This window comes from Rhinolophus ferrumequinum, chromosome 4 (genome assembly GCF_004115265.2).
Source record: "Rhinolophus ferrumequinum isolate MPI-CBG mRhiFer1 chromosome 4, mRhiFer1_v1.p, whole genome shotgun sequence".
NCBI classification, from domain to species: Eukaryota; Metazoa; Chordata; class Mammalia; order Chiroptera; family Rhinolophidae; genus Rhinolophus; species Rhinolophus ferrumequinum.
In genome coordinates this window covers 13,172,973-13,461,330 of record NC_046287.1, presented here as the reverse complement: position 1 = coordinate 13,461,330, position 288,358 = coordinate 13,172,973, and the positions used below count along the sequence as shown (strand labels likewise).

The window sequence follows — 288,358 nt, the reverse complement described above, 5'->3', positions numbered from 1 at the left end:
TAGAAATGGAAAAGCCTTTCTGAGGCATTATCACCAGCTTATCTTAGGCGAATCCTTCCCAACATTTACTTCATACACATTCAGCTTTTCAAAATTACCCTGAATGTAGATATGTTGTGCTGAGGCACTAATATTTTTAGGATTTAAAAACATAAAATAATGAGCTTTGTAACCCCTGGGATAAATGTAGAATTCTAGTTTATTAAGTGGTTTTAGGTCCTGGAGATCCATTGCCATTTTGAAACGTTCTAGAAAACAGAAGTACTTGTTTGACAAAACCAAGTAACCATAAACCAGACAATCATTCTGTAAAGGGCATGGAGCTTGGTGGAGCCAACATAATTTAGACTGCAGATGGTACTCTGACTTCCTCCTGGGATTTCGAGAATCAGCTCTGGAGCTGCCATTTCGGAAACTGTCTACGAAGCCCCATGTGGGAAGACTTACAACTAATTTAAGTCTTGGAAACATGTAATCTGAATGCTCTTTACTAACTTTGTTAGACCTAAATAGAGAAATATGTATTATTTGAGTACTACCACAGATATAAAAAAATCTGAAGTGTGATGAGAGTCAAAGGGTAGGAATCCTCACTTACAACCTGACAAAGAAACCTAAAAACAGTAGGGAGCAGGCAGCTAGCTATTTCATGCCCTGAGAGGCAGGAAAAAAGATGGAATTTAATGGTTGAAGGATGGCTGTTCACATCGTTTCATTTGACTTGATGCAACTCGATGTCAGATTGTGGCAAGAGTAAAGAATGTCAGAAAAGCTGAATTTTATCGAATGGTTTATGTAGGCTATTCACAAGGTCACCTTAAGTTTCACTACAGAATCACTAAGATTTTCTATTTTGTCAGGATACCATTACCACCTCATGTGGCATCTATAACATTTTTCAAAAACAATTTTCTTGGGGGTATTTATGCTACAGACCTCCATATTTAAGAAAGATGTCTCAGTAAACTTCAGGGTATTTCCCAACCGTTTAATTTTGTTAGCTTATTCTAGTTAATTGGTAATCAATCTCTGTCAAGACAAGCCATTTGGTTTACCTTAATGGAGTAACAAGTTCAGTGGGAAGTGATAAAAACTCATTTTATTTTCATATGACCTACACTGCAGGTATCGCATGGCTTAGCATAGGCTTTCTGTTTGTTTCTGTGTTATAGAAAAATAAATGTCCAGATTTTTCATAAATACCCTGATACCACATTTATATATAAAATATACATTAGTATGGTGTCTGATTATATATTAATTATAAATCACTGGTCAAGCATTTCTTAGTTCCAGGCACTATGCTATGATGTAGCAATTGTTTGGAATTTTAACAAACGAGAAGGGCTGTGTTTACTTGTCAGTTCATAAGTCACCATTGAAACACAAATGAGACAAGTCTTTAGGATTGGTGACACAAACAAAACAACTGGAGAATTGGATTGTGTATTTTAACAAGTTGTGTAGCATTGTGTACAACCCCTGATAGTTATTTAAACATGTCTCCTTTCTCCATAGTGCAAATGAGTTGATTTCATTATAGGATCCAGAATTTCTTCATTTAGCATGAGAGAAAACTGTTTAGGGGATAGTTAAAAGGATATCAGCATAGCCCAAATGTTGACCCAAAAGAGTAAGAAAAGAACAATAATTAAGAAAAGCTTGTCTGCGACATAAAGTTGATCTAAAATCACAGGACTGATAGACAAAGGTCATGAAGAAATGGGTTTGTTTGAAATATGCATCCAGTTCTAGAGCTAACCCTTGTATAAAACATTTTTAGTTGAATTAACAGAGATTAAAGAAAGCATCGATCTAATAAAACATTAAACTATGGATGCCATGTATGATTTTTTTGTTTGGTGTATGTGTGTGTATACTTCAGAGCCAAGAATAATTACATAGCCAGTGATTTATGTAGTGCCAGAGTTTATAGTTGTGTTTTTGTTTTCAGGTTATACTCTTGGTAAATCACTGTGATACGTTTAATGTCGAGTCCATGATCAGGAATACAACGCAATCAGCAGTTACATGTATTTATTTATTTAGAAAATAAGCAATTAGTTAAATTGTTAAATTTGAGAGAGTTTGAGGAAAGGTAGTTTACACATGGCGTGTGTGTGTGTGTGTGTGTGTGTGTGTGTGAGAGAGAGAGACAGAGAGAGGGAGAGAGAGAGTGTGTGTACTGTGTGCGTGTGTTTGCATTAATATCATATAAGGTTAAGAGCAGGTAACAATTCCTAGTGTTTGCACATGTGTAATTTCAGAATATTTAGGGACAGATCAAGCAGTCAAATTAAATTACCTCATGTCAGAACATCCAATATACAACAATGAAGATTTTCAGTTTTGGATTAGCTATAATTGAAACAGTGGTTAGAGTCCTACGACTTTGTATACTCTCAGCTTCATGAATTGGGTTAGCAAATCAATGACATAAATTGTTAATTTTATGACTTTTCCTGTCAGTTCATGAATCTAAATCTGTTCTTTAGTTATATATAAATCATCAATAAATTATTGAATTGTTGAATTCTGGTACTGTTATGTGCATAAAATGAAGGTAAATAGCTGTTGCCTAAATGTATACTGAGTGAGTTTAAAAACTGTTTTCTTGAGGCACTCTACATAAAAACAAAACGTGGTTTCTTTCTTAAAACCTATGCCAGAAAAACAAATAATTTATTTTCTGAACCTTTTAAATCGTGTACCTTAAAATTATTTTATATTAAATAATACTTGAAGTTGTATAATATATTATATTTAAATTTTTGTCTTTTTATTTTTTATTTTAATTACATTTTTGCAGCATCATAAATACCTTTATTACCCTCCTGACTTGGAGTATTCACAAACATAAACTTTGTTCTGATTTATCCTTTTCAATATATTTTTTGTCAGAAAATATTACCAATATTGTTTGCAACATTTATTTTTCTCCTTTCTTTTTGTTCTCATTGTCAAAATAACCAGTTGAACTCTAAGTAAATATAGCAGTTGTATGTATTTTTTTCCTATCCTTTCAGATTAATTAACTCAGAGTCCTTTATATCTTTTACACTTATGTTAGTCAGGGCTCTTCAGAGAAATGTCACCAATAAGATATTAATTGTTAAGAATTGGCTCATTCATTTATGGAGGCTGAGAATTCCCGTAATTTTCTCTGTGTAAATTGAAGACCCAGGAAAGCTAGCGGTGTAGTTCAGTCCTTGCCTGAGAACCAGTCCATGCTTTACATCCTAGTTCAAGGTACTGAAAAGATAAGGTGTCCCACCCACCTCAGCGAGGGAGGAAAAATGGGATGATTCCTCCTTCCTCTTCATTTTGTTCTCTTTAATGCAAGGGATGATGGCCAACCACATTGGGAAGAACAATCTGCTTCTCACTGAGTCCACCAATTCCAATGCTAATCTCATCTGGAAGCACTCTCAAAGGCAATAACCAGAAACAATGTCTAACCTGGGCATCCATGACCCACGCAAAGTGATGCATAAAATTAATCATCATGAATCTATATCTTTTAAAATATTTTCCCAGGTGTCCCCCCTTACTCATGGATCATTACTTCTTTCTTCTCTCTCTCTCTCTCTCTCTCTCTCTCTCTCTGTCTCTCACTCATGGTTCTTGTTGAGTAACTTTCATAATCTTTAAAATATATATGACCTTTTTTCCCCATGAAGTGTTCCCTGCCTTGAAAGAAGGTTGATGATTCCTGCTCTCTCCTCAAATAAATATAATATCTGCACCACAATATTTTCTTCTAAATAGTTATACTTAGAATTTGAATTCTCTAGACGAGCATATTTTTCCATCTCTCATATACTACATCAATGAGGCATCCATTCACTCATTCACCAATCATATATCAGATTCCTCCTGCATGTTGTACCTTACAAGACTGTTTGGGATACAGTGGTAAAAAGCACCCAGGTTCCTTACAGTCTTAGAATTTTCATACTCATGAGAGAAGTTATTTAGTTTTTTTATATGTTAGGTATTAGACAATAACCAACGTATAAATTCAAAAGATAATTTGAGATCTTGATAAAGCTATGAAGGAAATACACAAAGTCATGTGTAAATGGGGAGCTCCTTTAGACTGTGTGTCTAGGTAGGGAAACTTCTCTGAAGACCTGATTTGAGTGGACATCTGTAAGGAGAAAGAGCAATTAATTCAGAGGTCCTTAAAGGAAAATTCTAAGAAGGTAATGACAAGGCCAAAGGCCCTGAGGTGGGAATAATTTGGGGACTTTGAGATTTTCTAGAACAGCATCTCTTCGTCATATGCTATCTTGCCATCAAAATCTAGTATTACAGTGTTCACATATAGCCTTCAATGTGTGATGTCATTTCTTTTTTTAAAACCAGTGTTGTATCTTTGGGGTCAAAGAATGATTAATCCTTTTTCAGTAATTATGGCTGCCAAGAAGTTGAAAGACAAATATGTTGCCTCTGTGTTAGATGTGTATAGGACTTCATAACACTCTTGTTCAATGGCCAGCATAATTCTAGAAGCAGCTGAGTAATTTATCTGCACTCTACGTAAGGATTCATTTGCTCAGTTTAAAAAATATTTTGCGCAACAGGTTCAATGCATCTATGATTTCTTAACTACTTTCTCAGAACAGTCAAGTGATATAGGTATTACTTGCACAAATAAAATAATAATAATAATAATAATAATAATAATAATAATAATAATAATAATTAAGGAAGAAAGAAACTTAAGCAGAAGGAGATTAAATTAGTTTCCCAAGTGATAGTTTGTAAATACCACAGCTAGGATTAAGATTGTCCTGGTAAGCAGAGATTCTCCCGACCCCAATGACCAGCTTCTTAAGTAATATATTATTTTTTTATGCCAGTTAAAACACTATTTCAAAAAAAATTACATATTTTTTTTGTGTGTATAAATATGTATTTACATATATATTTATATATACATAGAAGTGTGTATGTATATATAAATAAATGCATGTGAAAGCCATTTGTAACTTTAAACATTGAAGCTATTCATTATTTAAAAAATGTTAGTGTCATTTCTTCAGATAGACCTTTAGGGTAGTTGTTAAAAATTAAGTGTAAGTAAGCTTAATATTTTAAAATTAGTTTTAGATATAATTAAATTGTAAATATAATTTATAATAGGTATTCATGCTTTGCTATGGGATCATTTTGCATATTAAATATCCCCTTGGGCGTGCCTTACTCCACTTTGAGAATTCTGCCCTAAAAGAGAAGTATGTGTATTCTTTCTATTATCTGTCTCATAGAATTTAGTCTTCCATATATTTGGTTAATTGACTTACCAAAGCAAAATTAGAACACAATATGATTCAGAAAACTAAACTCAACTAACAACAGACCCCTTATGTTACCTGGATATGAAAAAAACAAAAATTAAATCCAGCATCGTAGGTTTTGAGCGGTTATTGGATAGAGACCAGAGTGAGTTCTGTGAAATGATGAGTTGTCCCTTCAGCATAGCATTCTTTAATTATGCCCCTGTACTCCTCTGCAGATGCTTTCTGGCTCATCTATGTTTATACCACCCGAGGTCCCTCCTGTTCCCTTTGTCTCCAACTTCATACAAGTCAGCATTCTTTTTCTTTGTGTTTACTTTTATCCACATTCAGGTGAAAAATAGGAAGCTAAAGTGAAATGCGCCTTTTCAGTCACACTACCTCCCACGAGGCACACATCTTTCTTAAAATTGTCATCCAATGGGCAATGTTGATAAAGTATAATATAAAGTAATAAAGGGACTTTCTCTAGACATTTCTATGGGTAATATTTCTTTAAAAAAATCATTCACATCCTGCACTTCTAAGAGGTAAGGCAAAGTTTCTCCCCAAGACAGGTGAGCAAGTTAATGAGAACTAAGGCAGTAGCTGAAGAAGAAGATGGACAATCTGACATCTGATGGTTTTTTCCTAGCTGTAATCTCAAATTTGCACTCACCCATGGGAAATTAGAAGGGAATAGCAATAAACCACTACTTGCTGACAAAGCAGACTGCTTTGTGAAGGCATTCCAACCTATTGACAAATACATGGCAAAGTGTTTAATTTATCAGCGTAAATGGTACTTCATTTTCCATTCTGGGGTCAGCCTATTTGTCTAGATCTGAAAATGCACACAGAGATCAAAGTCACGAAACTGTATAAAGGCAATCACACAGAGTTAATAGTATATTATATAATTATCAATATATATGTGATTTACTGCTTATAGAAAATATATAATTTTATTGTATTCATTTTATTTTATTTATTTTTCATAATTAAAGCTTAGCTTGAATCTTACTCAACTTCACTTAATAGGGAGGAAGTATAGCACTGAGAATTTAGGAGTGACACAGATGTTTGAACATATATACGGATTTTCTTTCCCTATTCTTACTTTTCCTTAGGATGAAGCACAACTTACAAACTTCTACCTATCCCAAGAAAAGTGTTTAAAATAAGCTTATTCTGCCACTCTTCCCCTTGTGTTCCCTTAGTGTCATAATTCTCAGATATTTAGCTAATGTTGAATAATCTAAAGACAGGGAAGCAGTTTTCTATCAATTACAGTTAAAATGTAATACTTTTTTACCTTACAGTCATATATTCTTTTTATTTTAATTAATTTATTTTTTATTAGATTTAGGTGTACAAAACAATGTAATAGTTAGACATTTATTATTTATACCCCTCACACAGTGACAATCCCCCTCCCCAATCCACTATCTCTCTGACATCGCACACGGCCATTACATTTCCAGTCTCGATTCCTAATACTGTACTCTGCTTCTTGTTACCATATATATATATATATATATATATATATATATATATATATATATATATATATAAATGTAGTTGACATTCATTATTGTTCAGCTTCAGCTTCAGGTGTACAGTGCAGTGGTCAGGCATCTACATCTTCCCTGAGGTGGTCTCCATAACAAGACAAGTGTCCATCAGATACCCTACAAAATCTTTACAGAATTATTGATTACATTCCCCAAATTGATTTTCGTAACCCCGTGGCAATGTTGTGTACAATCATATATTCTTGTTTGTGATTATAATATCTGGATCCAAGAGAATTCAGCTGTACATGTTCTTAGAAATAGGGCATCTTTTGGTGTTTTGAGATCCTCTTCCTCTTTCTGCCTGGCTTCACTTTGGAATCCATGAAGCCAAGAAAAGTATCTAATTTTTCTTAATAGTAGCCCTAGGTGTTTCTCAATTTTCGTAACAGTTATTTGAATAGAGGTATCCCTTAAACCTTGCTGTTAGGAAAATATTTGCTTTCTGTGTGCTTAATTTTGCCAAGTAATAACTTCAGTTCAGATAACTATTTTATAGGCCTACCAATTTCCCAGGAACTATGCTACATTCTGAGAATGCTGAGATGAAAATGAAATCTATCTCTAAGGAACTTAAAATCCAGTAAGGAAGTTTGACATACAAATATGAATTGAAAACATGGGGTTTGATGGGGACCCAAAATTTATTTATAAACTAAGAGATGTCAGAAATGTCTGTAGAAAAAATGTGATGTTTGATCTGAGTTTTAGATAATGAGTAACTGTTCACTAGGCATTTTGGAGTTATTTAGAGAGTGTGTGTGTGTGTACACTCTCGCAGGCAGACAATTAAGTTCGCGAACTCATCCTAGAAAAAGTGCTACATACCTCATTGCTGAATATCACTATGGACACCTTCGAAGTTCTCCCCTTAGGAAGCGATACACCCATGCCAGCACCTAGTCCACTCTTCAAAGCAATTTTGGAACTCTTTTTCTGGAATGGTTATCAGAGCTTTCGTCGTATTACCCTTGATGTCTTCAGTGTCATCAAAATATCTTCATTTCAATATTTCCTTTACCTTTGGGTAAAGAAAGAAGAAATACAGTTACTTGTTTACTGGCTAAAAACTCCCTCGCAGACAGTGCCTTGGGAGCTGGTGCATTGTCGTGATGCAAGAGCCATGAATTGTTGGCAGAAAATTTAGGTCATTTTCATGTAACTTTTTCACGCAGCCTTTTCAGCACTTCCAAATAGTAACCTTGGTTAATTGTTTTCCAGTTGGTACAAATTCATAATGAATAATCCCTCTGATATCAAAAAAAGGTTAGCAACATCGTTGCAACAAGTTCACAAACTTAATTGTCAGACCTCATATGTTCATGTGTGTGTTGGGGTTGGGTGTGAAGTATTCAGAGATCAGTGTATGAGAGAAACCAAACTCAGGCCCAAGTGCCTGAAACAGTCTGTGACAGTAGGTAAACTATAAGGGATCTGACATGGGTGAAGAAAGGAATGTGAAGAAACAGGAATCTGGAGTTACAGAGTAGGTTCCTCCTGATCAAGGAGAGCCTCATATATCATACCAAGGAGATTCTATTTATCCAGTGGTAAACAGGGAACCATTAAAGGGTTTTAATCAGGAGCAAATGTGATTAGATTTGCATTTTAGAAAAATCAATTTGGCAGTAAAAGCCAGATGGATTATGCAAAACTGGAGGCAAAAACTATTTAGGAGCTTATTATTATATATCAGACTGTGGCCGGAGTCTGCACTAGTGTAATGGCAATAGCAGTTAGAATGGAGACACCACATACCAGACATGTTGAGGAGGTACCGTTGAGAGAAACTAACAACTGATTCGTTTGTGATATGGTGGCAGGAATGGTAGATACAAACTGAGGAGTTAATCATGTCCTTTCTGTCTAGTTTGTGGCCCTAAAGACAGGGTTGGACTTCTGATGCAAATGTAGACCCAAACATCTGGTATAAAGGCAGGAGTCAGAAAGGTGAAAGTGGTCGCAATTCCTCGGTGACCTTTTGGACTCTAGAGAGAAAAGCCCAAAGATGAAAATTCTGGAGAGAAAAACAGATACATCAAGGCCAAGCAGGGAAATTGGAGCCAACAACGAAGACTGAGAAAGAATGGTTAGCAAAATAGAAGAGATCTTAGAAGGAGTGGTTCCATTAAAGCCAAAAGAGGAAAAGATTTCAGAAAACAGCGAGCAGTATACAATAATACCTCATAGTAGTCAAGTAAGAGGGGGACCTACAGGGGCCTTTGGATTTGCGACTGCCACTCGTCATAAAAGTGCAGCCAGTGAAGTGAAGATGCGGTCATATGATAGCAATGGGTGAACATAATGGACACAGGAACTATAGCGCCTTTTAGTAGAATGTTTTCCTGGAAATTGAATAATATAATAAGGATTTAAAAACGGAGGCAGTATGTAGTGATGGTGTAAACTAACAGCAACTGAAAATTGTTTACATAATGAGACAAGGACTGAGCTGAGAGGGAGAGGTTAAGCAAATGCTAATCATTAGATATTATAAATAGAGTACATAACAATAAAGCAGTAGATTAGGTTGATATTTTGCTTATCTTTGTTAACTCCATTTCTTATGAAAAGCTTCCAGATGGGAAGTAGGCTTGAGATTGTGGGCCTTTTCTTTCTTAAATGAAATAATATAAAGAAAATCTTCTGGTTAAAATCTACCAATTGTTATAAAATATCTATACTATATTCACACAACTGATAATACAAAAGTCATAAACGGAACTTTTTGGGGGGTAGGTTTCTAAAGCCCGTCCCTTTGCATGTAGAATGTCACTTTATCTCCCTACAATGTGTACATTTATCTACCAAGCGTATGTATACGTATCCTTCACACTGGCTGTGTCATGACATTTCATGTTCTGGCCATCTATTGCTTGAAGGGAAAGTCTAAAACTAATTACAGGTCTGAAAAAGCATGAGTAGTAAAAGCTCTGTTGGTATAAGATTATGTGACGACTGGTCTCCTTACTAGACTATGTGTACATTGCGTTCCTTTCCCTGAAAACTAATTCAATTCATGCTCTTTAATTGCCTCCCTTCAGTGAGCACAATAATTCACATTTGTAAAATTCCAGATCGGAGTTTGTGAACGGAGGGCAAACTGTGGCAGTGGAACTTGGAAAGATAATTGACCCACGTGGGAATTAAACCTGTGACCTTGGTTTCATTAACATTTGCCCCAAACAACCATATTAAGCAGCCTGAGGCACCAAAGCTAATATATAGTATTGGTACATAATAAACAATTTCAAATAAGAACACGCAAATTCATCACAAGTCTCAAATAAGACTTTAAAACTGCAAAAAAAAAAAAAAAAGTAAACAAAATAAATTCAGAATTTCGCTTTTCTTTTCTAAACAATGTTTATATGAGTTTCAGGTTTGTAAATCTTACCTGAGGTTATTTCCGGTTGCTAATCAGTACACATATAGGGCATTGAATGCGCATGATGAGGACACTAATGATACCTGTTCATTACACTAATGTACATAAATGGTATGAGTCAGATATGGGATTCAAAATTGGGCAGGATGAGAGTTCTGGATTCAGCTTTGACATGCAAAGAGCTTGAAACTGTCATCAAATATTACAAGAAGAAGAAGAAAAGGGAGAGGGAGAAAGAGGGGGAAGGTGGAAAGGAAGGAGGAGAAGAAGGTGAAGAAGAAGAACTGAATGAAGTGAAAATCAACTACTTTTTTCGTGCCCACCAGAGAACTTAAGTGGCAGGGCATGTCTCCATCTGGAAATTTGGAGAGCAAAGTGAACGTGGAGAGTCACAGGTGATACCTGCTTAGACTAGAAGCCACTAGAGCCGTTAAGTGGTAGGAACACCAAAGTGGTAATTTGACAAATTCTTGGAGGCTGAGTGTTAACTAGCATGAGAATTAAACTCCTGAGGGTGGCAGTTTTAGAGGAGACCCACACTTACATGGGGTTTACTTCCAGGAACCCCACCAGGTTCTCAAGTGAAAATACAAGATCCCCTCCTGGCTCTGGCAAGGGACAAAAAAAATGTAAACATTGTGAATGTGGGGACAGAGCCCCAAAAAGCAGTTTCCAGGCTCTCGGCCTCACATAGAAAGGTGCTGGCTCAGGTAGTAAATGGCCATCGACTGTGATCAAATGGCCGTCAGCTGTAACCAGTGAGCAATTGGCCATGAATATAACTGCCGTAGCTAGGCTAGCAGGAAAATGGGGGCTAGCAAGAAGATGGTGGCTGAGCCTGCAAGCAGCGCAGTGAGGGTTGAGAATTGTGTGGCACTTGTTTCCTGTGTCTCCAACCCAGCCGCCAGCAAGAGTATAGTGGTGTGACTCCCCTACCTATGGCTCCGTGGGTGTTCCTTTTTGGCCTCACCATATCCTGCGTTTTTGTGTGGGGAGTGGGACCAGAGAGCCCGCAGGACACCCCGCATGACACATGGCGAAGTCGGCAGGATCCCCTGCACTACAGTGAAATATGCCTAGATTATTTTTCATAACAAAGGCCTATTCTCCGAAAGAAAACATGTTAGCAGCCAGTCTTACCCTATGTGGGGAAATGCCTCCCAAACTATTGCCTCCCAGTTTCCCTGTCTTACCTAAGAGTGGGGAGGACGCAGGACCCACGGAGACAAACTTGCCCAGACACAGAGGATACCAAAAGACGGATTTTCATCATAAGACTGAAAAACTCTGTCCCTCACACCTTACTACCAACCCAACTGGACTCCAGTATAATAAGAGGATTACAAATGACAAAGCTGCAAGAATAGATATTCTCTGAGGGGGCGTACTTAGGAAAGCCCAAAGTCAAAAGAGGAGATTGAAAAAAGCAAAAAAAAAGGAGAAGAACAATAGAGGAATTTGAAGCTTCTTGAAGCTTTTGGAACAAAAATATAGAAAATCAACAAAATTTAAAGCTGGTTCTTTGAAAAGAGCAGTGACATTGATAATCCTCTTGTCAGGCTAACCAATAAATATAAGGAAAACGGTGACTTATAAATGTCAGACATGAAAGAAGAATCATCACTGCTGATCTCATGGACATTGACAGGACAATAAAAGAATATTCTGAACAATTCTATGTCCCCATTTGATAATTTAGATGAAATAGACCAATATTTTAAAAGACACAGACTATCAATACTAACACAAGGAAAACTAATCTCAATAGAACGATATCATCTAAATTGAATTAATATTTAATAATATTCCAAAAATATCACAAGGCCTAGAGATTTCACTGGTGAATTCTACCAAAAATTACGGGAGAAATGATACTAATTTTCTACAAGTTCTCTCAGATAAGAGAAGCAGAGAAACACTTCCACACTCATTTCATAGGGCCAGCGTTCTGCTAATCCCAACACCAGATTAAAATATCACAGTAAAGGAGAACTACAGACCGATATCAACTATGAATATAGATGCACAGATTGTAAGATATACAGAGGGTGCCAAAAAATGTATACACATTCTAAGAAAGGAAAAAAAAACTGTATTAAAATTGAATACTCAATACATACCGATAACAAAAGATGAATACAAGTCACGTGTATACATTTTTTGGCACCCCTGGTATATTAACAAATCACATGTAACAATACATGATAGTTTTATACACTGTGAGAAAGTGAGATTATTTATAACACTGATCCTACATTTGAAAATTAACCAATATCAACAGGTAAAAGGTGAAAAATTATGCAACATCAGTGAGGAAAAAAAAAGCATTTGACAAAATCCACCACCCATTATAATAAAAAGTCTCAGAAAACTAGGAATAAAGGGAATCTTCCTTAATTTAATAAAGAGCATCTACAAAAAACTACAGTAACATTATAGTTAATGATGAGAAACGGGACGTTTTCTCCCTTAAAATTGGAAATAAGACCAGGATGTCCTTTGTCAGCACCTCTATTTGATTGACTTAATATTGGAAGTCATAGCTAATATATAAAAATAAATAAAATGAATGCTTATTGGGAAGGAAGAAATAAAACTGTTCCCAGGGGACACTATTGACTATTAACAAAAATCCGAAGGAGTTACCAAAAATATCTTGAGGACTATATTAAGTTTACAGAACAGAAGTTAAAAACATAAGGTGATTGTTTTCCTACATAAAAGCAATGAACAGTTGGAATTTGAAGTTTTAAAAACAGTATTTATAATAACACCAGAAAACTGAAATGCTTAGGTATAAACAAAACATATGCACAGAATTTTCTGTGAAAATTTTCAAAACTCAGATGAAAGAAATCAAAGCTCTTAATTGTCATTTTTATATCTTCTTTGGTGACTAGTCCCTTTAGATCTTTTGCCAATTTTTTATTAGGATTTTTTTTTTTTATTGCTGAGTTTTAAGGATTTATTTATTTATTTTTTGCATATTTCGTTTACAGGTCCTTTATGAGATATGTTTTGCAAATATTTTTCCCCAGTCTGTGGCTTGTCTTTTTATTCTATTAACTGCATCTTTCTCAGAGAAGTTTTTAACATTAATAAAGTTTATCATCAATTTTCTTCTTTGTTAATTGTCCTTTCTGTGTTGTACCCAAAAACTCATCACCAAATCCAATGTCATCCACATTTTCTCTATGTTTTCTTCTAGAAGATTTATGTTTGTGCATTTTACATTTACATTTACGTGGCCCATTTAGAGTTCAAGTTTATAAAAGGTGGGAGATCTGTGTTTAAGGTATTTTTTTAAATATGAATATCCAATTGTTTCAACATTTTATTTATTGAAAAGGTCATCCCTTCTCCATTGACTCTCGTCTTTGTTCCTCTGACAAAGATCAGTTGATTTTATTCGTGTGGCTCTTTCTCAGGGCTCTCTGCTCTGTTGAATTATGTATGTCTATTCTTTTGCCAGTGCCAAAATGTCTTAATCACTATAGCTTTATAGAACATCGTGAAATCAGTTTAATAGTATCCAGGTGTTACTGATGGAAGAGAGCCTGGGCGTGGCTGTTATGAAGGGCAGTGCAATGGGGCCTTTTGGATGGAACAGTTCAATATGTTGATCGCGATGGAGTTACGTGAATCTGCACATGCGATAAAATTGTGCAGAACTGTAAACTATAAACTCTGTGCATTGTGTCAATGTCCATTTCTTGGTTGTGATACTGTACTATAGTTATTCAAGTTGTCACATTGGAGGAAACGGTGAAGCGTACCTGGTACCTCTCTCTACATTTTTTTTGTAATTTCCTGTGCATCTACAATTATTTAAATAATTAAAAATTAAAAGAAACTGGGCAGGATCTTTCACTCTGAATATCATGCATAAGACTTAAACATTAGCCTGACCTCTTCCAGTTTTATAGTAGGCACTGAAAACATAACATTTAAAAAAATATCTATCGATGTGAAAAGTTCTTGCAAATGAATGTCAAAAAAGAGAGACTAGGTCAGTATCACCTGTAGGTTTAGGTCGTATTTCCTGTGTGCCAACCGGGTCATTCTGTGCAGGATACAGAAAAATTCAGTGTACTCGTTTACATCTCTGTATAGCACTTTATGGCTTTCAGGGCTTTCTTACTCACCTTATATTGTGTGAACGTCACCATAGTCACAGGTTTTGTTTAGCAAAGTAATATCGTGTCAATTTTTCAAATTAGATCATTTAATCTTGTAAGTTAAGCACTGTAACCAATATCACACTACAAGTTACTGATAAAATAAGGCCTAGAAGTTGTTTCTTCTGGTCTCGTTTATTACATAATGTATCTGCAACTACTGCATGTTTGATTTTTTGGATATATGAAATATCAAAATCACAGGTTGTTTTTTTTTTAATACTATTGTACAAATCATTGGTTGATGGCATGTGAAATAAATGTAGCCCTTCTTCAATGAGATTGAACAATGCAAATTACTAATATGAATGCAAATGTTAAACATATCCATGAGAAAAACATAGAAAGGATTTTTAAGTAAATGTTTTATGACTGCCTACAAAATAAAGCTGTGAGCTCAAGGAAATATTATGACCATTCTAAGAACAATTTGTGCCAAATTGAAATTTATTAACATTTTAGATATGGCTGATGATCAGAATACATTTAAATATCATTGCTGAGTTATGGTGTTGTATTTTAAGAGGGACATTAAAATTAGAGTGATTCTAAACAATGCTAGCTTGGGTAGTGCAAAGTATATGAAAATCTTATGAGAAGCAATTGAAGGGATTGGATTCCTTAACTGGTATTTAAAGATAAGACTTAAGGTAGGCATTAGAAATTTCTTGACAGAATTATTATTATTATTTTTAATGGAAGGGAGAACAAAGTGTGTTCTGCATAGCATAATTAGCCCCAAAGGGGAAATATAATTTAGATTATAACAAAGAACTTTTTATTTTTAATTTTAGAGATTAGACACAAATTCAAAAGTAAGACCTATCTTGTCAAGTGGAGTTGATATTATTGGGACTATTAAAGCAGAAGTTGTCAAGACAGTTCTCAAGGTTGTGGCATACAGTTTAATATCTTTAAAAGATGTTAACAAAACAGCTTCAAAGTTTTCCTTCACATCTAATATATACCCTTCTGGGACACACAGACAATGAAATACATAGAAAACAAATGCAGAAACATACTTTGGGCAAATAAAAAATTATGACACTAACCAGTGAGACGAGCAAAATGGAGTGACTGCCTATTAGGGAACAGGAAGCATAGACCTGGGGTGGACGAGTTCTAAAAGCGACGCTCACAATGTGCTCCAGAGACTCTGGAGACTGGACTTGAAGAAGGAATTCCTCCCAGCCTCTACCCTAGAAAAAATATGGAGACAGCCATAGGATTCATGGATAGAGACATAATTAAATGAAAGTAGCAATGAAGAGTAAGGGAAGGGACAGACATTAAAATATATCAGATAAGTTAACTCCTTTCTCTCTTATACAAGAAATGGGAGTAAAAGTCGGTATAAATTTATGGGGGAAATTTGGTAATAAGTAACAAAATGGGAACAGAGTTTATCTTGAAGGATAAGGGGAATTTGCATGTCTTTTCCTTCTTCATACTTTCAGAATATTTTTCAAATTTCTTGCACTGTGTTTATATTACTTTTATATTCTAAATAAAAGTACTAAAATAATTTTTGAAAAGTATTAGAACGAGGAGATTGAAATTATAGTGTAGATTCTTCTGTTGGTGAAAGTCGAGCACATTGCTCATCTCCTACTCTTCCCCGTAAGTAAATCAGGAAGCAGTGGTTACTCAATAATAGGAGGCATGTTGAGCTCTTGCCAATGCTTGTGTTGTTCCACAGCCTGAGTTCAGAAGAAAATGTTGAAGTGGCAGTTAGCTGATTGACATTGTTGGGTTCAGGTTGGGCCCTACCGAAGACTACATAGTCGGTGGCAGACCTTAGTGACAGGAGAAGGTGTTCAGGTTGTGGCTGTGCGCTGCATCCATGCTGCCAGATGGAAACCCAACACCTACTAGCTGCCTGCCTTACCAGGGACAAGTCAGCCTGTTACCCTGCAAAAGGTGGCAGCTCTCCGCTCAAAAGCCAAAACTCGAGAGACGAGGTTGGTGGAAAGAAAAGCAGGTTTATTCCAAAATGCCAGCATTAAGAGAAGACAGTGGACTCTGTCACAAAGACTGCCTTCCCACTCTTAATACCGCCCAAAGGTTTTACAGGCTTGTAAGGAGAAGCAGAACAAAGGAAAGGAGAAGTTGGTCAGGCTGTTCCAGGAAAAATCCCTTCCCAGAGGCTGATGTTCCTCAGGAACAGGAGTGGATCCCATACAGATGCAAAAACCTCTCCCAAGTCACAGGCCAGGTGTGCACTGGGCCCAGGTAAACCGAACCATTGAAACTGGTGGGTGTGGATAGTAAATGCATAGCAAACGGAGTTACTAAGGTTTGGCAGGAGGGAAGCAAAGAGAAGAAGAAGGAAAAAAAAAAGAACTTTCGGAAAATCTTAAGCCAACCCATGCTGTCGAATTGAATTACATCAGAGGTTTAAATCTCAAAATAGAAGATATAGATAGCGTCACCATTACAGTACTTCAGGACATTTCCATTCCATCACTTTCTGGGCTGTTTTTTTTTTTTTTTTTTTTTTTAATGGGGGTCACTTCTATTATCTCAGTATTCTTTCTATTGTCTTCTTTCCTGTCTTTCGTCTGCTCTTCTTCATGTGTCCTTTTCTATATGCATACTCTCTCCTCTTCTTTTGTAAACGACATTCAGAAAAGCACAAAGGCATAGCAAAATAGCTTCAGATATGCAGCCTCAGATCCCTAACTAATAAAACACACTTTTGTTCATTTTAATAAAGGCTATAGCACACGTTGTTAATCTTTCTCGGGTGTCTGATCTCCAGGGTTGGTATAGTTCACCAGTTTAGCTAAATGGCGTCCCTTTTACTCTCATTGTTTCTTGAACACTTGTCCTAAGTCTGTGCATTTGTCCCAAGGGCATTAGGTTCTGAGATAAAAGAGTACCATTCTTTAGTAAGATGTATACTGTTGGCTTTAAAGAGAAAAGAGTTTAAAGTTTCTAGTTCTTACTCTGTCTCCCCCAATTATCACAACACCCATCACCACCACACTCTGCCACCACCAAAGAAAAGCGCTAATTGGATTGATCAAAGGACACTAATTAAACCACTTTTTGTCGCCGTGTATCATTAGCTGGAAGGGTAGTCTATATTGGGGAATAGGTGACTTTTTCTCTCTGGAACTTTTTAATAAATGCAGAGTGATAAAGTGGGTTGGGACCCTCCCTCTCATTTCTCAACTCTTTTATCTTCCTCTCGGCATCTGTCTCTATGTCTTTGTCTCGTTTTTGTATGCCCTGAGTCTGGACAAATGTGACATAATTAATCCTCTGGTCTATGTGAGCAGCCAGGGTAGGTTCCCAGAAGATCACCGCCACATGCATTGTCCTGATCCTAAAAATCTCTACGTTTGAGGGCTAGACAACCTTGTTCTGAAACAGCAGGGGAAGCTCTTGCTGCCCTCTCTCCACTCCACTCCGTGAGGACTGATATGATCTGGGCTTTCCTTCCTCAGCTGCTGGAAGGGAGTATCCAAGGGATGCTGAAGGGAAAAAGGCAGGCTGTTCCGTAGCTGCAGGCCTGGACTTATGGCCACCTGTGTTTAAACAAAAAGAGACTTCCATTTATCCCACCGTAGCTCATTAAACTTCCGCACTTGGGTTTGGAGCATTAGTCTAACAGTAATTTACCTCCTTTATAAACTGCAAGAGAGGAGTGACTAACTGGTATAAAATAGGATTCAGGTTTTTTCTCTTTCTCTGGCCAAAATCCACCTTTTTATGGTTCTATTAAAGTGTAAAATAAACTCTATGTGTCCTCTCTTTTCCTCCTCCGCAACCTTACTGAAAGGTCCACAATGTAACCACTGTTATATTTGAACCAATTGAAAAAATACATAAATGAATTTATCTTAAGGAAGAGAAATGTGTATTTTCTGATGCATTATAAATATTATGAAATAACTGAAACTTTAAACCAAAATTCTTACACCCTCAGCTTTTTAGGGAAAAAAATCCCAGTGACCTCAAAAAGAAATAATAAACTAGTTTGATATCAGGGCTTTGGTAAAAATGCAATTTCCAGAGTTTTACTAATATTCACTAGGGTTTGGGTCTGATCTGTGCCCATAAAATGAGGATTGATGTTTAGAATGATGTCCCCGAGGCATTGCCAGATTCTGAATCTTAAAAGATTCAATTTACCTTCAGTAAACTGAACTTAACTGTCTCGGGAAAGACGATAAATACAAATCAGAAATATCACCAACAAACACCACTGAAACACAAAAGTTTATTATTATTATTATTATTATTATTATCATTATCATTAACAGGTAACTAGTGTTTCTGATTCATTAGGAACTCTATTCTTTAAGCATACTAGAAAACTGAAATGTACTTTTTACTGTTCCCTGTGGTTTAGCTTGCTGTGGTACAGAACCAACTCTATTTGGCCTATCGAGATTACCTTAGATAATACGTAAATGGTGACCCAAAGACCCCACGTATTTGGAGTTAATCCTACTCTATCTGTTCTGCCACATTATCTTTTGACTGGATCCCTTAATTAGCCTTTTTAAATGGGTCTCCTTTCTTCTATCTTTTCCCCATCTCAACCACCTGCACCACAGATATTATTTTTTTTAACTAAATTAACTTCTTTACTTCAAATTTATCTTAGAAGAGTCTACAAGACTCTGTGTGATCTGGCTTTGTCTTCTTTTCCAAATTCATTTAATGCCACTGTCTTCTTTCTCAGTATATAGTACTGACAATCAGGTTCACTCAATCTTCTCAAACTATGCTTCAAAGAGAATCTAGAAATGGATCCCTGTGTATATGAGAAATTAATATATAATGATGTTTCCAGTCAGTGGCAATAAGAATCATTATTCAAGAAATGACGCTGACCCAAATGGAAGGCATCTGGAAGAAAGCAAGGTTTCGGCCCTACCCTATATTATATACAATGTAAATTCCAAATGAATTAGATATTTAAATGTAAAAATTGTAACTATAATACTAAAAATATAAAATTTGCATGGAGAATGTTTTATAAATTAAGTCAATAGGGAAACAAAGATTTCGGGGAAATATTGGCAATATGGAGCATAGAAAATATAATTAGGTAAAGATTAATAAGAAAGAAATAAGCAATGTGAAAGAAAAAAAAAAGAATATAATAGGCATTTCTCAGAAGAACCAATCCAAGTTTCTAACAAATCTGAAGAGATTTGAGGAAATTTAGTGGTAATCAAGGAAGTAAAATCAAAGCAGACTTAAGGTATCGCATTTACTTATCAAATAGCAAAAAATAAGTCTGACAGGGCTTATCCATTTCACTGCCAGTGATGCAGGTAAGAGGGCTTTTCTTCCTCCCTGCTGGGAATGTGAGCTGTAGCAGCCATTTTAGAAAACAACTATTAATAAAATATTTTTAAAAAGTTAGACACGATCCAGTATGAGTAATCTTCTCCAAGGATCTTTGAACCAGCTTTAAAATGTGTATGTTTGTGTGTGTGTGTGTGTGTGTGTGTGTGTGTGCATGCTTGTGTGATTTCAGAATTTTTTATAGTGGTAAAAACCTGGAAAATTAATATGTGTGTGTATATATAAGATGATAGGAACAGAAATAAAATATGGAAGAAAACATATTATCAAAACAAGTTGTGGTGGGTGGCCAGTTAACTCAGTTGATTAGAGTGTGGTGCTGGTAGCACCAAGGTTGCCAGTTCCATCCCCATAGGGGCCACTGTGATCTGCGCCCTCCTTAAGAAAACAACAACAAAAAAAACAAAAACAAAAAAAAAATTATGGTGACAGGAAGGAAAAAGGCAAAAATGAAAAAGCAAAAAAGGGAAAAAGACTGATTTAAAAATAGGAATTCACATTGTCATTTATGTGAAAAGGCAAGAGCTTTTTCTTTTTAATGAATAGAACTAAAATTATTCAGAATCTAAAGAAAATTTTCTGGAAGCAATTATAAAAGGTGTATTTTTAACTATATTGTCAATATTATTAAATCACACGTGTAAAATGGGTGCATTTTTTATGTAAATTTTTTCTTGGGAAAGTTGATTTCAAAAGAAACAAAATTCTTCCTCTTGGTAATTTCTGCCACATGAAACTTGCTTTCCTGACACTCTCCAGCGTGGAATACTCTTTTCTGCTTTACATGGCTGGCTCCCTTCCCTCTAAACACCTTTTTTTAAAGGTGTCACAGCATCACATTTTCTCCTTTTTCATTTTCTTCTTAGTATATAACACACCAATCATCTACATATTTGTTGCTTTTCCTCTTCACCATGAATTTGAAAGTATGGTGACCATAGTGTCTTATTCACGATGAAATGTCATTTCAGAGTATTATGATTGTGCAAAGTAGGGACTCAGTATATATTTGTCAAATTAAGAAGTAAGTATTGTTAATCTATTTTTGCATCTGAAAATCCCTTGTTATGCACTCAACTAAACAGTTCTTTGCACAGCAGAATATAGGCACTACTTTGAAAGGCAGAATTTTGAAAGAGAACAGCATTTGTTAAATTCAAAATCCATCCCAACTACTCACCTAGTACCTAATAATTTTGCCGAATTTAACGACTTCCACACCCCATTTCATGACCCCCCTCACTGTGATGGCAAAACAGGATTAAGTCATTTCCCCACTGAATTATTAAAAGGTAATAACAATATTCGGAATCATGTATTTGTTTTCCCAATCTTTGACATTTATATTCTCCTGTACTCTCTGGCGGGCGTGGGGGGGTAGGAGAGATGATAATTTATCTGCTCCTCTTCTGTGTCATGCACCCAGAGTTCATATGCATTGACTCACTGAATTCACACAGAAAATTTTAAATATTTATTTTCATTTTATCAATAAGCATACGGATGGTACCTGAGGTAAAATAATTTATCTATTATCATAGTCATAGTAATTGGCAGAGCAGGGACTAAAGCGCAGGTTGTTCATATCCACATCAAGTGTCCTGTGCAATGTGCTTCATCTGGCCAAATAATTCTCCAGGTAATCCACCAAAAGAAAATGGTTTATTCGGGAAAAGAAAAAGAAATGGAACCACCAAGTAGTGCAAGCACACTCGCCAACTGGTGTTGCCCACCAACCACCCACATGGGAAGAAGAGAGGAGCCCAACATGGCTTCCCCCTTTATTCACAGCCCCCGCACCACCCCACCCCCCCGGGGTTACCATATAGTTCAACAGGAAGTCAAGACTAGAGAGTTAATAAGGGGCCCAACTCCACCCACAGTCTTCCCAGGTCTATGGGTAAGCGTCTTAAGATGTCAGTTTACTTTCAAAAGTGCTATGCTTCTTGAAATCTTAAAATCAACTTTTGAGTTTAAAAATTCATTAAAGTCATTACCTTGAATCTCAGTTGAATTTAAACTGTTTGAAGTGAATGTCATTATCTTTCTATTAATGAGACCATCGGCAATTTACTTAACCTGTCTGAGCTTCAGTTTCTTTGTTGATAAATGTTGATAATAATAGTACTACCTCCTAAGAGTGTTCTGAGGGTTATTAGCTAATGCTGTTGGAACTATATCTATATCGAGGAAATGCTCATAAATACTAACAAGGAAGTACTATTCTTAAAACTATTGTATGGTACCTGAAACTCAGAATGTTAAGTGACCTGTATAAAACATAAGACCAAAAATAGATGGAAAAAGACCTGAATTTATTGTATCTTGTAGATCTTGTAGTCTTTTCCACTGCCTCACAGAAAGGTGGCCATTGAAGAAAATGTGTTACTTGATTAGTGTACGTAGTATTTGGATGGTTAAAAATGAGTTTTTCTCTGAATCAGGGCATGGCCTCCAAAATCCCTTTTCACTCTACCAGTAAAGGAAAAAATCAGAGAGAGGTTCTGCTTCTGTGTTTACCAGTACTTGGGGGGTTAAAAAGTGAATGCTCATTCTAGTGGCTGTGGTATGCCCTGGGATATTTCACTATTATCAAACCTGTCAGAGCTAATTCTGCTTCACAAGGGTCACTGATGTAGCATATCTGCTTGTAGTGATTGACAGTGGTAGGTATTAAGAACCTGGGGTTAGGCACCTCTCTGATCAGGGTTGCTGTAAACAAGTGCTGACAATCCAGGCTGCTTGACGGCGTGCAGTGAGAGGGTCGCGCGGAGCATCTGGGCCATAATTACTTGCATTCACCAAACTTCAAATGACATTTGATACTCATTTTCTTTCAATCAAATATCCCAAAGAAGTTTTCCTTTAAAAAACAAGTGTAAAACCAAGCTATGTTTCTGAAAACCAAGGCATGCTATCTTCCCTCTATTGTTTGAACTCACAGGGTTAGTATTGTTCCTTCAACATATAGAAGCAGTTTATAATGTGACGAATGTTGGATTGGTCTAAATGGACCTGGTTTTTGGAGGACAATGGACACATTATTAAAACGTGATTAAAACTGACTATTCACAAGAGCCTCTGCAATCAACTGGTGTGTAAAGTAGCGTCAACTGATTTATAACTTGATGACAGTTCTTCAGTTATTTCACTTTCTCCAGCTCCAGCTTTTCTTTCAAAAAGCTAGTTGTCAATTAAAAATGAAAACTAACTTGTAAATCATCTTGGACAAGTTCATTAACTTAAGTACACCAATTGCCAGATTCTTATTACCCTCTTTGATCTTTCCAAAATTTTCTGTGAAACAGGTCGGAAATAGAAGATACTTTGTCACATGGACTGATAGACAAAAATTGAGTATTTTGTGTTATTCTTAAGTTGGTTCCCTCTTAGAGTTTGTGGTAATACACAGAAGTCACAGCGTTCTCTGGTTTATGGAACCTTAGGAAGCCTGACTGATCTAATGAGGTTTGCTGATACCTTGAGAGCAGACAGTGCAAAATGTCACTCTCAGCAGCCTTCTTACCAACACCATAATGATGTACACTTTATGGTGTGGTAGGCTGAAAATGGTGTCCAAATAATTTATGTGGCTCCAAATGATAGCCACGTCCTAAGCCCTGGAACCTGTACATATGTTGCCTTACATGGTCAAAGGGACATTGCCAGTGCTAATAAATTAAGGATGTTGAAGTGGGGACATTACCCTGAATTATCCCCCTGGATCCAATGTAATCACAAAGGTTCTTATAAAAGGGAGGCAAGGGGATCAAAGTCAGAAAAAAATAGGTATAAAGCTAAAACCAGTGGTTGGAATCATGCACTTTGGAGGAAGTGACCAGCATCCAAGGAATGCAGGCAAACTCTAAAAGCTGGAAAAGGCAAAAAAAATCGATTTCTCCCCTGAAACCTCCAGAAGGAACAGTGCCTTGCTGACCCCTTGATTTTCTGACCCTAGAACTGTAATAATGATAATGAGAATAATTTGCATTGTTGAAACCACTAAGTTTCTGGTAATTTGTTACAGCAGCATTGAGAACTTAATACATAACAACAATGAAGGTATTATTACAAAATGTGTAAGTCTTGACTCTCCCCGTGGACCGTCCTTCCCATTATGGATGCTTCTAATTTGGGAGAATATATCTCCTTCATGTGGGCTTTTGATAGCCTGTACAGTTATGGTCATACATGAGTAAACATGCTTTAATGGCAAGTAATGGACAACTCTAGTTCATTAAATTCAAAGTTACAATGAATTAAAAAATAATAATAATGATGCATATCTCATGGTAACCAAAAAAACAGCATTAAAATCAAAGAAATGGAACAACAGGAGTTAGGGTTGCTGTGGGGAACGGGGCAACAGGGCTTCGTGCTTTGAACAAGATACTAAAGCAAACGCGACCTGGGTGCTCACTACTCTCAGTTTCTATGTCTCTCGTATCAAAATGTTAAAACTCCTGATTCACTCATGTGGGACTGGATGTCCCGCCTCTGGATCTGTCAGTTGTGGTCAAGATAAAGGCCAGAAAGTACCAATATGTTGACTGGAGGGCCCCTCCTTTGTGTTGCATGACATCCCCAGAGAAGGGGCATCCCTGCAAGCTAACGGTGACCCTGAGAGCCAACTATTCATGGAACTTATGATGCCATAGAGACTGTCAGAGCCATTTGTTTCTTTCCTCAGTACAGATGACAGAGGAAAAGATGAATTCTCTCAATTTAACTCAATTTAAAAAAGGGAAGAATGCAATTACAAAAGGGAAGAATGTAAATAAGTAAGGAAACAGTCAAGTTAGCCACAAAATACTGCCTACGCAATGCAAATTTAATAAATAAATATAAATACAACAAAATAATGTACATAATAGGAAAATAATAGAAAAGTAATATACAGGCTTCAGATATTCAGTGCTGAATCTACGTGTTCAGAAAAGATTGTCTCGATTACATTTCTGTCGTCCTCTTTTTAAAGCCAAACCTACCGTGTTTTCCCGAAAATAAGAATATGTCTTATATTAAGTTTTGCACCAAAAGGCGCATTAGGGCTTATGTTCAGGGAATGTCCTCCCGAAAAATCATGCTAGGGCTTATTTTCCGGTTAGGTATTATTTTCAGGGAAACATGGTAGGTAGCACACTGGAGTAAGACAACTTGGGGTAGAATTCTCTCTCCACTGATAACTAGGTATGTGGTTTTGGGCAAGTCACTTAACCTCTCAATGTCTCAATTTCTTAATAAATAAAATGAAGATAATACTATGTAGCATGATTAGAATTAGAAGCCCCGTGTGAAAGTCCCTGCTACATAGCAGGCATTCAGCGAATATTAGGTTATGTATTTCCCTTTCCGCAGTGTAAACTAGAACAAGTGAGAGTGTGTTATGTAGCAAAAAAGTAGACATGCTGAATACAAAGTAGTGAAGAATTTCCTTGAGAGACAAGTTTGTTCTTAAACTTCTCTATTTCTAGTATATATGTTTCACTTTTCTGAAAACATATTTTAAATTCCTAAATAATTTATATACTTAAGGAGTGTATGTGTTTATCTGTAGAGATTGCCTGCTGTTACAAATCACATTGGTGTTTAACAACCTATTTAAATACGTCCTTTATGGTTACTGCCTTGCTCTTTCATGTTTCCGAGGACACTTAATTTACACAAACACAGGAAGAGCAAAGTATCTATCACAGTGTTCCTGGAGATATGGACATAAAATAAGCATGATGAAGGCCGGGGATGGTGAAGAATGAATGACAGAGGTGTAGTATATTAGATAGCTAGCCTTCTCAGTGCTGTCAGTTTTAGGTATTGTACAGATTATCCCCAGAGGATAAGCGTTTTTGTTGGAGGCTCCTCAGTTCGGCGGGGTTGGTGCAGTTCAGTGGTTAAAGACCGTCCGTAGAATTAGGCTGCTGGTTGCAGATCTCTGAGCCTGCATTCTATTTCCATTACCTTGAGCAAGCTTATTAATCTCTTGGTGTCCTCTTTGGCGAAAAGGATCATAGTTCTGACTTTGTGGATTTATTTACGAAGGCTAAAAGAGTAAATATTCTGGGCACTTAGAACAGAACATGGCGTACAATATGTTACATAAGCACTTGCTTAAAAAAGTAACATTTAAAAAACATGTTATTTAGGGTTACAATTATCATTAAGATACACCTTACTGCAGTAATTTAGCATTCTAAGGTCTATGTTAGGCAACGAATAATTCCACTATAACCGACATATGAAGAATATGTGCAGTTCTAGATTCATTTTTTCCCCATGCCCAGCCCAATCCTTGCAGAATAGTAGATTCTTATTATGAAATTTATTGAATTGAATTTAGATTACTTGAATTACCAACCAGGCGGACTATATAAATTAGCAATTAAAAATCTTACCCACTTGAAGCAACTACAAAATACCATACCAGTTTTCCTCATTTATCAGCAGAAAGCATTCTAACTACCTTATAAGGTTTAATTAGGATTGTTATAACGTCTGCAAAAGTCCTGGCACTTTCTTCGGTTGTTATTTTGAAGTACTAGAAATCCTGTAGGATGAGTGAAGGTAGAGATGGATGCTTAATTCTAATTGAGTGAATGAAACGCAATGCAATACGCTTCAAATGGTGCCACTAGGTTTGTGATCAGCATGTGGTATATTTGAGGATATGAGGGAATAAGCTCGAGACTGTTTATATGTTGATTCAACAACATTCTCAGAAACCCACAAACTACTTAACAGACTCATTGGATCAGGTGTATTAGGTATGGTGTTCACCTATACATTTGTCCCATTAGTTTCTGCACTGGGGTCTCTTGCCCACTATCAGAGATAGCCTCAACCTTTGTTGCTGCCCTGAAGACCAAATTTACCCTGTGATGTTAAATGAAATATGCATGTATATTCATTTGCTGGAATGAACTCTGTGAGAAATTCATGAGTCTCTTTCCACACTCTGTGTGTTTAACTAGTGCACGTAGTCTACCCATTGGCACCCAATAGCCTCTCAAATCAGTGTGAAAATTACCTTAGCTGAGTAAATCGTAAGTAATTAAAGATAAATGGAAATACATTTAAAAATTAGATGTTTTTTAATAACAAAAATCAAGTGAAATATTTGTAAAAATACTTCATATTCTTTCTTATTTTATAAGAATAGTTGATTAAACATATGGAAGACATTATAGTCAAATTTATGCTCTTTACCTTTCATTCATGTCAGTCTATAAAATCAGGTAAATACATTTTTTTCTTTAAACTGAATGTCAAGAATAGACATCATACTGTTTCTCTTTAAAAAAAAAATCTAGTTTCAAGGCTGAAGAAATTTATACAGTGCACATGTTTTACTAACAGATATCAATAACCTTGATTCTCGGAGTTCTGATTGGTCGGCAATCTAGTTCATAGTGACAGAAGATAATACAAATTTACTTAAGTTCCCTCATAGCAATCCAGATATACAAATATTTTTGGCATATACACGATCCATAACACTATTTGTTTCTATTTTTGAAGTTAAATTTTGTAAAGGTTGCATTTAATTTTAGTGCAAAATTTTCTAAGTTAATTAAATATAAATACTGATGCCATGTATGTTTTGTAATAATAATTCAAAGCTTAGAATAGGCTTGGAGAAGGTAGAGTGATGTTTTATTGAATTGGCTTCTTTAGGGAATAATACATCAATATCCTTTCCAATAATTAAACTTTACTCTCAAATTTTGATGAATTCTATCTAAATTATGCATAGAAGATACAGAAAAATGTTTATGTCCTTGCTTCTCTTTCTCTTCTTTCCTTCTTTCTTTTTTGCTCTCCCTCCCTCCCTCTTTGCCTCCCTCCTTCCCTCCTTCCCTCCCTCCTTTCTTTCCTTCTCTCCTTTCCTCTGTATCTTTCCTTCCTTTCCCTCTTCAGTTCTTCCTTTTTTCTTCACTAAATACTTACTATATGGCAAGCATTGTTCAAGGTCCCAAGGATATGTAATAAGCAATATATAGTCCTTGACCTTAAGAAGCTCATAAACAAGAAACGATAACTTGGGCATGTATTACAAATGTACACTGATTATAAAATAATAACATAACTGTAAAATAGTATTTTACAATATACATCTCTGTTGCTTATTTAAGTTTTCCCTCTCATTCCTCTACCTTCTTGAACTTAGATCTTCCTTCTTTTGATGTCATTCTGATTTTAAAGAGTTGCTTCATAGGACTGCTTTGATTTATGCTTTTTTTTTTCCTTTCCTGATACGATGTTATATTAGATTCCTAGAGCTGCTATAACAAAGCAGTACAAACTGACTGGCTTTAAACAACAGAAATTTATTCTCTCAGAGTTCTAGAGGCTACAAATCCTGAATCAAAGCATCAGTAGGGCCATGGTCCCTGTGAGACTCGGGTAGAATCTTCCTTGCTTTGCCTAACTTCTGGTGGTAGCAGTTAATCTTTGGCGTTCCTTGGCTTGCACACACATCACTCTTATCTCTGCCTCTATTGCCAAATAATTTCCTTCCCATGTGTGCATGTCTCTCTCTTCTCTTCTTATAAGGAAACTTGTCACATGGATTAGGGGCATACTCTATTCCAGTATAATGACATCTTAACTAATTATATCCGCAGTGACCTTATTTCCAAATAAGATCATGTTCGGAGGTTCCAGGGTAAGAACTTCAACATATCTTTTGGGGGAACACAATTCAACCCATGGTAAATGCAGACTGAAAACATAGCAGAGCAGTGTTAGAAAAATATATGGTAGTTAAGAGTCCCTTTGGCTCTGTACGACTGTCTGAGGAATAACATGTTTGATTTCACAATAGGGACTTTTTGGATGCACCATTCCATTTTCTCTGGATGTAACATGCCTCCTGTCTAACTATCATTATTTTAAAAACTGAATGTACTTAGTTTATACATTTGCCTTACTGTATATTTTCTATTAGGAAAAAAATTATCTGACTTGGTCCCACCATGCAAATATTCTCTTGACAGTTAATTTGGTTTAACTAAGAAAATAGAAATGTAGAGATAGAGGAGATGTTATACAACACAAGAACAAACCTTTTCCCGACACCGAAAGTTTTTCTACAACATTCTAGTTTTATGATGTCCCGTGTCTACGCAAGCCTCTGAGTAGTTGGAAAGCTATGGTCAGAGCAGAGATGGGGGTGGCACACATTGACTGTTCTACATGTGACAGCATGCCATATATGCTTTCGTTTAACTCTTCCCTTCCCCTTGTGGGGAACCATCGTGGCCACCACTTCTGAGATGAGGAAATGGTCGGAGATAGTTTAATTTCTCTGTATTTCACTGCTGACAAGGGACAGAACCATGAATTGAACCAATAAAGCACTTATCTACCTGCCTGCAAAGCCCTATTCCTCACAGTATTTATTACCTTTCAAACAACACAAATAGACATGAACCATACAAAGCGGCTATAAATGTATGAATTAAAAAACACGATAGGTGAGTTGCAAGAAGAAAAATAATAATATTATAGGACCACAGGATAGACTGTGTCCCACTTTCCTACTCATTATGTAAACTAATGGCAAGAGGAAGAAGGAAGAGGGGTTAATGATGAATTCCTCAGTATAGAAGGGTAAGCATGATTACTTAAAATCATAAGGTGTGTTTTCAGTTATTATATGATCATCTATATTCACAAAGTTTAATATTACTTAAAAAAAATTAAAAGATGTGGACAGTACCTCAGCTATTTTCCAAATAATAAAAATTCATTTTGTTTATTATGGGCAGTCAGGAAAATCAAGCTTAAATAAATATTTCTTCCCCTCTTTCATGCTTTTGGAATAAAGGATAAAAACAAAAAGTTTCTTTGTTTACATACCTAATTCATAAGAACAGACAGGTCTTCTGTATGACTATGGGTTCTACTAACAAGGTATGGTATTTTTTTTATCTTCCCATCTAATTAATATTCATTTATGAAGAGTGGAAATCAACTTACTTACTTTAAGTAAAAATAAAGGGCACTGCTGTTTGTAACTAATTGCTAATTGACCAATTACTTTACCACGTGGCACTGGTAAGAACCATTACTTGAAGTTTTCAGCAACTTCTGATTTTAACTTAATAATCATTTGAATTGAAATTATTTAGTAAATTAAGTATTTCTTTACCAGGAGCTCTTTATACTTCAAGTAATTTCTAATTATACTACCTAATGAAATAATTATATCATTAGTTAGAAATTTGTCAGAGTAGTAAGTCTTTTATAAAAGAATAATAAAATGTGTTGATGTTATTTTCCATAAAAAGAATCTATAAAGAATATAGTCCATTCAAAATACTTGCCCAAATGTCTACTTCCAACCTGTGGAGAGGGAATTCAAAAGAATCTTGCCCTTAACTTTGTCTAGAACTGATTCATGATAGATTAAACCAAGAGGTTAAATGGGATCAAATACTAGGTCCTCACTACCTTATTCTCATTTTAAAGAGAGTACCTTACAGAATGAGAGTTAGAATTGAGTGGCCTAGGCACATAGCCTGACCTGTCAGGTCTCCTACCAGGAACCATTGGAGATTGTTCAATCATTGGTGCAAAGGATTAAAAGCCTGCCAATGCTCATCTAGCCCGCCTCTAGTGCAGATGAAACCATTGCAACGTGGCCAGGGCTCTTTCTAATTATTAAAACTTCCCAGCAAATAGAAATATATTATGGCAAGCTGCACTTAGGAAACACTGAACAAAAGGCATGTGAAAATGAAGAGAAGAACTTGCAACCAATTTCTTCTGTTAAAGAAAATGTTATATTAGTCTGCACAGAAAATTGGCCATCGTTACTGCTCCTAGTCCCTGTCCTATAAATGCTGCCAGTTCATTTAGTTCATCAGCTAAAGCTGAAATAGAAGCCACCATCATTTCTGCTCTCACTTGTGCTTTTTCCAATGTCATTATTACATAGCGGTGCTGTCTGCTGGGATGTGCGCTAGACGTGGCAAATGGATTCTTGGATTGTGTGTTCCCATTAGCCAAAATTGATTCATTTTGTGAATTTAGAAATGTTTGTCTCTGGACTCATGTCTTTTAATTTTCTGTTAAAGATTTTTATAGAATGAAATATAATACAATAGAATATACTATTCATGATATTTTTAAACTATACTCTGAAATTTCTACTCCTATTAAGGAAAACCTTCAATTATAGATCCCAAAATATTGTAACACATAAATAATATTATGCAGATCATCTTTACAAAAGGCAGAGGATCAACCTAAGTTCTTATTAATTTTCCCAACTGAGGTAAAGAAATCAAGGGGAATCATATAATGATGTCTTATTTACCGTGTAATATGTAAAGCGATCCTGGTGCCTCAATATTGGTCATGTTATATATATATATATATATATATATATATATATATATATATATATATATATATATATTAGAATGAAGGGTTTAAAAAGGATTCAGCTAGGAAGTAAAGACAATAATCACTGGACTCTGATAAACTATCTTACTGAAGAGATCTTCAGAGTGCTTTTATAAGATTATAATCTGTATTGATGCTTTTCCGCCACTTATTATTTTATATTTAAAGTAATTTAATTACAATGATTGTTTTGTCATGTAGTAATTATTGTAGTAAGATCAAACTTTTGTTTTTTATTCATTGTACTATATGTAAATCAATGAATTATCAAAATTACATACTAATATACCTAAACTGTTCCAGCCACTGGGCGTATTCTGGTTTATGAATAGAGCACATTTCTCTTCTCACTCAAATGAGGACAGACGATCAAGAATACAAATACAAATAAATACAAATTGCAGGATCACGAACAGAACCACAAAGAAAATACAATAAAATAAAGGAAGGTGTAGCTGCAACGAGACTAGTTTAGCTGATGTGCTCAGGAAAGGTAAACTCTTCTCTCACCTGAAAGGAGGTAGCAACCATGCAAAGATCTGAAAGAAGCATTAAAAGGAAAGGAAAAGCCAATGCAGTGATCCTGAGACAAAACATGGACTTACCAAGTTCAAAGGACTGAGAGGGAAGACGTGCAACTGACATCAGTGAGTGAAGAGCAGAGGGGGAGATGAGGTGGGAAAACTGGAGAGGGGCCATGTAAGGCATGTGGAATGTGAAGCAAATGTTGTTCCTGAAAAGACCTCAGTCCAGATTCCACATTCTGTTTTTTTTTTATTTTTATTTAAATTTATTGGGGTGACAATTGTTATTAAAATAACATAGATTTCAGGTGTGCAATTCTATATCACATCATCTATAAATTACATTGTGTGTTCACCACCCAGAGTCAGTTCTCCTTCCATCGACACACACGCTGAAAGTGAAGGGTTGGAGTAAGATATTTCATGCAAATGGAAACGAGAAAAAAGCTGGAGGAGCACATTCTGTTTTGCTGAAAGACGTGAGTAGACTTGCTTCTGTGAAGTGCTTTTGTTTAGGCCTCGAAACCAGCTATGGTAGTCAGTTAGGTTCTATGTGTTGTTAACATATGAAAGACATTCATATCCTTCATTCTGAGGGGTAAACCTGAGAGGGAAAAATGAGTAAGTCCTTTCTGAGTGCTGGAAATCCATGTCTGTGGTGGCAGGAGAATGGTAGCCTGATGCAAAGCTCTCAGAATGACGGGCTGTTTGGATGTGAAGAGTCCACTCCAGGTAATAAATAGCTGGACCCACTGCCCTATTTAATGTGCTGACAACTATGTGTTTGACTGGCCAGGACTTCTTACACATGTGTTCTGAAGCTTGTAAGAGTGCATAGTGTGTTTTAATTTTGGTTCCCTTCAAAGTATGAGTAAACATTGCAACAAATATTTATTTCAACATCATTTTGAGAGACAAGTGAAAAGTTAACTTTCTGTGTTTTGTTTTTTTAAACTACCTTTTTTATACTTTTACTTTTGTCCCCTGTACAGTGTCATCCATGATAGTTGAACTAAACACTGAGAAAAGGAAAAAAAGAATGTTTTACAAAAGAAATCATATTGATATTCTTAGGGCATTTCAAATATTAAGATCAGATAGTAATTCATTGATTGATATTTTAAAGAATTATACTTGGAAGTTGATAGTAAATGATGACCCAAAAAGTTAAAGAGATTTTTATTTTGCATTTTGGGGAAGCCACTCCAACAGTCGCCAGGTGTGGTATACGCTGATCTCTGTTGTAACTTCAGAGAGACTTTTCATCATTAGCGATCTTTTTTTTTTTCTATTATGATTTCTCAGGACTGCACCACAGCAATTCTGAAAAAAAAAAAAAAGCTGAAACTGCTCTTAACTTTGGAGCACAGATAAAGGAAAGACTGCTACTTTGCTCCCTAGACTCCCTACACAATCTGCCAATTTGCAGAAGCGGGTTAGCAGTTTCATTGCTAATGATGAGATCAGAAGATGCTGTAGCTGCTCTCACTCCAGCAAACAATAGCTATCCCTCTGTCAAGGACATGGTTTTCTTGAATTTTCTAAAGAATCACGCTGTTAGTACTACTGCTAAATGCCAATATCAGAAAAGAAGTTTTAAAAACTGTGGGGTGCATTCCTTCTCCACTTCCCAGAGAGAAGCAGTTCCACTCATCTATAATTTGGAGGAAAAAAAAATAAGATAAATCCAGCGACATTCTGAAATGAACAAAGCCTGGGCCAGTGGAGACCACGTTTACAAACATTAGAAATATTTTTATACCAAGAAATGGCGGCGATGCCATACGACTCCAGAGATGTAAAAGGTGTCCTGTGGTGGCCCTGCGTCTTCCATGTAGGAAACCTGGAATTGTCGAAGAAACCAGGGCATGCCCAGAGTGCATAAACTGGTAGGAAGAGAGAAGCATGCGTATTTCATTATCTGAAAAAACTATGGTAGTTGTGTGTTTTCTTTGTTTATTTGTTTTTTTCTAACTGTCTGAACAGGTTAGCTGTCCTCTGAAAATTCCATTTTGAGTCATTAAGCCATCTCAATCTAGTAATTAACTGATGAAGAGTGACTATAAGCTAAGAAGTGTAATACAATAAAGACAAGGTAATTCCGGCAACACTGAGTGTGACTGGAGACCCCCCAGTGGTCATGTGTGCAGAGCGAGGGATTGTGAATGGGCGCCAGTTTATATCTGGTCAGACAGGAACAGAATGTGTCCTGCTCTTTTGCTAGGATTTCCGGAGCAGGAATTCCTCAGAGCGGCTCCAACCACAGTAACAAATATCTCTATCTCTATCTATGTCTATATCTCTATCTCTATCTCTATCTCTATCTCTATCTCTATCTCTATCTCTATCTCTATCTCTATCTATATCTATATCTATATCGATAGATATAGATCGATGCCTCACTATCTCACTATGTCCTCAACTCCTTAATGTTGGGGACAAAGCAAGAAACAAAACAAACGAAGCAAAACAATACAGTATAATACAACAAACTACATTCTAGTGAGGGGACTAGACATACGTTAATAGATTGATTGATGCATAGATGATAGATAGATAAAGCAGTATGCTAGAAAGTGGTGAGGTCTGCTAAATTAAAATGCAGCAGCAATGAGTGATTTGGTGTGTCAAGGGTAAGAATTGGAATGTATAGATAGAGTGTCCAGAAAGCTGAAAACTGCAGTCTAGGAAAGTGGTTCTCAGGCGCTGACATGTTGCTGTAAACAAGAACTCGTGACTGTAGGTTCTGCTTCGCTCTTCCTCCTGGGAAGTAAAAGCAAAAAGGGATGAATAGCAGGAAGGCTCAGTCACCCTGGCTCATGGGAATAGGAACACAGGGTCAGAAGGGACTGCTTCTGGCTGGATTCTGTCAGCAAGGGGCACACATGCCCACAACCCCTCGTGAAATGGGAATCCTCAGTGAGTTACCTTGAAGGACACATACATCCACACTCACACTCACACACACACGCAACACGCTCACACACACACACGCACACACACACAACACGCTCACATCCACACGCACACACACACAACACGCTCACACACACACACAACACATATACACACACACACAACACGCTCACACACATGCACATGCACACACAACACACTCACATATACACACACACACACACACATACAACATGCTCACACACACACAAGGAGGAAGACTCCTCTTAACCTGAAAACACAGTGCCAGGAAATTGAAAAAAAATAAATACTTATGCTGAACAAACTGAAAAACTAGTTCAAAGAAAGGGACTGGTAATGGTAATGGACTAGTTGATTTTTGTCCATAGCCTGAGTCCCTTTCAAACTTGGAGTGAGGAGCTGCAACGAAAGGAGAAAAGACCAATTGAATGAGGCTGAATTGTTATCAGCTAAGTTTTAAAATCAAGGAACCCAGTGTAAGAATGATGATCGACCTACTGACGTTGCATGTTCATGAAAATACTCCACACAGATAATTTGATTGAATTGTTCACTTTGGGTGATATCTAAAAGTAGCATGTGTCACCAACATTTGCCAGGTTTTTAATTTAATTTTTACTTTTTTCCCAAGAAATCCAAGAGACACTTTAGTGACCAACCTGTGTGCCGCCAAATCCTAAAAAAAAAATATAACCCATGAATATTACAGATTGACTTGTGCCTGCAATCGAAGTCTTCTGAAGGCTTGATTGAGATGTAATTGATAAATAAAATATTAATATATTTAAAGTGTACATCAAGGTGATTCGGTAAACTCCATATGTATACATTATGAAAGGACTCCCACTGTCAAGTTAATTAACATATCCAGCACCTCATTTTATATTTGTTTGTTTGTTGTTTATTTTTTTAAGTGAGAACACATATGATGTATTCTTGTGGCAAATTTTAATTATATAATACAGTATTATTAACTGTAGTCACCATTGTTATACATTAGATCCTCAGACCTTATTCATCTTATAACTGTAAGTCTAGATGCCCTATTACCAAATGGTCCCTATTTTTCCCACCCTGCAACCACTGGCAACCGCCACTGTTCTCTGTTTCTATGAGTTTGACCTTTTTTTTAAAAAAGATTCCACATGTAAGTGATACCATGTAATATTTGTCGTTTTCTGCTGGCTTGTTTTTCTCAGCATGATGCGTTCCAGTTTCACCCATGTTATCTCAAACGGCAAGATTTCTTTTTAAGGCTGGATGATACTCAATTGTATGTTTACTTATACCATGTTTCCTTTGTCCATTCCTCCGTTGATTGACACTTAGATTGTTTCTGTACTTTGGCTGTTATCAATAATGCTGCAGTGAACATGAGAGTTCTTTTCTTTTTTAAAAGACATTTTATTAAAAATACAGCTAACACACAACATTATATTAGTTTCAAGTATACACTATAGTTATTCGGCATTTATGCATCTAAAGAAGTGGTCATCATAAGTCCAGCCACCATCTGACATTTTACCACGCTATCACAATATTGTGATATTGACAATATTCCCTGTGCTACACATTACATCCCCATGACTTATTTGTTTTATACCTGGAAATTTGGACTGCTCATTCCCTTTCCCTTTTCCCCCCTTTTTAAATGTATCAATTACAGATGACATTCAGTATTATTTTATATTAGTTTCAGGTGTACAGCATAGTGGTCAGACATTTTTGTTTATTTAAGAAATGATCCCCCTGACTAGTCTAGTACCCACCTGGCACCATACATAGTTATTACCATATTATTGACTATATTCCCTATGCTTTACTTTCCATCCCATGACTATTTTATAATTACGAATTTGTACTTTTTAATCCCTTCACCTTTTTCACCCTGCCCCCAAACCCTTCCCATCTATCACCCTAACAAATCTAGTCTCCATCTGCCATCGTACATAGTTATTATGACACTGCTGAGTATATTCCTTATGCTGTACCCTACATCCGGATAACTATGTTGTAACAACTGAATTGTACTTCTTACTCCCTTCTCCTTTGTCCACTCATACTCCCTTCCCAACCCCCTCCCATCTGGCAACCATCAAAATGTTCTCTATATCTATGAGTTTGTTTCTGTTTTGTTTGTTTATTTTGTTCTTAGAATCCACATATAACAAAATCACATTGCATCTGTCTTTCTCTGTCTGACATATTCCACTCAGCACAATACGCTGGGTCCATCCATGCTGCCACAGATGGCAAGAACACATTCCCTTCCATGGCCAAGCAATATTCCTTTGTATACATGTTCCGCCTGTTCTTTATCCAGTCTTCGATGATGGACACCCAGGCTGCCTCCACATCTTGCCCATTGTAAACAACGCTGCAATGAACGTATGGATGTACATGCCTTTTGGGTTTCTTCAGATAAATACCCTGATGGGCATTACTGGGTCCTTCACTGTCTCTTCTTATAGCCTTTGTTTTGAAGTGTAAGTATTGCTACCCCAGCTTTTTTTTTTTTCCATTTTCATGAAATATCATTTTCCATCCCTTTACTTTCTGCCTATGTGTGTCTTTCAATCTGAAGTGAGTCTCTTGCAGCCAGCATATGTAAGAGTTTTGTTTTCTTATCCAGTCAGCCTGATTGGAACATTTACATTGAAAGTAATTGTTGATAGACATGTAGCTATTACCATTTTATTATTCATATTTTTTATTTTTTTTCCTGTCTTAAAAAAGTCCCTCTAACATTTCTTATAATATTGGTTTGGTGATGATGAACTCCTTTAGCTTTTTCCTTGTCTGGGAAGCTCTTTATCTGTCCTTCTATTTTAAATGATAGCCTTGCTGGGTAGAGTAGTCTTGGTTGTATGCCCTTGCTTTTCATCACATGGAATATTTTGTGCGAATATGTTCTGGCCTGCAAAGTTTCTGTTGAGAAACCAACTGACAGCCTTGTGAGAGCTCACTTATAAATTACTAATTGCCTTTCTCTTGTTGTTTTTAGGATTCTTGGTGTTTAATCTTTGCTATTTTAATTGTAATGTGTCTTGGTGTGGGCCTGTTTGGGTTCATCTTGTTTAGAAATCTCTGCATTTCCTGAACTTGAATGTCTACTTCCTTCAACAGGTTAGGAAAGTTTTCAGTCATTATTTTTTCAAATTGGTTTCCAATCTCTTGTTTTCTCTCCTCTCCTTATGGTACTTCTATAATGCGAATGTTGTTATGCTTGATGTTGTCCCAGAGACCCCGTAAACTATCCTCATTTTTTAAAAAATTCTTTTTGCTGTTCTGATTGATTGTTTTCTGCTACCTTGTCTTCCGAATCACTGATTTGACCCTCTGCTTCATCTAGTCTGCTAGTGATTCTTTCTAGCTCATTCTTCATTTCAGTTATTGTATTTTTCACTTCTGGCTGGTTCTTTTTTATGGTTTTTATATCCTTTTTCACGCTTGCTATCTCTTTGTTGAAGTTCTTACTAAGTTCCTTGACCATCCTTATAATCATTGTTTTGAACTTTCTGTCTGGTAGGTTACTTGCCTCCATTTTGTTTAGTTCTGTTTCTGGAGTTCTCTCCTGTTCTTTCATTTGGGACATATTTCTTTGTTTTAGCTGCCTGACTGTGTTTGTTTCTATGTATTAGGTAGGGCTACTATGTCTCCCAGTTTTGCTGGGTGCCCTTTGTAGTAGACATCCTGTGGGGCCCAGTAACACAGTTTCCTTGGTCACCTGAGCCAGGTGTTCCGGGATTATCCCTTGGGTGGGTTGTGTATGACCTTCCTGTTATAGTTGAGCCTCAATTGCTTTTGGCACATTAGTAGGTGGTATTGACTCTCAGGCTGACTGGCTGTGGGTTTGGCCACATCCACAGCTTATGGGCTGCTGTGCAGGAAGCTTACCCCACTGAGTGGGATTCACCCCAATGGGCACTGGTGTCTGTTGAGGCTGCCCTTTTTGTGTGCTGCTTGTGGGGCTAATTGGGTGGTGCTCTGCTGTGGTCTGAAGCCAAACTCCAAGTATGTTTGTTCCAAGGCCTCTTGGGAGGGGCTCAGGTGCAGGTCCAGGTCACCCATTGCCTGTGACCAGCCAGGGACTACGTGATAGGAGCTACAAAGTGATCTGCAGTTTTTCTCTGCCTATGCTTGACCTGGAGGCACGTGGGAGAGGCCACACTGCAATATGAGGATGGCTGCCACCAGTACCGTGTTTGAGTAGCTCTGCAAAAAGCCAGCATACCCCGAGGCCTGCTGCCATCTATCATTTCCCTTAAAGTTCAGCTACTGATAACGACTTATGCGATATGGGAGTTGAGTGAGGCCGGGTCTCAGGGAGCACTAGAGTGGGAAGAATTGTGGTCACCAGGTTAATGTAGACTCTGGTTTGGTGCCAGCGTTGAGCCTGGAGCCCATGAGCAAAATCTCAGAGTGCACCGAGGTCAATCGCTGCTTGCCTGAGGCCTGGCAGACTTTGATAGTTTTCCAAGAAAGAGTGCAATGCGGGCAGGGCTGGCTGCTCCCAGAGAAAGTGCCTCCAGCTGTGTGGTGTGTGAGTTGGATGGGTAAGTTCCCAGTGAGTCAGCAGGGTGGAGCAGCAGAGCTCACCAGCCCAATCAGATTTGGATTTGGCCAGAGGGTGAGGGCTCAACACAGGAAAGATAGTCCCTGCCTGCCAGCTACGTGAAGGTAGATGACTCACTAGGAAAATGCTGACTGTACTCCAGTCCTTCCCCCAAAGTCAAACATCTCAGTCTGCCTATCAAATGTCTCCAAGACCCACAAGTCACCATACCTCCGCTGGAGCCCAAGGTGAGTGCCTGCAAGCAAGTGAGTCTGTCCATGGGCCATTTCATTGGACCTCTCAATTTCTCGCCACCTTCCATCCCTCCTGAATGGTCAGAATCCCCATTGTTTTTCACAGCCAGAGTTTGTGGGGGCTCCTCTTTTTGGCAACAGTACTCTAGGCTTGGAGCCTGGTGTGGGCTGGGGTCCCTTGCTCTTCCAGGGGGGAACCAATGCTACCAATGTATCCCTCCTGATTCTCAACCACCACCGGCAGTTGTGGGACCTATTTCATGTCTCTGCCTCTCCTACCAGTCTCAGCGTGGCTTCTTCTTTATACTTTTAGTTGTAGGACTTCTACTCATTTAGACTTCAGATGGTTCTCCAGGTTGATTGTTCTGTAATTTAGTTGTAATTTTAATGTGTTCACAGAAGAATGCAGGCACAGTTTTTATCTACTCTGCCATCTTGGATCTCTCCCAGATATCTTTACCAGATCCCAGTTTTATTCCTTTGGATAAATATCCAGGAGTAGAATTGCTGTCATATGGTAGTTCTATTTTAAATGTTTGGAGGTAACTCCATATTGTTTTCCATAGAAAATGTACCAGTTTACATCCCATCAACAATGCACAAGGGTTTCCTTTTCTCCATATCCTTGCCAGTATTTGTTTTCACTTTTTTTTTTTTTTTTTTTTTTTTAAATAGCTGTTTCACCAGGTGCGAGGTGATAGGTGATATCTCTTTGTGGTTGTGATTTATGTTTCCCTGATGACTAGTAATGTTGAGCACCTTTTCATGTACCTTTAGGATATTTGTAATTCTTCTTTGGTAAAATGTTTATTAAGTTCTTCTGCTACACACTGTGAAATACAGATATACATGCAGTCTTTCTCTCTGAGAGAAGTCCAAAAACTAGCTGAGTGACTCCTACACATTAGGCAACTGAGAAAATACCTACATGGAAGTGGGGGGAAAATCTGAGACACACTCTCACCATAAACCTCACCCCTGACACAGCACCATATGATTGTGAGGAAAGTCCCAGTTTCTCCCTGGAATATACATTTGGCATCAATAAGTGATAACACCAAATCTGTAATCCCTCAACTTTTGTATCCAGCTGCCTCCTGGACAACTCATTTCTATTTGAAAAGAACAGGCAAATACAACTTAATTTGTCTCAAATTTAACTCCTAAAATCTCTCTGTATATGACTGTATATGATTCTACCACCCACACAGTCCCTATCCCACCAGAAATTTGTCAGTCATCTCACAGTCCCCCTTCTCTGTCGATCCATATCTGGACAATCATAATAGTTTGAATACTTCAGTGATGTATTCCCTAATTGCCATCCCCTAGCTATAACTGCAGTTTAGGACTTCATCATCTCTTGCTTGGAAGTTTTTTTAGAACTCCTAACTGGTCTTCTTGTTGACAAGTATAATGCCTTTTTGGACAAATCGTGTCCTAAGAATCTAATATCAAATAAGAGAGTCCCTGACATCAGGAAGTGGTGAATAGTGTGAAGGAAGGAAGAGGTCACAGTAAAATAAACATGTAATCATTTGGTGGAGTAATAAGTGTCATTTTAGATAAACTCAGAGGATGTTTTCAGAGTACAAGAGATGGTCATCAAAATATGTCCATTTTTAATAATTCTGGTTTTAATTCATGAGGAAAAACAAATTCGTACTTTGAATTGAATTCTAATGTATCACTCATTGCTTAAACCTCAAACACAACCTTAACTTTCTGACAGAGGAAGATTGCATACAAGTTGTGAGTATGAACTTAGTAAGCTTGGCAGACATGTTCCATAGACCAGCTTTAATTCTTACCAGCTATGTGTCTCTAAACAAAGTATTTAACTTGTTTCTTCCAGTGTAAAAAGGAGTGAACATTATGCTCTCATGGTGTTGTTAATGAGAAATAAATTATACTTGTGTATCAAAATCTGAGGTTCGCTTCCCTGGGATTTATGCATTCCCATAAGCCTTTGCCTTATTGAGATTCTTAATAACTTTTTCTAATTCCTCTTTTTAATGAGGTTTAAATGCTATTATTTTATTAACAAATCTAGACACTTACCTAGTGATAGAAAGAAAGGAGGCTGAGAAGAGTGCTAGATATTCTTAAAAAGTCAACCTAAAATGATATTTAATTATAAAATTATTTTTAAAAGTGATAATCTGTTTAGATAACTAAGTTAATCTTTTCTATTTCTTTTATTCAAATGTAAGAAATTATTCTTTTATGTGATATGAATTATTACAACTACAATGGCTATTTTAAACTCTTTTTTTAATTAAAGTTAATTGGGGTTGGGGTGACAATTGTCAGTAAAGTTACATAGGTTTCAGGTATACAATTCTGTAACACATCACCTATGTATCACATTGTGTGTTCACCACCTCAACTATTAAAAATACTGTCTACTATTTCAATTTTTTACTTTTTCTTTTAATTTACTTGGAAAAAAATCCCTTAAAATTTAAATTGATTGACGTGGTCCTTTTAATGATAGGAAGAGCAACCAATTAAACATGAAGGAGTTTGTAAATAAAAGCCAGAAAAAACTTATTCAGTATTAATTATGAAAAAAGAAAAATCAAAGGATAAGAATTTTAACATTGTTGGCTTGAAGTGTAATTTGTAGCATATAAAATAGAAGGAGAATGATTCAGTGAGAAGAAAAGGAGTAGAACAGATTGTTGTCTATTGCCTACAGTGGCCCAGTCCCTTTCAAAAAATTGGGTAATTATGCAGGCCCATTTGGGCTCAGTGGTCTGAATGACTTACAGTGTTTAATAGCTTTTCTCTTTCTTCACTTTTACTTATATCACACACATTTATATAGAATTAACTATGTTTAAGTGGTTTGGACATGGGAAATTATTGCTTTGATTAATTGCAATGGTTAGTGTCAACCAATGAAAAGAAAAACAAATAAAATAATGTGAACTAAAAGGATAAAATAACACTTGAGGCCTTGCTATATTTTGTATATTGTATTTCAGCTTAAAGCCAGGTTGACTTTTGTTATATATGTATATCTGTAAAGTTTATGATATATATATATATATACATATATATGTATATATACATATATATACAACGTTTATAATATATATATATTACACATAAAGGTAATGAATGATTAATATTGTAGTAAATTTAGCAAATTAGAAAATAAGAACTGTGTTAATGAGTAAACCTATTATTGTAACCTAGTCTAGCCAAATAATTAATATCATTCAGGTGTTTTTCTACTGTTTATATAGTCGTGAGCATTACACACATACACACACACACACACACACACACACACACACAGAAGTTCAGGTAATTAAGTTCGTGAACTCATCCTAGAAAAAGTGCTACATACCTCATTGCTGAATATCACTATGGTCACCTTCGAAGTACTCCCCTTGGGAAGCTATGCACTGATGCCAGCGCCTAGTCCACCCGTCAAAGCAATTTTGGAACTCTTTTTCTGGAATGGCCATCAGAGCTGTCATCGTATTATCCCTGATGTCCTGAATGTCATCAAAATGCCCTCTTTTCAGTATTTCCTTTATTTTTTGGTAAAGAAAGAAGTCATTGGGGGCCAGATCAGGTGAACAGGGAGGGTGTTCCAATACAGTTATTTGTTTACTGGCTAAAAACTCCCTCACAGACAGTGCTGTGTGACATGGTGCATTGTTGTGATGCAAGAGCATGAATTGTTGGTGAAAAGTTCAGGTTGTCTAACTTTTTCGTGCAGATTTTTCAGCGCTTCCAAATTGTAAACTTGGTTAACTGTTTGTCCAATTGGTACAAATTCATAATGAATAATCCCTCGGATATCAAAAAAACGTTAGCAACATCAATGCAACAAGTTCATGAACTTAATTGTCAGACCTTGTGTGTGTGTGTGTGTGTGTGTGTGTGTGTGTGTACAGCTACACATTAACATACATATATATGCATGTCTTGATTTTTAACGTAATGTATTTATGCATGTCTTTTTATCTTCAAAATCATCATTTTTTTGACCTGAGTTTTTGTCAAGGTTTCCTTAACTGGGTTCCTCTTTTTTGAACATTCAGGTTACTTTCATTTTTTACTTTTCATTGATTACATTTTTATAAACACCGATATCATACCAATTTTACTAATTTTTGGATTATTTCACTGAAGTGAATCAAAAATAATGTTTAATATTATGAACTTTTCTTTTCTTTTTTTTCACATTGCCAGTATACTTCCACAAAGGTTTATGTGTACCAATTTACATTCTTAACAGAAATGTACTTGAGCATGCTTTGAATACAGTCAATTTAAATATACTTATGTAGTGTATGTTGCTTAGTTAAGATATTTTAATTTTCCAAATTTGGGATGGGAAAAAGTTCATTTTGAAAAGAAAAGTGTATTTCTAGAGTATCATAGAATTAGGTAAAAATCAAAACAATATCCACTGCTTTCAACCTATTTAGAAATTGTTCAGAGATGATTAATGACTTTTTGGTGGCCCAAGATACCACACAATCCTGAACTGTTACTTACATTTTTAGTGAAGGGCCAAAAAATAAATTTATTTGTTATTTTGTTATAAGACATTCTCAAAGGAAAAATTATATGTTAACTAAAATATCTACTTAAACAGAAGGAATTTATCATTCTGGGTGGATGATTTATTTTCACAACAGTAACTGATTATAATTTCAAAGTTTCTTCAGCTCTTAAATGCCTATTGCTAGTAAATACATTGCCAAACTCCAATTATATAGAAAAAGAAGCAAAGTAATATCTAAGAATATGAATTATGAAATTGGGAGAAGTTTGAAGATTACCTGTTGTGACCAAGGCTTATGATCAACAACCCTTAATTTATTAAAATCAGTCCAAAACTATAATATAAAAAGAGAAATTATAAAACTCATTAAATGGTAAATAAAGACATTTCTGCCTAGAAAGTTAGCATCTGGCAAAGATGACATGCAGTTTCTACTCCAACTACTGTGTTTCCCGGAAAATAAGACCTAACTGTAAAGTAAGCCCTAGCATGATTTTTCAGGATGCTCATAATATAAAATAAGCCATACTGTATTTCTCTGAAAATAAGACCAGGTCTTATATTAATTTTTGCTCCAAAACATGCATTAGGGCTTATTTTATATTATGAACATCCTGAAAAATTATGCTGCCGCTTATTTTCTGGTTAGGTCTTATTTTCGGGGAAACACGCTATGTGTGGTTCCCACAGCATCAGTTCTAAACATCATGCATGATGTGAGCCACTTACTCTCAAAAATCAATTTATTTAAGGGGTCTCTGGAACGAATCCAAATTCAATTTGAAAATTAGAGTGCATGGTCATGGCAGCACTAGACCACTGAAGGTTGGTGGAAAGAAGAGCAGTGCTACATCGATTGTCTGACCCATATTGAAAAGGCAACATGCAAGTCATAATTCTACAAGCTACAAACATTGATCACTGGGAAAAAGTTCTTATAGGCAAAGTCAAAGCATGCCGTGTAACACTGTGTGTTTCTCTTTCTCTGGCTGTTCTTTTTCCATGAGCAGGTCAATAACGATAAAAACATTCCCTTAGGAAATAGGGTTTCAGTCCCTCCCTGGTGACTGGCCTTTTCAAAATGAGAATTTAAGTCAATGAAAATATGCAGCTGAAAATCATCCAGAAGAAAGATAGCAACTATTTTAATAATATATTAAATATGTTTTTCTCTCTGTATGGTAGTCATAACATAACCATATGAATTACAGCATTTCTATGACCAAAGTAGTATATATGTCAAAATATAATATATGTGTGTCAGTGAATGAATATGAGTGTGTACACGTATTTGTGTGTATTTATAGTAATTCATCAACATGGTATAAATGGTTATCACTAGTTTGGGAAATTATATATAATTACGTACATATTTTATATACTATAATATACTAAAATAGTATACATATTTTATATACTATAATATGTGTTATATACTATAATATAATGTATATGTATACTCATACACACACTTTTTCTCAGTTTTCCAATGTGTTAAAATGTACACACATTTTCTTCTATATATACATATACACACATTTTAAAGAAACAATAAGCTGTTTGTGAAATAATACTTATTTCCTTAAATCTGTTTTTATAGATTAATATTAAAATGTACAAAGTGATTCCTACCCTCCGGCTTTCCTTCTAAATAGAACAATAACTTACGATAATCATTTTTCTTGAATACTTGATAAGTGGCTCAGAAGGCTCAATAAAAACTCAATTGGACAGTTAAGACTGCATGATTCCAAAAAGGAAAGCATAAATAAATGTTGGTGTTTTACAGCTTGTGCTCTGAAAATAACTGAACAACCAAATTCTTCTGTTCTAGCAGTGAACAAGAAAATAAGGTCCTAATTCAATTGTCATAGAAAGTGTAATGTTGGCATGGAATGAGAGGCCATATATTCATCAATAAATCATTGAAAAATCTGACAGACAAGGTAAAATAAATTGAATGATTACATAGAAAATCAAGCTACTAATCAAAATCTTCAATTACACATAGGCAATGTTTTTGCTTCTTACTAAGGTTATGCATTAAAAGTATCTCCAAGAGTGGTTCATGAAAAAAACCATAGATCTTAAAATGAGGATCATTTGTTGATCTATTTGTGAAGTGGGGTGTGTGTGTGTGTGTGTGTGTGTGTGTGTGTTGGTATTTGAAATCAGTGGAAAACATCCTTGTCTAAGTAGACTTTTAATTCATACCTCTGTGCTTGGTACCTCACAGTGTACCTGAGAATTCAAAGAATATTTAAGCAAAATAAAATTTTAAAACTTGAATTTTCTCAACAAGGCTATTTCTCAAGATAGTTCTTTTATTCATTTGCCAAAATACCTTCCAGTCTATCAATAAAAATTCATTACCTTGGGATGATATTACACTCTTTAGGCGAATTCATTTGATAAGATACAATCTAAGAAATGAGAAAACCCATTATATGAGTATTCATATAATGGGAACTGGTTTTTCAGAAATTTTAGTATTAATTATAGGTACCATAAGAAAATAAAAAATACTGGAATAACTGTAGAAATACAGAAAGTTGAGGAAAGAATTCTAGTTCACACATTCACATAGGATCAAATTTATGTACTTGGACTTAATGAAAAAGACACTTTGTATCATTTTTCCACTGTTTTCTGATGATATTTAGTTAAATTTGTCATAACTTTCTGGACAGAAGATGGAATGTGCCTAATATTGGTACGGCAGTTCTATCACTTCCGTTCACTTTCCTATCATTGGAAATGTTTTTTTCCTATTTATTTTCTTAATTACTTATATCATTTCTTTTTTTAGCACATAATTCATCTTCATAGATAATTATCACACCAAGTTAACGCACATTTATCCTTATTATTCACCAATTCTGCCTTTCTGAATTGTTTTTCAGCCACTCATATGCATCGAAAATGTACTATATTAGATGACAGTTCATTGATACTTGGAGAATATTGTCTTTATATATCATATGAACGATAACAGCGGAAGTGGTGGTCTTTCTTAGAAACTTTATCCAGGTTAATATAATACCAACATTTCAAATGTCGTAGCAGAATCATCACACATTTTCTTCAGGCTTTTGAGAACATCAGATCAATAGACTGTTGTTGTTTTTTCCTCTGAAATAAAGAACTCTAGTATGACATTGTCCTATTTCACGTTATACATGTCACTGCTGTGTTTCCATCTGTTGTGTCTTAATATAAAATCAGTGGGAACCATACGAGATCCAAAAATTTTATAGAAACACATAAGTGATAAATGAGTACAGAGATTAAAAATAATACAGGAATACCTAGAAAATATCTAGACTGAAAATGATTTATAAGCAAACATGGTAGATAAACCTTTCCTCAAGTAATAACTAGTATATATCCAAAGCTGGGCTAAATGACCATTTGTTGGTAACCAGCCAAACATATTTTCCTGTTTACCTATGTATGCCGTTCTGAAATGGGGTATGCACACAAACATATTTAACTATGGTGCTTATTTTATACTTCCTCAAAAGTCCCCTTGAATTTAAAGAGAATAGAGGATTTCTATGTAGATTTAAGTAATGTCAGAACAGAGAAAAAATATAAAATTCAAAACTATCTGTATCATTTAGGCAAAAATAAAATGGTAAAGAAAATGAAACTCAATGTTAAATTGTACTTTCAGGATTGATGCTAATTATTTGAAAATTGATTAGTATATATTTTGTATGTGTATATTACTTATAAAATGGATAACTACATGAGTGTAACCTTTTGGTATTATAATAAAATTCAAGTTACTCTGTTAGACCAGGAATTATGCATACAAATACTTTGATCTGGGTACAGAGTAGAGAAGTATTTCCCAGTTCATTATTCTATCAATTGTCGAACTTTATTATTTCTATTCTTCTCAGTATTTTCCAATTTAGGTTATATATGTTTTTCTGTCTTTTTCTTATATGCTTTCTCTTTGTTTTCTCGGTGTGAAAATTTGTGACGTGTCCTCAAAGTACTTTAGATATTCAATTCAATTTCATTATGTTTGTAGATTTCACTAGAAATAATGAAGTCTACAGCATGTGGTGGAACAATAAACTTGGCATTTTCTAGTGCACTCAGAGCCATGAATGGGACTATTCTTCTTTGAGCTGTCTTAATCAGCTATACTTTTCAATTTAAGCTACCATATTTAAATTCTAACTGTTGTGGGTAGAAAGACGGAGTCACCCTGGTAGAACCTATATACTCAGTGTCTATATTTGAAAATGACAAAAGTGTATTTGTATGTCATTGTGGAGGGAAAAAAATGCTCCAAGTAAAAATGCATTCATCATTTCATACTTTCACCTCACAACCTGCAAATATTTTCTATCCACTGATGCCATACTCAGCCAAATGGCAAGGTATTGGTCTGTGACTCTAGATTTTTTATTGTGGCAATTGTGCAACTGAAGACTTTCTAGAAGAAGAAAAAATACCTTCTGAATACTTCAGATAGAAAAGTAGAAACAATACTTGACGTATATATTTGCTAGAAATGACCAATTTTTCTTTGTGTGTAGAGACCGATAAGAAGGAATACATGCATTTTTTATTATGTGTCATTTATTTGAAAACTGTTAATAATCACACAGAGAAATGTGAAAGTTCCAGTGAAAAAGTGAGATTAACAACATGCAGTTATGGAGTCAATCAGAGCACTTTCTAATGGGGGAGAGAAGCATGTAGGCATATTCTTACAACTATGTATACACACTAACATAGAGTTGTATGTATGCACAGTGAGAACAGAGAGGAGTATATAATTGTTTTTGATAAGTATGACCTTCACAAGCAAATGATCGTTCCATCTTAAAGCAGAACAATACTATGTAAGAAAGATGGAGAAATGAGGAAGAAGGACTTTTCTGGCAAGGGGAAAGTGGTTTGGAGAGACAATATTTGTGAAGGAGATCTATTGCAATACTCTCTCACATTTCTTTGGCATTTCTTTACTCCCTTCAAACTGTAGCGCTAGTTGGTAAATGAAATGATCAGAATAGAGGAAATGAGCGTGGGGAGAGGGACTCACATTAGCAATTTAATCAGAATTTTTTTATTGCAATCCATAGAAGACTGTAAAGAGGTCTGATAGAAAATATTTTGGATAGACAGCAAGCAGAATTTATTGTAAAGTGTCTTTCAAATATGTTTTAGTTCCTCTGTGAGTCATAATATGTAACAAAACATATATAATATGTGATATTATATATAATACATATAATGAATATATATTTTATTCATATGCAAGGGAAGCTTTAACTAAAGTCTGACCAGGGGTTCAAAAAGGAAATGGATTGTATGTTATGCTCTTTTTTTGTTTATCCTTTGGTCCAGAACTCATATGACAAATGAGAAAAGTTTGCAATACAAGTTATAGCAAGGGAAATAAATACGCCAATCTTGATTAAAAAATTTCTTTATTTGATTTTTTTTCCTTATAAAAATAAATCAGTGAGAGTATAAGTATGGAATTTTGACTATGATTTGGGAAAACAGAAACTTCTTTCTTACATAGAAACTTGTCCATTCTTAAGTCCTTTTCCTTTTTTTTTTTCAGAGGGAGAGTCTGGCCATTGGGTATTGAATTCAATTCTGCAGTTCTTATGTGTCCACTATATCTATTTATGTGGTCTTGTAACTGTGTGTTCATGACAATCCTTGAATCCTGGAATATAATGGAACTAGACCAAAAGGGCTTTGCTCAAAACAGGCTATCTCAGAATCTCATCATTTCAAGCATTTCTGCTGAGTAATTTTCACACATATAGCAACTGGAGAAAAGAGGTCATTTGCTGTAACACATGCCTTGTGTTGCTGATCCAAACGCGCAGAATAACTTTCTCAATACTTAAGGGAAAGCAATATACTGCACTATGTGCATGGGGAACAACTTTACTAACTGATTTTTGTTTTGTTTTGTTTTGGTTTGGTTTGGTTTGGTTTGGCTTATTTGTTTGTTAGTCCCTAGCCTTTCCTTCCAACCTTATATGTTGATTTAAGGTGGGGCTGATGGATAATACTTCTTCAGCCATATGTTGATTTTATCTATATTATCAACTTGTAATGTTCAAACATATGCATAAATTCATCCTAAATCATTCAGCATCTCTTCGAATCTCATTAACTAACTGAAACCATAATAAAGCTGTGACGAACATGTGCTATACTTACTATCAGGCAATTTAAACATTAAACACAATGATTTCTTTTAAGCAATAAATAAAGGTAGGTTAGTCATACATACTGACTCTAATTTCTGGGTTATAGAATATTGAAAATAACATCTAACTATAAGATAATAAAAGTACAGCAGAGAGAAACTGCAGAGGAAAACAAGAAAGTATGCAGTTTCTCATCAGTATAAATAATAATTAGAAAGAAAAACTTCATTAGTTGGCATTCATAAGGTTGTTAATTTCAACAGGTTGGTCAACAAATGTTTCTTTTGAGAAAGTTTTCATTTTGGGAAAAAAAATAGATTTATAGGAAAGTTTGAAAGCTTTTGCAAAGACTTTCTGTATACTTCTCACCCAATTTCGATTTTTTTCTAAAGTTATCAAGTTCCATTACTGAGGTTCATTTGTCAAAATTAAGAAACCCATATTGGTATATTACCATTAACTAACCTCCGGAATTTATTTAAATTTTACCAGTTTTTCCATTATTGTCTTTTTCTGTTCCAGGACTCAATGCAGGACCCCACGTTGCATTTAGTTGTCATGTCTCTTTAGACTCTTTAGACACTGGTCTGAGAGAGATTCTCTGCCTTTTCTTGATTGTCTTTTAATGACCTTGACAATTTTGAAGAGGGCTACCATAGTCAGGTATTTATAGAATGCCCCTCCCATTTGGTTTGTCTGATGTTTGTTCTATGATTTAACTGGGGTTATCAGAGTTTAGAAATCATACCAGAGAGATGAAGCGTCCCTCTCATCACATTTTATCAAGACATCCATATGACATCACTGATGATATAACCCTAATCCCTTGGTTAAATTAACATATGCCAGATTTCACCATTGCAGAGGTGCTATGTTCCTTTTTCCTACTTTGTTATTTGGAAGTGAGTCACTAATTGCTGCCAAAGCTCAAGGGGTGGGGGATGTGTAAGCCCCATTTCCTGGAGCAAGGGATGTCTACATGTATTATTTGTAATTCTTCTGTAAGAAAGATTTGTCTGTTCTCCCTTATTTATTTATTGATAAGTGTGTGTGTGTGTGTGTGTGTGTGTGTGTGTGTGTGCATGTATTTATATCAAAATGAACGCATGGGTATTTATTTTATACTTTGATTTAGAAGCCGATATTATATTACTGATTTGTTGATCAAATTGTCCCAGTTTTAGCCATTGGAATTGCTTCTGATTGGCTCCTGTGGCCTTTTGCTATGTCCCTTTCTTTTACTTTTGAACATCTCTTTATACTTTCTAGTACTACAAGTTGCTCCTCACTCGTCTTATCTTTTCCCTTGTCCCAGCCCTAGAATCAGCCATTTTTGCATGGGCTCCTGGTTCCTTTGGTCAATACATGTTTAATAATCAAATTATTCTAAAATTTATTAAAATACAATGGTATTTCTTTTCTAGATATATCCGAATAAACACATGTCACCTTGTAATTTTCTGGCATTGACTCACGAGTGGTTTAACTATTTGACTATTTTCTGAAAGTAGTTGCCTCAGCTGTATTTCTTGATTTATTTTGAACATTTGCACCTCTTTATGTATATCTTGGTTCTATGAACTGATACAGTGGCTTTACTCAACAGTTCTAAAGTTAGGTTCTATTTAAATGTGATAGTTTTACTCATTTCACTTTCTCTGAGGTGGCTTATTGGGAAGACATTATTTCTGTAAATATTTTTGTTTCCATAACCTTTTAGGACAAACACAATAAAGGCACACAAAATCATTTTATGATCAATGCACTCTATGTGGCCTCAATATTTCATGGCGGAGAAGAAAATCCTGTCTCATGATTGGAATCCAATGTTCATTATGACTCAGGCCATTTCTTTTGCATTTCATTTCAATACTGTGCAACAGGAAGTCCGAAGCAATGCATATAGATAATGAATTCTGATTAGCTAGATGAGAGTTCAGTGGATAGCCTCACACTTCAGAAATTAATGTTTACACTAAAAGTTAAGTTTTTCCTTCTGATAAAGAAAGCAGAGTAACTACACTACATTATTAAATTCACATTTCATGAAATATCAAGATTTTTTTTCCTGTCAATATTACTAATCCTCTGAATAAATATGCTTTGTGTCTGTCTCACAGAAATAGGTATTTATTTATGTCTGTAGAGGTTTATTATTCCATATTAGAAATGATCAAGATGTTATTATAGTTAGTTATAGGTAAATGGCAAATAAAACAGCCATTATAAACTCATTTAAAAGCTACCTAATTTACCATGTGAAAATAAAATGAAAACATGTATATCTATCTCACGCAGTATATATAATATGTACCTAAAATATCTAATGTAGTTTTCAGTGTCCCAAAGTACATACAAACTTTCCATCACAAACATTAGTTTCCATGTGTGACAGTGCAAATGTTGGTATGTGACTTTTAAAACAGTATCTATTTGTAGGAAATAAGAAACGCATTTGGGAAAAAAATCCTTTGGGGAAAAAACATGCACACTGACATACAATTCTGCAAGAAGTTTGGGAAGTACAGGCACATGGATTCTTGAATCCAATCCATGGTCTCGACAGAAGCCCTGATACAGGTGTAGCCATGGTATTCTTCTTCTTAGACCCTCGTAAGCAACACCAATGCAGTCTGATTTCTAACCTCAGCGTTCTCGAATGTATGATTCCGTCTGGGAATTTCTCTGTGACACACAACAGATTGAAACTAGAGAAGACTGCCTCTGTACTAGCTCCCAGATCCTTCTGAAAACTTGGGAAAACGCTATAATTTGTATGGCTTCGCAATTGCTGGGATACAGAGAGTCTCCAGTATGGTTTTGTGTTGATGTTTTTGTCTGTGAAACTGAGAGTCCATTAGTTGCTCAATAAAAGATATTCTCTATATGCAGACCACAGTGAAAAATAAACCTGGACAAGACCTCAATGTAGCCCAGACTCAGCTGACTTATTTTAGATTAAATTGTAGAATACAGATGTGTGAAAGACAAAGAGGAAGGAGAGGTTTGCAGAAAATTACCGACAGACTAGGCATTCTCTGTAGCCCATTACCTTTTCCCTATCTCGAATTTGATAACTTGCCTACTGATTTCATTACCCCTTGTGTAAACATGACAGTGGGCAGTTTAGCTGATTTGTAGCAACTTCTATAGAATAAGTGTCCAGTGCATGTTGTATATGATCTTTGCCGACGACAGGCCAAAGTTTAGAAAGACAGTTTCCCCTTGTGTCCCTGGGTACACATTTTAGAGATTAGAATTAATGGAGCTAATAAACCGCCGTCACTGTTAGTAGGACAAGCACTCCTGGGCTCTAGGAGAGAGAGCTGGTTCCTAGGCAACCAGTCCCAATTGAAACTGAAGTAGTAGCCTTGGGATAAAGTTTCCTTGTCCAGATATTGGTACCCATGGAGTCTGTGGTGTATATGTATGTGCGTTTGTCTGAGAATAATGAAGATATGTTGGAGCCATTTTCATTTTCCAATAATAAAATAATTTATAAATATTTCTAGCATTTGAGGTGCCCAAACTGTCTGTGTCTTACTATTACATAAAACAATTGGAAAAACAAACTTAAATATAAAAGTAAAAAGTTAAGGGGGAAAAAAAGGAGAGACAGAAGGAACTATATAGGATTTTCAAAGTAACCCAGGCACACTTTCAGGATAGAAAATTTAAAAACAGAGTTGGAACAAGAAAGGCATTTGAAGATGTAGAGAATAGCTATCATTTTAGGAGGAGGAAAACCAGAGTGAACCCTGAGCTCCTTCCAAACTTCAGTTCACCCCAGGGAAGTGGTGGGTGAAGTAAAACCCCTGGCCTCCTACCAGGGTTTCCATTGTGGAGTCTAATTTCCATATGAAAAGATTTTGTGTTATCCTTTGTGCTCTGACTTCAGGTTTTGGGTGAACACACTCTTTATGTCATTCTTAATATTAGCTGACATGTTCTTCATGTACCTAACAGCCACTGCATTAGCAGACACCTGGATTGAACTGGAAATGATCTTTGATCGCTTTTCACTCCACAAGGTATAACTAATGCAGAAACTCCGTGGCATGTGAGCACTTGACTTTAAATAGCCTCTTCCACAGGAAATTCTGGAATAAAAAAGCCACCAGCAGCTTTAGACACACAAAGAGGGAATGTCTGACCTGCATCAGAGGAGAAAAGTGGACTTCGAGGTCAGAGTCATTTAGGTAAGTTGGCCATCTTCAACAACCTCACATGCAATTATCATTTTTGTCTGTTCTTCTGAATTAAGCATTGGGAAAGCTATAAATGTCTATTTTAGAACATTCTTATTATCATTGAAGTGTCTTGTAAAAAAAGGTCTTGTAAAAATATGTCTTATATTTACGTCTTGTAAAAAATATGAAGTATTGAAATATACACATATACAGTATACAATAGACTAAGCTTTGTGTAATTTAGCTTATTTAAAGTTTTTCTCCAATAATAATCATCATGGACATGTTTTAACAAAATACTTTTAAGCATTAGATATTGCTACATGATCCATTTCTTTTAACTGTTTTTTAGCAATGTACGTGCTTTTTCTTCAGTGAAAAAGTTAAATCTCTTTCTCTCTCTCTCTCTCTCTCTCTCTCTCTCTCTCTCTCTCTCTCTCTCTCTCTCTCACACACACACACACACACACACACACCACATTTCAAAGAAATTCCTGAATAGTTGCATCTGCCTTTATTTCCCTGTCATTAACTTGTGACAATTTCCCAAGTTTACAAATAATCTGCATACAGGCTTTTATCAAGAACTGGACAGGTTTCTTTCTTAGCTCTACAGAGACTCAGCAGGGTTTCTCTATTATTAAGCAACTCCAGGAGGATATTAATGAGTGTGACGTGTTGCACAGATGCCATCAAGCAAAGTGACCAGAAAGCAAGAAACAATAGAAATGATGGAAGAGAAACAACCAATGACAATACTTACTTAGACAAATGAGGAGGCTAAAAGTCACAGCCAGGAAAACAGATGAGGAGGCAGAGAAAGAAACAAATGAGTGGCAGTACAAAACACACATGCCACAGAAGAAGGGCAGATAATGGAGGCCAGCTGTATATTTTAAAGACATGAGAGGAGGAGAATTTTATACAAAACTTTGAAATAGCTTCAAAATGATTGCTGTAAGCACCAAGTTCAGAAATAGATTCATTATCATCATTATCACCGATAGCAAACGCTTAAGGAAAACATTAGATATTGGACACTGCTGCTTATGGTTTCAAAATGCACTTGTCTCCACCTCCTTCAACAAAAATATATGAACCAGTCTAGCAAATAGTGAATTGTGTTCTAATTTAACATGCTCAACAGGAGAGCAGAAACAGTTCCTAACTCAGACTGAAACAAAAGCAAAACTCCGGTTTCACAAGTGACTATGTATATTTCAAAGTACTTTGGTGAAATTCAAGAGGAAATGGACTTCCCAGCATTAGAAGCATATAATTATCAACTGAATAAATCCTTGGCAGAGAAGTCATAAGGGTTTAAAAATAATAATGATATTAATGATGGCTTCCATTTTCAAATTTCAAGCATTGTGATTAGAGCAGCTGAGCTTTAAGTGCCTTACAATCTGGGGAATCTAATATGGTGTATGAGGAACACTTGTCACTCTTCCATAAACATCACCAAATGACAGGCTTTATGATACATAGTTTACAGACATTTTATCATTTACAACACCCTTTCCAGGTGAATATTTTTTATCTTTATTTCACCAAAGAAGAAATGGAGGCTGGGCCCAGAGAAATCAAATTATTTGATTTCTTGAGTGCACAGAATAGTCATTGTCAAAGCCAGATGTTCTCTGATCTCTCTGTGGTATTTTTAGCCCACAGCACACTGTTGTACACTCTGTGGATGAGCGTTTGACTTTTTGGCTTTTGTCATTTCCTACTGCTGAACCTTCAGATTTTTCAAAATGCTTCCCGTCCTTCTCTTGACCACTTTACACCTCAGGGTCATATGGTCATCTGGGTGTCGGATTCAAGTTCAACTGTGCACATTAACTTGTGAAAAAATTCACATTCAATTTACAGTCTGCATACTTCTGTCTACTCCCTTGAACTGTTAGTATTCTGGCTAAATTTAATCACATTCCCTTTAATCAGCTGGGTTCTCCCACCATCCAAAATGGTTTTCTGGAAAGGATGTGTTTGTACAATTACTTTCCCACAGATTGGAATATTTACTTGTTCAGGTCTTTCAATTAACATCTGTACGTGAATTTCATTGTATTTACATTGCTTTATTACTTCAAAAACACGGAGAGAAAATATGGAATGATGTATTGAAAAGTTTTATAAAGTGCTATAATCATTGCTGTGTACTAGGAAATTCTTTTTAAAGGTTTAACATGATAGGATCAGAGGATGCGAGTGAAATGATTACCCCATTTGGGATTATCGGGTGAGAACCACAGACTATTTTATAGCACCCTCTTATTCTGTAATCTTCAATGGCAAAATCTTGTTTATCAAGAAAAACTCTGTGAGCAGCTGCAAACAATTTGCCTTTATTGATTTTACTGCTAAGTCTGACTGACTGCTTCACCCTGGCTTCAAACTGCCCTGTCAGGACCACGCCCGCTCTCTTGAGTGCTTCCCATCTATTGAACTAGAAGTCATTTGCCACCTCTTCCTTCTCAATCAAAAGCCTAGTTGATCAATTAATTACTCACATCCTTTACCAAGAGCCATCTTGCCTGTAGTTGCAACAGCAATAGGTAAAATAGAATAGAATGTTAGCATTATTTAGTCTTAAATTAAAAAAAAAAAAAATGGCCTGAATTCTTAAAAAACCTGACAGAGAGAGGGAGGTAAGGAGGGTGGGAAAGAGAAAGGGAAGGGAAAGAGAGAGAGAAGGAAAGGGGGGAGGGAGAGAGGGAGAGAGGGAGGGAGAGAAAGAGAGAGAGAGAATTATAAATTAAAACAGATTACAGAGACAGCTCAACCAATTTCAATGTATGAATATTATTTACATTTTGATTCTAAAACAAATTGAAAAGATAATTTTTGAGACAATCAGGGAAATTTGAACATTGACTAAATATTTGTCAATATTGAGGAATTATTGTTAGTGTTTTAGCTATGAGAATGGTACTTAGAATATGTTATTTTTTATTAAATTTATTTGGGTGACATTGGTTAGTAAAATAATGTAGGTTTCAGGTGTACAGTTCTGTAATACATGATCTATATATCACATTGTGTGTTCACCACCCAGAGTCAGTTCTCCTTCCATCACCATGTATTTGATCCCCTTTTCCCTCCTCTACCACCCCCTTCCCCCCTTCCCCTCTGGTAACCAACAAATTGTTGTCTGTGTCTATGCTTGTTTGTCTTGTTCCTTTGTTGCTTTCAGTTTTATATTCCACATGTGAGTGAAGTCATATGGTTCTCGACTTTTGCTGTCTGACTTATTTTGCTTAGCATGATAATCACGAGATCTACCCATGTTGTTGCAAATGGCAGTATTTCACCTTTTCTTATGGCCGAGTAGTATTCCATTGTGTATATGTGCCACATCTTCTTTATCCAGTCATCTATATCAAAGGACACTTTAGTTGTTTCCATTTCTTGGACACCGTAAATAATGCTGCAATGAACATCGGGGTACAATATATCTCTATGGATGTTTTCAGATTTTTTTGTGTAGATACCCAGGAGAGGGATTGCTGGGTCATATGGTAATTCTATTCTTAATTTTTTGAAGAACCTCCATACTGTTTTCCATAGTGGCTGTATTAATTTGCATTCCCACCAACAGTATATGAGGGTTCCTTTTTCTCCACTGCCTCTCCAACACTTGTTATTATCTGTCTTGTTGATGATAGCCATTCTAACAGGTGTGAGGTGATATCTCATTGTGGTTTTGATTTGCATTCCCCCAATAGCTAGTGAAGTTAAGCATTTTTTTTTTCATATATGTGTTGGCTGTTTTTATGTCTTTTTGGGAGAAGTATCTGTTCAGGTTTCTGCCCATTTTTAATTGTATTGTTTGTTGTTTTTTTTTGTTGAGTTGTACCAGTTCTTTATATATTTTGGGTATTAGCTCCTTATCAGAGGTATTGTTTGCAAATATCTTCTCTTATTTAGTTGGTTGCTTCTTTGTTTTGTTGATGGTTTCTTTTGCTGTATAGAAGCTTTTTAGTTTGATACAGTCCCATTCATTTATTTTTGCTTTTACTTCCCTTGACTTTGAGGTTAAATTCATAAAATCCTCTTTGAACCCAAGGTCCATAAATTTAGTACCTATGTTTTCTTCTGTGCAGTTTATTGTTCCAGGTCTTACGTTTAAGTCTTTGATCCATTTTGAGTTAATTTTGGTACATGGTGCCAGATAACAGTCTAGTTTCATACTTTTGCATGTGGCATTCTGATTTTCCCAGCACCATTTGAAGAGTCTTTTTTTCCTCCAGTGTATGTTTTTGGCTCCTTTGTTAAAAATTACCTGCCCATATATATGTGGGTTTATTTCTGAGTTTTCAATTCTATTCCATTGGTTATGTGTCTGTTTTTCTGCCAATATCATGCTGTTTTGAGTAGTCGCTTTGTAGTACAAATTGAAGTCAGGGAGCGTGGTACCTCCAGCTTTGTTCTTTTTTCAGTTTTTTTCAAGAATAGAACAAAAAATCATCAGATTTGTGTGGAATCACTAAAGGCTCCAATAGCCAAAGCAATCCTAAGAAATAGATTAGGTAATTTTTTAAGACTCCTAATTTTTTAGAGATGTATTCTGAGATATTTATGGATTGAATGATAGGATGACTGAAATTTATTTTCTAATAATTCATTGCTAGGGAGAGAAGAGTTAGGGTGTTAGATATAGAACCACAAAATCATTTATTACATTTTTTCTATTTTGAGCTTTCTTTAAACTTCCAATATTGAAGAGGTACTGAAACTTAAATCTAGAAGATTTGCAGTAAATTTAGTAACAATGTAAAAATATTAATTATGATAATTACTGACATTTTTGATCACTAAGCATACTTGTATGCTATACTAAGTAGTTTACGTACCTTATTTCTTTAATCCTATAGCAGCCCTGTGAGGTATATGTCAATGTCTTCATTTTATAAATGATGAAATTGTAGTTTAAAGAATTTAAATAATTTGCCCCAAATACTTAACCTGACAAGTGGCAGAGCTAGAATTCTATACTATCTTCTACTATTGCTATATGTAAGACATATAATCTTTCATTACTGTTTGGATACCTCTTCTACTTTATATCTATTTTATAATCAATATGAAAAGAGGGGATTTGCAAGGAAATGCTTTATGTACTAGTTTTCCATTAAGGTACCTTGTTCAATAATTAAAACTTAATTTTAAAATGTATAGAATTCACATCTCAAGTTTGCTTGTTTTCAGTTTCTCATTACTAAAGATTTTTTGTGTTATAATGTACCACTGAAGAATTTTCATAAATTTTACCATATTTTATGAATTATTCCATTTTCTGATGTGAACTGATTGGATTGTTTCCAGTTGATAATTCCTTAGCATTTTATTATTTAAAGAAAACACAATTCAGTAAACAAATTACATTGACTATTGAATTGCTTTCATAATAGAAAATTCCTCATTTATCTACAGAAGGCATTAAAACATTCTGTGCCTCACTTTTCTCATTTAAGCAAGAAGGAATTTGACTTTTAAAAGACCTCATGCATGATGATGTTCTATGGAGAAAAATATCTCCTTGATGTTCCTCAGACTTTCCAAGCACACCGACACATCAAGGATTTTTCACACTTGCTATTTCTTTTGTCTAAAAGTTCACCACTCAGTTTCTGTACAATCCATGTATCCATGTTTGACCTTTCCTTCTGGTTTCTGTTCAGACATTGCATTATCAGAGAGGATCTATATGAATACTCTATATAAAAACAATACATCTTTTCTGTGTTTCTTATATTGCTTTATTTTATTTATTTATTTTTTTTTTAGCAATAATACTTCTCAAAGCAGAACTTGCACTGGATAAAGTTAAATTTTCAAGAAAGACTTTTTTCAAGGCTATTGCTATAGGGGAGAATTCAGAGCTCAGGCTGAACCCAACTCGTATGAAACAAAGGACAGAAGGGTTATTACGCACTGGCGTGAAGGCACAGTCTTGGCTATCTGTGTTGGCTGATTGGATTTTCCCAAAGGAAAAGTAAACTTACTATGTCTTCATGACATTAGGTAGTTTTATATCTTGGAGCAAGTCACGCGCTAAGATTAGGCTCCAACCCTCACACAGAAACAGGGAAGTGGAGTTGCTACCTCCCTTAATGTTTACATTTTTAAAGATGGCTCCCAGGTCTTTGAGAAAGCTATTCTGGGTTGTAAAGCCAAGAAGAGACCTTTTTAACGATTTACATCTTGAAGGGGTAGATAAATAATTTACCAAGATGAGTTCTAAAACTAAATGCTCTAAGAAAAAGGAGTTGAGGGTAGGTGGGCAGGCTAGAATCAGAAAGCAACGTGTCTAGAGTTGAGTCAGCTGCATCAAACTTCTTGGTCAACCCTCAGATTGAGAAGTCAGGAAAAAAATCGATTGACTTTTCTTTGTATATACGTATTTAACATAATCAATAAGCATATACTAACATATACGATAGCCCTTTGTAACGTATTTTGGATCCAGGAAAGCTGTTGACATTTTGTTTTTTTATCATCATTGTCCTTTCTACATAAAAACTCAAAATTTGAACATTTTTAAAAAGTTGTATGCATTAAACTATTATAACACTGAGGCTTGCAATGACCCAATGTTTGAAAAAATAATACTTATCTCTGTAGTATGAAGCAATTGAACATAGAATACTGTATTTGCAGTGAAAAGAGATATTTTTGGTTTCTGTTAATAGTGAAAAGTTATTTTAACACAAGTCTGAGTTGAATTTTTCCTAAAATAATTATTTCTATCAGACATGATTCATAGTTTACCTTTTGTGCTATTGTCATTTTTTCCCCTTGGATTGCTCTTAATTTTGTTGTTGTTGGCTTTATTCATTTTGAGGTAATTATTTCCTCTAACTAACTAGTTTTACTCTATTTAAAAACATGTTTCTATTTACTGTATTCGGACTAAGATTTTTCACACTATGAAGACTATATATTTAATAGTCTTATTTTGCTACCACAATATGTGTTTCTATTCATAACTATCAACTAGAATTTTTCTCTGAGAATTTACATTCACTTAAAAAATTCTTTTGATAGTAAAGCACATTTTTGATCCCTATGTCTTTCAAAAAATAAGCCCCAATAATATAGGAGGAAAAGGTACATTTGTAAACATTCACTACATTCTACAAAAGGACTTAGTTGTCTTTTCATGTTACTTATTCTTTAATTCTCCCAATTACCCTCAATAGGCAGATACTTAAGGATACCTAGTTAGTTATTGCTAAAGCTGGAACTGAAACCTTTTCACCAAAACTACTGTTATTTTCTGCTATGACCTACTGACTGCTTGTCATGCTCTTATTTGTGATAGCATCCATTGATTTTAATGTGGTTCACTATATTACTTAAGCATTATCAATGATTGTATGATGCAGGGTGCAGAAAATATTTTACATATATGTAATTATATCTCTTGGAAGTGTTAGATGATACAAACTTTAAGTACTGCTTAAAGTATCTTGATTTAGAGAAGTAAACACATTGATTATCCCCATAAAGTATGTATCATCTAATTAGGAGAACAGGTCAACTAGCTATATAGTATGTTAATTAAATATTGAACAGGAAGAAATCATATGAATATATTTCCTTGTGAAATATTGTAGGATATTAATTTGTATTGGGCCCTTTTTGCTCAGTGACCACGGATTTTGTACAAGCTGTGAAAACATACCTTTTCCTGGTACGTGATTCTGATCTTCACCTTATCCATGTAAGAGAAGATGTTTTCATCCATGACTAAGTCATACCAAAGGGACTAGTGAAAGTTAAAGTTTTGATCAAGAATTACAGGTGGAGAAGAAGGAGCAGTTTTCCTTCCATGAATCATAGCGGGAGAGAACACAGATAGAAAGAACTTAGGGCTTGCTTTTTATCCTCCTTGCATGTTGCCATTTGCAGTGCCAGCGGCGCTCTCCATGCCTCGTGGCCATGCCTCACAAAATTGAAGAAATCAAGGACTTCCTGTTCATAGGCAGGTGAAAGGATGCCAGATGTGTGAAGATCAAGAAAAATAAGTGAAGTTTAGCTTCGATGCAGCAGATACCTTTATACGTTGGTCATCACAGACGACGAGAAGGCAGAGAAACTGAAGCAGTCCTACTGCCAGGTTTGGCAGTAAAGGAGCTGAAATGAACGAGACATGCTGATCTGAACTGTATTACAATTTTAAAAACTGGAAGGAAGGAAAGGAGGGAAGGAAGGAAGGAAGGAAGGAAGGAAGGAAGGAAGGAAGGAAGGAAGGGGGGGAAGGGAGGAAGGGGGAGAGGAGCGAGGGAAGGAGGGAGAAGGAGGGAGGGAGGGAAGGAAAGAAGGAGCGAGGGAAGGAGGGAGAAGGAGGGAGGGAAGGAAGGAAAGAAGGAAGGAAAGAAAGAAAATGGACTTAGGAAAGCAAGAGAGGAAAGCGTGAGCTCTGCTATGAATGCCCTTTGGGATTATGAGCATGATGTCACCCAAGGATCCTGAAATTTCAGAAGTCTTTCATTTAGAAATCTAGATATTGCATCAAATGCTATTAGGCTCCACACTACTATTTTGAAGTGTGGTTTGAGTTTTAGGGATTGCCAGCACTTGGGCCTGACAGGTTGGACCTTGACCTCTAAGTGAATCTTGGCCACCTGTGAAACTAAAACAGGCTGCCACGAGTGGAATGGACAGGACCATTATTTGTTATTGAAGACTTCTCTGTAGGAATTGTTATGTGCTATGAACTTGATAATCTGCGATGGACGTGCAACAGAATGAGGATGGCAATAAGAGACACACATTTCCAAAGAACAGTGGCAAGGGATACTGCACCATCTCTTTACAATACGGGACTGTATTAGGAAAAGTGTAATGAGAAGACTTATTATAACTTGAAAGAAACAAAACACATGTTACTACGATATGGTAGATGGAGATTTTAAGCTGACCTATGACAATTTGACTTTGTTGGTTTTTTAAGCTGCTATTGATCATTAGCTCTATGATTAAAGGTAGTTGAGAGATCTACACATGTCAAAACAAACTTACTACTTAAGGCAAGTATCATGCTAAGTCAGCTCACACTACAAAAATACCTATTGGACTCAGGCACCAAACAGGCGTTCAAGGCCTTTCTTGTAAGCCTGGTCAAGTCCAAGAAACTTTCTTTTAGGCATTCCAATATATACTTGCACAAAGGTTCATGGGAAGCAGAAATAGTGATATTCTGCTGGAATATCAACTACATACTCAGAACACAGGACTGAACTAGAGTCTTAGAATGGGGCCGGGGGCACCACTCTAGAGAGTGTTGGTTGGCTGTGCTCACTAGATTCTTACACAACCATCCAGTCATTCACTGGTTGTGAGTGCCTATAAAGCATGTCTAGCTAATTTACAAATTTGAATGCTGTTCACTTTATTAATAAAAAACATTTCTTATGCTAATTAGTGAACTCCTCATGGAGATGTCGTTAGGGTCTGTTGAAGCAATCAGTGGTTATTTGTAGAGTGTGGGTGCCTGGTTAATGTTTTTCGAATGTTAAATTACCATACCCAAAGTATTGATTCTGTTAGAGTACTTCAGAACAAACCAACCTCCCTTAAGACATGTAGATTCAAGTTCATATACACTGATGCATAGTATCAAACTATGTCGAAAAAAATTAAAATTAATTGTAGGCAAGCTGACAGGTAGCATATCTGTTCGAGCACAGGAGTGGGTAGTTCTTTTGGATTCATGAGAAATGAAGCAAAATTCCATTGCTAAAGCTATTCCTCTCTCATTTCTACTATGAGGTTGGGAAGTCTGTTCACATTATTTTATTCAATGGGTGTGCCAGCACTGGAAAGAGTTGTTCATGGTCACATATTATAATACAAAAGCCGGTGAGTCCACTGCTCTGTTAATGGTGGAAGATACCAAAGAATAAGTCAAATCAACATTTAGTCAAATGCTCATTTCTAGTAAAAGTGTTTCTGTGTTTGTTTGTTCCCCCCTCCCCCCATATTCAAAAGCCTATCTATGGATGCTGACATTTTCTGTCTCTGTCTTTGGACTATAAGGAAAGGGAGAGACCATTATCATTATAACTCATAATATTCTCCTGGGTGGTACTATGAGAACTGTGTATAAAATAGGTATTTGAAAGTGTATAGTTGTTATAACTTACAATAAAAATAAAGTTAACAATACCTGAAATACTAGAGGAAAAAAAAAAAGATGAAAATTGGAAGAAGTTTAGAGTTGTGGGGGGAAACTCCATTTTTTAGGTCAAGAGATCTAAGTTCAAATCCCAGATTCGCCATGTGCTAACTGCATGAACTTAGACAAGTTGTTCACTACTATAGAATTAGTTTGTTCATCTGTAAAATGTGGACACTGGCATCCTCTCATATGTCACATGGGAACTTTATTTAAATAAGATTGCATATTCCTAACGTAAGGCAGAGGTTCCAGTGTAGCAATCACACAGTATTTGTTTTGTTGTTGCTGTCAGTAATCATGGTGGGTGGAGGTGTTCACTTTATGAATTTGGTCTCCACTTTCCTTAGTGATGAAGTGTTAATTTAAATTATTTTAAATCATTTGTGTACTTCCTGAATAACCCAAGATTTCTGCCAATTGCATATGTGTATTTTCCTCTCCAGATTTTTTTCATTGAAATTTTTGAAAAAGGATTAAGTGATATTTCCAAGACTCCTTTTGATGATAAAACCTTTTTAAAATAGTGAAGAATTTGGGATGGGGGATAAAATCAAGACAATAGGAAAATAATAGTTATTATTATGGATCAAAGAAATTATAATACCTTTTTCTTCCAAAAGAAAAACAATGTTAACTTTTAAAAAATTCTGGTCATCATAAAGTGCAATCAAATGCGTCATCCATTATTAATGCATTATGATCTTTACTGCTTGGTTGACTTTAACACAGGCTAGATCATTCCATGAAGGTCTATCACTTGTTCAAAAATTAGATTAAAGAAACTACACTGCAAGACAGATTGCGGTAAATCAAAACAAAAATATGCTGCTGGTTCATCTGTTTTTCAGTGCTGCTTAGTGTCACTGGTGTAAATCATTTGCCCTAAGTTAGGTATAGGCAGTCTTATTAAATAAAGAAAAAATGGTAAGAAGTAAAGTAATATAAGTACCTGTTAGGCAGAGCAAAGCGAATGGAGTGATGACATGAAAAATTGCAAAAATTGGGAACTAACTGTTGAAATGCCATTCTGCCTTATCCATGCCAATGAACTAGAGGAATTCTAATAGCCCATCAAACATTTTACTTCCTGAGTCAAAAGTGGAGAATGCACAGCTAACTCTACAAAATTTATATGATTTCCTATCTGTCCTGGATAATTAATCTAATTGTTCAGAGACATTCAGAGAGGAAGGGAAGGAGAAAAGAGAAAAACAGACACACAGCAGAAGAATATATGGTAATTTCCAATGGTTAGTCTCCTAAAGATGTGCTATGCTGTAAAATCAGGTTAGAAAAGAGAGCTAGAATCTAATATTTCTTCTTATTATGTAAGTCTACAATTAAGTGTTGTGGGCTGCCTCTAATTTCAGAGAAGTTATTATCAAATTGAGGAAACATTGGCCTGTGACCTCAGGGGGGCATATCAGAATCACATGAAGAAATCTTACCAGTCACAGATTCTCCCTCACCGGATTCTAATATATCTACCTTTCCATATTAATCATTGAGAATCACTGTTTTGTGAGCCTTGCTACTGGTGTTGTATTGTATGACTTAGAGATGTTGGGTCAACAACAACAACAATGTGATAATTTCTGAAAGACTGAATAATTCAGTACCCTCAATCATGACAAAATTTTTCAAGATATCATGATTTATGTTAAGCTGTTTCCTTTATTTTATTGTCTGATTTTGAAAAGAGATTATTGTAACTGTTCATAAGCAAACATTATTTAACATTTTTCTAGATTTAAATTTATTGGTCATTCTATTGGTTAACTCAAACAACTCTATTATGAAAATGCCAAAGATACTAAGAGGGAAAGGGAAGAGTATAAGTATTTAATTGAGGCACTCTGAAAACCCTGAGTAGATATAAGGGCCCTAAATGGGGAAATTGTAGCCTATTTAGAAGAAAGCTAAGCAACACTGATAAGTGGAATAAAATACAGATAACATGATAGTTTTTCTGTTGTCCGCCCACTCCCCCACTGCCACCAATATTTGGTTGGGGTATTTTTCGTTATTTAAAATGGGAGGAACTTTTGTCGGCCAGCACAGAACCGGTAGATTTTGATGTGTTGTTCCAGCTGGGGTGCAATGGGAGCAGATACCTTGCTTAGGTAAGCTAACCACCCCAAGTTATGACCCCACCTCCTTATGCTGAGGGACAGATAGAGAATTAGAATTCAGGCAGCAGCAAGTGAGCTCATGGAGGTTGCCCTGAGGGAAAGTATTAGGAGCAGACAAGACACATTTGTGGTAGAAATGACTTTCCACTTGTAGGTGAGTTTCGTCATTGCAATGGTTAGTTTTATGCTTTAGCTTGGTTGGAGGTTATAGTACCCAATTATTAATCAAATCCTATTCTTGGGGTTTTTGTCAAGGTATTGTATAGATGAGATTAACATCTACCATCAGTTGACTTTAAGTAAAGGAAATTATCCATTAGGAGATATGACCAAAAATTAATTAAGAATTCACTCAAGAAACTAGAAAAAGAAAATCAATGCTAACTTAAGGACAAAAGGAAGAAATTTGTACAGCAATGGTAAAAATAATAATCATAATAACAAATCAGAGAAAAACAGAAATTAAAACTCATAGATAATTTCAGGGGGGTCTCTGAAAACACATAACAACAATAAAGTACATTATTAGCCAACTAATCCATAGCAAAAATGTAAAAAAAGAGACAAATATACACATTTGAAAATAAAATTGACAAATAACTACATATACAAAAGAAATTGAATGAATTCTAAAAGAATGCCTTATTCAATTAGTTATTATAGCTAAAAATAAGAAATTTGATAAAATTCTTCTTTTGTCTACCTCTCCATCACAAGAAATTACAGCCCCCAATACATACATCTCTCTCTCTCTCTCTCTCTCTCTCTCTCTCTCTCTCTATATATATATATATATATATATATATATATACATATATATATATATATATATATATATATATATATATATAAATGAGGTAGAAACTTTCATAATGGATTTATAGTATACATTCAAGGAACAAATAAATCCAATTATATTTAAAGCTCCAGAGCACATACAAGTAAGAAATGACTTTAAAACTTTTATGTCAACCGAGTATAACACTAAATTTATACCCCAAAGCATCCAAACATACACTACAGCATGCAGTAATGAAGACCAAAACAATTTAATTCATACATACTTGAAAAAATGTTCTAAATAACATATTAGCAAATGGAATCTAGCAATAAATTCAAGAATTTGAAAACAAGAACTATCCTAGATGTCAAAGATAGTTCAATGTCAAGAAGTCTGAATAATTGAAAGGAGGGAAGTCACATATGCAGTCAATAGCTTATGCAATGCTAATGTTAGTGTTTAAAAAGGCATATCAAAAAAATCAATGCATAACTGGTTAAAAATAACAGATGGCTACTTTTATCAGATCGGGAACAGGAACAGAAAAGGATCCACACTGTAGCTAGTATTACGTAAAATTTCTCTGCAAGTATAAGTCAATGCAATGTGAGAAATATAAAAATGAGATACACTTTTTAAATACGAAAATGAGGAAATTGTAGCCTATTTTATAAAAAGAAATAATTTTCTTTTTACCAGAGTATATACATGAAAAACCCAAATAATAGAAATATTACTACATATTAGTATTTGAAGTTATTGAAACTAATAACATATTTGAAATCCATTAGATAGGAGGTTATAAAATTATTATAAATTAATCAATAAGTAATAAGAATAATAGCTAACACATAATGAGTGTTTACTATTAATCACTCTTGTCAGATTTTTTTATGTGTATGAAATTTAATCATCAAAACAACCTTATAATTGTTCAGTTATAATGATGGGAAAATTTAAAATCAAAACACTTAATAATAAAATGAATTAAATATGTTCAGAATTTATGTTTAAAAAAGAAAAAGAAAAACTGCTGACAGCAGTGGAGTCGAAAAAAAATTGAATACACAGAAAGACATACATTGTTCTTTAGAGAGTAACTCAATATTTTAATATTTTTAAACATTTTTAAGTTTAATGTGATCTAAAATATATAGCCAACTATTGCTTTATAAACACAAACTAGCTGATTCCAAATTCCATATAAAAATTTAAAGTCAAAAGCATAGCTGAGAAAATTTTGAAATAAAACTAGTAAGAGAATGGCTTTGTGTAATCTGTCTTTCTACATAAATTAAGAAAGATAGATTAATAGTACAAAACAGAAACAACAGAATCTGTACAACTATCTGTAAAATTTAATATATCAAAATAACAGTGTTTCAAATCAAAATCTCTTGGGGAGAATTAGCTAGACATTTGGAACCAAAATAAAATTGGATTCTTATTTGTATTAGTAAAATAAATTCCATGTGAAAAAAATTAGACTAGAAAAAAAGAAATGTGGTTCATCATCAAAAGTAACCATCAACATAGTGTTTTAAATAAACACGGAGTAGAATCAAACTTTTAAAATAAGACATAAGCAGCCAAAGGCAATAACAAAGAGAAGATTGATGATAAATTTGACTCATAACTTAACATTTTTCTACAGGGCAAATAATTCACATCAAAAGATAAACATGGAAAGATGTATGCAGCCCAAATGATGGACAAAAGCTTAATTTCCTTATCATAAAATGGTATTTATAACTCAGTAAGAAAGTGACCGAAATGCAAGAGAAAAACAGACAGCACATGAATATGTTGTTTGCTGTAATAAATAAAAACAAAGATAAATGGCTTTTAAGCATATGAAAACATACTCAATCTTCTGCATAATTACATGCAAATTAAACAAATAATGAGATGCCATTTTTCACCTTATACATTGGCAGAAATCAAAAATATGTGCTAATATCGTGTCAGGGAGGGTAAGAGGAAACAGGCCACGTCATACACTGCCAATAAGAGTGAAAATTGGCGAAAACTTTTGGAAAGCAAGGCTGAAATTTGAAAATTCAAACAACGCAAACTTACCTGGATATTACGTTTCTAAGAAAGTGTTTTGCAGACATGTGTGTGTAAAGATGCCTATATGCATATGTAAACTAGTTGTCTTTGATAAGAAAAGACTGGAAAAAAATAAATATCCAGCAGTAGCAGATTGGTTTAATAATTAGGGCCATACATTGAAAGAATATTCAGTTATTAAAGAGGCAATAGATTGACATATACACTGAAAAATGATCTTCAAGATACGTTTTTATATATGACAACAGGCCATACATCTGGAAAAAAAGACACGTGCCATGCTTTTCTATAAGTATACAAAAGTATATAAAAGGTCTGTGTATACACACACGCACACACGCACACACGCACATGCACACACATTTATATTCCATGTATAAGCGTAATAATAATAATAAACAAATTAATGTCAGTGGTTGCCTCTGAGAATGGGACAGAGAGCTGATGGGTGATGGTGGAAGGGACACTGACCTTATGCAGTATTCCATTTTCTATTCTGTAGTGCTTTATCATGCTTTCACCATTTTACCAGGGATTTTATTACAATTTCAAAGAAAAAATATAATAAAGAATAGTAAACGATTTTGAGCAGAAATTAAAGTATAGAAAACACACTGCAATTTATGAACCAATCTCACTCTCCTTTCTGGTTTTGAATTTTTTAATTTTCTCCATGACTTTGGTAAGAATTGTTTTACATCTTTTGCTTTCCTGTGGAAATAATGTGTTAGAGATTATGGGCTTTGAAGTGCAATATTCAGTGTGTAAATCACAGTTCTATAGAAATTGTATGATGTCAGAAAAACAGTATTTAACTCTCATCCTAACTGCATCTTATTTGGTTACCTGAAATAAGGGCTTCATTTTTTGAAAAGGGAAATGAGAAATGAAATGAATTAAATTGTGCAAAGTTCTTAGTACTCTGTTAAATCCTAAATAATTTTCCATGGTTCTTTGATATCAAGTCTTTGACTCATGAAAAACTCTTTGCTTTGTGTTCACATCCTTTTTCTTTTTTCTCCCCACCCCCTCAACGTGGTGTTAATAGTACAAACAATATAGTGTTGTTCCTGGGCTCAATTAACCTAGAAAATGCTTAATTCAAATTCCCCAAATCTTTGTCAGCTACTGTAATCCTAATTGTTTCTTTCCATGGCCATAGGGAAGAAGAAAAGCAACAACAACAACAACAACAAAACACAAGTCTAAATAGGCCAATGTTTATAACTTCCTCATTTTTCATACTGAAAGTTGGAAAGATTTTTCTCCTCATGAAAGCCTCTCTTCTTCAGTCATTTATCCTTTTCAACAGTAACTTTTATTTTATTTTGCTGAAAATGCCTGAGTTAACCCATTATCCTGCAGATGCTTCCCTGCTAATATTTTTTTAAATTGGCCTCTGAATAAAGCTAAATTTAACAGGAAGACACGATGTCAGAAAGGTAGCAAATACTTAGCATGACAGAATTAATAGTGTAAAGGAACCATAACTAACTTGGAAGAAAACCTATTATAGACAGTTGCATCTGTCCAAACGAACCTGAGGTGGTCGTTCTATAGCTACATATGTAAAGAGGACTTATGAATTTTAAATATCAAAAATACCTATGTGGTTCTATATTTTTATATAGATACATAAAATGATGCTGTCTCTACACGTGGCATTTAAAGGTATTTTAGCAGCACCTATAAAGATGATTGAAGCTGAACTAAAATCATGGTTGATGCTGAGTTCTGAGTATTCTCTAAAGCATACATGTAGTAGATGGGAGTTTAAGGAAGTGTTTCAGAGAGAACCTTACAAAGCTGAAAGGTGTTTGAACTAAAGACCTTTATTTACATCTCAGAGCAGGCTGAGTAATGGCCTCCAAATGCTGTCTATGCCTCAGTCCCTAAGAACCTTCGTCTCCATCCTCAAAGTCTGACATTCAAGAGATCAGTTCTCGTTGCTAATTTGGATACAGATTGTTCTCAAACCACATTTTGAAAAACGTTGTTCTGAATGGCTACCCCCACCATTTCTAAGTACCTATTCATTTATTCATTGTGTGTGTGTGTGTGTGTATGTGTGTGTGTTTAACAAACACTCATTGAGTAACCACAATTCAGAGCATTATCTTGGGATATAGAAAAATAAGCGGTGATGATGATAAACTCTCCTCAGGGAGTTTCTATTTGTGTGAAGAGCTAATCATGTACAGGAAAGAGTATAGAACAGGGAGACAGCAGTAAGCGCAGTGAGAGACAAGACCAGTAATAGAAGTATTTGGGAGGGAGGCAGGAGGGGAAACCAGTTGCAGAGTAGGTCACCAGTAAAAAGAAGTTCGAGTTGAACTGGCATTGAAGCATCCTTCACATTTCACCAGGTGTAGGTGGAGAGCTAGAGCCATTCCACAAGGAATGATATTAGCAAAAGCACACAGGCGGAAAGGGACCACATTGGGTTTTGTGTTTATGTTCTATCTCTAGCTCTGCCTGAGTGACTGCCTGGTCCAGCTTCCCTGGAGTCTAGCATGTTAGAAAGGGCGCTTTGCTTACGGTGCGGACTTCTCATTTCAAAGCCCTGCTCTGCTGCAAAGTCATTTAGTGCTTCTCTGGGTCAGTGTCTCCTTATTACTGACTTTGGGGTATGTTTCTATTTCTAAAGTGCTTCCGTTGTATCAGTCTACTTAATATTCGTGTTTGTTTTGTTTTTGAACACCGGGACCAGGGTCATGAATATGATTTTGAATATAGGACAAAATGCATTTGAAAAAAAAAGTGAGTAAATACAGTGTAATTCCTCTTTAGCTATAGATGCTAACCTGATTCTTTTTAAATATAGCAGGGGGTCGTGGGGCAGACCACAGCTCTGTAGTGTGTATGTGTTAGTGAATTATAAGAAATTTATTCTCAAGTGCATGTAGATTACATTCCCTGTTATTTTATTGAAATTGCCATTTGAAAGGACTCTTTTGGATCTGTTCATTTCTTTCTTCTACATCTGTGGAAATGCCACAGTTATCCTTTTCTCATTGATTTCTTTTTCTGTGAACCTAGTCAGAAAGTTGAATCAACTAACAGAATGTTAGGCTTCACCATTCAGTCCACCTCGTATTTTCAGCCTACTTTTTGGTGACTCAGGCACCTTGCTAGTTGTATGAATTGCTGCCTTTAAACGTTCTGTTCATTGCATATGCCATGTTATAGGGAAACATAATAATCCATTTAGCACGTCAACGAGAATATAAAGGTTGTTTCAGTGTTATCTTTTCTTTTGCAATGACCTGCACATGTCTTCTTTATTCTGGATGCTCTCCACATTTCAAGCAGGGATAAGAAAATGCATTTTATGGTGGCTAAACCAAGAGCTTTTCTGCATAGGTTGGTTGTGAATTTTCAGCTAAGTATGGGACTCTGCAAATTCAATTGTATTTATTCATACGATATAATTTAAAGCTTATATTGGAAATGCAAAGGTTTGCTGAACATCAATAGCTGTAAGAAAATAAAACTAAATAGCATGAGTTATGTTTTCCGTAAAGTATGTATAGGTTTAAAATTAAGTTAAAATAACCTGTTGAAATAATAATGGAATGTTATAAACCTTCACATTTAGAAATAAAAGCTATTTTCCTAATCTAAAATGTATCCAAGTTTCTTCCAAGTTGAAATTCCAATATTAACACTAACTTTGAGAAGAAAAGTGACTTCATATAATTTACTATTGTCTTCCATTGGGTGCCCATATTTTTAAGGCTGCAATTTCCTTTTCTGTACTGTTTCACTATATTTCCCTATTACAGATTTCATTTTCAGATGTCTGCATATCTAGTTTGCAGGTAGATTGTATGGAGTCTCAATATTCAATTTATGTGTAATGAGAGCACCATTTATATAAAATACCATTTTATTTGTGGACTTTTTCTTTTCTTCATTTTTGACAGGCACAAAGAAAATCAATTTCATTTCAGAGGTCTAGTCGTTTTGAAGTGCATCTTTTTTTTATTCCTATAATAGCACATGCCTGCTTAATAATGTTTTAAATATTTTATACTTGTATTTTACTCATTTACCTTAAGTCAGATATTAGATGAAGGTCTGCTGCTGTCATAATCTTCAATTCTAATTTTAAGTTCTTTGATTTTATACCTTTTTAAAAAATTAAACTGTAAACCTCCTTTTTCTTTGTTTATTATTGCACTAATTGATCCCCACTGATGTGCTATAGCATTTTACATCTTTTTTTTTTTTTGCTATTTTGAAGAATCATTCACCACCCAAATGTCTAAGAGACAGGTGTTCTGTACACCTCTGTAAGCAGGCTATAATTTGTCTCTGCTTATTGGGTGGATATACAGGGATCATAAAATTTACAAATTGAATTAAACTGGCCCTGCCTTCTGGAAATATGGATCGTCATTATTTATGACAGGTATTTTTTTTTTACTTATTTTATATTCTTCCTTTGTATTGAGTCAATAGAAATCTCCTAAAATTGAATCACTTCTTCTAATATTTAGAATTAAGAATAACAGATATAATTTCTAATGTTGTTCCCAACTGAGAAATACAGGTATGTCAAAATTAAACAAACAAACAAACATAATACATGCTACATGCATGATGAGAGTATGGACATAGATTCAGGTGTGTTTACAAATGAATCAAGCTTGGGTATCAGGCATTTCTAACAGATAGCGGAATATTTCACATACCCTTTTCAAAGCTGATGAAAAATATGGGTCTATGGCCACTGAAGGTGATGGTAGACTTTAACTTGATTTAAATAAGGAGGAAGAAGAAAACGAATCTACGTTTATATTCTATAAATAATACCTTTTAGGGAATCAGATTCTCGATGACTTTACATTTAAGTTGAAGGGGAGATTTTGCTGATTTAATTCAACATCTACCTTTACAAACTATCTAAAGAGCAAATGATAATCACACACTCTGGCATTTTATCCTCCTGTGACAAAATATATAAACTAACCAAAAAAGAATTATTATTATTTTCCACTTTCTAGCCTACCAAAGTGGTCAAAAGGGATTAGTGCAACAACCATCAATATAAAAAGAAGAAACGTTTGTATAATAGTTTACAATTTATGAAGTGTCCTTACATATAATTTTTTGGTTTGTCAAAAGAAGTCTGTAAGGCAATTGGGGCAGAGGGTAATGATTGTTCTTTTCACTTTGAAAATAGGACAGTGGAGTTATAAGTTACATAACTTGACTAAGTTTAGAGGTTAGTAATGAGTAGAGTCAGAATTCACTTTAAGCCTTCTGAGACCATTGCAACACTCTGATTTATCTAGAAAAATGAGATTTCTGGAAACCTCTGGGTTAAGCAGATTGGGAACATAGGTTCCTGTCTTTGTATAGGCCTCAGTACGATTAATCAAGTATTAGTTCACCAAGTCCTTATTGTGGGAAATATTCTGTCTCAAGTGAATACTTACATGAAAAGGGGACAGCTCCTTTGTACTTTATATAACAATAAATCAGGTGCCTCTGGGCTTTGTAAAATTAGAATATATAGTACTCCCAATATGTCAAGGCTCTCTCGAGTGAGGAAAGAGAGCATCTGTCCCTTTCTGAAGTGTTTAACTATTCCTCAATCTGTAAGTGTTTGCCAGTTAGAATTGCCAGTGAGGAAAAAGGAATTATTTATTATTTATTAGCGTACCTTGTGTAGTCTCAGCCAACATACATTTTTGTTGTGATGATGGTGGTGGTGGTGGTTGCTAATGAATGAATGGATGACCAGAGGGCTAACTTGTCTTGAGAAGAGAAAATAAGGTTGCCGTAAGAAAATACAGCCTCAAATCTTGTGACTCTATTCTGTGGAGGCTAATTCGTCTCTTGTCTCTTTTTTCTGGGGAGGTTTTCTTTTTTAACTCGTTGCCATTCTCTAAATGAGGATTTTGTTTATTTATATCTAATGCTAGAGATGCAGCAGCCATTGCTCAGCAAACTGCTAGAGGAGGCGAGACATTATGTTTTTTTTGGCTCACATAAATAAATGGATGGTTTTGACTCAGACCATCACTACTGTAACCCTAGTGACCACTTCTGCAAGCCTCTGGAGAACAGAGTTTGCATCATTCCTTCAAGGATGTACTTGGCAGGAGCAACTACTTGTATTCAAAATAGCATGTCCTATCAATTGGGTATTATCCAAAGGGTTCTTCCATTACAGAAAGAGTGAGATGCCTCTTAATGTTAGGTTTTTGGTTGTAAACTGTATTTGCATAAACAGGGCTGATTCTAAAAAAGAGCTAACAGTCTTTGGATACAGTTGTCTGAGTATTTTCTAAATTCTCATTGCTGACCTAGAAATCACATATTATACAATTAAAGAAGTGTGCAAAACGTGGCCAATAGACAAATTGACCATCTCAGGTGGCTCATAGGTTGCTCTGAACTTATTACTGAGAAGGAAAACCCAAGAGAAAAAGAGACCAAGGGGTGACTACTCAGTAATCTTGTCATGTACCTTCTGCCACACATTCATTAGAGCACCAGATTTTTTAAAGCCGAGCATGTAGATTGCTACTCACTGGTAGATGTCAGTTGGTGCATGACAATCATTGCAGTCTCTGATGGCAGTGTTTTAAACAATGGAAAACTCCAGTGAGCTAAACTATTACAGATAAAGCAGAAGTTAGTGGATTCAACCACATGCTTGTGGTGATTTGTATCTTTTACTTTATAGTATCAGAGCGTTGGAAATAATTTCAACGAGCATTTGTTGAGACTGCTGAATTCTCTGGAGAAAATGTTGTGACCTGTGAAATTTAAAAAATGGTTGTTCAATGTCTCCTGTGATATTTAAGGCAAATTTGCATTTAGGATACTGATTATAAAATGATTTTGTGGTATTTTCTTTATCTCTAAAAGTTACTTATAGTACCAGATAATATCATCTGATGGGCAACTTGCCTGTATGCTCTGTTATGTTTTTCTCTTTGTTTCCCATAACTCTGGGTTTGTTTATAAATGGGAAATGAAAACAAGGATTTTTATCATTCAAGGGCTCTCCCAACTTTCTGGTGATCTCAGTGGTTCTGTCTCACTGATCTATATCACTTCCTAGTTGTATTGTGTACCAGGGGAATTAAATACAATGGTTAATATTAAGATATATCCTAGTAAAGTTACTGGAATTTAAAAATAAATGTTTTGGAAGTAAGGCAAAAGATCAAGTGACCTATAAAGAAAAACAATATATCCCTCATACTACTCTACACAATTATTCAACTCCAGAAGACACTGGACTCAAAATATTCTAAAGAAAATAACGGTTGAGCCAAATATTTTATATATCCAACCAAAATCTTTCAATTATAAAAGTTACAGACAAATAGTTTTTCCCAAGAATCTCTTGAGGAATTTAATAGAGAATGAATGCAGCCTGTCAGGAGTTGGTGGTTATAAATGTAGCCACAGTTGCAATAACAAACATCAACTATATTGAACGATAAAACTAAGTTCTAGAGAAAAATGGAGATTAACAAAAGCGAGTAAACATAAACAACAAAAAATTTCGATAAGAAAATAAGGGGAAAAGTTGAGAACTTACAGATTAACTCATGTGTTACATCTAGGAGTCAGATACAAGTATAGGGTATCAATGTGAGAATCAATTAGTAGAATTATATTTAATTGTACAAAACTGAATACTAAGAAAGAATAGTACAGAATAGACTCTGTCAATAGAGGGATGGGAGAAGAAGGAAAAACATAATAAATTTTATTATTTGTCATAGGCTAAAACTCCTATACAGTATAGATGCATACTCTATACATAAATATAGAACTACGGGTATTTTATGAAGGCATGGTATAAAGGTAATCTCTGGGACAATTTGAAACTTTGTAAGTATTAGAAAAGGGAGATGACAGAGAAAATACATTTAGAAAAAAAACAACCTGCAAACATTGATAAAAAATACAATATGCTAAAACTAAGATTAAATGTAGTCTTATCAATAAATATAAATGATTATAACTGATCTGTTAAAGGAAATGAAAGATTTTAGATTTTACTACAAAACAAAATCCAAATCTATGAAGTGTAAAAGTGATTCACCCAAAACAACATCATTTAAATCTTGAAAAGTAAAGGTCAAGGAAAGTTATTCCAAGTACATGCTTTCAGCTAAAAAGCAATAAAGGTGACAAAGGCACTTTATAACATACAATGAAGATAATATTGATTAAAATCTATTTATCAAATAACTTGGTAACAACTTGGTCAAACAAGAAATACAGGAGACAGAAGGAAAAAACTACAAACATAAATAAATGTATGGAACTTTATCTCTCTAATTTCAAAACAAAATGGGACAAAATAAACCAGAATATATAAAACCGTAATAATCTATAAAGATATATGATTAATTTATATTAACGTCAGTGTCCTATAAATCAGGAAAGCACCTAAGAGAGAACAAAGGTATGTTTTCTTTGTACTAAACCAGATTTTTTCACGTACTTTATTCACACCAGTCCTTTTTCAGTGTTTCCCTTAAATCTTACAATCATTGAAGTATAGAAAATATCACAGAAGTTGCAAGAGCTGTGAAAGAAATCTGCATTTCATTTTCCTTTGAGGCTTAAAGAAAGAAAATAAACAATTAGGTGGTACTTTTCCTCTTTAACCTGACTTTCAATCATTAAAACCTCAAATTATATTAATTTAAAAGACTACTTTAAGAATAATGCTATTTGAGGGGGAAAGAATTAAGGGAATTTTCTTTTGGATTTCTCTTTGACTTCAAATGTTACTTGCTGTCCCCTCAGTGGATTGCTCTCTCGTGGGCTGCTCTCATTACAGTGCTCGTTCCGCTTCCATCTGGAGCTTTCATCTCCAGCCCCTTCACCCCTCCCTGTGTGGCTTTGACATACAGTCAGTTGGACAATCACTTACTGTGAAAATGCCCTGCTGATAAAATGTAATTTGACCTTATTCTTACCTTGTTGACATGAATATTTTCCTGAGTTTTTACAGTGAAAGTTTTCCGACAGCCACTCCCCCAGCAGTGTCACAGTGACTCCTGTGAGAAAGATGGACCCCACGCAGGCTCTGGTAACAGCACCTTATAGCTGGCTGCTCTGGGAACTACAAGCCCACTTTCCCTTGGCCTGTGTTGCTCTCTTGAGGAGCGCAGCAGGTTCCCAGACATTTACTCAGGCCCTAACTGTCATGACAGAGGCAATTAATGTGGTAATGAGAGTCTGGCATCCAAAATGTTATTTCCTGCAGGGCTTGTCACATATTTCAGAGAACATTAGGAGCAAAATTCTGCTTTGTCTCTTTCTATCCCCAAGTAGTTAGACCTTGAAAAATCTCCTACATGAGAGACATTCCAGGGAAACAGATTGACAAAATGGGGGCAGAGGGAAAAGCATTTGAAATTTCTAACTTTGAAGATGAGTTGATGAAAGTTGTAGTGATACTAAGGAAAGAGGTCAAAAATAATGTTAAACATAATTTTTTTCCTATACTGTCAAATTTTACTCTAGCAAAACAGCTTTTCTTTAATTCAGATTAAACTCCACATTTCAACATATATAAGAACAATAATAATAATAATAATTCGTGTTTATAATTTATCTGGTGCTTAACATACATGTATGCCAGGCATATTAAGAATATAATCTGCAATATATCCTCAGAAGTACTTACCTCCAGTATCTTCAGTTTAAAGATGAAGACTGAAATTTAGAGAGTTTTCACAATGCGCCAAAGGTTGCACTGCTTTGTAAGTAAGGTTAGAAATTATTTCTACTGGCGCCTTCATACTGCACAGGACATTCTTTTCACCAGTGTACTCCACCCACTACACCAACTTACTTACATATCCTTATAACTTGGTATTATACATTTTATTGATGAATGGGGGCAGGGGTCCTATATGATTTTACTTGTTTTTCGGTTAGATCATTTTGTGTCTTCCTAACTTACAACTCAAATATGTTAAATAAAAGTGCCATTATAGATAGAAGAGATGTGTCACTGCTGTACATGAATTCATTAGATACTATCAAAGAAAACATTAGATAGCAAAAGAAATTAACTTGTAAGACCACTATTAATTTATGTTGACGCAAAGTAAAACTAGAAACTAGAGTTGTTTGTAGCTGATAGGTGACACCTGGAAAACCTGCTGAGTGGTTCTTAATGGGGACTTTCTGAAGTATTGTATGACAGGTGACAGTATTGTCTACTATTATTACCTCTTCTTTCTCGGGAGCTTCTGAAACTAGTTGTTTAAATCATCAGTAACATTCATGTAAACACCAACCACAAGATAACCAAATACATCACGACAGAGAAGCATGACAACAGATTCAGGGCATAGAGTACATTAAAACTGGTCATTAGTATATTTTGCATAATAATATAAGAACCAAAATATACCATATATCAGCCCTAGATGTTTGAAATTGTGTGTATGTATATGATGATAAGGTTAATGCCATTTTAATGACTTATAAACTAATGTAAGAAGGATCTGTTCTTGCCCTTAAACAATTCTTAAATATTCTTTATTATGCTGTTTTGTGATATTTTACTTTCAGGCTATCCGGATGTTAACAAAAGTTTGTAAATTTAGTAACAGAATTATTCAGGCAATTTTACACATACTTAAAGGATTGGAAAGAGTGACTCTTTGTGAAAAATAAATACATTTTAGTCTAATTTTATATTAACTATTTTATATTTCCCACATGTTCTAATCTTTAAGGACTATCACATTCTTTCTTAGACATGAAAAACCTGCACCTTAACTCATTGATATTTAAAGATAGAGTGTTAGGTTTGCGTTATTAAAACATGAGTTTTGAAAAAGTAGATTGGCTCCTGGCATGAATGAGCAATTTTAAGCTAAGAATTCAATATATAAATTCAGTTTATGCTACTCAGCATGTGTGATACTTAGGGCAAGTCTCTAAATCACTTAGAGGTCCGATTTCACATATCAAGATTGGACTATTAGGGATTGTATTTCAAATGTACTTTTCCCCAGAATGCCTCATACATGATACGTGTGATTATCTTTGAATCCTGGAGGAGGAAGGGACATCATGACTCTATATAATGAAACATTTCCTGAGTGTCAATCCCCCCAACAAACTGTGTCTGCTGACTGTCAGTCTGCATTTCTTTTTATTAAATTATTTTCATTAATGGAAGCAAGAAACACAAAAGCAGGAATTGTCCCTCATTTGACCAGTTTGGCCCTTTTATTATATCACCTATTCAAGAGAAAATGTAAGAATCTATGTATTTGGCTCATGATTATTACCACTTCTAGCGGAGGTCATATGGAAACTTCCTTCACATCTATTTCTCTTCCACATCAAAAGGGACTAAGACAAAAAGGAACTCTGTCTTTTAGAGGAGTCAGGGTTAAAATTAGAATACCATGTTCTACAATCACATGGAAGAAATACCTAAAACTCTTCTTTATCCCTGGATATTCCACCATAAACAATTACTTATTAAGCATTTTTAAACTATATTAGGTGCTCTGCAAATTCAGGGTGATTATGCTATTTTATCCTGCACCCCCCCAGTTATTCCCTGTGCACTGACATGTTATACTATGACAAACTTCCGTTTTTGCAAGTGATGCCTCCCCCTCCAAAATCATCCATAAACTCAAAGATCTTATTTATTCTAACAGAAGTGCATCTTGCACCCAATGTCCAAATGTCTCTCTCCTCAGTTTTACTACTGTCATCTAGTCCACCACATTTTTTCTCTTGAAACAGCATCCTAAATTATTTCCCTGAAGTCCTGCTTATTTGTTCAACACAAAGCACCCAGACAGATCGTTATAAAGCATAAATCAGATCATGTATTTCCCCTGCTAAAAACTTTCCATGATTTTCCATCGCACGTACAAGACATTTCAAACTCCTCAGTATGGGCACAGACCCTTTGCCTACCTCTCTCCACTTTGCCCCCCACCACTCTCTGTTGATAGACCATGCGTCGACAATGCCATCCTTCTTTCTGTGCCTCCAATGCCCCAATATTGTTCCTGCCTTTAAACTTTTGAACTTAGTGTTTATTCTTCCTAGAACCCTAGGCCCCAATATGTCTGCTGTGACTGGTTCATATCATTCAATGTACACACCTTCCACTCCCATCACACCAGTCATTTTCCACTATATCAACTAATTTTATTATTGCTATGACAGTTATCATGAGTGTAAATTCTGTTTTCTCTCATTTATGTATTTCCTTATTACCTCTGTCCCTTATCATTAGAAGGAACATTCCTTACAGTCAGTTTTCTGGATTGCTAGAACATGGAAAAATGTCTGGCACATAGGAGGCTCTTCATAAATATTTGAGGAATAAACCTCTAACGAATTTATAAATAAATGCTAGGCATAACATGCCTGGTAAAAATCTGTCTCCTTCACCATTGCTGTTGTTTTGCTGTAACTTAGTTTGACTATGGAAGACCAGAAAAATTAGACCAAGGACCCCTAAGGTGAAAGACAAGAAAAGACCACCGAGTCCTCAAAAAGGAACAACCTGGAGGAACAAGGCATATTTGGGCTGCCAGCACTGTATGAGGAATAGTCTCAAAGCTCATGGAAGGTGCTGGAAGCTCACTTAGGACTGGGCTGTATAGCTGAGTTGGTTGGATTTTGGTTGTGAGAGCATGCACTAGCCAAAAGTTTTTATACTTTATAGAATTTTATACTAAATACAAATTTTCCACAATTGTCTGTTTGACTGGCTCTCTTAGGCATCATATTGTTTCACGTTATTCATTCTTCAAGTACTCACAGCGCTGAGTGTATGTATTTTTTTTTTAAGCATTTAATCTTTTGGCAGATTTTTTTTTTTTCATCAGATATGGCTGACTTCTTCAGAAGCCCTCTCCTTCCTTCCTGCATCTCCAGCAAACCACCCCGTCATTTGACTTACTGGCTAAATTTCTCTATTTTTTTTTTTTTACTACAAATATAGTTCTAAGCTGTCAGAAACAACAAACAGCAGTAATGATAAGACTGTGTTTCCCTGAAAATAAGACCTAGCCGGACCATCAGCTCTACTGCATCTTTTGGAGCAAAAATTAATATAAGACCCAGTATATATTATATTACATTATATTACACTCTGTCTTATATTATATTAAAATAAGCCTGGGTCTTATAGTAATTTTTGCTCCAAAAGACACATTAGAGCTGATGGTCCGGCTAGGTCTTATTTTCGGGGAAACACAGTAGCAGTAATACTAACTAACATTTATTGGGTGTTTAATACGTTTGACACTATGCTAAACAATTAAGCACTATGAAGTGATGTTATTGTCCTTATGGTATAAATGGAGAAACTTTTTGCATAGCAGCTAAAGTGGTGTTTCAATTGGAAACCTTACCATGTGATTTGCTAACTTAAACTCTTAAATAGATACATTTTCATTGTTCTTGGAGTAAGGAAAAGCTCCCTTAAGGCAGCCCTGAAGGCCCTACAAGACCCATCTCTCTCTCTAGCCTTGTCTTATATCGTGTCCCTCCTCACTCTCTCCATTCCAGCCACACTGGCATTCTTCATGTTTAGATAGTTTCCTCATAACCAAAGAAAATGCACATGCTATCTTTTTCCTTAGAACCCCTTTTTCTTGCTCTCTCTTCTTAACTTTACCATTACCTGTTTGATTATTTGATTAGCATCTGTTCCTTTTTCTTCATCTTCATTGTGAAAGAATTAAAATACTGGATATATTTTTAAGCTACTTGGGAGTTTGGGAATCTACACGCTCAAAGGGCGTGCCAGTCTGTTGCATTAGTGACTCCCCTTCCCAGTGAACCACAGCTTCGTCCAGTCTTGTGCATCCACTCCCCTTAGATTTGTAATCAGTAAGTTGTGTTAGAAGTAATGCTCTCAAGTTCTGAGCCTAACATGTAAGAAGACCATCACCTTTTACTTTTGTCCTGTTTGTCCATGGTGGATGCCACCCACTATGTGAGAATCCTAGTATCCTGAGACTGTCACTGTAAATCCAACTTAGCCATGTGGAGAGGTTGTATAGAGACAAACCAAGACCCCTGTCTGTATAGCCTCAGCAGAACTCCTGTCTACCAGCCAGCACACACTTGCTAGATGCTTGCCTGATGCCATTTTGGAAGTGGATCTTTCAGCTCCATTGGACCTTCTTTTGCTGATGTCACACAGAGCCCAGAAAAACGTCTCTGCCAATTGATGCTCAAATGAGAGAACTATGTGCAAACAAGTGTCTACTGCTGTTTTAAGATACTACATCATGGACTGGTTTGTTACATAGTAATAGATAACCAAAACAAAGAGCAAGAGTTCCTAGTTCAAAGTCCAAAAGGCATATCCTAAAGTTGAAGTCAGTAACCATCCTGGCCAAAAAGGGAACTCATTGTTTGGAAGAGTTTTTTGGAAGAGAAAGAGACTTTGAAACATCTGCAAGACTGATGAGAGAGAATTTAAAATGTGAAAGCAGATTTTAAAACAAGTTTGCTAAACATTAGCAATATATAATCTTTTGGGCAATTTTCTAAAGTTGTAGTAAAGGTTAAAATATTTTAATTTGGGTTAGCCGGTTGTTAGCTCAGTTGCTTAGAGTGTGGTGCTGGTAACACCAAGGTTACCAGTTCGATCTCCACATGGGCCACTGTGAGCTGTTCATCCCTTAAAAAAAAAAAAAAATTCTCTATAAATATATATATATATATATATATATATATATATATATATATACACATACACACACACAGACACACACACACATAATGTATATTATATACATTATGTATATATATATAGAGAGATTATAGATAGATAGATATAGATGTATATTTATTTTAATTGTATTATTGAAAATGATTTCAAGCTAAATATTAGACAATGAAAAAAGAGCTATAGATTGCTCACAATAGATATATCTATAGTGATGTTTCATTTCTAAAATTGCTGTAAAAAAAGGATAGGCATAGAGTTATAGAATCAGCACTTAATGCTGTTTATGCACACATTTTATAGTGTTTTTAAATTAATTTATTCAAATTGAGTAAATTATATTCTGAATATATTGGTTTAAATTGAACTAGTGAAGATAAAATAAATCACTATGCATAGCAATGGATTTCAGATCATAAACTCAATTGAACACAAAATATAACTTCATTTTCTGCATTTGAAATTAATTTTCAGTTATGAACATGCGTTTCTTGGGATAGTAGAATCTGAACACCTTGGATTCTGGTCTACCTTATCCCTCATGCTGAATAATGTCAAGGTTCTGTAGAAGATTATATACTGGCGTTTGATGAGAATTGTTCGTGGTTGGGCCCTGTGTTCATCTATCCTCCATTAGCTAATCCTTTGTGTTCTTTACTGGACTTTGGATTTCATTCTGTGGAGGCGGGTGCCAAGTAACCTTGCTGTGAATGAAACTCTCCCTCTTGTCTCGTAGTACTCTACAACACAGCTGGCTTCTCTAAGGAATAAGGCAAAATACTCTGCTGCACCCTATGCTATTATGAAACACATGACAACTTTTAACATTGTTTCAAATCTTTTGGCCAGAAACATCATGCAGACGTTTTATCTGCTCTTGCATCATCCTGGCTGTGTGGAAACCATGAGAGATTTTCAGTTTTCTGGGTGCTCCTCTGAGGCTAGGTTACGTAGGTCCTCTCTGCTATGTCTTCCTCATCCCAATCTGAACTTTCTAGCACACTTAAACCTCTCTCTGAACCAAGCATAGACAAGGCACAAGATGTCTTCATGGAGACTAAGCCTCCCAAATGTCTTTGTTGTTGTCTCTTTGATTCTCCATTCCTTATTCTTTGTCCAGTCAAGAGAATTTTATCTAGCCTTCCTTGTGTTAATCTAGCATTTCATATGTTTGTGCAAGTGTTTAATTTATACCAAAATCTTTATGTGTTAAGTTCTTCAGAGCTTATATTTTGGAAACTCAGAATCTCAGATTCCAACAACACAAAAGCTTTGGATGAATGGGAGGAAGGGCAAAGACTATAAAGAAATCCTGGACCATAGTTCTCAATTAATAGTTTGTTATTATCCTACCATAATACTTTATGTACTTTCCCCTCCACTTATGATAGAGTTTAAGTGCTTTAGTGCTCTTATCCTTACTAAAATTTGTTCTGTAAAGGATCTGAGCTATAAATCAGTGAAAATATTTTTTTTTTTAATCAAGATGGATAGTGAAGCTTAAAGGAAGGCTCTCAATATTAGAATATAAAGAATCAATCTAGCAAAAAGTTACCTTCTCTGGAGTCACATAGAATGGTTTTCAGATCCAATTTCTACCATTTCATTAGCTGTGTAACTGTAAGCACATCATGTAAACTCTTGGAGCTCATTGTCTTAACTGAGCAAAAAAGGAATAATCATACTACCCTCTTCTTAGCACTGCTGAAGGGATAAATATAAAATATATCTAAGGAATTTATTATACAGGCATGAGCATAGTAAGCACCCAGTACCTATTAGTCATTGTGCTTATTGCACCAAGAGAGAAAAATGAAGGCACCTCATGAAGAGCTTCCATTTGCAAGATGTAGAGATTGCCCCGCAGAGCTGGGCGAGGCAGGAGTGAAGGGAGTCTCCTATGTATCATGCTGGAATGCAGCCATTTCGGGGTGGAATCATTGTATGTTCCTTTTTTTTCTACCCTTCTGGGAGACAAGAAAACAACATTTCCAATTAAAGCACACCAGGAATGTTATAAACCAAATGTAATCACCAAAGTTGGAACTGTATCAAGAAACCCTGAAAAAAAGAGAAAAATAATGCAAGATTCTATTACAGAGGAACTCTAAAGGAGACATTGATTTATTTCAAGTCAATTAAAATGCAGTCTTTACCAATTGCTTATCCAGCACCTTGATATATTCTATATAGTATAAATAACAAAATAAACAAAGTGTAAAGTCCTTGCTGTCTTTTGGGGAAATAATACATATTCATAAAACCATGATAATAATATGTACTTAGTATGTACAAAATACTGTTTTATACCACTTTGCTTGTTTTCTTTAAAGAAATACATATTTATTTGTTTAAAATATTTAAACTTCATAAAATGCCCATAAAATAGTAAAATTTTATTTTTCCCATTTTGCATATTAAGGAATCTGAGTCACCAAGGGCTTAAGTTACTAGCTCAGGTTCATATACCTAGTAAGTGGCAAAACTGAAATTTGAGCTGAGGCATTCTAATCTCAGAGCATGCTCTCTATACCAATATACTGGCCTGCTAGTTTTATAATTGATCTAAACAAAAACTAAAAGCAAACATATAATACATAATATTTGTTTGTAATATATAATACAGAGAAGAAAGTTTCCACCCAGATGGGAATTGCAAGGAGGACATTAAAATATATTTCCATTGAAGAAGGCTTTCAAAGATGGGTTTGAACACAGGTTAAAACTTTCAGTAAAAGTATTTCAGGCAAGGGAGAGAATAGGTTATGGAAGAGGGAAAGTACAGGGCATGTCAGGAGAGAAATGAAGTTCCACTTTAGGAAGAGTTCAAGTTAAACAGGAGACATAGAAGGTAATGATTTTGCAGCTAGAAATGGGAACCGTAAAAGATCCATGTCTGAAGATCTGTTTTCTGTAGCTAGTGGGTGGTGGATTGCAGAATAAAACATAGGATGTATCAAATGTGGAATGAAGATAATTGCCTAAATCTTTACCTTCTTATTCCATACCTATTATTTTTCCCCCAGACAGAGGGTCTATAAAAAAAATAATAATAACACATTAGTTTAAGTAGCAGAACTCCTTCACATGAAATATCTTGTAAAACTATCATGAAACTATATGTAAAGGTAGAACTAACCTATTTGAAAGTGGAAGTGGGGGAAGGAGCCATAAATCTGCCCATCCATCTAACTCTCCTCTTTCTGTGCCTTCTCTGAATACTAGCTAAGTCCCTGTGGAACGTATCTGAAAAGTGTAATAGTTAACCTATGACCAGGATATCACCAAAAAACATCTAAAGACATAATAGTTTTACCCAATTTATCCCTTTTTTAAAATATATTTTTCTCTCCTGCCTTTTATTTCATCTATTTATATAGTTTTGTTTTGTTTTGCTTTTGTTTTTTGGTTGTTTTTTTTTGTTGTTGTCCTTTTTCCCCCATTTCATTTGTCTACTCTTGAACTGACCATTATGGGTTATGGCCTCATAATTGCAATCATAAGCAAAAACTGGGATGGTTCCTGACCCATTGGCTCCTTGGTGTTGGCTATTGATGAACCCTGTTAAATGCTACTGGTATTAAATTAGGAGAAATATTTTTTCCTTAATCTGCTCAGTTCTTCCAGTGTAAAGGTGCCATTTCAGCATAAATATTTACTGGCTTACAATACATGGAATCACTGATCTCAGTCAAGCCTAAAAGTTCTGACTCCTCGATCAGATTTGTATAGACAGGATGGGCTTGTCAGATTAAATTAGAGCTTCTGGAGCTGATTTTATTTGGCTACTTCATGTAAAAATTGTCTTAATAACATTTATTTATGCATTAAGCTTACATTTGTTCGAGCCTCACCTTGGGTATGAATTTGTTCGAGATACCAGAGCATGTGATATATTTTTGGTGTCCCCTGACCTCTGGAATGTCACCTTGGAATCCTTATCTATGTTATATATATATATATATATATATATATATATATATATATATATATATACACACACACACTGGGGGAAAAAGATCACAACACTTCACAGTCAGTCAGTGTTGCTGCTGCAGCAGTTTTAAAGATCTGGATAGATTATACGTGTTTGATATGGCAGCAGCAATTCATATTTACTTTGAAGGTAGACCATGGTAAACAACACTGACAGGCTTCCCTCATTTGGTTTATTTTTCTGGGATGCATAAAGTTTGAATACTGACTCTTCTAAGAGTGATGCTGTATAAAATACCTGCAATGTCTAAACACTTTATAATAACTAAAATTCTACATAATCATGAAACACTGTTTATATTAAGTACTTTATGTAGAATCATTCAAAATTACCATCAATATTTAGACATCAAAGAAAGAGTATAAAGTCAGTAAATTGACTTTTCACATTTTCAATCAGAAAATAATTTTCCAACCTTCGTATTATGTGAAAGAATCCAATTTAAAGAATTATAATAGTCTTTGAACCAAGATGAGTGGGTAATTAGAACATTCACGTTTTCTAAGACAGAAAAGAACTAGTTCTGCACAACAAAATTATATAATCGTGTTATCATTGAGAAGGATAACAGGTTATTTTTAAATAGATTGTTGTCATTCCAAATTGCTACTGGGACTGATTCAAATAACAGCTTCCTGGTGCTATGAAATCATAATGCAGAATGGAATGTACTCTTATAAATACACCAATAGAGATACATCATTGGTCAGTTCAAATAAAAGCTATATGCTTATTACCATAAATGAAGTAAATATTCCAATGTACCTCATGAGCATTCATGTTAATAACCTTTCCCTGTGTCCTTATTGTCTTGTATCTGTTGACATTGAATAAAGTAAGAGACTAGAGCTTTCATTTTTCCCCATCATCCTATTGAACTACAGAATACTGTCACCATAACTATCATATTGAAATTGATTTATTTTTTCATTTAATTACTAAGAAATGAGCTAAATATTATACCTTAGGAATGTAAACAAGCACCAGATATTATTAATGCCACCCACTAAGAGATCGTGTCCAGAAAAGTGATCATATCAAATATCTATGAGTCAGTAGTTCAACGTCATAATTTAAATTGTTGGATCAACCTACATATGGGCCATGCCGTTTAGCAGATAAATACAGTGAATAAGGTAAGGTACTGAGAGGTGGTCCTTTCCCTTATGGTAGACGTAAACTATATATTACGTATGGAATTGACTTGCATAAATGATTCCAGTAGCCTCTTCCAGAGTAATTTCACATAAAAAATGTACTTTATAAAATAAAAGCAGATGTTGCCCACAGGGCCTGTCACATATTGCTATTTCCTTCTTGGCTTCATTACTAGAATTTTATACTGGTACTTCTTGCCTATTTTTCAAAGGTCTCTAAAGTAATTAGTGTTTCATATAGTGTCCCCAGAAAAGCTTAATAAAGTCTATGCATTTATTTTGCAGAAAGAAGTGTGGATTTTTCAGATTAAATAAATACAAAGTATAATTCTGCTTTTTTCTAATTCTGTGGTCTTGGGCCACATTCAGTCCGTGATTTTTGTTTGTTTGTTTGTTTTGTTTTTGTTGTGGTGGTTGTGGTTGTTTTTTTTTTTTTTTTGCTCTCTTAAAGCTTCTGAACAGCAAAGGGCACAACTAATAGAGTGAAAAGTTAGCCTATGAATGGGATAAAATATTTGCAAATCCTATATCGAAAAGAGGTTAATTCTTTTTAAAAATATATAAGGAACTCAAGAGCAAAAAAAGAAAAAAAATCAAAACCAAAAGACAAAACAAAGCAAAATCCACCAGTCACCTGATTTAAAAATGGGCTAAAGACTTGAGTAGACATTTCTCCAAAGAATACATGCAAACAGTCAATGAAACGATGCTCAACATCACTAATCATCAGGAAATGCAAATCAAAATCACAATGAGATATCACCTCACACCTGTGAAGATAGTTATTATCAAAACAACAATAGCGGCAACAAAAATAAAAGAAAACGAGTGTTGGCAAAGGGGTGGAGAAATTGGAAACCTTGTACACTGTTGGTGGAAATGTTAAACAGTTCGATTGTGATGGAAAACGATACGGAAATTTTCATCAAAAAACAGAACTACCATATGACCCAGCAATCCCACTTCTAGATGTTTATATAAAATATTTTAAATCAGGATCTCAAAGAGATATCAACAATGTTAACTGCAGTACTAGTCACAATACCAAAGATGTGGAAACGGCATAAATGTTCATTGATCAATGAATAGATGAAGAAAACGTGGTATATACATAAAATGAGATACTATTCAACCAAAACAAGAGAGGGAGAGGGAGTGGGAGAGGGAGAGGGAGAGGGAAAGAGAGAGGGAGAGGGAGAGGGAGAAGGAGAAGGAGAAGGAAGGGGAGGAGAAAAAAGAAAAGAAAATACTGAAATATGTGACAACATGGTTGAACCTTGAGGACATTGTGCCAAGTGAAATAAACTAATCACTGAAGTACAAATATTGCATGATCTCACTAAATGCTGTATCTACAATAGTCACACCCATAGAATCAGAAAGTGGACTGTTGATTGTCAGGAGCTGGGGGAGGAAGAAAGGAGTTGCTACTCAATAGACATGAAGTCCCAGTTAAGCAAGATGAATAACTTCTATAGACCTACTGTATAATACTGTATAATTTTTTAAAGATTTTTTATTAAAATGTAGCTAACATACAATATTATATTAGTTTCAGGTATACACCATAGTTACTCAACGTGTATATACCTAAAGAAGAGATCACCATGATAAGTCCAGCAACCATCTGACACCGTACCACGTTCTCACAGTATTATTGACTATATTCCCTATGTTGTGTATTACATCCCCATGACTTAATTTGTTTTATACCTGGACATTTGAACCTCTTGTTCCCCTTGACCTTTCCTCTCCATTTCTTTTTTTCTTCACTTACAGTTGACATCCACCATTATATTAATTTCAGGTGTACAGCATAGTGGTTAGACATTTATATAATCTAAGAAGTGATCCACTTGACTGGTACTAACCCTGTACTATACATAGTTATTGCCATAGCGTTGACTACGCTCCCTATGCTTTACATTAACATGACTATGTTGTCACTACAGATTTGTGCTTCTTAATCACGTCACCTTTTTCACCCTGCCCTGACCCCCGTTATCTATCATCTCAATCAATCTAGTCCCCATCTGACACCATACGTAGTTATTACCTTATTATTATTGACTGTATTCCTTATGCTACACCCTACATCCCCATGACTACTGTGTAACAACCGATTCGTACTTCTTAATGCCTTCTGCTTTTCTACCCACCCCCAGACCCCCTCCCATCTGGCAACCTTCAAAATGTTCTCTTTATCTATGAGATTGTTTCCGTTTTGTGTGTTTGTTAATTTTGTTCTTTAGATTCCATTTATAAGTGAAATCATATGACCTTTGTCTTTCTCTGTCTGACTTACTATACTCAGCACAATACCCTCTAGGCCCACCCATGTTTTGCAGATGGCAAGATTTCATTTTTTTTATGGCTGAGAAATATTCACACACACACACACACACACACACACACACACACACACATACACACATCCTCTGTTTTTGCCATTCAGCCATTCAGGGACACCTGGGTGGTCTTCATATCTTGGCCATTGTAAATAATGCTGCAATGAACATTTGCATACATACTTCCCATCAAAGTAGTACGTTGGATTTCTTTGGAACAGTACCCAGAAGTGGGATTACTAGGTTCTTTTTTGTCTTTTGTTATAGCCTTTCTTTTAAAGTCTATTTTGTTTAGTGTAAGTATCAGTACCCCAGCTTGTTTTTTTTCTGTTTCCATTTTCATTAAACATATTTTTCCATTCATTTACTTTCAGTGTGTGTGTGTCTTTCAATCTGAAGTCAGTCTCTTATAGGCAGCATATGCAAAGGTCTTGTTTTCTTATCCATTCAGCTGCCCTATGTCCTTTGATTGAGGCATTTAATCCATTTACATTGAAAATAATTGATAGATATCTAGTTATTGCCATTTTATTATTCATACATGTGAATATATATGTCACATATAATATATATGTATATACATATATACATACATATACACATACATATATATTTATGTATGTATGTATGCGTGTATACACACACACACACACACACACACACACACACACACACACATTTGTCTTAAGAAGTCCTTCTAACATTCCTTGTAATATAGGATTGGTGGTGAGGAATTCCTTTAGTTTTAGTTTTCTTTTTTTCCTTTAGCTTTTCCTTGTCTGGGAAGCTCTTTATCTGTCCTTTGATTTTAAATGATAGCTTTGCTGGGTAATCTTTGTTGTAGGCCCTTGCTTTTCATTACTTTGAATATTTCATGCCAATTTCTTCTGGCCTGCAAAGTTTCTGTTGAGAAATCAGCTGACAGACTTAGGGGAGGTCCCTTTTAGGTAACTAACTGCTTTTTTTGTTGCTGCTTTTAAGATTCTCTTTATCTTCAACCTTTGTCATTTTTATTATGATGTGTCTTGGTGTGGGCCTCTTTGGGATTATCGTGTTTGGGACTGTCTGCACTTCCTGGGCTTGTATGTCCATTTCCTTCACCAGGTTAGGGAAGATTTTTGTCATTATTTCTTCAAATAGGGTTTTAATTCCTTTCTGTCTCTCTTCTTCTGGTACCCCCAGTGATGTGAAGGTTGGTACAGTTGATGTTGTCCCAGAGCCCCCAAACTATCCTCATTTTTTTTTTCTTTTTGCTGTCTGATTGGATGTTTTATGCTGTCTTAAATTCTAAATCGCTGATTCGATCCTCTGCTTCATCTAATCTACTATTGATTCCGTCTAATGTATTCTTCATTAGTTATTGCAGTGTTTATTTCTGACTGGTTCTTCTTTATGTTTTCTATCACCATTTTTATGTTTCCTCTCTCTTCGTTGAAGTTCTCCCTGAGGTCATTGAGCATCCTTATAGCCAGTGTTTTGAACTCTGCCTCTGATAGATTGTCGGTCTCCATTTTGTTTAGTTCTTTATCTGCATTTGTGTTCTGTTCTTTTATTTGGGACTTGTCTTTTGTGGGAGGGATTGACCCTCAGACTGATTGCTTGTGAAGATTAGCCATGACGACAGTGGGGTTGTAGTTCAAGGGCTGACCCTACTGAGCAGAATTTGCTTTAGCAGAGCTCTGGTGCCTTCTCACTCTGCCCTATTGGTGTGTCATACTTGGAAGTGGCCAGGTGATTCTCTGGCTTGGTCCGAAGCTGGCCACTGGGCGTGCCATCCTTGGGGCCTCCTGGGAGGGGATCCACTGCAGGCCAAGCTCAGCCACAGCCTCTGCCTTACCCGGGGCCACCTGAAATAATCCACAAAGCAATCTGCAGATGGCCACCACCTGTGCTATGCTTGGAGATGCCTCAAGAGGCCAAGCTGTGAACCAAAACCATCTGTTGTTAGTGCTAGGCTTAGGGCTACTCAGCCAGAGGTAGGGACATGCTGAAGCCAGATGCTGCTTGCTTGGATTTTGTGAACCTTTGGGAGATTTTAGGAAAGTTTGAAGCATGACCTAGGTCAGGACTTTGTTCAGAAAAGCCACTGGAAGTGACTTGGGTGCCCTCCCACCCAACCTTTGGGTGGGAGGGGTCTCAGAATCATGAGGGCGGGGCAACGAGTGGTGTTAGTTAAATTGATGGAGATTCAACTATGGTGGCTGCCTGTGTCGGCCTGCGCCTGCACGCGCCTGCAGCGCCTGCACGCAGGCAGGGGGAGAGCTCAACAAAGAAACAATGGCTTTCGCCAGCTCCTCAGTCCAGGAGAAAGCTGCCTCTGCAGCCCTCACCCTGAAGCCAGGAAATTCAGTTCCTCCCCATGTGTCCCTGGTACCTGTGCAGCTGCTGCTCCAGCACTGGAGCTCTAAGCAAGTGAGTCTGTCAGCGGGTAAGTCCGTGTGCAGGCCCTTTAAGGGGAACACCTGGGGTGTAGCGGCCCTTGTCTCACTCTGTCACAATCTCTGCTGGTTTTCACAACCAGAAGTTATGGGGACTTCCATCCCCAGCTCTGAAATCTTGGCCTGGGGATCCTGGTGTGGGGCCGAGCCACCTTGCTCCTCTGGAGGCAACCTCCAGCTGAGATATCCCTCTTGATTTTTAAATCGTCTCACATGGCTGTGTGACCATTCCGTTCTGCATCTCTGCCTCTCCTACCAGTCTTGAGGTGGCTTCTTCTTTATGTCCTTAGTTTTAGGGCTTCGGTTCAGCTAGATTGCAGGTGATTCTCAGTGATGGTTCTTCTGGAGTTTATTGTAATTTTGATGTGGTCCTGGGAGGATGCAAGCAGAGTTTACCTCCTCTGCCATCTTGACAGGAAATCACTGTACAATGTTTAATAATATGGTATTACACACAAAAATGTGTTAAGAGAGTAGATCTTATGTTATATGTTTTTGTCACAATAAAATTAAAGACATGGAAAATAAAAAGGAGAAATTCTAATAATCCACATACTAGTTGATTTATGAGATTATGAGGTACATCAATGAAAAACAATAAGTATTTGGCAAATTGTGAACATTAGGGAAATAATTGATGTTACATTTGGTAATGTAGCTTAATTGTCAGAGGCATGAGTTTGGTCTGAGACAAAACTGAGTAGGAGTTTCTATCAATACCAGATTCTGTGTATTGATAGATATGTGACAACTAAATATCTCTGAGCCTCAGTTTCTTTATCTGTAAAAATGGAAAAGCAATATCTACCTTACTGTTTAGAGCTGTTTTACAATTAAGTAACATTGTATGCAAACCTTTTAGTAAAATGTAAGAGATGTTAAAGTCCTCACAAATGGGAATATTTTTTCTTCTCTAATTATATTAGCCTCATTATTATTATTTTACAATTATGGTCAAAATTAACCAAGGTGATATGACTAAAATGTCAAGTGACAAAAAAAAATTTAAATACACAACTTACTTTTATTGAACATATAATTCTCATTAGAGAAAAAAAATACTCTATCGTTGAGGGAGATTTTAAAATTTTATGTTAAAAATAAGTTGAGCCCTGCTGGACACCCAGCTTGAGGGGCTCAGGTCAGGATTTTGTGAATATCTCAAACATACCTTGTCTGCATTTTCTCCTTTTTTGTTTCTCTTTGAGTTGTGTATTATTAATTGCCAATGAACTATGTATAAGGTTTTCTGTCATCTTTTACGCTGGAATGGTTAAAAATCCTTTTTTATGACTGGGATATTAGAAAAATAAGAGCCAGCATAATAAGTTTTGGTGTTCTCCAGATGCCGGTTGTGGAGGGAGTAGTACCTGTTGCTCTGTTGCCAAGAACATGGCACACCTTGATTCAGAAAATGGTGGGGAGGGTGGTGCTTTAAAAAAATGATGAGAAGATTCATATCTGTAGTGCACAATAAAAAGGAAAGTTCCCTTGATTAACACCCCTTTGAGGACAAGCAATTTGAAATTTGAGATGAGGACTATTGCAAGTTTATTTTTCTGGTTGCATATTAAAGAAGATAAATGATCATGCCTAACTGGGAGAAGAAGACTGGAAATTTGATCCAGTGTAAACAGCAGATTAACCTCTCTACTCTATATATTAATATAAAGCACAAAGCTAAAACAAGTTATTTTCTTCTCTTCATCACTTCTCCTATCTTTCTCTCTTCCCCCAATACTGGTTCAAATTGAAGTTAAGATTACTGAAGGAGATCTTTGTGAATGTAACTCAAGGAAAAGAAAACAATAGAAGTTCCTTGAAAAAACATTGTCTTGATGCAGGAAAAAAGTGCAAACAGGAGCTTGATGTTGAGTGTGGCTTTTTAAAGAAATCATCTGTGACACCAGAGCAACACTTTGTTATTGCTCCAATCCTCTAACTTCTGCCCTCAGAGGTTGCCCATGCCCACCCAGGGCCTGGCAGACAAGGCTGCACAGCCTGTGGGCAAACCAAGTTGACAGAGGACCTTGAGTATAAGGAGTGCAGGTCTCCGCCATTGACAAGAGCATCTCTCTGTTTGGCCTGAGAGTGAAAACCTTATTTTCTGCACCACTTGGGGGGCCCTGGGAAGGTTGAGCTAGGAAGGAAGGAAGGAAGGAAGGAAGGAAGGAAGGAGGGAGGGAGGGAGGGAGGGAGGGAGGGAGGGAGGGAGGGAGGGAGGGAAGGAAGGAAGGAAGGAAGAAAACCTTTTAAATTCTGACTCCAAAATGGTTCTCTGTGTTTTAGAATATGTCATCTGAACCAGAATTGTGATTTGCATGCATTTTGTAGCTTCTGTATGGTTCTTGACAGGCTAACAGTAATAACACAATAGGTTACAATAAAGGAAGGGGATACGTTTGTATTTATACCTGTAAAATTTTCTCTATTGGAGCTGAGTTTCATGAACTATATTGCCTGTGTTTATGTCTAAGATGGTGTATATTATCTGATTATTAAGCTCCCTAAAATTCTGTAAGTCTGACTGAGCTCCATCTTCACAATTTTCCCCTGAGACTTCAAGAGGCCCAGACTCTGGTTATAACACGTTATTGCAATTTAGCCCCTGGTCAGAAAGATTATTTATAATACATTTTCCTCAATGAAATATTTTTTTTTATATTCAGTTTTTCATAATATCTCAGTTTTTACAGGGAGTTGTTCTGAAAAAGGAAAATAATTTATGTCAAACTCTATAAAAAATATTTCAACTTATAGACCTAATGTGGTTATAAGACAATAGAATGAATAAAAATAACACAATAGATAAAAGATAATTTAACAACATTACCACAAGGGGAGGGGTGAAGTAGCATATCTTGGATGTGTAGTTTGAGCCAGGAATTCTGACAGGTACTTTGTGGATGTTTTATCTTAGTAAAGTCTAAATGGTAGATAATGTCAACACCACATTATAGATATGGAAACAAAAATGTAAGGTCAAGTACATAATGGATTGTAAAGCCAGATTTAAAACCCAAAACTAGTTCCAAATGCATTTCTCTTTACAGCAATATTACTCACTTTTCTAGAAAGCTAAAGTATGGAAAATAATTCATCTAACACTAAACTCAGTAAACAAATTTAAAAAAATTAAATCTCTTTATAAAATTAGCTTAATTTCGCTTCTGATATCTCTTGATAACAAAGTTGTATTTTTCCTCAAACCACAAGGTGATATTATTCTAACAATTGCTATGTCTATTGTCATGTTGCTAATATTGTGTGACTGTGTCACTGGTCTATCTTGTTCTGACTTACAGTTTCTCTGGAGAAAAATCCAATGACTAGGACATTTATTAAGCCAATGTGTTCATAGTTTTTATTTTTCCCCTTGAGTAATTTTGCGATAGCAGGCAACATACTAGAATAGCAGATTTTAGGGACTGGTGATCAGATATTAAGGCTCAAAATAGCGGTTATAAGTAAAGAAAATTAGTTTATGAGGTTATCTATTGAGAATATTTAGGCCATACATCAAAGATGAGAATTTCACCAGAGAATTAATATCGTATATTGAATTGAGGATGCAGGACGGTAACTTAACTTTTATATTGCATTTATTTATTAAGAGACTATCAATAAAATGTGCTGCTATTGAATTATGAGTCTTAAAAACAATTTGAAATTGGAAAAAAAATGTACCTATAGTAATAGGTCTCTGTAACAAATTATGTTCTAGGTTCAGGAGGTGTAGATCCAAAATAAAACTTAAGGAAAAAACCTATCAGAATGTAGATGTTTTCCTCCACTGACTAAGGACTTTCATCTACTCCTTAGACTAGTATGGAAAAACTTGAAATTATTAAAAAATTCGTATTTTTTTACGTAATTTATAGTTTACTGCATGTGTTATAAATGCCTTAGTTCCTTGTATGGTAATTATGTAACATTCGCATTCCAGTATACAGGTTTAGTCACTGCCCATGAAAAAGAAATTATATATAATCGCTCTATGACAATATTTTAAGGAAGAGAAACTTACCAAGTATTAAAAATATATAATGTCTGCACAGATTATGTAGCCAATTTGTCTATTGCTAAAACTTTGTAGTCAACAATATGGGTTAACTGATATAAATAGCAGACTGTGGAGAATATTTCTTGGTAATATTAAGTTTGCATTCCAATACTCCATATTGTACCATAGATAAGGTCTGATTTCAGAGAAAGCAAAGTCCTAATTTACACATACAACATATCTAAAGTTAACCATGGAATTTAATGTACAAAATGGAGTTCTTTGTTACTCTATGTACTCAGTGAAAAGTCAGACTCAGGAAATACAGAGACTCTCAAGAAATCCTCACACCTTTAAATTTTCACATTTTTCTACTCAAGTATGACATGTATTAATTAAAAATGACATATTACTCATATATTCACCAGCATGGCTAAGTGTATACCATGTAAAATCAGGTGATATGTAGATATGACTACTAATCTATCACCAAATATCAGTTGCAAAAAAGGAAAATCAAGAAATATTTGCGCTTCTCTGTTCCTGATTTATATTTAGTTCCTGATTTTATATTAAAATAAAACATGGTGTATCCATTTATATTAACACTGGGCAGTTTTATATGATACATCACATTAATCTTAATCTATGCATAGTATTTTTTATTTGAAAGCATTGAACATCCTTAATTAAAAATACTCTAAATATAATAGACAGGAAATATTATAGACTCGATACACTGTTGTCAATGTAATAATAGTTATTATTTAGGTTAAGATACAAACTATATCCTAGAGTAAACATAAAACATCCAAGGAAAGCTTTCATTAAGGAGATCTACTGATATATCTGTATCTACATCTATATATCTATCACGTATAATATGCGTGTATAAGCATATTAATTAATTTTGAACATTTTTATTATAGGTACAGGTTTAGTACACAAAGGTGTTAATCTCCTTTAAAGTTAATATTGGAGGACCAAAATATGTAAGATTTTATCATTGCTTGTTTTTCTGTTTTCTGCTCCCCTCATCTATTTGACTCATAAGCAAAATCATCATCAAAAACTACTGAGTACCCATAAGGACTTAGCAATATACTGGGTGTTTGATCATTGAGAACTAGAAAGAACATGCTTAGTTACTGTTGAATTGGAATGCTGAGTGGTTGATTAGGCAGAACTCAGTAACAAATCCATCAGAAGCATCCATAGTAAGTCATTGCTCTGCCAGTAATGATTCATATGTTGAATGTGAGAGCATTCATGATAATGTATGCCTACTAGATGATGGGATGCTAACTTTTCTCCTTTTATAAGTCTGTTCTTTAGTGAAGGTCTGTAACTGTCTTAAATCACCTGGCATACTATACATAGCATAGGTTATAAATAATTCGGATCAACCTGTTATATGTATTGAAGGATAAGGCAAGTGTTTTGCTCTATGACGTGGGGTCACTAAAACCCTATTCAGTGGATGGGTAATCCAGAATTTGAATTGTTAAGAAAAGAGATTATTAGGAAATTAGTGGTATTCACAATATATAAACAATTCTAATTTGCATGCTAATGAAGAGCTATATAGACGTGACACCAACAGGTTACCAAATCTTGTGTAACTCAAAGGCAACAGAATACTTAGTTATATTGACAAGTGAGATGTCACCTGAAAATAAAAGAGCTGGACTCAGTGATGGGCTTTTGAATCTTCCCAGCTCTAAATTGTTCTTGCATTCATAACCCTAACTATTAATTACACTACATACTAAATATAAATATTTTACTAATACTAAGTAATTTATAATAATATAAAATAAATAAGTACTAAAAATGAACATGACTTACTAAACTATGACTGAACACTAAATGAATACAGGAAATGAGTAATTTACATTGAGTTTAACATATTCATCACAATGGAAACTAAATCTGACCCAATTAGCAATGGTGATGATTTTAGTGGATAAGTAAGTAGCAGTGGTGGCCCATGGGGTTTTCCCCTCCATGTGTTTAAGCACTGTGAAGAGAGATTAGTGTGATATAGAGCAGTTAGAAAATAAATATATGTTTTAAAATAATAGATGAATAAATGAATGAAGGAATGAAGAATAAAGGTGAGTATAAAGCCAACCCAAAATAAATGGCAATTCAGTGAAATGTAGGAGCATTTGTAGCATGTCATTGGAACTTGTGAAACAAGTAAAAGTCAGGAAAATTTGATCTGTAGTTATTTTAGAGGTGAGGCAATAATTACCCGTTCTATTTGTCTCTTCATACCAGATGAAAATATTAAATAGTCTTACATTTAATGTATCTATATATCAACATATCACTCCCTATATAAGCCTCTAATCTATATTTTAAGATGTATATGATAAAGATATTATTGATATTATTACTATATTTTTCTACAGCAGTAACATAAGCATGATGTCTAAATTTATTGCATCACTTTTTATACTGGGGTGCCAAAAAAATGTATACAAGTGGACACTTTGGTCAACATTGCTTAATCAGTAGTTCGTCATAATCAGAAGTATCTGGATGCTGATGGTAACCACTTTGAGCACCTCTTGTAATTGCAGAAATCAAACATGACTTGTATTCACCTTTTGTTATTGGTATATATTGAGTATTACAATTTTAGTACAGTTTTCCTTTCCTAAAATGTGTATACATTTTTTTTGGCACCCTCTGTATTTGAGGGTAGCAATAATTGGCATTTATTATAGCTGTATGCTGGAAAGAGTAAATAATCATAAATAATCATGCCTTCTAATGGCTGCATAAAAAGAAGAAAATGAGTAAAGGGAGGGAAACACACTCACATAAAGGAAAATAATGTTATATAAAATGCTCACATAGAACTTACAACACTAATTTGTGATTTGCCTTCAGAGGTTAAAAACTTATACATAGCTATTTTCAAACCAGTTTATAAACATAGGAATAATTTCTGGAAGTACTAATTCATTTATTTATACATTCCCTTAAGGAAACACCTAATGTTTATTGAGTATTTCCTGTGTCAGGCAGGGCAAGCTCCTTGAGGGCAGGCATCTTTATTTTGTTTTCTGTTGGACCCCTAAAGCAGGCTCTGACACATAGTAGGTATTTGATACATATGTATTAAGTGAATGAATGAACCCTAGGTGCTAGCCTATAATAATGAACAGATCAGGTATAGCCCATGTTCTAGTGTTTCCACTGCAGCGGGTGGAGCTTACAGATGTTCAAAATTACTGTTATGTATTATTGCAAAGTTTAGAGCCATCACTCAAAAGCAAACCAAATTTTTGTGCAGCAGTATTAAAAGTAAGGGAACCCAAAATGCAAGATGTTGAATAGCTATTTAGGGCAAGGGCATAGAATTTCAAAAAGTGCCAGATTTTAAATGAGTGGTTCCTTTCAAAGAAGCCCCTTAATGTTGATACAAAGTAGAGGGATGTGCGAGTCTCTGTCCCCCTTTTCGGAACCTTCACAGAAGCATCTTCACACGTGAAGGCAAGTATGGGCAATTTAAGAACAATCTAGACTATAAGAGTCTCTAAATAGCAAAATTAAGCACAGATTAGCTGTTTATTCACCCGAAGAAGATCCTCTACAGAAAGATCGGTGATCGGGAATGATTCAATACCTCAGGAGAAAATTCAGTGACAAGCATTATCAGTTGTTCAGAGTTATTACAGGAGCTAGATCTTGGATCCCCAGTTTAGCATGTTTATTGAACACTTGGAATTGTGAAAAAATTTAAAAGAGTCAATTACATTAAAATATAGAACATGTAAAAAGAGAAAAAAAAAACAGGAATGTTTTTTGTTTATTCTTTAAAGAAGTGTCAAGGAAGAGGTAGATGACAACCTTCAAATATCTGTAAGGATTAATTTACAGACTATAGTGACAGGTAATTGTCTCTTTCCATCAAGGAAAATGAAAAGAAAGGCATAGATACAATATGCATTATAATTAACTGAAGTCTTTTCAAAATTTTCCTCACTGTGAAGTTTTAAAACATTTATAAGTGACTTATTTGGAAAAATGATAATATGTCGTTGAAATATACTTGTGAAGCATATACATTTTCTTCCAGATACATTAATAGATAAAATTCTTCCAAAAACAAAGAAGTGGGCCTGTTATATCATTGTAGATCCTTTCTAAAATTATGTTTTATAATCTTAATCCTTCCTCCATTAATTATCCTCAATTAGCTAGATATACTCGTTATTTTTCTCTTACTTACTCAAGGATGAATGTTATGTCACTGCATTACATCTGTGTTTTTGTAAGACACCTCATCTTTTTCTTAATGAAGCAGTCAGCAGAATTCGAAGTATAACTCATGTAGGGTACCCAGGAACTGAGTAGTATTAAAACGGATCACACGAACCCATACATTTTAAATCTCTGATTTCAATTCTAAGGTTCTCTATTTTTTAAGGCTAGATCTTGGGATAATTTATAGGAAAGAAATACTTGTTAATAACTTGGAGTGAAAATACTAATCATAAGAATTAAAATCAATTTAGATTTCAAAATGAGCAACTTTTGGTCCCTAATTTCACAGTAATGCTCAAATACCATACATATATGGAGGGACCTTTTAGGACAGTGTGCTAGATAGCATTGTGGGCAAAGCCGGAAACACCTACACAGAGACCTTTTAGTATCAGCGTTATTGACTTCCCTGTTAAATTAACTGAGCCCTTGGAGAGCTCTACTTCAAAACCATAAATCAAAGAAGGGCATACACATCACCTACATTCTTACTAAATGAAAAGAAGATGTGATGTGATTTAAAAGATCAAGGTAAGCAGGATTCCTATGATTAATCATCTAAAGTAAACTTCATTATTTAAGAGCTATTGGACTATAAAGAAGCTGATTTTTTTCCCAACAACGTGAATTGGATTTACATGGTGTCATAAATATTGACAGCACTATGTTAGTCATGCATTGTGATTCCTCTTTCTCACTGAGAATCCTATAGAAAGAAAGATTATATAAATATATTTTGGATGAATGCACCCAGGGGTTGACATGATGGGACAGTGACTATGACTATTAAGTTGTTTTCATGCTGTTAAACATTTTGCATAACAGTTGGGAACTGAGGCACAAAGAGCTTTGCAGCACCTCTTACTACAACTCTATTTTTCCCATGATTTGTACATAGATTAAAGTTCATACTTTGTTTCCCCCCATGTTTTGTAAAAAATAAAGCTAATGCATCAATATGTTAAATGCATTTTTTAAAGAATTCTAGCTAAAGTCTAAAGCTGAAGACAATAGGTATTAAGTACCTATCCATCCCAACTATCCATGCAGCATTTACTAAAAGGTAGCAAAACTGGTTCAAGCCACCTCATTCCAAAGGAGCTACATGATAGAAGTCTAGGAAAGGGAAAGAGTCTTTCACATGAATTTTTAGACTAGAGGTGGGGATATTCTCAAGGATATGAGCCTGACATCGCACAGCCGATCAGGATTTTGAGTTCTTTGTGGCGTTGCAGCAACAGTGGGATTTTGACCCAGACAATCCTCAGGACAGATCGATGTGGGCTCCATAGGGATTGACACACAGGTGGACATAGAGACTACGCCTGCTTTCCTTTGCCTGAAGGTCTGAAGGCAGGAATCTGGCCAGAGCAACCAAGAAATGCTGTAGGGAGATGACAGAAATGCTCCTTCCCATTTGTTGAGGCAAGAAAGCAAGAGCTCTTGGATCCCAGCAGCTCATCCTGAAGAGACAGATTTTAACTGCGCTTAGGCTACATATAAGGAATTAAGTACTTCTGTGCTCAATGCACAGAAATAACAGTAGGCAGAAAAGAGCAAAGAGTCGTTAATATTCTTGAGTCTGAAAAAAACTAACAAACAAAGAACTAAACTAAAAAAGATAACTCTATGTCCTGTTTTACTGGAGACAGTCTTAATTCACATCATTGTACCAACATCCTGTTCTCTTCCTCTCCCTTTCCACCACAAAAGTATACTAATTTGGGGTTAAGATGCTCAAAGAGTACATTTCTTGGTTGATTTATAGAAAGGAGGGACACAAAACAAAACATTTAAACCAGTTGCAAAAATTTATACACAGAAAAATTTAATGAGTGTTTTTAACTTTGTTTTGTTGGTGCTTTTTTCAAGTTTCATCGTACAAATCAATTAATCTTTTGGAAGGCCGATATGAATGTGTGGCTATGGTGTATAATGTATCTTTCCCAAATAGTTTGGAAGTCCCCTGGAAGATCCATGTCTAATCCTCTGTAGTATCTCTCTCAACATATTTTCATTTTCTAAATAAATACTGTATGAATGATGTGAACAAAGAGTGAGTCCAGATTCTGTTAGAAATTTAGGAGTAAATCTGAGAAAAAAATCAGTCTTAGTTTCGTAAGAGTTGTGCATGGTTTTATATTACATTGCATCAAAATAAAATATAAGAGTCATGCTATTCTAGAAATTATCTTCGCACAGGCATATCTGAAATTATTTGTCTCTAACAATAGATTGCTGACATAATTCACTTTTAAGCTTAGCTTTTTTTGTGGAAACATCTTTGTTGTAATAAAAACTGAGACAATTGGCCTGACTTGAGAGAAATAGCTTCTTTTACTGTATTTAACATAATAAATTTTAAATAGAAAATTCAAAAAATAAGCAGGTGGATATAAGGCATTGGTAAATAACTATAAAAAGACATGGGTGGTTTATAGACCATTGCTCCTCTAAAAATATGAGATTTTTAAAAAGAGCTTAAAAAGAGCATTTTAGGAATAGCAAATATCCCTATTTCAGTGTCCCTTAACCACGGGAATTGTTAAGAAGGATGAAAATATTAATTAAGATTTTACTGCCACCAAGTAGTATTTACCATAGTTGAACTGGATGGGTTTTAAAGCAGCTCAATCTCATTATCTTGTTAAGAGCTTCATACAGAAACCCGGGCTTCTCAGATTTAATCAGACACAGCTCCCTCTCCTCCCCCTCTCCCCAATAGGGAAGAAGCACATTTGGTACTCCACGACCTCAAGAGATTATTAATCTATAAAAATGTTCTTGCCCTCCCACAACCTCCCAGCCTATGGCAATAATTATGATGGCTGCTGCAGAGTTGTATTGCTGTTAAAAATGGCAATAATAATGATGGAATTAAATCCTCTTTCCTTTCACATAAATGCAACACTGATTTCCATGCTATTTGGATACGATCCATTCTTTTCTAGCAGACATGGCTATGCATCATTCTTAAATATACTGTAAATCTTCTAATAATTAATAACCGTTAAAGCTCAGTTCCTTAAAAAATGAGTTTATATGAATTATGAATCACCTGTATCTGAATTCATTTTTCCCTTTCCTCAGCTGTAAAGTCAAAAGGAAAAGGAGCAGTTGTCAAATATGTATATGATTTGAAAAATGTTTTTCTTTTTAAAATACTTTGATTGCTTAGGTTGGCTTTATTTTTTAATGGATTAATTCCTCAGAACCATCAGTTGACTTGCATTTTCAAGAGGGCATGTTTTGTTATGTTTATTTTTTCAGGCAAAGATTTGTGTTCTAAATGTGAATGTCTTTTTATAAAATTATAATAGCTTATTTAGGAAAAAGATAATTTTGAAAATTAAAATAAATATAATTCTAATATAGCCACAAATAAGTTTTGTAGTGTATCCATGTATGGTATTCTCTACATACATATTTATAAATCTATGTTGCTATTAATGTTGGTAGAATTATTCCCCATTTTGTTTTCCCAACTTGATTGTTTTTACTTCAAAAACATATCCTTCACACTATTGCAAGTTGGAAAGTGAATGCTATTTCATTGTTTCTAAGGACTTAAGACTATTTCATTGAATAGATAATTTATGTATCCCAAATCATAATTCATTCTATAGTTTTTATTTTTAACCACTAAAATGGGGACTAGTCATATACTAAATAATACATTTTTGTATACTTTACAATTTACATGCTCTTAAAATTTTGGTATCTCTACCGTCTTTCGTTCTTGTAGTCCTCTATATATTAGATACAATTTTCATCTTTTCAAGAAAGCTGGGGTTCAAAAGGTTTAGTTACTTGTCCGAAGTCACACAGCTAGTAAGATGTAGAACATGACTTGCTGTTATCTGCTTTCAACCTTAGGTGGTAGGTTCTGGCATTGTGTGTAGGGATTAGAAATGGATAAAATTCTGAGTGAATAATTGAGGCTAAAGTTTCAGAGTATCCAAGATGAAAAAGCAAAGGTGTTGGGAAAGTTATAAGAAATTTACCAACAATCTGTAACTTGACTTCTCTTTGGCTTAATTTTATAATGGAAGACATTTTCTGAGAGTGATAACTATAAAGCTTAATTCTCAAGTGAGGGTTTTTTTTTCCCCATTCCAAATTTTTAAAAATTTTTATTTATAAATTACAGTTGACATTCAACATTATTTTATACTAGTTTAAGATGTACAGTACAGTGGTTAGACATTTATATAATTTACAAAGTGATCCCCCCAATTAGTCTAGCACCCACCTGGCACTATATATATACCGGGGCTGCCAAAAAATGTATACAAGTGGACACTTTGGTCAGTGTTGCTCAAGCAGTAGTTTGCTGTAATCAGAAGTGTCTGGACACTGATGGTAACCACTTTGAGCACCTCTTGTAATTGCAGAAGTCAAACGTAACTTTTATTCATCTTTTGTTATTGGTATATGTTGAGTATTACAATTTTAATATAATAGCTTTTTTCTTTCTTAAAATGTGTATGCATTTTTTTGGCACCCTCTGTAGTTGCTACAAAATTATTGACTATATTCCCTGTACTGTACTTTACATCCTCATGCAATTTTGTCACTACCAATTTGTACTTTTTAATTCTCAAGTGAGTTTAGAACACATGATATACTACGTAAAATTTTTAAAATTCGTTTGTTACTATCTATTCAATTGCTGTTTACTTTTAGAAATCAGGAAACTAAAAGTTTTAAATGACATTCCCAAATAATTTGTGTGTAAGGCATAAATAGTATGGGATTTTTGTTGCAGTGCTTGAAATCTATATGAAAAAAGCGCACGCACACACACACATATACACACGTAGAGAAAAATGAAATGGAAGGCTGAAAATCATTGCTTTCCTCTGTTGCCTGTATTTGGCTCAGCAACTTGAAGATATATGCTGTATAACTTAGTGGTTATTTGAAAATGGAAAGTTTGTCTCAGTTGTATTTTCAATTTCTTCACACACAAAAAAAGCAGAGTATAGAATTCAAGAATATGGGAAGGGCAAGGTGTGGTTGTGTGTGGAGATGCTGTTTCAAACTGCAGTCGCTAGAATACTTAATGCATCTGTTAGCTTCTTTGATACAGCAATGATGGCCCTTTATCTGCAAAACATTTGCACTCTGCTTGCTTATCCCCAAATATTGAACATAGTGGATTATTTCTTTCTATGTTAACTACGAGAGAGCCATTTAAAATTTAAGCGTCACTTAACCTTAATCGAAATCTTAAACCTTTCTTCACCATCATGTTGTAATACAGACAAAAGGAAAATATGACCCTATTGCAGAGTTCAACACAAAGTAGATCAGACACTTCTAACCAAAGACAGTCATAGTACTATGACAGTATGACATCAGTTTTCCATTTTCAGCTGTATTTTATATATATTTTTAAACCATCACAGATGCCCTATTAACAACAAAACCCTTACAACTAAACAGTGTCCAAGTATTTGCATTGCAAGCCAGAAAGCCATGTCAATACAGGCAGACAGCATTCCAGGTTTCAGCCAGCTATCGAGGGGACAAGCCATTGGTACAGTGAGCTGCAGCAGCTTTGCAGAGGAGAGGACACCGGCCTGAGGCAGGGCTGAAAGGCGGCCCAGGGAGCTGGCCAGTGGCGGAAGTGGCCCTTTTCTACACTGAGAAAGGCAGGTTGGGTTTCCACCGCAGACTACCCTGGAGAATGAACACAGTTTTGCTTGAGGGCTTGCCTTACTTAACACGAAGAATGCAGCCCCAGAGGAAGAGAATTTAGCTTAGTTTTGTGAGAGAAAGACTTTCTAGTGATAAATGGAAGAAGAACTCATGGCTTTTAAGCAACTACTTCTAAAACAAGGTCAGACAGAAGGATCAAGCTTCATCAGACAAGTAAGAAATATTCAGCAAGGAACTTCCTGAAATAGTGAATATAACTGAAGCTAAAACCCAGAAAGTAGCTTAAAGTTCAGATACAAAAGGAGATCTAACATAGGGAGAGCATCAAGTATCACTAACAGGAGTAGATTTATTACAAAATGACTGATTATCACTATTTCCAGACTCTCAAAGGAAGCCTGGGTTTTCTCTGTGCTTCCTTAGGTATTTATCTGGAACAAAATCTATTGTCTTAATATTTTTGTGCATTTTTTTTTAAAATTTCAAATACACTAGGTATTAACCTTAAAAATTAATCATAAGATTTTAAGTATAGATATTAAAGACAATACAAAATTAACAATTACTTTTATTCAATTGCCATGGAATTTTTGATACATATATAGCCTGAGATAATTAATTGCATAGTAACTTAAATTTGGAATGTATGACCTAAAGGCAGGGGCTGGTCAAAATGATTAGTTAATCTGTTGAAATATGTTCAGATCTGAAGTCATAATATCTATAAAATGGTCCCAATTTACATGGTCTTGATTTAGCATAACTTTGTTTGGCATATAAACAATTAATGCAAAAAAACACAAAACCAAACAAAAAAACAATGATCAGTGAAGAAAGTACAACACAATTGTCAAACTACGTCTTAGTCACTAGACTACGTTTTCTATTGAAGCAGGTCGGGGTGGGGATTGAAGAGACACATCATGAACTTGAGACTCATAGAGGTCAGAGACAGAAATAACCTTAAATTTCCATCCAAGCCTTCATGTTACTGAGAAGGGAATGTATACATCAAAAGAATAGACGCTTTGTCCAATGTTACACTCTCACAAAGCGCCAGCTCTAAGTCAGACCCTTATATCACAATCGCTTTTTCCTACTGTTTTTTATTGAATTGTATTTCCCCAAAAGATATATTGATTTCCTAACTCCCAGTATCTCAGAATGGGACCTTATTTGGAAACAGGGTCTTTGCAGATGTAATCAAGTTAAGATGAAATCATACTGGAGTATGACCTCTAGTTCAATATGACTGCTGTCCTTATAAGAAGAGACTCCAAAACACAGACACTTGAGAGCAGAATGACATGTGACAATAGAGGCACAGACTGAAGGGTTGCAACTGCAAGCCAAGGAAACCAAAGATTGCCAGCAAACCATCAGAAGCTAGGGCAAGGCAAGGAAGGATCCTCTCCTGCAGGTTTCAGAGGGAGCATGTCTCTAGAGACACCTGAATTTGGATTGCTAGCCTCTGGATTTGTGAGACAATACATTTCTATTGTCTCAACCAGCCAGATTCTGGTACTTTGCTATAGCAGCTCTTGGAAACTTAATACATCTGTACTCTTAATATCCAGTTTACTAAGTTAAAGGATGATGGAAAGTTAGCAAATAATTCAATATTATTTAATCTTATTAACCATGTGCTTTTAGAATATAACCTATATGTAAATGTAACAGTAATACCAGAACGCTTAATCTGGAGATTTATGAATTAATGTGTGATATCAAGCAGGGTAAAACCGATTTTTTGACAGTTTCAAGATAATTTAAAAAATAGAAATACTGAACTTCATCTTTACTTACTTTAAAATATCATTATTTCTTCATTCGTACCACTGGTTCTTTTCATTTGTACCTCATAGTCTTTATTCACCCGATTTATAATTAGATATGATGAATATGACAAAGGGACAGGATTGCATGTTTAGTTGGATACTAGACAACTGTGGAAGGTTCTGATGTAAATTACATCAGAGTAATTTCATATTTGCAAAAGTGTTATGATGCTTTTGTTGCCCAAGAACACTAAAGTTTCTTGAGAAAAAAATATGTCTCTTTTACTTCATAAAAAAGATACTAATAACAGTTCACCAAAGCAGGGATGTTTTCTGAGTTTTGATTTAGACCTTAGATAGACCTGGAGAGAAAACACAGATGAAGAGGAGCCTAGAGAAGTAAATTAAAAACCCTCTATTTATAAAATCTATTCCCTTCCATCAACCATCATTCACCTATTTTCTTTGACTTAGAAAAATTAAATATCCCCAGTTTTGATTCTCCACACATCCAGCAGAATCTGGGGGAAAAAATTATATATATATATATATATATATATATATATATATATATATATATATATGTAAAACAATGAAATTTAGATAGCTCTAATTCACAGAGTTTCAAGAGAAAAAAAAGATTGAACACAATATCATTATTTCTGAGCTACAAAATAAAGAGAAATGTACTTGTTTAAAGTTGCAAATCCCTGAGACAGCATATCATATCTGGGTCCTGTCTTACTGGGAAAGTGATAATATGTGACTTCGTAATGACGTTGATGAATTAAACCTTGCTTATCTCCTTGATCATTAACTCTGACTATTTTAGATCTGATACGTTATGATTAAAGTTTATATAAAGTACACCCTGTAGGAACTTAAGAATCTCTGATTTATTTTAACTGGTTAAAGATAAGGCTATCCGCACTTAATTCAAGAACTATAGTTTTAAAAAATGGGTTATAAATAGCATGTAAAATGATTATTTTGATAAGGGGAGATAATATTTGTCGGATTTTAATGTTTTAAAATAATTCATAAACAAAGGTTCAGAGAAACTAAATAAGAATAAATGTTTGTCTCCGACCTTCAACTTTACAAATATATGTGGATATATATATTCATATAAATGAATATAAATGACATATATAATTTACTTCATAGATTTTTGGGAGGAGGGGGAAAATGAGATAATACGTATAAAATGTTTTGAGTATAAAATGTGTCTCATAGTTTAAATCCTTAAAATTGTTTGTAGTTATTACAATATTACTATAAATAGAGTGCTTTATACACTGAGCACCAAATTATTAAGCCCTTCAACACTGTGGGAATGTACTAACCCACTCTAATGATTCTCCCATTCCCTTTATAAAAATATTCAAATTAACCATCATTATATAGCACGTGGTGGTAGTAGCAACAGGCACTTCTCTAAATACTTATTAGCTCTTCGAATTCTTATAGCTATCCCATGGGGTAGTCATTATCACTGTCCCTGTTTTATAAATGGAAAACTGGGGCACAGAGAGGCTTAGACACTTGTCTAAGGACACAAAACAGAGCTAAATGCCACTGCTAAGGAAGTCTGGCTTCAAAAATCTGTGGTCATGACCTTAAACCACATTTCTGTCGTTAAAATGTGCATCACTGTGGATTGCTAGAACGTGCTTTGTTGTTCATTTGTTTTCTATGGAGGTTAATATAAACTTTAATTCCATACTTACATTCTTCTTTCTTTCTAGCTAATGTGCTTGTTTTTTTAATGGCATTTAACCAATGCAAATCAGATAGTTTGACCTTCAATCCAGTCAAAAAAAAATATTTGTCCACAAATCTGACTTTTAGCTTATACTCTAAAAGCCCTTTTATTTGCGGAAAAAGAGCTGAAAAAAAGACAAAGGAGTATGGCAGAGGTGCTTATATAAGGGAGCCCTTCAGTTTAAATGTCTATGCCTCTAACAAAGCAAAAAGCCAGGACTATAATTCACAAAAGAAAGCTGGTTGGCAACTGGGATTCATAATAAAACTCAGGGTCAGTCCACAGGCTCAGAAGAAAAAAAAATTATATAGAAAGGAGGAAGAACTTTTTTTCACGATATCATTTCCTGCATAGAAAGCTTTCCTAAGAGATTTATGCAGTCATATCTCTAGCAAGAAGAAAAGGGTGCTCTGTCCTTAGAATCAAAGCCAAAGAAAAAATGAAGAATAGAATAGCAACAATAAGTTCTATCTTCTTATAGTCTTGCATGAAAAGGAAGTAAAAGTGTTTCTGATGCTCCCATTAAATGCCGTAAACTGTTTTAGGAAAAGGATTTTAGTGAAACCATTTCAACAGGCTCAGAGAAATAATACTATTCTCAATTTCATTAAAACTTCTTAAGGTTTAAATGTGCTCACATGTTTCAACTTTATAGTAAAAAAATTTCAAAAAGGTACAACATTGCAAGGAATCTTTGTAATAGGTTTTGCTGCAGTCATTCAAAATAAATTTAATTTGTTTTAAACATTAAAAAAAAACGTGGGGAGTTATCACTTTGTGAGGGGTAAAAATGATAAATGTCTAACTATTACATTGTTTTGTACACCTGGAACTAATAAAAAAACCCACAAAAAACAAAAACAAAATAAAAACTTGAACTTGTTCAAGATAGTTACTCAAATAACAAGTTTTCACATAGTCGTTTACTCTCAAAATGTTAAAATTTCACTATACTTTTCTTTTAAGTGTAATGCATGTCCAATTGCAAACACTTAAACAGCATTAAACAATATGAAGGAATAGTATTAGCTGACTTCCTGTCAAATGTGTAACCTTATTACTATATTCACATACTACACATTGTTTGTCATTATTTATCACCATAAAATCATTTTCTTCTAATATAGACATCATTACATATTTTACGGTCAATGACAATAACAGTGATGTTAGTACCATAAATTTTTAAAGTAATTTCATGTTGAAGGACCTTAAAGTTGCTTTACAAGTTTCTCCTAGTATAAACAAGATTACATAATCAGTTTACGTACGTCTTTTCACACTTTTCCAATTACTCCTTTTGGATACATTATTATAAATGGAAATAGTGTATTAGAGAACATTCATGTTTTCAACTTTTTAATACATATTTCCAAATTGCCTTCCAAAATAATTTACTTCCCCAATAACATATATTTCCCCAATAATACATATCCTTTTCAAATATCCTCATCAATACTGAAAATAGGTCTGGGAAGCTCTCTTGCCCATTCTTCGTTTCCATTAAAAATAATATTCTGTACACACTCTGGACCACTTGACCAGCCTCTTACTCATCCTACAGAGAAGCTAGTTAATAATCCAATGCTAACAGTCATGGGTCCATCTTTCTTGATAGGGATAAGTAAATGTGGGGCAAGAATAGTAACTCTCCCTTAATGGTTTGTGCTATCAATCAGTTAGACTAGAATTACAGTTCCCAGAACCCCCTTGCCTGCATGAGGCCAGGTTAGAGTTGTCCAACAAATAATTTACATGAGATTTGAAAACAAATCTTTACTTGTTAAAGACCACTCAGATAGAGGCCATGCCAGTGATCACAGATCTCACTAATTTACGTGAGATTTGAAAACAAATCTTTACTTGTTAAAGACCATGCAGGTAGAGGCCATGCCAGTGATCACAGAGGTGCTGAGAAGAGTGCAGTTTGCTCTGACTTTGCTCTCCCTCGTGCTCAGCTCTTCTTCCATACCTCTGGCCCTGCTGACCAAGGGAGTCACCACACACGTCACAAGATGCTTAGCTGCAGAACCATACAAGAAGCAGCTTTCCAGAGACTTCTTCACCAGCCTCCTTTGTAATCCCAGTGTTGGTTAGACATGGTTGGCTTCTCAGAAAATGGTTGGTGACTTCTCTGATAATTTAGTGCTCCTTTTCAGGTAATCAGCTCTTCCCACAGTTGAGGAACACTTAATTCCTGTTATAAATCCCTTTTATGGTAATTCACCTGGTAACTTTCTTCCCTGTGTAAACCCTGCCCGATTCTCTTTTTCTCTCCACTTGCACCGGTGGCAGACAGTAACCTGCCTAAGTGTTAGTGATCTCCAAACTCAAACTTACCATTCCATGGGCTGTCCCAAGGTCAAAACTGAGGGCAAGGGTGACCACGGAGTAAGCAAGCACATTTTGGTTCTCATACCATGCTATGTTCACCAGTCAATTCTTTATCAGTAGTAAAGAGGATATGTCTGTTCTCCATTTGAGTAGCCTTTTCATCTTGTACATTGGTACAGAATGTAGGTGAGAAAATAGATGCCATCAGCTGGCCACTTCTTAACTACTTCCAGATGTACTATGATTCTTCTCTTATTTTACGGATTTAAAAAGCAAAATAAAATGTGATTTTTAAGTATATATTTATTAGAATATTAATGAGGTTGGATGTTGATTTCATTTGTTGATTCATCATTTGCAGTATTATTTATTCTAAATGTTAATTCATGCATTGTAGCCAGTGTTTGACCTACTTATTAATTTTCTTTTTGATTTGGCAATGATACATACTATATATTTCTTACTTTGTTTTATACATTTATTTATTGTTTTATTTCAAATATATAAAAAGTAAATACTAAAGTGATAGACATAAAAACTCCTTGCACTTCACAGAGCACCATGAAGAAACACAAGTCACAAATTGGGAGAACATTTGCAAATCATATATCTGATAAAGGACTGGTAGCCAGAATATTTTTTTTAATCTTATTTCTCAATTATAAAAAGACAAGTAACCAGTCTCACCAAAGAAAATATTTCAATAGATAAAATATATGAATTATCAAGAAACACATGATATAATGGTTGACAACATTAGACATTAGGGAAAGACAAATTTAAACCAAAATGAGATAATTCTTCACACCCACTAAAATGGCTAGAATCAAAAAGACAGACAACGTTTGGTGAGAATATGGGCAAATTAGAATCTCATATACTGCAGGTGGAATTGCAAAATAATGCAGTCACTTTGGAAAAAAAATTGAGAGTTTAATAAAAAGTTAAGAAAAATTAAAACATGTGTATGTATATGATGTTCATAGCAAGATTATTGTCAGTAGCCAAAAATATACACAATCATAGTTTCTATCAACAGATGAATGGAACAAGCAAAATAGGGCATATTCATACAATTGAATTCTATTAATCAATAAAGTATGAAATATTTACACATACTAAAACATAGATGGACTTAAAAGAATCATGACAAGTGAAAAAAAGCCAGGTATCAGAAACCATGTAGTATATGATACCATTTATATGAAATGCCCACAAAAGCGAACCTGTAAAAACAAAGTAAATTAGTGGTTGCCTGGGGCTGGAGGTGAGAGTTTTAACTGCAAATGAACCTTTTTTTTTTTGAGGTCATGGAAATGTTGTAAACATTTGTTTATACAACTCTGTAAATTTACTCAATATTCATTGACTAGTAGTACACATAAAATGAGTGAATTTTGTGGTGTGGAAATTATACCTCAATAAAGTGATTAAAAATAGATAGACCAAAATTTAGTTAATATCATCCTTTTTGGACTGATGCTATAAATATGATTGATTTTTAGCTATGAAATATAGATTTATGAAATGGTTAGCAGATTTGTCCAAGAACACTGAAAAGGATGGTCCAGCAAATCAATCTTGCTAATACATTGGGTACTTAATTCCCAGAGAACATGAAATTGAGTAGTAAATCATTATAATGTACTAAAACATTTAACTTTGTTTTTCATGTATTTTAAAAAAATTATAAAGCATTAAATGACTTTTAGTAAAACTCCTGTATTCAAACAAAAAGGGCTTTATTAAAATAAATTTCAGCCTTTAAAAATTGAATCCATAACTCTCCTTTCACATCAATGTGAAAAGAAATGAGAGCACATAATTATTTTAGATAAAGGTCATTTTCACTGTAAATAAAGTACTAACTTTAAACTTTCTTTGACTGAAACTTTATTTTTGAATGGCAAAGTTTTGTAGTGCATATTACAAGTCTTATGCTTATCCAGAAACTCTGAGAACATGTGTTTTGGGGGATATAAGAACCATTTACCCATCTTGCTTCAATTCATATCATTCCATGATAGAGATCCAGGTAGAAAACAGGCAAGTCAAAGGAAGGAATTGAAGATGTAGAAACTAGAGCAAGGATCAAAGTTCTTTATTTATTTATATATTTATTTTTAACCCAGGGTTGTCTTTGGAAAGCAGCAGAGGACAGATTCAAAGAAACTTTCTCCAGATTGTCTTTGAAAAGCCACAGGATAAATGATTCAAAGAAACTGACTGCATAGAACCTGAATAACAGAAGATAGAGAAATAAATTAAAAACAAAAAAATAAATGCAGTTATAATAGGCTCTCAGTATTTCAGTGTCTGTGCTACACGGTTTTCTGTTGTTTTCCTTTGTTTAGTTTCTACACGAAGAGTTATTTATACATATGTTTCTCTGTTTCCTTATTCAAGTTCATGTTTATCTTTCTCTCACTCAAAAGATAACAAATAAAATTTATTATTAAAGCACTTTTATAGGCATTAACTTGTTCTGATCTTCATAACAAGATGTGATGTAAGTTGGTATACAACAAAAGATAAGAGAAGTAATTTATTTGGTAACATCACAGAGCTGGGGAATTTATGAAGTTAAAACTTAAAACCAGGTCTTAAGAAACAGGACTTAACACCCAGTTATTTTTGTTCTGTTTTATTTCATCATTAGACATTATCTTCACCAGCAGTACTGCTTCCTCTTGATTTCTAAAACAGAATCTCATGTTTAATCTACACAACTAGTCACAAAATGTCCTGAGAACAAATTCAACCATGACTTTCAGTGAAACTAACTGAGGATTATTTTAGAAAATGAATTCATTGTTTTATACACAAACTTGTGGATGAAAAAGGGACGCTGTAATAAGTCCTAAATTCCTAACTGGTCAGGTCATGGTGGGTAGTCACACCCCAGGCCAATAACTTCTTTCATGAAAGGCTTTAAGCCCGTGTATTGTTTTTGTGCATCTAGGTTAATACATCTTTGAAATGCCAGAAGTAATACCCCTGGAAGGCATAACCACCCTCTAGAGAACACGTAACCTTGTTAACTATCCTGCCATCCAATCCCTGCCTTGCTTTCTGCCACCTCCATGTCGTCTTCCTTAAATTCCCTCCTTAATTTCAAATGCACAAAAGAAGCTGCAGAACTTATTCTCTGAAGCATTTAAAATCTTGCTTTCTGCAGTTGTCATCAGTTTTGCTTCATATAAACTCTTATAAAAATTCTCTACAGGTTTGGACATTTCTTACGTCGACAAGCCTCAATTGCTTCTAATATAAAGTGTATCAAGATCTATCACTGAGTGACTGAGATTTTGAGGCATCAGGTATTTTATCCAAAAAAAAATCCTACTTTTTCCATTTATTGAATACATGCAAGAAAAAAATATGTATCTAATAAATGTTCAAACTTCTGGTATCCTTTGAAGTCCACAAATTAGTACTTAATTTTCATATTTTTATTTTATCAATTTTGTTTTAAATATTTTATTTTAAAAGGGAATAAACATTTTCTTTTGAAAATGAAATATAATCATTAAGTATTTATTATACATTTAACCCATCTTTTAGAACCAACCCCACTACCAAAGCAAAACATACCAACTTATCGTTTTAAAACAATAGGCTTCCCTGAGTTTCTGTAGACTCATTGCCTCACTTTGAAACAAGGAAGATTATTGCCACTCAGTGTTACTATTACTGAACTCAAGCTAAAAGAGTGATATTGAATAATATACCTGATTTATTTAAATAATTTATTTAAATAATTTAAATAGAGAGTGTATTATGCATCTAGAAAGTACAGTATCATTATAATCTGTAAGAAAATACTTTTTCCTATTGGGATGAATTTCAGCAGGGACATTGAAATTACTGTCAAGGTAAATCTTTTATTTTCAATAATTCCAATTATTTTGAATATCAAATGCTTTAATTATCTCAAGAAGATTATTAATTAATAAGCTACACTCAACAAATCAAAAATCCCCATCAGTTTCTGCAGCATTCAAATATTCTTTCCTTCTGTTATAAATGAGCACTCTCCGTAGACTATTTTTTCACTTCTTTTCATTTTTAACCTCAAATGTCATGAGGATGGACGTTGTGCCTTAGGTCAATGGGTTTCCAATTTATGTTTGCTTTTTTCTTTGAGCTGCATTTATCTGAGCTCACAAAGAAAGTGCAAAACAAATTCAGTTTATCTTACCTATGACATGTGCATGGAAAATAATATTTTCTTCTGTTGAAGAAGAATTTTGTTTTCAACATTCTTCTTAACTATCACAAGAACTGATTTCTAAGATAGGCTTTGTCACGTACTAGTTCCGAGATGAAGAGTCTTTTAGTCATTTGTAATGGGCATTTGAAATTGAATCCTATTCTATCTCAAAAGTGTTTAGCAATATATAGTTATTCTAATGCAAATATATTCCGAGTAAATAGAGAGTGGCCCCCATGTCATACCAAAAGGTCTTGATAAATTCTCTACAAAAACTTTCTCCTATAAACAAAGTCTCAATAATTACTGAAAACTCTTCTAACACTGATTTTCTTATAAGGGGAGTTTGGCCTATAACACAAAGAAAAAAAATGTATGAAATTATTTATATGTAATATGAGTTTCTTTTTGTATTTTTATTAATATGTTGGAGAAGATGTTTTCAACTTCGGAGAAAACCTTGCTAGGTGAAGAAAGAAAAAACAAAAAAAAGGTTAGACCGAGGGTACCAGAAAAGAAGCTCCTCCTCTTGCATAATTTTAGCGTAGATCAGCCCATTCCTTAACTAGCATTTCTTAACATTTATTTTTCAAAATACAAACAGACATTGGAATATAGCAAAATCAATTCTGATACATCATGCGTAGAAATTCGACTAAAAATTAAATCCATGAATATTATTTCTTAATTCCTTCCTTCAGCAGTTACTTGTGGCTTTCAACGTGTTGTTTTGTTTTTCATGAACCACAGAAAAAAGTAGTATATGCACTGAAGCATAAGGTTTGATTTCCTCTGTCATTATCTATGCTTTGCATGCAACGAATGTTGTTAAGAGTCATAAAATTATATAGCCATAGTATCGGGCTTAGTTACCTCCCGTGAGAGTGAATTCAACAGATAGACTTCATGGAGCATAGAGCCAAGTAATTCTCCTTGTCCTTCTTCTTCCTCCTCTTCCTCTTCCTTCTCTTCCTCTCTTTTTCCCTCTCCCTCCCCCTCCTCCTCCTCCTCCTCCTCCTTCTTCTTTTTTTCAAATTTAGAAGAGAAGCATTCTTGAATAAATCTACCTTGGTTAAGTTCAAATTCTGTTGTTTGCTACTTACCCCAGGCCATAAGAAAAATCAGTAGTCAAATCAAATTTAAAGACCAGAATTTGATTCAGAGGTAACCAGAAATTATTTACTGAATTCTGGAAAACCATATTTTTAATACTTGTGAAAAGTTAGAGAAGATGAATGAAGATATGCTAAATTGAAACTTTTCTTTCTTATCTAGGCATCTGTATTTCTCACTTACAATATGAAAGAAAAAAAGAATATTCTTTTCCTTTTCATATTACTCTTGTGACCTGAATAAGAAAGTATTCAACTAGAAACTCCCAGCTAAATACCCATAGCTTCGTAAGCTGTCTTCCTGTGCTTGAGGCTTTTGGGTAATGACAGATATTTTAGTTAGAAAATATACAGGATAAGCAATGTTTAATAAACTATTTACACCTTTGAAAGTTGAGAAAGACCCTCAAGAAAATGCTAGTCATCCTCTCCGAATTGTATGTAGCCCAACAGCAATCACTACTGGATCCCAAAGTTTGTGAGATGTGTCACAGGGACTAACGAGTAATAATCTACTAACGTGTAAGAATGCTTAATTTAAATAAAATGGCAATAAGTCATGATCGTCCCTATAGTATCAGTCTTTCTTCACTTACTCATAGATGTTCCAGCTCCTGAGCTAGAAGGAGCAGAGAAACTTGGTTTCTGTGGCTTTAAAATTTTTTTCTTCTATGTGTTACTTCATGTAATTCCTGAATATTTGCAATTAGTCTTTCATTTAAACAGTCTTGCGGGATGCAGCTTGCATATGAATTCAAACTATGCCAAACAATTTTCTGATACTGGCCCTAGCAGAGAATGGCCTCACTATATAGATTGCTAAACTGATACGATGGCTGAAACTATCATATTGACCTCGTACCCTCATTTACTTTTCCCACAACTCTATTCTTTATCTGTGCAGCAAACAGTCTGATAAGTGACTGTGGACTCTCTCTCTGCATTTTATCAAGATTTTGAAATAAGGATAAAAAAATCAAGAGGAGGTTAATGTATGAATCATTGTAATAGAGAAAATGAGAGTCCCCTGGTCATTCATTTTCTGGCAATCCAATCTAATGCAGTTAGAGAAAGAAGTTATATATAATCTATGGAGCACCTCGTTGTAACAATATTAATAACACTGCGCCGTAATAGAATAACAGTTCCCAGTGTCAGTCATTTTGACTTACATTACTCATGGATACTTAAAAAGATGAATAAAAAATATCTCCAGGTTTCTCTTCCGAACACTTTTTTTGGCCAACTTTAAGGCATTAGATCGCTATTACATGGGCCATTTGGAAGAAAGTTGCCTAAAATGCAAGCATATGGACTCTATAATAGTAGAAAACTGAAGTCTACATTAATATCGTTATAACCATTATCTGTATTGCTGGTAAAGATTTGTCAGAGAGAATGTCATGCTTCTATACAGCCTCTCTATGAAGTTCCTGGTTGGAATATATTTTCCAGTGCAATTTAATAAGGTTAAATGTATAATAAGAGCATAATTTGGAAATTCTATTTGGAAATTCTACATGTCAGGTTTTTCCTGTGACTTTATTTCAAATAAGAACTATTAATTCACCATTAAAAACTCAATTGCATAGTTTACTAAGGTGAAATAGAATTCTGCATCTATGAATAGCATGTACAATGACAGTCTACATAACTAACTCCAAATACAGGTCAATTCTATAATGTTCAATGACATCACACTCTATACATTAGCACATGAAAGTTTAATATCCAGCTAATGCTTGATATAATCATCATTTTGTATAAGAATCTCCTCCTGACCTGGCAGAAGAGAACATGTCGGCAAACAACTATATTGGAAATAGCATCAGAATTTGGATATGCGTACAACACACGTGACACACATTTCTAAATCTAGAAGCCATGACAAAGCAAGATAGTAGAAAACAGAAACATTTGAAACTGCATTCTATTTTTAGGCTTAAGCTGCTTAGATTGTTTTGTTACTAGTTGCTAGAAGTGAATATAAAATATGTTGAGTTTCCTAGCTGTCAAAGAGAAAAAAGAACAAAGAAAGAAAGAATATAAATTTGTGAGGAAAAGCATTTGTTTTACCTTTCTTTCTCTCTCCCAGGAGAATATGTGTTGCTATTTGGAGGATTTTGATTGTTATAGCTGTCAACAACCTTTTCTTCTAACATTTTTAGATAAAAGTCAAAGGCAAAACATTGCCACTGAATTAAGAGCAAGTGATACTATAAGAGGACTAATTGATATGATATGATCTTGTATATAGATTGTGGTTATTTGGCTTCATACAATAATAGGATTCAGCCTGTCCTTTAAATTGTCTGTTTAAGATATAATTTATTTCCAAATATCATTCAATAGAAGCAAATAGCAGATTGAGGATTCTTTAACCACACCTGGAAAGCTGACTCTATTATTTGTTAAGATCAAATCCATGAGCATTGGATGCCAGATAAGAAGAGTAAAGTAGAAAATAAATTGGTTTGGTGGGAGGGAGAAGGTAAACAGACCTTAAGAGGATTATAGTAAAAAGATGAAGCTATTTTGAATATAAGAAATTGAGTAACCAGATTAAGAAGAAAAGGATGGGCCAAAAAATGCAGATGTTAGAGAGTTAGGAAAAGAATTTGAAATAGTCCTATGTTACTTTGTACTGATTGTCATTTATAAAATTAACAGCAAGAATCTGGAAGGGTAGACTAATGTGGCAGCCAAGACTAATAAGAATGATTTTGTACGAAAATCTCCTCCTAACATGGCAGGAGACAGCATCTAGGCAAAACAACTAAATTGGATATTTCATCAGACAGCTCTGTTTAATGATTAACTTATTCTTCTTAGAATTGCACATGGATATTTCATTAAGTCTCAAAATAGTTCCTTTCTTTTGGGTCCTTATTGTTAGAAGTCATAAATGCTATTTTTGATGCTGTTATATTATCTTTCCAATTACCAAGAAGAAATAAAAACAAATGAAAAATGATAATTTGCCGCTTGTGGACCATTAAACACAGACTATACATGTATTTTGCAGTTTAGGACAGCAGCTGAGGCCACTGTGGCCTAGTTTTCTTTTATAAAATTGTCCTTTTTTTTCAACCTCACAGGCTCTGTGATACAGGTCATTCTACTTTTCTTGACTTTATTTTCCCATAAAACCTACCTGTTGTTTACTAATAATGTACCTTGTGTTTCTCGCTGTCATTTATTTTTCACCTTCTTCAGAATGTAAAATTTAAAAAGGAAAGCTAAAATCATTAGCTATATACATATTTGCTTTTGAGGAAGTAAAGGTTATTTATACAGCTCCTTCATTTTAATGGTTTTTATTTATTTTTGTCATTTCAGTGTGATTGTTCAGTAAACTTGTATCAAGCCTGTCATTTGCCAGGAACTATGGACATGCCACAAGCTCTCCCTCTGAGCAGTTATTTAGCAGGAAATGGGGAGAAGTTATAATGAATTTTTGAGACACCGGGACAGTCCCTGGTGGTTGACAATAGGCATATAACACCCATACATAGAAATTAGGGCTGGAAGAAGCCGTGGAGATTATCTAGTTCCCTCTTTGTGAATGAGAAATCTGAGGAGTGCAGAAGTTAAATGATTTGCCCAGAGCCATATAGGATGTTTGTAACAGAGCCAATTGTTGATAGTAGAGCAGAGCTGTTTTGTTTTGTTTTGTTTTGTTTTGTTTTGTTTTGTTTTGTTTTGTTTTGTTTTGTTTTGTTTTGTTTTGACTAAGAAGCCAATATATTTTCTAGGGCAATACACAACAGTTTCATTCAGAAGTTGGGAAATTAATTCAGTCTTTTAGCATTCAAGTTAACACTCAGTTTCTTCACTTTCTTGTCTTGCCACTCCCACCCCCCCATCTCTTATTTCCTTGTCTTTAAATATTTACCTTTCTGTCTTATTTGTTTTTAAGTGTATAGGAAACCATTGAAAGGGGGAAGAATTTGGGATACCTGTAAAACACTAAAGAGTTATTGAGAAATCAACTGACCCTTAAGAGTTACATCTTAATGATTTAAATTTAATCAGAAAAGTAGAGGTGAAGGCCAGATTGACATTCCCCTCTGCAACTGCTTCATTTCATCAGTGTGCAGAGTTCCAACTAATTGCAACGAGAAGTTCATGTACAGAAGCAATGAGTAGGGTGCAAGATGCATATTAATTTTGTAGACCATTTCCCCCAGTTACTTTTTTTTTTTTTTAATTAAAGGGGGAAGTGCTTGCATAAATAGTTGAAGACATCCAAAGAACACCAAATGTAGCTGGGATCCCTAATTAATATGTGTTTTACAGAGAGGAATGCTTGTACGTTTGAAAGCATTGGGGAGTTTGACGTTATTTTTGAAATAAATTTTTAATTAAATTTCCTTAATTGAGCATACTGAAATTCCAGTAAGGAATGCCTATCAAGTACTCCTTGAGGTGTGGAGGAGATCCACAGAGGTGTGGAAAAATATGTGAATTGCGCTGAGTATCTCACTAATTCTGATAACACCCTGGGAAGAAGCTAGGAAGCGTAGTGTATAAGCCACAGTTCACTGAAGTAAAATGACCTTGGAGGGAAGGCAGAAGCCTTTGCTGTCTGGGGACTAAAAGAAGGTTCCCGTTACTTCTTCCCACCCACCTACTTTCTCTACCATGTGAATTGGGCAGAATTCTGAGTAGGGTGAATTCCTACACCCTTGGCTTATATGGAAGAAGCAAATTTTTTAATAAAGACAAGTCAGATATACATTTTTTCTTATCAGAGCAAACATTAATTTAGCATTTATTACTCTGAGGGAGGCATAAAAATAAGTCTGCATTTCTTCAATGTCTCTCTCCATCAGTGTGTCACACCTTCTATCATAATTCCAAAAATCTGCAAAGCCTTGGACATTTTTCAATCCTTTCTCACTTAATACAATTTCCATTAAGACACTGATATCATGAATGGGTGAGTTTTTCCACATAAGATCAAGGGCAGCTCCGTACTACACCGAATATTAAGGTGAATAAGGGAAACAGAGGAAATCACTTTGCCTGCAAGACACTTAGGAACTGATTGATAAGAATGAAAAGAGGCAAGAAGAGCTTAAATGAATAGTTACAAACTGCTGGAATTTGGAGAAAAGATATCTATGATATGTGTTGATCATTTAAACTCGATGGACAAGATAGGATTGATATACAGTGATCAGATTCTTAGGCCAATCTCAAACTCCATTCTACCATTATGAGCCCTAAACCTAATCTTCTTAACATTTATTCTTGGGTTTTCACCCAGGTAACCACAAAATGTCAAATCAAATGACATATTCATTCCAGATGTCAAATTTAAATGAAATCACCTGGGTGGGACCAAGGACAGTGGAAATTTACTAATGCAAGCAGGAAAAGTTCATTTTGCTTATTAAACTTGTAATTTGTGTACGTCTCGGGGTACCTGTCAATATAGAACAAAATGTTTAAAAAAACTATAATTCCTTGCCTTTTTCTAATCAATGAATATCATGAAAAGAAATTAATACTAATGTATTGCTCTCAAATACACGTAATGTGATTGTTTCCCTTTTTTCTGAACTCCAAACTTCTTGAGGATAGCTTTAGTCTCAATTATTGCTTTTTCTGAGAGTTGTGCATACTTATTGACAGATGGGTTGCCAATGAGTGGTAAATATTTATTGAATGGATAAATGAATTAATGTATTTTGTTGCCTTTCTCTATAATATTCCCTGTCATAATAATATTTTTGTGGGCTATTTAAGCTGTAAGCCAACATCTACAAAGAAACAGAATGTTTTTATTCACAAAATAAATGTTAATAAAAATTTATCAGAATCTGTCTTTTAAATTTTAGAGCTTTTATCTAATATATTCAAAAGTAAGTCTTGATTTATCAAGTGCAATAGATAGATAGATAGATAGATAGATAGATAGATAGATAGATTGATAGAGTTTTCTGTCAATATATCCATTGCACAGAGTAAGCTGAACTAATTGATATATAATAACCATTTGCTTGATTTGTTATTTGCATTGTAATTCTGTACAAATTAAAGCAGTTTTTTAATAAATCACATTCATTTAGATATTTTAATTTAAAATGCAGAATGTGTTTTATATTGAAACTCAACCCCAAAGCACAATACTATTTTCTTTACTAATTTATATCTATTTTTATCTTTTAGCCTCCACTTTCTTCTATCTGACCTATAAGTTATGATCTTCCTATTCAAGGAAACCTCTAAAACTCATGCTTACGTTCATAGGTAACCTTTAATGTCATATGACGTTGAGATTTATGAGGTTATTCTTTTTCCTTTGTATTATGTTTTATTGAATACCTGCTTGCCCAAGTATCTAGATACCACGTCAGAAACATTGTATGAATATATATGGATATTTGTCTGTTTTCTGAAATTGAAATGTATAGCTATTGGTCTAAAATAATAATCACAACAATAGTGGTAATGAGGCTTTTTATTTGTGCAGTACCATGCCCAGCAAGCTAACTATTTATGAGGCAATTTCAAACACAAACTTAGACGATAGGTAAGTCCAAAGGAGATGTCTACAAGAAAAGACAAATTGTATTTTGAAAAATATCACATAAAATGAAATTTAAAGTCCTCAGAATATACTATGTGGTTGCCCAGACTGATATTTCTGGTTTTCTTACCTCATGGAAATTTTATGGGAATAATAGTATGCAATTTTGACATGTTTAAAATTTATAAGAGATATCAAAGAGTTGTGACATTCATTGCCTTTTTTATTAGAGCAGATAAGAATGGACTATAGGTTATGACATTTCCTTTCAATGAAAATTCTAAAAATCTCTCTTAAGTGTACAGATAACCTTCAAAATCATATCACACTGATTCTTTAGAGAAAATAATTCTCCCTTCTTTTTTCTGTGCTTTTCTTATATAACACTCTTGTCAAGGTTTCTAGGGAACACATGTTACAACATTATACAATAGATACAGCTAGGTGGGTGTTCTTTGACTTTAGAAATAAAAATTCCAAACTAAAATAAGGATAAGTATCATAATAATCAAAACCCTTCTGTTGCTGATTTGCAATAGCTAATTTCTTTTAATGTGTTCAAAACAGACATTGAATCAGAATCTTTTTCACTGAAGGCTTTTATTTGAAACCAAGTTGATCGATTTATGAAGCTTGGTGAAGGGGGTAAAATTAAAGAAGTACATGAAATGCAAGAGAGATATATTGAATCACAAATAAAACACCGTTATATTATTATTGGAGATGAGAATGAGTAAAACCAAGAATGAAAAACAAATGTCACTTATATGGTTATAAAATAAGTGATGAAGGATAAATATGGAGAAATAAAAGAACATGTGACTCCTGTGAATGTAAGAATACAATTTTTGAAACACTATTATTAATCACAACAGACTATGTCTGAGTGATACTTTCTGGGCCTAGGGAAAAAAAAAATATATGGCCAGCAATTTTTTTTCTTCCACTTACCTTATAATAGAAAGCATAGCATCTGATTTGACTAAACCCAGAATCAAAGTATATAAATGACCCCAGAAACCCTGTAGTAATTGTAAGTAGAAATGTAAAATAAGTTATATCTAGGGCAAATACTCTGCTTCCATTAGTTTAAATTAATGTAAAGGAAAATAAGTTAGAAATGTAAATATTTTACTTGTACAATATTTAAATGTCCTGTATCATGGTACTGGAAAAGATATTAAAGAATAGAAAGATCAAGTTTGGATAACTGCCTGATTGTCATGACTAGAACCTCTAATACACTGTTGAGTAGAAGTGGCTACAACAGCTATCCTTGTTCTGATCTTAAGAGGAAAGCATCCATTCTTTCTTCATTAAAAATGATATTAGCTGTGGGATTATTGTAGATATTTTTTTATCAGGTTGACGAATTTATTTCTCCTTCCAGGTAGTTGAGTGTTTTAATAATGGAAAAGGTTAGATTTTGTCAAAGGCTTTTTCTGCCTATATTGAAATAATTATGTGATTTTTATGCTTTATTCTATTAGTATGGTGTACTACATTGATTGATTTTCATTTGTTGAACCATACAAAAAATTCTGCATTTTGAGCATATTCTCACTTGGTCACATTTTACGTGTATAATCCCTTTCATATATCATTGGCTTTGGTTTGTTAGTATTTTGTTGAGGATTTTTGTATCTATATTAATAAGAGATATTGGTCTATAATTTTGCTTCATTGTGAGGTCTCTGTCCGGTTTTTGTATGAAGTATAATTTAGTAAACGATCAAAGGTTGGTCAGAATATTTCCCTTAATGTCTTGACTATATGTAATGAATTGCCTGAAGATGATTGCCCTGTTGTCTTACTGAGATTCAGTACTTTTTCTTGGAGAGATTATTTTGTTTGTTCTCTGGGTGTGATTAACTGCTTGAGTTCTAAAATGGTTAATTTCAGTTGCTGTGCTCATTTTTTTTTTATTGTTTTAGAGGGAAAGTGAATTCACTGAGGTCCTTGTCTGCCATTCTGGAAGTCAGCCTCCAATGTGCTCCTTTTTGTATGTTATATTTGCAGGTAACATTCTCTAGTTATCACTGGACCTGCTGAGGATTGTTAAAACCCACTTGCACCTCTCCCGTTTTCTAATGTGATTCAGCCAACCTACTTCAGGCCTAGACTTTACATAATTTCCCATTAAAAATACACATAAAAGTCAAAAACACTATGAGCCAGAGTAACAAATAGAAGCCAGTGATTTTCACTGCTCATTACATCTTTCTCATACATTTCTGGACTTCTTTTAAGATCAGATTCACATTTCTTCATCGCTGTGAAATGTTTTTCTCTCTTCCAATGAGAGTTAATCTCCTCTCTGTCAGCATTTTGTTCAAATATCTATTGTAATGTCTATTCCATAGCACTCCATTTGTTGACATTTATTTCCTCCTCCTTCCACCGCATTCTCATTTTACCATTCGACTATGACGTCTTTCAGGATACCAACAAGTTCAATAACCTTAGGGTTTTTTGCCCAAATTTGGGGAATTTTCTTTCCTTATTTCTTCAAATACTTCTTCCCCACCCCGAATGCAAACACTTATCATATCCATTTGGAACTCTGATGACATAAGCGTTAAATCTTTGTTATATATTCCAACATCTGAGACTATGTTCATTATTTTTTCAGTCTATTTTTCTCTAGTAGTTTAAATTAGGTAATTCCTTTTCTGCTCTTCAAGTTTAATGATGCTTTCCTCCGTCCTCTCCATCTTGCAGTTGAGTCCATCCATTGAGTTCTTTTTATTTCAGACATTGTACTTTTTAGTTCCAGAATGGCCGTTAGGCTCATATTTAAATATTCTACTTGCTGAGGTTTCCTATTTTTCCATTTTTTCCCAAGCATGTTTGTAATGCTCATCAAAGCATTTTTTTTTTTTTAACAAGTGTTTTAAAATCCTCATCATATAATTCTAACAACTGCACTGTCTTGGTGTTGGTGTCAGTTGTCTTTTTCCATTCAGTTTGATGTCTTCCTGGTTCACGGTGCAATGAGTTATATTAATTTGAAACCCGGACATTTTCAGTAGTAAAAGACTTCAGATCTCATTTAAGTCTTGTGCTTTATCTGGCTTCCTTTGGTATTGCTGTGTTGGGTAAAAGGAGAGGGTGCAACCTTGTCACTGTCAGGTAGGGTGGAAGTCTGGGTATTCCAGTAGGCCTCCTTTGACACCCAGGAATGAGGAGCTCCGTGTGATTGCTGTGCTGTGTGGGAATTCAGAACCCCCACTAGGCATGTGCTGATACTGCCCTGCCTGGGAGGGAGAGGGGCAGGTCCTCCCTGTTCCCCATTGGACTCCACTGACAGCAGGGGTGGGAGGCTTTCTGCTCCAAGCTGGGTTGAAAGTTCCCATTCAGTCTTCTCTGACACCACACTGGTGGGTGAGTTTGGTCACCTTGCCACAGCCTGGCAAGAGTGAAAGTCTACAGTCACCATTTGGCTTTGCTGGGGTGGGGCTGCCATTTGGTCTCTGGTGTTTAATTGGAGTGAAGTGGTTGTTACCTGAAAAGTTTTATGTCTTTCTAGGCTACATCTTCCTAGTTTCTTGGCCACAAGAATAAGCTTTCCTTGGGGAATTTTGGTGGCATCTGTTGGAATTTCCAAGATGCCAGCTTCTCCAGGATCCAGTCTGGGATACCTGAAGTGAAAGAGAACCCAGGGAACTTACCACCATCGGGCCTTGGGTCCCAAGCTCCTTAGCTGGTCTGACTCATTCTCTCTAGCTTTCAGGGTAGTCTTATGTTTGTTTTCTATATAATCTGGGATTTTTAGTTTGGAGGAATACAGAAAAGTATATCTACTCCATCTTCTTGGATGGGGGAGTTGTCTCAAGATTGATTATTTTCCTAATATTGACCTGTCCGTTAATATTTTCTTAACATTTTACATAGTGATTCCTAGATAATAAATATTTGACAAATGGTCATTAAATGCATGACTAATAGCAGAATTTTATATGTACTATTTTGGGAACCCTGGACTCAGTTTGACTCACTACTGCTTTAAGAGCATTTGGATATTTCAGAAAACAGCATTCCAGATTAAGGGAAATATCAGTGAATTTTAAAAACCTTTATAGTTTCTGTCACAATATTTTATTCAAATAAAATATTTGATTTGAAAAAGAAGCGGTCTTTTTCTTTTGCTGTTGTTGTTGTTGCCATCATTTGCATTTGAAAATCCCCTAAAACATTTTATCTTAAACTTGTTTTTTGTTCTAATTTACAGCTTCTACATAATTTAGAGAATGTAATTTGTAATTAAGATCATTCTCACTTACATATGCAAATTCTAATGAGTGCTTGTTATGATCTTGCTATTTTTAATAACATTAGTACTGCTGGGCTAAAATTTCTTTAGATCAGACTAATTTTAATAGCTTGGTGTAGTTTTTAATTGTCCAAATCATTTATTTTGTTTGCCATTGCATGGATATTGGTTATTTTATTTAATTTCTTGGTTCTTACAGAATATGACATAAATATCTTGGCATTTGTGTTGCAATGAACAATTGTCCCTTAGAGGCTCAATAGTCTTGGGAAGCAAAAAGGAAATTTATTTAAAAGGATTCTTCAGTGGAAATACTCTAACAGGTAGGGACTTGACTGTGGCATTATTCCATCCCTCGGCTCCTGTAACTAGTTTTAGACTAATTTGAACCTTTCGAATATTATTCTTAGAGTCTCCATTGAATAAATGAATTAAACCAAGTTCAGTTCAGGTAACCTTACTTTCAACAAAAATAATTTGCCAGAAAATCATGAGGTGACAGTGGTTAGATGGAAAATAAAGCAACAAAAAGAGCAACTATATATTCAAGTGATTTCAAGACCAAACAAACATTGTGGGAGGACATCTCTGTGAGGCATCATGAATGATTATAGTAAAGAGTAGGGTAGCAAATGGAACTGCAACCATTTCTCACCCTATAAATAAAAAAATAGAAGCACAAGCAGCATTACTTTTCTAATAGTGACATGATAATCCTTTGTTATTTTTAAAATAGCTAATAACTATTATAGAGTTTGTTCGTATATCTATAGCTCAGATTTGCCCTATAGGTATTACCATCCCAATTTGCAGAATAAGAAGTAAAACTCAGAAAAGTTAAAACAACGTCTCCCGTCACTTTGATAATACCTGTTTTACCTAGACCCTCTGGTTTTAAGCCAAGTCTTTTAAGTTCTAGAATTTGTATTCCTTTCTTTATCCAGCCTTATTTGTAACCTCTTATAATTCAGAGTCCTTTGTTGTTCATAATCATGCTTCGTTTCTTAAAGTCTGTGTCACGATCTTCTTTCTGTAAGTGATCTTAAATCTCAGTCCTCCTCACAAGCCAAAAGGTCTATTTTATTTCATTAAATCTAAGATGCCAACCACTGAAATACACAAATTTTTAATGTGCTCTCAAGAAAGAAAATGCCCTGTCATTTAATTTATGTACACCATCAATGGTGGGATACAGTCAGATTTCATAAATATTAACAAGTAAAAATATGTGTCTTGGAGTCAATAAAACATGTTGGTTTCTTGTTTGTTGCCCAGCCTTCTCACAGCACTGTTGATTTATGCAACCTTGTACAGAGTAACAGAGAGAGAGGAGGAAAATTTGCTGAGGAAATTCTTCAACAGAAGCAGATATTCAATAAAATTTTTTCAAGTATTATTTTGACATGACTATCGTGCAGATAATGGTGAACATTATTTACAGGAAGCAGTGCCACCTTAAGACTAGAAGGCTTGTAAGGGTGTTCTAAGTTTCTTCCCCATGATCACATCCCCTAACCAGTGATTACTCCAACATGTACACCAAACCCGAGCTAACGGTTCTGGCCCCTTGTCGTCAATGCCCATCCCTTTTAGGGTATTGACACTCTTATTGACTTATATTCAAACATATAATATTACTGCAACATTTTCCCATTAGAATAGTATGAATTTCTCCTCCACACAGAATTCTTGTTTAACAATGTATCAATGAGGAATTTTCTTATTTTAAACAACCAAAGTTGTGTAATGTTACAAGAAGAGAATATTTTTATGGTGCTTCTTTGGTGTACAGGCAGTGTCTCCAAATGGCCCAGAACTGCCCACGCAGGGCGGCTACAGGGAAAACTGCAGTTATGTTTCGGTGGCCATACCTAGGCTGTGGCTAGTAAGTATTTAATCACTAAACAACTGTGTTGTTGATGAAACTAAATAAAACATATTTTTTAAGACTTAACATGTTCAGCAACCCTATAGCAACTGAAATAATGATGCTTTTAATTGATATATAATGAAAAACAAGATTAAGAAGGCAGGATATGAATCCAGGTACACACACAGACACACACACATTCTCCAAGTATTCAAGGTAAGAAAAGTATTAATGTGGCTGAAAAACTAACATAAAATAAAAAGGCACAAAAACAGCAATAAAAAACAGTGTGCCAAAGGACATTTCCAACATCTAAAGAGCATATATGTAGTATATATACACACAGGAGAGAAAGAGATTCTAGAAGTGACAATAAATAAAAGACTGGAGAAGAATAAAGAAAGGCAAGGCGTGGTGAGAGAGAAAATTATAAAGACAGAGTATGGGGGATTAGGCAATTGCAAGGCCTTTCTATCATGGTAAAAGTTTGGTATTTAACAGATAAGGGATGTGTAACTATTGAAAATTTTTCAGTATTATTCTGGTGTGATCAAATATGAGTTTTAGCTAGGACGCTATGTTGACAAAGCTATTTAATGTGGATGTTACAATTAAAACTTCAATTTACATGAGATTGCTTTCAATTCAAAAATTTGTTGCGTATGCATTTTCTATCAATTCAAGGGTTATTTACTGTGGGTTTTTAGATGATTAAGGAAATGTGGATGTAATTGAGGAGCTCACAAACTACTAGGAGCTCACAATTTATCAAATGTCATAAATTGAAAAGGTTCTCCATATAAATGAATTAATAAACATCAAACCTATCATTATTTTTATCCATAATTTGTAATAATCTTTTACTTAGAATCTACTAATGGCAGTAATGGTACATGAAATGGAATGAAACCTGTTTCTTTCCTTAAGAAGATAATAACTTATTTATAAATAAAATGAAAATGTAATATGACATGCCACATAAATGATAAAGACAGCATGTATTGCAGGAGTTCAGAAACAGAAACCAGACCATGTTCTTTTATTTTCCTCTAAGTCTCAAAGGATGCTCCCTCAGTGATCACCAATCTGTTATCGTTTTGATGAAAAATGAGTGGAGGGAAAGACATTCTAGAGGGCATTTATAGAATGTCCTCAGCCATTCTAGAGGGCATTTGGGCCATAGAAAACAAAGCATCATCTAAATGTTTCCATTCCCTGCTAGACCTGCCTAAGGGAATAAAGATAATTATGATGATGAGAGCTGTACCATTATTACTTTAATTTATTGAGTGCTAATGGTACACTCAGCACAGTAGTAAATAACACAAAGGAAATGCTCACTCCAGTCTCAGGACAGTGGCGGAACAGAATAATAAATAGTGATATAAAAGGGGAGGGCAAGTCCAACACTCAGCGGCATGTAAAAAAAAAAAAAAAAAACACACAACCAACCAACCAAACAAACAACTAACCATGGAATACATCATTTAAGCTGACCTAACAAATAAGTGAAAGAAAACAAGAGGAACAAAAGTGTAGGCACTAGAACCCTGTGAGAAGTGGAAGAGTACTTAAGTGACACTTCATAAGTGGTAAGAAATGGGACCAAATCAACCAGATATTTGAGCACAATCATAATTTCAAATAGGCAGTCCCATCCTCAAATAAAATCTCACATCATACATGCCAGGCTTTGATTTGGAATGTCTGGTGGTTACTATGAAAATGAACCATATTGTATATTGAATAACCCAGAAGCCCTCAGTGAGATTGCCAGAAAAGTTAGAGAATAAACTAATAATAATGGGTGAGTTTGGAAGTATACACATTAAGAAAGGAGAATTGTATTAAAATTGTAATACTCAATACTTACCAATAACAAAAGATGAATACAAGTCACGTTTGACTTCTGCAATTACAAGAGGTGCTCAAACTGGTTACCATCAGTGTCCAGACACTTCTGATTACAGCGACTACGGCTTGAGCAACATTGACCAAAGTGTCCACTTATATACATTTTTTTGGCACTTCCGGTATATATATACACATATAGTGTGTGTGTGTGTGTGTGTGTGTAAAGACTACTGACCACAGACTAGATAAGACACCTTCATTCTGTGTTTTCATAGCACCAACTGCATAAACTTGTCATAGGATATATCGCAATCTATCTGGTGGATCAACATTTTTATTTTTCCTCTGCTGCAGTATGGATTACTTAAAGGATATGATAATGTTTTATTGATGTTCACATGCCCCAGGTATTGCTTTGCATATGTGACCAATAAGTATTTAATTTTTTTACTTGAATTATAGAAATGGACAATCTTTGACACCTTGCTTAATGTTCAGATTACCTAAATGAGTCTAGATATACACAATTAGTCAAACATACCTGATTTTTGGCCATCGTTTTTATCACTTCCCCAAATTTGTAAAAGCAATCTAGGGGAAAAAGTATCAAGGATGGCACAGAGCTTGATATTGAATAGTGATATGTAAATACAACATGCTGTCTCTTTTGGCATTCCTCTGAAGTTAGATGGAAATTAGATTAGACGCACTATGGCATTTGAACTCACCTTAAGAAAATGATGGCCTTCATCCATTGTGCATGAACAAAACCCTAATTTCATCCTGAGCAAAATGTAAGGAAATTGTTATGACTATGTTTCGAAGTAGGTCCATATATTTTACTTATTGCTTGGGGTAATTATTATATCCTGACCAAATTAAGTGACTTTTAAGTTCTTTACCACTCTAATTTTCATTGATTCTGTAGAGCCAAAAATAAATGGTGTCACTTGATTCTGTCGCATGATTTATGCAGCCTGTCTAATAAGTTCAAATCATTCTTTCTTATTTCCTTATAATATGGATGTTATAAACAAGGAATTACTGATTCATAAGAGAGTATTACATCATTTAAATTTAAATTTTATTTCAGGAAAAAGACTCTTAAGTAGGGAAGCATTAACAATTCTCTATAACTAGAACATTTAAACAAGTTATATGGTCCTATTAACTCACAAATGGACAAATGAAAAATGTTAATAGCCTAGAAAATTTACCACAAGAATAATATCTTGAATTTAAAATTTCTGTCTGCAGTGAATTTTTGTGGCCAAGTTACAAAACACTCAATCTAGGGGTTTATAATGGAAATGCAAAAAGACCTTTAAATAAAAGAGCAAGAAGAGATACTGCTGTAATATAAAAGGGATTCTTTTCCAACAAAAGGCTGAATATATAAATCATTGTTATGAAAAATACCTTTCTCCTTAGTTGTACTTAATCTGCAAATCATAAACTCATTCTTGCTAGCAAAAAACATGGCTTGGATTTGATTTTAATGTTGATTTATTTTTTCATGCTTCTCCTCATTCTACATCTGTTCTAACTCTTCCTTTCAATCATTACCTTTGTGGTTGCTTAGCTTCCTGCTCCCTATATTTTGTTAGATGAAAATGTAAAGTACTCAAGGTTTGTATTGGCAGGCCCATACTGCTAGTCAGCTCTGACGCTAGCTTTCATCTTCAATGACTACGGAAGGCAGGGGAGGCTTGTACAGGGGAAAAGCGGGCAGCAGAAAATCGAGGCAGAGGGGAAGAAAAACCCCATTTATATTTTTGAAGTGGCTAATGTTCCTTGGTGCACAACTTATTCTAGAAGAGAAGCGCTCTCTTCAGATAAGTAGTAGAATATGTGCCAGCTGCAGAGCAAGATACCTGGTTCAAAACAGGCAGCTTGGGTTAGTTTTAATGGTGTAATATCCATGTCCTGTTGTTTCTCTTCGGTCAAGTATCCTCAGGTCTGCTGGCTTCATTAGCTCCTGTTGCCTCTGCTTTGGGCTCCCCTTGTGTTGTGCTATCCACAAGCAACTCCTGGGCCATGGGGAGGAATCTGGTAAGGAAATCTTTTCTAGCTGAAGCCCCTTACGTTGTACCCAGTGGCCTGGTCATCATATTAGCCAATGAAAAAAAGCGTTAGGTTTTACTGGACAGTTTTATTTTTTCATGGAAAAGGTACATAATAAAAGGATAATAAATGACTGTATGAGTGAACAGAAATATTGTATTTTTATCCCTCTCATTAAGAACCTTCTTGAATTTTTCAGGGGTTGTCTGAGCAATAGAATACCGAATTCTACCTATTTATGTGAGAGGTAATTATATATTCTGGGTGGCAGAAAGCAGCCGGCAGGGCTCTGAGGAAGTCTGTTAGTCATTTCATCAATTTCTGCAGCGTTGATCTTCCTGACTGCACAGAGCCCTAATAGAAAAAGTTAATGGAGTTTATTCTGTCGCAAATGCTGCCAGTTAGAGAAGATGATTGCCATGTATGGAAAACCAGGCTCTCTAACTTCTTAAAGATGTATGGAAATATTAAAAATGTTATCTACCATAGAGGAAATCCATAAATATTGCCTTCCTAAAATGAGGAAAGGTGGAGTTTAGTATTTCAAAGTAGACTTTGAAATAGAAGGTTTTGGCAAACTGTGTTTGCAAAACTGATGGTGCAATATAGCTGCTTGTTTTTTCACTAATGAATCACATAACATCAACATTGTAGGTTGTTTTTTCGTTTTTTCCAGAAAGTCAAATTATCTTAAACAGAGAGATGAGAAACTCATGTTGATGAGCTGAATTTAAACCAAATTGTGCTGTTAATAACTAACCTGCAGCCTTGAAATGATGTTGACATAAATATAAAAAACAAATGATTCCCAAAAACGAAATTGCATGTTATCCATGCTAAAATATGAAGCTGATTATAAGATTCAATGGTAATCAGATTGAATCAATAGGAGTCCTTTAATAAACCTCCATTTTCCCCACAGTTCTGACAATTCAAGTAAATAAAAATTGAAAGGATGTATCAGTTCAGAAAATGAATTTACTATTGTACTTTGTGCCTAAACTATTTCTTCAACTGATGGATAAAACTAATTAGTTAAAATATTCTTGTGTGGACTTCAAGATTTGTAAAATAACATGGATTCTCACTTCTATTGATCTAAATATTAGTTCAAACCAAACAAGAATGAAAGATGTGTGGTTGTCTGTTAGTATAGAATAAAGAGACTAATTGTGATCGCACAGTATATCACTATTTAAATTTACATTTCTCTCAGAAAGACCAGAGACTTTGGTTTTCATCCAGGAAGACAAACACGAGTAGAAATTATATTCTGAACCAAAAATTTTTGAATTCACAAAAATTTTTACCTGTGGTTTTTTTCTATTATAACGTTTTATAAACGCTTTTCTACTTAAACCTCTACTAGTTAAAAAAATAGAGTATAAACCCTAAATATGTGTTTTTATTAATAAATATATAAATATAATATATTCATAATCTATAAATAATATAGATACATTATATATAACATATTGCATATTATATTACATATTATATATTACATATTGTACATTATATATTTATATGAGGTCTGATGATTAAGTTCGTGAACTCATCCTAGAAACAGTGCTACGTACCTCACTGCTGAATATCACTACGGTCACATTCAAAGTGCTCCCCTTGGGAAGCCAACTACTGACACCAGTGCCTAGTCCACCCTTCAAAGTCATTTTGGAACTCTTTTTCTGGAATGGCCATCAGAACAGTCATTGTATTACCCTTGATGTCCTGAAGGTCATTGAAATTCCTTTCTTTTAAAATTTCCATTATCATCATGTAAAGAAAGAAGTCATTGGGGGCCAGATCAGGTGAGTAGGGAGGGTGTTCCAATACAGTTATTTGTTTACTGGCTAAAAACTCCCTCACAGACAGTGCCGTGTGAGCTGGTGCATTATCATGATGCAAGAGCCATGAATTGTTGGTGAAAAGTTCAGGTCATCTGACTTTCTCACACAGCCTTTTCAGCATTTCCAAATAGTAAACTTGGTTAACTGTGTGTCCAGTTGGGACAAATTCATAATGAATTATCCCTCTGATATATAAAAAAAAAAGATTAGCAACATCTTTGCAACAAGTTCGCGACCTTAATTGTCAGACCTCATATATGATTTTACATAAATATAACTTATTTCATGTTGTATTCCCTTACAAATAAAATGCATGCATTATAATACATTTAGAACTCTAAAGATTGAAGTGGGTTCAATTATAAAAGTTTTTGCTGAAAATGTCAGCTTTAAAACTAGACCTATGAAGATTTAGAAGAAGTACCCATCTAAGGGAAGAAAGTGATTTCATGAGCACAAATTTGGTGTTTCCTCATAACATTCTTCAATCTTCGACATCCTAACTTGTGTGCCATTCTTCTCCTGTCTCCAACTTAGAATAGGTTACATTTTAGATTCATCAATTTTGAAACCAACATTTTAATAATTCATTCTTTAAATGAAGCAGACATTAAGGACAATGATAATGGATTTGCATTTGGAGAATATTTAACCTCTTAATACAATTAAAAAGTAAACATTTCACTTTTTCTTCCAGATATGAGAGAGCATTCCATCAGAATAGTCCTAATGAGAAGAACTGCAAATGACAGATCTTGAATAAAGTTATTCTTCAAACAGCATTGGAGAGCAGCCAAAATTGCCAGGAATTAAGGAGCCAAGGAATTAAAGATCCCAAAATGAAAGGAAGACTACTGAGGTGAGTTTTACATTATTCATTGCTTTTATCCTCAAGGTATATTTTGACTCCTATGCTAAATAGTATGAGAGAATGAGAAAGAATCAGAAAACAATAGCTAAGAGAGTAAAGCGTTGAGCAGTGCTTGCTCTTATCAGTGTCACAGAGGTGGGTATTAAATTTTGGAATTCAGGACTTACTGGGAAAGGATACTAGTAAATATCTCAGGTTTTCAGTTGAGATCCCTGAAATGCTATGCCCTAGAAATAGACCTAAAAATAGAGTGAGAGAATAGAATGGAATTCACAAAAACTCAAACCTAGCCTTAAATAATCTCATCTTCTGATTTTGTTAAGGTGCTATGACACTTCTCTAACTGCCTCTCAGAAATTAAATCCTCTATAAAGCAAAAATGGCATCAATGAGTGCCTAAATTTTGTTAAATAAACACTATCTGAATTTCAATCACGTATTAACAGGCACGACAGGAGACAGAAACAAATGCTTGAAAAATCGGAGAAAAAGAGAGAATGAAAATTAAAACAGATGATCATGATCCTGAAGTAATTACTGGTAGTTATAGATTTGGATAAAACCATATGTTAAGTCCAAGAAAAATGTGAATTTTACCAAAGAATTTTAATAAAGATTTTAAATTTATGAAATTTGTGAAAAATAATTAAACAAAAATTCTAAAGCTGAAAAAATAGAACTAAAATTAAGAACTAAAAATGATTTTAAATTATACTAGGATAAAACATATTAGAGGGAAGGATACACTAGGAACATACAGTAGTAGGTAATGTGCAGCATATGAATTGAGGTAAAAAGAGGACATGGTGAGAGCATCTTATGATTTGTGCCAATTGAAGTGCCTAATAGAGAGATTTAAAAAGGAGAGGGGGGAGGAATTTTTAGGATATCAGACAAAAATTTTCCAAAATTGATGGAAGACATCAACCCACCGATAATCAAATTCCAGTAGGCTTCCTCATATAATTTGCCAACGTGCTAGACAAAATTACATGAAAAATCTAATTACCTAAATTAGACAAAATTATTTTTTAAAAAACATATCAGAACTTACTCTATTTTTAAGATTTACAATTTAGGAACAGTAATCAACATAATAAGCAATTAGCATAAGTATAAAATTATAAATTAATGGAACACAAGCTGTTCAAAATAGACTCTCCTATACATAGAAAACATATATATATGTATATATATGTGTGTGTGTGTGTGTGTATGTGTATATATATATATATATATATATATATATATATATATATATATATAATTGGAAATGCCAGGTAAAATATTTGCAACATAATGGTAGTAAAACAATTGAATATTGTAAGTAAAAAAAAATCTTAGAATACTGTTTTTTACTATATACAAATTGAAACTTAATATTAGTCATAGAAATACACACACACACACCACACATACACACACAGGGTGCCCAAAAAATGTATGCACATTTTAAGAAAGGAAAAAACTGTATTAAAATTATAATACTCAACATATACTGATAACAAAAGATGAATACAAGGCATGTTTGACATCTGCAATTACAACAGGTGCTCAAAATGTTACCATCAGCTTAATTTTAATATAATTTTTTCATTTCTTAAAATGTGTGTACATTGTTTGGCACGTGTGTGTACAAATGGGTTTATATTCAAAATATATAAATATCTCCTAGATCTCTGTCGCGTCCTACACGACGAGAGTTGTGGGGAGCGAGGAGGGCTGCACAGGGTTAAGAAAAGACACTAGCGATAAATGGAGTTTAAGCAGACCAAGGGACCCCCAGTCTCAAGGACTGGACGCCCCAAATCGGGCCCCGCACCAGCTTTTATTAGTTAGGTGGGGAAGTAAAGGAGATAAGGCTTGTCAATCTCAAGATCTGTGACTCCTATACATCATAATAGAAAACCAATTCGAGTCAATCACCCTTGACTGCAGGCAGCTGGACCGTAAGTCTCAACATTCCCAAGGGACAAAACCTATATGCATATGAATAGATGGAAAGCACATCATTGAATCACTTCCCTTGCAGCTTTTGGGTAGGAATGCAGCCACAGGGGCTGAGGCTTTCCTTAGCCTGAGGAAGGTGGGGCGCTGTGCCCACCTCTGTGAACCCCGTGGGTTCTACTGTTGGTCCCCACTCCACTGTGCCTGGCTTGAGTTGTTCCTTCCATGAGGAATCTTACTCGTCATTGACTGTCCAGCCGTCTTTCTGGGACCAAACAGGGAGGCATAATGTGCGAACAAAAAGGTTAGCAAAGTCCCTGAAAGGATCCATCTCACAGACTCTCCTTGCTTTGGGGGCAGATACAAGGAAACAAACGATTAGGCTGCTGCCTGGCGAAAGATCTCAATATTAAAATAACAATAAAAATGGGCAAAATATTTAAAAGGACAGTTCACCAAAGAAGATACAGTTGTTGCTAATTAATGAAAATATACTCAGTGTCAGAGTCAACAGGAAAATTCAACATAAATTCACTATCCTTCTAGGTGTCACTAAAATTTTCTCTCTCACTTGATGAGTACATTTGCAATGGCTGGAGTATGTCTGAAGTATATTCATAGGTTTCTTTTTTCCCTGTAGATTACCGTATTAGGTAACAGATAGAGAGGTAAACTTTGCATTTCACACATTTTTAAAGGAACTTCCTTGCAAGGAATTCCCAGGTACATTCTAGAACATTAATGGGATTATTTGGCCACTGCTGTATTTAATTGTATGCTAAGTGCTTTACAAGAGGGTAGAGGAGACACAGAAAATGCTTTTTGGAACTCTAAAAGAAAACAATGCTAACTTCAATTTTTGTCGAATAGCATTGAATAACTATTAGTTTAATGCCTAGTGTTTTGAAGACTTGATAATGAGAAGAAAATTTATGATGTGAAAAATGTGTTCTTTGCTTCCCCAATACCCCTGATGCCAAGAGGTCGATGAATATTGTTCAGATTCTGTGTGCCGGATGATCTCTGTCCTTTCTGAGTACCCAAGGACCGCAGGGAGAACACGATTACAAACAACGGCAATCCCCATTGCTATTATATGACAAGAGGAGAAATAGGGATTCCATGTAGGGAAGCTGATGCTGAAGCCTCAGTGAATCTGACACATGCTAAATGACTCAATTTGGGACACCTGCTTGACAGCAGGCAATTCCAGTGGCTGTGCAACAAAATTATAAATTGGTATATACCATGTGAACTTTCACTGTTGCTTGAACATTTAAAATTCTAAAGATATGTTGTTTGTGAATATTACTTAAACTAGAATTTCATATTCCATTTCTTAAAAATAGCTTTTCTTAAATGGGACCATCTAAAATATGAATATAAAATGGAAATATCAGGAGTTTCAGAACGGAAGTTCGTACGCTCTAACATTTTAAGTTTTTGGACTGATGAGTGTATTTGGAAGGGTTGAATATTAATAATAGGGTATTATAACTATTTGACCATGAAGGAAAAGGTATTTGACTACCTCTATTGATTTCAAAATCAGGAGTGAGACAGGGCATAGGTAGGTGCTGTCATAGGGCTTGTATTTTTACATAGTAGTATGAATACACTCTACATGTTTTCAAGGGATGGTTAGGGTACAGAAGATGAAAAATTCCTAAAACCCATTGAGAGTGAGGAAGCTATACTTCTTTTCCAGGAAGTTTTAAAATAGGATATCACTGAATGTCATTTATGCTCTTTTCTCTTAAAAAAAACAACACATTGGTGAAAACAAAGAACAATAACAATTTTGTGGATAAATAAAGGCATCTCAATTTGTTATGTATATTTACTATTTTTATTTATTATAAAGTATTATTAATAAATAAAATTTTACCCCAAAGAGTACAGGGGAAAAGAGAGAAAAAAGTTAAAAAAAAAAGTTTAAGTTACACTTTACCAGAAAGGGATTTCAGTTTTTGTGTGTGAAACTGATATTTTTATAGTCAAATGAATTTTTTTACACAAAAGCTAATCATCGCATATAGTGATGCCTTTCAGGAGGGGTAAATAATACTCTGCTTGATGCCCACTGACAAGGAGACCTGTTATCTACATTTTTAAAAGTAAATGTCACCAAGCAGCGGGGCCAGGCTTCACCCATAAAGGAAACTGATTGGCTTTTTTTATTTCTATAGTTTCATATCAGAAGAAGTAAATTTATCTACATATGAAAAGCCACACAGAAATTCATGCTGAATAACCCAGCATGAGTAGCACAGTTTTTCGTATGCAATTTTTAAGTTGTTTTTTTTTTTAAACAAGGCCAGATCTCATTATTGCCACCTCTCACCCCAAAAGTTTTTAATGATGATGTAGCTATATTGACATTTGAAAAGTAAGTTAATGCTTGGAAACAAGTAAGTGGCCATCTTACTTCTAACATGTAACAATCCTCAAGTTACCTCTTTTTTTCCTTAGGTTAAACCCACCTTAGATATTTTAACTTGAGAAGCATGTAAATGGCCACCTAATCTTAAAAAAAAAAAAAAAAAAAAAGCTTTTATAAAAATCTTTTTTAGATACATTGATTTGAACCAAAAAAATGGATTCAGACCTTAGTAACTACGATATATCGGACTTTGTATTGCTACAGTTAATACAATTGCTGTGGGTGCATGACGGGGTGATTTTGGCTTTCTGTGGAACTTCAGTAACACACCATACATGATACATTGGTTTATCTCATCTCTCAGTGCTTCCAAAGGGAAGTGCATCTCAGTGTTTGTAGTGGAAAGTCACTGCAAGTTTGCTAAAGCTAGTTACTCTCCAGTTATTCTCTACGTTACTGCTAATTTAAAATAGGAATGAAGAAAGATAAAACCAGAGTAAAACATTTCCCAGGGATCTATTTTCTTTCTTAAATGTGTCTTAAAAAGTTATTTCTAAGGAAGTAACTGCCCTACTTTTACTAAAGTGAAGGACATGGTTTAATTTCTTACTGCAAAGTGTTATTGTACTTGATGAAAAGAGCCCAACAGACAAAGGCAAAGGAGAGAAATATCTTTAATATTCACAAAGGATACAGGATGAAAGCTATACAAAGACAATTGTTAAAGTGGAGACCCAGCGATATTTTTTCATTGTTTCCATCTCAACACATCCCATTTCTAATACTACCTATTTAGGCTGAAGACCATCATTCTTCTCATGTATAATGTTCTCAGGACAGGGATAGCTTTGTTCCCCCATGGCTAGTCTCAACCTTTTTTTATGAAGGATGCAGGCTTTTTAGTTATCTGGTGGCCTTTCGTATGGCGCCACCAGGAGTGAAGTGTGAGCCAGCTGTGCCAGGGGACAGAGCATTTCCCTGAGACTATTCACATCCATATGTTTTGATCAGTTTTTCGGGTAGCAAGCCAGTAACTGCCAATGGCCAAGTCTAGTGAACAATATTGAACCACATGTCATTCCGAGGCATCCCCACGCTCTGACTACCCCAGTTCACTCCTAAGCTTCAGGACATCTGTACCCAATTTCAGAGAAGCCATCGACTCCTAAATATTTGACTATCCCTTTAAAATAAAATCTCAAAAAAGAGATTGAAAATATTCTTGGAATTTTCTTTTGATTTTATTTAAATGAGTCACATTTAAAATGGCTTATTTCTACAGAGGTATAGAGAGTAAAAATATATGTTTTAAAAGTTACCACTCTTTTCAAAGTTCAGGTCCAAAACAGCTGAAGAAAGTCAATATACCCTATTTCATTATATCTAAGATATTATTGAGTGTTAAGATATGTCACTATTTTAATACTACTAAGAAACAAAGAATAATATTGGCAAATTATGGTATGTCATCCTGATCTCAAAGATGTTAACCAAAAATTTATGAATTTTTGAATTAAAGGAAAAAATGATATCTTTAAGCGATAACTATAAAAATGAAAGTTCTTTTTCTGCAGTCCATTATAAAACAATAATGCCAATAATAACAGTTTTCTATGTGCCCTTAATATGAAGTTTACCAACTGAATAGCTAGCAATTAGTTTTTACAGCATGAAAAATACTACAATTAGAAAGGTTTAGGAGGTGAATTAATATTTTGAGACAATGTTTTCTAGAATCTTACATCACAAGGACTGGAGGTTTTACTACTTTATGATGTTTTCGTGCTATTTATAACATGCTTTGCCAGGCCATATAAGAAGTGCAGTGTTATATCTCTGGGTTGTCTGCTGGTTATAAATCAATTGAGAAATATCTTATCGCATAAGACAAATGAAAATCAAAATGGAATCTTTACTAAAGGAACTAATTAGTATAGAAAGTGGCTTATATGTAAGAGTCGAATGGTTTCTCATATTGATCCCAGAGGTAGACAGACTTATTCAACCAGCAATGATGGATTGGGAAGAAGCTACTACAAGAGGAGCAGCGAGGGTTCACTTCAGGTAGCCTCTCTCAAGAGGAAAGGGAAAATAAAAGGCTGAGCTATACGTGACCAGTTTCTTCTCCCAAACTTGTTAATTACACAAGTCACTCCACTTTCACAAGGAGGAGTTAGTGAATGGATGACGAGGGACCAAGATGTTCCACTAATGGATGCGTCTCTACTTGGAAGGAAGCAGAGGCAGAGAGGAAAAGTAGTGACTCCCACCCCAACAAATCGACCAGAGATTGTCTATGTGCAATCTCCGGCAAAGAAATGCAGAGTAGTACTAACCTTTTCTGGTTTAAAGTACCCAAAAGACCTCAATCACCAGAGTGACTCAGGCTCATGGGCCAAGAAAGGTCTAACTCTTGCTTGAGTAGGTGGAATATATGGAGCCCACATTAACTTTGGTTATATCCTATCAGGGTGCAACCTTGGTCATTTGAAGATCCTAGAATCTTAAGAGTTGAGGGGAAAGGACGGTGTATACCTTTTATTTGGCAGTGGTGTGTGGGGGCTCGGGGTAGAGGTGGAGATGGGTGGGAGGATGTACCTCGGAAGGCATTTTAGGCACTCACACACATAAGGTAGTGACCTATTTTTAATTTAGTTTTGAGTACAGTATCTGTAGAAAACTTTGAGTTTGCTGTTTTGTTTTTGTTTTTCCTTGTTTTCAGAACAGACTTCTGGGAAGTATAGCTCTAAAAACTTTTGTGAGTGTGCAGATATGAATGATCTGAATATGAATCACATTTGTGCAGTTGATAATTAGAATATTTTGCAAAGTGTTTAAACGCTAGTTTAAGATAATACAGTACAATAGAAAAGATGGAATAAATATGCTGACATTTTTAAAGACTACAAATTTCTTTAAATGGTATATGATCATTATAGTAACAAAGGAAAATGCAGGACATGAAAATACAAAAATAGTAAAAACATCATAGAATATCTGACTTCTCAGAAATTAGCCTGATTACCACTTGGCAAACATAATTTCTGATATTTCTTATAAACGTAGGCATATAGGAGGAGAGCTTGGGGAGATTTTTATGAAAATGAACTATACTGTACATATTATTTTATAAAAACTATTAATTTCAATAAAATTTAACAACTGCCACTGTCGAAATATAAGGAGAGTAATTGTTGAACTTAAGTTAAATGTTCGTTCACACACACACACATACACACACACGCCCTCAAAAACATGGCACTTAAAAAAAATTCCTCTAAAATTAAGAAAAGTAGTGAAAATGGTGCTGATACCATCCTGTGTCCTTTAATTGTGTATCTCAAATTAGACTGTAATTATTGACTCCTTGCTTTAAAAACATAAAGGAATAATCACAGCCACATAGTACCCTTTTTTCCTTTGTTAATTTACATTTTGTTCTATTAAACATAATTCCAATCATTTTTAGCCGTATTTTATAATTAAATTGCTTCAGCACGTCATTTTCTGAGTCATTTAAACACAGCTTCTCCATTGCAGGTTTATTTTATTTAGATAATCTCTTTGGTGGTTGCACTGTTTGGTTATTTTTCATTTTACTTCACCCGAAATCTGTCTTCCCACAGTAGCCCCTTTCTCCAGCTCTTCTACTTTGTAATTCTTTGTGTTTATGAATTTTGAGATTTCTTTTCCTTTTCCTTTGTTTCAGAGCATAAGGACCAATATTTTTTCACCTCCAAACTTGGAGATACATCTTTAGTATCTCCTGTTGCTGATTATTTTTATGAAAGAATCTAGTGTTATTCTGGATTTCCACCCCATGTACCTTTTTTAAAAAACCCTTTACATGATACAGTTTGTCCATAGTAGTCTTAATTATTTTTTTCCCTCAGGGACTGATTTTTCTTTTAATTAGAAAATAAATTTTTTAAACAAAATTTCAGATGAGATGTATGCTTTATAAACAGAAATTCCTTTGTTAAGGTTGTTCACTCAAGATACTTGATGATGCATGTTCTTGCTCTCTGCTTTTCTGTCCTGCCTTACACCTCTCACACCCATGGTGTCCCTTCGTCCCTGTGATCTCCTCACGTCTATCCATCCTCTCTCTGATACTTTCGTTGGTCACATTTGCTCTGTTTGTGGCACTAAATGCTACTTTCATCTATGTAATATCTTCAGTTCCAGCTTCTAGTTGTCTCCTCCAAACTTCCAGATTAATTTTACCTCCTTCTTTGGTCTTATATGCACTTCCTGGAACCTCCATTTTTCTAATCTAAAATGTGAGCTTCTTTAGAAAGGTTGGTTGTATTTTCTGTAATTTCTTGAGACTAAGGCATAGTATTTATTTGAATGCTCTCATTATAACTCGAGTCTCTTGTACTTTCCAGTAATTTATTAACTGTTCTTCAAGGGCCTTTTGCTTAAGATCCTCTTTTCATTTTTCAGTATGTGCCTCTGTCTTATTCATGATTTATTTTTAAAGGAGACAGTGAATTGATGAAGAATAAAATGGGAAATGAGAGACAAAGAATGAGTGAGCCTGTGCATACCAGACAGTAGCATTGATCTGGTTTGTTGTCTTAGAGACTTTCTCGTCAATGCCGTTTCCTTTGCCTTTTATCCCGTGGACATGGGTCCAAGGAGTTTTTGTGATGATGGTGTAAGTGTGACTCAGAGTAATGCTCCTTTGCAGAGTAGTGACACCCTAGATGTTAGACTGTTGGGTTCCTTCAGATGCCACGCAAGAGTGTCGGGATATAATGTTTGAGCAGACACTTCCTTTTAGACTTGTCTTTTCCTGCTGTGCTGTGACAATCTGCTGGATCATCACAGAGATGGGATTCAGACCTGTCTGCTTGACGCATGCCACAACACTTTTTCCTTCCCCTTCACTGGCTTTCCAAAATTCTTTGAAAGTAAATCACATAGCAAACCTCCATTTCCTAAGATATTTGTGGAATGGAATATTATGGTAAATTATAGTTCAGTTTAGCTGAGACAAACAGAAAATGCTTTGATTTCAAAATGTATTATTGAAAACTCTTTTAAAATGTATTAGTCAACTTCCTTGACCTTTATAGTACATTATGCAAAAGGTAATTGATTCTTCTTTGGATGATTGAAGGTTGTTTAGGATCTCAATGTTAATATTATAAGGTGGGACAATCAACATTGTGTGCAGTGGATGTGGGTGACTGTGCCAAATTTTAGACATATTCTTTATTCTATAACTTTGCAATAAAATATCATTAATTTGTTATATCATACTATTTTGATCATGAGCTGTTTTCTGTGGAAATAGACAAACAAAATAATTATACATAACCACAAGAAATAGAAAATTTTATATAGTGGTATATACGGGGGGTGCCAAAAACATGTATGCAAGTGGACACTTTGGTCAACGTTGCTCAAGCAGTAGTTCACCATAACCAGAAGTGTCTGGATGCTGATGGTAACCACTTTGAGCACGTCTTGTAATTGCAGAAGTCAAACATGACTTGTATTCAGCTTTTGTTACCAGTGTATATTGAGTATTACAAGTGAAAAAAAAAATTTTTGTTTTTTTAATTTTTTGGGGGGAATATTGGGAAACAGTGTATTTTTCCAGGACCCATCCGCTCCAAATCAAGTCGTTGTTTTCAATCTAGTTGTGGAGGGCAGCTCACTGGCCCATCTGGAAATGGCCCGGCGACCTGGGTGTTATGAGCACTGCTCTCTAACCAACTGAGCCAACCACTGCCCTAGTATTACAATTTTAATACTGTTTTCCTTTCTTAAAATGTGTGTACATATTTTTGGTACCCTCTGTGTATTTACAATTATATTTAAATTACTATTTAACAGTGTTTTAATGTTATACCTTTTATTTTTTCTCCTCTTGTACTTTATAGTGACAAAGCAAGACGTTGAGATAACCAAAAACTAAATCCATTAATGCTGAGTATCAGACAAAACTCTTATAAAAAGGTATGATCAACTAAAATAAAACAAGTGACATATCTTCTATGACGTGCGTTGTGACTAATGCACCCTATGAGATTTCCAAAATATGTTTGCACGAAGAATGTCAAGGTTTGTTTTTGACATAAGGACTATCTGGATAAATTGTGAAAACTGAGCTGTTATACTGCAGTTTTTTACAGCTAGATATTAAGAAATTATTGAAAATTTGACTCCATTTCTCATTTTTCCTTTACATGTTTGGCAACTTGTAAACACAACTTCGAAAGCACTGGGATAAACTGTAGTTTGCTTGTATTTTGACAGTATTCCAACTGATGGCTTTCGCATCCTATTCATTGATAAGAAGTTTTCATTACCTTATACATTTTAGGTTATTTGATAGCTCAAAGAAAAAAAGAACTAGTAAAAGTATTTAAAAACTCCCTCATGCTCTTATCTTTCAAAAGGAAAGCATGTGCTGAGTAGATGAATTAAAAGGAGATAGGGAGGTCCAGGCTGCAGTTTAACAGAAGCCATTGATCTTTACAAATTAGACTGACAATGGAGATCCATTAAAGTCCACAGTATAATGGAAAAAATTCCTTTCCTTTGGCCTTTCTTTTATCCCCACTCTTCCTAATTCTGATTCCTCTCTTTCATACTCTTCTGTCCTTCAGAAGAGAGCTAAATGCTGATGAGGTAATGGCTGTTACAAACCTCTTTCAATCTCATTTGAGAAATGACTCTGATGCCAAACATTAATTTTTGGTGCCTATCGGAATAACAATAAGCTTGCTGTATCATTGATTATGCAGGAGAGAAGAATCAAGACAGAAAAGGTGTGGGCTTGCTCATTTTAATGCAACTATGCCAGTTCAACGAAATCCATTATGACTTAAAACAGGACACCCACGACCATTTCTTACACCACTTATCACAGTACTTAACAGCATTGATCACTTTCTGCATTTCATTGTTTTTATTTGTTTACTGATATGTTGTTCTTATTTCAAGATAGCTTCTTACAGTTAGTAACCAGGTGATTCCAGGCATTCTTAAGTCAAACAAGTCCTAGCCATAGCACCATTCATTTGCTTAGTTATTTGAGACATAATTTTTGGATGCCTGCAAAAAAGTGACTATGCTATTTAAATAAATGAATTACTTAGATAAGTAAGTAATAAAAATGGAGCAATAAATGTGATTGAATGTGATGTAAACTGCAAGATGGAGAAAAAGCCTACAGTGCAAAAGTGCCACTTTGTTCTCCAGTTTCTGCTAAGGAGGAAATACTTTTGTCCCTTGCTCCTCAAATATATACATATATATGTATGTATATTTATACACATACATATATATATACACACACACGTATATATACATGTGTGTGTGTGTGTGTGTGTATATATATATATATATGTATTTATTTTTTTTATTATAGCTCTTGCCTGTGTTGTAATCCATCTCGTCTTCAAATTGAAACCCCAAGTCCCTTCAAGGTAGGGATCCTATCTCATTCATATTTATATTCTGACTGTCTATTGTAGTGCTTGTTAAGAGTAGATCATCAGTTATATATGTGTCCCTGTGTGTTTGTAAGTGTATATGTACATATATTTATTTACATATCTCGCAATGATTAGACAAAAAAATATTTTGGAAACATAACTTCACAAGTCACGGAGCCTGCTTCTCACCTGTCTGATTCTGTACCAACGGGGAAATCTCGATTCAAGAATCACAAGTAGGGCGTCTGTTTCTGGGCTCTGTAGTCGGTACCCATGCTTAGCACCTTCTATGCAGGCGTCATTCATCCAAGGTCCTGCAGGAAGGGAACATCGCATAACGCATCAGCGCATTCAAATCCGTGTGTCCTTGGTTTGCTTGTTGTTTAGGAGTTGTAATAATTCGAGGAAGACTTTAACCTCTCTAATTTTGACTTTCTTTACGTAGTAGTAAAATTATAAAGCCTACTTCTAAATGTGCCAAGTGGGTCTTTATCAGAAAAATGCAGTATCCGTTCTCCTTTCAGGGCCAAGTTAATCGTCTGGGGCTTGTGGGTTTCCAGAATCATACAGAACTGCCCGGGAGGTAGAAGTTTGGGAACTGAGTCATGTATCACTCCTGCCTTTCAAAACATGGCCTGAAAAAACAAAACAAAAGTTAGTGATTTAATTTAGGACTTAGACCCTTACTCGTTTGCCTTTTTCTGGAAGATTTCAGATCTGATTAGAATATCCCAAGCCACAAATGTCTTGGATACAATAGCGTAAGAAATGTGTGTCATAGTTATAATTCCTGTGGCCACTGAGGACAGTTTACTTTTTTTCTATTAAAAAAAAATACACAGATACATAGCAGATTTGTTCTTTGTACTTCTTTCAGTTTTGAGCTTAAACAAAGCAGGTATTTTAGGGACTCCTCTCTACAAGACTGTACATATTTTTCCATCTCCACTTCTTCCTGACGACTGCATCTATCACGATGTAAAATACTGAAGTATTTTTCTGAATTTGGCCTTTTTATCTCTTTGCTAGCCTGTGGAGGCGGGAAACAACCTGACATTTCTATTCCGTGTCAAACCTCTGGACACAAATTGAAACTTCACTATAAATGCAGATGTACCAATGTCTAATTACTTTAGAAATATCTTCTCCATAATATTCTGCAGCCAAATCAGAATCTATATCATCATGTTTCCAAGCAACTTCTGTATTGTGTTGGCAGCTTCAAGGAGGAAAGTACTGAAAGTCTTGGAAAAGGGTCTTATACCGGTCTTCTTCCTATCTCCCTTTGGCTCAGATATGCAGACAATAGAAGTTGATTTTTGAGGAGGGTATCCTGCCAACGTTTAAAAGTACCAGTAGGAGTCTGAAAATTAATTAGATGACTCTAAAAACTTTCAAACTGTGTAAAAATGTTATCCAGAGGGTAGAGATTGGAGCACATTTGGGGATGGGGATTTCCTTAGAGACAGTGTGGTGTAATGTTTAGTCTCCCAACCATCCCAAACGCCAATAATGTGAGAAGGGATGGATGTTACTGCCCCGTCCTTTCATAGTTGAGAGTGAGGGCTTCAAGAAAATACTTGGAGAGCTTAGTATGTGTCCCCTGTTCTGACATGGGAAGTGATCCAATCGACAGTGGTCTGAATGAAACCTGAGAAATCAGAAGTGTAACGGGCTAGAGAACTGCTAAGGACAAGCAGAAAGATGTCTGCTCTGCCAGCAGCGGACACGATCGAAGTTGGCAAAGGCAACGTATGAATGCATGTTCCCACTGGCCAGTCTGGTGTCAGAAAGCAACAGGAATTCTGAATGAGCTTTATGTTATGGCTCGGCAGAGAAGGGCGACTGGATCTCTGACCTCACAGGGGCTGCCGTACAGGTTGTGCTATATCAGGTCTATCCAGAGACAGGAAACAACCAGTGATGGGAAGGACTCTTACCCCTGTGAGTCAGCTTCAAACACCTGTGAGGCCCCGAGAGTGCAAAGCCATCTTATACAGGAGAAGTCTGGTACTGTCCTGCTTCCTTTACTACTCTTGCTTGCTGCACACCCCAAAATCAAAGGGACTAAGAAGCTGGCTTGGCCACCTGAGAAGGAATAGGACAAACTACCAACCAAGTCCCATCCTTTGACTTCCTGCATAGGACCGACCTTAGCAAGGGAGGTGGGGAAATGAAACTAGATTGGACAGAGCAGTGTGATCTCCATGGAGGACAGCTCATGCGTTGACTTAACGCGATCAGAGAACTCTATTACCCACATGTGCATGGAAAAGTTATGGGCCTGTCTGCATTATCATCCAGATACAGGGGAAACACCGTGTCCCTGAAAAACCTATGGGAGAAAAAATAAACTTGCTTTATGATTATATCTAATAAGCCCCACTTATATAAGGTATTGTTTGAACTGTCCATTGTGTTAACCAAAATAAGTCATGTACCGCCCTTTGGTATGATGACTGCTAGTCTGCAGGCTCATGCCAAGTGTGAGATAAGCAAAGCTACGTTTTCTTTCCACTACAGTTTCAAAATACTTGGAAGTAAGACATATGCTCAATTCTTACATCCACTGGTAGTAACTGAACTGGTAGTTTACCAGAATGGATATATACTGTTTCTGTTAGTTTCAGATTCCTTTCACTATTTAATCAGACTTTCTGGACAACATTTCCTTTATGTAACTGTTTGAAACCATGTTTTTTGTTTGTTTATTTGTTTTGTTTTGTTTTTTTGTGTTTTGTTTTTTTTAACAATGTTAGGTATAAAATATGCACAATACCTGTTTTATCATCATTCCAAGCACATTCTCTTCAGAAGTTGCGAGTCCATTTTCTTCTAGTGTTTGTATGGCCTCTTCCCACTGAGATACCTTTTCATTCTACAGAGGGTATAAGAATTGGACATGTTATTTTTAGGAACGGATAAAACATTTCTCCAAGGTAATAGGACACCATGAGGTGTGCTCTTGCATGTGACTTCCTTTACTAATTAAACGGAATGTGAGAGTGAAAGTAAGTTGACATTGTTAAAGTAAATGACCCAACGCTTTTTTAGTAATGAAGACACATCTAAGCTGAAGTTTATTGTTTTAATTTTAATCTTGAGCAATTTCAGCCGACAGAGTGAGGTGCTCTAAGTGTCCTGCCATGTATTATTTCCATTGCACTACCGTGTAGCCCACTGACTCCATAAAAGGAAAACTATCTGTAATAAGTTGTGTTTTGGAATGAAGTGGTTTACTTATAAGCAAGGTGAATTGATATTGGACATTTATTAAATTTAGATTTTAACAGGCCATCATAAGTGGGGTTCTTCAGAGGGTAGAGATATCGGGAGACTAAAAGTTGCTTAAATTATGCCCCATAAAAATATAGATGAGGCTCAGATGACTTTGGATTAAATATTCATTACTGAATATTTACATAATGCATGTGAAAGTGCTTTTAAAATAAAACCTCTCTTTATATAAATGGAAACTATGGCCAGATTCTCCTGCATTATGCCCTGTGGAGCACTTCAAAACAAACTCTGGAGCCTCTGAGAGGAAAAATTCCTTCTATTACAGTCTTCAAAGGAAGGAAAAGACTGATTGCTCCACACTGTCCAAACCTACCTGACTGAAATTGTTTCGGCAATTTAAGACTGTTCAACCGTTAGGATAGTACCTATTTTCTGTGGTTGATAAATACACGATTCTTACAAAAGATGCATGTTTTTTCCGAAGTTCTATCCCCCATTGAAAAGTGTCACATGCCCAACAGGGCCTTCCAATAAACGCTGGAGAAAAAATTTACTCTAATGAACAAGCATAGAGAGACCTGGCTTTGTATTCCACTGTCACTGTTTACTAGTTGCATTGCCTTGGACAAGTAATTTTAACTCTGCGCTCTATTCTTCTTCATCAGCTCCTATGATAGTCTAATGTCTACCTTGAAGGGATACTTGATAATAAAATGAGATAGCACAAGCAACATTCCCAGGGTATGATACATAAAGGCTGAAAAACAATTAATTTTCTCCTCCATAAATAAATTATCAGTTTCATATTGAAAGTAGCTAACTCTCAATTATCTATATTAATATATTGAAATCTCTGTGCAGATAATACTGTGAACATAATTTTCACACATAGTTGTGTGGTCTCTTTTGCTTTTTTATGTTTCTATTATTTTGCGATAGAATTTAGACGTGAAAGGAAGATACTAGGAATTGAGTGGTTTTACTCTTACTTCATAGAAGAAAACATTCAGAGGTAACAAATACAATTATAAATGTAATCCAGTTAGTGGTGGAATTGGAACTGACGATAAAAATCCCCTTTTCATTCCTGTTCTTTAAATAATTTGCAGTGCTTCAAATAAAATGTTCCAACTAGTGTTCAAAATGAGATCTCAATTTGAAGTAGCTGAGAAAAATGCCCACTTTCACTAACTACCATGCTACTTATTGCCTTCCCTGTGACAATTTCATTCTGTGGGTGTGCACTGTAATTGCTTCCATTTGTCCAAAACAGCACATAGTGACATAATTCATGAATATTTTCAGTCTAAATTTGGGGGTATTTAGGATAGTTGTGGATTAGAAACACACACACACACACACACACACACACACACACACACACACACACACAAGCAAACATCACTGGCAGAGACCTAGAAGAGCGATGGGATCACATGACAGATGCACTGTTTACTTTAAGTGTTATAGAGAAAGCAAGGGAGGGAGAAGACTGCTTTTGAGGCTCAGCACAGAAGCACCATCTTAGCTTAGTATCTTAGCTTACAACTTCCCTAGAGGCAAGGAAGTAATTAAATGCTTGGTGGTAAAAGTCCTTCCATTGTGACACATAAGCAGGTAAAACTAACATTTGATAAGAGTGAGCAGAGCTGCTGATAATGACATAAATAATGATAAAGTAAGGAGAGCTGATAATCATTTCTGCAAGAATTGGAAATTGAGGTTTGCTTTGGAAAATTCACATTGCTAATCTCATAGGGAAAGGTAGTCATTTCCCTCTATCTATACTTCTCCAATGGCACTTATTTCCTGCCTTGCACTGGAGTTCTTTATGCACCTGTCTTATCTCTTTGTATCATAAACAGCTTGAGGACCAAACCTCTGTCTGCCTCAATGTTTAGTTTCCAAGACACCTAGCCTATTATTCCCCTGACCAAAGTAGGTATTTACCAAGTATAGGTTAAGTGAATGAATGCATTTATATTATGACAATATTAAAATTGTATTTCCTATAATGGAAAGGGGAAATAATTATAAAGCAGTTGTGATCCTTCCAGGAGAAAAGGAAAATGTTCTCATGTTCTTTCTCAAATAATAAATTGTAACAGTTCTACAGGGTTCTCAAATTAAAGCAAACAAACCAAAAAATGAGAGTGTTTGTGATAATGGTTTAAAATCTAATCACTTTAGTATACGTTATTTTGTAATTCTACAATATGTTTGAATTATTTCCAATGAAATATTCATGTATATGAACCGCATATTAGAAAAAGAAAATCAAATGCTTTTGTATGTGGCTAACTTTTACCACATGATATCTAACCTTGCCTACACATAGCAGGCATTGATGTCTACATAGGCAATATTAATTTCTTCATCTTCCTTTTTAAAAGAATCTTAACCTTGTTCAGAGATTCACCCCCACTCTCATGCCCCAGAAGAGACTCAGAAGGAGCGACAGTGTACAGCTCCAGGAAAAGGACTGATCTGATGGTCTGTCTATTCCAGTCATGGTTTGTCATCATTCTCACTAGGATTGGTTAGAATATCTGATTGAACAGATCAGAACTTGATCACCAGTGCCGTCACTGCATTACTGTCCATCAGAGACAGTAGAGAACTCTTTCTTCTTCTTCTGAGAAAACTCTTTCTTCTCTTGCATCCCATCTTGTCTTCACTTGCTCCTTCTTTCCCTCCCCCGCTCCTTGCTGTCATTCTCTTTCTCTCTCTCTTACTCCCTCCACTTCTTCCTCCTTTTCTCTCTGTCTTCCTCCAACCCCATTCTTCTCCCTCTCCCACTTTCCCCTATCCCACCTTGTAATACCCCCTCTCCTGCTGAATATAAAAAGGAAGCAAGCAGCCCAGCGGCTTTGCAGATACCAGCAACCTTTAAACCCCCACGAAGAGAACCAGCCCTAAATTAAGCTGGTGTCGAAGGTGACAGAGCTGAGAAATGGCCTCGGGGTCTGCAGTATTATCCCAGAGGCACTACGTTGACTCACCCTGAATCCCAGACACCGTGTAGACTTCTACTTTCTTAAAATGATAAATGTGCTTACAGTTTAAGCCAGTTTGTTCCAATATTGCTGCAAACTAACTTTGATGCAAACCCTAACCTCAATCCTCTACCACATTTTAAAATTTCCTTCTTTGCTCATATACTTTTCTATATGTGCCATTATTATTCTTGTGTAGAGAAATATGTCTAGCTTTATGAGACTGAATGATTACCATTAAATACTGACAATAGCAAAGGAAAATAGTACAAACGCTAATGAAATACTAACAGCTAAAAGGCTGATTTTATAATGTGCATTTGTCGCAGTCATTTGAGTGACTCTTCATAATGGTTTTAAAGGACTTTCAATAATGTTTCCTGCAGCTGTGCAGACTTTTAACTTTTAACTCTTCATTTAAAAAATACATCTAAATATAAATCAAGCACGATACACTTCCAATTTAGCTGGGTGAATGGAAAGAGAAAGTTGAAAGCTGGAGCAGTCATGAGTAAGTGCTATAGAAAGCTGTAGTCGACAGTTGCAATTTAAAACCAATCAAGTGCGCAGGGGAAGGGGAACACAGAACCTGAAAATAACTGGGAAGCTTAGAAATAGTTTTAAAGCCATAGCTACTCTAATAATGATTATGGTTAATTAGTGATCCATGGGTACCACCCTCTCAGCAAGCAGTTGAAGCACAACCCTTCAGTCTCCACCAGCAATAATCATGTGAGTCAATCTTCCCTAGCATGGGGTGTTCCAGCTTGTACAAAGTGCACAGGGTATGAGGTGGCGACAGTCACACAGGCAATGCATCCATACTCCAAGTTGTTTGAGTCAGTCAGGCACAAGGCTGGAAAAGTAAGACCTTTTAAAATTGATGACACACATAACATGAGAAATGGCATTAAGTTGCCTTCTCAAGGGTATTCAGTCCTGAGATTATGCATCTAGACTATGCAAACATGCCACCTTCTGTACTTTTACCCCTGGCCATTACATCTTGAAAATGGAGGAACAAGCAATTTTAGATCGAAAATAATCCTTTCCTCCTTTAGCACTGTGAAAGAAAGTAGTCTCTTGGTAGTTTAGTGTTATCTACTTGTAACCTGGGCAAATCATTTCTAGTCTATTTCCCCTTGTGAAAATAGGGAATGTTATCCTGCACTGTTCACCTTATAGGGGAGTTTGCGAAAACACAAATACGTGGCATACAAAACCCTTTCCAAATAGGAAATTCTATGTAGACATTGACAGTTAGAATCATTCTTATTATCAGATTATCAATTTCAAATAGAAAGAAAATAGGAGATACATTGCATCTTTAGAATTTATTATCTATCATGGGAATACTAAATGGTTTTAAGGGCATACAAATTTCCCCATAAAAACTCAAAACCTGAAAGTAATATTAGATAGCTAAGAACAATATATCTATATCTATGTCTATATCTATATCTATATCTATATGTATGTCTACTTCTATATATGACATTTATTCTCAGTAATGATTACAATTTTTTTTTTCTCTCTGAGATGCCTTGGTAGATGCAATCTAGGGCTAGTTTATTCTGTGCTTAATTCCTGAATCTCTGCTTCTGGAGCCTTCCCTTTCTCCCCTCCTTGAGGATGAAGAAAGAGGTAGGTAAGCGTGAAATAGAACTTAGATGCTTTGGAAACATTTGGGCCGGTGCAGTGGCTGCAAAGGAACCTAGGCTGACTCTAACAGCAGTACCAGATAAAGGCAAGATGGAAAGGCAATGAGAGAGTGAAATGCAGCTGTTGCAAGGAAGGCTTTCTTGATCCTGAGCGTGTTTCCTTGCTTTTGTTTTCCTGTTAAAGAAGACTTTAAAAAGACAAAGAAGTACCTATTTTTTTGTTTTCTTTTTGTCTATTACAAAGGTAATGCATGTTCATTATCTTTAAATGAATATTTGAAAGATATAGTAACATACAAACAAAGTGAAATTCACGCATGAATCCCCCACACAGAAGAAACCACTGTTAATACATTGCTGTGTGTAGTTCATATATAAATGGAGAACACAAACGATCTTCTGACAGACTGTATTTTCCAAAAGCGGAGCAGCAATATTTCCGGTCCCACAAGCTCCTTCAGAACCTCGCCACTTCCTCTCAAGGGATGGGATGTATTTTCCCTCTCCTTGAACTCGGTGGGACCTGTGATTGCCTCAACCAATAGGAAGTGGTGGAGTGGATGCCGTGTGCTTTCTGAGGCTGGGTCATAAATGGTGATGTGGTTCCTCCGGGCTCCCTCTCAGTATGCTCACTCTGCACTCAGCCATCATGTAGAGAAGAAACTTAGAGAGACCACAGGGAGAAGCCTCCGGGAGAGGCCTGCGTGGAGAAGGACTGAGGTCTCCAGTCAGGATGAGCCACCCGGGGTGTGAGTAAATGAGCCTCAGATTATTACAGCCCCCAAACTTCACATCAGCCAGCGGAGGCCTAACCATCATGGAGGAGAGATCAAAGGTCCCTGCTTGCCCTGTCTGAATTTGCTACTTATAGAAAGAAAGAATGACAATACGTTGTTGCTTTGGAAAATCCACTCTGATTTGCTATGCGGCATTAGCTAACTCAAAACAGATACATACAGTGTCAGACCAATTTTAGCATTTTATTGTATGCATTCTTTCGAACCCTTTTAAAAATCTGAAAAATAGAACACAAGTACCGTGTTTCCCCGAAAATAAGACCGGGTCTTTAATATTAAGTTTTGCTCCAAAAGATGCATTAGGGCAGGGGTGTCCAAACTTTTTTCAACGTTTTTCACCAAGGGCCATATGCGGTAAAATAACAAATATCCGGGCCACTCACTCGAGGTGAAGAACGTATTGCCTCACCTGGTTTATTTAAGTAAACTAAATATATTTTTGGAATTTGCTGTGGGCCAATTAACAGCGAATCATGGTCCGCAGTTGGCCCGCAGGCCGCAGTTTGGACACCCCTGCGTTAGGGCTTATATTCAGGTGATGTCATCCTGAAAAATCATGCTAGGGCTTATTTTCTGGTTAGGTCTTATTTTTGGAGAAACATGGTACATATAAAATATTTTGGACCAAGTAGTTTTGGAAAAAGATGAGAAGATTTTGACATTACAGAGGACAATTGATTGTTTTCTTCCAATATTAATTTTCATGGAATTTTAGCAATCCAGAGAAATACATTCATTAAAATGTATACTTAGGTCTTTTTCTGGAGATGAAACAAACTGTGTTCCATTTTTCTGTTTCTTAACTATAATAGAGAGTACTGAACTATAGTAGAGAATAAAAGAAAAGAGATATAAAAGATATCTAAATGTTAGGGAGAAGAGAAATGCAACAAAAGGTTGCAGGTGGTGATTAAGGGAGAACAAGAAGGAAAATCATGGAGGACAGCAAGAGAAAACAGATTCACTTAGTGGAGTCCAACAGGATTATGCTGGGGGGAGACACGGAGGTGTCGAATGCACCAATTCTGTGCTTTCAGTGCCCTTTAAAATTTGGAGGGACCACTCTGAGGTCCGTAACTTTGCAGTTACCAAACGTCCGGCTGGTTGACTCCTCAGCAGGTAGCCATAGCAACTTGCCAGTGAGAAAGTTATTCTCGTGGCGGGCTGCTGTCACCCCATAGAGCTTGAAGTCCCTGAGTTGACGGCATTAATCCAAGAGCCATGTGTGACCTATAGAGCCGCTATTTCTGATTTAACAGTAACAAACATTCTAGATGAATAATAAGGAAGACAAATGCGGGTAATGCTATTTTGAATCATGTAGTTATAATATACTTATTACACAACAAACTTAACATTTGTTAAAAATAAACAAATGTAAGATTAATTTATTTTGATTCTCATATAAATCCAATAATAGCGTTTTCCAGCAACATGTCTGTTTTTCTTTAAAACAGTTTAGAGGTCTGTTTAGAGCACTTTCCGTCAGACCTCCTAGGCTGACTTCCCAACTCTGTTGTTCACCAGCTGGGTGACATTTGTCAAAGTACTGAGCTGCAGAGACTTATTTCACCTAGAAAATGGAAAGAATTACAAAAGTCCATTTTAAATTGTTTGGAGGATTTAATGAGAGACTACATGACATGCACTTAAAAAATGCTCAGTACAAAATAAGGATTGAATAGTACAAACTCTCATTATTATTATTAACCTACTAAAAATTTTTAAGCAGCCTAGCATCTACTTTTAGCCAGTTATCTTTTTTTTAAATTTGAATAGTGAATATTTGCAATACAAAATTGTTTTTTGTAGCTATAAATTATTCTTATAAAAACAAAATGATTAGATAGCTAAAAAAAAAGAATAAGTGTTTTAAAGTAGGGGATTATTCCAAGTACGCCATAGCATTTAAAAACCTTAGTGCAATTACCCATATTTGGCAAGCAAAATTTACACAATTAAGCATATTATATTAAAGGAAAGGTCAGCTTCCTTTTGAGGAATCCCTGAAGATTCTAGACCCAGCCAGGCTGAGAGCAGGTTACAGGTGCAAAAAAGTACATCTGTTTTGGCCATCCGCATCTCCCTCTTGGATCTTCACAATTAAGAATATTATTGATGGTCAAGTTGCTGGAAATGGTATATGTTGAAATATTTCCTTGTAAAGCATTTTAAGAGAACAAAATAAAATTAACTTACAAGGGCATACATACAGAGGAGCATATAACGTCTGCCTTAAAATGATTATAATGAATACCCATCAATTTAAAAAGGATTAGCTGCTTGTAATACTGTATGTTCCACAAATGTTTCAAGGGCAAAAGGAATGATGTTGAAACAAAGCCCTCTGCAAATGGTGTTCCAAACTTTCAGGTTTTATTTTTGTGCTGAGTATATATAGAGCTTATAGTCAAAGTATTTGCTAGCACTGGGACTTGGGGGTGATGAAGGGGAGGCTGATAATCGAACATTAAAAAAGACAGTCTCTGTCCTTAAAGAAACTTACAATTTAGTGTGGGAGATAATCACGTAAGATATAACATGAGGGAGTGAATGAAGAGGAGTTGGATGAAAGTTATATATAAAAACACTCAGCGGATGGGGCTTAAATAAAACATTCAACTAAAATTCCTCTAGGTAAGCTGTGACACTACAGGAAAGAAGCACAAGTTAGAATTTATTTTACCATTTGTACCTTTATCCTGGAGTCACTTTTGGTACGACATCAAGAGATGCTAGAATTTTTTGAAATAATTATTTAAAGATTTGTATTTTTGCTCCTTTAGATTTTGTCTTTCATTTTGAAACCCTGCAAAGAAGTTTTTAGAAATAAATTACTCTTTCCAAAGCCGTAGTAGTTGATTGTATGAATGAAAGCATAGTTTGGTAAAACAGAGCCAAATTGTGGGAAGACAGTGGACGATGACAACAGGCTGGGACATGATTATGTCATTTTCTAGATGCTAAGTCTTCCGATATGTAAATCAAGCTTCAGTGAGCTGGTAGGGCCTTACAAGACATGACGAAAAGTGCCTGTGCCCATCACTTCCCCTGCTGATGTGAGTGGGAGACAAGCAATTCACAGGAAAGAATTAGTTGATTTTAGGGTCAGAGGGCCCGGGGTCTCTGGTCTTCCAATCTTTCGTCCTGAGCAACACTCCCCAAATCAAGGAAGAGGCCACACGGGAGCCCCCATTGACCTTGAAGTATCTTTTTGGAAGTGTACCACATATTGTTGGTGCCTTGCTTGTATCCCCTTCCTGTTTCTACTTCAGGGAATACTCACTGGATTTCCCGTTGCCAGAACCTTAATCGCTTTGCCTGCGAGCTTTTCCTGGCCCCCCAGACCTTGCTTTGCCATGAGGCCAGAAGTGCCCGGGAATTAACACACCCTCACCTTGCTCAGCACTCACCAATGACTGATATGACCCAGTGTATAAATATAATGTATCCATTTTTATGCCCCTTGGGCCAAATAAATCTGAGGTATGGGTTTTACACGACTCCTAGAGTTGACCCAGTGGGACTAAGGCTCATTGCCAGAGTGGCAGCTAGCTTGAAAAAGCGCCCTTCATTAGCTGCTTTTCCTTTGCTCTGCCACATGCCGGTGACATACCTTCACCTCCTTAATGGTTTATTTGCTCTCAAATCCTCGTTTGATGCCTGCTAAGTAATTCAAGCTGAAAAATAGGCAGCAAACAGGCTGATTGACCCTTATTTTATTTAAGCCAAGGGATAAACGGATTACTAAGAGAAAGCAGAGTTATGAGAGAGGGGCCACAATGGGACAGGCTGTATCACCCCAGTATTTATTGTAGCAAATACATGTCAGTTTCCTGTAAACCAAAAACTGTGGGCAAGGAAAGTTACCAGATTTGAACAATCTTGGCAAGATCCACCCAAAGGGGTTGACCATCAGATAAGAGACAGAGGTGAGTAAGTATGTTGAATTGGATAGAAAATTAAAGTAATCTAGAGCAAATTTCATTTTTAAAAATCTGAGTGAGAACCAAATCTCACAGTTCTTATAACGAAAAGTTATTGGAAAGCTCTCAGATTTATCTAAATATTAGTAAAAGTAAGGAAGGGAGATCTGATATAGCATAGTTTTAGGTAGCAATGGGAGGGAAAAATCATTTTATGTTTGTCTTCCACCTAATTCAGACTGTTGAATAAACTATCTGGTTAGACATGGTACAAGTTCCTTCCCAATTCCACCTTTACCCATGGAAGACATTGCTGATTTAAACACATCACTAAGCTCAGTCACTGTCAATCAGAACTGGCATGCGAACCAGAACCCTTTCTCAATTCCTAATCCTGGAAAAAACACCTTAATTCCTTAGTATCATATTCAAGGCTTTTGTCATCTGTCTCCAAACTAACTTTCTAGTCTTATGTCCTACCCCACTCCCCCAAACATGCTGAAATTAATCCATAGCAACCTGTGTAGAGGTCCTCAAATAATTATTGACTCACGGTCTCATCACCTAGAATCCTATTTTTTTCTTGGAAAAGTTCTATACACAACTTTCAATGAGGTTCAAATACCTCTCCATCTCTAACTACTTCCTCAGTCAGAATTGACTTGTCTTTTTATTTCATAAAACTTACATTCAATTTTTAAACCCTATTTTAAAACTTAAATCACTTCACCTTATGTCTGTCCCTGTCTTTCTTGTGTATTATAATTTACTTAAGGAAACAATTAAATTTTATTCACTCCATGGCACTTGGCGCATCTCTATGGCACCTGGCACAAACTTTATGTATTTTATCAAATTAAATTAAATTGATTTAAAAAAAATAATTGACCTTAGGTATCATTTGAAACTTTCCAATATCTTCCCCACAAAGTAAGCTGCTTTTTACTCTGTGCTGTCCTGTGTTGTTCAGAGAACATCCCAAAATGTTCTCTGAAGAGCAAAGTAGAAGTTGCTCTGACTTGTTCTGTTAGTACTTAGATTTTTTTTTTGGTTTAGATTTCAGAGACATTTTTTTTAAAGCCTTCACAGAATCATTAAGGGCCAAAAATTGCCACCATTGAGTTTTATTAGCAAATCTGTGCTTACTCGGCCCTTTATTTTCCTCTAAGTGGTATGTCCCTTATATGTTTGAAGCTCTAAGGAAAATCAAGACATTTTTCCAAAGACTTAATTTCTTCATGTATAAATTAGGATCTATAATAACTCCTACCAACCTACCTACTTACCCTAAAGAGCTGCTATGGGGCTCAAAAGAGAAAGTAACACACACATACACACACACTCCCAAATAATACTCTTATGTAAATATTGTGTTCAATAATATTACTCTGAGGCAATTCAGATTCTAATTCTTAAAAGGAGTTTTGATCCAACTGAAGAGATGATTAATTTATGAAATTTTCAGAGATTATTACACCTGGCCACAGGAACGGGGGCAGTGTACCAAATAAAACATTTCTTAATCACTTGGGTAAAAAGATCTTTGGAAAACAATTAGAAATACTGCCAAATTGCATGCTACTAGGCTAATATTTTGTGGATCATACATTCTCTTAGAAGGCTTCAGGCAAACTTAATTAGATTTGAAAAAAAAAAAAAACATAACTTCTCTATATAAGATTACTTGATGCTTTAATTAGGTGGACACAAAATAAAAAGCTCAGTTTTATCAGATTTATTAAATTATTGCCTGAAATATTTGACATTATAAAAGCCTCATGCTGAGGGCTCTAAGGAAACACCTCTAAGGAAACAGGGCAAATCTTTACACTAGCAGAATTTTGAAGTACAAGGTCTTCTTACCTTTCTCTGCATATATATATATATATTTATGTATATATGTATATATATATATATTTATGTATATATGTATATAGATAGATAGATAGATAGATATTTTTACCTTTTAAGACTTTATCTCCAACTGTGCTGAAGATGTCCATTTGCTCTTGCCAATTATTAGAACTTGTTTATTCAGTCAATGGGAAAATATGCAGCCTGAGCAAGCGTGTAGGGAGTGGAGATGGGTGGAAGGAAAATGACGTGAGACATATTTGGGAGATAAAAATCAATACAACTTGAACTCTGACTTGATATGGCGAGAGTGAGATCAAGGGCACCTCTAAGTCTCTAGCTTATACGACAGGAGGGGTGATGATGGCCCCTGACTGAACTGGGAAAGAGGAGGCTTACGAGAGTTGGGAGTAGGCCAGCATCAAGAGAGACAATGGGTTCCTTTCAGAATATTTGATTTATATCTGGCCTAAAATATCTAAATTCCAGTTTAGAAAATCATTCAATATATTAAAATTATTCTGTCCCTTTTTTCTAATACAATCCCCTGTGCAAAATATGAGTGCCACAGCGTGACCTTAATATATTAGTAAATGGATGAATTTATCAAATTATTATCCTGTAGAATAAGAGTGTCCAGAGCTTGTGGGAAATAATAAAAAGACAATAGACTGGAGGGAAGATAGCCAAATATTACTTCTTAATATTGACCAAGACTGACTCTAGTGAAGCTGGTAGAATTGGGTCCTTTTCACATTCCTGGAAGTTGGATTCATCAGGATGTAAACTTTTTTCATAAATCTAATAGCTTTTCAAGGTGTGTCATTAAAAAGATTTTACCTTAGATTTCCTCTCTGGTCTGCATACTGTACATTCTCTTGTTCACTGTGTTCAACCAGTCAAGCCAAGCTAGTCATTAGCGAATTAACTGAGCCTCCTAAAGCATGTATTTCAAACTCGTGTTCATGATTGTGAATGAGGTCCGGTTACGTTCTAGCATCTGTCACTCACATCACCAGCTGTGGCATGTCGAGATTTCCTTGCACCTGGTGTATGCACAAGAGAGCAACGGTTCGGGGTGAACTATTCATCTTAGCTACCTGCTATTGTCAATATCTATTGACACCCATCAGCTGATTTCTTTATTCTTGGTAGGAGCTCGTTTGTTTTTTCGAAGTATTTTGACAACATTCTTTCTACTTAGAGGATTTTTCATGCTTAAATTCAGATTTTGAAGACTTGGTTTATTTGATGGGGACAGGAGAGTTAAGATTTCTTAATCTTGATGTGAAACATTACATGCACAAATGTACTGTAAGCAAGCCTAAGACAAATAAATGAGTGAGATAAGTAAGTCTTGTATATGAATTATCCTAAGACGAATGTAATTAAAATGATAGTTAGGTGGACATAAAAGTAAAATTCTGGTCATGTGAAAATATTGTAAATTAAGTTGAAAACTACAAACTGACATTTATAAACACACACAAATGTTTTCATTATTACACCTAAGCATTTTCCCCCCCATGTAATACTAGGAATTAGGAATGCTTTCAATCTTGTTTAAAATAATATGTTAAAATATTATTTTATTTTTATGTTTCTTTATTTTATTTATTGTCAGTGATTCTGAAGTCTTGATGTTTCTGTACCATTTGCTCGTTTTCTTCTGTGAATCTCCTATTGATGTCTGTTGCTTGATTTTTATGAGTTCTTATATATAAAAAACAATCTTTTAACTGTCAGTATATGTTAAGCTCATTTTTCCCCCCCGTTTGTTATTTTCCTGTAGATTTTCTCATGAATTTTTATCAGAAGGTTTTTTCTTAATGAGGAGAAATATATCAAACATACTTGTTAAGAAGTAATAAGTTTTGAACTCTAGGTACCATTGAAAATACTTAGAAGTACTTTAACTACTGCCATGTGAGCTTATTGATTTGAGAAGCTCTGCATTCTATATTAGTATCCCTATCTTATCCTTTATGTGAGAGTTGAAACAATTTCTTCTGTCCTGTCAGGAGAAGGTATTTACCTGCCATGGTATCTTTTATTCAGTTAAATAATTTGTTTACCTTTCATCTACTTAGTCTCCTCTGATGACCACAGCCATCATGCTACCCAGGCAATTTCCTGTTTCCCAGCTGCCTGCTCAATTTGTATTTTAAGCAAGGCTGTTAGGCATAAGTCAGTTCATAGCTTAAACATACTGCAGTCCATTTGCCCATGTCTTTGGCATTTTTTACTTACGAGGAATTACAACCTAGCACATTTTATGTATGTTGTTCTAGTGTTCCTTGCTCTGTCATTTCTATGATTTAGAACTGCAAGCATGTTTTTCGTTTGTTTGTTTTGTTTTGTGATTTCCAGATGTTTCTCTCCAAATTACCAGGAATCAAACATTATGCCCACGTTAGGTTTCAAAGAAAACTAAAATGGGTCATAGCTAAAATTATGTAAGTAAAACACATACCATGTTTCCCCGAAAATAAGACCTAGCTGGACAATTCAGCTCTAATGCGTCTTTTGGAGCAAAAATTAATATAAGACCCGGTCTTATTTTACTATAATATAAGACCCGGTCTTATTTTATTATAATGTACGACCTAGTCTTATTTTACTATAAGACCGGGTATAATATAATATAATGTAATACTGGTCTTATATTAGTTTTTGTTCCAAAAGATGCATTTGAGCTGATTGTCTGTCTAGGTCCTATTTTCAGGGAAACGTGGTAGCACAAAAAATTATATGTGATATTTATATGTGCATTCATTCTGATTGAATCTTACAGTGAGATGATGGTACAGAGAATGCACAAAGAAAAGCCCAGCTGTCATACAAAGGAAACTTACGAGCCCTTATCCTCTTAACACAGCACAAAAAGACATTTTTTACAAAGTAGGATTTGAAATATGATATAAATATATGATTTATAAGGAATTTCCTCTTTCCTAATTTAATTTTTATTTCTTATTCATATCTTTCTTCATTAGTGCCAATTTCATTTACTCATCTCAGGTACTTCATCTTTAATCCTTTTTCTTTAAGTCAGTTTTAAGGTATCTTCCAACACTCTTTCACAATCTCTTCTTCATAGCGTTTATTAACTAAATGAGAACATTTAATGGAACACAATTTTTCTTCATTCCAAAATCGATTAATCTACTTTTTCCAAGTGTGCTGGAAACTGTTTTTGAGGGATCAACAAAAATCAATTAGTTATCCCCAGAGGCTACGAGGCAATGTGTGTGGGTGGAGGGGGGCGTGTTCTTTAATGCAGAAGAGTAAGCTCTAGAGGACAAGAACTATTAGTAACCCCAAAGCACAGTTTTACTCTAATTTAGTGGTCACAGGTTACAAACATCTGGAGAGGCTTTTAGCACACTCATTGCCCTGCTCTCATCCCAGACCACTTATGTGACCATGGGTACTGGGCATCTGTTTTTTTTAAAGTACTCAGATGATTTTAATTAACAGTCAAGTTTAAGAACAACTTAACTTGACTAACCATTGACTATGTAAGTAACTAAACAGTTTAAAGTAGATCAGTGAAGTAGATATTCTTTGAGGGTTTGAGTGTCCACTATACATTTATTTCCTGCTTCTAAATTATAGATATTCAACCATAAGTACTTGCTTTACAGAAGTCCTCACAAATTAAAGAAGATATATGAATAGAGCAAAATGTACCAAATAATGCAATTACATAACTTTCATCAAATATTTGAAGTTGAATATTATCTATTTAAAGTTAAAGCTCAAAATAATTAGAATCCATTACATTGTAATAATGGAAAATTAACACCATGCTTTCCTTGATGTTGCTTTCAAAATTTTCTAACTCTAAATATCAACATATTTGGAGAAAAAAATGTCATGGTTGTGTTCAAAGACCTCGTTACCCTAAGTTGAAGCACACAGAGAGGAAATTCCAATTTATTCACCCTTATCTCTGGATAAAATTAACTAGATCTGAAGACAACTATATCTTGAAGAGTCTTATTAACCACGTGTTTATGGCATCTGCCCCTACTTCACTTTTCCCTTGTTCATCCAGTGCCATGTTTTTCAGATTCCAAAGATCATTAAAATATGCACTCATGAATTTGTGAATATTTCCTATATTAAGTATTTTGAAAGGAAATGGGGAAAAATAACTTGTTGAACTGTATGAATGGACTGAACTCAATAGAATTCAAACAATAACTTTCTGCAATATTTAATTCAAACTGATTTCTGGATAACATATGCCTCTTCTCAGTTAACTTTTTGGTATAAAGTACTCACATTCAGGTATGAGAAAGCCTAGTGTGAACTAATTCTAAATTTCATTCTCTTATACAATGTAAAGTATTTCCCATCCCCTCAAAGAGCCCAGTGCAATATTTTTCAGATTAGTCGTGCAAAAGGGAAGCTTGTCTGATCATTCACCATCTGACCTCCACCTCCTGCCTTCCTTCATAGCATCCGGATTCTTTATTGTTGGGGGAAGGAAAAGAGGTGACAAGATCTTTTATGACCAGTACTACTAGTCTCAAGTTACGTGATCACCCCAACTCTCATGTAATATGACAATTATGTGGGTTCTTTGGAGATTTTCTTCTCCCTGAAGAGCACTTTTTGCAATTTTCCCTTGGGGCAAAATATGGATATCACTATCTGCCCCTCAACTTCTGCTCTTACCAACACTCCACTTAGTCTTGGTGGTTGACTACCTCAGCAGGCAAGAATCTAGGAATGATCCTGTCAAGATGACCCAATACAATATATGTTTCTCTTGAGAAGAAGAGAGAATCAGAGATTAATTTACTATAAGGAATTGGCTCATGTGATTAAAAAGGATGAGAAGTCTTACAATCTGTTGTCTGCAAGCTAGAGACCCAGGACAGCCAGTGGTGTCAATTCCAGTCCAAATCAGGAATACTAAGGGTGTAAGACTCAAAGAACAGGAGAATAACAATGTCTCAATTACACCAGCCTGGCAGGGAGAGAAAATTCAACCTTCTTTCACCTTTTTGTTCTAATCAGGCCTTCAAGGGATTGGATGACACCTACCCACATTAGGGAGTGTTGTTTTACCTCATCCACCCATTCAAATGGGAACCACTTCTAGAAACATCCTCACAGACACACCCAGAAAAAATGTTTAGTCAGATATCTGGGCACCCTGTGACCAGTTACGTCAACACAGCTTTCACCTAGAAACAGGGATAGCTACTGTTCCAGCTTTCTCTTCAATCCGTTACGTAGAGTCACACACCTTTCTCAGTGCTCTCTTCACAAAATTCTAGAAGATACTATCCAAGTTCTCCTGACAGACCTCACCGTGCTTTATTCTAGCCTATGGAAGCAATGAGCCCACACAGCCCTATCCTTGCACGTGGAGGCGGATAGGAATATAACCGCTACACAAAAGCTCTTTTCAAACAATGTTGAATCACAAGATTATTTTGGTCAAGTCCTGCATTGGTGAGTCAGGCAACCTTATGTAAATATGTGAATACTTGCCTAATTTTATTTTACTTTTATTTTTATTTTATTTTTTAACACTTTGCATTCTCTATAACACTCTGAAATAGTAGAAAATGTCCATTTGGAGTTATCTTGAAGATAAAAAAATGAATACTTAAAAATAAATTCCAACTTACAGTACCATTAATGATTTAGTGATATTGTGTTTTATGTTATGAAAATTTGAAAACTGATTTATTGGAAGCCAGAAACTTACATCATTAAACAGATATCAATATAAATGTAATGTTTTGTGAGCACACAATCATATTTACAGAAAGATACATTTATAACCCAAATGCAAAGCATTCATCTGTGTATGCTACATACTAACACATGGAATACAAGTCTATTTGTTATTTTCCATAAATAGCACAAAATCATTCCTGGTTTTGTTTGTTTTGTAGGGGTGAGTAGTTCACATTAGGAGTTGGTAGTGTTTCACACACATACACAAAATCCTCACTCTTTTATCTCTAATCTTCCCTCTCTCCTGTGACTTGTAACAGCTCTATGTCCAATCCTCACTTGCTCAGTAGGAACTCTATGAAACCACTTTGGTTCCTGTTTCCTGTCCCCAGGATTGTATAGGTACTTGAAAGTTTTCATGCGAACACGTACTTTATTAGGTTCTCAGCAGCAAAACAGAAGGATGTCACTTACAGAGTTACTCCTTCTTAGAAAGGGGTTTAAAGGGTATTGATAACATATATTTTCATAACAGATTGAAATCTTATTACATTTTTTATAGGCACTTATTTTTCTAAATTCATAATTCAATTGTTTGTTTAGAGAAGCCACCAGTTCTTCAAATAAACCATTCTGAAACTCACCTAAATAATTACCATTCCAATCCCAATTACTCCCTTGAGACAAATTCTCCATCAGATAAATTTTAACTCTTGTATCAAAATTAGAAGCTATAGCAAAACATGAATTAAGTAGAAGAGAGGCCTTAACTTGATTATACTAACCTGAGAATATGTTCTATAAATGTGAAATATTTGACATTGAAGTGAAATATTACAAGGGAAATTCTAGTAATAGTTTTTAAGTGAAAGTAGTAAGCCATATTAGCAAAATCTAAGATTTGCTTAGGAGAGGGGAGAGGAAAGATGCTGAAAACATGGAACTGTTCTAAAATCTCATCTCACTGGAGGGTGAGGGAGGGCAGAGAGGAAAAGCAATATGAAATTAGTGTCTTGGTGAGGGAAATTGGTTTTACATGGTAGTCACTTTGTAACTCTGGTGATATGATCTTGACTTTTGTTTTAAATACCACTCATGCAGGAATTTAAGGGACTACCTATCTGTTTCTATACCAGAGACTGTACATTGATCAGTGACTGCCAAACATGCTTAAAGGTTAAATTATTTTAGTTTCATCCTGAACCTTAATACCTATTCCATTAACAACATTCTTATTTTTTTTCTGGCAATAAGTATTGCTACTGGCCTTTATTCCCCAGGATCTCAATATCAATGTTGTACCCTCTTTCCCTGAAAATAAGACCTAGCCAGACCATCAGCTCTAATGCATCTTTTGGAGCAAACATTAATATAAGACCTGGTATTATATTATATTATATTATATTATATTATATTATATTACATTATTTTATATTATATTATATAAGACCTTATGTTATATAACACTGGGTCTTATATTAATGTTTGCTCCAAAAGATGCATTAGAGTTGATGGTCTGGCTAGGTCTTATTTTTGGGGAAACACGGTAGTGAGAGCACCTCATTCAGGGGCTGCATCTTCTACCTGTATCCAAGGTCCTCAGAGGAACTTCTTATAGAACCTCTCAAGTTCATGGTTACTCTTCTCACAAACATATGTCCCAATGTCTTGGGAAAGGGGCTCTCCCACAGGCATTCTCAAGCTCATGGAAAGGGGATGAGTAAACAAGTTATACAAAAGTAATCCACGTCAACATTTCTATTTCTAAGTGTTTAGAGTCCTTGACATTATAACACAAAATTCTGGACATCTCTATTTAATTTAGAACATCATTGATAATATGTGCCAGTTATCAAGGTCAGCAGAAATTACAAACGTTCCTAGCTACTCAAGATCATTCATTGAATCCAGAAACTATGGTCAGTGTACACATAATAAAAAATTTAGACTAATTTACAGTTTTGTGTCCTGCACTCATTGTATTCATCCCTATGTAGATATTCCAAGGTCAAGGTAGATATAAATAAGGAAATATGTACAGTTGCACTTGCCATACCGTGTTTCCCTGAAAATAAGACCTAGCTGGACCATCAGCTCTAATGCGTTTTTTGGAGCAAAAATTAATAAAAGACCTGGTATTATATTATATTATATTATATTATATTATATTATATTATACCCGGTATTGTGTTATGCTGTTATGTTATGTTATGTTATGGTATGTTATGCTATATATTATACCCGATCTTACATTAAAATAAGATCGGGCCTTATATTAATTTTTGCTCCAAAAGACTCATTAGAGCTGATGGTCTGGCTAGGTCTTATTTTCGGGGAAACACAGTATATATCTTGTTCTGGGTTTGATCATGTAATTGGCCCCCAGGATCTAAAGGGAATGAGTACTAGAGAAAATGGTGTATAAGAATTAACTTTTTCTTGCAGGATAATTGCCTCAGGGAGAGTCATTACAGGGATTTGAAGAAGTCAAAGCAGCCTTGAAAGATAGGAATGGAGAAGAGGCCCATGGGACTTGGGGACTCTGAGTCATTTACATTCTCTCACTTAGCTACATTCCAATTTTAGGCCTCACTTTCCCATAATAAACTTAATTTTCCCATAGAGACCTCGTGAAATTCTGAATTCAGCCACTGAAAATCATCAATCCAGAGGTTTCTACCATAGATACGGTTTGTATTATCCTTACAATGAAATGATGTAAATGTATCATTTTAAGGAAGCCTGATGTTACTGCAACGAAGAATCTGAACTGTAACATGTTCTTTAAATGCCTCAGTACTATTCAAAGCAACTGGTCAACCCAGTAGTTCATATATATGTCTTGTGTACTTCACAATGATCTATGCTACAATAGCAGCCATTTAGTCGGCCAAAAACTTGTAACTTGGTTTCTATAAAGTGAAAATTTCCTGGAAGGCAAGTTCAATCACAGACTACTAGGTTCCTGTATTCTAGTATTGTCTTTGTCCATTTGGGCTGCTAAAACAAAATACCTCAGCTTGGGTATTTTATACACAACAGAGATTTATTCCTCACGGTTATAGAAGCTGGAAGTCCAAGATCAGGGTGCTACCATGGCCAAGTGAGAGCCCTCTTCTGGGTCGCAGACTTTTTGTTGTATCTTCAAGAGGCAGAAGAGTATAGTATAGGAATATAGTCGATGATATGATAATAACTATGTATGGTGTCAGATAGGTACTACATTTATCAGGGTGATCACTTTGTAAGTTATATGAATGTCTAAACACTATGTTGTACACCTGAAACTAACATTATATGTCAACTGTAATTGAAAAATAAAAAAATATATATATTTAAGAAAGGACGAAAAAAAAAAAAAAGAGGCAGAAGTGTCTGAAGATCTCTCCAAGACCTCTTTCATCAGGGCAGCCATCCCATTCAGGAGGTCTCTGCCCTCAGGACCTAATCATCTCCCAGAGGCCCCACCTCTGTACTATCACATTGGCCTTTACATTTTCAACATGTATATTCTGGAGGGATCACACTCAGACCATAGCAAGTATAAACTGTATCCTACTGCCTCCAATCCAAACCAGTTAAGAAAATCAATCCTAAATGCCCATTTCCTTCAGGGTTCTTTGCATCCTTTCTTGTTTTCAGTCATCATGTTGCACAGAATTGTGAGGTATGAGCAAAAAAATAGTTTCTGGCCAGTTTAAATAAGAAACACATTTATTAAAGAGTAATGAATAGTTAGTACATCTCTTAAAAAGATAAAAAGCCAGAGTACAAAAACATATAACCAGGAAACATGTCAACAACTGAGTGATCTTTCTAAATGCAAATTACACTGTCACTGCCTTTAAGCAGCTATGAATTTCAGGACTACGCTGCAGAATCACTTTTGCCATCATTGAAAAAACTGAGTACCATTGCACTTTTAGTCTCCCTATAAAGACGTTATTACTCATATTAACTGCTTCCAAAACTCATGGATATGAAGATGCTTCTGACTGGTAGACTCCGAGTTACGCAGGTGGTTTCTAGATGCAAAGGAAGATGAGAAAGAAACTCCTTTGTTATTAAGCCTGTTTACAGAAAAATACAGTGAGCGTTATTATAATTAGAAAAAATCACTAATATCATATTAATTAAATATAAAGAGATGGGCAGACATAGGCATCTTGTCATTGTACTTCAGTGATATTTTAATGGAGTCTTAATGAAATTATTAGAATTTCATTTTTATATGTGAGGTTCCAATTTGATTTCAATAAAAATTAAATTCAATAAGATAAGGAAATAAAAGAAAGTATAAACTTTGGGAAAGAAGATACAATGTTTTAGTTTTTTAAATTGTGGATGTCATAATTATATGCTATCTAGAAAACATAATAGGCACAGTAAAAATTGCTACAATTAACAATGGAGTGTTTTGGAGTAGACATGAATTTTGATAAATTTGTAAAATTTTGTTTTTTAGAAGTATGGATGGTAAAGGGCATTTTGGTGAGGTCTCAAATGGGAATGAGACTTGTTATTGGACAATGGAGAAAAGGTGATCTTTGTTGTAAAGTGTCTAAGGACTTGGCTCATTGTGTTCCTGTTCTAGTGTTTTGTGGAAGGTAGAAATTGTGAGAGATGAAATTGGGTATTTAACCAAGGAGAGTTCTAAGCAAATGTTGAAGGAGTGGCTTGGTTTCTCTTGCCTGCTTGTAGTAAAATGTGAGAAGGGAGCAATGAATCGAAGAAGGAATTGTTAGATAAAAAGGAAGTGGAACTTACAGATTTGGGAAATTCTCAGCCTAACCATATTGCAAAAGATGAGAAAGTATTTTTGGAAGAGAACACTAAGGATGTGGCTGAACAAGCATTTGATAAGTGTGTGGACCGTAGACGTAATGAGTCACAGCAGCAGAAACACTGCCAGTTTTAAGTGACGGGGATGGAGACCAGACAAAATGAAGGACGGCTGCCAGATTTATTAGATCTGAGGAGACCAGACCATATTGCCATTTGGCTGTGAATGTGTGCTCTTCTTCAAGACAGAGAGAGAATGACCTGGGAAGGCAAATCAGAGATCATGAGAACTGCCTGCTGGGTTTCAAATGAAAGGTATCACCTTGGCTTCAGCAGACCAGGCAGCAGCAGCTTCCAGACCCTGAGTGTGTGGTGTGTGTGTGTGTGTGTGTGTGTGTGTGTGTGTGTGTGTGTGTGTTGGGGGGGCGTGTCTTGGGGGGTCATGAAACAGCCCAGCAGAGCTTGGGAGGCACAATTCCCTTCTACTCCTCACCCTCCTCTCACACCCCCCTATTCCTCTAGCCCCCCAGCTCTGTGCAGCAGAACTGAGAGTGGAAATGTTCATAAAGGAGTACTATCTTTGATTCTTGAATGATGTATGAATTATTGTAGGCTTTATGGGAAGCAATTTGGAAGCATTGATTAGAATTACAAATGAACTTAGCCTTTGATCCAGCCATCCCATTCATGCAAATCTATTCCACAGAAATGAAGCTGTTTCACACCAGCGAGGTCTTTACCATTAGTGTCTATGGCTATGAGTGTTTCTCACACCACATGAGTTGCTAAATACTTTGATATCACTCAGAATAAAAACACCACAACCTAAGTATATATGTATAAAGATGTTTATTGCAGCATGATTGATAATGGAAAGAAAAAAAAAAAGAAGAGGGAATCCTGCAGACTTTCACCTCCCCCCATCTGTAGAATGGTTAAATGAATGTAGCATACTATATTGAATTAACAGAGTGAGTGACAGATTTGGATGCCGGGAAATTTACCTACGGATGTTTTGCCTGAGAAAGGCAAGATCCTGAAACATGTGGATAGTATGATAATAGTTTTTAAAGGGAACACTCACTAAATGAAACATTAAATATATGTGTAGATATATTTAGTTATATGTGTGTGCATGTTAATATGTACATATGTGTGAGAGAGAGGGAGGTAGAGACAGAGAGAGAAAGAGAGAGAATATTATGTGACCATGGAGAAACAATTCAGATGAATATATGGAGTGAACAGCAGCGTGGATTATGAAGGTAGTAGCAAACTGAAGGGAAAAAAAAAAAGATTAAAAGACTGAACTAAAGGAGTTGCTATAACAGTATGTACCTGTATGCATTTATGTAAATTATAAATATGTATTTGTGTGGGTAATTTTTAAAAAGGGTCAGCCATCTTTCAGATAGAAGCTAATCTCAAGGTAGTAAGAGATAACAGATGATGATGAACTGAAGACAGAACATGAAAACTATTTTTAACAAAATGTTTGACGAAGTCTGGAGATAAAGAGTGGTGACTTGAGAGTATTTTCGATTCAGAACTAATCATTTATTACATAGGGGTGATCTGAGCTTATTTTTATTTAAAGGGAAATAAAGTGATTTGTCAGAAAGGGTAAGGGTAATTGTATAAAAGAATAGAGGGAACAGTACTTAAACACACACAGAAGAGAGAATGGCTTTTGGACCACTTTAGTAAGTAAAAAAGAAGAGGTTCATTTCTGCTAGATTAAAATAAAAGAAGAGGAAGAGTGAAGACAGAGGCACACCGGGGGTGAATAGAAAACAGTATGGTAGGGACTTTCTGCAGAGCCTCAAGGGGAGTGGATGTTTTTGTTTTTGTTTTTCATTATCCAGGGACAAAGTCATTGATGACAGCTATCATTTTTTAACTTTGATCTCAGCCTTTGAGCACCCACTTCACTGACCCTGTCTGGGGTCAATGAGAGAGTGATATGTTAGGGTAAATACTTCTCCTCATCTAACTAGCATTAAAATGCCGGTGATTAAAACCAGCCTTCCTAGCTTTGAAAAGTATTGTAATATGTGAATATCCACTTTAAATATAGATTCATAATATAGTAAAAATACTTCCAGTGTGTATTATATATTGAAATTCTATGAGTCAGTGGAAGTCTAGATGGATGAGGTCTAACAATTAAGTTCGTGAAAAAGGGCTACACACCTCATAGCTGAATATCACTACAGTCACCTTCAAAGTGCTCCCCTTGGGAAACTATGCACCAATGCCAGTGCCTAGTCCACCCTCCAAAGCAGTTTTGGAACTTTTTTTCTGGAATGGTCATCAGAGCGGTCGTCGTATTACCCTTGATGTCCTGAATGTCATTAAAATGCCTTCCTTTCAATATTTCCTTTATTTTCCGGTAAAGAAAAAAGTCATTGGGGGCCAGAGCAGGTGAGTAGGGAGGGTGTTCTAATACAGTTACTTGTTTACTGGCTAAAAACTCCCTCACAGACAGTGCCGTGTGAGCTGGTGCATTGTCGTGATGCAAGAGTCATGAATTGTTGGCGAAAAGTTCAGGTCGTCTAATTTTTTCAGTCTTTTTCATCACTTCCAAATAATAAACTTGGCTAACTGTTTGTCCAATTGGAACAAATTCATAAAGAATAATTCCTCTGATATCAAAGAAGATTAGCAACACTGGTGCAACAAGTTCATGAACTTAATTGTCGTACCTTGTATATTTAATATTAAAGCAGTAAAATATTACAATTAATAATGACTTCAATCATTGATAATTCTATGTACCAAAAATATTAGTAATAAACTTAAAATGCATTGAAAATATAAAAAATAGGCTGATAAATTATACAAATATTAGGAACAAGCACATTAGTTCAATAACTCTGAAGAACATGTGATTCTTTTTGAAGCTAAAATATTAATTGAATAATATATATATTTTTTCTATATGGGAATTGTTGTGTATTACTACCATTAAAGAAAATACCCTTTCTTTAAATCAAATGCTATGAGAGTTTCAGAAAAGACATCTTACTGCTTTGGTGATATTATTACCATGAGCCGTAATCTATCTGGGCTGCGTGAACCAAAAACATAATGTGCTTCATAACTGACCTCCAGTGAAAGGAAGCATCTATTTAGCATTGTAAGCATTCAGCATAGGAAAGACAGAGGCAAGCTAGCAGCTAAGAGATCTGAGAAATGATTAGCTGTCCATTATGTCAGTTTTTTCAAAAAGTAATTAACTATTACAATGTTAATAATAATATTAATAAATGTTGTGTTTTGTATAACATCAGATTTATTCTTCGGTCTTTGAATTCATTGTATGATGATGATATTTGTCTTCTGCATGGGTTTCCTATAAGTATTAATTTTAACACGCGTCCATTCAGCATTCAGCCAAAGTGTGCATCTCTAAGTACATTTATACTTTAAACATTGACAATTAAATTAAATGAACTAGCAGTGGACAGAAATTGTTATCTACTTTTTCTTTCTTCCATTTCTGGGAGGAAGGATCAAGATTAAGGGACTAAGGGAGAGGAGTGAAAAGTAACATGAATATGGATGGGATCTTGTGAAGAGAAAAAATTTGGAAGAGCTATTCCAGGGAAGGCAGATTATGTCAACAAGTATTGATAATAGGATGTTTACCAACCAAAAAAAAAACCACACACCTAACCATGCCTAGCTGGCATTTTCATGGATGCATTGGTCATGAACATGTAATCACCAAACAATAAAAAAAAAAAGCACAAACCCAAAACATTATTTCACTTATTTATAAAGATACCTACTTACTTGTTTTTGTACGATCACGTAAATTTGTATAAAAGAAAGGTAAAAAAAAAAAAAAGTCTATAGGTTTTTAATCAAGTAATCCTGGAAGGTGATAGGTAATTCAGAGGAGAGTAGATGGTAAAGCAGTAGAAATACAAGGAAATCATTAATGGGAAAAGAGAGAAATAAAATGTTGCTTGCACACAGACTCTTCCCTTGAAAAAACATACATCTACATTTATGGCAAAGTGTCTAGAAGCTGCGTACTGTACAGTTGCCATAAGGATTTTCACTAGAGGAATTGTGTGAGCAGCTATGTTTCCTGTCTTTAAAATCCCAGAAGTCACATTTCTGCATCCATTTACACTTTGTTTATTCTCATTTCTACTCTAGATACCCAGGAGGCGGGTGTGTTGCATTATTTAACTGGAAAATGTACCACCTACCACAGTTTGACTTCCATGATTGCTTTTTATTCCGACATGGATAAAAGATCGTTGTGATGATCATGATTCATTTAAATAAGAACATAACCCTATATGTTAAATTTTATAAGTAACATAATTATTTTTTGTGTAATTTCTACTGTATTCTAATTATATATTCCTAGGTGTCCTAGTGCGTTATTTAGAATTAAAAATGAATATGCTCTTATTGGCTTCCTACCAAAGAACAGGTCTTAACACCTCCATTTTGCATTTCATATTCCTGAGATTTTTTTTCAATTCCATTCAAAATTTGACATGTTCTAAAGTTTTCATTATCCTAGTGAGATAGCTGATAATCCCATGCATGTTGTGAGCTTATGGTAAAAAGCAGGCAATGGTTTGGTAATAAATTCTCAAAACTATTTTTTAATAAGTAAACTAGCAAGATGATTTCAAACAATTGCTTGGAGTATAAATAAATACTAAATAAATAAATAGTAATGAAAATATTTTACTGTATTTTACAACATGCTTTCCACTTACTGTGTCATTTGACACTTTATGAAATTTAAGGCACATAGCGTTAATTATTCATTGATTTTTTTCAACAAACCAATGGGCTACTCCCTGTAGACTCAAGGACAAATATGGTATGTCCTCTGACTTTCATGAAAACACTTAAATGAGAAAATGATAATAATAGTAATAGTAACTATGACATTATTCTGTAGAAAATACCATGATAACCAGGATCATGAAAGGATATGACAGTTATAGCAAATAGGAATAAATATCTAGCAAATACAAATAAACAATTATGAATAAATATGAACAAGGCGGAAGAAATGTGTTTCAACCAGATGGATCGGCATGGATAAAGTATTGACGGAAAAGTTATGTGAGACAGTCCAATACATGCAGATAATTTGCATGGTCAGCACTGGATCAGCATTGGTGGAAATGGAGTAAATAATACTAGGAATATAGGCGGAGGTGAGACCATGGGCACTCTTGTATATTCAAGTAAGGGAGTCAGAACTTGAGAACACTTCCATAGTCTGAACCCTTCTTCAAACTTCTGATAAACATATTTTTAAAACAATCATCTAATAAATGGAGAAAATATTTTAATTATGAGTATCAAATGAAACCAATTCATATGGCCATGCAAACTATGTTTTCACCCGATAAATCATATGAAATTGGAAAAGCTATTTTGCTCGTAATTTGGTTGAAATCCCCCATTGAATAGTCTGTTTGAATTTTGGGTGAACAAAATAGTAATCCATCTGGACCGGATCTTCAGATTAACCCCTCCCTGTTCTTTCAAAGGGAAACTCTTTCCTTTTCCATAATGGACTTTTAGTTTGCTTTGATCTCAAAACATGTATTTTGAAAAAAAAAAATGTAGTTCTGCATGTATTAATCTAATAGTCACAGTTAAATTATTTCTTCTCTCATGATAACTAGTGAAGTTCCATTGTAGTATGTTTAAAGGACTCCAGGATAGGAGCAAGATGAATATTTCATTAAAAGCATAGGTGCCAATATGAAGAAATTATATAAACATCTCAATTTACTAGCCCTTAAAATTTTAATATTTTTATTATAGAATGAATATTAGCATGTATTGCATTGACATTTTGCTTTAGTTTTCTCAACCATCTTTGTTTTGTTAGGAACTAATATGCTGCCCAGTAATCTTTATGGACTAATCGAAATCAAAGCGTTTAGTAGTTTTCAGTATAAAAATAATATTGCATCTACTCTAAGAAATCCTGTGTTGGGTAAGAAGATAGAAATTGCCTTATAAAAAAAAATTCATTCTAAAGAGTCCTTCTCCCTCTCATTAGAACAAAGATACAGGTATTATTAGCTTTTTATGTTTATAGTGAAATTAGATATAATGTAGAAAAATAAAATTATGCAGTAAAAATAATTGAAAACAGAAGAGAACATGCAGTTCTTCTTACGCAAAAAAAATGTTTAGATCGATTGTTTAGGATCTAATTTAATTATCTTATAAAACAAGTCAAGTGGGATAGCAAGTTTTAATCTAATGCTGAGCAAGGCTTTTCGAGTCTCTATTACACAATTGTTTTGACTTTTATTTCCCAGTGATGGGAGGTATCTTTGACCCCAATACAATCCCTTGTTACTGGATCATTTTGTCTCTTTGTTTACACTTCTATTTCTTTCTTTTTCTATTTACACTCATCAGATTCTCAGCTAATATGATGATATTATGGAACATATGGGCTCTAGATAAATAAACATACATCATAGTTTAGCTGATACTATGAAAGAAAATCTCTCAGCCTTTCTCCAACTATATTAATGTTTACAAGTCAGCAATAGCATGCAGTTTTCATGGGAATATTGCAAAGAGTTTTAAACTGGTTGCCCAGGAACTGGTTGGCCATGGCCAGGTAACAAACGCATTGAAAGAAATTGTTTACCATCTCAGGAGAAGGGGCAATCTTCGGAAAATTTCTAGTTGACCTCACTGAAATGTGAGAGCCACAGAAGCAAAATATCCATAATTAATCCTAACATCTTGCTTCTTAATATTTTTGGTTGGTGGCACAATACCTCTTCTGTTTCATGCAATGGCGTTCAGTGTGATTTTCAATCCATTCAGTGCACAGATTGGCCCTATTGCTTCACTCTGCCCTCTTTTCCTAAAACTTGTGTTCTACATGTTTGCTTTCCTCAACTCACAAGCCTTAGATAGGCACAGATTGCCTTTGTCTGCTATCTGGGCTGACTTTTCTCTGGAATCTCCCTATGTGTCTTCCCCACCCACTCTTAATCTTGCCCTCAACTAATTTTCCTGTGACTCTTTTGTTTTGATAAGCTTATCTCTATCCCATTCCCTTTCTTGCCTTAATGTGGGATAACATTAGGCTACCTGTAGTCAGACAAAAAACCAGACTCAGCTTTAATATCATTTGCTCAATTGCTTTGGGCTACATATTGACAGGGAGAAGATAGTAGATCTTGAAGTTCCAGACAATTGAGTGAAATAATGTGAAAATTACAACTATTACTTGGAGTCTGACTCATCTAACAGCTAAAGAGGGCATTAGAGAAATTAAAATTAATTACCATTTTCTTGTTTCCCTACAAAGACACCTGAAAAGTCCCCAACTGTTATGTATTACAAGCAAAATCTTCAAAGCTAAATTTCTGGCTGCTTAGCAGGAGGCTGAATATTTAATAGTGAGGTTAAAGATAAGTTTAAGAATTTTTGTGATGGCTGACATCTGTGAAGTCCTACGGGTCGCTATACTCTTTAACTTGAACATCCATAAAACAGTTGGTAAAGTTTCATTCCCTTGAGGGTAACTCAGAAGTGACTGTAAGAAAGTCTCATACATCATTTATAGCAGGTCTGAAGCCTCAGGAAGGTCTACGGGTCCCCAGTCTTGTCCCAGCTACGAGATACAGGTGAGTAAGTAACCCCACTGACACCCTGACCTGACCCAACCCTCCCAGCAGCTCCCTTGTCACCCAGCCTATACATGGCTGGAAAAAATTAGAGGAAACACTGACCATAGTGACCTGGCAGGATTGCTGTGGATCAAAGGCCATGCTAAAATATCAATGCAGCTGCATGATGTGAATAAATTAGAAAGGGTTCAGAGGACAGACACAAAAATGATGAAGCACTTTAGAGACAGATATGTAGAAAGACTAAAGGGATTTAAATTATTTAGCCTTGAGGAGTGAGGGCTGAGGATAAATAGAATCACAGTCTTCAAACAGTGAAGCAACTGTCTTTCATTTTGTTCCATCGCAATCGAGAGAGTACATCGTTTCAGTATCAGGGATAAGATAGAAATTTTGGAAACAGTCTCTTCCCTTTGAAAGAAGCTCCAGACCACTGTAGACACTTGAATTGTAATACTTTGTAGTATCTGACACATTGAAGAAAAATATCTTCACTCTTCAACTCCAGAAGTTGAAACTGGTTCAGTCTGATTCTCTGAAGCTTCTGTGTATGGTTACCTTGGGAAGCAGAGACTCTCAGAACACTGGCCTGATCACGTGTGTTTGTACAGAGCACCAGGGCGTGTCAATTTGCAAATATTAAAATTAACTGTGCAGTTAGAACACTGGACCAAGCCTGGAAGCAGTGACTAGATGACTATTTTTAACTGGTTACTAAAGATACATTTATATAATTTTAAAATACAAAATGAGAAAAAAGGTTACCACAATGACTATTGTAGTTCCACGTAAGCATATTTGAGATCTATGTTAGTTAAATGTGTAGAACGGTAATGAAGTAAACATCCGAAATGCAGGTGAGACCTGCACTCCGCTCTCACTTAGAGGAACGTATGCTTTTGGGTGGACCAGTGATATCAAGGCTAATTCTCCTTGTTATTGCTCTTTGTTCCAGCTTTTCACTCTTAACTTGTAGGACAGCTTAAATGGTTGACTGTTTGAAGTGCTTAATTACTCATGTGGTGGCTATTACCAATACAAACTGTCCCAGGGACACACAGGCAGCTATTGTGTCCCAGCTGATGTTACAATACTAAATGGGACCTGATTACTGTACATTGCTTTTCAGTGCCGTTAATTTGCATGTTGGAAGAAGTCTGTTGGGACTCCATTTTACAGCTATTGCTCCTTGTATCGCTTTGGGAAACAGTTTGTGATTGGCTTTTTCTATTCATCAGAATAGAGGGTTGGGAGCTGCTGACACCACGGCCATTATGCATTGCACCTATGGGTTTTGTGGCCCATTACGTATTGGATTGCTACACTTGCTTTTTCTATTTCTTTCTTTTTTTCTTTTTCTTTTTTTCTCCTTAGTGCTCAGTTTCTGCCTATTATTGAATATCCCTCGTAAATATGGAAGCCACCATTTGTATGTGATTGTTAATTGGGAAATAAATAATTGGGAAGGGTTTTAAGAAGAAAAACTATTAAGATATTCATTAGATGGGTTTACAGATTTCTAGAATTAATTTCACAAATGTTTTTGAAAATGAATGACTCTTTTCTTAAAAACTAGATAAACAAATGCTTTTGGTTGTTTCAACCCAATGACTATTCAGTCCATTCAGACGCTAAAAGAATTTGACAAGTTAATCCCTGCAAAAAAATATTTTAAACTTTGTATCCCCATTACATTTGCCAGTCAATTAAACAAAAATAATTTTAAAAGTTTATTTGTCAATATGCAAACCTATTTCACATGTAAAGAACTGTCAGTGTATTTAATGTAGCTTGATGTACATTATATGTCCAGGTAAAACCAGCATCCAGCATTTTCTGTGCTACAGAACCAGCCAGGCATTCACACATATGTGAGAGATTAATAATATCTTTGAGCACATGGCATAGTACTTTGCACATAATGTTTTCAATGAACAATAATAAAAGCTTTCTCAAAAGTTCTATTTTCTTCTCAATTGGACTTGCCTTGATTTTTCTGTCAGAAAGACAATGGCAAGGTGATTGCAACTTCCGTGACACTCTGTAGAATTATGATGCAAAGGAAGGTTTTGAGGCTGTGTCTGAACTCACCGAGAAAGAGTTAGATTCCAAAAGAAGCAATTGAATATTCATAACTCATTATTTTATGTCTGTCCTTGAATTTGTAAAGTGATCACTTTTGATTCTTTTTAAACTTCCTATTAATCATTAATCATTCAAGTTAGAGAAAATAATTACGGATATAGGGAATTCATTGGAAAAGAGAGGAAGAATAAGTTGCCTGGGAAAATATCAGTATTTATGCATACAACATCTGAAAATAATTTAATAGCTAATAGGACATTTGAGAAGATGGGTTGATTTGAGTTGAAAAACCTCTCTAAGACCATTTAAGTCAACCCCATCTGCTTGTCTTGTGAACTCTGTAAGAATTAGAAGATGTGACCTAAAGAACTGCTTTGTACATTCACTGTTATGTGTATCTGGCCTGGTAGCAATAACAAAAATTAATAATGAACTGTACTATACAATAGCAAAATGAATAAAGCCTAGGTCAACTGATTAAGAAAGCAATTATTTGCTCTGAAAATATTTATATTAGGAGAGGAGAAATAATCTTAGAAGATAGAATACTTGCTTAATGAGGTAGAGTTTTAGGGTACTAATCACACACACACATATCTCACTGTTGTTGATTGCATTCTCAGGCATTGGTTTCTAACTATAACCACATATATAGGTGTTTATTAAAATGGAGGCTTCTAGATCCCACTTCTGGAGATAATTGATTCACTTGTTCTTGGGTAGTGCATAAGAATCTCTGTTTTTCCAAAACCATTTAGGTGGTTTTGATGATCAACTAAGTTTGCATACCTCTAGTCTAGAGGACGAGTTTCAGTATAGCTGCATAGAAGTGTTTCAGTATTCAATAATCCCTGCATTTCATAGATAAACCAAATTAAATTAGGGAGAGAAATGGAAAATAACAAAAGCAGCAGAAATGCAGTTACTGCAGTCCTACCAAGGCAAAATGTGTGCTGTTTAAGAACACTTCAGATATCAGGAAGTAATCAGACCAGGGAAAGCCAGCCTGACTGCACAGTCAGGCACCCAAGGAAGAGACCAGAAGCCATGGCACAAATAAGAAGATATGAAGCAATACCCGTCACCACTAGTGTATGCAGATGGCATCTCTCAAGATTGCATTGACTTCTTACTTTTATTCACTAGGTTGATCAAATAGATTCAAATTTTCTGTAAGCATTAGTACCAATGCTATTTAACACTATATATGCATATGTATAGCAAGGTAGGAACTATATATATGTATCTGGTCATGTATTTAAAGAAATGCCTTTTTAAAAAAAGGAATATAAAACTTTTCTTGAGGATATCATCCTAGTTTTTCAAAGTACTACTTTTAAAAAATAATCAAAGTGTAGCTTTTTATATTAAAATTATAATCAATTTAAAACTAAGAATATGTAGGAACTCAAATCATATTAATATATTCTTTTCACTCTCTTATTAAAAACAAAAATAAGTGAAAAATGAATGGTAACACATTGTTCTACAAAAATATCATGTAGTGATGTATAGTGAAAATAATACTCAAGGGATGTTATTTTCTCAAAATGTAATGTTATATTTTTAAGTAATAGGTTTTGTTTTTCAGAGCAGTTTTATAGTTAAAAAAAAAAAAGAACAGTAAAGAAAGAGAGTTCTCATATGCCTCCTCTCCACCTGCATACAATCTCCCTATTATTAATGTATTTCATCAGTGTGGTTTATTTGCTGCAATTGATGAACTGATATAATTCATTATTTACTTAAGTGCATAGTTTAAATGAGCATTTACTATTGTGTTGTACGTTCTATAAGTTTTGACAAATGTATAATACCACGTTTTTACCATTAATGTTACAGTGTATTTATCACTGGGGGAAATCTGAAAAGAAAAAGAAGTAAAATCAGGTAGTACTCTCAGGGATGAAATTATTGGAATTATTGCAGAAATATTTACTCACTGTATGTGCTGAGAAGCCAAACTATTCATCATGTTGCTCAAATTCTTATAGATGATCTTTAAAACAAAATTTCACTTTTTTCGATATCTCATGGTTTTCTGTTGAAGCACCTGTCTTGAGACCTATACTTTATCAACCAGTTAAACAAAATGAGACAAGAAAGTTACCTTTTTTTCAAATAAAAGTACGTTCTTTACAAAAATTTTGGTAGGAAAAAGATCAATGTACAGATAATCTTAGAAATCACTGTGCAGCTTAACCTCATCTATAATATTTCTAAACATATTAAAATCATCAATATATTTTTTGAGATTTATCACAACAGTACATTAAAATACAATATTTAATTCTCTAGTATTCAGCATACATTAAAAAGAATTAACCATGAAAAGTTAACATTTTCTTTTTCACAAGCAAAGTAATTTCATGGAATAAATAAACTACATTGAGATTTATAAGGTATGATAAAAAAAATGATGAATATTTAAATTAAAACTAAATTTATGACCGTAAAAGACACATTGCCATTAATCCCCCTCAAAATATTCCTCCTCACTTCAAACACACTTTTTTTTTTTTTTTAATCATTCTTACCACTTCCTGAAGTAGTTCTGGAAGTCCTCTTTCATGAGTATCTTTAGTTGCGCTGTCGTGGCTGCCTCGATGTCCTGAATCATTTTGACTTTGGGGAAGAGCCAGAAATGGCACGGTGCCAGATCTGGTGAATAAGGTGGATGAGGACACACTGTAAAGTTTTTATTTGACAGAAATTGCTATACTAGAAGTTATGTGTGACACAGAGCATTGTCATGATGGAGGATGGATTAGACACTCATAAAAAAAGACTTCCAGAACAGCTTCAGAAAGTGGCAAGAATGATGGGATAAGTGTGTTCAAAGCGAGAGGGAATATTTTGAGAGGGATTAATGGCAATGTTTCTTTTACTGTAATATTTTTTTTATTTAAATATCTACTATATTGTTTGATCACACCTTGTATTCTAAATATTTTACTATTTCCACATTATGTTTTTTGGATGAGGCCATTATACACATTCTAGGTATAAAATAAATGTCTGATTATTTGTCTGGTACACCTTAGTGAAAGGTCCTTTTAGTTAATATTATATAGTCCCATTAATTTAGCATTTCATAGGCCTTTTAGTATTAGTTTTTTATTGTGATATCTCAAACAACTCAGTCATCCTGAATCTCAAGACAAAAAAAAAATATGAAAATACTTTTCTGAATCCCCCACTGCATATGTTTTTAAATTTTAGCATTCTCCCTATTTGTCCTACACTGGTACCATGACTAGTCACACGAGTCAGAATAAAATCTGAATCAGAGTTTCAGATGTAAAGTGATACCTGCCTGTACAAAGAAAGCAGACATTACACATGAAGTTGGTCTTGCTTGCTATGTGTGGGTTTTCAGAATTTTGCCATGAAAACTCTAGGTCTGCATGCAGGCCAGTGATGTGAGGAAGCAAATAGAAGACACTGCATTGGGGGTTAGGGTCATGGCTACTGAGAGTCTGCCCCAATCTCCTTCTAAACTTTGTGCAAGTTACATTTTTTACAAGCCTATATGTAATGATCATTATTTGTCATATCCTACATGTACCATTACTTGAATCTTCTGCTTTGGCAAGTACATCTTACATTCTTTATTGTCTTTGTACCTCTTATATTTTATTTTACTTAAGAAAGGGGGGGTGGACAACAAAAAGGCCTACAGCTCTACTTTAAAAGCTTTTCCAGCACGACATACTCACTACTCAGATAAACTTCAATGGTTCCTATTTTGCTGCTTCTCAAGATTAGCTTTTTCTAAATTGGAAAGACAAATATATTGGATGATTCTGAACTATTTATAAAAATATTAACACACACTCACAAAAATGCAATCCTGAATGTTACCAAGACTGTTGATTCTATGTGTAGTTGTCAACTGTTTAATGGAATTACCATTGATTAGATACAATTTCAACCGATTACACCATATTCTTCTCTATAGACAAGTTTTCTCACACACAAGGCAATACAAAAATGTTTAAGATGAGTTACTCCCTGTTTCGTGTCTCTTTGTGCTCACTGGGAAGCAAAGTGAATTATATAATAGGCAGCCATTGTCAATAACACATTGTGCCAGAGAGAAGCACTAAAAATATGACAAATAGATATGTTGAGTAATATTAGTTTAAATGTTGAAACCAGTCCTTTTAGTCCCTAAAGTATGTGTTTAAAAAAAGAAACAAAAGGGGGGAAATTTCAGGACACAGGTGAGTATATTTAAAACAATGTCAGAATAATATAATGGTTAAGCTGCTATTTTTCAATAAAATGGGATGAAATCAAAGGGATAGCCTAATATTAACATGCAGTGTATGAGATAACGTACTTACTTTAGTGGGAAAATTGCATTGTCTTACACGTTCTCAGCCTTTTCGATTACATTTTTGACAAATCTCTTTTAGCAGTCACTCAAGGAAAACAGTGTACGGCAAAGCAATTAAAGAGTATATACGATAGAGTTCACATTCGTGCAATTGTTTTCTGTAAACAGTACACAAGAGTACAGTACACAAGTAATACAGAGCCACTACAGGTGGGCTTGGGTGGGCTGGTGAATGAACCATCATTTTGCCACTCTGCAGAAAAGAAGTCATCACCTAGAGCCTCAGAATTACTGGATGCTACTGGTAATTTAGAGCATTCACGTTGAAAACAAATGCATCAGGGAGATGAGTATAAATCAGATACATTGATAAGGCAAATAAATTCATGACAATACCATGTAAAAGGGCTGGTTACATTGAATGTATATTGAAATGTTTCTTATAGTATAAAAATAGTGCTATTCTTGTGCGTATCCAAGCTCTCTTGAGAATACCATCTTTACCCTTCTCCTAATTAGAATTTCTTAATTTCCATAGCATTCATTCTATCTTTTCATTTTCAGTTTCATTCAGATGAGCTTTCTTGTACTCCTAAAGAGAGTGAAGAGGGAAAAAATAAAGAACCTAGATGTATATTTGCCCATGTAATATTTGTGAGAAGTTATGATGTTGTTTTACTATGTAACCTAGTTTCTCTTCTAGGATTAACATTTTTGTGTGTATGTTCTCTCTCCAAGTTTCTTGCCCTCATAGATTGTTCATATTCTCAAAAGCTACTACCCCTGACAAAAATTCTGACTCATATTTAAAAAAAATATATTTATATGCTTAATAAACTATACTTACCTTTTAAATAATTACATTTCAAGAACATGTGATAGATATCTGATGTATACGAGGTCTGACAATTAAGTTCAAGAACTCATCCTAGAAAAAGCGCTACACACCTCATTGCTGAATATCACTACAGTCACCTTTGAAGTACACCCCTTGGGAAGCTATTCACAGTTGCCAGTGTCTAGTCCACCCTTCAAAGCAATTTGGAAACTCTTTTTCTGGAATGGCCATCAGAGCTGTCGTTGTATTACCCTTGATGTCCTGAATGTCATCAAAATGTCTTCCTTTCAATATTTCCTTTATCTTCAGGTAAAGAAAGAAGTCATTGGAGGCCAGATCAGGTGAGTAGGGAGGGTGTTCCAATACAGTGATTTGTTTACTGGCTAAAAACTCCCTCACAGACAGTGCCATGTGAGTTGGTGCATTGTCGTGATGCAAGAGCCATGAATTGTTGATAGAACGTTCAGGTCATCTAACTTTTCACACAGCCTTTTCAGCACTTCCAAATAGTAAACTTGGTTAACTCTTTGTCCAGTTGGTAGAAATTCATAATGAATAATCCCTCTTATATCAAAAAAGGTTAGCAACATCATTGCAACCAGTTCGTGAACTTAATTGTCAAACCTCGTATTCTGCCTCAAATATAAAATAATATTTATCATCTCTCTGTCTCTCACACGTGCACATACACAGGCACACACATTAGTTTTGTAAACAAGAAAATTAACTTGTTAAAATAAATAAATGCCACTGGAAATATGAGATATACGACATTCAAAATGATTTTCAATAAGTTTTATAAATATATACAAATAAAATATTGTGTATAGCAATGCAAACATTAAAAAAATTCTATGTTAATAGGTGTGTACACATTGTGTTTCAAGTAAAATCAACTCAAATTAAGCTGTGTCCTAAACTATTGCAATGCAATTGTTTGAAAAGTTAGTGTAGCCAACTAGTTTAGTTGATAAAAAATAGCAGGTTGACACTTTTGTTTGTTCAATTGACTGAATCAACTCATTGTTCACATTCATATTGATGAAATGATGAATCATGTTGATGCCGTTAATGTCATTGATGTCAATTATGAAACAATGGATTCTCCATCCACAGTGACTCTGGGAATGGCGCAATCATCACCTTACTAGATCATGTCAAGTGAATATGATAAGACTTTTGAGTGTAGTAGATGGATTATGCCCCCCTTAATTATTCCAGTTTTGTAGACAATGTTAGAAGGAAAAATAATGATGGAAGAAGATGATTGGTCCACTTGTCATGTTAAAACACTGGAAAAATTATCATATTAATTTAATTAGTTTATCTCACACATCTGACTGGTTTCGTAAAGTAGAAGTAGTAACCGTTGTAATGTTGAATCTTTTTTAAATGTACACAGAAGTAAAATGGATGGAATGGGATTTCTTTAAGCAGAAAATTTTACATGATGTGGAATTCACCATGTGAACTTGAATAACTAATTCCCTCTCTTTTCACTTTAGTTTCTCTATTGGGTAAGGAAAAATACACTAAAGCCAGAAACTTGCCCTCCCCCCACTTCGTGCGTTTGGTGACCTAATGAATTAAAGTATATGAAATCAGTTTATTAATTGTAAAGCAGTATATAAATATGATGATTTTGGAGTATGTCAGGTTAAAGTGATACAGATATAGCTGCATAGCCTCAAAAAGAATAAGTGCTTAATATTCTTAGATATTTGTTAAAGCTGAAGATAACTGCTGAGATGGATAAAATGAGAAAAGCATAACAACCTGTGTTAGAAAACCACTGTATGTTTGAAGCAGTGTTTAAACAACTGCCTAAAATAACAGTGCCATAGTCTATTAGGTAAAATAGCCTAATACAGAATTCAGGTACTAAATAATTAATAGAGTCATGGGAAAATTAAGTACTCACACTGCTGAAAGTTTGAACATCCGTGAACATTCCTTATTTATCGTTCATGTTTAGAGATAAAGAAATGAAAAGTGTCCTTTGTGTGTGTGTGTGTGTGTGTGTGTGTGTGTATAAAGAATTAAAACCAATGGTTACAAAGATGCTCATCAAACTTGGGAGAAAATAGAGGAACAAAGTAAGAACTTTAACAAAGAGTAGGAACATATAAAAAAGAACCAATCAGAGCCCAGTAATACACATATACATTGTCAATTAATTTACGACACAGGAGACACATGCTCATTGGAAAATATAACGGTGTCTTATTTATTTGTTTATTTATTTATTTATTTATTTATTTATTTTTTATATACAGTGAATGTATTCATTGCATCTATTCAGTAATGTTCTACAATATTGAATGTCACTTAAGATTTCATACAACAGTAGGTGAATGGGATAAAAGAAAGGATTAGTGAGACATCAGAGAAATCTGGAGGATGAGACAGTTGTCAAGGCTAAGTTCTTTGAAAACCATAATCGCTACCCTCATTGAATTTACCCACTGTCATCAGAGATACACAAATAATTTTATTCTTTATTTAAATAAAAATATCTGAATATATAGAGTCAGAGATTTTATCTCTCTATCGTAATACATTAGCTGAAACGTGAAAATCATACGTATCTTGGTAAGGATAAGGAAAAGTGGGCCCTCTCATAGGTTGAACATAAGAATTTAAATTTCAGGGAAAGTAAACATTCAAGGAGGGCAACTTGACACTGTGTACCAGAAGCCTTAAAAAGTGCCTTCTTTTGACTTGGCTCTATACTTTTAAGAATTTGTCCTAAGGAAATTATCAAGAAAATTTATATACACATATATATACACACCCATATATATGTATATAAACATATACAAATATAAATATACATATGTAAATATGTAGATATATATGTATATATGTGTATATATACATACATATATATAAATATACACATATCTATATTAGAATGTTCTTTGAAGCTTTATACCTATCTGAAAATTAAATTCATGAACTTGTTGCAACGATGTTGCTAACCATTTTTGATATCAGAGGGATTATTCATTATGAATTTGTCCCAACTGGACAAACGGTTAACCAAGGTTACTATTTGGAAGTGCTGAAAAGGCTGCGTGAAAAAGTTAGATGGCCTGAACTTTTCGCTAACAATTCATGGCTCTTGCATCAAGAAATGCATCAGCTCACATGGCACTGTCTGTGAGGGGTTTTGTAGCCAGGAAACAACTGTATTGGAACACCCTCCCTACTCACCTCATCTGGGCCCAATGACTTCTTTCTTTACCCAAAGATAAAGGAAATACTGAAAGGAAGACAATTTGATGACATTCATGACATCAAGGTTAATATGACAACAGCTCCGATGGCCATTTCAGAAAAAGAGTTCTAAAATTGCTTTGAAGGGTGGACTAGGCACTGGCGTCAGTGCATAGCTTCCCAAGGGGAGCACTTTGAAGGTGACCATAGTGATATTCAGCAATAAGGTATGTAGCGTTTTTTCTTGGATGGTTCACGGACTTAATTGTCAGACCTAGTATATGAGCAACAATTTTGGAAACAACAAAAATATCTGGTAATAGAGGACCAGTTCGATAAGTTGTTATATCCATAAAAGGAATGCAACATTTAAAACTTGTGTTTGTGTGTATGAGGTGGGGGTGTACGGCAGTATGCTGTGTAGAGAGGTAGAGGGACAAATATGCATGGTGTTTTTTCAAGTGAAGAAAGCAGCTTAAAAGTATATATTGTAATCAATTTTCATTTTATAAATCATTGTAACAATCTGAGTTTACTGGAGACATTAAGCTTTCTAAAGGATGAAACCTACTAATTTGGTACATTAAATATTTATTAATTATTGAAAATTTCATACTTTAAAAATTTGCCATGATTCTGTCATTCTGAGATAACCAATTTTAATATTTTGGTATTTAATTTTGCAGGTATTTACTTGGTATGAAAATATATAGGTAATAGTCCATTTCTTTACATTTTTGAAATTGATACACTTTATTAAAAGTCAATCCATTCTCAAATACCAACATAAATCAATGTGAATATTAGACTTTAAATGCAAACGGAAATGCAAATGTCAGGATCCCCGTACTTTAAAAGCAGGTGGTGTTTATTGCTTCTGTAGTTTTTAAACATCTTTCTATTGTTACTAACAAAAAGGTGGGTGGGACTGCAAGCTGCTATATATTTAACATTCCTCTTTCACTTTAAAGAGCCTATAATATGTATTTTTTGATGACTAATCCCTAAGGTGATTCACTCTCAACTGCACAGAAACATTCAGTCTTATTTTAAAGAGGAAAAAAAACCCAAAATCTAGTAGTTTAATCAAGATTATATTGTTGCAAGGGAATCGAAAGCCAAAAACAGATTTTTGTTTTATTTTCAAAAGAAGGCATTGGCAGTATGACAATTTAACAAGTGTGCAGCTGTAGTTATAGTGATGCTATATCTTTAAAGCGATGTCTTCATAGAGCAGTTTAGTAACTAGTTTGATTCAAACCATTTACATAAGATGAGCAGCTATATTTTATATGCAGATAAGGGAATATTATTTATGTTATCATTTATAGGTTTATATTAATAATAGTGGTTATATACTATGCAATTTATATAATTAGCAATTTACCTTTGAACAAGTTTTATCAAACTTAGCACTATTGGCATTTTGGAACAGACGCTTTGTTGTTGGGAGTGGGGCCGTTCCTGTGAACTGGAACATATTTAGCAGCATTTTTTGCCTCTGCCAGCCTCACCCAAGCTATGAGAATCAAAAATATTTCCGAATATTGCCACTGTCGCTTTAGGGGGGCAAAAATCACCCCTGGTTGAGAAGCACTGCCTTAGAATATATCATGGAATTCTGTTTTTGTCTTTCCATGGGTCTATATAAGAATTGCTGTTTTATATGGTAATTCTATTTTTAATTTCTTTGTATTTAAGGAAGAGATGTCATGCCCATATACTTTAGAAAGATAATATGGTACTGGAAGAACTAAGAATAAGGTGATATATCATTGTGGTTTTGATTTGTGTTTCCCTTATGGTTAGTGGTGTTGAGCATCTTTTCATGTGTCTATTGACTCTGTCTGTCCTCTTTGGAAAAACACGTACTCAGGTCCTCTGCCCGTATTTTCATTGGATTGCTTTTTGATGTTGAGTCGTATGAGTTCTTTATATGTTTTGGATATCAGCCCCTAATTAGATGTATGATATACAAATACCTTCTCTCATTCAGGTAGGTTGCCTTTTCATTTTGTTGATTTTTTTTTTTTTCTCAGACACTTGTACATGTGAGGTAGTCCTGCCTGTTTGTTTTTTTCCCTTTTGTTTCCTTTGCTTTTGGGGGCTGATTCAAAAATTCATCACCAAGACTGATATTGAGGAGCTTACCACCAATTCTTCTTTTAGTTTTATGGCTTGAAGTCTTACATTCAATTATTTTATCCATTTTGAGTTAATTGTTGTGTGTTGTATAAGATAGTGCTCTCATTTCATTGTTTTGTGTATGGCTGTCCCGTTGTCCCAGCACGACTTATTGGAGAAACTATCCTTTCCCATTGCATATGTTTACCTCCTGTGTGGTACATTGATTGGTCATGTATGTGTGTGTTTATTTCTGGGCTCTGCACTAAATAACTACTCTTCATATATGAGTTGTTTTGTATAGTTAAGATTTTTTTTTTAATCACTCATTTACTTGATAAATATTTTCATTGATGCCTGTTATTTGCCAGGCATGGTCATAGGCGTAAAGTTCTGAACACTACCTTCTCTGTGCTCAAGAACCTATGAGAAGGGAAAAAAATAAAGAAGAAAATAATGATTACAGTGCTAATAGGTATAAATCACCCCAGGATATAATGCGAGAGCACTTGAGAGAGGCCGTTTCATTCAGCACTGAGAGTTTCTTGGAAAAATGAACTCTTCCTCTCCCTATAACTCTGTATTCAAATTTGAATCTGCAAACATAAAAGCAGGAAATTAATTTATTTTCCCGATTCTGGACTTCATACACACTCTAAAAGACAGCTCACCACTCATTTCTTCTCAGGAAAGTTTTGCTCACAGGTGAAATCCTGCTTTTCCTATTATCTTTTCTTTAAAAGATTGTTATTAAAGTATAGCTAACATACAATATTATATTTGTTTCAGGTGTATATAGTAGTTATTCAACATTTATGTATCTAAAGAAGTGATCACCATGATAAGCCCAGCAACCGTCTGACACCGTACCATGCTATCAGAATATTATTGACTATATTTTCTATGCTGTACGTTACATCCCATGACTCTTTTGTTTTATACTTGGAAATTTGAACCTCATTTACCTCCCCCGCCCCCTCTTTTTTGGGGAGTTTCAATTACAGTTGACATTCAATATTATTTTATATTAATTTCAGATGGACAGCATAGCAGTTGGACATTTATATAATTTAAGAAGTATTCCCCCTGACTAGTCTAATACCACCTGGCACTATCCATAGTTGTAATTATATTATTGATGATATTCCCTATGCTCTAGTTTACATCCCTGTGACTATTTTGTAACTACCAATTTGTACTTCTTAACACCTTCACCTTTTTCATCACCCTGTCCCCCACCCTCCCTGTCTGACAACCATCAAAATATTCTGTCTATATATGAGTTTGTTTCTGTTTTGTTTATTTTGCTCTTTAGATTCTACAAATAAGCAAAAGCACATTGCATCTGTCTTTCTCTCTCTGACATACTCTACTCAGCGCAATACCCTCCAGGTCCATCCATGCCGCTTCAGAGGGCAAGAACACCTTCTCTTCCATGGCCGAGCAATATTCTATTGTATATATGTACCACCTCCTCGTTATCCATTCATCCATTGATGGACACCCAGGTTTCCTCCACATCTTTGCCATTGTAAACGATGCTGTAATGAACATGTGGACGCCCATGTCCCCTTGAAATAGTGTTTTGGGTTTCTTCGGGTAATTATCCAGAAGTAGGATTACTGGTCCTTCTTTGTCACTTGATACAGCCTTTATTTTCAAGTGGATTTTGTCTGGTATAAATATTGACACCACAGCTTTTGTTTGTTTGTTTCCATTTTCATGAAATATCTTTTTCTCATCTCTTGCGGTCTGTGTGTGTCTCTTGATCTGAAGTGAGTCTCTTGGAGTCAGCATATGTAAGGGTCTTGTTTCCTTATCCATTCAGCTCCCCTCTCTTTTGATTGGAGCATTTAATCAATTTACATTTAAAGGAATTATATATATAAATATATATTATATATATTATTTTATATTAGATATATGTTATAATTATATATTATATTATATATAATTATATATATATATTATATATAGTTATTGCCATTTTATTCATATTTTTTATCTTTATTTGTCTTAAAGAAATCCTTCTAACATTCCTTATAATATTGGTTTGGTGATGAGGAACTCCTTTAGCTTTTTCTTGTCTGGGAAGCTCTTTATCTGTCCTTTGATTCTTAATGACAGCCTTGCTGGGTAGAGCAATCTTGGTTATATGTTATTGCTTTTCATCACTTGGAATATTTCCTGCCAATCCTTTCTGGCCTGCAAAGTTTCTGTTGAGAAATCAGCTGACAGTCTTATAGGGGTTCCCTTGTAGGTAACTAACTGCTTTTCTCTTGCTGCTTGAAAGATTCTCTCTTTGTTTTTAACCTTTGGCTTTTTAATTATGTGTCTTGGTGTGGGCCTCTTTGGGTTCATCTGGTTTGGGATTCTCTGCACTATTAGTGCTTCTATATCTCCTTCCTTCACCAGGTTAGGGAAGTTTTTAGTCATTATTTCTGCACATAGGTTTTCAATTCCTTGCTCTCTCTCTTCTACTTCCGTCACCTCTATGATGCGAATGTTGGTATGCTTGATGTTGTCCCAGAGGCCCCTTAAACTCTCCTCATTTTTGGAAATTTTTTTTCTTTTTGTTATTCCAATTGGGTGCTTTATGCTACCTTGTTTTCTAAGTCACTGATTTGATCCCCTGCTTCATCTAATCTGCTGTTGCTTCCCTCTAATGTATTCTTCATTTCAGTTATTTTAGTCTTTAGTTCTGACTGGTTCTTTTTAATGTTTTCTATCTCTTTGTTTTTGTTCTCCCTGAGATTACTGAGCATCCTTATAACCAGTGTTTTAAACTGTGTATCTGGTAGATTGCTTGTCTCCATTTTGTTTAGTTCTCTTTCTGGAGCTTTTTTACATTCTTTCATTTGGGATATGTTTGTTTTTTGGCTGCCTCCCTGTGTTTGTTTCTATGTATTAGGCAGGGCTGCTATGCCTCCCGGTCTTTGTAGAGTGGCCTTATGTAGTAGATGTCCTGTGGGGCCCAGTGGTACTATCTTCCTGGTGACCAGAGCCAGGTGTGTCCTTTGTGTAGTTTGTGTGTGCTCACCTGTTGGTGGCTACTTGCACATCAATGGAAGGAATTGACCCCAGGCTGACCTGTTATGAGGACTGGCCGTGACTACAGTGGAGGAGCTGTGGTGCAGGGGCTGACCCTGTGGAGCATGGTTCGCTTTAGCAGGGCTCTGGTGCCTGCCCAGTCTACCCTTTGGGTGTGTTGTCCTCAGAGGTGGCTGGGTGATGCTCTAGCCCAGTCTGAACCTGGCCACTGGGTCTGCCAGCCAAGGGGCCTCCTGGGTGTCGACTTGCTACAGGTCAAGTTCAGCCACAGTCTGTGCCCTGCCCAGGGTCACTTGGCATGAGCCACAAAGCAATCCAGAGATGGCCACCACCCACACTGTCCTTGGAGGTGCCTTGAGATGCCAAGCCGCAAACCAAGGCCAGCTGCTAGGGCTTATGGCTGCTCAGCCAGAGGTACGGGGCATCCTGAAGCCAGCTGCAGCTTGTTTGGGTTTTACAAACCTGTGAGAGATTTTAGGAAAGTCTGCAGCATGAGCCAAGGCAGGCCATTTATATGGAAAAATCACAGGATGAGGCTTGGGTGTGCCTGAAAGCTGGGTGGGGTCTGGTCTCAGGGAATCAGTGAATGGCAGATGAAAGTTATAGCCAGTTCAATGGAGACTCATATATGACGTCCACATGTTCATCTATATGCACGGAGGGGGAGAACTCAACAAAGGAACAATGGCTTCTACCAGCTCTTCTGTCTGGGAGAAAGTTGCCCCTTCAGTCCTCATCTGGAACCTCGACAATTCAGTTCTCCCCCCATTGTGTCCCTGGCACTTTTCAAGCCGCTGCCCCAGTGCTGGAGTTCAGAGCAAGTGAGTTTATCAGCAGGTAAGTTCGTGTGCTGGCTTTTCAAGAGGAGCTTCTGGGACTACAACTGCCTTCCATCTCACTCAGTCATAATCGCTGCTGGTTTTCATGGCCAGAAGTTATGGGTGCTTCTCTCCCCAGCGCTGAAACTCTGGACTGGATAGGGGTTGGGATCCCTTTCTCCTCAGAGGCAGACCTCTGCAGTCGAGCTACCCCTCCTGATTTTTAACGGTCACATGCCGGTGTGGGACCAGTTCATTCTGTGTCTCTGCCCCACCTACCAGTCTCCAGGTGGCTTCTTCTGTACGTCCGTAGTTGTAGGGCTTCAGTTCAGGAAGACTTCAGGCGATTCTCAAAATACTGGTTTTTCTGTACTTTAGTTTGTAATTATGTTGTCCTGAGAGGAGGTGAGCACAGCATTTCCTACACCACCACCTTGACCAGTGATACCCCTATTATCTTTTCTCTCTTTTTTTATTTTTGTGCTTGCTATTGTGAATAAAGTTTCTGACAGACATTTTAGGGAATAAATATAATTTCTTCCCAGGAAATATTACATCTTAATTGAAATAGTGAGTGTTGCATTATCATCAGCCTTTTATGATATCCATTAAGGTTCTTTTGTGAAAACTATTTCCTGGGCAATTTAAATAAGTATTTTCCTGTTCTGTAGGGTTGTGGGCCTGGGTTTTTTCCAAACCACAGTGCCTGGTCCAAGAACAGCACCCAACCAACCCACTTAAATTTGTTAGAATTATAGACAACCAGATTGAGAAAAAGATATTTGGGGAAGACATGAACCTCTCTTGGTCAAGGAAACCATGTTTTTCAAGTTTTCCCACCACATATCACCTAATTTTTAATGAATTAAGCTAAAAATTGCCATACTTCAAATTTGTCAAAGAAAATTACGTATTTGCATTTTGTGTCTCCAATCTACCTCAAAGATACAACATGAATTCTTTTTTATATCTTAGACTATATTTCAGTACTTTTGGGGATGAGAGTACAGCTAAAATTTAAATTCTTACTTTTCATGGTTGTTGTTTTTGTTTTGTTGAATTTATGTAATCTTGTTTTTCTCATTTAGTTGGTTGATTGTTCTTCTATGCATTGATTCTAAATATTGCTGAGATTGATTTCCAGTTATGCTTTTATAATTTTTTTCCAGAAAAAAAAAATCCTTACTATCTGTCTGATAAGACTTCCTGTTTGATTTGATGTTCTGATGTTATATAGTTACTGTGGAAAGCATCATACTATCATTTTTATTTATTTCGACTCTTGTGCTAGTTTGGCTTCTTTAATAATTCATCAGTTGATGATGATTAGAAAACAAGGAACGTTCTTAAAAATAGGAGAAGAAATTTAAGAAAGCACATGTAGAAACTGCCAAAAACATGCAAACACACAACATTTTAAAAGCTAGACTCATTGTTTTTAAATAGTCTGATTCTCCTTTAGATGTTACCGTTCAGTGTATACAGAGAATTCCAAAATAACCCACAAACGAGCATGAGGGTGTCTGAGAAGTCATGGAAAATCGGAGAGATGCAAAGTTAAAAGTGATCAGATGTGAAGATGCATTGCAGACTCGATTGCCACAGATGTTTTTATGGCAAAAACTAATGACTCATTTATTAGGGAAAAGGATTAAGACTCCACCTCCCCCTTCATGTCATTTCTGAACTAAAGCTGAGAGAAAACCTGGCGAACATATTATTTGTAGATCTGAGCAATACTTCAGCAGGGTGCCACATGATATCCTTTTGAAGATGAAGATAATGTGATTATATGGGACACACTTGTAAATGATCGTGCATCCTGCACTGTGAATTAGTGTCATTCTGAAGGGCTGGCTTATTACCATATCACAGTGCCATGCTTGGATGTGTCTCAAGAGTTTTGTTTATAGCTTGGATAAATATACAAAATGTGTGATTATCAAATATGCAAGTATCATGGTGTTGTGAAGGAAAGGGAATAGGTTAGGATGTGAATCAAAAATGTCTCAACAACCTTGTAAAACTACATCTAAAAGAATAATTAAGTGCTTTAGTTGTGTACAAAATGAGCAATCACACCAATTCAGGATCATCACCGTGGTGGTTTTAAAATTATATGTACAAATTCTTTGACACTCCTTCATTCAAGGTGCAGAGGTTAATTTCCCTCCTCTTGAGTGTCATCTAGACTTAATGACTTTCCTCTAATGACTATAATACAGAAGTGATGGTATGCCACAGCTGTTATTAGTTTTTTTAAAAAAGGATTGCAGCTTCTGTCTTGGGTGCTGGTTCTGTCTTGGAATAATTTGTAGAGTAAGTCATCTGCCATGTTATGAGGCAGCCGTATGGAAAGGCTGCGTGACAAGCAACTGAAGCCACCAGCCACCAGCCAGGGCGAAACTGACACCAGCCAACAACCACTGACTTCAGCCCAAATCTTTACTGCCACCTTGTGAGAGACCCTGCAACAAACCACCCAGATAAGCCACTACTAGATTCCTGACCTGCAGAAAGTGTGTGATATAATAAATGCATTTCTTTTTTCTTTTTGTAAGAATGTCATTGATAATGTATGTTGTTGTTTTTACCTGCTTAGTTTTGCGGGCAGTCTGTTATGCGGTAATAAATAACTAGTGTAGTAACTATGTTACTTAGCAGCAGGATGCCGGAATTATAAAATAGGGTTGTAGGCACTTTAAAATTAATATATTCTTAGACTGATTCAGTAGACAAAGAACACGTAGAATGCTAGTCTTACCTTAACTTACTCAGTGTTTAGTTGTGAGGCCAGACTGAACAAGAAAAAGGTCTATTTGGATAAGTGTTACTAGGAAGAGTTTGTGATGCTTAGCCTTGTGAGAAACAGTCCAGTAGAAAGAGTAGAACTGCTAAATGTTTTGTATGTGTGAAAGACCAACATGTGACAAAGTAATATTTTGTTTCTAACTTCCAGCGCTGTTCAGAGAATGGGCTGCATCAATTAGAGGTGTTCAAACATACACCGAAGGAGTTGGTGTTACGGAGATATTTGGATTAGATAATCTGTAAAGTCACTTTCAGAATTTAAGTTTTGTGATACACTCACACATATCCATGGATTTTCTTAACTCTTGCTGTACATTGGCAATACCTTGGAAGGATAAAAAAATACAAATGCCCGGGTTGACCACAGACTTAGACCGTATTGAGTCAGAATATCTGGTGACAGGGCCGGGTCATCTGTATTTTTCTAAAAACTCCCTTTTGACTCTAACGTGTAGTCAGGGTTAAACATAATTAATAATTTCTTTGCAGCTTAATTTACATAAATTATATATATATATATATATATATATATATATATATATATATATATATTTTACATCTCATCACGGAAGTGACAGACTTTCATTGTCAAATGTTACTACACATATTTAGAGGCCAGAAGCTAATGGAAAAGATGCCGAGTTTGAGTGAAGTGGTTAGTTTTGAGTGCTGTATTGTGCAGCCATCAAATTCATTAAGAAATGGCCAACCATGCAAAGAAATGATTTTTACTAGTCCATTTGTTAGCCAGGCCAGGATTATATGCTATATAAGATGTATTTTATATATCATTACATTCATTATTTTGTTAATTACATCAACCATTTATTAAATTCATTTATAATATATAATGTGTAAAATATATGACATATTTGTTTATATATATATTTAAATATACAAAACCATGTTAAGACATTTGTCCAAGGTCATTCAAACAGTGATTGGTAGAGCAGCTATTTGGATCCAAGCATTCCAGGCCGCAAAACTGTCAGTCTTGACCATTATATTTGAATTATTCATGAGTGAAAAAGCAAAATCATTTGTTTAAGTTTCCTGCTTTTTCTTCATCCTGTCTGCCAACTACAAGGCCGTATGTGTCCAATAATTTTCTCTGCACTTTTACTTCCTAAAGAAGGACTATTAGTTCCTGAGAGAATGGCTAGATACATTTAGGAAATGTTTTTAAAAGTAAAAAGAGGAGGGGAAAAGAAGGAGGACAAGCGGTCTATATCTGGAAAGTGAGGACTCCAGAGTATCTCTGGACTTGAGGAGAAAGGGAAGCGATGTTACGGAGTGTTGCAGGAAATTATAAGTGGGGTCCTCTGTGATGGAAAGAATTCAGTGTACTGTGTTTCCGTCTGATTTTACATGCCTCCCTGGCTCTCCTCCTGGTGGTAAGCTTCTTCACAGTGTCTTGTGCATCTCTGATTCTGCCAGAGACTCAGTGTATATCAGATTGGGACTTGGCTCTGGTTGCCAATGTATTTAGAACAATATAGTGATCACTGAATCCTTGAAAGGCTGTGAAGCTAATGCCTCGACAAGATGGAGAGAAAAAAGGAAAGAAAATGATATCCACTTAGACTGGAGGAAACATGGAGGAAACACGGAGTGGAAGATTCTCTGTTAGCATATCATTATCCTATTAATGCCATTTCTCAGTCGCAGTTAAATCCTCAATTTCAAAGTGTGAAAACTCAATCTTTAATGCATTGCACTTAAGCATAAAAACCAATTTTCAGTTTTGCCCTTTCTTATATGAAATAAAACCAAAAACAAAAACACACTAAGCCTAATTTTAAAACGCAAGATTGAAGTCAGTTTTGTTCACAGTAGTTCATAATTTACCAACTTGTAAACACAGTATTGTTGTTATTATTTGATTATTGTACATTTATATGAAACCTTCTGTTAGTAGACTAAATTAACACATATTTTATATTTTATAAGCATTTATTAGCTATTCTAAGAATTGAAGGAGTCGCTTTAAGTTGCAAAGAATAAACAAGAGCTATTATTGCTATTGTATCATTGGATGGTAGTGCTATTTTTACTATCATGAATAATAATAATTCATATAGCACTGCACATGTTTCCAACTCAAAATGATAGCTTAGAACCATGTATATTAATCAAGATATAGTCTATGCCTCTTCATAAGCAGCTTTAGGAATAGCTGTGTCTGGAAGAGTCATTTGTGGCTTACGTGATTGGTAAACTCTTGAAGTACAAGCCTCATTACCTGTAGGGCATTTGTGACAGGCTGCCATGAACTGAATACACAGAATCTGATGGTCAATTCCAATTGTACTTAGGTTGTATAGATATGGATGTAAAGTGATGTTAGGTCATTGTGGCTGACACAAAGCATAAAAAGTAGAGACTTCAAGGAGTTATTCTCAATTGAAAGTGACATACAATAATAAGAAAACAATTCTAGGCAAAATGAATAGTAGCAACAAGATACATGAGAGAGGAGAACAAGGGAAAAGGAAAGAATAATAGCTGATTTCTTGGGGGGTTAGGCTTATTCAAAGGGGGTGTGGAAAAGACTTTCCTGAAATTTACAAAATGTTAAGATATAAATCAAGTTCTGGACAATTCCAATAAATATTTTAGCAATCTTAACCTAAGTGCATAATTGAAATTATCAATGTTTTTGCTAGTCCATTGTATTCCTTGAAACCATACATTAAAAATAAAACAACTGGTTTGCAAGATGCTAAGAATTAAATAAAGATGTGAATATAGAACTTGTGCAGGCATGCCAATGAATGTAATTTTTCTCCAGAAAGTCTTAGGTTGATGAAATCATGTCCATATGTTTAGCTTTCGAATTTAGGTCCCTTGGTGTGACAAATAATGTTTATGTTCCATCTGGGTGTGAGAAGTAGTATCTAGAAGATATGACTTACAAGACTGGAGTACTGAGATTCCTGGAACATTTTATGGTTTTTGGAAGATGAGACACAAAAATAATATCAAGCACCAGAGCTATTATTTTAAATCTAGGATTTGGAGGCATGCTAGCTAGCAGGCACAATGTCCCCACAGGGTCAGAACCTTTGATAAATTGATGCTAAGTTGTTAGTCCTCTTCTCCTTCTAAGAATTTCTCAAAATAATCTATTAGACGAGAAGCACACAGCTAGATCAGAAACATATCTAGATCTGACAAATTTATCCTAAGAAATCGTCAGTGTCAGTCCTACTGTTCAGTCTTAGTCATCGGTTTCAAGGTTCAAACTTGTATGTTGATTGTGTCTTACTTTTTCCAGATCCTTCTTTACTTGGGATTTCTGGCAAGCGATAGTTAGGGGGAGTAGTGATTACAGGCCTATTAAATGTCTTAGTTCGGGAGACTGCATCATTAGCTTAATTGTAACACAGCCCTTTTAAGATAAAAACAAAATTTGAGCAACCTTGTTTTACTTCTAAATAGTGACTGATGGTAAAACTGGTGATGATGGCTTTTTACTAAATTGAACATTTCAATATAACGTGAAAAATTCATTTTATTACAATATCCTCATGCATTTTTTTTGTTTTAATTTATCAGGAAGGCACATTTATTTGGCTGTTTGTCATTTGTTTTTATTTTATTTCTTCTGGTCCTCTTTCTGTATCAGTGTTTGAGTGTTACCTCACCTCTCCTCCTCTGTTACTGCCCTCAGGAAACCGCTGAATCCTCAGCTTCTCTCTGTCAGGATCCTCTTCAAGCTGTTTTAGCCAACATCATTGTGTTTGAAGAAGCAGAAGCACACTTCAGTCTAGACAAAGATACTCCACTTTGCACAGGTTCCAACCAGAGTCAGTCTGGGGCGTGTGGGGGTGGGACGGGGGGCAGGTACCAGAAAGTAGAGACTCCAGAACCAGGCAGACCTCTCTTTCTTTTAATCACCTTTGTTGACGTCTGTGAGCTTGCTAAATGTTTGCTCTTTTCCTTTCCCATGCCTCTCTCCCATCTCTCCTCCCTCTCTTCCTCAACCGTCAACTCCCTGAGCTGCTTTTAGTTCTTTATTACATATGTGGTCAAAATGGGCCAGATCTACACTTTCTAGATGATGAAAACTCTCTTCCATCCATATATAAATTATCTATCTCTGATTCCCATTTGAAAACTTCTCAGGGATGTAATCTGATCTCTGAGCGTACATCAGGAATATCTCTTGGCTAAATTCACAGCAGCACAAAGGCGATAACATGGGACGTGGACCACTTGTAAAAGTACTACAGAGGTGAACGGGCGACCAGATCTAGGCTGAGAAGCCCCAGGTTCTTTGCATCTGCTCCTCTCTTTTCTCCTTTTTCTGTCACTATTGGGTCCATTGCTTGGTCTGAAAACTAGTTTAGTTCATTTTCTACTATATCATATTTCTGTTAGTAGGTTTTGAAATATATTTAATTTGGAATTTATTTTAAACAAACTGTATTTATCTATAATGCTGACTTTACAACAATTTCGTTCAGTGTTTACATTTCAAATTGAATTATTTTCTTGTTTCTCACACTTTTCCTGTTTGTACATTCTGGCGTTGCTATTCCAGTTATTCATATTTTACAGGACTATTTTATAAGATTTTATTAGGAGAAGTTGTAAATTCTTTTAGAATATATCTTCTTATTAGATAGTCAGGGTTCTCCAGAGAAACAGAACCAATAGGAGATATATAGCTACATATATCTCTATATCTATATCTAGACCTAATTAGGAGAAAGAAAGAGAGACATTTTTTTGGCTCACAGGATTTGGGTGCTGGCAAATCCAAAATCTTCAGAGTAGGCTGGCAGACTGGAAACCAGAGAAGAATTATTGTTGCAGTTCAAGCTTGAGGGTGGTCTGCTGGCAGAATTTCTTTTTGCTCAGAGAAAATCAGTTTTTTCTCTTAAGACCCTCAGCTGATTGCATGAGGCCCATCCACAGACGGAAAGTAAACTGCCTTACTCAGAGTCTACTGATTGAAATAGTAATCTCATCGAAAAATACCTTCAGAGAACATGTAGAATACTAGTGTTTGACTAAATATCTGCATACCATGGTCTAGCCAAGTTGACTCATACAATTAACCATTACAACTTTGTGTTAGCTATTTTGATAATTATGTCCATTTGAATGACTGCAAGTTGAAGAATAATATTGAGAAATGATGGCCAAACCAACTTACCAAATAAAAAATCATTAAAAGAAAGATGTTTGTCTAGAACATTACCTAAAATTCATTTCAAAACAGAATTTTTTTAGGGTGAACAAAATAAAGTTTGAATCTCTTGTTGAAATGATATTTACAGAGGTTAAAGAGCAACTTTCAAGGCACAAGAAGGAGATGAGTATGGTATTAAGAGATGAAAATGTAGGAAAAACACTTAACATATCGCTTAACTTTTTTCTCAACTATAAAAATAATGGAGCAAAATGAGATGGTCTCAAACTCCTTCCTTTGTTCTCAAATATATTTTCAATCTTGCCTTCCTTGACTACTGTTTAAAATTCTAACCCACCCTACCTTTCCTATAGTATTCCTCATTCTCTTCTCCCTGCTATGCTTTTTGCTTGCTCCCTAGCACTTATAATTTCTCCACATACTGTATGTACATTTTATCTGCTTATAGTTTACTGTCTGTATTCCCTCCAACATAAAGCTAATTCAGAGGGCAGATATCACCACACTTTTTCTCCTCATTTCCATAACAGTGTCTGGTGTATAGAAAATCTTCAATAAGTATTTCTTGAATAAATGAATGTATACATTCTCTAAACAATAGTCATCCAATTATATCATGTCACTTTGTAGATTTCTGATTGCAAGATGAAATTCCAGTTCCCCTCATGACTTACAAAGACATACACCAATTGCTTCCACCTCCCTCAAGGGCTTCATCTCACTAGACTTCCATCCCCAACTGGGCCAGCTTTCTTTCTGTTTCTCACATATGCCAAATTTGCTCATGCCTTGCAGCTTTTGTTCTAGCTGGCCTCACCACCTGGAATCCTGTCCAGCTCATCTTTGCCAACACGGTTTTGTCATTCAGATCTTGGCATAAATGTCACCTCTTTAGCAAAACCTTTTTTTTTTTAACTACCTAAAAGAGCCATCCTCTTACTGGATATAACTTCATCCTATTTTAATTATTTATATACTATTTTTTATTAACTGATTTTGTTTTATTTTCTGTCTTCTTCCACTAGCATACAAGACTGTCAAGGGCAAGGATCTAGTCAGTCCTTTTCTCTTTTGCATCCTCAGTGCTTTGAATAGTGTCTGACACATAGTAGGTACTCAATAAATATTTATAAAATAAATTAATTACTGTCACTTAAGTCTTTAATATACTGACGCTATGGATATATTTTCATTTTTTGATTAACTACACTAATTAGATGAATTTATACAGAGTTTTAAGAGATAACTCCTTGATAAGAATTATGAATATGAACAAATTTAACTGGTGTGTTACTAGAAGCAACAACTTTTATATTCTGGCCACCCTCATTTGCTCAGGGATATAAAGTATTGTATAAGCAAAATGAAAGGTGACATCGTTTGTTGGGGTCTCTTTTTAATGTGACAGCAAAAAGTATAAGCCATTTGAGCAAGACTACAAATTTCAAAAGTAGAGCAGTAGGTTTTATGTTTCCTAACTTATCTGCCCTACTCCTGTTCCCTCCCATCACAATTCACTTTCTGATGAGAACAGATGCTTTCATACTTGTCTATGTCCAGGCATATAAAATTACGTGTCAGAATTTTTCAAACCTCCTTTTCTGCATTGTTGAGATCTCCTCCCTAATTATTGTCCAATCTAGATATTTTTCAGCTAGGAAGGCTTTGAAGAAGAGTTCGAATTTCCCATAGTGTGCCAGTAATCTTACATATCTAAAGTGCCAAAGGAGGCATGGGATGCTTTTAATATAGGGCAGGAATTTGAGAGGACCAAGAAACTGGCCATATAACACACATGAACAGTTGAATAAATATCAAAAATAAATACTATACAATAGGAAAAAAAGAAGTCATAGGGCAGCATGCCGTGACAACAATAGAATTGCGTAAGTAGAACACAGGTTGAGGTATTTAATGCATTATTCATTGGAAAGGTACAATTTTGGCTGGTTTTAGAGAATGGTTAGAATTTGTAACTCAATTCCTAGGGTATAGTAAATAATAAATATTTGCTGAATGAAATGAGATTAGAAAGTAAATATGTTAAATTGGTATTGAATGACTGTTGAAGGAGTTTGGATATGTGACCTTTTCAGTGAAGCACAACGGGATACTTTTAAATAAGGAAGTGACATAAAATTAAGTCAGACAATAATTATGGAAGTTGTGTGAATGCCCTATAATAGGTAAAATTTGAAAAGTGGATTAATTAATTATAAGTTAATTATAAGCTTTTTGTTTGTTTGTTTGTTTGTTTGTTTTTTTGAGGGGGAGTTATGCTCCTAAAAAAAAAAAACTACTGGCTTTTATAGAACAACAAAAAAGAAGGGAAAAATAGAAAAAAAGATAGTGGGTAAGATGAAAACTTCAAGAGTGTTATATACAATTCCAATTAACTGTAGACATGTCTTGTATTGCTAGCCAGCTAGTCAAATGAAGCAAATGACAATCATAACAATAAACAAACCTTATGATCTGCAATAGATGTGATATCTTTCTCCAGAGTTTTTTCAAAAGACACAAATGATGATATTGACACTCATTTATCTTACACTTGGTAATTTTCATCGCTTGTAATAGAAAATTTCAGATATTAATAGTTGTGACTCTTAAAAAAGTAAAAAAACAAAAAAAAAAACAAATTAAAAACTCATTTTAGTGTCACCACCAAGACTTAAAATTTCTCTCATAATTTTAAAGAAGTTTACCATAAGATCTTGAGTATGTTTTAATAAAGCATGGCTTAGTTATTTATCAAAGATTATATAACAAAGTTAGAATTTTTGAAGTCATTGATTTTTGAAATTATAGGCATAGGTTAATTATAGGCATAGGTTATTATTTTTTTCCTTTGCATTCAAAGATGTTGTTTTTTTTTTTTGTTTTCTAAAGAAACATTGTAAACTGATTGCATTTATGTGGTATAAATGGATCTAGAAATATGCCAGGTCTGTAGAAATATAAAAATAAATGTAGAAATGTGTACAGGGCTTACAAAAGATAAGAATCATTTAAAAAATGCATAGCCCTTCTCTTCTGGATTAAGAGGCTACCCAGGAAGCGGTCACAAAGGGATTTCATGGCCCTACTTTATTTGGAGTTCTAAGAAATAGGACAGGTGTGACAATAAGACGGAATGAGAAAGATATACTTGAAAATTAAGGAGAATTGAAGCGACCTATTAGAAGAGGTAATGAGCCCTAACTAGATTGAAATATCTACAATGGAAACATCTAGAAATGAGCTGGCTGATGGCACAACACTGGTGTCATATTTTAGAGAGATTTTTGATACAGTTTTGAGAGGATAGAGATTTGTTTAGATTGCCTATTAATTCATGTATCAAAGGAAAAAACCTGGGAGAAGATTCAGCTGTTCATTTTGATATCCATCTTCATTTATTCATTCATTCGATAAATATTTATTCAAAGCTTTTGAAGTATGCTGAACAAAGCATAAATAAATTAATGCCATTATGAATCATAGATTTGAGTGGGGTAGACAATGAATATGATACGTAAAAAAAATGGTAGATTACCTACTAATAGGCACTAAAAAACGTTAGAGGGAAAGGAACTATAAAATGTAACGGGTACAAGGAGATAGAAAATTTTAGGCAGGTGGTCAGGGAAGGCCTCACTGAGCCGGAAATGTCTGTGTAGGCTTGAAAGACGTAAAGGAACTAGCCACGTGGATGTCTCCAGGAAGAGCTCATTAAAGTGAGAGGAAAAAGCAATTGGATATTCTCTATTTAGTTCATCTTTAGGTATTATTATATATGTTTTATCAATGAGGAAACAGGCACTAAGAAATAAGTAATTATCCTAAGGTCAAAAGCTACTAAAGGTCAAAAGCTACTAAGGTCAAAAGTGTCCAAACCCAAGCAACCCCTAAAAGCAGAGAAGAATTCTTAATATGTAAACAGCCCTCTTCCTAATTCCTTTACTTTTATCCTATTTGTTCTTTTCTCTTTCTAAACATTAGGTCAGGTCACCCTATTACATGGTATGTTTTCCCTTTTGTTACTCTATGTTTTAAATTTGTTTTCTTTATCAGTTATAAAGCATTAGTTTGTTACTTTATCACTGCTCTTGAGGAAGTACTTTCTCTTTTGTCTCCAGCTCATTACCACATCTTTCAAACTTGGACCCTTGAAATTTGACTTCACTTCTCTGAAAAATGCACCACAACTTTCAAACACCAAATTCAATAGGCTCTCCTAATTCCTCATCTCCGTTGATCTTACTGAAGTAATAACCAAGAGCACATGTCTCTTGCTACTAGAAATGTCTATGTTTGAATCACAGGTCTGTCATCTCCAAGAGAGGAGAAAAAGAGCAATGTCTAATCCCCTAATACATCTCTATACTCATTTGCCTACTTATAATTGATTTATTAATACTGTTCTTGTGTGGTCATTTCGATCACTCAGTAAAGGCTAATAAATATGAATATGAAGAATTATCATTTTTTTGTGAACCTCCTCTTTTTATTTCCTGACATGCATTTATTAAGGTCTTCACTAAAAAATAGGTCATCTATTCTGATTCTTCTCCCTTCAACATTGCCAACATATAGGTATTGGCAAAGGCTCCATTTTTGGACTGTTTTTTCCCCCTCTTTCTGAGAAAAATTTTACCCTCTGTGATATCATTCGCTATCAAAGTACCAGCTGTCACATTTATGCAAACGACGTCCAAGTCAACTCCTGTTGTGCAGTTTCTCTCTGAAGTGTCAAGTCCACATTCCCAATTGCCCCCTCAGCATTTTCAGGTGGTTTTTCTGCCAGTTAATCAAAATCACAATCTACAAATAAAGATAAGAAAAGCCAAGATTCTTCCTTCCAATTCAATTCTTATTCTTACTCTTCGAGCTTCATATTTTTAATGCCACTTTTCTGTCTCTCACTAAAGTTTGATATTTTGATGCCATCTTTCATCCGCCACCCCCATTAACTATCCAATCATAGGTGTATAATATTAAAACTGAGAAAGACCTGAGAGCTTTACTACCCCATTCCTTATCACAGACGAGTAAATATAGATCCAGGTATGCAGCTAGATGTGGGGAGTCAGTCAGCAAGGGAACTTAGGTTTCCAAACTCCTAGGTCACAATTATTTCCTGTGTACAACTCTGAATCTGTTGCCAGTTCTCAATAATTCTATTGTCATACTGTCTCTTAAATGTGTTCACTCCCAATTCCTCTAGCGCTACTCTATTTCACACATTCTTTATTTAGAATATCTCTATAGTTATCAAACTGGTTTCTTTCTGGAATATGTACTAAGTAAAGAAAGTGTCTTAAGATTCATCAGCCCTTCTCAAAAGCATTCAACTGTTTCTGTATTTCTTAGTAATTAGTGAAGCTCATTTTCATTGAATCATATGTACTAGGAACTATAATAGGCATACTCTACACCCATGATCTTATTTAAGCTTTAAAACAAACTGTGATGTTCTTATTCAGATCCTTTTCACATACTCACAGGAAGTTAATGTAACCCATATTTGCTAGTTAGTAAACTGCAGAACTGAAATATGGATGGTTTGTCTGACTCCAAACTTCTTTCAAGAAGATGCAAGAACCATCTGCCTTTCCAAACTTGTCTACTGAGTATATATTCAAGCTGAATCCACTGTTAATTAAGTAGGCTTAATTTGGTAATGTATTTATGTGTTTTGATATGCTATTACCTGGAATACCTTCTTTGCCTTTCATGTACACTGTTAAAATCTACCAGCTTTGGGCAGATGGTAGAAGAGGGTATAGGGGATCAAATATATGGTGATGGAAGGAGAACTGACTCTGGGTGGTGCACACACAATGTGATATATAAATGATGTATTATAGAATTGTTCACTTGAAACCTATGTAATTTTACTAACTATTGTCACCCCCAAATATTTAATTAAAAAAAAAAGTCTACCAGCTTTTAAGAGTCATCAGGCTAACTAGAAAGCTGTCCCTTGGGGATTTTAAACTTCTAGTAGCTGTATATCTATTCACTTTTCACCAACCCAAGCATGGTGGCCAGGGCTTTGAACATAAATATTTGCATATAAACTATTTTATATGCATTCAGTGTCAACCTTAGACTTTATTTGATGTAGAAAACCACCTGATAATCTTGAAGGTAATTGGAAGAAATTTCTAAGAAGAGAAACTGTAACACAAAACAAAACAAAAGTGGAATATTACGATTTACCTGAAGCATGCAAGGTCAAATACACATCAGTATGGTGTAAGTATCAATAATACTGCTTAAGAACCTGGTAAATACTAAGTACTGTGAGCTCTAGATAGCAAAGTGAAGAAGATACAGTTCTTACTCTTGCTCCGCTCACAGTAGGATATAAATAAAAGACATACACAACCAGAATAGATCAACCAATACAATGTTAAATGCTGAAATTATGTACTGAGTAAAGAAAGTTGTGAATTCCTTTGGCCGTGTATGGCTCCCCGGAGCTCTTTACTTTCCAAGGCAGGTGAGAGTTCTTTCTATAGCCACACAATTTCTTGGTTAGATATTGCATTATATCCCTCTCTTATGTTACGATTTATTAGTAACTAAAACCTATCCTTCAGGAAACTCTGACACCTGCATAAACAACTAGACTCTGCTTCATATTTATCGATGCAAGCTTGAAAAGTTTAGGTGTAGCTGTATGGGACCTGGTTATTTTATCTTTCCAGTTAAGTTAATTATATGGACCCTTACCTTTCAAAATATTATTTATTGTCTTCCTCAGGTACAATGGTATTTCAGAAGTCAATATATCAAATAGTTCTATATCCTCTAACTATTCCTCTTTGATTTAGTTAGAGGCTGCCACGTATTGTAATGCTACTTCAGGATAACAGGATGCAGTTCTCTTCCATTAGTAACAAAAGCAATTACTCAAAGAGAGGTATCGTGTCTTCCTTCTGCCTCTGTTCTCTCACCCAAATTACAGTCGCACTATTATGAGAAACCGCTGGTCTCAAAACTGCTAGCTTATTGCAGTTGCCCAGCAATTCACTTCTGAAGTTAAACCTGTTTAATTATGCCACAATTGTAATTTATGTACTTTGATGAATTCCAGTTCTTTCAAGACTGTAAAAAGATGGTTCACCTATTTGGAAAGAGGAATCAAGATGTTGATTCTCTGATGAACTCTAGGCGTTAGAGAAATTCCCAAATTCCTCACTCTTCGTCTCCAGCACTGCCTCTCTCACTTAATCTTGGCTGTCAAATATTCTATTTGTAGACATTTGTTTTCATCAAGCATCCCTGTTCTTAGAACACAGCCATGTTGAACATATTCAAGCTTTCATTCAGAAGTTGAAGAAACATGTACTTCCCTGATCCCCTGAGTGGTTTTGTGCCCTGGTTATATGTACTTTTCCATTGCAGACTCATAAAATGCAGCTGGCCACTTTTGGAATTCTTTCTTTCATGTCTTTCTCTGACAATGACTCCTTGAGGGAAGTGAACATGCCTGTCCCATTATTGTGTACAATTGGATGAACAAATACATTTTTTTGGTCGTCTTTCAGCACTACTTTATTGTGTCGCATTGTCACTGACCTGCCAATTCTTTTTGCTTCCTCCAAATGATATCATTATTCCCATCATCCCATAGCTTTTCCAAGCCATCAGTTTGATGAAAGCATAGTCAGAACAAGAGTTGGCTTTGTCCATGCTTTTTCTTTATTTTCTCTGCACGAATGAAACAAAATCTATTAAGTAAAAAAAAAAAAAAAGATTGTAAAGTTTGTCTTTGGAGTCTCATATACCACATTTATGTATCCTTTTACTCTTTTTATATGTTGCAAATACTTTAATGAGTTTCTCTCTAGCTTTTTTCCCTTGCCATTTCTGCCTTCTTTCCCATCTCATTTCCCATTTTTCTCTGTTCCTTTTAAAAACTTTCATTTTCTTTCTCTGTTAACACGCTGACCTAAAACTGCTCATTTGTAGGCTCTTAGACTCTTTATAGCACATATGGATGAATGGAGCCATGTGAATACAACCCAGTTCTCTGAGGTTTATGTGCCAACTACACTGCAGGCTACTTCGTAATCCCTCATGTTGCCTCAACCTAAGTAATTATAAATCTAGTTTGCTTTCAGAATAGGTTTCAGGCTCTTTTGGGGGGATTTTTGCCTAAGAAGTAAGACTTCCTCATTGTATCCCTGTTACTGGCATTGGTCATGCTCAAAACAGAAAGATTAGCAAGAATCATAGGAGTGCCACTCAAATAATCGTTAGCATAACTTTCAAGTTCTTGGTGAAGTACCCTACCGGCCAATTGCCATGGCCTTGAATATCAACACCAATCTGGGTTCAACATATTCCATTGTATGGAGATTTGGACAAAGTGGTGACACTCTTTGGGAACACTTTATGGAACGATGATGGAAACCAATTTCCAGTTTCTTCCACTTTTCTATGAACACTTCTAAGTTCTGTCATCATATCTCAGAGTCCTTCTCATTTTATAATAAGATAGTTTCAGTTTATTTCAATAAACATAACTTACCTGTCTTAGAGGTAACGTTTGATCAAGGTAGAAATGAAATAGAACCCTAAATCTCTTGCTTTTGATGAGATAATGTGTGGGGACAGGGAAGAGGGGTCAGTAGAGTCGGTTTACAGCATGGAGTTAGAAAAACTTCGCCCTTCTAAGGAGGTACTACATCCTAGTCAAGGGAAACACAGCTTTTTACTAATTCAAGGTTCTTATTTACTGTATTCAGCAATTATTAAAATTTACTTTCCAATAGTAATGCGTATTCTCCATGTTGGATGTATAACAAAATGAAGAGAGAAAAAACAAAAAGTCATTTGATATTATAAATCAATTTTTTGTAAACCACTTACTAGTGTGCTTTAATATAATAAAGTGATACAGTAAATGACACAAATTAATTTTATTGTAAATTTTATTGAATAACAATGATAAATATTGTAACTGTATGTTCAGGCTTGTAGTTTGTACTATACAATATCAGGCTGTAGGCTTATGTGGAATAGTTCATTCATCTTCCTATACATTTATTAGAAATATCATTGCTTCTGAATCATTTATCAGGCTGTGTATTATCACCATAATATGATTTCCACATCATCCTTCTAAGTGTTTTTCTTACTTTGCTCTTGTTTTTACTTTGCAAAATTTAACAGGTAAAATTATCAAAGATATAGTCAGTATCTGGGCCCACGTGCGATTTATCAATGACACTGCGATGGGAAACAGGTAATTGCATTACCATATTCTAGAAATTGCATTAAAGTGACATGGTGACATTGAATAAAGTATTGTTGAAGGGAGGGTGGAATTGTTTATATCTACTTTGTTCATAGAAATTTAAGGAGGAAAATTTAACAAGTATGGAGAAAGTATGTTTGATAAAATTTGGAATAGCAAATTTTCTGAGATTTTTAAACCTCCTTAAAATTATGATAAAAGTATTGGCACCATTTAGTTCTTTATTATCTAATCCTGGCTGCTTATTGCCATATATGGCAGTTGAGTTTTAGAAATTTCTGTTGCATCGAAAAAAAACGTTTGTTATATTGTACCTAGAGATTGGAGTAAAAAAAGAAATCCTAAAATAACTAATATTTGGATGAATTAAAAGAAAAAACAAAACAGGATATATCCAAGACAACAAAATTTTCTAAGATTCCCTGGTACGGGGAGACACATACATAAATGCTCAGAGGCAAAGAAGTGCAGGTATTTCACATAAGCATTAGGGTTAAAATGAGAAATGAGATTAATAGGTCCGCAAGGTTAGATTATAAAAAATATTTAGAACTACAGTTACAGAGATTGAATTTTATCTTGAAAGTAATTGTAGTAATTTAACCTGAGATTTAGTGAAGTCATTTAAGCAAAAGGAAAGCACGCTTATGTTTCCATTTTAGGAAGGGTCATCTCTCAGGATAATGGAAGATGGGATAGACGGAGAGGGCGATTAAAGTTTTGGAGGTGGCAATGGACATGGTTCTAGACCTGAGCAGTGCCAATGGAAGTATGGGACATGGGAGCCTGGGGCAAACAAAGGACTTGTGGAGGATATTTTCCAAAAGATGATCTGAATAAGCAGTTTGCTAGGTGTCATGCACTGGGCGAGAGAAACCAGGAATAGAAAAAAAGAGATATTATGAGTTCAGCTCCATTAATTTCAAGTTTTCTAACTGTAGTTCTGTAACTGGAAGCTAATCCTCTACTTAAACATTAATTATACAAATACCATATGTTTACAAAATGCTTCCTACAGCTGCCTCTTACTTGGGGAATATTGTATTTCTATGCTGGTCTGGTGAAAGGCTGGCATTTCAGTCTTTAGCAGAAAAAGAGCAACAACAAGACACACCGCTTCCTGAGAGCTTCTCCACTACTGTTCAGAAAAGCTTGGTTATGTTGTCATATTAGGTGTTTTCTACAGTATGGTGGTTAAGTGCACAAGTTCTGGATCCAGTTTGATTTGGTTCATCATCTCAATTCTTAAATCTAGAAGCTGTGTGGCCTATGCCAAGGTTTACATTTCCTTTACCTCAGTTTACGCATCTACTCAAATAAACAAACAAATAAACAAACAAAAAAAATAGTAAGAGTTCCTACCTCATACATTGGGTTATGTGTCAAGTGAGTTCTCAACAAATGTTAGGTGCTATAAATGCCAACACATGTGGTTAAAAAACCTCTACTGATTCTCTTCCTTGGATTTTCAAATTTAGCTATATACACACACACACACACACACACACTTACACACTCACAGATAAAGTAAGAACTTCTGATTAGCTTGTTAAATTGTAAGATCATGTGAAATCAATTGCAAAATTTTGAGATTGAATCTTCAGGCATGATTCTGGAAAAAAGCTGAGGAGATTCAAAAAATAAAGCATGAGTGTCGAGGAAGTGAATCTTTGTTACCCATGGTGATGATTACAAGTGTAGGATTTTAAACTTCTAGCAGTTCTGCTGAGGTGAACGTAGGGGGTAAATTAGTAGATGAAAATTTGTATGCAGATTTCATAGATTGTTACTTGCTGCTGAAAACCTACTACTGTACATCAACCCCTGAGGTAAAATTGTTAAGTCTCTAAGTCAGTGGTTATCAACAGTGCCCATACATTAGAATCTGACTCTGGTTTGGTCTGAGGTGTGAACTGGACACTGAGAGTTTTAACTATCCACAGAGATTCTCCGGGCTGCCATCTCTGAGAACCACCGCTCTAAATCGATCACTTCACATTCCCCCACCCTGAATTCCTGCTGTAGAGTTTTACAATCAGTAATAAAAATAGAGGATACAGGGCTTCCCCCATTTTTTAAAATTTTTGATATTATATATTTTCCAAATAACAGCAACAAATATAAATGCAGGGTCATGAGATAAGTTCACTGTGCTTTACTCAATTTGGTTCAGAGTGTTGGAAAACAGCAGGAGAGATCTAAGGTACTCTACTCCCGCTATTTTAATTAAAATCAAGTTTCTAAATCACTGAAATAAGTTTCAAATACTAAATAAAACTAGCATTTCTGTATAGTGTATACACTAATGCCAAGATTAGACATTCTTCCCAAGTCACATTAAGATCCTTGACAATTTTTGTTTTCTTGAACAACTCTCCTAGCTCTCTTATTCATCCAGGTATTCTAGGATTATAGCTTTTGTATCTGGATCAGTCTTTAAATCATGAGTGCAACAACAGAGTAACACTGCAAAAAGCATTTACTTCTGGTGGATCTGAAAGTTATATTAAATAGAAACGGGAAAAATGAAATATTACACATAGAAAAAAATAACATAGCATATTATGAAAGCATTTTACATAGCTTGAGTTTATAGTATGTAATATCATAATTCGTAAAAGTGTGCATATATATGTCTGTGGAATGGAGATAGAATAATGCAGCTTCACATTTACTTAAGACATTTTTACTGAAAATCAGCTGTAGAGAAAAGTCTGTTTTGGACACTTAAGGGACACAGAAAAAGTTAACAAACACTACCTACCCACTGACAATCTTTGTAAGAAGTTCAATTATTTGCCCTGCAGAACAATGCAATAATTTTTACTTGTTTTATACATTTGTCTGTCACCCCTTAGTCCAAAACAATTTATGGTCTCCGTTGTGGGCAGGTTAATGCCCCCACCATGTCCACGTCCTTATCCCCGGAATCTGTGAATATGTTGTATGGCAAGGCTGTAGATGGAATTAGGGTGGGTACTCAGCTGCCCTGGAGATGGGGAGACTATCCAGTGGGTCCACTGTAACCACAGGAGTCCTTATTCAGTCAACAGGGGAGGCGGGAACGGCAGACTCCGAGGGAGAAGGACTTTTGCTGCCATTGCCGGCTCCACTTGCCAGGGAGTCGGGGCTGGGGCAGCCTTTTGAAGCTGGAAAAAGCAACAAAATGACCTCTCCCCGGAGCTTCCAGAAAGGAAGGCTGCAGTGCTCACACCTTGATATTAGCCCAGTGAGACCATTTCAGACGTCTGCCCTCCAGGATGGCAAGATAATAAATTGGTGTTGTTTTAACCCACCAGGTGTGTGCTAATTAGTTACAGCAGCAATGGGAAATTAATACAGTAGTTTAGAGCAATTTAAGAAATACACTCGTACCTAGATTAAAAAAAAAAGGAATTATATAGCAAATATAACATAGAGGGAAATAAGAGTGAAACAGCAATAAACTGCCAGGAATAGGTTAATACACTGATGGTAACTACAGGTTCTAGAAATAACAGGAAGAAGGGAATATGTTCAGTCATACAATTAAAATGCCTGTATGGATAAGCAAAAAGATAGACAATTCAGGCCACAAATACATGTTATAAAATTGTCATAGACGAGTGTTTCCTCAAAACGTGGTGGGTGAAATGCTAGTTTCTTTGGATGCCTTGTACAGCATGAGTTCCACCATCAAACGCTCCGTTCCATCTAACGCTGCTTGAAACACTGATAAGGAAAGTTTCCAATAGATCCTATCAGGGTTTCCAAAAATTCATGCGACATTTGTTATTAACATTTATTATCTCGTAGAACTGGCATTGAATCCTGAAGTATATTTTAGAAACTGTGGTGGAGATAATTAGTGCTATGGTTACTCCGAAGAAAGAAAGATTATTTCCTGCTGCCATCTGGGACGTCTTCATTGCATAAACATGAGATGTGCCTGGGTCTGATGAGACGAGGGGCAGTGATGGAGCATACGAGATAGCATTTTAAAGAGTCGATCAGTGTGCGCAGGGATATCGAAGGGGAGAAGTGCACTGTGTGTTGTAGAGATACTGAGTAACTTGATGAGGGGAATTGTGAGAGACACAGAAGTAGATGAGTTGGAAAGAAAGTATACAATCACATCTGGAGCGAATCTGAACACAGAGATAAGGAGTCTGGAAATTATACTGTTGATACAGGGGGTGGGAAATTGGTGTTCAAGCAGTGTAGTAAATTGTCCAAATCCTTGCCTTAAAAACACTAGCCTGGCATTTTTTTTTTTATGCAAGAGGATGGTTTAGAATTGAGAGAATCTGGAGGTGGGCTAACATCCACTGAATTACCTTTCCAGGGTATGAAATAATAAGACTTTTAACTGGCGTAGAGAAGAAATAAGTAGCAAATTTAAGATATATTATAAAAGCATAAAAACAACAGCCATTTTTAATTAATTAGATGAAAACCCACTGTTACTGGGGGAAGATTTAGCAATATAAGTAAACTATATGTGCATGAATCCTCTCTCACCTAGAAATCACATTTGTGCGACACTTCTGCTCAGGTCCACAGAATGCGCCATAACTTTTCACTGTTTCATCCAATCAGTATACTGATTCATTGATTCATTCATGTGACAAATACCTCTTGAATTTATCATGTCCCACATATTATGGTGAGCCTAGAGATACAGTAAGGACCACAAATAAATGTGTACTGTATATATGAACCTTGTTTATTTTCTTTAGAGAACCAACCAAGTTGCCAGTTCTTCAGTCTGACAATATACTAATATTTCGATCTGAAAGGACAACAACTTTGTGTGGGGGGGTGTAGGGCAAAGGCTGCAGTATCTGTAACTACAAGGTTTTATCTGCCTCTTCACTTTTCCTTTTAATCAGTTTATTTCTTAAGATAATAATTCTTGAATACTTGCTACTTTCCATGTACGTGTACATTATAATGGTCTATTGTGTGTGTGTGTGTGTGTGTGTTATGCATATGTGGGTTGTGTGTGTATTGTTCCTCTTATGTACGCTTGTTGGTTGGATGACTGTTGTGTGTATGAGAGCGAGCGTGGGAGCCTGTGTGTGGATCAGCTGGAGATGGAGGCCTGTGTCGTCTGACTGATGTGCCTGTCAGGAGCCTCAAGGACTCCGTGAAAGCCGTGGGTGGGGGAAGCCAGTCCCTTTTACCGATTGCCAATGACTAGTTGTCATATGGTTCCTCTTCCCCTGCAAGGATTGCTTTTCCAAATAAATGCACAGTAATAAAAAGGAGAATATTCAACATTAATAAATCATCTTTATGGCGGAAATTTTGTGGCCTTTGTGTTCTCCATTCCTGAGGAATAAAAAATATGATTAACATTTTCAGCTGAACCAGCATGCAGAGTAAGGACTGTTTCGATTACTAGCTTCTGAAAAGTCTTATAGAAAATACATTGAGATAATAAATACCCCTTTTCCATGAAATTTGTAGTTTAACTAATAAAATATGCAGTGACTTAAAAGTCACTGATGAAAAAATTATAATGCCATTATAGCATTTTATATCTTCTAAACACATAATTAATTTTTTTTTATTTTAAAGACTATTTTTAGAGCAATTTTAGGTTCACAGCAAACATGAGAAGATACAGAGATTTTCCATATAATCCATGACCCCACACATGCCTCGTCTCTCCCATTATCAATATCCCCTCCCAGAGGGGTACGTGGGTCACAATAGAGGAACCTACAGTGACACGTCATAATCACCCAGAGTCCATAGATAATTTCAGGGTTACTCTAGATGTTGTGTCTTCTATGGGTTTGAACAAATGTATAGTGACATGTAATGGAGTGTCTTCACTGCCCTAGAAATCCTCTGTGCTCTATTTATTTCTCCATGCTACCTCAACTTCTGGCAACTACTGAACTTTTTATCTCCATAGTTTTGCCCTTTCCAGAATGTCATATAGTTGTAGTCATACAGTACGTAATCTTTTCAAGTTGCCTTTTCTCACTTAGTAATATCCACTAAGTTTTTTCCATGTCTTTTGATGGCTTGATAGCTCATTTCTTTTTAGTGCTGAATAATAATTCTGTTTTCTGGATGGACCACAGTTTATTTGTCCATTCACTTACTAAAGGACATCATGGTGGCTTTCAGGTTTTGATAGTTATGAATAAAGCTGCTACAAAGATTCATATGTAGGTGTTTTGTGGACATAAATTTTCAACTCTTTTGGATTAATATCAAGGAGCGTGATAGCTGGATTACATGGTAAGAGTATATTTACTTTTGTAAGAACTATCTTCCAAGGTGCCTGCACCATTTTGCATTCCCACCAGCAATGATTTAGAGTTCCCATTACTCCTTATCCTCTTCAGCATTTGGTGTTGTCAATGTTCCAAAATTTGGCCATTCTAATAGGTGTGTAGTGGTATCGCATTGTTGTTTTTATTTGCATTTCCTTGATGACATATGAACCATCTTTTCATGTGCTTATTTGGCATTTGTTTATCTCCTTTGGTGAGGTGTCTGTTAAGGACTTTGGCTTGTTTTTTAAATGAATATTTTTGTTGTTATTGTAGAATTTTAAGAGTTCTTGATCTATATCGGATAACAGTGTTTTATCCGATGTATCTTTTGTAAATATTTTCTCCCAGTCTGTGGCTTGTCTTCTCATTCTCTTGACATTGTCTCTTACAGAGCGCAATGAAGTTCAGCTTATCATTTTTTTTCTTCCACAGATCTTGCCTTTGGTGTTATATCTAAAAAGGCATCTTCATAACCAAGGTTATCTAGGTTTTCTTGTATGTATCTTCTAGGAGTTTTATAGTTTTGCATTTACATTTAGGTTTATCGTGCATTTTGAGTTAATTATTGTGAAGGATGTAAGGTCTGTATCTAGATTCATTTTTTTGCATTTGGGTGTCAGGTTGTCCAGCACCATTTGTTGAAAAAACTACCTTTGTTCCATTGTATTGCCTTGGTTCCTTAGTCAAAGATCAGTTGTCTGGATTTATATGGGTCTATTTTTTGGCTCTCTGTTCTGTACCATTGATCTATTTGTCTATTCTTTCACTGATACCACATCCTCTTGATTACCTATTAATTTTTAAATATAGTTTTTCAACTCAAGATCATCACATAAACTCCTATCAAGTAATTCCTGCAGGCTGGTAAATAAGGAATTTTGCATGGTCACCAACAGAAGTAGTCAAAATGCCACAATTAGTAATACAAGGAGCCACAACTTCAATTTCAAGATCTCAGGTATCCATCAGATATAGAGATTTCTCAGATTCTGTCTGGGTAAATCATCAATAGCATGTATGTATGGACTTGTGTGGGTATGATTTTGTGCATGTGTGTGAGTTGGGGCCCAGTAGATCATTTATAGGTTTCTAAGGCATTCTGTTTGTTTTTGTCAAGGATATACCCACGCTACTTGGTCAAACTAGACATGTTTACTTTTATTATTGTCTGCTTGAATTTTCAGTCAGTAAAATTAAGAGACAGTTATTTCTTTGTTTACAACTAGATCAAGCACTACATTATTTATACCTCATTAGATGAGAGGACACTTTTGGGAATTTATTTTGAGTGTTTTTCCATCTAAATATGGGTGATTATTATAACATCTGAAATCCAGTTTTACTTGGATTAAGTATTATTCCTATTCAAGACTATTATAACATTTCTTTACCATTTAATATTTCTTCACTTATTATGTCAGTATTTTTATTTGTAGTGAAAAACATATTCAACAAGGGCTTTAATTTATTTTGTATGCCTGCCATAGATGGTGCAGTCTCTACTATTTGTATGACTGTCCCATTAATTTACCAAATGCAGGCCCTGTCCCAGACCCAGGATGGAGCTTTGGCAACAGCGTTTAAAGAAGAACTGCCAAAGAAACCTCCCTGATGCTCATTTTTGCGAGGTTGGCAAACTACTATGAATTGAGGGTTCTCTCATCCAAAATCAACTCTGGAATGCAAGAGAATCATGACTTGTTAAGAATCAATTTTGTGATCACATTTTAATCTAATGCAACACAAAACTTTAAATATACAGTCTGATGACTTTTGAAACAAATGTATCTACCATTACCACCGTCATCATAATGAGGAATATTTCTATAAAAAATTTCCCCTTGTGGTCCTTTGCAGGCAACCCTCACACCCCCTCCCCCTTACTCATGCCCCAGGCACCCACTGGTGTGATTTCTATGGCCACAGGTTTCTTTTGCCTGTTGTAGGACTTCAATACACAGAATCACACACCGCCTTTTCCTTTGGCTTCTTTCACTCAGCATAATGTTATGGGGATTCATCCATGATTATGTATTTATTCAGTAGTTTGTCCTTTTGTTCTAGCGAATAACGTTCTCTTGAATCACTATAATAAACTGTGTTTATCAATAAACTTGTTGATGAACATTATTTCTTTCCAGTTTTTAACTCATAGATGAAGCTGTTATGAGGAATCCTGGTGTGCACATGTATTTTTTTCAGTTTTGTTATAAATACCTAGCAGTGAAATTCCTGGACTATATTATAAGCATATACTTAAATTTATAAGAAATAGCTAAACCATTTTCAAAACTGGTTGTTTCCTTTTAAGTACCACCAATTGCTCCACATTCTCACCAACACTTGGTATTGTCAGACTTTTGTTTATTTTTTTTTAGCCATCCGAGTGGATGTGCAATAGTACCTCACTTATTTTTATTGGCACTCCCTGATGACTAAGGAAGTTGAGTGTCTTTGTGTGTATGTTGGCTATTTGTGTATCTTTTTTTGTGAAATATCTGTTCCAGGATTTGTTTTGATTCTTTTTCGAGAGTTAATTTATATAAATACTACACTGTTAATGCTACACTTATACCAATACTACACTCTTTTGATTAATGTAGCATTATAATAATTCTTGAAAACAAACATAAGTCTTCAACTGTTTCACTGCAAACAAGTGATTAAGGAGAGTATTTTCCCACATTGTTGTTGTCCTATCTTTAGAAGCTTTGAATATCCGTATGTAAATTAATTTTCTACTTTCAGCATCTGCAGTCTTTCCATTGGATACTGAATCGTTGAGAAAATGATCCATAGTTATTGCTAATAGTAGTAATAATAATTATTATTTCAAACATATGTCAACTACTTAGCATTTTAAATATACCAAATAATTTCATTTTCATAAAGGCCTATCCGCCTGGTGCTATTAATAGTCCCGTACCAGAGGTGATGTAACTGAGGCAAAGAAAGATTGACTAAATTGTTCAAAGTAAGTAGTGACGATAGAATTAAAGACCAAGCAATTTGACTACAACATCCTAGTTCTTACAGCAACTAATAACTAAGGTTATAACTTTAAAATTCTGGTTAGCTATATCAGTCCAACTTGTTAGAGAAAAACATAAGAGTTAGAATAATTGAACACATTATGTGTGTAATGAGCCCAATCCTATATGTGTATACTTTCTATCATGTCCTTCAGAGTCATTTAAGAAACTCAAATTTTTGACTTAAGTTCAATTCACAGCCCAGATAACGGGAACCATGCATTTATCTACATACACAACCACCTAATGTATGAGGACATTTCTAAATTAAACCCAAAAGAAACAAATTTGTTTCCCTCCACTGCAATTGAATAGTTAAAATATTGGTTCAGACTGTAAAGATGAATTATCTGCGAGTTAAGGTTAGTGAAAGTTTAGGATAAATAATTATGTAGTACTGATTTGCATTCTGAATATATTTAAACAATGGGATTTTTAAGCAATGAAAAATATAAAGCAGGATTTCAAATCCTAAGTGAGAGAATGCTTTGTTACAAAGAGGATCTTAATAATAGTAAAATCCACTTGTCAGGTTCCATTAAGTCGACTCTGCCAGTTTTCCGCAGTCCGGGCAGTAATGTTGTCAATGAACATTTTCTATGCGATGACATGTCCCACTGATTGAATCCAACCCTTCCAGACTTCACGATCCCGATGATATCATGTTTTAAGACATGTGCATGGCATCCGCATCTGCATGCAGACCGTACCACATCTCATATAGTACTTAGTTAAGTGTCAACAGATGACAAACTTGCTTAATATTTTTTCAAGGGTAGTGTTTAACTTCCTTTAAAATTCTACATGAGCAGCTCCTTCACAGTTATGCTATGTTAATATTCAACAATGTGGTCTTATCTAAATCCCCGAATAAGAAAAGGAACAAATGAAAATAAGAATTAATGAGAAACATTGCTAATGAAATTGATGTAAAAATCACAAGAATTTCTAACTGCTAACTGCATTATGTAAACAAATGTATCTATGTATGTACAGTATACACATGTATATATGTACATATATTTAAGTGTATATATGGCATATATATGTGTGTACGTAGGTATGTGGCATGGGACAATCATGTTTACACATGATTATGTATGATTGCATATGACTTGAACACACTTGGCTAAAATCTTCATATGTGGTTCATAACCTGAGCAAAACTGAAAATTCAATATAATGAAATAAAACAACTTTCCTTTTGGGTTTCGTCAACTGTAAACCATGAAAGGAAGGCAGCTAAGGGAATGTGCAGTCAAATTACCTCATTTAATGCTGAGGTCACCGGGAGTCAGGTATAATGAGAATTGCACCAAATCACACAATAATGGCAGAACAAAAAAAATGCAAGTCATTTTATAATGTGAAATAGTAAATTCTACATTCAGCACATTAGTACTGTCCTATTAAACATCTTTCGTAGTGTGCTTATTCATCATGTATATTAATCTTTTCCCCTACCTTGATCAAAAGCTCCCAGATGGCAGGAATGGGGTGTTTCACTTCCTTTTAGTTCCTCTGGAATTGAATGAATCCCAGGCACAGAAAAGCACTCAGCAGAAGCGTATGCATCGAGTGCTGTATGTGTGTCAGGACAAGCCAAGCAAAGGGAGTCTGAGTGCTCAGTTGTAGCAGCAGCATTAGAGCCTGACCCAGAGGGGAAGTCCCACCACCAGCCTGAGCCTGCCTCCCTGTCAGAGGAGGCGTCACTGGGGTCCTGATGGTGTCATGTGTCCCATTCTCTCATGCTCTTATTTAGTGACAAGTTATGTTCTAAGAGTGGGATTCCTTCTGCCAATATTTGAATTCTGTCCTCAGATATTCATCCTCCAAAGCACACCCAGATATTGACTCAGGGATTTCCAATAGCTGGATGGGGCTGTGCATTTCTCTGGGCACACAAAGAAATGCCTGTGGAGAAAAGAGTGAATGAATGAAACGTTGTATCTATGATAACATCCTCTGATGATCAGTTGGACCGTGAACGGCGGGCGGAGGTGCTGTATAACTCATTTGAAGCGGAAACACCTTGCATTCCGATTATTTATTTGTCTCTGTATTCTGTCTAATATTTAATCTTCTCTCTTGTGTTTGCCCTTGTCTTCGACATCTTCAGCACCTTCATCATTCACAGTCCAGATTCTGATAGTAGCTGTTGATAAGGTACATAACAGATGAGCTTATTTTCATTTTACTCACATTTTTATTATGCATGCTTTTATGGCTTGTGTGGTTTGAATTATTATTTCAGTAGCTGGAAGTCCCCAGGCTTCACTAGCTCATGGGTACAAGTGAAGTCAATTCCATAAGATATCACCTTCTCATAAGCCCTCACCTATGGAAAGTCAGTATCTCAGATTCACATTTAAGATCCCTTTCCTGCTTGGAATGCCTGTGTGTACCCCAGAACACGGCACACCCACTTCCGTTCATTAATCCGGTTGCTCCCTATGGCGCTGAGTCCTGTTGATCCCGCTGGGCTCTCTGTAGCTGCTTGCTCAGTGTGGGCTGCACTGCCACACTGTGCCACCCTGCCTGAGGCTCTCCTCCAAACTCAGATGGCTGTCACTCTCACTATGTCTACTATAATCACTCGAACACTGGGTAGGATGGCAGCTGAGGATACCCCTACCTCCAGTGTTTAACAAAGACCATTTGTTGCTTACTGATTTTGTAATGCCTACAGCGTGTGAAGGAATGAGCTTTTCCACTCAACCCTGAAGTTATGACAAAGACTCTCCTTTAGTCAGCTCCTCTGAGCTTCACCTCAACTAGGCTTCATCCTAGCTGGGCGTTTGTGTCTGTCCTTGCAGAGTCCAGTTTTAGCAAGAATCCTCCTAAATCGGTCTCAAGAAAATCCTCCCACCCTCAATAGATAACTGATCAAATTCCCCACCCCCACTAGGTCCCTGTTGACATAAAATCACCCTGCCCTGCCTTCAGCAATCCTCGTAGTCATCTTAGGTTGCTTTAGCAATATCCCCCTACCCTTGATGTCTCCTCTTAGTAATTTTCCCAGCCATTGATATGTTGGCTATACAGCCTCATTTTTCCCTGTGTATTCAGAGTTGAGCTCAATTTCTCTCTCCTACTGTGATAGTCTTGACACCTGTCATAATAGTCCTGAATATAGTTTTTATCATTTAACATTTTCACATTAGAATTTTTTTTTCTTTAACAGTTACACTCTTTGGTAGGTGTACTATGGTGATAGTGTGATAGCTTTTTAAGCACAGACCTTTGTTGAACAGGAAGGACATGCTGGTTAAATTCTGGTCTAGAAAAGAATGAGAGGGTGACCTAGAAAGATCGCCAGATCATGTGAATACTCTGAATAATTCATGGAGCAATGGTAGTTTTCCTGATATGAAACCTTATCAATGGGTTATATTTATCAATATATATCTCCACTACTGGCACTAGGCATCTATGGATTTCCAGAAATCATTTCCCTTTAGTTTAGATGAATCTCTAAGATAAATCTCTAAAATTCTAAGACAGGGAGGATAAAGAGAAATATATTACATCTGTAGTATTGAACCAAACTTTCTTACCAATGAACGAATACACACATGTAAACACACACATATGTCTGATTCTGTGAAGACTAAAGCATTATTGCACACACATATTTAAATATATGGGTATGTATTTCATATATGATTTATATAAGTTTGTGTGTATACACCCTGGTCCTGTGATCTTTCTAGAATCAGTGTTGCGTATAGTGTGTGGTATATGCTTGTTTTACTGTATTCACTTTCATTTCAGGAAGGGTTTTCCAAATAAACATTATTCAAAGCAGCACAGCATTTAAAATTATATTGAGGTAGAATCAGGTATTTTTTTACAGTCATAATAGAGCAGGAAAGCAGCATGAAGTGAACAAAGGGTTGCACAACAGGAAATTTATGCTAGTGAAGAAGCAATTCACACCTGTTAACTGCTGTGAATGGAATGAGACACAACACCAAGCTTTCCTTCTAAATGCGATGGTACTTGCTTTGGTTTATGTTTTTTTTGTTTGTTTGTTTGTTTTTTTTAAATTTTTGTTATCTTAAACTTTTTTTGCAAAAATAATTCATAAGTTAAATGACGTCTGTGTCATAATATAAAAATATGTGTGAAGAAGGAAAATGTGGCAAGAAGAAATGCAAAGACAGAACAGTGAACAAAATATCCCATTATATTCCAACAGGAATGAAAAGTAAAAGGAAACAATAGTAAGGAAATTAGTTTTAGGAAAAACGAACAAAGGTGTAGAGCCTTATATTCTCTTGCCTTGTCAAAACAGAATTTGCTAATACTGACTTAATGGCTAGATAAGACATACCTTATCTTAAGAATCTGAGAAGCAGAGAATTAAAAATAAGATTCTCCATGCCTATTTAACAAGTGAAAAAAGTCCTGGAACTCAACAAGGAAAATGTTTGTCCTGATAATATTTTATCTTAAGTGTTGAGACAAAACTCCTTACAAATGGTGAAACTGCAAGAAAGAGAACAGAAAACTTCAAACTCAGCATCATCCATCTCAGGTACCTCTTTTGCACTTCAACTTGGCCATTTAGTTTGCATTGAGGTATTACTCAGTCCAGGTCCTTGCATGGATATTTAAAACTGAGAACCATCATCGAACGTTCACAAAGACTAAAGAGTTAAAAGAGTGAGGTAGAATGAAACTATGGAAAGTAACGGTGAGACGCAGAGCTCAGAAACATTCTTACCCAGGTTTATAGCTTTCTTTAAAATGTGGTTTATATTTAGCATTACTCTCTCTGTTATTATTTGCAAAACATTGTCCTGTACAAGGTGCTTCCTAATTATGCTGGCACAGCCCTTCGTTCAGGAAATCTCACCATAACAAGAATAGCTATCACAGGGGAAGACCAGGAAGTGAGGAGACCTCATCAAAACCTTTTCAACCTCCAAAGATGGCTGCACCGACTTCCATTCCCATAAACAATGTGCAAAGGTCCCTTTCTCCAAACCCGCAGCAACACTTGTTTTTTGATAACAGCCATTTTAGCAGATGTGCGGTGCTATCTCATTGTGGTTTCGATTTGCATTTCGCTGATGACTAGTGATGTTGAGCATCTTTTCATGTATCTCTCGGCCATTGGTATGTCTTTTTAGAAAAAATGTCTATTCAGGTATTTTGCCTATTTCTTTTTTTTTTTTCTGTTTAGTTATACGAGTTCCTTATACATTTTGGATATGATATTTGGTTTGCAAATATTTTGGGTGCTAATAGTAACTACTTCATAGAGTTATTTACAGTTTTGCATGAAAAATGTCTATAAATGGATGGAAACTGTCTGGCATATGGGAAACGTATTGGTGGTAATGATGGTGAGCGCGGTGCTCATAAAATTTTTAACTGGTCGGTTTTGATTATTACTTTAATAAGGAGTTGAAGAATGCTTGTATGGCAATAGATTAATTATGAAGACTGTGAAATATGGAATGGAGGCTAAATGATGTATATTTGGATATGATAAATGAAAATATGTAAATACAAATCACCAAATGATAGTATGTCTATCTAAATGGTATGTCTAGCTAAATTTGGTGGCTTTATACATATGTGTCTGGAGGTATATTTCACACCTTCCACATGCAAAGTATAACAGAAAAGAAATAGAAATGTATAAACCTAGAACAATAAATTGAATAGCAATCCAGATAACAGTGAATAATAAATTTCAACAAAATTTTGAAAGGTGAACAAGTGGTTATAAAAGAAGTAATGTTTAAGGAGAAAAACAAAAAAAACAACAAAGAAAGCTATTAGAGAGTTATAGATGTTGCAACCTTTATCCTACCCCCAGATCAGCTTGTGAATTTGAGACAACTTTTCCCTTTCCCTCAGAAGGTGGGATTGAAAGTGGAGCTAAAAAGAGGAATATTTTAGCTGTCTTTCTAAGGAAACTGGACCGTTTGCTTTCTTACCCTGTATAGTTAAATTACTGTGTCTACCCCAGTGAGGCAGAAGAAGAGCTCATCATCTCAAAAAGATTGAGAAAGAATGATTAGGAGAGGAATCGCACAAGGGAATTCGTAAGAACAAGGTGGTAAAATAAGGAGACCCCCACTTCTTTTCATACCTTGGCTTGCAGAAAACTTCCTGTCACAAATGTACAACCTGCCGGAAAAAGATGAATGCATCTGTGTGTGCTGACTTAGACATTAGTGCTGGGGGAGTTGGGGGCGGGGAGGAATGACCCTCAATGGAAGATTCCACTGTGGGCTCCACCAGTGAATGCACCCTAACACCAACCACACACATTCCAAGAAACTGGAAAAAAATTGGAAAAAGTTTTTTTTTTGAACATTGAAAAAAAAAATGTCCCTACAGAAAAGACACATACCAAAGCAGATAAAAATGAAATTAAACAAGAATAAAATAAATTAAAATGTAGGAAACATAGCGCCAAGGAAAGAAACCTCTATTTAGAAAGAAAACTAATCAATATAGTTTTGATGTACTGTGAGAGAAGATTCAGTTCTGCCTAGAATATAGAAAGGTGTGAAACAACATTGTTCTCATTCTATAAACAAGAGTCCAGTAACTCACATCATGCTTTTTCTGAAGCCCATCTGAGAGCTGAGGTTGCAAGACACCTAAGTGAAATAATTTCCAAAGAGTCACAAACTCCTCAGAGAGGGAGGGACCCATGAAGTTTCCCTTTGCCAGAATATGCGAGAAAGTGGTAACCTCCATTGAGAAGGGGTAAGGCGAAGTCAGCTACAATTTTAACAATTTTCCCAAGACTGACTGTGGACTAATGTGGCAGGTTAGACAAACACAAGGGCATTTGCACTCACTTGCAAGCTTTTATCCCAGCGTGGGGTGCTCACAAAAAGATTGGGAGCTGGGCTGGAGAAAGATCTACCCAAAGTGAGGGCCTTTAGGAGACAGACGGTCAGCTAGTGCTGGGAGAGGCCTAAATCCATTTTCCCAGACCCTTCCCGTTTAAGAAGCAAGGACCTTAAACTGCTGGGGTAGAGACAGGAAATCGTCTCATCTGAAGGCAGGCACAGGCAAAAATCTGCTTCTGGAGGAGGCAGAGCCAAATGGCCCCTACCCCTGGGAAAGGGATAGAAAAGCGTCTTGTCCCAGGATGCTGGGGTCAAGGTGAGCTGCGCTGTACGTGAAGGGGAGGAGAATTTGTGCAGAGTCAGTTCCCAGAGTGGAAGGAGCAGGTTGCTGATAAAACCATACTTCTAAGGACCAGACTGGCAGGGCTTACTGATGACTGCAACCAGAAGTTAAAAAGACTTCTGGCCTAGCACCCAGTAGTGAGCTATAGCAATGAAAGCTGAAGCGACAACAGGACTTGGAAAAGGATCCACTCATCTCCTGGGGTGGGGGTGGAGGGCTGCTAAACCGATCAGTTTCCCTCCTCCTGAGCTTTGGAGCCTATGGAAAGTCAGCTCACCTGTTCCCTTTTCTCAGGGATCTCTGCCTCTTATTGAATATTTGAAAACATTTTTTATTACATTTTGTCTAGTTATTGTTTATGGCAAGTGGTGAATACATCTCAGGAATTTTATTATGGCCAGAGTGGAAATCACATTAATGCTGCTTTTCTGTGTAATTACTTTCTGTTGTGGCAGGGGTGGGGTGCTCAATTCGGTACTGACCTGCAAGTATAGCTCAATAATTTGCAGATGAAACATACTTGGTGCCAGAAGGGATCCTAAAAGAAGAGCAAAAACCATTCTGAGGTGTAGAACTTCTCGTGGAATTAGGACTGTGAGGCTATCCTATCTAATCTCAAGGGCAGGATTAAATTCAACTTGGATTATCTATCTGTCTATCTGTCTGTCTATCTGTCTGTCTGTCTGTCTGTCTGTCTGTCTGTCTATCTGTCTATCTATCTGTCTGTCTATCTCTGTCTATCATCTACTGATCTATCTATTCATTGTTAACCTAAATATAAAAAGCAAATGTGAGAGACAACAAGGGTTTATTTAACAACAAAGAATAGCTATTTGAGAAGCACTAGTTCAGACAGAAACCCAAATAGAGTCCCCATTATGGGATGAAGGCAAGGGATTTTGATGAGAATAGAAAGGGAAATAATTACATGAATGGGAGGAATTTGGTTTTGTGCTAATAAGCGAAGTTATTCTTTAGCTATACCTGGCTATTTACTGATTCTAAAGAATGTCTTTAATTATCAGTCCTAATAATCAGGGGGCCTGCTTTCCTGTTAGCTTTGCAAACAGTTGTTTAGAAGTCAGTGCTGCTCTTCCCCAGTCCAAGGTCATTTTGCCCAGTTCAAACATTCCAGAGGTTCGAGGAGGAAGACCTGCAATGCAGTTCCTCTGGAAAGGCTGCTCTGCCTCCATTTTAAAATGGCTACACTTATGCCAGCTTTCATATCATCCAACCATCTATCTTTCCATCTATCTGTATGTATATAGGTACGTAGCGAGTTACAAAATGACAAGCATATTATAAGCACTCTAAAACCTAAGATAATATTATTATTGCACAGGTAACTAATAGAAAGTTCAACTAATAGCAAGTTCAAACAATAACAACAAAGGTAACATAACAATTACAAAATGAAAGTGTAATATATAAGCATTCTTAAATTGACTTACATAATAGATAATGCATGACAATCTGGACACTAAAATATATATAATTTAGGTAATTTAATTAAGGTTATTTTTATTCCTATATATGTGAAGTATTAATAAAAAGTATGACTTTGAGCCTGGAATTAACTAAATGATTGTGCAAATATCTCTGTCTCTCTCTGCATATTGACACAGGCAAGGTTTTAATTATTGGATTGCTACCTAAGAACCTAATCCAGGAACAAGTGGCTGTTTAAAATGTAACGTATTAAATCTGCTACAGAGTAACTGCATTTCTTACTCTAGCACAGTTCTGAAGGCAACCATAATGATGTGAACTAAATCCAGGGCCAGCTTTATGGGCTATACATGGTCACATAGAGATCCATAATAGGTTTAATGCCCTAATGTCGCCATCTTAAAATTTTTAATAATTTTTGAACAAGGACCCTTCATTTTTCATTTTCCTCTGGGTCCCACAAATTATGTCGCCCATTCTTCCTGAATCTTAAGGGCTCACTTTGTGTAGACCCAAATTGTCGAATTCACTGAGGCAAGAAAGCATTGCTGCTGCATACCCTAGAAATGGGAAATGTTTTAGATAGTGTGTGATTTTGCTTCAAAAGTTGAAGCCTTGATTCTCACGAGCTTTCAAAAATGGTAGATTAAACAAATATTCTGACTGACATGAGTTCAGTATTTTCCAGGCAGTTTTCCTAAAATTTGGTGGTGAACTTGTGGAACTTCACTGGAATACAATAGGGTTTACTCCAAAACAGATGTTGTTAATGTATATTTTAAAGTCAAGGCTTTTCCATTTGCATAGACTGAAAAATAATAATAATAATTTGAATTGCACAATTCAGGTGCAAAGCTTCATTGCTGCCGTCTATTAGATACAGGGATGTTGATGGTACACAAGTATCAATCTGGGGCTTGTTACAGGATGAATATAAACGGAGACTAAGTGCAATTTAATCACACCGTGAAGATTCTCCACTAATGCTAAAGAGAGATTGATATCTAAGTATAAATATATGGAATGAATGGAAAACTCTTTTTTTCTCTAGTAGCAGAGATTAAATTCTAACTTGTGTGAACACATTCTTTTAAAGAAACATTTTTCTCCTCTTTTCCTTATTGTCTGTGTTTCATGGTTTTTAATTTTCTCCACTGACATAGATCTCTTTTCTTCTACTTCAAGGCCAGTTGTTTTTTTTTTAAACACAGTTTCACAAGAGTGATTAAGTACATTTCATAATTGGAGATGATTTTCTAGGGATCTATGGCCAAATGTACTATTTCAGTTTTTCTCTGATAGAAAAGAAAGGGAGATATTTACATGTCATCTGTGCATATTTGCATATTTAACAATATTATCTTATAATCATCTCAAAATCCAACACTGAAAAATTTTATATATATTCTTACTAGATGTTTTTCTTTGGAAAGTTGTATACCACACTTTGGTATACCACTGAAGAGAATGTGCCTATTTAAACAAATGTTTGAAGATGTAGCTAGTATTTTTTTTTTGTTTTTTTCCTGGCATCAACTGATAATTTGCTTATTTTATTTATTAGCTGGTATCTATTAAGTGCTTGATATCTTCCTATATAGATTTTATATACATGGTTTTATATGCATTTTGTATACAAGCATTATTAACATTTTAGAGATGAGTAAATTAAATTTAGGAGAGATTGCTTACATTTACACACAGAGTTAGCAGTAGCAAAATAAGGAATTGAACTTGGGTATGCCTAACTCCAAGCCCAGGCCCTTTCTACTCTATTGAAAGAGTAGAAATTGTTAGTCACTAATGAGATAATTAGAAGGCAACTGAATGAAAGTCTCAAAGTGATCAAGTTCAATATTTGGAGTGAATGGAATGGAAAGGGAGTCTTGGCTGTGCATTATGAAAGTTAATGGAGACAAAGTACTTCTAATGCAATATCTCCTTTTTCATGAAATTATTTACAATTGAATGTGTTTTGTACATGAGAATGTCTAAGAAATCTATCATCTATCTATCTATCTATCTATCTATCTATCTATCTATCTATCTATCTATCTATATCTATCATCTACCTATAGCACTAGACATATATCATCAGATTAATGAAATAGTTAAGACAGTGCATCTATAGTCTGGTCTTCTATGATAGCAATAATGAACTAATGTGGGTATTTCTCAACTAATTCCAGGAATTCTTGGTAGAATCTGAGGTCGTACTATACCAAAGTGGTTAAAATATCATCCTCTTATATTGGACCATCTATCTTCAAGCTCCATTTCATCATTTCCGCAAATAATTTAATCTCTCTAAGCCTAGTTTTCCTTGTCTGAAAAATGGGCTTTCTATTGGTAACTACCTCTGAAGATTTTTGTAAGAATAAAAGTGATAATACCATGTTTCCCCGAAAATAAGACCTAGTTGGACCATCAGCTTTAATGCATCTTTTGGAGCAAAAATTAATATAAGACCGGGTCTTATATAATTATATATATATTATAATAATAATATATATATAATTAAATATATATATTTAATTTATATAATTAAATATATATTAATAATATAAGACCCGGTCTTATATTATATTTGTATATTATATTATATATATTATATTATATATATTATATAAGACCCAGTCTTATATTATATTAAAATAAGGCCGGGTCTTACATTAATTTTTGCTCCAAAAGACACATTAGAGCTGATTGTCTGACTAGGTCTTATTTTCGGGAAAACACGGTAATACATGTAAAGAGCACTGTATAGGACAGGATGCAGTGAATATGTGCCAGATATTATAATTAAAAGAAGCGTCACATTCCTAAAATTTCTAGTAATATTCTGGAAGGTTTAAGATAATTTAACCAAAAAAAGAGTTGGATATGTTTGAGTGATTTGGAATCATTCAGTAATATCCCAAGAGTTGGGATATTACTGAATGATTCCAAATCACTCAAAATAGTCATAATAAATGTAGTTGAGTCACACAACTGAATATATAGAAATTAAGTCTAGTGGTGGAACTTCTTGATATCCTATTTAAATCATTTACCTTCAGTAACAGTAGTCTGTGAAAGTCAGAGAATGTGAAAGATGAAAGTATCTTTTCTGTAGCAGTGAAAAACCCGACTATATGTAAGTCTCACAGGGCTAATGTAATTTATGTACATTTTTCTATATGTCCTCTTTTCTGCCAAGGACATTCTCAGATTCAACCGATTGCTGTGGCAGTAAGATTTCCATAGTAGCTAAGTATAGATATTCTTAAGTTACATGACTTTTTAATATAATATTCTGAATTTTCTCTGCAAAATTAAATATTGCAGTTTTAATAGAGTCCCTACTTGGTTCTTTGTTCCTTTTAATCTCTGACAATTCTTTGATATCAGCTTTTTTTCTGAAAATATAGATTTTTAAAGAAAAAAATGAATAATTCATAGAATAATTATTTTTAGTTTAATTACTTCTAGTATTGAAAATGCATTATAATGTGTGATTATATTTTTCCAATATAATTACTAAGTATAATGACAATATAATTCTTTATGAGACTACGTGAAGAAAATTGTGCTGCTCACACATACTATTATAATAGTTAAAATTTGTTATTTCTAATATTTATGACAACCTTTTGTTTGATATAGACCATCTTATCTTTTCACAGGCAAAACTAAAATAAAATAAAATAAATTTCCGTTTCTATATTATATTAAATTATTTCACCTCTTCTTTTCTACATAATAAAAATGTAAATTCAAATTTATCACAAAAAATAATTTTGTTTTAATAAACATCTTAATAATGTCAACTTTTTCACACATGTGTGCCAGAGAACAACTCAGTTATTTATTAGGGACACTGTCCACATTTACAGCAAAGATGCAGTTCGTTTGTTTGTTTTTCACAAGGAAAAAACACACCTCATTTCAGAGGTATTAAATGTACACATAAGTAGGTCTGTGTAAATGTCTTGGAAAGAATCTGAATCACATCATGCATGAAAAACACAGAACACAGAAACAATGCAAAAACATTTGTTTTTCTCTTCTTTCAGGCAAATCTATCCCTAGATTTAGTTGAATGCCAAACTTGAACATTTGGAATGATAGGACATAGTTTTATCTGGAGTCTTTTATTTTTATTTCAGTTATTTCTGTTAGCATACAACAACAAAATATCTTGTACAGAATGGATATTGGTTTGTAAATAACATTTTAGCTGTACTACTGAAATTTCTCTTCAAGCTAGGGCTCTTATTTGTCATTTTGATTTATTTGAAATAATATACAAACATTGTTGTCAAACTGAAAGAGAAAATTCATGAAGCACTGGTTGGAGATTGCACCCATAGAATTAAAAAATGGGCACAAAGACACTTCAGAAAGTGTTTAACTCTTCATATAAAAATCAAAAGCTGCTAAGAGAGCAAATTTTTCTTATAAATAAATGAATAAAACACCTGTCTGTTTCTAAATTTGAAGTGAAATTAACTTCAGTTACTTAAAAAATACTGTGATTATCTGACCAGCATTGAAAAAAGAAGATAAAAACTCTGACACAAAGTATTATTGGTTTTTTTTTGTTTTGTTTTGTTTTTTGGAAAAAGCAGATTTGCAGAGGAGTTTTTAAAGTAAAGAAATTGATAGGTTTATACTTCAGAGATGTTTGTTTGCTTTTCTTTTTAATATGGCCATCTGAAAATTTGGGGCTAGATATATTATCACAGAATATTATAAGTTGGTGATGCTTTAGCTAACATGTATAGGTAACTAAACAAGTTAACCTATATTTTTAACATGTATTTATAAACTTGAATTACCCAGTTCCATTGACTACCCTGATGAAAATAGAATAGTGTAACTACAAAGTCGAGATTTTTGTTAGGCTCTGTAAAATATGATTAAGAGTCACATTAGACATTTAAGGGGTGTGCCATGAAAGAACTCCCTGGAATTGTGTCTGGTGACAGATGAGAAGGAATCAAGGTTAATGGAGTAGTTGGAAATGATACTTATACATGATGCCGGTTGCAAATGAAAGGTGTTATATAAGAGAAAGATTATGTAAGGAAGTAGATGGGAAAACAGACTTCATGTAGGCACCAAAGTCTCAAATTTCTATAGACAAGGATCAGGGAACAGTCTAATATTATACTATAGTAGTTGTTTTAAAAAAATCATGTTTCAAAATAACTTGCATTTCAAAAATTCTATTTGCTCTGCACTGGCTATCAGTTTGTCTTACTTACACATATTTCTGATTCATCTTTGCTCTACACCCTTCTATCACTCTGTATGTTAAAATGTAGCAATGAACTTTTCTGTTGGCTATTTGGAATCTAACATATTTGGGAAGTGTGCTAATAATAGTTTGCCTGAATATCCATTAAGTTTATAAATATATTTTAATTAAAATGCAATTGATATAAATGTAATGTTATTCTAAGCAGAACTGTGAATTATAGGAATTGAAAAATAGAGAATATAGCAAAAATTAGCATTCAAGTTATATTTCCAATATCTACTTCAGTAGGTATTTGAAATCACTTCTCTCTCTTAACTCCACAGCATACGGATTAAAGTTTGAAAACAAATGACATTTCAGAACTGTCTTTAATGAATTTTTCATCCAAATGTCATTGGTGAGCCTTGAGGAATATCCAACTCTGTTATAATTCAGGTTTAGTAAGAGTCACGAAAGTAGCTATTGAAAATGGCAAAATTATGTGTTGTTCCTGTGTCTTCAAGCTGTTTTGCTACTTTAAGAAACTGTACTCCTCTATTGCTATGATTTTATTCAATACAATTTTTACTATCAACACATTTTTACTGGAAAATATATAATTACATATGCATGACTAATGGACTTGTAGTTGGTAGAAACTATATGCTTCAATTGTTTCATATCCCAAGTTGAATTTCATTATGGACAACTAATGCAGATGGTCTCTGACTAAGAGGAGACCTTTAAAAGAATCATTAAGAAGAAGCACATTCTTAGTTTTTGTGGTAAATTTTCTATTATTTTCAAAATATAACTTGGTATACCTACATACAAAATGTAACTTGGTATATATACATGCCATTTGATGGGAATATTCACAAGAGAGAGGTAATTTCATTAAAATTATATATGGAGATTCTTAGTGGACAGAATAGCATCAAAAAATGAACAGTAAATTGAAGTTTCTTAGAACTCCAGGTTGACTTATGAAGGCCATTTTAATGTGGACTTTTCCAAGGAATACATAATTATTTCTAACTACGACTTGGATAGCAGGGAAATGATTTTTCACTTTCAATATGGAAGTTAATGTTTTAATAAAGTAAAAGAAAGCAAAAGCTTAACATACTTCTAGAACATGAATAAAAATCAAAATGATCTTTCTTTTCTGATATCACTCTGTTATTGCTTGTGTTTTCTGTAGTTTCTGGGCATGACCGTTGTATGCATTACAATAAAGTGTGTGGTGGAAAGCTTGCCCTGCTCACCCACGTGTCACAGAGCAGTGTTCCCTCTGAACCACTAAAGCAGTTACTCTCTTGAGTGTTTTTCGCTCCTCTTGTTTCTAAAGACCTGTCACAAGTGTCACACCTTGACCCAATTCTTGAACCAGGCCCTGGTGACTAAGTACATCTTCAACAGTGAGTGAGCCCAGGAAGCTGGACGTAATTGTTTTATAACTGGGGAGACTTGAGGAAGGATTTAACTCTCTGGTGCCCCATGAGTTATGAAATTGGGGCCTTCTTTGCCCAGTACGATTCCTACTGATTTTTGGTCAGGCCTGGTATTTAACCAAAACCCTGGAAGGCAGCCTGGTCAGTTTCACACTGACCGGTTGGGCATTTGTACACTGCTTAAATATTTTGATGACCAGACCTACATACTCATAGAGTGCCTGGATTTCTGGTGTTGCTGATTTCGACCCTAGTTTCCCATCAGTAGAGAAGCTCATTGCCTTATTTCTTCCAAGCCCTTTTTCCCAAAGCTAGAACCAATTTCTTATGTAATGTTAATGACCTCAGTTATTCTTTTTTTGGAAGTAAAACTATTTTTATTCCAGACGACATGGTCTTGTATATAGAATATCCCAAGGAATACACACACACACACACACACACACACACACACACACACAGTTATTCTTTATCTAGAATATAGACTTAACCACATGAAGAGAATGGAAACTTTATATAAAGTTTGTGGGCTTCATAATGGTGGTGATGTATCTTTGTGAATGTCAGAAATAAATGGATTATATTTTTCCAGGAGGAAAGATAAGCCCCTTAGAACACAGTATTCCACGTCTTTGTGCACATAGCACAGCTACAGGAAGAAGAAAAAACTGTATTTGCATGTTGACATGTCTAGACTTTTGAGTAGCTTTTATGAAATAGAAATGTGATGAAATAACATTCCTATTTTCATTCATTTAGCCCTATATTTGCGAAGAGAATAAAAGAAGTTCCATGGTTTTTGATATACTCTTAATACCTTTAGAGTCTGTAATTAACACATTTTTTGGTTCACAAAGCAGTCGGAGATTTTACAGTTAGTTTCTGTCTAAGAGTTTTAAATTAAAATACACTAAGTATTTCATGAAGTAGAATAATACTGGGAAAGTAATAAGTGTGATGGAGCAAGCATTTATTTTGAGAGTTCCTGGACTTTTTATGTCCATGACTACTGAGGTTCCTTCCTTCAACTATTCAGTCTGTCTCCAAGAAGCATTGCATGAATGACTACAACAGATCACTCTAGATTGCTGTTAATGCTGTAGAAGTCAGCAAAGGAAGAGAGGGAGACCTAATATGGATGGGGGAGGAAATAAGAAAGTATAGAAGAAATAGAGCCTGTGGGGCTAGAGCTAGGAGAGAAACATTGGGTAACAATTTTTTTAAAGTTTATTGGGTGACAATTGTTAGTAAAGTTACATAGGTTTCAACTGTATAATTCTGTAATACATTATCTATATATCACATTGTATGTTCACCATCCAGAGTCAGTTCTCTTTCCATCACCATATATTTGACCCCGTTTACCCTCATCTACCAACTCCCTCCCCACTTACCCTCTGGTAACCACTAAACTATCGTCTTTGTCTATGAGTTTGTTTATTTGTTTGTCTTGTTCTTTTGTTGTTTTCAGTTTTACATACCACATGTCAGTGAAATCATATGGTTCTTGACTTTTTCTGTCTGATTTATTTCGCTTAGCATTATAATCTCAAGATCCATCCATGTTGTCGTGGGGAACAATTTTTTGATAAAGGTGTGTGAGAGAAAAAGGTGGGACTGCAAAGTGTATAAAGTAGTGTTATTCTGAACTGTATACCCTCTGCATACTGATTAAATAACGCAAAGAAATTTTAACTTTTCCCATATTGTTGAATTCTGTTTTCCCATATGTGGTTGGATTATGTGAATTATAGCTTTAATGATTGTTTGAATGACTGGAAGGTAAACATTCAACATATTATCATGTGCATTTATTTCTTCTTTCAAAATTCCCTTTAATGGCAGTAAGGTGAATTTTTACAATTATATTAACCTAAAGGGATGAGATGAATAGGAGAGAAGAAAACAGAGGCAACATAGCATTCGGGGAGAGGCAAAAATTCTGGGAAACCGAACTATGGAGGATTAACAGTGAGTTGGATTTTGTTCCATTATCTATTAATTATTAATGTATTTCATCATGTCCACTATGTCCAAAGAGGATTTGCAGAAGCAAGAAAAATAAGTTAAATTATGTTTTTAAAATTAGGCAAAAGGAAAACAATAATATAATAGTAGGCATACTTAGGAGTGATGTGAATAAATAAAATGAGTATAAAAAGTGCTCTCATAGAGTTTTGTACATTTGTTAAAAGGACAACAAAATGCAATTTTCACAATTGCAACATTAGTAAGGTCAAAACAACTTGTTCAGAGAAACAAATACAATAAAAATAAATTAAAAGGAAATAGAAAACATAGACAAAGAAAAATCTTTCCAAGATAAGGAGGGCTTCTTTATAGTAGTATATATTAGAGCAACGTTTCTAATAAAGATTTTTTTTTAAATCCCACTAATTAAATCTGTTCCCTTGAGATCTGCTTTACTTTATAGGTAGGGAAATTCTTTTTCTTTTTAATTTACTTCTTTTTTTCAAAATAGTTTTATTAAAATATAGCTAACATACAGTATTATATCAATTTCAGGTGTACACCATAGTTGTTCAACAATTATACATATACCTAAAGAAGTGATCCCCATAAGTACAGCGACCATCTGACACTGTACTGTGCTCTCACAGTATTATTGACTATATTCCCTATGCTGTACATTACATCCCCATGACTTGCTTTGTACCTGGAAGCTTGGACCTCTTATTGTCCTTCAACCCCCGCCCCTTTTTTAATTTTTCAATTATAGTTGACATTCAGTATAATTTTATATTGATTTCAGGTGCACAGCATGGTGGTTAGACATTTATATAAGAAGTGATCCCCTACCTAGTCTAGTACCCACCTGACGCTATACATAATTATTACCATATTATTGACTATATTCCCTATGCTGTACTTTACATCCCCATGACTATTTTGTAACTACCAATTTGTACTTCTTAATCCCTTTATCTTTTTCACTCTGACTCCCCACCCCCCTCCCATTTATCACCCCAATAAATCTAGTACCCATCTGATACCATATATAGTTATCACAATATTATTGACTATATTCCTTATGTTATACCCTACACCCCCATGACTACTATGTAATAACCAATTTGTACTTTTTAATCCTTCCCCCTTTTCACCCACCCCCAAAAAACCCCCTCCATCTGACAACCATCAAAATATATTCTGAACTGTGAGTTCGTTTCTGTTCTGTTGGTTTGCTTATTTTGTTCTTTAGAGTCCACGAATAAGCGAAATCACAGTGCATCTGTCTTTCGCTGTCTGACAGTCCACTCAGCACAGAACCTTCCAGGTGCATCCATGCTGCCACTGATGGCAAGAACACATTCCCCTCCCTGCCCGGGTAATATTCCATTGTATATACGTACCACCTCTTCTTATACATTTATCCATTGACAGACACCCGGTTTCCCTCCATATCTCGGCCATTGTAAGTAATGTTTGTCATTAAAGTTTTTCCACCAACCTCCATTCCTCCTTGGTCATTGACCTTCCAGTTAGGGTCTGCCAGTCACTGTATTCCTTTCCTTACTATTATTTCAAAGAATTAGGGCAACTTACTCGAGATCCGGAAAAATATTTGCAGCCCGTTAAGTCTCTCTCTCGCTTGGTGGCCTCACAGACTTGGCAGCTATGTTTTATAATTTTGATTACATCCATTTTCTTGTTTAAACTAAAGTTTTTCTTCCCCCTTTTTTTAAAAGAGTAAAAGTGGATTTAAAAAGCCTATATTAGAAGATGCCCCAGCAATTAAATTAATTAAGAAATTCTATAGATATTTAAAATCAGAAACTAGAAATCACACACTATTAAAAAAATCCTCTTATGAAGAAAGTTAGCAGAGATATTAATAGTACATAGTCCAAAAAGCCTATTACTGATTATTATTTAAGACAGCTTAAAATAATTTCCTTATTTTATTAGTCAAATATTAATTGAGTATCTCTATTTGCTATGTACTAAACTGGCTGCTAGGTAAGTCACAAAGATGAATGAGGCAGAGATCATGAACTGTAGAGCTTTAAAATGTCATTGTAGAGAAATTATTGGTATCCATATGTCTATGGAGGAAATGTTACGGTTTTGACTTAAGGAAAAAAGATTTTTTTTTTTTAATCACAAGTTGTTTTGCTTATGGCCTTAGCTTAAGGAAAAGAGAGAATTCATATCACAAATGGTGTTACTGGTGAAACAGACAGATATAAAACAGAATAAATCAGAGTGGAATCATAACTTAAAAAAACAGTAAAGACATAACAAGAAGGTATTTATATGTACTAGTGATGTGCTCAGCGTTTTAAGACCCAGCATGTGCTAGGAAAATGTCTTGTATGAATTCAGACCAAAAGAATCACAGTGAGATGAGTGCACAAGACTGGAATTGACACGTGGGTGACAAGATAGAATGAGATTTGGTAGGAAAGTTACCCTGCAAGTTAAGTAAAATTAAAAACACTTGGTAACTAGAAGAAGTAGTCAGAACTGTGTCACAGTTATGCGATCAAAAGCAGATGTAACCTGTGTAAAACTGGGCTCCTAAAAGTTTTCAACAATATGTCAGATGTCAAAAGGTATTTGTCAACCTCCCTACAGGAAAGAAAAAGAATGAATGAATGAATGAATGAATAAATGAATGGATTTATAAACCACTGCAACCCTTTCTTAAAACCCTCCGTTTCTCTCTTCCAATATTTAAGATGTATGTCCTCCTCATTCTCTCTTGAATCCCCAAATTGTCCTGTAGTTTCCCACGCCCTGGGAGTTTTATCTGTCTGTCCTTGTCATTTGTCTTCACACTGTCCTTTCCTGCTGTGGGTGACTCTGCAATGAAATTAAAGTCTGGTACTTTAATTTCAGAAACTGGTACTTTGCATAGTTCATTACCTTCTTCAGCAAAATGAAGTTCTAGACAGACTACAGCATTAAAGATATCTTAGTAGTTGAGGGAGAAAAGTATTTCAGCTTTTTCAGTTCTGTAGCTTAAGTGAACGGTGTTTCTGCAAATTGTTTCTCGAAACCTAGGTTTTGAATAATATCTTTTTATTTTGACCAATATATTAATTACGTGCTGTTGTTTGATTATCTGATAACCAAATATTGACCAGTGTTTTGATCCAGTATTTTCCTTTGTGTTAATTGTTCATGGTTCATTTTCATACCATAATGAGAAAAGAAGTGATCTGATATGTAAATGATACTTCCTTGCCTCAGAGAAGCTGAATGATGCCTATGTGAAGTCCCCAAATTATTCAAAATGGAGAAATATTGGGGTAACCAGTTTTACTATTCATGAGTGTTTTTTAGTAATTATTAATGGCTAGACTATTGATTTAAATTTTGAGTATTAAAAATATTTAGTGTCACTTGCACATTTTCTTGTTAAATAGAAAACAAGGAGAATTAAAACAATGCATGTGTGCCATGTGTGTTAATGTTGCTTAAACTTCTGTTCAACCTGGTTTAAAAAGTCTTCCAGTAATTTGACCTTCTCACCTTTTCTATCCTGTCTTTATTTTTGTCCCCATTCTTACTTAAGTGATCGTTTTTTCTTCCGCTTTGGTTAAGAATGGGTTTACTATTTCCAGTGACTTTGCCCTGCCCCTTCCTTCCTCTTATCGGTTGTTTTCTACTTGCCAACACTAACCTTCTCTGCTCTTCACCAAAACAAAACAAATCAAAATTAAAACTGCATTTATGTCTAAGCCCAATATGTACAAACTTTATGAATTTTTTTTTTTCTTCCTTCACTGTCATTCAGTTTCTAGAAAGCTTTTCAGTGGCATCTGGTTTGGATTACAATCACATCTATAAGAAAATAGAGCATAGCCTCTTAGCTTATCAAGTATTTATCCTAAAGTTCACTTACTTTAATTGATCTCATTCAAACAGGAGACTACTGACTCAGAACTGTATGCATAGTTAAGTTTATTGATTTAACAAGATTGGTTGTCTGGTTTGTTGCACCTGACAGCAGATTAGAGAGAGTTTCCTAGCTAAACACATTGAGCTGTAACACAGAAGTAGGAGATAAGAAAGGTGGATCACCAATTAGAAATCAGTCTGTGTACTACAAATACTCTAAAATACCTTACAAGCTCCTGAGAATATCATTTTGTAGACTCTGATACCAAAATTAACATTAATAATGATAATTAAAGTATTCATATATGATATTGATAACTTAATATTGTTAATACATTATTTAGAAGTACATAAAAGGCATCATAAAAAGAGAATTATAAAATCATATACAGTACTTAGGTAGATCATAATATAACCTACTGCAGCACTTTCTTCTTTATCATTCCTGACATCTTTTCTTGAATATTTTACAACTCAGCTAATTCCATTTTTGGCAGGTGTCATGCAGGGCGGCCTGCAGGGGTCTCAGCTCCCACTCCCCACATAAGAACGCAGGATGTGGAGAGGCCAAAAAGGAACACCCACGGAGCTATAGGTAGGGGCGTCATACCACTATGGTCTCACTGGGTTCACAAAGGATAATTTAACCACTAATTGCTAAAAGTTTGTGGACTAAGATTATACTTACTGAATTAATCTATGAAATTTCTATTCAGCTTTATTTCTCAGAGTCTGATAAAGTCTGAAAATTGTGAATAATTATTACTACATATATGCTGTTATAGACATTTTGGTATAATTTTGAAAATATGTGGGAGAATAATATATTGCTGTTTATTGGTATCATAGTGTATTCCATTTTTATAAGCATTTCTTACCATGTGAAAGATGATTCTACCCTCAATTTGATCCTACTATAAGATATAAATTGGTTATACTCCTATTAATGCCTCCGTCTTAACCAAATCTACATACTAAGCTCTTTTGAAATGTTATTAATTCAATACTTCAAGACTATTGACTAATTTCTTAATAACTAATAATTAACTTCACTTTGAGAGACTGTCGTAAATGTTGGTTCAGGCTTCAGACATAGAGAAAACAGACTTCAAATTGTCTTTTAAAATACCCCACAGAAAAGTTTTCCCTGAATTCAGAGGACGTGAAAGGTTTCCTAAGAAACTAGGCTCCAAACTGATTCGCCCAGGTTGTCTGTTATCCAGTGACCTCTCCCTAATTGGGGGAGGAGCCAAGAACAAAGAAGGAAGGAAGAGAACAGCTGGACCAGATAAGAGAGAATTAGAAAAGACAAAGCCCTTGAAAACAGAATTGGAAACCCTTGAACCAGACTGTATCTATTTTCAGGCTAATTTTCATATTCTGAAGAAATCCTTTCTATGCCTAACCTAGGAAAAAACAAAATTTCCACCTTCATGCTCAACCTTTTTGCTTCCATACACTGTTAGAGAATAGCAGCCCTAACAGCTTTTATTCTCTGATCCATCCACAACCTCCCTTCAGTTTTTCTTTTCTTTTCTTTCTTTCTTTTTTTTTTTTTTTGGTCATATTGTGATTTTACACAGTATCATTATTCTTACAAAGAAATGGCCACCCATCCACACAATCATGGATTCCCTGCCATCTGCCAGCATGCTAAGATCCTAGATACCTATATCTGCATGTATAATTTGACCTTTCAACAATCACCCATTTGGGAATCAAGGTGCATTTGATTAAACAAATGAAAAGTATAAGAATCAATTTAAGAAGTACAAAAGTGACAAAGGCATATTTCAGATTATAAATTTTATAAGACCTATAAAATTTTCTATGGGATTCCATGTTGAAACAGAATATACTTATAAAGGAAAGTATACTAGAGCCAGGTACTGGAGTTCATGTATAATTTCAATTGGTAGAGATTGGGAATAAAGAGACACCGCCAATTATAATTTAGTTTTGCCAGAGCCTATGTTCCCTGTAATGAAAAAATTATAGGTTAAAACTAGAAAAGTTGGATTGCAATCACATTATAACATTTGTGAAATTCCAGGTTAAAGAATTCTTCAAGAAATGAGCACATATCATGTGCAACATTTTCTCAGAAAAATCCCCATAATACAGGGACGGACCTGTTGTTCCACCGACAAACCCACATAAATATTCCATTTCACATTTTAGAATGTCAAGGTAGTCTCATTATGATGGAGGATTATGATGTGGGAAGGTACAAGTGATTTGAAGGTAAATATGGAAACTTGTGTCTGTTAGAAGACAGAGAAAATAACATATAAAGAAACATTGATAAGCCATATAAAATGGCAGCAGGGAGGGAATTTGACAAACATATTCTAAAGTTATTGTGCAAATTAAAGATTGAAAATAGAACCCAGAGGTTAGTAATATGCAGAACTAATAATTAATATTATGAATATTCTCTTAAGGGGACTAAGAACAGAAAAGAAAGTGGGAAGGGATGTCCTAAGGAAGATGAGGATAATAGATTTCCCCTCATGGCCCCTCTTCCCCCAACATTTGTGTGTCAGGAATTCAGGTGAGCTGGGAGAGAGAGCAGAACTGTCAGGTGTCAGAGTTGCCAGTTGAAACAACAAGTGAAAAATGAAAGAGTTAAGTCTTTCATCACCTACTGAGATTGTACAAGCAAGAGACTAACACCAAAGAAAATGCCAACTCTGCCTACTCCATTTCTCCCACGGAAAGGCACACCTGTGGAGAGTCAGGTGGATCAGCACAGAAGTGAGCATCGGCTCACTGTTGACGGAACCTAGAATAAAAAGCTGCGACAGTTTTATGCAGCCTGAGAGGGGAGGAGAGTGAAGAGGGAGAATTGGAGTGGAACATTACTGGGTACTGAGATATTTGAAGCACTTATCACTTAAGAGGATGCAGCAATGATACAGAGAGATGTAAAGAACATTTGAAATAAATTTGCTTCAGTTGAAATGAAAAAGACAAGACATGAAAAAAAAGTATATATCTATGAGATTCGACAATTAAATTTGCGAACTCATCCTAGAAAAAATGCTACATACCACACTGCTGAATACACTATGGTCACCTTCGACGTACTCCCCTTGGGAAGCTATGCACTGATGCTAGTGCCTAGTCCATCCTCCAAAGCAATTTTGGAACTCTTTTTCTGGAATGGCCATCAGAGCTGTCGTCATATTACCCTTGATGTCCTGAATGTCATCAAAATGTCTTCCTTTCAATATTTCCTTTATCTTTGGGTAAAGAAAGAAGTCATTGGGGGCCAGATCAGGTGAGTAGGGAGGGTGTTCCAATACAGTTATTTGTTTAGTGGCTAAAAACTCCCTCACAGACAGTGCCCTGTGAGCTGGTGCATTGTCATGATGCAAGAGCCATGAATTGTTGGCAAAAAGTTCAGGTTGTTTTCGTCTAACTCTTCCATGCAGCCTTTTCAGCACTCCCAAATAGTAAACTTGGTTAACTATTTGTCCAGTTGGTACAAACACATAATGAATAATCCTTCTGATATCAAAAAAGATTAGCATTATCGTTGCAACAAGTTCGTGAGCTTAATTTTCCATCCTGTACACATTAAACCCAAGTCCAAGCTAATTGTCTGACCCAGTCTTATCTTTAATCTTCTTGGGTCTGATGCCTGTAAAACTTACCCCTGTACTCCCCATTGTTGATTGTTAAGGCACCAACTTAGTATTTTAAAAACTGAGGAACTAAGAGAAAGAATTGTTTGTCATGTTCTTCCTATGTTTACAAATTTAAAGAGATCAGTAACTAGGAAATTGGATCAGGGCAGTCAGTTAGAAGTTTTGACAAAAGTATGATAATCTTGGAGATAAATAGCAGAATTGTCCTTTTAGCAAATACATATGGAGGCTGTGATTAGAGCGCCTCTACCTTTCTAGTCAGCAGATAACAATGAGCAGTGTCATTATAAACTCATCTTTTGTATATTTGATTGTTTCAATTCATTACACTCATTAATCTTTTTTATGCTCAAATTATTTTATCTTTGGGTCCTTCAAATTATTCCTGTGTCCTTTAAATTAAACACTAGGGTATTAACTTCCTTTGCTTTTAGATACAACAATATGTCTCAAACCTTTCTTGTATATTTCCTGCCCCAGATATGGACTCAAACCATTCTCTAAAAATCCTTCAATCGTTTCATGGTAAGTGATATTTACTGACCACAGTCTGGAAAGCTAGTTCATTTCCATTAAGATGTTATTGCTTCTGTATCTACTTTGTGGAAAGAGCTAGGGAATTTATTTTTTTGTTTTGTTTTTGTTTGTAGAAAGGGAGAAATAAACCATGAGTTCATCCTAATGTTTCTATTGCAAATAAAAAATCAAGTGATTTTTACTTAATTTCTTTGATTTTATATTGGCATTTATGTTTTGAAATGTTGAAAACTTTGGTTTCTAATGACCTTAGCATAATTCCTTATTTGCTTTTAACACAGTAACAATATCAATTTAAGTATTCTTTGGGTTGCTTTTTTTTCCCCTTGGAATATCTGTAATTAGAAATATACTGTCAAAATATTGTGTTTAAAAACCAATGGAATTAATTTTATTTGTGTGTGAATATTCCACCAACTGGATGTACATGTGGGCAGATTTGTTTCATGTTCAAAGCTTAGTCTTAGTGATTTATTATTTTCTATTTAAATCATTTTAATTAGGTCGGCGATTATTTGGTTCCAAAATCAAAATTATAAAGCTGAGAGATTTAGCTTGCATTTCTATCACCATTCTCATGGTTTCTTCCTTTCTATTGTTAACTGTTTTTTAGTTTTTCATTTTAAAAAAATGTATTCATATATATATATATATATATAAACACACGCATACATTATACATATACATTACACAATTGATTACACAAGTTATATATATATATATATAAAATATATATAAAAAGAATATATATATATATATTCTTTTGAAGCTTGCTATTTTTTAAATGAAGAATGTGTCCTGAAGTCTCCCACAGAGAAGAACATAGAGATCTTCTGTAGTACTGTTTAATACCCCATATATTTCTTTGTAAGGAATTTGTACAGTTTATTTTAATTTTCCCCTATTCGGGGGCATCTTGATTCCAGTCTTTTTCTATTACAAACATTGTAATAAATCGTCTTGTGATTGTGTCACTTCATACTTTGGAAGAGATTGTCTTTGGATCACAGGGTAAACATTTTGTAATTTTCTATGTACTTCCAATTACTGCTCCCTACAGGCTGTACCCATAATCTTCACCACTATGCTTATGAAAGTGAACATTTCCCAGTCTCACTGACAATGTCTCTTCAAATCTCTGAGGAAACCAATTAGGAAAATAGAAAATTCCACGGTTATTCTGTGGGCCTTGACTTACCTGTGTTTCTTTGAGGGCCGGTTGTACTTGTATTTTCCTTTTTTGTGTTGTATCAGAACTTGTTGTATCAGAACTTGTGGAATTCTAGAGTTTCTGAACTGTACAGGTACATGTGTTTAATTTGAATGTGGCTTATTACTTGTTATTCTGTCCAGTGCTTTTTACTCCTCACATCTTCATATCTTTCTGAATGAAGGACCATGTTGATTAACCAAAACAGTTGACTGTAGAGCCATTTTCTCAAAAAGCTTCTTGGCTGAAAGTGAGGTTTACCGGTGGGCTCTGTGTCTGTGGGTGAGTGCTCATCACACAAAATTGACATTAGGCGAATGGAAGAGGAACAAGCCAGCAGGCAGCACACGCTTGCTCTCCCCAACCCCATGGCAAAATGTAAAGGGTGTTACTGTGAGACCCTGACGACCACAGTGAGAATTCTAGCTCTATTGGAGCTTATTTTATAGAGAACATTCCTCAAGTTTTTGCATGAATAAATGAAATAGAGCAGTTGTAATCGCTTTGCATTTAAGGGAAGAGATGGTTAGTAAAGAAATTCCATAAGCACGGTCAATTTTATAATCAATCCTTTTTTTCTAAACATTTTTTTAAACTAGATTTCTTCTGTCTTCCCACTCCTGCTTTTGTTACCTGCCGACTAGAAAAGTACAAGTTGTCTAATCTCAGCCTCCATATTTATCTGCTAAAAGGACAATTCCACTATTTACCACCAAGATTATCATACTCTTGTCAAAACTGCTAATCGACTGCCCTGCAATTTCCTAGTTACTAATCTCTTTAAATTTGTAAACATTTGCTGTTATTTAAATGAAATTTGATGGCAAGGGGACTTAACAAAATGTGTTTGGACCATACTTGATACTATTTTTTTTTTTTTTTTATATAGCCATTCTCAAACTTAGAAATTTTTACGGTCACTATTTTCTAGAGAATATCCACTAAAATTATTGGAGGCAGAGTATTGGAAATCTCTAGTCTCATTGACATATTTATGAAGTACCCAAGGTGCAAATTTACACATGTTACTATTTTTCCATTTTTAAAAATAGTTCTAGATTTACAGAAAGAGCGAGAAGATAGTACAAAGAGATCCTATATGCCCTCCATCCACTTTCTCCTATTATTAGTATCTTACTTGGTAAAATTTTGGTACAATTAATAAACTAATATTGATAGATCATTATGAACTTAAGTCCATACTTTATTCATATTCCCTTATTTTTTTTATCTAATGTCATTTTTCTGTTTCAGAATCACATTCAAGATACCACATAACGTTTAGTTGTCATGTCTCCTTAGGCCCTTCTTCACTGTGGATTTCTCAGGCTTTGCTTGTTTTTGATGACGTTGACAGTTTTGAGTAGTAAGCAATAGCTACCACAAACAAAACAAACAAATAAACAAAACAATCAGGTAGACTCAGGAATATGTAATCAAAATATGTCTCTGCTGGTATCCCTAGAAAATAAAACTTAAAATGTTATTGTTTACTTCCAATCACCCAATTTGTTGCCTAAGTTACACGATCAATATAAATCCTAGTTTCCAAGTCCTCGAGGTCTCCGTCTTCTTTTGTATCAGAACTTGTGGAATTCTAGAGTTTCTGAACTGTACAAGTACATGTGTTTTAGAATAAAGGTAAATTTTTGTTCAATATAGATGAATATACCGCCGAAGTTGATCATTCTTAAGCTGTGCTTTTGTTTGCATAGGTTAAGTTAAAAGACAGAATTGCTTAGAATATTTGCTTATGTGGTCGCAAGGCCACTGAAGTCATTTTAATCCAGTATCTTTAAAATGTCTTCTCAGTCTTATGGGATGTATATAGTGCCCATCCATTCAGCACTGGTATGATAGACACATAATGATTGTGGTCATCCATTTCAGATAATTCTTTGTAAGTCATCAAATCTTGCTGAAAAAGCACACCCTGGAGAAGCGACATTTTTGCTTGCCTTGCACTTCACTGACTTAGACGGGGATTTACTAGAAGTTGTAATTGGCTCCTCTGATCGACAATGAAGAGCAGATTTCTTACTGCTTTGCCTCTGTGTGGATTGATAAACGCTGTGAAATATGGTAGTATGCTGAAGTGAAGTCGGCTTCCGTGAGGGAAGGTGAGCTAATGACTTACTAAGTACTACAGGGTGGCATAGACTCATTTTTTGGTCCAGTTCTTTACTGCTTCATTTTATCCTCTTTTGGAAAGGTTCTTAATCTTTCTAGCCCAATCAACAAAATACGAACTATATTTATCTGACATATGATGCATGACTTGGTTGTAAATGGGTCATTTTTGATGGGAAGAGGCAGTAACCATTTGTTAAAGGATACCCTTGGCTCCTGGAAAAGTTAATAAAGTTTCCCCAAGCACTTAACCTCCGTCAAATGAATCATTTATACACTAGGAGAAGTTACCTCAATGATTATCAATACGAGGCCTTACACTTTATAAGACAGATAAAGGATACCAAATCATTTGGATAACTATCAAATCTCTAGAAGGAAATTTTATAACAGACTGCTCTTAAATTAACTTTAAATAATTGTAACATGATACAGAACGATTGTTGTTTAACAGCACTTTTGTCCAACGGGACATCTTCGCAGTGAACAGTTATTCCTTCTTTTTTTTTTTTTTTGTGATAAAACTTTAAGTCTACAAAGTAGCTATAATTTGTAAATATTCATAAGCTATAATTACTAACTAGGTTTTACCTCTTCCTTCTTTTCTCTAAGTGTATTCTTTAATCCCCATTCTCCTAATAGAAATCTAAAATACCAAAATGATTTTTTTTCCCCAAAGGTTTACTTTCATCAATAACACAATTAGGGATAAAGTTCACAGATAGAGTAAGTTGCTTACTTATCCCTAGTATATAATTACAAGTGTCAGAGTACATACAGAAATGCACACACAGAATGCACATGCATAAGACAATGCATAGAGATGTTGGGATTTTCCTTCCTTCCTTCCTTCCTTCCTTCCTTCCTTCCTTCCTTCCTTCCTTCCTTCCTTCCTTCCTTCCTTCCTTCCTTCCTTCTTTCCTTTTCTTTTTCTCTTCTTTCTTTCTTTCTTTCTTCTTTCTTTCTTTCTTTCTTTCTTTCTTTCTTTCTTTCTTTCTTTCTTTCTTTCTTTCTTCTTTCTTTCTTTCTTCCTCTCTCTCTCTCTCTCTCCCTCTCTCTCCTTCTTTTCTTCTGTCTACCTATCTTATTTATTTTATGTATATATTATATTGAAGATACTGTATGGCAATGCCTAGTAAATACTAGTGTGTTTTGTTTTTAAATTAAACATGTTAACTTTCAGATATCAAGAATCTTGATATCATTTGCAATAAATCAGACATGGTTTCTGCTTGGTTATAAAAAGGATAGAAAGTGTTGCACTGGAACAAAAAGCTCTGCCATTCAACTGAATCAAACACTAAGAAAAATGTGACAGGTTGGAGTAAGGCTACATTAGAAACTATTTTAAATTCCAGACTATAAATGTGAGAAAAATTTGTTATTATTAGAGTAATTGTTTACATTTCTGGATGTCAATTTCCCCTTTTACTATAAAAGTAAAAGGCAGTCCAAAATCAGAAAAATAACCAGTTTGGTGGTTTTTCAGTTCGTAATTCACATCCATTTACATGATCTTACTTAACCTTATAACATTCTGTGAAGTAGAGAAAGCAGACATTATTGCCAATAGCATATGAGGAAACCATATTTTGGAAAATTTCAATCATCTAAAGACACATAAATAGAAAGAATATTTTAGAATTGTGTGAATAACTTCTTTGGCCTCAATTATTATCTTGTTATAAATATTGCTGCCATTACTGCAAACACATGAGTTTAATAACATAAAATATTTTGACTTAAATGGAAAAGTACAGAGTTTCCTCAAGCATTTATAAAGCATATTAGCTATAACTGGTGTTGTTTTTTTTTTAACTAAAATAATGTTATATCGCATGCCTCAACAAGAGAAAACACACTTTAAAAAAAGAAAAATAAGACCACACTTCAGATTAATATAATTGTTTTAGTAATAATGTTTCATAATTACTTTTTAAAATCCAAATCACAGATTATAACTGCATAGCATTTTCTTCTTAACAGATCTGGAAGCAAAAAATTTTGAGCTGGCAAGGAACCCTTCTATTTTTGATACTGTGTTAAAAATGCATTTCTTTCATTTAACAGTTAATGCTAGGTCAGGTGTGTAACTATATCTGGTGAAAGTGCTCTTTTCTTTCTTATGTGGCAACAAAGAAGTTGATTATTTTTTCATCTGTAAATTAATTATGTTTTAAATTTTACATTACATTTTCCCTAAGCTACATTTGCAATTCTTGTTAAGTAAAAACACATCAAAGATACTCCCACTAAATGCATACACACTCAACTAGGCAATGGAAGTATTGCATGGTTTTCGTTTCTGTTTTTCTTTTAGCAAACATTTTATTTTAGAATATATTTGTATTTCTAAAATATTGTGAAGCTGTGAAATAAAGTTCCCATACATCCACACCCAGTTTCCCTATTATTTATATCTTACATTATTATGCTACATTTGCCACAGTTCATGAATTTATATTGATAAATTATTATTAACTAAAATATATAGTTTCTTCACGTTTTCTTAGTTTTTACCTACTATCCTTCTGTTCTAGTCCCCTATCTAGGATACCATATTAAGTTTAGTCCTTATGTCTACTACTATGATAATTTTGACTCCTCCCCCAGCACACTAACTAAATTTCTTGTCACAATCCAATGTAGAGCCACTACATATATATCCCTATACATCATTTTTTTGACCAAATGATTGCATCACATCTAGCAAGGTGACGTCCCATATTATTTCAGTAGCTGTAAGCTTTCATCTTGGCTCTGTTTAGTTTTCATTTTTTGTTGTGATAATACTGATCAATGAGTAACGTCTGGCACTATTGTAATATACTTTCATTCTCTTCACTAGAAAGTAATACGTATATAAATGAACAAGTGTGTCTTGGATGTTGGCATGAAGTAAAAATCTTAGGTAAAAATAGACTTATATGTGTAAATTGTTAGATTATTTTAGGAATTGCAACATACATTTTATGAGATTTTGAAAAATAGTATTTGTTGATTAAAATTAAAAATTAGTTTTCAAATGCTAGATTATATTTTAGCAACTCTTCAAATTATTTAGTCCAGGTGATTGCCCTGTCTCCAATAATTAAGACTTCCTTTTTTCATAGCATTTTGCTTTTGTCAATGCCTTATCTTTCTTGCTGAAAAAAATTCAAGATAGCCCATTTCTCTCAATTGATTCTATTATTTGTTTCTTAACTTCTCATCTTGGATTCTTTATTTGTAATGGTTTTCTTCGTGTGAATCCTAGTAACTCTAATGAATGTGTAACCTGTCATATCTAACTTAAGTGGGCATCAGATTGACAGTACATCATGTCGTTTGACAACACTCATACCTTTTTCTCTAAAACTCGGGTTCCTTTACTGACTCAGCATATTTTAATTTAAAAAGTGAAAAAGCAGAAATGCATTGTGACTAATAATGTATTCCAAAGCTACATATACCATTGAAATTTTACAAATTGGATTCTGTATAAGTAGCTTGATTCTTTCCATCACTTATCTTAATCTCACTCAAAGTTCAGATGTCCAGAGAAGCAATATGAGAGTCTAGCTGGACTTTTTTAGAATGCGATGATTGGGATGCAAGACAAAAGCAGAAGGTTTCCATCCAGACAAAACTAACTCTAAACAAGAACTGAGGAAACCTCCTTTTTACAAGAGTGAAGACTAGTGCTTACTTTCCATTATCTCTTTGACTTTGGGCCACTTAAAATCTCTGAGTCTAAGTGCCTTCATTTGTAAAATGGTGTTGATGCTTACCTTTGAGTGATGTTAACTATTAGAAATTATATATGTAAAATACATATATGTCTATATTTGTGATAGACATTCAAAAATAAACATTATTCTGTAATCCTAGAATATATTACAATAAATTACTATTCTAATAATAGAATGGTGCTATCACCATTAAAAAGACTCTCTAAGGTCAAGATGCATTTATTCAATAAATATTTACTGAGTACTTCCTACATACTTGGTGCTAACTTCTGGAGATTGAACAATAAATAAAATGTAGAAATGTCTGCTCTCTTAGAATTTATGATCTTGCAGGAGTGAGGGTCGCAGACAATATGTAAGTGAATGATACATAAACACATGCATAATAACTATATATATGTATATATATATATATAAATATATATAAATATATATATATATATATATATATATATATATATATATATATAAACATCTAGGTTGTCATATGACAATAGGTTTTATCAGGAAAAAATATGTCAGAAAGCGGGAATATAGAGTGCTTGGTGAGAACAATGAACAAAATTTTAGATGACATGTAAGAGAAAGACTTACTGAGAGATGTTCTCTAACATTACAGCATATTCATTTGCTCATTCATATTTTCTGCCTTTTTTTGAAAATATTAAAAACTTCAGAATAGGTGAAAGGATAATAGAATGAATATCCTTACAGTTTTTACCTAGAATCCTCAATTTTTAACATTTAGGCACATCTGTTTTCTCTTTCTCTCTGAATATATTGATATACATACTTTCTTTTCTTGGCTGAACCATTAGGTGGGTGCAAAAGTAATTGCAGTTTAAAAGGTTAAAAATAATTGCAAAAGCCGCAATTACTTTTGCACCAACCTAAAATTTGGAAATAAGTTATGGAGAATAGGTCACTTAAAAGTTTAATCCTCAAGCAAATATCTCCTAAAGATAAGGCTATCCTCCTGCATACCCATAATGCCAATAACTTGCACTCCAAATTTTAAATAGGATTTCCACATATTAAGTCAATTTTCAAGTTAACCTAGAGTCAGAACAATAGTTTTAAAACTGGTTTTGGTTTGTTGGTATAAGAGATCGTAAGATGTTTCATCATCTCTTGCTACGTTAAAACATTTTAACACGTTGAAGCTTAAAACAGCAACGATTTATTATTTCACATGATGTTATTGGTTTTGAATTTGGCCAAGGCTCAGCTGGTTGGTCCATTTGCTGTGTGTGATGCAGGCTGAGTTCACTCACATGGCTGCATTCCTTGGGGAAATTCGCTGAGACTGGAATAGCGAAAATGGCCTCTCACCTCATAGGAAATTTTTCCATGTGGTCATTAATCATTTGGGAGTCTAGCATGGACTTTCTTACAATATGGTAGTTGGGATCCAAGAGCAAAAGCAGAAGGTTCTTGGGTGTAGAAACTAAAATTCAAGCCAAAAGCCCTTGCTGGGAACAGATACTGTCTCACTTCTGATGCAGTCTATTGTTCAGAGCAATTCACAAGGTCAACCCAGGTTCAAGGGGAAAGGAATAGGCCTACGTTCTTGATGGAAGGAGGGGCAGAGATTGTCTTGGCTGTTTAAATTCTACTGTGTCAAGGATCATACATTGTATTAAGTTCTCTTTAGCCAACTTTAATCTAGAACAGCAATGTTCTTTATTTACTTTTTTAAATTTTCAGTCAATGTGTTTCAATCAATTGTATTCATTATTCTTTTTATGCTCAAATTATCTCATCATTGGCCAATAGGTGTTCCCTTAAATTGACTGCTGTGTTCGTTAAACACATGTAATTTTTAAATACTAAAAAAATATTCTGCATAGTCCCTGCAGTTTTTCTTTTTAAAGTATTGAACACACACACACACACACACACACACACACACACACACACACACCAGCTTTTCACATTATGTATTAGTTTGTTTTATTTGTAGACAAGAAAAAAACAAAACAACATAGTTTTTAAATGTGCAGTTATTATTACCTCTTATATCTACTTTGTTTGACTATATTAATTTTATTTCACAGAGTAAATTAACAGCATGTCAGTAATTTAAAGTCTGTAGATTCAGTACTTTTAAAGACAGAAAATCTTCAGAGAGCTACATCTATTATATATCTGATTATTGGTTTTTGAGTCTTCCCTTCAAATCAGCTATGCAGAAAGATTATCCCTTTTATTCAGGTAAATCTATCTCAATATGAAACAAATAATCTATGAGTTTCCTAATTTTTTGAGTGATGTTTAAAGAATTAAAAAATTGTTCAGACAGATGAAAAGTATAGTATCATGACTTTTCAGCCATTTTATTTCTTAGCAGCTTAAAAGTAAATTCTTATTTATTTATTTTTTTAACTTTTTTTTTTAACTTTATGAAACACACACACACACACACACACACACACACAGGGTGCCAAAAACATGTATACACATTTTAAGAAAGGAAAAAACTGTATTAAAATTATGCTGATGGTACCCACTTTGAGCACCTGTTATAATTGCAGAAGTTAAACATGACTTGTAGTCATCTTCTGTTATATATTGAGTATTACAATTTTAATAGTTTTTTTCTTTGTTAAGATGTGTATACATTTTTTGGCACCCTCTGCATAGATTTACATTATGTTTTGATATATATGTTAATAATTGTCATTAGAGATAAGGCCAGAAATAGTTTTTAGAAGAGAAAAACATATTTAAACACTTGGAAATTAAGTTCCTATAATCATTTTAGTCTTTAAAAATTTGTGTACTTGAAATAACTTTATATAATCTATATCACCCTTCTCTACTTTGGGTAAGAGCAATTAGTAAATACAGATGGCCTATGAGCTACCCTCCAACTCAAATTCTTAAACACTCTCCAGCTATTTGTTCCAGTGCAGGTGAGTTTCTCCTCCCTATTGCAATAACTGAATAAAGTCCACCTTGCCTATTTAATTTTGGCAGGTGCAATTTTTGCTTAGGCAGAAGGAAGGAAGGAAGGAAAGGAGGGAAGGAAGGAGGGAGGGATGCAGGAAGGGAAGAAGGAAGGAAAGAAGGAAGGAAGGAAGGAAAGAAAGAAGGAAGGAAAAAGGAAAGAGAGCACAGAGTAAGAGAGAGAGAAAGAGAGAGAGAGAGAGAGAGAGAGACCATAAAGAGACTAGAAGAGAATATAAGTTAATTACTTTAAATTTGGGGCATGGGGAAAGTTTGCTAAGTATGATTCAAAAACATGAAGCAATAAAAGAAAAGTTTAAACAAACAAACAAACAAATTAACATGAGTAAAGTTACAAAGCAAATAAACTGGTGGGAAAACAATTGCACTTTATGTCCCAGACAAAAGACAAATAAATCTAACATAAAAAGAACTAAAAATCAAGAAGACTACTACATGACAGGAAAATTAGCACAAGGAACAAATAACTACATCACATTAAAAGGACTTGGATATATAGAAAACGCTCACTTTTGCCATAATAACAGAGATGCGAAATAAAATTCCATTAAGATATTTTTACACACCTATAAGAATATTTTTTTTAAACCCAAACTTTGGCAGCATATCATGTTGTTATTTTTTTCTCTCTGTGTATATCTGCATTTCTTTTGATAAAATTCTATTTTTGCACATATAAAACATGGATAAATTATAAAAGTCACCACTATATAACATATTATTATGTGGATTCTCAATTCTATCTCTGCTCGTTTACATCTTCCCTCTCTACATCTAGAATAGCTTTTGTACTAAGTCTTATTTACCCTTCTAGCATTTCTTTTAGCCAATGTGTGTGTGTATGTGTGTGTGTGTGTGTGAGAGAGAGAGAGAGAATATACATATATATACATTCCCCTCCCTCTTTCTTGCAGAAACAGTAGCATGCGATATTTATTGCTCTGTACTTTGCCCTTTTCACTTTACAATTTTACCTGCAGAGCATTTCCAATCAATGTATAGATGTTTTCTTTTTTTCTCCATTTTAAGCCTGCAGAGTGTTTCAATATGTGGATGAATCATGGATTGTTTAACTAGTCCTGCATTGCTAGACATTTGGATTTTTCTGAACCTTTGTAATTACAAATTACACCACAATAGATAACCATATGCATGGGTCTTTTCATACTCTGGGCAATGTTTCCTAGAAGTAGGCTGGCTGGTCAAAAGCTAAATGCATATATGAGTTTTCTAAATACTGGTAAATTTTTCTCTGTCAGGATTGTACCATTTTTTATTCCTATTGGCAAAACATGGGTCAGTTTGTCTCCCTTATGGCCTCCCTCAAAGAATGTATTGTCAAACATTTCAGTTTTGGCCCATCTGTTAGATGGTGAGTGGCGTCTCTGAGTAGTATACTTTGTATTGCTTCTATTGTGAGTAAGACTGCCCCCAAATGCTGCCCAACTTTCACAAAAGATAACCCCATTCTATTCTCTCTCCCACTTATTCCTCATCCTATATCTTTACCTCTGACTTATTCTTAGATGATGAGTTCTTCTCATTCACTGAAATAATAGACAAAATAGGATGATAATTTCCTCCACTCCTAATGCCTTCTTGTAGCTGTACCTATATATTCCATCTTAGAAAGGTACAGAGACAGTGATTTATTCTTTTAACTTGAAAAGCAAGCAAGTAAACAAAAATGTCCTTTCTTGACCCCGATATCTCTATCTGCTACCTATTTTTCTGCTTTAAAATAATTCTTCAAAAACTTGTCTACATTCCCTGTCTTCACTTCCTCTCTCTCTGAAGTTCACTTTTGTCCCTTCCCTGGACCCGATCTTGTTAAGGTTCCCAATGTCGTCCAGGGCTGGTAAATCAAAAATCAATTCAGAATCGTTCTTATTTGACCTATCAGCATCTTTGAACATAATTGATTACACACTTCTCCTTGAAATACTGTCTTGGCTTCCAGGACAGCAGAAATTACTTATTTTCTTCTTATAAGATTCTCTTTATTTTCCCCCACCCCTAAAGCTTATTTTTTCCCTCAATTTCCTTAATTCTAGAGTGCTCTAGAGCTCAATCTTTGGACATATTTCATCCATCCCTGAGATTCTTGGGGATCTTACCCAGTTTTATGACTTTAAATAGTTATATGATGATTATTACCAAGATAGGCAGGCAGCACGGTTAATAGACACAGAGTCTCACTACCCATTACTAGCTTTTTGTCCTTGAAACAAGTACTTACCTTCTTTCTGTCTCAATGTCCTCATTGTACAATGTTGATAAAATACTGGCTACATCTCATGGGAATTTGGTATGAAATAAATAACTCATACACATAAGAGAAAAAGCGGTTCCTGGCATATAATAAGTGCAATATATGTATTCATTCATACTGCATTGTAGTTTCAGGGTAATTCTCCCTGAAACTGCAGACTACCGTACTTAGTTGCTTTCTGAATACCTTCACTTGATTATTTTGTAAGGACTCCAAACTTAGCATATGTAACATTCCTCTTGATTCCATGCCTCAAACCTGTCCTCACAGTCTTCCCCTTCTAAATAAAGGGGGGTTCTGTTATTCAGGGTGAACACATCTTTCTCTCACATTGCAAATCTGATACGTTAGCAAATCCTTTTGACTGCCTGAAAAAGGAATCAATAACCTGACCGGTTTTCACCACTTCCGTTGCCACTGCTTGAGTTGGAGTGATCATCGTCGTTACTTATCTGGATTCTTGTCCCTAACTGCTCTCCCTGCTTCTGCCCTTGCCCTCCTTCAGGTATGGTTCCACACAGCTTGCAAGACCCAGAATATATATGATCTTTTCTGCTTAAAACACATCCATATTGTCCCAATTCAAAAAGCCAAACTCATTATCATGGCTTCCGAGATCCCAGAGGGTATGCCGCCATGTGTCTGACCTCTCTGACTTCCAATTCTAGTACTTTCTGCGGGCTTCCTCCTCTCGGCCTCATGCCTATCCCTGGTACATTCACCTGTGTTCTGCTTCCGGGTACTTTTGTGTTTTCGGTCTCTCTGTCTGGAATGCTCTCTCCATCGACATCTGCTTGGCTTGACTTCCTCATAATCTTGAATTCTTTACTCAGAAATCAACTTAATGAACAGACCTTCCTCATCAGACTTGAACATTGAATTCCCTCCCTCTACCACCTTTGAACTTTGTTCTCTGTTATCTGTTTTATGGTAACAGAATCGAAATGGACTTTTAACATCCTATATATTTTACTGATTTTTCTCATCTATATTATGTCTTTTTCTCACTAGAATGTGAATTCCATGGGGAATCCTAATTTTTCTCCCACTGTTAAATCTTTAGTATTGGAATAGTGCCTGGCACTAAGAAGACATTTATAAATATGAACTGAATAAATCAATGAATTAAGTAGGCCACTGATAGCAAAATTTATAATTTTTGTGACCACTATGTATCTGAAAAAATAATTTTCCAGAGTAAATCACAGTAAGGTATACAAAAGCATTCATTCACATTCATACTTAATACATTTAATAGAAAGGAAAATAAAGGCATGCTCTTACTCTCTATCTCTATAAGTGTACACATACACATATATAGAAATAATTATATACACATTCTAACTCTATGTGTATATGTTACATTTGTTAATGATTGAAAATTATCCAATACTGTGCAAAAGTAGCTCAAAAAAATAAAACAAGTCAAAAATAATTCCTCCATCCAGAAGTCATTGTTAATATTTTAGCATATAATTCCAGCAATGCTTTCTATGTGTTGTAGGGAAACTTGAAATTTTTATAAATGTATAAACTCTCATTATAGTTAAACAATATATGTCTATTTTGGCGGTGCTTATGCTGGATGTTTACCACCAGTTATTCTACGTTTATCAATCTTTTACACGTAGAAAACTATACTTATTGCCCTCTTGAATTTAGATGAGATCAAGTGATTAGCTCTGGCCAATGAAATGTGAGCCGAAAGAATAAACTTCATGTCCATGATAAAGATATGCCTTTTGAATTTTCCTGTACTGTGCTTTGCAGAGGTAATGCAGCCACGAAACAAGCATCCTGGATCTCTGAGTCGGTACATGGAGGCCAAATGCCCAGGAATTGTCCAACTGCACTAGATACTGTGTGACTGAGCAGTAACCTTTTGGTCATTCATTAAGACTTGTGGGTTGCTGGTTATTTCAGCTTAGTTTATTCTTTTGGAAATAATATACCCATAGTGATAGTTTCCCCAGTTTTTAGTTACTTTTCTACATAATTATTTTAATTCTCACATGTAATTCTCTCTTAGATGTGTTACACTCTAAATGTTAATAAAGTAATGAAGACAAATGATGAAACTTAGTTTCCTGAAATGCTTCTTTTCTGGTTTGCTTAACATTTTGTTCTTGCTCTCAAGAACTTATTAGCTCTCATATTCCCAATTCTGATTCATCACCCTTGGTATGAAACGTATTTTGGACTCTCATGGTAGAGTATAAAATATTTATTTCACCTTTCTACAGGACCGTATTTAGCAGTCTCCTTGGATATAAAATTGTAATCTCACTCTTTCCCAGTTAAAGGGATGTATACTGATATGGAGCAGCCATTAGTGACAGCCTCTGTTATCCACCTACAAAAGAGGATTCTGTCTTGACCCAGTCAGTTCTTCCCCTATCTTAAATTTGAGGCAGATCCTTTCATGAGAGACAAGTTATTTCTAGTATTATAGCACAGAATCAGCAGAAAGAAAGATTAAAAAAAAGTCAAAAAGATGTGTTGGACCAGGGCTTGGATAGCGATTTCAGGAATGTAAAGTGTGACAGAAGTGTTAGCATAACTGTACTATATATAAAGGAAGTGATCGAGAATGAAAAGATTGTATCTTTTTCTAAATTTATCATCTTTATCTCTATCCATAGCTATCTATATCTATATCTATATCTGCATATGCACATTTTTGCATCTCTATTACTCATGGAATTTGATTAATTCAAGTAAATAGTCATTAAGAAATCAATTTTGATTTCTTGACTGTGATCTTTTGATTAAGATACAGATTTGCGATCTGACCATATTTCATATTATGTAAAAGTCTCCTGATCTTTTACTTCTGTCTGTGGTTCAAAGTTTTGATGACCTATGCCTTTGTTTCGTTTATCTTGCTCAAGACAGCTTTGCAGATACATCGCAATTTACTCAAATTTACCTCAATTTTCTTTATATTTGTCTCAAACTTATATTTTCTATTTCAATCATATCCATACGTTAATAAAAGGAACCAGATAATTATCACCTAGGTGTCTAAAAATCATCAGAAATCAGTCATTCTGATAACTGATTTGATCCAATGCTTAATGGTATAATGAAAATGAGCTGCTTTGCCTTTTATTAACTAATGCTATTTCAGTTTTATAGTTGTTGTGTTCACTAGAGAGAAAATAGTTAGACATTACTAAAATTCTATTATGAAAAATTAAAACAAATTTATTGTGAAGAGTTCAAATTCAGTTTACTTTGATAAATTTAATACTAGTTTTGATCAAATAAAAATATGTCACTACTTTGCCAGCAATCATAAAAATGTATACCATTTTTGTCTTCAGAAAATCTCTTGGAGACACTTAAAAGATATCTTAGTGAAAATACGATTTGTATTGTATCTTAATTTTATAGCCTAAAGGGAGAAATCGACTGTCTATATTGCATCGGCATACAGATTATATTATTATCTTTACTTCCAGACTAGTTCAATGTTTTCTTTCTCAAAGGAAGACAGTTTCCTTTTCTGGCTCACCCTAGAAAAATGTGACACACATTATTATACTTGCCAAAACATAACAAAAATGTTTATTGTTGTATCATACCTGGTAGACAAAGTAAAAAATAAATGGGAAGTAAAAATGTAAAAATGCATATACAAACCATTATTTGAACAAATGCAAATTAATTCAAAAATCTAAACTATTTTATTATTAAAATCAGTAATAGTTAAGGAAAAGTAATTCCTCTTTTTAGCAAAAGTGTTGGAAAACTTAAAAAATCATGTAGTTAATACCAGGGCAAATTTTTAGATTTTTGAAGATATTTGTGTTTATATATAAGAAAACATCATTTTATATATGCATTGATTCAGAAATTCCACATGTAGAAATTTATACTCAGAGAAAATAATTACGTTTTGTGTAAATATTCTGAAGCTAGGATGCTTATCAAAAGTTGTTTATTATCACAAACATTTGAAACACTCAAATAGGTCTAAATAAAAACCAAGAATAATCATTAAAATATAGAATACACATATATTCATATGATGTAAGATCTTATTTTATAAATGTTTTACTGTAGAAGAATATTTAAATTCTTTGAAAGATATTTCTATTAAAAAAAAGAGCAAGCCATTTTGTTGTTATTCTTTATATGGGATATATATACATAGTTATATATACACACATATATATATATATCAATATCTATATACGTATGGCCTATGTATGCATCTATATAGCCCATATAGACACATATATCTATATAGATATATACACATATATCTAGATCTAGATATATGTGTATATGTGAGCTATATAGATGCATATATAGGTCATATATAGAGATAGATATCGATATATATATATATATATGCATACAAAGGGTGCCAAAAAATGTATAAATATTTTAAGAAAGGAAAACTGTATTAAAATCATAATACTCAATATATACCAATAACAAAAGATGAATACAAGTCACCTTTGACTTTTGTAATTACAAGAGGTGCTCAAAGTACTTACCATCAGCATAATTTTTATACAGTTTTTTCCTTTCTTAAAATCTGTATGCATTTTTTTGTCACCCTGTGTATGTGTGTGTGTGTGTGTTTGTGTGTGTGTGTGTGTGTGTGTAAAGAGAGAGAAAGAAACATTGTGTGTCAACATAAAGGTTGCGTAATCTATTATCGATAATGATATGTCTGGTGTTTGCATTTTGAGTTATTTTAATTTTCTTCTTTTAGTGTTTATCTTGATTTTTAACCATTGAAGTTCAGTTGAAGCCTTTGCTCCAAGTCCTCTTAATCACTCCATGGCCTGGACTCATGGAAAAGTTATCATTTTGACGGGTTCTATTCCCTGTTGCATTAATAGAGAGGAAAATTGCCTGGTAGGTCATCCCATTGGCTCTTCAAAGCATGTTCAGAGTTAAGCATGGGCAGAGCTGGTCTCAGAGTCACTGCTAAGTGCTGTGGGGATGGTGATGAGCCATTCTACCCAGCATGTGCCTGGAAGAAAGAACACTGGACGTATTGTGAACAGTATTAACGACTCCCACAATTTTAAGCTGAGGAAAACAGAAGGGAGGGGTAGCGGAAGGCAAGGCAGGCAATAAGACATTTTGATTATATTTTCTTTACTGATAGTAATTTATTTTTTGTATGGTAATGGCAGCTCTCTCCCTGAAATTTGTCTTTTAATTAGTTAAACTTCCTGTGGTGGTTACTGAGATGTTTAGTACTATCTTGCCTGCAGGTTCATCTAAGGGGGAAAAAAAATCATTGAATTCAAATCAAAAGGAAACTAACGAAAGTATGACCAAAAATACTAATTTCTTAAAAAATAAAGTTCAGCTAAATTTACATTATTCTTCTATACTTGTGATTATTCGTTTTGCTTGCATTATCATGTAACTCATTTAATGGACAGTAAGAAGACAAAGATAAAAGTGCTGAGAGAGTGTTTCGCCTTTTCTCTGCCATCCAACAGCCTTTGATGTATGGCTACTTTGATTTAAAGAAACAGAAAGCATATAAATAAAGGGTTTTCTTAGTTTCTTGATGAGAACTGTCTTTCTTGCGGAACTACACAGAAGTTAGCTGTTTTCTATCCAAAAATATATATTTTCTTGTGGGCTAGATAAATAATTTCTCCTACAACAGAGAGGGACAGAGAGGAAGCTTTGGGGAGGTGAAACATCAGAATACATCATAAAGGGAATATTTCCCCAATGAAGAAGCTAGTGATGCAGTAAAAAAGGTAGTCACATCCATGATGTAGGACCCACAGCCGCTGTGGAGAAAATCAGAACTCAATGGCCGCAGTAGAACTCAAATTGGTAAAGATGCATGGTGCACAGATAGCAAAGGATAGGGAAATTAGGTCTGTGGATTAGAAAAAGAACAGTTGAAAGGGAAAAGAGGAAAAAAAATAGGAGATCAAGGGGTTCTTGAAGATTTGACCAAGCACTGCAAATCTAGTAGTAATAGCAATAAATATCTAACCTCTCACCATCAGAGGGAGCATATAAGAGGGCTACAGTACATCCTACCATAGGCAGCAGGTCTACAAAATGTAAGATCAGTGTAGCCAGTAGAATTGATAAGAAAAATATAGAACCTTATGAAGTGGGAGAAAAAAATCACAAAGATTTAGATACCGAATTAGCCCACAGGTAAAAGAGGCAAACATCAACTCACCTGAGAGTTTGCTTATATCTATATTTCATATTTATATATTTAATTTGATATATAATACATATAATTATATAATAATAACTTAATCTACTGGGCTCTTTTAGAGTCCAGTGAAAGTAGATTACTTTATCATAATTTTTAAGACAAAATCAGAGAATCCAGATGGATCCATCTGGTCCGAGGGTAAGACTATCCTTCATGCCTAACGCTGTCCAAAAAAGGCCTCCGAATTAAGTCCTAACTGGAGCAGTTTGACATAACTTCCATGAAGTTCATTCTCATAGAGAGATACATGAGAAATGTAGCTAATTTGAATCCCCTCTGGAAATGAATTATTTTGGGGGCTAATTAGTTGCCTCCTGGAAAGACTGCAGGCAGCTTTGAGTGCCATGTGGATCCCACAGGGAAACATTTCTTAGGGACAAGGACACACGATGATAATGACATGCAGGCATCCGTCCTAGAAATGCAATGTTTCAAATACATGGTGTATTATGGTTGGCAGTAAAAATATAAATGTTTTCATGCAGAAATGAAATTGGAAAAGTTAGACTATTTGATGTTTCTAAAAAGAGTCACATGATGATATTGAGTAATATGGTCATTATGGCTAATATTATTATTAGGAATTGTAATGCCATCTCAAATAGAAGCGCCATTCCAGATTCAGCACTTGGAAAGACTGTATTCATCTAATTAGGAACTTTAGGGCTTTATTCACAAAATTAAAACCCATGAAATGCATGAAAAGACTGTTGATTATGATATATTTTGGCCTCTCAGAGACTTTAGCAGGAATAAAGACACCAAGGAAAGTGTTAAATTCAAATTAAGGTAATTAAGAGTTATAAAGGATTATTTATTTTCGCACTTTTTTTTTTTTTTTTAAGCCAGCAGTCTTCCAGTGTATAGATTCCTCCTTGGAATTAAATTTTATATATTTCAGGAGGTTCTCTTAAATCTTTCTAGTCATTGCTAATACAGCATAGCAAAGCATCAATTTTCTAAAAACTGTCCAGTGGGGTACTTAAAAAGGCAACAAGTTTTTTTTCTTTTTTTTTTTTAAGGTGGACTTTCAACTGAAAGACAGTATAGTTAATAATTTTTAAGGAACTATTAGTTCTTAATGTCAAAATATCTCATGAGTCTTAGGAAAAGCACAAACCATCACTGATGATTCGATATTTTGGTCGCTATTATGAAATAGTAGTCAGAGACAATTATTTATTTTTTTTTTTGCCAGGCACCTTATTCATTCTGATGTTGCTGACTTGCTTGTGTCATAATTATGGGGCCTTTTTTGGCTGACTTTACATCATTAACGTAGCAAAGCATCGTGTTGCTTTTTCTGGTTTACAAGGTATACAATCAGCAACCTCATAAACTATGCCTTTGAATACCCCTTTCAAAAAGACCATCGGTAATTTAAAGACTACATATTGTGCTTTGAAAAAGACATGTACTAACTTTCCAGAAGAGAGCATTATCAAAATATACTGTTAATATCTGAGAGTTGGAACCCACACTGATTATTCATATAAAATAGAATAGGATCAATGAAGACACAAGGAGGCTGAAAGACTATTTGATCTAAAAGTGTCTATCGCCCTTAGGAGATCTCTAAAGGAAATATGGAGACTTTTTTTTTCTCAGCTTGCTTAAATATCTCCACCCTCACACTGCAAACTTTCAATTCCAAACCCAAGGACTTTTATTCCTTCTTTTCTCCTCCCTTAGAATTTTGCCTATCTCCTTTCCCTCATCTCCTTGGACTAGATGATACTCATTCTTCAGATGTCACTTCTAGCACAAATTTTCCAGGAAAACTCTTTTTGATTCCTCAGTGAAGAATAGGTTCCTTTTTTACATGCTTCTAGCCTCTCTCTTTATTTTTCAGGCTCTCAACAGAGCTATATAAAGAGGGTAAGTAAAGTAAGTTAGTGTCATATTTATTTTCTTTTTGGCTAACCTTTAGTTTATCCCAGTGTTCTGTAAAGCTCATAAGTCAGCTGATGGACATTCCAGGATGTCAGGGTGGTGGAGGGAACGTCAAGCTGAGAATCAAATTAATACAGGGCTACAGTTCAGGGGGTGCCAGGCCTGATGGGACAAGTAAAGCATTATAGGTAACAGTTGATTCCAAAAGGATAAAAATGGAGTTCCCCCATGCTGCTGTCTAATAGTCTATTCCAAGGAAAGGAGGAAGTAAAAAAAAATGGTAGGTAAATAATTAGATTTACCCAGCTATGAGTGATTCCTTTTTCAACATAGGAAAGAATAGAAACTTGATAGAGAATTAAACTGTAGAAAAATGAAAACAAAACAAACAAACAAACTGTATTTGTGCATCCTATGCTAATGGTTTTGAAATTTTATTTACCTCAAAGATATATTTGTGTGATTTAAAATCAATGTTTGTTTCCCTCATAGCTTGTAAAACTTTATGGGAAAACAGACTCTTTCTTTCTTCAAATTTATGACCTCTCACCTGCCTTTTTAGCAGAGCAAATCACACACCAGAGGACCTTAAATATTGAACACATATGTCATAAATATGGGGCACAATTTATCGAAAATGTAATATGAGACATTTTCCATAATAAAAATAGGTTTATTGGAATGTGAGTGAATATTTTAAAAATTCATGGAAAATTAGTATTTCAGGAATTTATTCTGATGTACGTTGGGGACAGAGTTGTATTTTTTTTTTCCATTTGGCTACAAATTCCCACAATACTACATATTGAATGAGCCATCCATATTCTTCCCACATTTAAAAAATATATGAAAGTTAAATTATGTTATATCTGTTCTGCATCATAGAAAATAGCTCGATGGACATTCACTAATTTAAAGAGTATCTTTGATGTGGTTTATCTTAAATAATAGTTTATATTTAGGATTAAAATATCAGTTTAAAGGATCAAACGAAATTCAATGGAGAAAGGATAGTCTTTTCAAGAAAAAGTGCTGGAATAACTGAACATCCACATGCAAAACATGAATCTATTTATAGATATTAGATTTGTCACATGTATTAAATCAGGTGGTTCATAGACCAAAGTGTAAAATGCAAAACTATATATCTAGAAGATAGCACAGGAGAAAAACCTAGATGACTTTGGATTTGGTGGTAACTATTTATTTATTTTTTTATGAACTAAAAAGATATCTGTTCATTGAGGGCAATGGGATACAAGCAATATAAAAATCCTAAGTTTACCTGGTTTTAATTGGTCTTTCTTGCTCATCAAATGGTGGGATTTTATTTGTACATTTTCTAAGGGTCTCAGTCTGCTCATGAAATCCTTATTTGGGAAAGCTGTGGGGCAGAGAGATTCCTTAAGCAACCCACTGGGAGAACTCTTATCAGGGCAGGAACAATTGCTTCGTGCGTACTTCTTTTCTTTCTGCTTCATGTGTACTACAAAATAGTCATTGCATGAGATGGTGAGCCCTGCAATTAGCAAAAAGAAGCTCTGGAAGCGCACTCTGCCATCCCAGCAGTGGTCCAGGTCCTTCGTTATTTTGTCCATAGCCAGCGGGTCTTTTTGACTTTCCAGAAATCCAGGGAACCCCTTTTCCATGAGCACTCTCAGGTTCTCCTTTGTGAAGTAGCCTTTATCCCTGGCAAATCTGTGAACTGGGAACATCGTGTATTCCATGGCATGTTCAATTTGAAATGGCATTTTGGTGAGGTCTTGGTTGGAGGCACGGCAGGATATCTGGGCTGGCTGGGATGTGCTCTGGTGGTAACTTTTTAAATACAACACCAAAAGCATGATCTATGAAAGAAAAGAATAAGTTAGTTTAATCAAAATTAAAAATTTCCGCTCCACATAAAGCATTAAAAGAATGAAAAGTCAAACCACAGATTGAGAGAAAATTTTTTGGCAAAAACGTGTCTAATAAAGGACTATTATCCAAAAGATTCAAAGAACTCCTGAAACTCAACGATAAGAAAACAAAGTAACCCAGCTAAAAATAGACAAAAGATCTGAACAGATAATTTGCCAAAGAAGATATATTGATGGCAAACAAGCATCTGAAAAATACGTCACATCATATATCATTAGGGAATTGCAAATTAATGCAACAAGATATCACTAGATACCCATTTAAAGGCTAAAATTTGAAATACTGACAACACCAAATTAAGATGTGGAACAACAGGAACTCTCATTCAATGTTGGTGGGAATACAAAATGGTATAGTCACTTTAGAAGATACTTTGTCAGTTATTTGCAAAGTTAAACATACTCTTACCATATGTTCCAGCAAGCACATGTCCAAGTATTTACTCAAATGAGCTGAAAATGTATATCCTCTCAAAATCCTGCACGCAAATGTTTATATCATGTTTTTCATTACTGCAAAAACTTGGAAACAACCAAGATGTCTTTCAGTAGGTGAACTGATAAATTGTAACATAACCACACAATAGGATATTTTTCAGTGATACTCTGAAAGAATTCCGATACCGTGCTATAGAAAGACATGGAGGAATCTTAAATGTATATTACCATGGGAAAGAAGTAAACCAGAAAGGCTGCATACTGTAAAATACCAACTATATGAATTTTGAAAAAGGAAAAACTTCAGAGGAGATAGTAAAAAGATCAGCGCTTGCTGCGGGGTTGAGAAGAGTGAGGGAGGGATGAATACATAAAACACAGGGGATTTTTATGGTGGTGAAACTATTCTTTATGATACTGTAACGCTGGATATATGCCATTACACAGTTTTTAAAATCCGTAGAACGCACAACACAAAAAGCGAACCCTATTGTAAATATCAACTTAAATAATACCGTATGCATATTGGTTCACCAATTATAACAAAAGTACTATGCTAATGCAAGATGTCAATAACTGGGGAAACTGAGTGGGGATAAGTCGCGGGGAGCAAGTAGAAGGAGGAGAGGAAGGGATATTTGGGCTGTTCTGAAAAATAAGGTCAATTCATTTTAAAATTCACTTTGATGAAGCTGATTAAGGATGAACTTCTGAAGGAGATAAGCACAATCCTTTCAATGGTCCAGATCCGTTTCTGCTACCCTCAGATAAGTCATTTCGTCATTTTTTCCCTCAGTTTTCTACCCACAAAGTTGGGTTAATAACTTACCAAATGAGGTTGTTGATACAGCTAGAACAGTGCCTGTACCAAGTAAGTTCAGTATTTTCTGTATGATCATCCCCCATGAGAGCAGCTGAAAAACAAGAGGGTGACCTGGGGTCACTAACAATTGGTTTTGAGTCGAGAAGTTCTGTCGTCAGAGAAGAGTAAGTGATAACACTGAGTTCGGCGCAGTGCCTTGTTCATAGTCGGCTCTCAATAAATATTTGATGAACTAATGAATAAATAGTGCTCATTGCAACAGTGCCCTACAAGAAGCAGATGGAGGAAATGACAAGACTAACCCTGACACCATGGTTAACCACAAGCATGGGAGGAAACTCAGCCTTACAGAACAAACACAACACACTTACATCTGAAACACTTCGTAAGTTCATGAATCTTTCAGAGGTCCAAAGACGGTCCTAGGAGAAAACTAGTAGGAGAGTCACAGAGAAGGTAAGACTTGAGCGAAGATTCGATAGGTTAATGGAATTTACTGAGGGACAAGATACTCCATTTATTAAGTCATGTCTATTAGAAATGAAAGCATTGCCACCTAAAGTTAGGAATAGTATAGTGAGTATTTACCAAATATGCTTTTTTCTACATTATAATTTATTTACTATATTTCATAAACTTTGTGTGGATATATATAAAGTCGTGCACATGTGAAAAAGTCTTACTCAACCATTGCTGCAATAATCTGCCTAACAAACCCCTGCAAATTGAGTGGCTTACATGGTGCGTCTTTATTCTCCTGCTCCCCGGACCTGATGATAGGTCAATTGTAGTTAAGCCAGTCTAGACTGTGTTCTGTTGGTTGGCTCTACTTCAAAGTGTGTGTCAACCATCTTGACTTGACTCCATGGTATGGGTAGAGTTTAGACCGGCTCCAGTTTTCTCTCATCCACTTTAGCCCAGTGTGTATCAAGGCAAGTTCTTCTCATGATGAATGACAGGAAGTCAAGAGGCAAATTCAAAGTCCTCAGCTTCTGTTACATCCGACAACTTTCCTCTGGCCAAAGTCAGTCATTGGCCAAACCCAAGTGTAATGGTATATTAAAATGCCCCCCACCCTCTCCGTGCACCACACGAAGTATGCATTTTAATGCAAGGAGCCACAGGTGCCCCTGTGTTGCCATTTCAAAGCATGATAAAGAAGCTTTATCCGTCTTCCCTAGGAAAGAATGATCGACTCTGAGCCCGCAATAGCGAAGCAGTTCATCATTTGGGTAAGAGAAAACAGAGGAGTTAGAGAAATTTGAGACCCAGAAGTAAGCTGAATGTGTTACTCTAGGAAGCATATTTGGGACACTGCCTGCTCTGGGGGTAGAATCACGTAAGAATTAAAATAGAAAGTCAAAGAGTCAGGCAACGGAAACCTGGGCTAATAATTAGTTGGGCTCCAATGTCAGGGCAATAAAATCCAGATCTCAGGACTCTTTCTAAACTGAAATATGCATCCCTTCTATTAAATTATACTTACCAATAATTTTAAAATCAAATTCTAAAATTTCCATATCCATTTCTATCTCTGTCTCCATCCCCATCTCTATCTCTATCTCTCTCTATCTCTCTGACTTCGTGGTAGCCACCTGCAATGAATTATACCCCTGCAAAGAAATGCATTCTGCCAACAACATGAGGGAGCTTAGAGAGCAATTCAGCCAGGTGGTCACCCAGCCTGCCTGACACGTTGAACACAGCCTCACAGAGAACCTGAGTTGAGGACCTAGCTAAGCTGTATTCCGGACTCAGGGAAAGAGTAAAATATGCGTGTTGTTTGCGGCTTCAAAATTTGTCATAATTAGTTGTACAGCAATAGAAAACTGATCATTGTACTAAAATAGAATGACATGACCCCTACTCTGAGCCAATGAACATTTAGTAATGGTATCTGATAGAGGAATCATTCTACTGGGGAGGTTAGACACGGGAAGGGGGCCACAAGTTCATAGCTTTAGAGTAAAACCTGGATGTTTCTATCTAGTGAGGCTACTTGATCTTTTCAAATGTGCACTTCATCTGATTATTTTGAAAGTCATTATTAATTAATACTCAAATGCTATAAGGCAAACATTGTTTCCTGTTTGCAAATTAATTTTATTTTTATTATCTTCAATAAGAACATTCTCATACTGTTCTAGTCAAAAGTTATTTAAATACAATGCTCGCAAAGAAAATGATTTCGATGTACATTAGAGATATTGAGGAAAAGAGGAAGGGTTAAATTTCGGTGTGCTCCTGCTGCCATAGCACAAGTTCTAAGTATCATGTCACTGGTCAGATTTCCTGGGGAACAGGCTCTGAGACAAAATGTGGGTATGGGAAATTATGGCAGAGTGCTCTTGGGGTCAAAACCTGTGGGGAATGGACGGATGAAAGGGGCAGAAGATGTTATGCTGCAATATAACCTCAATAAAATCTTCAGCTGGCCCCATGGTAAACTCTAAAGCTAAAGTGACACTTAGAGATTTCCCGAGCTGGGGCTATGAGTCCTGCCCCTGTTCTCACATGAATGGGGACCTATGAGACCCCCGTTCATTGGATGCTGGTGATTCTTGGAGGAGGCCATCAGCTGAGAGCTGATGTCTGGCAGCATTTCTAGTAGCTGAAGGAGATCTTCAGTCCTGCAGGGGACGAGGATGACAATAACCACATTCGTGATTTAACATTTAATAGCCGATCATAGTTTAAGCTAAATATATTAAGCTGGGAATTAGGATTGCAAAGTAAACCAGTCGCCATTTTCTTACATTCTAAAACAAGAAAAATAACTTTATTTTTCTACTTATCTTTGTGCCCTGTTTTTCTCACCTGTAACACGAGAATGATAAGAGCTGTGCCCCTGAAGACCTCCCAATGTGTTCTTTGGATTTAAACAAGAAAGAAGGAAAGAAAAATGCCAACAAACCAAAAAAACATGATGGCCTTGGACGAAGGCCTCATAAATCTGAATTATGCTGAAATTAACAGCAATGAATTGCTCTCAAAATGATCTATTTTAAAACAGCAGGCTTAACTTCTTAGAAACCTATTTGCAATCGGGCATTATATCTTTTGTGACTTTGTAACATCGGGATTTCAGTTAAACCCCGGACATCTTTGTGTTTCTGAATACCTTTATTGATCTCTAGACCCCGAGTTAAAGAAAATTCAGTGGCAGCCGTGAAATTTCTGGTGTGTCTGTCGCAATAGAAGTGATTGAGAGCCTTGTCTTTCACCTTAAGTGTTACAATTCTGCCCTGCGAACTGTAACACTTCACCTCCAGACGCAGTCAAGTCCCAACCGACTGTGAATTGACATCACAAACACACCTCCAAATTTAACAGAGGAGGGAAAAACAAAAAGTAAAATTGGGGAGAAAAATGCTGTGAGAAACATCTGAGTTAAGATTCAAAGACAAGGGAAATCTTAATGAAATCATTTTAAAAGGCCATTAAGGAGAGAAACGAAACAAAGCATGTCTCTGCTGTCTGAAGCTCAGCCCACCATCAGAGAGCTCAGTTGTGTCCAGATAAAGGCCTATCATCCTTTACCTTAATGAACTCTGTACTGACAAGTCTTTTATGACAAATTTTGTGCTCCAGCAGCAACTTCAAATCTACGTGAGATTTGGAGCTCCATTTAAAGCCTATCTGGCCCTGTCATGCTTGTGTGACAAGTTCTCTCAGTTCTCGTCTGGGTCACTAAATGGAGATCCCATGATAGAGGAAGCCGACATGCCATCCATCTTGCTTTGCATGACTGTGCATCTGTCAGTGACACTACATAACAGTGTTAGTTTTATATACTCTCCAGAAATGCAGCCATGAATTGCCTTCCAATAGCCCAAACAGAAGCACCTTTCAAGTGTCAATTTAGAAGAGGGTTGATCCCCATAACCAAAAAAAAAAGCCAGTAATTCTCTCTACTGTACAATGCTATAGAATACTACACTATACAGTATTCTACTGTATACTATACAGCACTTCAAGCTTTTATATACTTTTTTTTATTTTAAAGGGAAGATTAATTGCTCTCTCTTGTTTGAAACAAAGAAAAAAACATGCAGAAAAAGAAATTTTTCAAGGGTAGACAGTAAAGACAGTTCATTGTGTAGTTAATTAAATTTTATTAACATTTCACTTCAATTACTTGCTCGAAGAAAAGAAAGGGGGAAAAAAGTGCCAGCAGTTCAAATGGGAAAGATTTCATCTTAGAGTTGTGGCAGTCTTTGTGCAATTATATGTTTTTATAATTTTTCCTATCTTTGTTTTTATTTGTGACATGTGCTGTTTGATTTTCCTTAGAGAAATGTATAAAAACAAACAAACAAACAAACAAACAAACAAAAAACCCTGCAAATTCAGTGTTTGCTTGTAAGACCTAAAACATCTCACCACAAGTGAAAAAGTAAGATCTCTAGGACTCTGTAAAATATTCTGCAGTTTTTAATAAGAGTTGTGTTGCTCTAAGTAATCCCTAAATGATATGGAAATCAAATTAAAGGTGGCATTGTGATCTATACAATAAAAGGGACTAATACACATAATCACAAAAATCACAAAGTCTTAGGTGTCACTTCATCATTGTGGTGTACAAGGGAAGTCATACAAAAATGCCTTGCTCCTTAGGAAGCCCGGAAAAAATAACCAGAGTACAAACCAGCTCTGTTCTACTGCAAATGCTTATTAAAGATCAGCTTAGAATGGATTGTAAAGTTGCTGGCCTCAAATAGTAATGAAAAGAACAATAATTGAGAAGGATAGAATGACAAGTTGCACTTTACTATTACCAAAAAAATATGTGACCACTGTACTAAGGAGACACGGTTGCAATGTCTAAGAGTATGAAATGCCTTTTAGGAGTAATATCTTTTCCCCTAAGATTTTCTCCAACATATATTTTGTTATCATTCTTCTTGACCTCTGGCACATCGAGATGTTAGTATCTATAGAGGAAATTTCATAGAAAGTGTCCCCTTGAAATGAAGGACCGACTTACTTTTGCCCTTCACAGATATAAAATATATTGAAAACAATTTTATGTTGCTCAGCAACGTTTAATATACCAAAATAAAACCCCACCTTTCACCTGGCTCTTAAAAGCAACACAATTGAATTTCTTAACATGGCTTCTGATATCCACTTAGTTTCAATTAAACATGGGTTAAAGTCGTCTTTCTATAATCTGATCCCAGAGTCCCCAAATACGAGAGCTAGGGGGCAGAACATAAAATAGAAAATTCCAAGTTGTTCTAAGTGTCTTTATATCTAGACTGTGAAGCGTAGAGTCCCATGTGGCTTCCAGTGGCATCCTTGCATCTTCCAAAAGCTGTGGTAACTCTTAGTGAACTCCCTCTGAACTCCACTTGTCAAAGTAATGGTGAAATAACAACATCACGTAAACAAAACAAAACAAGAGGCTAGGTTCCTGCTATTCTTAGCATCATTAAAAATTAAGTATGGCTGATTTAGAGCAAGAAAAAAACATATAATGATGCTGACAATTGCATTCTTTGCAATGGTTTTCCTTTAACATGTAGAGTTGTTTTTAAAATATTTTTCACGCAGTAAGATTTCTCTGTTGATAAAAAATATTTTGTTTCCTTTGTCCTCTTGTTATTTTTCTGTTTTACCTCGCAGACCACTTTATCTATGAGACAGGAGATTGCCTGTAAATATATCACATTAAAACACAACATATAATCCCTTATAAAATACAAATTCAAACATTATTTCTTTTAAAACTGTCTTAGAAATTATATATATATTAAAAACACTTAGAAACATAATAAATGTTTGCATGAAACTTCGAATTAGATTCCAAGATATCAAGAAAATCCTATGATTCAGCTTAAATGCTGCAACAAGTTTTCCATCTAGATCTGTAAGAAAACATATTGAGAACACCTGAAAAAGCCTGTATCTCAGAGTAAGTTCTGTGATCTTTTCGCTGATAATGTGATTTGCAATACCCCATGTACGTGGCCCTATTTCTGGTCCTATTTTCTGAAGAAAAATGAAACTTCGTCAGCTCTGACAAATTAGAACAGGTGCTCCATGTCAAGTTTTATGTGTTCACTCTCTATCTCCATTAAATATGGAGAGTTTATTCCAACTATGCTATAAATATCAGTAAAGTTAAAATGTTAGAATCCGAGAGGCATTTGCATTTTGACAATTTTAAAAAATGCCTACAGTCAATGGGATGAAAGCACAGTCGTGAAATTCGAGGCATTTATATGACCACTGTCAAATTTGGGCTGATTTAGCAGGCTGCCAACAACTCAACTCTATTCATATTCATAGTCATGGAATTGCCCTGCTTCTGGCCTGGTGTTATGGAAAGGAACATTCTCGTATAGCCCCAGATTTTACAAGTGACGGGTATAGAATTAACACTTACTAAAGGGAGGGTAGACTGTCTTATGTGTTCTCTTAGAACATTGTCTTTTCACTGGGTCTATGTCCACTTCACAGTCCATACTCCAAATTTCTTCAGTTCCTAAGTTGTGCTCTGCTCTTTCTGTTTTTTGGGGTTTTGCACATCTTATGTCCTCTCTTGGGGATTTTCTTCCTCCACCTTTCTTTTTCTTTTGGTAAAACCCTGCTCATACTTTATTTCTCAGTTTGGATGTTCCTTTTGCTAGGAAGCCATTTATATCCCATGCCCATGCAAGGTGCCACGGCCTATACCCCTAGAGCAACATATTCTTCTCCAGTCAGGACACTTTCCCACGTGTCATTTAAGGACCTGGACACCATTTGTCATATTCATTGCTCTTATAATACTTTCCCTGGCGCCTGGGAGGTCCTTGAATGAATAAGTGCCACGATATGCATCCATAGCCCCATACTTTATCCCTCCCTCCTTTGTGCTACGTGCTATGGACATTTGGAGCCACTTGTCATCCCTCAACGTCCGTGCACTCTCCTATCTCTAAGTTTCAGCTGCTTTTACTCAGAATCACTTTCCATCTTTCATCTCCTACCGCACTCATCTGACTGGATTCAGCTCAACTATCACCTCCTCTGAGAAGCCACCCATAATCTTTCACAAACCCATTGTTGACAAGGATGCTTGTCTTAGTGTCTTAGACAAGTGACTGGATATTTCTGAAGGTTGTGTTTGTTATCTTTGAAGTGGGAAAGATACTACCTGACAGGTCTGTAAATAGGCAGTCTCCTTTTCCCGGACATGTGATTAGATTTCAGCTGGAGCAGCACAGCCTGTCATTCTCCACCCTCACTCATCCCTGTGGTAGACATGGGGTATCTGGGTGGCAAATCTGGCATTATGATTATTTTACTGACCTTCCTGCTGCTGAGTATATTCTCCACACTTCAGTAAGAGATCTCCCTGCGATTGTCCATACTGTTTGAGATTTTGTAAATAAGACCGCGTGCTCCACAGCTAATGAGCCAGCAAGCCCTTTTGGCCCTAGGTCTAAATCTACATTAACCAATACGCTTCCCTATAACAGTAAAATATTTTTCTTCATCCGTTTACCAGCATCTGTGATTGCTCTCTAGGAAAGGATATTGTCACTGAGTTAGGCATGCAACAGATTTTTTGGGAGATAATACTTCTGAAAGAAATAAGGTTGCAAGATTCGGCAGGCAGACACCTACCGTGATGCAGACTTGAGACTCTCTGCACATCCCGAGTGAGTCCATGAAGGGAGTCAGCCACACACTGGGCAGTGATGGCGAGGCCCTTGCTCACGCATGGCTGCTGTGTGCTCTGCGGGCTGGGAACCAGGTTCCAAAGATGAAGCACACCCAGGCCCGAATCCGCCGGTGCTGTGCCTGGCACCCAGCCACACTTCTCAGAGCTGGGCAGGGCAGCTTGGAGTAATACTTCTCTGCATCTCCCACAACGTCTGACATCAGTCCCCTTCTTACTTCATGGAGTAAGCTCCATGAGACCAGGTATTTTTGTCCCATTCACTGCTTTACCACCATGTCTCTTTAAGAATGCCTAGTGTGAGTGTGAGTCAAGTAATATTTATTGAAATATGTGTTGAATCCAGAATTTGTCTGATTTCTATGTCTCTCATTTTGTTCCAAATATTGGTAGCAACAAAGGATATAATTACTGGAATCCTTCAAATTCTACCATGGACACGGTCCATTTCTTAGTATTCTGTAAGGATCATATTCAAGAAAGTGTATAATTTGACATTACAAATTTAAAAACATTGAACAATGAAATCTATTTAATTTTATTGCCATTTTAAATTTACTATTGCTGTCCTTTCTTTTTGTTTCTTTGTTTTTTTTTAATTGAGATATAATTGAAATAACATTATATTAGTGCCAGGTATATAATACAAGGATTTGATATCTGTACATAGTGCAAAATGATCACCACAATAAGTCTAGTTAACATACACCATGTCCAGTGATACCCAGTTACAATTTTTTCTTGTGATGAGAATTTTTAAGATTTACTCTTTTAGCAACTTTCAAATATACAATTCAGTGTTAGTAATTGCAGTTACCAGGCTGTACGTTACATCCCCAGGACTTAATAATTTCTTTCTGTTTTCATACTAATTGAGTTTAAAGAGTACCTATTTTTGCTTTCCATTTTATTTCCTACTACCTTAGTACTTCTTATTTATTTATCATCACTTCTGAAGAAAATAGGGTCAGTGCTACATGAAGAAAGATTGATGAAATTTGAATTAGGATTATTTTAGAGAATAACTTATATAAAATATGTTGGTATATGAAAATTTTGAAGCCAATGGCTGTAGTGTAATGTCAAGAATGTAAATTTGTTACTGATAGTCAAAATGAACTTCCTGTCCTGCACTCAAAACACACTCCGTCTATTGGTCTTCTTTTCTTTCTAAGAGGCGTCAACCTCTTTAAATTCAGCCTGGACTGCTGGACACACTTTCATCTGGTTGGTCGGGTGGCAGTCTAAGCTACTTTGACCATGACCTCTCTGACCTGTTCTCATTACCCATGACTCCCATTTCAGAAACCTTAGACCTTGTCAATTACCTCCGATGCCTCATCTCTTTCTAAAGTATCTCCCAGTCACATTATCTAAATATATCTAGAAACACAAGTAAATCATCACATGAAATCATCCCGTATTCATTGTTTTCATGCATTATGACATTTAACTCTCACAACACTACTGTGAGACAGGTATATAATATTCTCTTGATTTTATAAAACACAGATAAAAGAAAAGTAAGTCCCAGACTACACAACTACCAGAAGGAGAAGTAAATATATGAACTGAGGCAAAAGGACTTCAGGGCCCACTTTCTTATTGGAATACTGGACTATCCAAGTAGTGTTTACTGTTAACTTTAAATATATATATATATATATATATATATATATATATATATATATATATATATATATATAGCTTATTAGTTCACTTGCCCTAAAACCTTTAACATCTCTTAATTATTAAATAAGAAATACATTAACCTGACATTCAGATTTGTCTACATTGATACATAGACAATTTTTTCTTCGATCCATTCTTCTCACTGACATTTTCCTCAACTACCCAAATAGTTAATTAGCCATCTCACCTGAATGCCTTTTCTCACTTTTCTCAGTTATAGATTCTTCTGCCCGTAAAAGTCTATTTATCCTTCAAAGAGCAAGTAAAAAAATAAATTCCTCTTAGTTCTCCTACCAGGGTGCTCCTGTGATACCTGCATTTCTAATATACATATTGCACATGCTGGCATGAGAATGGATATCCACATTCTATTCTAGAATGTCAATTGCATCGTCTCTTGGAAGGAGACTGTATCTCAGTCAGAATCTTGAATCTCACAGATTCTAGAACAGTGACTTTTGCATAGAATATCCCATAATGATTATTGAATTGATAGAAATGGAAACAATTTCCATTGTTCCAATGAGAAAAGAATACATTGAGAATGACGTTATAGGTGATTATCGTCTATCTGTTTTGATATGGAATTTTCCCTGAATTTGTTACAAAGGAAAGAATTGCTTTCTAAATAAAATATGTTTATTACTTTCATTCTAATTCTGTAAAGCTTCCCTTACAATAGAGCAGAAGGAATTTTAGGAATGGTATATTCTATATTGGCAGGGTACTTTTTTGTATTTTTAGCATTAACTTTAAGTATTACTTACTTCTACAGTAGGAAAAGGGCTGGCACCACATAAAAATCACATCTGCTGTCATAACTATTGTCATAGGTCCCTTTCTTTCTCCAAAATGGCAGCAGAAAAGCTGTGCACAGAACACAAAACCAAAATGTGCAAGCTTGCCCAGGTGCCTCATTGTCCTTTCTGTCACACTATAAATGAAACAAAAAGACAGAGCAGGCAGTTGGCTAAGGATCTCACTGCCAAAAGTCGTAAATAAAACGTTTAATGGTATGTCTTTTTCAAATGGAAATGTCTTGATGCTCCACAAAAGAGACATATTAATTCTAACATACAGTGAATCCATGTACAGTAGCGGCAAGTTTTCTGAGAGATGTGATCAGTTGAATGTCGTTCTCGGACAGTAAGTCCTAGAAAATATGTGGGAAGACATGGTGTAAGGTAAATGCTAGGCACTGCTTCTAAAATTTACCCATGGTTAATTCAAATCTAGTTTAAAAGTTAGCATTGGAGGCGAACAGCAGTGATGTGCTAAAGTGAAAAGAAACATACATTTTAAACCTGACAGAACTGGGTTAGAATCCTGATTCTGGCATTTTGTAATTGGGAGAGATTGTCTTCTTACTTAACTCTCGACTCCTCCATTTTTTAATTTGTAAAATGAAGATAACATTAAACATCTCATATATATGTTGTAACTGTTAGAAATTGTCATGGTGTCTGAAAGATAGGTGTTTTACAAATGATAGCTACTTCTATTAATATTATTATTGCCATGTGCAAAATAGCAGCAGAATCACAGCAAAAGACATGAACATTCTGAAGTATATCCCATGGAAAAGGGGCAAGGAGTGTCGGGCCTCACTAGGGATTGCTTCCACATTGAAACGACCAGTGCCATCTTCTCTTTTCTGGTCCTCAGACACCCACTCTTTGGGGACTGGAATCATTCCCTCAATATATTTAAGAAAAATTAAGATAAGGGAACAAATAAAAACCATAAAAATAGGAGGTGAATAAACACTTTGGGAAGAGTCCAGAACTTTTCTCCCAACTATTCCTAATTTCCCATTCTTTGAGATAATTGCCTATTAGTATCCACTAAGAAGCCATAGTGCAGTTATTAGACAGAGAAGAACAGCAACAGTTCTAATTTTAACCTGGGATAAAGGTGACTGACTACCTGCCTGTATGTATTAGCTTTTATTTTCAACACATCACTCTGTAACATTAATTCATTCACTTTTTTTCTACTACCATTCACCACGTATATTCTACATGCAAGAAGCTACAGTATGTATAGACTTGGGCTTGATTCTTAAGAAATCGAAAGGTTAATATGAAAGAAAGCGGTGGGGTGGTGGATTAGCAACTTGTCCAGAACCGGTTTAGGCTTCTATAAAACATTATGTAAGGAAAAAATTGTTTGTTTGTTTGTGTGTTTCTGGCTATGTTAGTACAAAAATTAAACACATGATCTCTTTTCTACCTGATACATATGGCTCAACTGAAATTCATAAACTGAATCAAAGCTTCTAACTTTTCTTGATTAAAAAAAAAATGTGGAAAGCATAGAAGAAACTGTTAAAGAGAATAGAAATGTGATATAAATTGAGACAGAAAGAGCAATTTGTATGAATACAAATCCGTGCAGGTATGATTCATAGCCAGGAACTGGGAGAACTTGCAGAAGTACTACAAAGCCACTATTTGTGGGACCAGAGAGAACAAAAGAGTCACCTGAAAAATGAAAACTAGCAAGTGTTCCTCCTTGCAAGAAACTAAAATTTCTGGCATAGATGTTTCAATAGTTGGTTTGTAAATCTCTAGAAATAAAAACATTGGACCATTAGAAGGCAACATATGTTTACATGGAAGAAAGACCAATTCGATCTTTTTCTTTCAAATCTTAAATTTAACCATATTTTAGACACAGTGCATCTGAATGTTATTAATTTGGTATATGGCAAACTCTCTTCATCAAAAAATTTTGACGTGGATTGGAAGATGAGTCAAAGAACTGGTTGTATAACTGTGTTTTAAATATAGACTGATATGAGATAGTGGAAAAAATTTCTAAGTAGAGTTTATGTTTATGTCTTCAGTCCTACTTGCTCAAAATTGTGAATGACATAATTTTAAAAGGTTTAGCTAATAAATTCTATATCAGAATCAGAGTATCAAAATAAATAGTCAAACATCCTACTGTTTGACTATTTATTTGATTTACATTAAATTAAATGTAATGTATTAGAAATACATTAAATTTAATGTAGTAGAAATAATTGGGCAAGTCAAAATTAATATATTTAGTGACATTAATCGAAATAGACTGGTACTAAGTGGTAAGATTGACTTAAGCGTAACACATGTGTGCCTGTTGCAAGGTTAAACTTAAAAGTTTAAAAGAATGTTATATATCATTAGATTAAATTTCCCACTTAATATAGATATTTCCTCTTGTCTAATGACTAATTAGTTCTTATTTCAGTAAAGGGGATCCTCCCTCTACAAATATTATTTGGATCCCTGCAATCTAAAGTTGTGTAGGGAAGTGAAATTGATCATAGCATTATAAAATTCACTAATCATTTATAAGTGAATAATCACTTATCATAACACTTACAAAATTGTCCCCAAATAACCATTTCGAGCATAACAATAACTTCTACATCAAAGTTTCTTGTGGTCTATGAAATAGTCACACATTAAAACATATTGAAAATTGATTGTAAAATTAAATGCAAATATTTTTAAAGGTGTAGGATTTTATACAAAAAATATGAAACGATTAATGAAGGATGCTTGAATTCATGCAATGCCTTTACAAATGAGAATCAGAAAGTTGAAACCAGTCAACTTTTCAGGCAGTGACATTTAAAAAAAAATTAAAACATTATGAACACTTCCAAAGAGAACAACTTGAATATCAAAGAATTAAGAGTAGCCTGGAGTAATTGATGAAGTAGACTACTTGAGAATGATCCTCTTCATGATCGTATTATCAAAGTCAAACATGAATTGAAAGATACCATATTGTGTTATTATATAATTGTGTTAGAAAAATTATACATCCAAAATGTACCAACACTTGATTCATTCTAATCTCATCATTTTTACAATTTAAAATTTGTTGATTATCAGATAAAAGTTTCTACTTTGGTAATTTTAGTTTTAAGTCAAATTCCAATATACTATTTTTTTTTTCATT

The 288,358-nt window shown here is 35.1% G+C and overlaps 1 pseudogene; it reads left to right on the top strand.

Annotated features, from left to right (window-relative positions):
* The first annotated feature begins 62,297 nt into the window (after positions 1-62,297).
* Positions 62,298-62,501, top strand: LOC117021756 (60S ribosomal protein L38-like; annotated as a pseudogene).
* Positions 62,502-288,358: the final 225,857 nt, after the last annotated feature.